The sequence below is a fragment of the Ceratocystis lukuohia genome (assembly GCF_044167205.1).
Source record: "Ceratocystis lukuohia strain C4212 chromosome Unknown Supercontig7_pilon, whole genome shotgun sequence".
Lineage (NCBI taxonomy): Eukaryota > Fungi > Ascomycota > Sordariomycetes > Microascales > Ceratocystidaceae > Ceratocystis > Ceratocystis lukuohia.
Genome location: NW_027263526.1, coordinates 1,461,076 through 1,732,098, shown reverse-complemented (window position 1 = coordinate 1,732,098; position 271,023 = coordinate 1,461,076). Strand labels below are relative to the sequence as shown.

Sequence of the window (271,023 nt, the reverse complement as noted above, 5' to 3'; positions counted from 1 at the left end):
GCACACACACACACACACACACACACACACACACACACACACACACGCTCTCTCTCTTTCCCTCCCTCCCTCTCAAGCACAACTCACACACGCACTCTCTCCCTTACCCAAACTTGTCTGGTATGACCCGACCAGACTGAATCTGCTTCTTATATTGCACATGCTACCATGAGATACATGGACGCAAAGTACTATTATGGGTTGCGTGGATATGGGTAAGTGCGTGAGAGAATGAATACGTGCATGAATATATACATGCTTGCGTACGTACATATATGACTGCAGCAGGTGTTGTGTGCATGCGTGTTGTGTGCATATTGTGCTGTTACATGCGTGCTTGTGCTGTGCTTGTTGCTCATTTCTGCATTAGTGTGAAGCCAGCCAGCAATAGAGACCAGAAGCCACGGGGCGAAACAAAGAAAAACGAAAAAGATTTTCTCTGCTCATTTTCTCTTTCGTTCCCTCCCTTTTCTCGGTTCCCAATAATCGACTCCTATTAACGAAGGAAGAACGGAGGCTGGATATCGATCATGACACAGTCCAAGACAACGACAATGACCCAGCAGCCACAGGGCCAAGGACGACAAGGACCACAAGACCCAAGTCGGCAACAAAAGAGGGGAGGTCAAGATGAGGCGAGGAAAAGGGAGTTTGGATTGCCATGAGATACGACGAACGGTTTCGACAGACAAGAGACAGGCAGCGTCCTCCTCCCCTAAAATAAAAATAGGGAAGCGAGATAATAGACGCCAGAAAAATAACAAAGCTACGAAGGCCAGATAGATGGCCATCACGACGACTGAACTATCGGAGCTTCGTGCAAACTTTCTTCTGTTCTAACGCTACTAGGTACCAACTCCTGGAGCCCGAAATTTTAATGCAACTCCAAGCCCCCTTCAGTTAGACAAGGCTTTTTGAGGAATAGAAAAAGCAAACAACCTTCTCGCCTTTCACCTAACGCCCGAAACTAAACAAAATCCCATGACGCACGACGACGAGACGAGACGAGACGAGAGAAAGGAAGCAATGCAGGATGAGGAATTAACAAGACGAACACAGACCCCAGCCCCAGAAGCGCAGCGCAACGCAATGCGAGACAGAGGGTCATAATCTATAGCTAAAAGTTAGAGGACAAGCATTATGCCGGCTGGAGGAAGGGGAGCTGTTATGCCTGGGCAAGCCAAAAACAGACTATCTCTCCTCTCTACTCTCCTTCTCACTCGTTTGTTCTAATATCCGGTCTGTGCTTGTTCTTCGTTCTTCTTTCTTGTCTCCGCTTTTCCTTGTCTTGTGTTGTCTCCCCTCTCCATTTGCTATGTCGCCTCTTGTTGTCTCTGTCTCTTAGTTGATAGTTTGACTCGTCGTTAGCTGATTCCGGCTGCCGTTGAAGTTTGGCATGGCATGGCATGGGAGGGGCCTAGATTCTGAGGGGGTCTAGCCCAGGCTATTCCTTTTTTTTTCTCTTTTTCTTTTTTCTATTTCTTTTCCTCAATTTGCTTCGCCATGTATAGAAGCACGCCCCCTATTCTCTGTTGCTCAAGCCTGGGTCTGTTCCCGAATTTCCCTTCCTCGTTGACGCCACAGTCTAAATGGCCAACCAACGACCAGGTAGTGCATGCTTCTGGCCCTCCTCCCTCTCCCCCTTCTCCCATAGAATGCGATGCAATGCTACAGCATACCGCAAGTTGGCTACTATCACTGCCACCTAACACGCAAAAAGGAAAAAAGAAAACAAGGACCTCCACACACAACGGCGTCATAACGTCGGCTCCCCCTCTTTTTTTGTCTTGATTTTGTGTTCCTTGGTCTTAATGCATTGGCAACTTTTGCACAGGGGCGGGAGCAAGGCCAGGGAAAGCAAAAGACTCATATTTCACATTTGGATGTCTCATGTCGTCAAGTATCCCTCCGCAGCTAGCTACCTGTGCTGGTGCTACGCTAATATTGGGATACATGGGACAGGACAGATGTGTAAGAGAGCGAGTGTTATGGACAAGGTAGAAATGTATGTGTGCGTGTGTGTATGATTATGATTGTGCTATGCCAACTATGACCTGACATACGATCTCCTGTCTTGTTGAATGACCAGAGCCATAGCAAGCGAGGCTAATCAAACAGGATAAATGGTGTGAGAGGAGATGTCTGTCTCGTCTCCCCATGAAATCCAAATCACCAAGAGGTGCTTCATTTATCATCTCTTCCTCTAGAGGTCTTGGCCCTCCTCCCCTTCTTTCTCCTCCCCTTCAACCCCTACACATCGTCAAACGAGATGGATGCCCTACTTTTTTATATTTTTTTTTCCTTACCGCTGGTTTCTATTGTCCGGCCAAGGTCAGGCCAGCCAGAGAGCAAGAGATATTATTAGCGTCTCACCGACCAAAGCGCTGGGAGGTGCAGTAGTCCAAGTGTAAGTGTAGGAAGGGAGAAGGAGAAGCCGGGTGGGAAAGGGAAAATAGAAGAAGGGGAGTGAGAAGAGAGGAGACAAGAGAGAAGACGCCTGGGGAACAGGGGGTGTGAGAAGGAGAAGAGTCAGAGGGTGTGGTCAAGGGTTGAAGGGCATGGGGAGAGCGGAGAGGAGGGAGGGAAGGGAGAAGGGATAGAGGGGCCCATGAATGATGCTGGTGCTGAGGAGAAGAAGGGCATGATGCAACCTTTCATTTAGTGAATGCAACACTGACAAAAGTTTTTCTTTTTTTTTCTTTTTCTTTTATGCGAAATCACCATCTTCAAAGGGCTCTCTGCTAAGTCTGTCCCCCCCTCTTTCTCCTCTTTCTTTTGCCTCCCCCTCTCTTTTGTCCAACTTGCTTGCTGTCGGAGGCCTTGTTCGAGATGAAGTCGCATCCGGACAAGGGCAACGCAGACGAAAGCAAAGAAGAGTAATGTGAAATGCGAGTGCAGACGCGGACGCAAGGCGCAGGTTTAAGTCGGTGTGCAAGGGGATGAAAAGAAGGGGAGGAGGGTGGGGAGAGGAAGATCGGGAGAGGAACAGAGGAAGAGGCAGAGGAGAAAGAAGAGGAGAGAAACGCAGTGCGGGCTATGGGCTACAGAGAGGGAGGGAGAAGGAGAGAAAAAGAGAAAAAGAGAAAAAGAGAAAAAGAGAAAAAGAGAAAAACGCATTCGCCTGGCCAACCTGTTTTGCTAGACGTGAGGTGAGGGAAAAGTCTCAGGCGGTTGTAGACAGCCAAGTCTTGCACAAGAAAGGAAAGACAGAAGAGCAACTTTGCATGTGGCATGTATCGTGAACAAAGCATGCGCAGGCTGCCCGGTTGTAACCCTATGAACAACCCTTATTCGATTTCTTTCCCTTGGCTTTCACCGTTTTGCTCACCGCCTATTTATCCAACCATAACCATGGTCTCTGCTAGTGCTAGCAGGATGGGATGGGATAAGCTAGCCAAGCTTGCTCTTTGACTCTTTGTCTGGAGGGAAAGGAAGAGACAGCAGGGACAGGATGGGACAGGATGGCACAGAATAGGCCTAAGAGAGACAGGCAGAGCAAGAGAAGGGAGGGGCAGAGACACGAGACATTTCAGGCAAAAGACAAGACAGAAAGACCAGGACTGCGACTAGGATCGGGGACTAGGACAAGGAACAAAAAGCCAAGATGGATGATTTGATCTTATGATGACATGGCCAGCCGGCCGTGAGGTGGGCTGGACTATTAGTTTGATTTGCAGTTTTGGCCACGGGCGTCTCCTCTAGTCTCCTTTCCTTTACTTTAGCCTGGCTGATATCAGCGTGCGTTGCGTCCTTGTGCCCCTGTGTCGTTGTGTAATTCTGTGGCATTCTGGTCTTTCTTGTCTTCGTCTTGGTTCTTTGTGCTTCCACTTGCGGCTTACTCATGTGTGTAGGTATGCATGTATGTGCACATGCACGTACACTTAGCTGCTTTTCTCTGCTCTTCTGTCTTGCTCTGTTACGCGCTCTCGACATGTGACGCCGCGCTGCAGTATTGTACTTTTGCCTTTGCTTTTTTTTCTTTTTCTTTTTTTTTCCCTGTTTTTAAGTTCTTCCTTTTCGCCTCTTCTCTCCTAGGAGAGTTGTTGAGAGAGCTTTTCGCTCCTATTATGCCAGACCAGGCCTAAGAAAGGTTACCTTCATGTGCAGCTTATGTAGTATCACCACCAGCAATCAGCGGCACCACCACCACCACCACCAAAAATAGAAGACGTGGTCCCCGCCCTGCGACCAGCAACAGGCACCAAGACGCTCTTCTTTTACTTTTTTGTTCGTCTTGCTGGACCAGCCGCCGCCGCCACCACCACCACCACCACCACCAACACCACTTACGACGACTCGCCACAGAAGGGCCGGTGTTCCTCTGACAGTGGGGTGGAGAGAAGTATTATGTACTTTGATGGACACAGACATCTATATGGCACCTGGATGTCACCACAACTTATGGTAAGAGAGAGAACAAGAAGAACAGGAGCTGATTCGTGGTGTCCACAAGTACGCAAGTGAAATAGAAAAAGGAAGAGAGTCAAAGAACGAGTCGCAAGACGTCCGCTCGGCTTTGGGCTTTGGGACCTTAAACAGACAAAGGAGCCTAGGCAGGAGGGAGTGCACTACAGGCTGAGAGGAGGGGGGGGTACGACCTTGGAATACAGAAGGGTGTGGTTCCCCAAAACAATAGTCGGGGCGTGCAATAGGGCCTACTAAAACAAGCTTGTTCCTTTGCTTCAGTGTAGAATGCACCAACTAGAGAGGCGCGAGGGGGTGTGAGACGTTGCTGCTAGGGCAGCTAGCCAAGCGACAAAGCCAACAACGCCCGATTCTCTGCTAGTCTTGCCCTTCGCGTGGGATAAAGGAACGGAAACCTTGGGGGAGGGGAGTGTCTGACCGAATAAAAGGCGAGATAAAACATTCAATAAAAGCGAGAGGAAGAGGAGACATCCGAGGCTGGAAAAGAAACAAAGCGGGAAGAAGGATGGACGAACAGGATTGTCAAACAATCTAGAGAATGATAAACAGGTCCTTAGCTACTGGATGGCGCTGGAGGCGCGCTATAGGCCTCTTGCCTGCAGCACTGCTGCAGAGCGCTATAGACGACTGGCTGCCGACCCCTGCCCCCCCCCCCCCCCACACACTCTCTCTTCTCTTACAGAGCCCTGTCGCTCTATATTCAGCGCCTGGCTATACGGACCGAAGGCCTCTGTAGCGGCCAGTAGCGCCCCTGTACATTTTTATCTCCATTCGTCGATAGTATGTATCGTATAGTATGGTACGGCATGGTACAGCATGGGTATAGCACGGTATCGTATAGCATTAGGGCCCGTCCATCTTAAATAAACCTCGCCCGTACCATGCTTGCAAGCCTGCTTCAGAGGCCTAAAAACAACAAGCAGTGCTAGCCGAAGCCTGCTTTTTCGTCTCCCACACCACCTGGCCGAGACTTTTCTAGGTCTAAGCTTCAGTGCGAGCGAGCCTTGGCCCAGGCAAACCATAGCTAAAAAAGCAAGGGACAGGGCCCCTATAGCAATGCACTATAACTAGCCGCAAAGTATATGCAAACCTCCATTCTATAGGCAAATTTGCTGCTGCTTGGCTACCTGTAAGCCCAGTGCTTTTTTTTTTTCTTTATTTTCTCTCCCTTTTCTTGTCTCCTCTTTCGTCTTCCCCTCTTGTTGCTTCTTTATTTCTCGAACATCCCACTGATTTCCACCATTTGCATTGTGACATCTGCCCCAAGCCCAGGTCCAAGCCCAGCCCAGCCCAGCCCAGCCAAGCCTGGCACTGGCACAACCACTCGTTATACACTACGCTGAGCTGCTGCAGAACTTGTGCTCGCCTATATAACCATTCTTATCATCCTATTAGCCTCTGCCCTGCTTGCTGCCCCTACCTCGCTCGCTTCTGCCCTGCTTGCTCTGGCCCTCTGGCCAACTCGCCCTGCAGAGGCGCAGCTCGTGTTGTTGCATCATATCATGGCTTTCCTCCTCAAGTCGGTCTTTTGTGCGTGCATAATAGCATAACCTATCAATAACATATTATCGTGCCGCATGCACAAATAAACACTGTATCCATACCGCCATGAAACGTAGATACACCGTGTCAGACGCACAGTACAAGCCAACGTCACTTTGTGCTTCCCCATTCCCACCCATTCCCATTCCATTCCCCATTCTCATCCTTTCCTTCACCCTCGTTCTCGTTCTCGCTCCTCTCCCCCCTGCGCTTGGTAGAATAGAATAGGAGCAGCCCTTGTAGTGGCCCCATTCTCTTCCTCATGATGATGCTTGCCCCAATCTGTCCAACAGCATCTGCACCAACCCGTGTGCCTCTGAATCCATAGGCCCTGTAAAGCCCTCGCGCTGTACCTTTTGTGTAGCCAGGACTACGGCGAAGTCCAGACCTGCCGGTAACCCTGTGCTGGAATAGGCGGGCTGGTTGGTGCCAGTGGTAGAGTCAGAGGAACTAGCAAGATGTCTGGAAATATTCTCCTCGCCGTGGCCGTTTGGGCTGCTAATGACTTCCACATTATCCAGGCTTGCCTGGCGTTGCGTCTCATCTTGGTGTTCAATCTGGGTCTGGGCCTGGGCCTGGGCCTGGGCTTGCATGCACATGCTGAGCCCAAACAGGGCGGCTGCAGTAAATGTATCCCCGGCGCCTAGGGTTCTGTACATCCCAGTAGGAACGGAAGGCAAGTTAAGTCAGCTTCAGCTCTGCAATGTTCTGCAAAAGTGCAAAGGAAAGAATAAGACAAGACAAATGCGAGACGATTCGGGATCGGGAGGAGGCATCAAAGGCGAATAAGAAGGAGAGGGACACAGAAGCGCAGTAGAGTCAGACTCTCCTCGCCCCTCACCTTATCTCTTCTCGCCTTGTTCAGCTCCTTCTTTCTCCCCATCCCTTTCTTCCGCCTTTCCAAGCCTCACCCCAACGCCTTCGCCTAATATGGGCCCACAACAACTTATCCTACCACCGGGCTTTGCGCCGGGTGGTGCTTGGTGAGAATCTGGAAGTCGTCCGTGTCCGATTCCTTCAGGGGACATGAGTACACATCTGCGCCTTGTGCACCCCACCCCACGTACAAAAGCCCAGCTGTCTGTTGACCTGTTAGCAAGCGTAGCCATTGCAAGACGCTTACTCTTACAGAGTAGACAAGCCCGTTCTCAAGCCCGATGATAGCCGTATCCAGCCACAATACCAGGCTCATAGTCTGGTGGAAATGGGGGAAAAAAAACTCACACAGGCCCTCGTGAGATAAAGAGAACGTCGGCCAGATTTGCAGCTTCCTTGAGATCTGCTTGCCTAGGCTTATTTAGGCTGATTCTGATAGTTGGGATCAGCCGTGTTAGATGGCCTGTTGCGAAGAAACTCGAGAAAACCGTGCAAAGTCTCCAGAAGACAGGCCTAATAGCTAGTGGGATAGACAAGCAATTCAGGCCAATTGCTGCCTACACTCATACTTCTGTGACTTATCATGCGACACGCTTCAAAATGCCGCCACTGCGGTTCCTGATCGCCTACCCCATTGGCCGAGCTCATGAGACCATCCAAAGTGAATTCATCCAGATCGCTGTAGTCGATGCTTGTCTAGCTTGCGTTTGCTCCTATGCCACTGCGCTGTCTGGCTCCGACTTTGGAACACACATGTACTCAAATCTAAGAGCATGCGAGGGGGCGGGCCTGGCTGAGAGAGGCTTTAGAGTATGGGCTCCCAATGATTGTCGTTGTCCCGCCTCTGCTTGCCTTTCTTGCATCATTCTGGTCTATTGCGTTTGCCTTCCTGCTGTCCACGTTTCGCTCCTCGTGTTGAATGTGCTGCCCCTCTAGCCAAGAAGCCGGCCGAAGATGGGGTTTCCTAGGGCTGCCTAGAAAGCCGTCCCGATTGAAGCTTGATCATGGCAGTCGTCGTAGTAGTCTATGCACATCCCAAGGTTTCTGGCGAGCTCTATCCTAGGCTTGACGTCGAAAGACGCTGGGATGGCCTTCACAAGCAGCACTGGAGGTGTTTGATAGCGCTGCAACAAGATGCAATCTCGGCTGACACAAGTGCATGTCTAGGAGTATGAGCTGCTGAAGCAGTTCGAATGAATTCCCACAGTTCCTTCCCCGCCGTGTTATCGGCTTCGTTGCGCGCAAGCTTCTAGTCTTCGACTGGACAGTAAGGCACGCTGTGTTAGGATAGGGATAGTTGAATTGCTAGTAGGGCTTTGTAGAGCCGTAGTGGGAGGAATGATCAACTTACTCGAGGATGATCCACATAGGAGGCGTCTGCTGGCCAGGCGCCTTGGTATGTCGATCGGCTTTGATGGCTCTTAAACCGGCATGAACAGACTAGACCAAGAATGTAAAGAGGAGGTGAATGGATAGCCGTGGCTTGGGATACGTTTCTAGGGTATAAACGGTATGATCTAGGGTTAAAAGTGGAGACCCACAGCTGAGCCCGCGGACTCGACGGCGATGGGTTTGAGTAAACACGGCACCCAAAAGTTCGCACTATGGATTGGAATCTTATTGCCGTTGAGCTCTACGTTAATGCTGTAGACAAGTTTGATTTCGTCAACTCCACTCTCGCCATTTTCCAAACCTAATCAATGCACTTTCTGGTTGAGCTGTGATGACGTCACTGGTATCAGCAGAACAAAAGACACCAACCAGCACTTAGCTCCATCTCTGCGTCTCTGGATGTAACCAAACACGAATCAAACTTGGATTCATCATCTTTTCTTTTCCCTTCTTTGTTCGTCGTGACCCTTTTGCTTGCGGGCCACTTTCCTAAGATAAGCAGTAAAAGCAGCATCCCTCTCTTCTCCTTTGCTTGTTTGTTTCCTTTGACACCTAACATACGTCGTAAACAATCGGTCATTTCCTGTACGGTGGTTCCTGGCGTGCATAGTCACCAAGATTGCCGCTACAATTGCTGGCTCATAGGGTAGCTAAAGCTAGCCTGATATTACCGTATCTTACTGCATTGATATACCTGCAACAAGCTCTCGTTATGAGCCATACGCCCACTGAGAATGGCCAACGAAGTGATGGCGACGACCTGGTTGAGGTATGCATCCTCACCGGTTCCTCCTGCTTTTGGCTGACTTTGTATCAAGACTAACGCCTAGCGAAGGTCCAATTCAATCCTACTGGCATTCATCGCCGTAAAAGTTCGCTTGTAAACATGGAGAACCCGCGCCCGCTCACACCTGATAAGCACTCCGCACGGCAACATCACCGGTCCACTACTGGTCCGAGACTAACACGCCCGCGTATAAACCGCGCCCCCACAGAGTGCATAGTGCACCAATTCCTGGAGTCGCAGCGACGTGCGCGTGATGCCGAGGCACACAGGGAAGAAGTTTCGCGGGATGCTGATATCGAAGACTCTGTAACAGACGGAGAGGCTACCGCATCTGAGACTGATGGCGGGTTGGGGGAGCATGAGGATAGCAACCAACTGTGCAGCGATAGTCTTGGAAGCGAGGATGATGATCCATATACTTCACACCGTCCACTCCCACACCGTCTCCACACAAAGAAACATACTACGGCGAGCTCCACTAATACACCGGACGACACTACATGCTACTCTCCACCCCAGGAAACAAACTGCTTGGGTAGTTATTGCGGCCAACCCGATGAGCAGGCGTGGGTCGGGGCTATGAGCAAACCGCGTGTTGTGACGCCTGGCCAGTCACGACGTAGCTCGCCACCCGAGATAAACCCGACGCCCAGTACGCCAGCACCACAAGAGCCAATAGATCGACGGACACGTAAGAAAACAGCAGTTAATAAGTTTGGCGGCCATGGAATGGTTTCTGGTATCGACGATGATAGCGCCAGTACCAGTGCCAATGCTAAACCTATGCTGAAATTCAGACCCAAATCTAGAACCAAAGCCAAATCCAATGCCGATATCGACGCAGCTGTAGCTGCAGCTGACCCCGCATCACTACACAGCCGTCATCTGACAAAAAACCAACTCACTGACATGGTCTGGGGCGTGCGCGAGCTTTCGCGACGTCTTGGGAGTGTTCGCATCAAGGCACGGGTGCGGTCTATTTTTGTGCTGACCAAGATCCACGATGCCGCATTGCTAGTGCAGACACGGAATCTTGTGCACTGGTTATTGCACCCGGCTCGTGGCGCGCGTTACGTTGTCTATGTTGAAGAGAAACTTGCTGCCCACCGCCGTTTCGATGCTGTAGGTCTGCGTGCTGAACTCGTTGCGCTACATGAAGAAGCTGGCGACCAGGAAGCAGCAGTAGAGGTAGGGCAGGCAACGCACGGGCGGCTACGGCTGTGGACGGCAAGCATGTGCCGTGATAAGCCAGAGAACTTTGATTTCTGCATCACATTGGGCGGTGACGGCACAGTGCTATATGCTGGCTGGCTCTTCCAGCGCGTGGTGCCTCCGGTGCTAACTTTCTCGCTAGGAAGCCTAGGCTTCCTAACCAAGTTCGACTTTGCTAAGTTTGAAGACACGTTGACACATGCCTTTACAAATGGCGTTGTGGTCAGCCTAAGATTGCGTTTTGAGTGCACGGTGATGCGTACACGTGCACGTCATCCGCTGCCGGCTGACGCATCGCCGGGATTGTATGAGGAGGAGCTGGAGAGGTTGCAGATGCGCGATTTGGTTGAGGAACTGGTTGGTGAGGAGAGAGATGACCAACACACGCATCGACCTGACGGTACGTTTGAGATTCTCAACGAAGTGGTGGTCGACCGTGGGCCAAACCCAACCATGTCGTACATCGAGATCTTTGGCGACAACGAGCACTTCACATCGGTGTTGGCCGACGGCGTGTGCGTGTCAACGCCAACAGGCAGTACAGCGTATAATCTTGCGGCAGGCGGGTCGTTGTGTCATCCGGACAATCCTGTCATGCTGGTCACATCCATCTGCGCACATGCACTATCCTTTCGCCCGATAATCTTACCAGACACGATTGTCTTGCGGATTGGCGTGCCGTATGATGCGCGCACAAACTCGTGGGTTTCGTTTGATGGCCGTGAGCGCGTTGAGTTACAGACTGGCGATTATGTCACCATCAGCGCTAGCCGCTATCCGTTCGCTTCAGTGCTGGCTGATGGCGGTGGCCGAAGCGAGGACTGGGTCAATAGCATCCGAGGCAAGCTGGGATGGAACACTCGACAGAAACAAAAGGCTCTTGACCAGAGCTGGGAGAAAGACTAAGTATGATGCACGGCAAAGTGACTGAGGCCGACCAACTGATCACCTTGCATATTGATGCTTTGGATAAATGGCAAATATAGTAATATAGACAAAACCTCTCTGTGTAGAGGCTGTGCGCGCGACAAGCCCCTCTAATCGCAACAGAGAGCAAAGATTAACGCCGATCCTGTATGCCTTCCCCTTCCTAAGATGACTAAAAGCATAATTCTACAAACTCCCCTAGGGTATTTGATGACATTAAGAAACCAGGAAAAACAAAGGTCAAAATGTAAGAAAAAACAAACATAAAAGGAACAAAGGGCAAGTAAATGGCACATGTATATCTAACCTCCCCACTCCCCCCATACCATTGCACTCACCATGATATTTCCCAGTATCGCGACTTCGTATCTACTGATCCCGGAATCAAACCTCGTGTGCCTAGATGCAACGTGGCAAAGCGTGCACGCAAGTCGAATTCCACCGCTTGCACCATCAACCGCTTGCTCTCGGGAATGGGCTTGAGCATTGGCACTGCCGGCGGTAGCACATGGGGGAGCAAAGGGGGTACTGTGCCGCCTGGAACAGATTCAGGGCCGTACAGCGGCATCCCAAACTTGGCTGGAAACGTTGGAGTCGACGCCGTCTGTGTATAGCGTGCCCCTGGGCTTGTGGAGTACATGCGTGGCGAGCCGTCATCACCAGGGCTGGAAACTGAGCTCATGCTAGGTGAGGGGGAGCCCATAGACGATGGTGACTTAATCAGGGGCGTTGATGGCGTGATGTTAGGCGGGGGGACAATGGGCATGGTGACGGTTGGCACTGGAGAGGGCGATGGTGGTACGGGGATAACTGGCGGTGCTTCCTCAAGGTCCCAAACACGTGGACCGAGACCGTCGCCCTCCTCTAACATGGCGATATACTCGCCGATGCGTGCAGATAGTTGGCTATCCCACATACCCTCTCGTCGTGAGCTGCTCTGCAGCAGACGAATAGCCCGCCGGCGGATCACAGGGTTGCGGCACTTGGTAGCCACCACATAAAGCGGAGGGACGATGCCAAGATCAGCGCTGAAGCTAGGCTTGATATGGTAAGCCGTGTAAGAGTCGTTGATGCCCGGTCGTCGGTGTGGGCAGGTGTTCAGATTGCTACAGCGTTGCGTGGTAGCCCGGCGCTCCTCGTCCCCAACAACTTCAGCTGCAAGGTTGACGATGGCATCAAAATAGTTTTCAAACTGGTCAAAGGCAATTTCTTCTTTGTTGAAGGTCATGAGGAACAAGACAGTCGTCATCAAATGGGTCATCTTGAGCACGGAAATGCCCGCTTTTTCTTGGTATGAAATGCCTAGCGCAAAACGGCTCATTAGAATATGTTGATAGGCAATGCCCCAGGACTCGAGCTGGTCCTTGAAGCCCATTCCATATTGTAACATGCGGGCTGGAAGGAGTCCCATGGGCGCGCTGTTATTGGTACGTTGTAGTGTGAAGAAGGTCTCAGTGAATCTGAAGATAGTCTCAAGCATCTTGTCCCAAACGATGCGCGCTTCGATGAGGCATGTGAAGCGCTGTGGTAGATTTATATGGCGGAAGGAGTTGAAGTTACTGGCAGTCTCGCTATCCAACTGAGGCGACCCGATATCATCAAGGGGTTTCTGGTTGAGGCGGACTACATAGGGATCTGGGAAATGGAATGCCATATCGTAAGACTTGGCCTGAATAGCGAGGCGAGTGAACATTTGCAAGAGCTCTTCCTCCACCGGCTCGCTTTCATCCTGAGAGATGAAAGCCCTGCGCTGCTCCTTGCGGAGCTTGTCCAACAAGCCTAAGCCAGTTTGGATTTGTATGATAGCCTGGCGGTGGTCACCGATAAAAGAGTCGAAACAGGCTAGTAGCACAATGGTCATGAGCTGTAGCCGTTTGGTTGCCTGAGTGTCGACCATTTCGTGAACTATGGCGCCAAGAGCCTTAGCATAGTGGTTGACAGCCACTGTCCAGTGCTGTTTGAGGTCCGGGTGCGGTTCAGCAGATGGTGAACCAATAGGGGAGCTTGGGGGAGACTCTGAAGACTGCTCTAGAGTTTTGTAAAGGGCACCGAGAGCGATGACCGAGTACTTGACTGCGTTGGAAGTATGGCATTCACGTAGAACAGTTTGGGTCCAAAAGACACAATCAAAGTAGCCAGAGAGCTCGGCGGCGGTTTTAGAGCGGAATAGCTGGTAATAAGGCACTTCTTCATCAAGAAGCTGAAGGGGTTGTGGTACGGGGTAGTAAAGTGGTGTGAATATAGTTGGAGAAGGCATACCACTGCCAGGACTGCCAGGACTGACAGGGGAGAAGCGCCATTGGAGTTTATAGGAGTGACGGTTAGGGCTTGGGCTGAGACTAGGGCTAGGAATTTTGAAATAACTCCTAGAAACCCTGCCAGGGAATGGAAAGGCCCGGCTTGTTGTAGCCATCGGCGTTATAGGGGCTGAGGCAATTAGCCGGGGCTTTGGTGCAATAGAAACAATTTCGTGTCCACGTGCACTCCGACTAGGTGCTGGATAGCCAGCACATTGCCGCCGCGACTTCTCGCAGTTGAAACAGGAGGGCCGTCTCTCATCACACTTGATCCTACGCTGTCTATAAGGGAAGAGGGCAATATTGTTAGTGACGGAGGGACCGTGTATGTGTGCGTACAGCTGGTATGTGATAATGGCGTGTGTTGGGTAAAAAGAGACAGAAAACAGCAAGGGGAATGATATGATGACCTACTTGCAGTTGCTGCAGCCAGTCTTGACTTTGGGCTTGCTGGTACGCATGCGTTTTGGCTTTACTGGAGTGGGAGTTGTGCTAGGGCCTGGGCTTGGGCTAGTGACCTCAGACTTGATGCATCTTGGACTTAGAGCTGCTAGACTTGGGGCTGGTGATGGTGTTAAGACTGGCCCTTCTTGTTGAAAACTACTTCCTTTAGTTGAAGCTAAGCTGGAAGCAAGGCTGGGAGCAGGCAGGTTAAGCCCAAGCCCAACTCCTCCAGACATCATGCTAGAGGATGATGGTGAAGCATTTGCCGAAGCGGAGTACGGGTGAGTTGGTGGAGAATCTGGCGAGCTTTTTAGATCCTGAGTTTGAGTTTCTGGAGTTCGCCCAGAAAAAGGACTGAGTTGAGGTGAGGTTTTCATTATGAGGCTAGTGAGCCCCCCTCATTTAGGGCGAAGGCCTTGAAGCAGGAAGGCAAGCAAAGTCGAGCAGATAGTCGGGGGGTGGACACAAGGCCCAGTTGCTTGAGGCTTGAGCTAAGAATGAATAGAGTAAATAGGGATTGAGGTTAAATTGAGATCAAGATCAGATATTAGGCCGACAAGGATGGCTAAATGGTGTCTGCCTGAGCGGAAAGGGAAGTGATAGATCTGATGTGTCTGTTCCGTCGGCAGTTCTTAGAAAGACGGATGCACACGATGGGCTGGGGGGCGAAAAGGACAGTATTTCAGAGATGGAACTGCAAGCTTGTGTTAGAATAGCGGAAGAAAAAAAACAGAATAAATAAATAGTATAAATAAACAGTGTATAAAAAAGAGAAGTGGATGTCTTCGGTAGAGGACGCGAAATGCATCGTATTTGAATCAATCGGAAATTGAGACCCCAAAAACGGTAGGAAACAAGAACAATGGGGAATTTGTGACTCTCGGGAAAGAGAAGAGAAAGCGAAGGGGAAGGGATTGTGTCAAGGCTTCCGTTCCCCGTCACATTTGTGTACAATAAATGTGCTGTGCTGTGTTGTGCTGTTTAATAATGTTGTGTACGGCGGGTGCATATGCTATAGGCTTGTTGTTTTGAGAGCGGGGAGGCTGTGTGTATGTCTCGCTTGTCTTCTCTTTTTTTGTTTTACTGCTCCGAAGCTCAGGATTTCCATCTTGAAGAAGCACGGAGAAACCAACCCGAGCTCTCTTATATGGAAAGCAGCGAGTGTAAGTGAAGAGCAAGAAGAGAGAGTGCAACAGCTCAAAGAGGAAAAGAGCATTGATCAGCGAATCGTTCAACAAAATTAAGCCGGTCGCTGGTCAGCCCAAAACGGAACCCACGCACTGCGTGTCTCCTAGTCAAGATGGGAAGAAATAGAGAAAAGGAGGCAACAAGACTAGATAGGATGTGATGAAACAATGTGCTTGGGGATTGGTGGCTTGAAGTCGTGGAAGTTGGACTGTTGGCTGTGCTAGTTAAAGAGGCTAAGCCTATTTAGAGCACTAGCTGGCTAATGTCGATGTGGTACATACGTACATATATATAGTAGGCGATCCTTCTAATCGCCTACCATGCAAGTCCGAAAGGATAGCAAAAGAAAACAAACCAGGCGGTGGCTAGTTGTCAGCGCGAAAAGGCCCAAGGTGGCTCGCTTGTATGTGAGGTCTTGTGGTATTGTCTTCTTAAAGTAGATAGACACAATGATAGGCGAAGCTCAATACATGTAACAAAGGAAGAGAGATATATGAACGAATAGAAGATAAGAGAGTAGAAGTAAGACAAGGGATGAAAATGATAAAGGGTTGAGAAGATACTTAAAACAGGCAGTCCGGAGTGGCTTTAGGCCTGAATTTGAGCTTGAGCGAGAAGAAGCAGAGCATGAACGGCAAGTTCTTGAGCGGAGGAAAAGGAAAAACGATGTGAAGATGTCAGGATCAGAAAGCGTGCATGGTACAGGGGCCTATAAGCATGAGGAAGAAGTGGCTTAACAGAGAAAACAACATGGGCAGACGAGGAAAAGGAAGGGGCCAGGTGAGAAAAGAAGGCCAAGATAGAAAGAGTTCCTCCTTCAACCAAGACACAACTTGACGTAAAGTAGGGGAGGAGCTTTCTTTGCCTTGATGGCGCGCACAGATACTGTTGGGCCAAGACGAACAACTAAATGCACACAGTTCGCCTCAAGAAGAAGGGCGACAGAGATATTCGAGACTCGACTTCAACTCTGAGACTTGAATCGTAGATCAGCAAAGCCGAGAAAAGCGCACTGCAACGGTGCAATACGGGATGGAAGGGGGGAGGAGAGAAAGTTTGTGATTAAATGTGACTGGTTAGAAGAGGGAAGAGAGCGCAGACAAACTCGCAATTTTTGAGCAAAGAAAGGGAGGATAACAACGGGAAACAAGAGATATAAGAGCAAAGAAAGGGAACAAAGAAGAACAAAAGAAAATAAAAAGGTGTTTGTGACTGGTCAACACTTGGTACCAGAACAAAAAAGGAAGCACAAGATATATAATTACAGGCTCCTCCCTGCATATGTCAAGTCAGTCATTGTATTAGACTCATCATTTTTTTTCCCTCTCCTTCTTTTGCGGCTTGATGGGGGACTGCTGCGTACGGTGCGCAGAATAGAGATTTGCATCTGAAGCTGAAGGAGAGGGAGGGCAAAGCGTGCAGTGCAGACTACAGTGTGTTGTGTGTACATAGTACATGGTGTTGGAGTATGAGAGAAGGGACAAAAAGAGAAAAACAGCTTGGCTAATCTTCTCTCAGTTAGAGAAAAGACTGAGCAAGGAGAAAAGGGAAAAAAAAAAAGACCCCGCCACATCTTCATCAGTAGCATCACCACGGCTGCCATTCTATCAGCCAATCAACCAACCAGCCATTAGTTCAGCGCCCGTGCAGTAGCAGTGCAGAAAAATACTGCAACTCTGTAGGTGCAATGCATATTGTCCTGCAACAGTGGATGCTGCTACTTGCTGCAGGTCTAGGCCAGAAAGACATAGTACGAGTCAAATTCAATCGCAGCTTGCATTGACTTGACTTGTTGTGGGCAGCAGAGCAGTCCCTTGCCAAAATCTCTCATTAACAACTCCAATTCTCACGGCCGAGAAGGGGCTAGACAGACCTTGACGGAGGGGTGGCCAGTTTTAAAGCGAAGTCAAGCGGGCAGCAACAGCGGCAAGAAACCGGAAGAGCTACTGAGAAAGTATTCTGGATGCACGGGTTTTTTTTCTTTTCCCTTTCTCTCCTTCCAGAACAGAAGCCAGAAGCAAGGAATAGCATTAGTAGAGCGAGCTGTCTTACCTTAAGAACAAAGGCTTTTTTGGTCTTCCGTTCCGTGGCGCGGTTCTAAGGTTGCTTTTATCCGGTGAGCTTAGGGAACCATAGGAACGACTAGAAACGGAGAAAGAAGTTTTGTGAATATCTGATGAACAGTGAAGAAAAGAGGTGGGAGGGGCATGCCCCTTTGAAAAACTGTAGGGTGAAGAATATTGTCAATAATAGATGGTAGGATACTGTGCACAAAAAGCTTTTGCCAAGCAAGGTATTCAACGATAAACAAAATATGACAGCTAGGAGCAGGCTAGGATCTAGGAGCTAGGACCTAAAGCTAAGGGAAGCCATCCCGTCTGTCCGCAGGATATTTGCGATCTATGATAACCCCAGACTAGAAAACTAGTTCAGTAGTTGTTCTAGCGCAAAAAACGCCGGAAGCGAAATCAACTGTTTAACGAAACTGCCTCGAATGAACCTTGTCCATAACGAAGCATTCGTTGAAGCAAAAGGCCAGGTCTAAGTAAAAAACCAAAGCCAAGTCGCCCTTGCTAGCTGACTAAAGACACAATTGGGTGGGTGGTCGTCTGAAACAGGCCTCGGCCCCCCACCGTCTGACCAGCAGGCAAAATTGAACCCTGGTTTTAGTGCCATCGCTGCCTGCCTAAGCTTTCAAAACTCAGCTCAAGATCAGACCAGACTAGCAGCCCGGCTTATTTCAGCTGAGGGCTTGGAGTTAGGAGTCGAGTGAGTGTAAGAGAGCTATGTTGTATGGAAAACAGGTTGAAGAAACCCAGAAAAATGTGGGGTTTCTGCCAACTTCAACAAGCAAAGAACTGGCAGCTTTCGTGCGAAGTTAACTTACTTGTGATTGACTTGACGACGAGTTTCACAAGACTGAACCCGGGGGATGTTTGAATCAAAAGAAGGCAGGACAAGCTAGCAATAAGGCTGGTTGTATGGAGCTAGCAAAAGAATGCAAGGCAAAGGATCAGGGCAGGAAAAAGCCCACCGCAAATCTGTTGCAGGGGTGACTCCTTAAATCTTGGTGGGGGTTTTCTCCGGTTTGATAAGTTTGCTTTTCTAATCTTCGTGATTGCAACGTACAGTAGTATATGGCAGCGCGTTGGGCGATAGGAGTACTTTCTCTTTTTCCTCTTTTCTTTTTTTTTTTTTTCGGTAGCGAGCTTGGAGACAAGGCGATTCGAAAATTCCAGGCAAACACACCTGCAGCTGCACTTGTTGCACTTCACACCAGCGGCTCGTTAGAAATGAAATGGAATGTTTTCGGGGTGTCGTGCGTATGTGTGTGACTCTGTCCAGGCATGGAGATAACGTCGGGTGATACAGGGAGAGGGAGGCACCGCCACGTCGAAATGTCATGGGAAGAGAAAATGAGGTGGACTGATGTGATGAGTACGGCTTCCAAAGACGGCAGAGAAAAGTAGTGGAAAAGGTCGATGGTATGGCTGGTTTCTCGAGATGAGAAATACACATGTGTAGTCCTCCTGACAGGTGGCAGTTGCCGTACCCGCTAGGGTCAAGTCACACACATATCAATTTCAGCGTTAGTGCCAATGCTAGTAGCAGTGCGAGATATCGGCTCAGATACGACGATGTAGGCATCCCCCTCTCAAGTTATAGTCGGAGAACATATCTCTTCTAGTTAGAGGAGATAAAAGGCGTTGGCTTGTCTACTCGCAGTAAGCCAGGGAGGCTGAGAAGTAGGAAGGAAGGCGATGAAGGATGCCAAGCCTGGGCCATTGAGCACGGGCTAAAGGGCTGAAGGTCTGAAGACCGGCAGACCTAGAGAGTCTGGTAGATAAAGAGCCCCCTACCAGGAGGAAACGGGATAGACAATTGTCAACGGCAGTCCACATGCAAGCATTTAGTGCCACTGCATATGCTTCCAACACAAGGCTGTACCTCAAAGCCATTACACTGCTTTACTTTCCCTTTGAAGGCTCGTACAGGAGAGGGTAATAGAGGGGAACCAGGCGGAGTAATGCTAAGCGATGGCTAGGCTAGGTTAGATTGAATCTCCTCAATAATAAGCAAAAAATAAAAGAATGGGTGTGATCAAGACTGTGCTTTCTTTGGGGAGGAAGCCTTAGGAATTACAAATTTTTGGGGTCCTGGGAGGCAAAGAGGGGTAAATTCCCATCAAGAGAAAATAAAATTTTACTTGCCCTAAACTTCGCACCTTCCCTCTTGGTCATGATGAATAGCTTCTTTCTACTGTTAGTTGGCTACAAAAAATAGCCAATCTTGAGAATAGTAAGAAAAGAGAAAGAGCAAGCCCACCTTACTCATCAAATTCTTCACAGCGATTTCTATTGCCACGCGGCGGTTTGTTCCGTCTGGTTCTGTGCATTTCTCTCTTATTTTCTCCTAGCAATTACTTGCATAACAAAAGACAAATACTGCGCACTGTTTCAGCGTGCTGTCCAGCTTCCGCTTGTCTTGTTTCAAGAGATTTCCTCTTCTATTGTTCCCACCTCGCCTCACTCATATAACACATATTAGATAGATGTACGTCGGGTTTCTCTCTGCGTCTGACTGCCCCTCCTCTTGCCTCTCGCTGCCCAAGCAATGGTTTCACATGCTTGCCTGATGCTGTGCACTGTGTGACTGCGAGGAAAGGGGCAAGAGACACTTGGTACTGGCCGAGAACTGGCCATCAGGCGACTTCATCTGAGCGCCCCTCTTTGCATGGCACTTTGCCCTTGTCTGTCTCTTTTTGCCTCATTATCCCCTTGTTATACCTGCGAATTTTCGATACCACTTCTCGTGTCCGCCGTTTTCCACTGCATCCTTTGGAATCAAGTATCCTAAGTCCCCCTCAGTCTGGAGGAGTCTAGCTTCTCTGAATCCTCGCTTCCTCCATGCTTACACCAAAGTCAACCAGAACTAGGCTAAATCCCGCCGTCCGCTCGGCAAAACGTAGGGACCGAAGCGGAGTCCTCAGTTTGCAATGCGGGCTTCCTTTTCTATTTGCTGTTTCTTTGAATCATCTCATATCTCTCTAACACGCCTAGCTTTTAGAGAGTATAGCGAAAGGGCAATCTAAAAGAGCCTGTTCTATGATCATGTTATGGCCAAGCCAACCAACTGCTTCGAGTCAAAGACTTGCTACTCTGCTGAGGCTCTTACAAAAACATAGGGCATGCTAGAGCTTTAAGCCCCAAAGTCTTACGGCTTTCTAATAAGCTATCCATATCTATGGGATACCTTGTACTTAAATCTTGGCCCAATGGAGCACTATTTCCCGAGATTCCGAAAGCAATCAATAAGTGCTCTGTTTTTGTTGCTTTCCATCTCACATGTTAAGTGAATATGTCTGACATGCGTACAACTCCCCACATAAATACCTTTTTCGTTTCAAGGGCACTATACCCCCACCAAGCAAAGATGGCCTGGTCTGTCCTCTCCTCTCTAAATCTGCCATTTGGCGTCCGTCTCGTTCTTTAGCTATGTCTTGTTTTCTGCCTAGGTTCCTGTGTAGACCTCTTGCTTGTGTCGCGCCAATGCAGGCATCCTCCCGACACATACCAGCAATCTGAGGCGAGCCAGTCCTGTTGTCACCCGTCAACAACAAGCCACATTAACCAAGCACCATAGATGCATGCCCAATCTCATTGCTGCAATGCCATCGACTCGGAGACATACATCCAGACATGCCCATATGTTGTGGTAATGACACTTGACAACAACGAACTGTGCAAGGTTACGGCGGCTCGTGCGTCTGGCCAGTTATAGGTAGGGTTGCATCAGGGTTGCATCAGGGTTACCATTAAATACAAGGGTTATGTTAAGTCCTTGAGTGTGGAAAATCCTCTGTGCAACCAGGCCACAAAAGTTCATCCGAGATCACGGCCACAGCCAGCCCTCGTCGCAACCACCTTCTCGACGTCTAATGCTCCGAGATTAACACACCAATAACCCTTGCATTGGTCTCGCAAACCCTTCCTTAGGACTTCGCAATCCGCGACCCGCAGAATAGGTCTCGACTGCACCGATACGTCCCACAATACTGTTGCAGCCAACTCTAACGATGGCTAATCCTAACCCCACCACGAACAAGACCATCTTTGGCGAAATCCAAACCGATACGCCTGCATGGCTGCATACCTCTGCGATTGTGCTAGCTGCTGCCTCCGGACTGGCTATCCTTTTGCCACCACGGCGCTTTGACTTGCGGCTCCTCGTACTCAGCTCGACCTTCTCACTGTCGACGAGCCAACTGGCCTATGACTACACTGGGAAGTCTATCATGGAGCGGTTTGGTAGCCGGATGGAGGCAATGGGCGCGTTAGGCACACCAGAGTTGAGCGACCGTTCCAAAGAGGTCAAGCGATTGCTACGCGAGGAGAAGATGCGGAATATGACGGATGCGCAACGCGCAGAGGAGGCGCGCAAGCAGCGCGAGAAGGACCGCAGCATTCTCCAGAAGCTGTGGCTTGGAGACGAGGGTGAGGACTGGAAGGAAAAGCGGATGGTGGAGGACCGCAAGGCACTGGAGGAGGGAAAGGGGATCTCGGGAATTATCATGGACCAGATATCGGACGTGTTTCACGGCAACGATTCTAAAGATAAGAGCGAGAAGGATGGGGGGATAAAAGCGACTAGGCTTCAAAATGATGCAGGAGGAGGGCGGAGAAAGACGCCAAAGAGGGATTCCATTGCTCGCTCTTTTTGGCGCTTCTAGACCGAGCCAACACGATTTATTTTGCAGTATAGGGGACCACTTCAATGCTGCCCAATAAGCCAAAACAGTCCGACCCGGCTAATAACTCATGTACATTAACCTACCCATCCCGACGCCCGCAAAGGGATGCTAAAATAGAGAGACTTGACCCCCGTGCCTACAAGGCTTCTACTGGCCTGTTTTGTTTTTCTGCTCTTTCTTTGCCTTGCCCTCAGCCTTTTTCTTCTTTATGGCTTTTATCTTCGATTTTGGTTTGGGCTTGGGCTTAGGCTTGGGATTAGGCTTAGGGCTGGCCTTTGATTTGGGACTCGGGCCGGCGCCTAAACCTTTCTTTCCCATTCGCCGGCCCTCCTTGCTACTACTAGCCATCTTTCTGTCATATGCTAGAACCCAGGCCTCGAGGTCTTGTTTCATGCCCTCAGGTTCGGGCTGGCTAGGGCTTATCCCACGCAAACGGCGCAGTGTGTTTCGTTGCTTTTCTATGGCAACCATGCGGCGTCGAGCCTGACGGGGCATGTTATCGAACGGATGAGGTTGAGTTCCAGACACTTCAGAGCTTGGATGGGGGATAGCTTGGGATTCCATGATAATATGAGAGTTACCTGTAACAGCTGCTGTATCAATATCAAACTCGGGCGACGACTTGAGCGGCAGCATATTACTGCTAAGCCCTTCATCGGATGTATCCCCCAATGGTATGCTAATGAGGACATCTGATGTCTGCTTGGGTCCTTGGGACGCAACTGCACTGCGGTGGATAGCTTTGCGGTGTGAAGTCGTCTAGACAAGCGTTAGCGTTGTTTGTGTTTTCTAAATGGGCACTGAGTTTGCGTACCGATATTTTCACATCAGCCACCTTGTCGTGGGCAAGAGACCCTCTAGTGGCGTTTCCCCCTACCTCCGCATAGATATCACCATCAGATCCAAACTTAGGTAGGCCTAAATACTCGGCCTGGGCCTCGACTGCATTCCATAGAGCATCCGTGATGTGTCTCGATAGAGAACCAGGCAGTCTCGACTTCGGTTGCTTGGCTGTTCGCGTGACCCCCGCTGTCTGAGAGCCCAAACCTCTGGTGGTTGCAGCGAGCTTTTTCCGTTGTCTCTTTGAAAGTTTAGTGCTGCCCGTCGACATGGAAGACATTGGAGCCTCTATTGTAGCTATGTTAGGCAGCTATACTAGGTACAGAAGAGACGAGGGGAGGGATAAGTCGTTGAGTTGTCGGTTTTTGCGATAGACGGCGTTCGTGATTCTTTTTTTACTGGCCAAGGGCACTTTCCTGAAATTTTAGAAGATTAGCTTTAGTATTGTTTGTCTCGTCCTCTGCAGTTCTTGTCTGCGCCGACTTGGAAGCTTGCGTTGGGCCATGACGTACCTTGTCAAGCCGGGCCTTCTACGTGCATGAGATCATTGATCTAGCCTAAGAACGCGTGTATAGATGTTTTTTTGTGTTTCGCTTAATGTTCAAGAAACTGAGCAAATAGTTCTGCAAACTCTAGGCTATGTACGAGAAAAATAAAACTAAAAGAGCTAAAGACGACTCGTTGTAACAAATTAGGTGACAACATGCATAACGTTTGAAGCTTTCTTTCAGCAATGAGAAATGAGGTAAGTTGTTATCGATAAAAAGATTAAGCAGAGACTTATCTCTAGGGTTATGTGCTTTTTAAGCCGCCCGGCCTAAGTCCTTTTAACCCGCTTCTCAGGGTTCTTTTCTTGGCTCGTGACTCAACCATAGTTGCTGCCAGCCAAATCGTCCATGAAGCCTATCCGTAAAAATCCATTTGCGACCCAAGCTAGTGTCTGTCAAGCAACGGGGCGACATGGCGTCAGAGCGCTGTGACCCAATAGAAGCCATCATCTTTATCTAGACCACCAGCCAACGCCGAAGAGCGGGCGCCCTTTACTCATGTCATTAAACTTGTCACTTTCGGCCCAAAAGTCCTAGCTTGGTCTGGTCTGGAGGGAGGCCATTGATTGGGCTAGGGCTCCGCATAACGGATTTGGAGAGGTGCGGGGCCTGCGGACTTCTGGGCCGAGACTATATTCTAGCGTTAACAATAAACATGATACCGAGCTTTTAAACTGGTCCAAGCTATATCTTGAGCAGAGATGCGCAGGCGACCAAAGAAATAGCCAAAGTTGGAGACCAACACAGCACTCCTGAAAGAGCACAGCAATATCGCTTTATGTCTAATATCCTCCCTTATCTACATAAATATACACACTGCTTAGTCCTACCAAACGCCCCGAAAACTTCCAACTACAACGCAACCCCTTCCTTACTCTGACTATATTCTTTGACCACTTCCATAGCCATGGCAACAGAATCCAAGACCCAAGAGCCTATTGCCACTTTTGGTAAAAGCTTGCTGGCTGAATTTCCCCAGGACAGCTCGTACCGGAACCTGAATCACGGTGAGTTTGCCAACTCCCCGCATCTTCCGATAGCGGAGCCCACCTCCAAACCCCGCCCGCTAATATTTACAGTCAGGCTCCTTTGGAACCTTCCCGCTCGTCATCCGGGACAAGCTGCGTGAGTTCCAGGATATGGCGGAGGCGCGGCCCGACCCCTTTATCCGCTATGATATCAAGAATCATCTCACGGCATCCCGGGAGGCTGTGGCTAAACTACTAAACGCGCCGTTGGACACGGTTGTCTTTTGCAGCAATGCCACGACGGCAATCAACATTGTGTTGCGTAACCTTGAGTGGGACAGTGATTGCAAAGACGAAATACTCTATTTCGAAACTATATATGGCGCTTGTGGCAAGACCATTGACTTTGTCGTTGACTTTAGCTATGGCCGGGCGTCATCCCGTGGCATCCCTATCCGCTACCCCTGTGAGACCGAGGAAATTGTTGCCTGTTTTCACGAGGCTGTCAAAGCATCTCGCGCCGCCGGCAAGCGCCCCAAGATGTGTGTGTTTGACGTGGTCACATCGCTGCCAGGCGTGCGTTTCCCATTTGAGGCGCTGGCCGCCGCGTGCAAGGAGACGGGGCTGATGTCACTTGTCGACGGCGCCCAGGGCATCGGCATGGTGGACATTGATCTGGGCGCACTGGATGCCGACTTTTTCCTCAGCAACTGCCACAAGTGGCTGCATGTGCCGCGGGGCTGCTGTGTACTGCAGGTGGCATTCCGAAACCAGCACCTGATGCGTTCAACGGTTCCAACATCGCACGGGTATGAGTCCCGCACCGGCGCACGCTACAACCCGCTGCCCACCAGTGAGCAGTCGCCGTTTATCACAAATTTCTCGTATGTCGGCACCATCGACACATCGCCATTCCTATGCGTCAAGCATAGTATCGAGTGGCGGCAGCAAGTGCTCGGTGGTGAGGAGCGCATTCGCACATACCAGCGCTCGCTAGCTGAGAACGGCGGTCAACGGGTCGCCGATATTCTCGGCACAGAGATACTGCAGAACAAGGCCGGCTCGTTAACAGACTGCGCCATGATCAATGTAGCCCTACCGTTGTGGGTGGGTAAGGCTGAGGATGCGCCAGCGGGTGCAGCTGTACTAACGGCCCAGGAAGCTACAGTAGCTATTACGTGGATGACAAATAAGATAATGAGCGACTACAAGACTTGGCTTCCCTTGTATATGCACGCGGACCGTGTCTGGGTTCGGATCAGTGCCCAAGTATATTTGGACATGGAGGACTTTGAGTTCGCAGGCACGGCGCTCAAGGAGCTGTGCGAGCAGGTAGCGAAAGGCGGGCACAAGGCAGAGACGTGAAAAGAGGCACACGCTTCATTTGGACGTTGAGTATTTGGAATGCAGATCTTGGACAAACAATGTGCATATTTCAGCTACATGTGATAGTATAGATAGAGCACCAATCTACAACCCCGTTCGATATTTGATTGTCTTGGTGAAACACTAACTGGAGTAAGGCCCAAAAGGAAGGCTCAAGTTGGTTGCCTACAGAGGGGTTAAGGGTAAGAGCGCGAAAGCTGATTGATTGTTGACAATCAAACACATCCATAGCTAAAACACAAGAGACAAAGGAGCAGAAAGGCGCCCACAAGCCTGTGGAGATCTTACAATGAAAAGGGTAGGATATATGTTAGGGTTAATAGAAGGCGGCATCCGTGGGGGCGAAACGAAATGATTTAAGGCTTTACAAGATCCGCACTAAAGCAAAACAGAGGGTGGCAAGGAAACATGGGTTGAAATAAAAACAGTAACAGAGAAAGAGGAAATGAAATAGCTTCGAGAAAAGTTGTGAGCTGCAAGCCGCAAGCTGACGAACGAGGGGAGGGGCTTCCAAACGAACAAACACGAATGGCGGTGTTACAAGCTAAACCCAAGATTCATGCCAAGCATCGATGATGTTTTTTTAAGCGAGGGAGGAAGCATAAGCCACATTGTGTACACAAGTACATATGTGAGTACCAGTATTAGTAATGTACATAGCATGCATAACTACAGGGAAGAGCTACTTTGTAGTGTTGGACTGTGTGCTGTGTTTGTGTATACGTAAGGTGTAGTCATATCTGTGAGCCCATGGTGGCCTGTGTTATTGCTCTATATTTTCTTCGACACGGCTGAGATTGGTGTGTAACTTACATAGCATTAAGCATGTTAGCATTAATTTGCACATGGTGAGCACATGTGATAGTTGTTGATGCTGGGGACTCGCTGAGATGAAGGTGCTCTTCATAAGGTGTTTCTAATATTAGCATAAAGGAGAAGGGGGAGTCCTCTATTTCCCCCCCTGTCCTAGCCTGGTTTAGTTTGGCCTGCCATGAGATAGGATGGGATGAGAAATTTACGTTGACATTGAAGACACAGAAAGTTTCTCAAACCCTCAGACCCTCATTTTTTTCTAGTCCCCAGTTTCTTTGCAGCTGTCAACACGAGTCTTGTGAGAGTGAAGAGGGTAAAATCTCCTGGCGAACGAAGAAGAGAGAAGATTGTTTGTGCATGTGCGTGCACCTTTGTTCCTATGTGTGTGTGTGTGCCTATGCTTGTGCGCCAGTCTTGGAACATTCTTTTGCCTCTGAAGTTTGTGACTTTGTCTCTAGCAGCGATCAGCGACTCTGCAAACATGAAGCAGGCATGGCTGAGAAGGGAAAAGAGCCACAGAAGGAAGGCAAGGAAGAAAGAAGAAGAGGAAGTGGGTCGGCGAGGCCTGGGGCTTCAGGACTCTAGCACCCTGATTGTGTTTTGTTGGCTACTGGCTTGCTCTCGGCTTGGCCCTGGCCTTTCCCGCTGAGTGGTGGATGTTGGCTGGCCTAAGCTTCATTTGTGCCAAGTATTACTGTATTTCTGAAGCATGGAGGTCGCTTGATTGGTTGGGTTAGTATCGAATGAGAGAAGAGGAGAGGACAGGAGGGACCACCCGGGTTTGTGCTTGTTTGTGTTTGTGCTTGTTGCTACTTGTTTTGGCCACGCATTTCGAGAGTTCGTGATTATCGAGAGATAATTTAAAAAGGGGTTCTAAGCTAGTGAGTGAGCTAGTAGTAGCCCTAAGCCGGCTTGCTTCAGTAATGTGGCGTCAATAGGGAAAGAAATGGAGAGATACAGAAGAGTATGCACCATATAGTGCGTGTGTGGCGCGGGGCGCCACACCTATCTGGAAACAGAAACAAGTTAGTGGCTGAAAGTTTGGGGGCTAGAAAAAATGCTAGCGCAAGCTTCAGGGGCTCTTCAAGTCGCTGCTGAAGGCGCTGCTAAAGCTAAACGACACAATCAAAAATATGCCTTGCATTACATATATAACAGGGGCTTTTTGAGAGACTTGACTTGTGTAATGAAGTTAAGGCTGTGCCTCAGCCAAGATGTCGATCCCTGCCTCAACGGGCGTTTTGGGGACCGAGGGAAGAGGGGGAAGAGGGGATTCATAGCCGCATAGTGAGAGATGAGAGAGCTTGTTCCGTTCCGTCAGCGCTTCTCGGATGATTGACATGTTCTGGTCTTGGGTTGGGCTTCGAGGTAGAAATGGTGACAAGATGATGGCGGGGCTGTATGTGAGATGCGGAGAAAGCTATCGTTTCTATTTGGTTCACAACCTCTTGATGCAGAATTGTTTGTCTCGTTTTGCTGGGCTGCCTTTTACGCTGGTTGATCTACTGTTTGATGACTGATGAGCTACAAATACAGTGGTTCTTGGCCGGTACCCTTGCTGTTTGACCCCAGTCCCCTGGCTGCCTGTATTGCTATCTACTGAGCATCTGCTATAGCGGCGTTTTTCAGGGCCTGGGTGGTCGGCTGGCGTAGTGTAGAGCTATTTTGTGCTCTGTTGGGCTGTGACATTCTATTATTGAAACGGTTAATTCTATTGACAAAAGGTTCCTCCAGCCTTTTTTTATCCAAATGCTTTTTTCTTTGTTATTTTTCTTAATATTTTTCTTTATTTTATTTTTCCCTCTTTTATTTTTCGCACCCTTTCCATTCTCTGGTTTATGTTCTTTATTTTCTTCCTCTGTTGTGTGCTCTTTTGCTTCTTCCTCCCTTTGCCCAGACTAGAAATCCACGGTCAATCAGAACTTCAGCCACGCCTGCTGATGACGACGATTTGACGTCTACTTATTCTTACTGGGTCAAAAGAAGAATCCACCCATAAAGAAGCACCGCCCGACACAAGGACATCAAGTAAACGTCACAACTTTTACCTCGTTTTTATTCCTTTTTTTATCCTCTTTTCGCTGCTTAACGGATCAATCAACCCACCTGATTAATGCCCAAAGTCCAGTCCGAGCATTGGTCTATTATACATAGCATACAGTCTTCTTTTGCTCGCGCAGTCAATTTTTGTCTCGTTTAGTGCTTTTTTTTTATTTTTATTTCCTATCCGGCTCATCTTGTCAATCTATCCATCAACCTTGATCTTTTTCGAGGCCCCATCTACCGTTCGCCCTATACGATCCCGCCGCGCTTTCCCACCTACACCCGGGCCACCTCTAAATCCATTAATCATCACGCAATAACGCCCTTTCTGTTCTCCTTCACCTATCCACCTGCATTTGGCCTCTTTGAACGTCTGTTTCTGCTATTTGATCGACTACTGTGATCGACCACTGTCCGCCACCTGCCATGGCGTCCAACGACTACTACTACGGCTCCAACGCCGGCTATCACGATACCAACCAGCAATCCCAGCAGTCCTACCCACAACCATACGTTACTGCCTCTAAACCGGCGCCCCCCTACTATGCTCAAGGGCAGGGCACACCTCCAGTACAACCTCCCTCTGTTTCCAACACACCCGCCCCGCCAGCGTACCCCCCATCTTCAGCCTCGCGCTCCAACACTGGTACACCTCGCCCAGGCCAGCCTCCCCATGGCCAAAGTCCGTTTGAGACCGTCTTTGACGACCATGTTTACCCTGACCCAGATTCTACGCCCGCTGTCCACCACGCAGCTGCTTCCCACAACCCAAATCCGAACGTCGCCGCTAACACTAGCTACTACAACCAAGACACCGCCTACCATGGCGGCACCCAGCCGTACAATCAGAGCAGCAGCTCCCCCTCTAACGACATCCCTCTGGAGAACCGCAATCATAGCCAAAACAAAGTTCATGATCCGGAAGACTTCCAAGACCACGTCTACGATGCCCCTAAAAAGAAGCGGTCCCGCAAAAAGGGCAAGGTCAGCTTTGGCCAGCTGGGAATGATGGGCGCCAACACCAACCGATTTCCTTTTCTCGTATACACCTTTTCTATTATCCAAATAGGCGTCTTTATCGGCGAGCTGATCAGAAACGGTGAGACCAAGTCATCTTTTCCCCTGCCTTCCACCTCTCCTCGCGCCCCTCTCTCGGTTCGTTCTTGCTACTAACTTTTAACCCAGGCGTGCTCACCGGCTCTCCGATTATGACCAAACCCTCCTTCAATCCCATGATCGGCCCCTCTACCTGGGTTCTCATTAATATGGGTGGCCGCTACACGCCTTGCATGCACAATATTCCGAAGATCCAGGGCCACGAGGGCTCCATCTCATGGCCCTGTCCCAACACTACTACCACTACCGGCTACTGTAGTTTGAGCCAACTCTGCGGCATGGGCGGCGTCCCTGAGCCTTTGTATGATGGAAACCAGAATCAGAGTCCCGAACCAAACCAGTGGTGGCGCTTCATAACTCCTGTTTTTATGCACGCCGGCATTATACATATTGGCTTTAACCTTATGATGCAGCTAACTATTGGCAAGGAAATGGAGTGCGCTATTGGCTCGTTCCGCTTCTTCATTGTATATATGAGTGGTGGTATATTCGGGAATGTCCTCGGTGCGAATTATGCTGGTGACGGTCTGCTATCTACGGGCGCATCAGGTGCGCTGTTCAGCTGCATTGCCCTAGTTTTGCTTGATCTGCTTTATTCGTGGGGTGATCGGCGGAATCCCGTCAAGGATCTAGCCTTTATCATGCTTGACATAGGCGTGTCTTTTGTTCTCGGCCTGCTGCCTGGTCTTGACAACTTTGCTCATATCGGCGGGTTTCTCATGGGTCTGGGTCTGGGAATCGCCCTACTACATTCGCCAAATGCTCTAAGACGTCGTTTGGGCCTTGAAACGCCCTATACTGCCGTATCGTCAGGAGTGAATGACAAGCAACCCTCATTCTTATCAAATCCAACAGGCTTCTTCAAGGGCCGCCGCCCACTGTGGTGGGGTTGGTGGCTACTTCGCGCTGGCTCACTGATAGCCATGATTGTCGCGTTTGTGGTCTTGTTAAACAACTTTTACAAGTACCACAATGAGTGCTCATGGTGTAAATATATGAGTTGTCTAGTAAGTTTTTTTACTTTCGTCCGGAATTCTACCTTCCCTGTCAACATCCGGTTTAATACTAACTCTTCTGATTACACAGCCTGTGAGAGACTGGTGTCAAACTGGTGATCTTGATATCACTGACACCTAGACTTTTTTTTCCTGGTCACATCCATGGAGTGCATGATCTTTCATAACTCTTGTTCACATGTCGTTTTGCCATCATTTCTCCATAAATACATTGACTGTCTAGTTTAAAAAACGGGCGCATTGAGGCAATGCTAGTTTCGATTGTACTTTTTTTTTCGTTTTTGTACTTGTCCTTTTTCATCTCCTTTACATAGATTTCTGCTAGTCTGATATACCATTGTTAGTCAGATGTAAGAACATTGTTTCCTTTTTTCTATTCTGTAAGAAGTTCTTGTCGCTTGGCTAAATGGGTGGTCTGCAGTCAAAACTAACATTGCCTAGGGTTAGCGTTGTATTCAGCATTAGGGTAAAAGGTGTGGGACGTGTAAAGTGGTGGGGAACCCGCGCTAACGCGTGTGCGTATGCGTGTTTCTGATTGCAAATGACAGGCCACAAAAAAAGTGCAAGGACAATAAACAAAACAACCAGAACTTGGCAATTACCTGGAGGCATTGACTGTCGTCTAGGACAAGAGGGATATCAAGAACAACGACACCTACTTGCTGTGATTTATTGCATCGTGAAACAGCATAACTTCATAAGTTCTGCCTTGAAATACAGGATTTAATTATTTCTTTGTAATAGAAACAGGCCTCCTCAACCTTCTCACTTTCTTCGGCTTGCTGCTTATGCAATCTGTCTTACGCCATCACACCTCCCGACATTTGAAATCCACCCATTGGTACAGTTTGCAACAGCTGCTCACAAAATCCAATATAACCCGGCCCGATTCCTTTCCATCGCGACTTTTATACTCGTTGCCCGCAATGCTCTCCGCCAATGCTCACAAACGAGGCCTTAGCCAGGAGTCTAAAGACTCAATAATGGGGCCGCCTAGCAAACGGCCTGCTCCCATAGCTGCATCTAGTAAGGGCGAGCCTCCGTTGAAGAAGGGCGATCATCATGCTAGACCCCCGCCATCATCCCAGGCAGACCCGCGATTCCGTGTGTTGTCCTCACAGCCCAAGAGCGAGTGGGAAAGTGATCTGGAGAAGCTAAGCCAGGATATATCAGAGCTTAAGCAGAACAGTGCCGAGAAGGATCAAGCATGGGATCGCGCTCCGGTACCTGATTTTGATGTTAAGACAGATAGCCTGTGCTTCCAGTCCATTGAGGCCGAGGAGGGGATTCTTTTACAGGGCGAAGAGGGTAGCGAGTCTATGCATGCTACAGTCAAGCTGTTTGGTGTTACGGAAAACGGAAACTCGGCGCTCCTACATATCACGGGCTTCAAGCACTATCTCTACGTGGCTGCTCCAGTCTCGTTTCAGCCTAAAGATTGCCTGCCCTTCAAGACTCATCTGGAGGCAAGCTTAAACAACTATCAGCCCGTCATTCACAGTATATCGCTTCACATGAAACAGAGCATTTACGGCTTCCAGGGCAAAGATCATTCACCATACATCAAAATCACTGTAACTGATCCCAAATGGGCACCTAAAGTCCGTTCCGCGCTTGAGGGCGGCAAGGTTAGCCCCAATGCTGTTTGGCAGGTCCCAGAGGGGCCCATTCGCACGTTTGATAACCTTCAATACATGCTTCGGTTAATGGTCGATTGCAAGGTACGATATCCTCTCTAATGTCTGTTTCTTGGCTCAATATACTGATAGAAAATGTAGATCCAAGGCATGTGCTGGGTAGAAGCGCCGGCTAATGCGTACAAACTTGTCCCCAAAAATCAGCGCCAGTCTAACTGTCAGATTGAAGTGCAAATGGACTACCGCAAACTCATTTCTCACAAGGCCGAAGGCGAGTGGTCTAAAATGGCGCCGCTGCGTATTCTTTCATTCGATATCGAGTGCGCGGGCAGAAAAGGCATCTTCCCCGAAGCAAATATGGATCCTGTTATCCAGATCGCTTGTGTTGTGACTCGTTATGGTGATAAAAAGCCATTTGTACGTAACGTCTTCTGTCTTAATGAGACTAGTGGCATTACAGCAACACAGATTCTTGAGTTTGACAAGGAAGATGTCATGCTGCGTGAATGGAGAAATTTCCTCATCCGTGTCGATCCCGACGTCATCACTGGCTACAATATTGCCAACTTTGATATCCCTTATTTGCTCGACCGTGGAAGACATCTCAAGGTGTCTGGCTTTGACCACTGGACTCGTCTTCCCGCCGTTCAGTCCAAGACCAAGGATACCAATCTCTCCAGCAAGCAAATGGGCAACCGAGAAACCAAAGCTACCAATACTAATGGTCGGCTGCAGCTTGATCTGTTTCAGTTGATCCAGCGCGACCACCACCTCAGAAGCTACAGTCTCAATTCAGTGTGTGCCCATTTTTTGGGCGAGCAAAAGGAAGATGTGCACCACTCTATGATCACCGAGCTGTTCAACACATCGCCTGAATCTCGGCGGCGTCTTGCCCTGTACTGCTTGAAGGATGCTTATCTGCCACAGAGATTGCTGGAAAAGCTCTCGTGTATCGAAAACTACACGGAAATGGCCAGAGTCACGGGTGTGCCATTCAACTTTTTGCTGTCACGCGGTCAACAGGTCAAGTTTGTCAGCCAACTTTTCCGTAAAGCTCTCGAGCAACATCTTGTCATTCCTAATCTAAGCTCGCAAGTATCTGATGAACAATACGAGGGTGCCACGGTCATTGAGCCCACCCGCGGCTATTATGATGTGCCTATTGCCACCCTTGATTTCGCCTCTCTGTACCCCAGTATCATCATGGCGCACAATCTCTGCTACACCACACTTCTCAACCGGGCTGCTATTGACAAATTTCAACTGGTCAAGGACCGGGACTATATCATCACGCCTAATGGTGATAGCTTTGTGACGATAGGGCAACGCAAGGGCCTTTTGGCACAGATTCTAGAGGAGCTGTTGTCGGCCAGAAAACAAGCCAAGCGGGAGCTTGCTATAGAAACGGACCCATTCAAGAAGGCCGTGCTTAACGGCCGCCAGCTGGCCCTGAAGATTAGTGCTAACTCTGTGTACGGTCTCACAGGCGCCACGACAGGGAAATTGCCCTGTTTAGAGATTGCGCGAAGTACAACTAGTTTTGGCCGTCAGATGATTGAACGCACCAAGAACGAGGTCGAGACTCACTATACGATTGCAAATGGTTACTCGCATGATGCACAGGTCATTTATGGTGATACTGATTCCGTTATGGTCAAGTTTGGCACAAAGGAACTAGCTGAGGCCATGAAACTGGGCGAGGAAGCAGCTAATCTCGTGTCTTCCAAGTTCACCAAACCAATCAAGCTTGAGTTCGAAAAGGTGTATTTCCCATATCTGCTGATCAACAAAAAGCGATACGCCGGCTTGTACTGGACACAAACGGAAAAGTATGACAAGATGGATACCAAGGGTATTGAGACAGTACGTCGAGACAATTGCACATTGGTCCAGACGGTTATTGAAAAGGTGCTACGCATGATTTTGATTGATCGCGACGTTGACGGCGCACAGGAATACGTCAAAGACACAATTTCTGAGCTGCTGCAGAACAAAGTCGACATGTCTAAATTGGTCATCACCAAAGCTCTAGCTAAAGAAGACTACAGCGCAAAACAAGCTCACGTTGAACTTGCCAAGCGGATGAAGAAGCGTGATCCTGGTTCGGCACCTGGCCTCGGTGATCGCGTAGCCTACGTCATGGTGAGAGGCGCAACGGGGGCCAAGAACTTTGAGAAATCGGAAGATCCTATCTATGTTCTTGAGAACAACGTGCCTATTGACACCAAGTACTATCTGGACAATCAGTTGTCTAAGCCCTTGGGGCGTATTTTTGAGCCCATTCTAGGCGAGACTAAAGCAAGATCGCTCCTGAACGGCGACCACACTCGAGCAGTTTCCGTGGCAGCACCAACCGTTGGTGGGTTGATGAAATTTGCTAAGAAGACTCAGACGTGCATGGGCTGCAAGAAGCCGCTAGTCGGTAAGGAGGAGAGCGGCGGCGCAGTATGTAAGGACTGCGTGCCGCGTGTCGGCGAGCTCTATCGCAAGACATTAGACCACATGTCGGATCTTGAGGTGAAATTCGGCCGGCTGTGGACACAGTGCCAGCGTTGCCAGGGAAGCATGCACTGCGAGGTGATTTGCAGCTCGAAGGACTGTCCAATCTTTTACATGCGCATGAAGGCAAAGAAGGATCTGGATGATGCGGGTAAAGAGCTGTCACGGTTTGACTTGGACCAGGCGGCGATTTGGTAAGAGACTCTAGGGGATTGTAAGACTTAGAAGAGGGTGCTATGGATATTTAACATTTGGGAATTCCCTTGAATTTATTGCAGTTGTATGAAGAAATGAGTAAGTGAAATCGTTCATGTGTTGTCTAGTTGAGGCGGGCAGGCGGGAGGGGCTTTGCAAGTAGCGGGGCATTCAGGCTCAGCGCCACATTTAGTCACGCCACGTTTATATGCGCCACTATAGCTCACAGTAACCAATCACTAGCTTGGCATTGCCGGCTAGGAAAAATTTCAATTGAGCAGCCAAAGCAAGAACGCTGGAAAAAAAAACTCCACCAAAATATCCCGACGGGTTGTCTTTTAGCGGGCTTTCTTTTTTTTTTTTTATATATTCTTTTATTTTATTTGCAGTTCTTGTTGCTATTTTGCTGTTGTCCTTCTTTTTTCCCTCTCTAAGACTCCCTTCTATTAATCACCCCATCTTCACACATCATCTAACAATGGCTTCCGCTTTGAGATCCATTGCCGCCTGCGCACGCTTTGGTGTGCAGCGCAGTGCTGCTGTGAACCCCGTCCAGTTCGCCATGAAGAAGCAGACGGCCGCTCTGAACCTGTACCGCTCATATGCCGTGTATGAGCGGACGAAGCCCCATGTCAACATTGGTACGTAGGAATTGCGGTAGGAGAAAGAAAGGGAAGCAGGGAGAGGGAGCTCAACGAAGCGTGGGATAGAGACGACAGACCATTAACTAGTGATGCGGGCGACAGGAAAAAGACACAAGACTGACATATTTTCATTATAGGTACCATTGGCCACGTCGATCACGGAAAGGTAAACCTCAACTCTAGGAAAATGCAGCAGCGGAGAGGTACACGGAGACAGTCAGCAGCCAAACTTAACTGGTTGACTAGCTAGCTGTTTGCTAGACCTGGCTGCCTGATAGTCCTCTCAAGGCCCCCTCCTCTCAATCAACATCTTACTAACTGTCCCCATTCTTGCAGACTACCCTCTCCGCCGCTATCACCAAGCGCCAGGCTGAGAAGGGCCTCGCTAGCTTCCTTGACTACGGCTCTATTGATAAGGCCCCCGAGGAGCGCAAGCGTGGTATCACTATCTCTACTGCCCACATTGAGTACTCAACCGACAACCGCCACTACTCGCACGTCGACTGCCCTGGCCACGCTGATTACATCAAGAACATGATTACTGGTGCTGCCAACATGGATGGTGCCGTCATTGTTGTCGCTGCCTCGGACGGCCAGATGCCCCAGACCCGTGAGCATCTGCTGCTGGCGCGCCAGGTCGGTGTGCAGCGCATTGTCGTCTTCGTCAACAAGGTTGACATGCTCGACGACCCGGAGATGTTGGAGCTTGTCGAAATGGAGATGCGCGAGCTGCTCTCTACCTACGGCTTTGACGGTGACAACACCCCCGTCGTCATGGGCTCAGCCCTGTGTGCCCTCGAGAACAAGCGCCCCGAGATTGGTGCCGACAAGATCGACGAGCTGATGAAGGCGGTTGACGAGTGGATTCCCACCCCTGAGCGTGACATGGACAAGCCCTTCCTGATGTCTGTTGAGGAGGTTTTCTCCATCTCGGGCCGTGGTACCGTTGTCTCGGGCCGTGTTGAGCGTGGTGTGCTCAAGCGTGAGCAGGAAGTTGAGCTGGTTGGTAAGGGTACTGAGGTCATCAAGACCAAGGTCACTGACATTGAGACTTTCAAGAAGTCGTGCGATGAGTCGCGTGCCGGTGATAACTCGGGTCTGCTTCTGCGTGGTGTCAAGCGCGAGGATGTCCGCCGTGGCATGGTCGTTGCTGCCCCAGCCTCCATGAAGGCTCACCCCAAGTTCATGGCCTCGCTCTACGTCCTGACCAAGGAGGAGGGTGGCCGCCACACCGGTTTCGGCTCCAACTACAAGCCCCAGATCTACCTGCGCACCTCTGATGAGTCGTGCACCCTGACCTTCCCCGAGGGAACTGAAGACGGCAAGATGGTCATGCCTGGTGACAACGTTGAGATGGTTGCCGAGCTGCACCAGCCCAATGCCATTGAAGCTGGTCAGCGCTTCAACGTCCGTGAGGGCGGCAAGACTGTAGCTACTGGTCTGATCACCCGCATCCTGTAAGCGTGCGATTGTGACTCTTCATTCAACTATCTGGCCTTACTCTACTCTGTCCCCTTGTGTATTATTTCCCCTCTTCACCACTTTGTCTTTTTTTTTTTTCATTTTCCTGTATGTTTGATGTTTCTTTTTTCCCCCTCCCCAGTGTACCAAAATCCCCCCCATCCTCATGTCTTAAGGGAAGCTTGAGAGAGTTTTGGTCAGATTAAATAAATGCCTGTCAACTAGATTTTGTCCTGGAGTGTGTGATGTTCAGTGCATATATTTAGCCTGTGATGTTTATTGGCTCTAAAGTAAAAGGAGAAGAGGGATGGGTGTAGATAGACTCGTATCGCATGATCATGCAGCTAGCTAGAAAAAAATAGCAGGGTTTGCTGTAGCAAATCTATAGCTTCCTTCCTCCTTTACAGGGCTTCAATCTCACGCTACGTTGTACATGCACATGCCTCGCACGGAAGCATTCACTATCTCTCCCGGAGTTTTAAAAACAGTTTCTTTCTATTTTTTCGATTCTCTCAACTCTCGCTGGACTTTGCATTAAGTGAGGGTCGTCGTTTTCCGGGTTGAAAGCCCACAAGAAGCGGGCTTACGGGTTGGTCATGGCAGGCATTTGTCTTTAGAAAAGTCGGGAGAAGATGAATTTAACGGAACTACGGGGTTCATGTTGCGTTAGTCGCTATGTATCGAATGATTATGCATGGTAAAGGGCGAGATCAAGATATGAAGCCCCCCCTTCCCATCGCGTGCGTGTAATCCTGCTTGTGGTAGGAATAATGGGGGAAACTAACCTTGTTGAAGCCAATGTCCTTGGCCTTCTCGCGGAAGCACTGACGGCACAGGTCAAGGCCGTACTTGCGGATGAGACCGGCACGGTGCTTGCAGACACGGCTGTACGAGAAATGCTTAGTTAGCTCAATGTTCGGTATAATACAATATGACGGTTCAGCATATTGCCCATTTAACAAGACAGGGACAAGAAGAAGGAGTTTCGGATGTTTCGTATCAACAGGCAGGCTTATTTGGCGGTTTTGGTTCATGTAAAAGGCGTAGTTCTATCGTAGGGAGTGATCTTTGAGTCGCTCTCAATTTTGTTGGCGCGATATGGAGTTGGTGATGCTACAAGTGCCGGCATTTCATAGCACCACTAAAACTACTGGAGTCTTGACAGCTCATGCTGCAATGCTCTCATTGCTATCGCTTGTATCGTTTATAGGACCTGTCAAGTTTCGATATGTCGTCCCAATGCAATCCATAAAAGAGTCCTTCCATCAGCTTCGTCAAGGGTATCTGGTTGAATCGCTGTTCCGTTGATATCGAGGTCGAAAATCCGAAATCCTGTCTTGTTCGTCTTTTATAGGGGCAATTTTGAATACAGAAAATAGGGTCTGATTGAGCCTGCTGTAATAGCACTGCTCTCTCCGGGGCTGAAGAAAAACATGAAATTAATCAGAAGAAAAACCGTACCAGCTGCGCGAGCCCTTGCCGTACGTGCGGGGGCGGGAGTTCCAGACGCTCTCGTGAGACATGATGTGCTGTTATGAATCGGCGGGATTCTTGGTATGTGCAAAGGGGCGGAAAACAGAAGCGAAAGAGAGAGAAAGGAAAGGAAGAGGGAAGGTTTGTCAGGGTGACGATGATTCTTGCCTGGATGGGTGGTTCCAAGGTTGCGGAGTGTGGTGTGACTGGCCTAATCGGGATATAAAAGTGGACCAAGCCCTGACCAGGGTAGGCATCGTGGTTGTGGATAGCCACCAATATTTTTTTTTGCCATTTTTGTGCGTGTTCTTATCAGATTAGTCCCCGTTATTCATCTCTTATCCTGAAAATATTATTGGTCACCAGATTGACAGACTCATTAAGTGTGGCAGCAAAAAAATCAGCATCACGTGTTTTAGACTCTTGTGGTGTTTGTACTACCGACGTCAACATTCATGTACAACCTCATGACAGCTCAGTCACAATGTGATTCTACTGATCTCGACTTTTTTCATTGTAAAAAAGAAATTCGTTTTTATCATGATTAATCAACACCATGGCGAATTTTTCAGGCATACCTCACTCTCAGCTTGGTCGATGTTTGGCGAGTTACGCAACTAGTGATCGCCTGGTAAATAAATAATATGTTAGTCAACCATGAATATACATCAACGAATACAATGTCCTTCCTCGCTCCCGCTTTCACTTACCATTAGAGCCACCCTGGCTATCTTCCAAACTCCCTGAAAGATCAATAGCCCCAAGTTTCTCTACCTCACGAGCAAAAAAGTCTCTTTCTGCCTTCAGTGCCGTTCTGACACCGTTCGCCGCAGCCACCTTCTCGGGGTATCGTCTGACATTAGACCAATGAGTCAAGCTACGTAATGCCTGCTCTAAAGGCAAAGCCGACTCTATATCACCGTCTACATCGCTTCCAGAAAGCCACTCATCTCTAAACTCTGGGCGGCAATGAAGGTAGATGGCTGTGATGACACGCATATGACTCTGGCGCCACTTGCGGCCACAGAACGAGACCTGTGACTTGATAAGCTTGAGTGTGTACAGCCGTAGATCATCCTGTGGCACTCGCAATGATTTTCGTAGAATGGTTGACGATTTGTAAGTAACCATTAATAGATTGCGATGGGCTTTGCCCTTGCATATCTTCTGTAAGACACGGAGATAGTTAATAAGCGAGAAGAAGTTGCGTCGCGAGAAGTCCGTCACAGGTGCTAGAGGAACCTCGGCATTGACTGGAAACCCGAGCTCGTCAACTTCCGGGCGAGGATTGTTGGAATTTAGGGGCGCAGATGTGTTGAGAGGCGCGAGTGGAGGCGATCTCCTGCGCTTAATAGGTGGTGGAATCGCGTCATCCTCACTGGACCCGGCCTCGGCTTCATTTTCTGGTTTCCGACTAGAATCTTCGAGGCTGTTTTCAGGTTTGTCCCGGGCCTCGCTATCCGATTCCGAGTCTGACTCGGATTCTGATGCGCCTGCTTTAGCTTGAACATTGCACATGTGAAAGAAACTACCCAAAATTAGAAAATATCCATGGAGGTAAAGGGGAAAAGCAATAAGCCAAGACTTACGAATTCTCGGGACGATCCGTTTTAGACTCAACAACATTAGCAATCTCCTGGTGGATGAAGAACTTGAGAACCAAAGGCAGATAGTTGGAGTCGAGTAGCAGTTGGGTTAAGTATTCGAATTTAAGCACATCTAGCAAAAGTTAGTATCATCATACGTAAACAAAACGCCAAGTTAGCCATCAAGGAACTCACGCGACACCTTGAACCACTTCAAAAGCAGAATAAGAATACCAGTCACAGCCTTTGCAGTGACCTCGTGTCCCTTTGCACGATCCATCTCCTCTGGCGTCCGATGTGTTTCTTGGACCGAGTTAGCCATTTTAAGCCCAACGGGATGGGCACTCTGGGGAACTGGAACCGGAAGAGAGGAGACATTCGCCATGATAGTCTTAAGAAGAACGATCACAAGCGATTGGAAATACGGAAGCCCTTGACGGTAGAAGCTATCAACGGCTAGAAGTCGTCGCTTGGTCTCAGACATCATCATCTCTGGGTTCGGGCCCAGGTCAATGGGTACTTCTGGCAACCCAAGCTCATCTCTTGTCACGCACTCTCCGTCTTCTTCTTCGCGCATGAGCTTGCGCACGCGGGCAAGCTCTTGCTTCTCTTCTAGTGTCAGCTCGCTAAGGTCCAACGACTCAATGTCGTCATTGTCATCAGCATTATCTGTGGCGTCAGGCTCCAAACTCGGTTTCAAAACAGGATCCCAGCCTTTATCTTCTTTGAGGAATGCCTCGCGCTCCTCCCACATCTGCCGCATGGCACGCGACATGCGCACTCTGTCAGAGAAGAGATTGCCTGCCTCAATAATCGATGTCGGTAGCTCGCTTCCCTCCCACCGCCGCCCTACAGACTCCCACTGCTCACCCGCAAAGCCTTTTCCGCCTGCACTGTTGCTTGTTGCGTCTAGGGGGGGGTAGAGGAAGGGGAAGTCCTGGTTTGTTTGGTAGTTTTGCTTCTTAATGGCCTTTCCGCCAGCTGCGGGGGATGGAGGGGGGGATGGGGCCGGTGTGGCTATGTGGACAGGTTGGTTGAGAATAGACGTGCTACCCTCGATCTGAGTACCAGGAGCTGGCGGGATAATGCCCCCATTCATTGCATTTCTCTGGGGTTGGTTGGAAAGCGCCGATAAGAGTGACTTGCCGATGTTATCATAGGGTAGATTTGAGTGTGGGGGGATGTAGGCTGGATATTTAGACGCTATTTCATCGCGGAATACATGGTAATCGAGAGGAGAAGCAAGGATGAGATTTTGTGCTTTGTCTTCCAATGAAGACTCGCTAGCTGCCTTTTTTGTTTCCAGAAGCTCCTTTGACCCTCCAAAGACAACGAGGATAGACTTCCATAACAACAAAAGCATTTGTGTCTGGGGCAGAAGATCGCCATCGTCAAAACGGCGCTTTGTAGTTTCAATGAGTAGGGTTTCGACGATAGGAGGCTTGACCTCAACTAAAGATCTACTTGTTAGTATAGACACACATGGGTCAAGAATATAATACAAGAATACTATGGCAGCAACAACTCACTGATTTGCGTCGCAATAGGAGCTGCAACATCCGCAGGGTAGCTGAGGGAGACTTGCATGGCCACGTACAGAATTGTCATGAGATGCATCATATCTGAACTCAGGTCTGACAATTCTCCCTCTGACATTGTTGCCACGTTGTTGGCGACATCCCACACAGAATGCAGCATCTTTAGGAGTGTGTCCCAGATAATGGGCAGGCCACCCAACTTGGTCATGATAGAGATACCCGCAACCATTTCTTCAAGTTGCATTTCCGTAGCGGGCGTGATACTCCCAGACTTGGCCGGCTTGTGGGCAGTGTCTTCCCAGCGCCCCAGAGCAATGTAAGTCAATGACCCAATAGCTGGCGACCGCTGCGAAATATCGCCATCTTTAATAACATCTAGCGCACCTCTCACAACGCCATCTTTGAGACGGGTTGTTGCATCTTCCCACGTGGCCAGATGTGCGATGTCAATATCATGTACAGCTGGGTCATTTTCGGCGATCAGACTACTAATATATTGGGTCGCGTCCTCCCATTGCCAATAATATGACCTGCGTGCATTGTCTAAAGAGTTCCAAGACCACGCACCATCGACAAACCACTCGCTAATCTCTTCAGCAAACGACCCGAAGTCATTGTACGTATAGTCATAGCACGACATTTTCTCTGGGCGCTGAAAACCAGCGACAATGCGCTTCAGCTGACCGAGTGAGAGCGAGTCTTGTGGGCCTTCAGTCGGGATGGGGCCCATGCGGCCGTCAATGGAGCTCTTGCGACCCGGGGTGGGGGCAGGTGGCCATGGCGACACCGTAGTGTTTGGCGGTGGGTTGGGGGGTCTTTGGCCCTGAGGTCGGTTTCTTGACATGCGAGTTTGGAAGTCGGGCCGTTGTTGTTGCTGTGAGTTGGGAGGGGGAGGGGGGGGGCCGGCAATCATCTCGGGAGCGACACCGGTGACATCATCGGAGGACCGTTCGTTATTCTGGCCAGACGAATACTGCCAAATAGCTGACATTGTTCTATCAATATTATCGCTGGGCCGACCGATAATGGCAAGTCATTGAATTCTTTGCAGCTACGTATTGCTATGAGGTCAAGTGCCAAAAGCTTGTCGTGAGTTCGTAGGCTAGGGAGCTGCAAAGTAAGCCTGGGATAACCGATGATCCGCAAGTTTTGAAGGGGAGTTGTTAATGTGACATTCTAGAAACAAAAAATACAGGTTTTCAGCTATGAAGCGCGGATTTGAGTCAGCATAGCAAGCAGCACAAACGTTATACCTTGAAGTCTGGCTTCTACCATGAGGGGCAGTTACATGACAGCCTGGTCACGGTTCCTAGTTTGATTGGTTGGCGGTCTAGCTCTATAAACCCTAACCCTCCAGCCTTACAACGAGTATCGCGAAAAGATTTAGCCATGGTGTCGTTTGAAGAGCCAGGTGTAGCTGATGGATAAATATATTAATTGGTATGTTATTTGGCTTTTATAGTCATAGAGAAGCAGCGACTTTCAACTACCGGCAGATTTATTTATTGTCCCCAAAGTCTCCAGAGCCAGAACTAACTTCTGCTGCCGTTGCCGCTGCCGCTGCCACAACTTCAGCATCAGTCTCTGTCCGTGAATTCACCTTGCTTTCTTTTGCTTTGGCCTTACGACGCTGCTTCTTTGCCAGGTTTGCTCTCTTTTTCTTGTCTCTGAGCAACTCTTCCTTGGACATGTTCCTGCGCTCTTCCTCCTCCCTTTTTGCTCTCTCTGAACGTTCCTTGATATGTTTTTTAATGCGCATCTTCTTACATGGCCTGGTCCGCCGCCTCATTGCATCGCCCTTGCTGCCAGCTAGGGAGCTTGTAGCGATTGTTGTTCGAGTTAATGTCAAGCCGCACTTTGCTGGTATCCCCGCAACGACCTTCCACGGCATTTCGCATCCCCACCAGCGCTGCTGAGCATAAGCCATAACCTCGTCGCCGCTGACAGCCGCAAAATCGAATTGGTCACGTAGCTTTCCAGTGGCGCGTGGGGCTAGGTAATATGTAAGGGGCCGGGAAGGCATTAGCACAGCTCCCTCCCCCAGTTTGACAGGTGTGTCGGACTCAAGGATGACTTTGGTCGCCTGTGCTGCATCTGAGGCAAAAAGACGGAACTCGAACTCTTCAGGCTCATCCGTATCGCCTTCATCCCCTAGAGCATCTGTCATGTTGATGTCTATACTAGACGACGCATCTTTAGAGGCTTTCTCTGCGGGAACAAAGTCGAAGCTGAACTCTAAAGCACTTGAAAGCTTAGTGCGCAGCTTTTCGCGCACGATAGAGTCAATTTCTTCATCACTGCTGTGATGAGACTCTGAGTCTGAGCCATTGAGCTCATGGCGCCGTACACTATGATAGGATGCATTAGCGAGGGGAGCTCTAGCGTGAGAAGGGGAAAGAGAAGAAAGCGAGTCAAGGTTGTATTTACCGTTTAGCATCTGGCAGTTCAAACATGGCGGTATGAGAGCGATAAATATATGTGTATATATATCTGAGATAGAAAAATAACGAGATTCCAAAGATCCATAAAATAGTCGATTTCAAGACTTTGTCATTTGATTCTCAAACTTTCACTGACAAGTTTTGCAATAAAAAAAAGACATGGTTCAAGGCACATCGGCTAAACATCGGTTGTGCTGCTAGTGCGCTGCTGTCTTGCTCCATTTTCAACCTCATATCAACTAATTAACTAGTAACTACTGCTTTCACCAAAGGATCACTTTAAAGGCAAAGACGCTCGGGTCGGTAATATATATGTTTATTGTTGAATGGTAATATTAGACACTAATTAGCTACTTGAGTTGTACTAGAAATAAGTCTAAAAAATCTACACATATATGTAATATAGTAGCTTTTCCTATGCTTGAGAAATTGAGGTAGTGAGACTCCCCTCAGAGGCAAGTGTCCTAAGTTCGCACACCAAATACACTATGAGGGCTCCGTAGCATAGAAGTTCTACATAGGCCGTTAGGTTGCAGGCAATTATCCGCATTCATTAATAGCGTAAAGAACCTGAAATACATCAGTTTTTGATATTAAAGTCGCAGCAGAGAATATAGATGGGTAGAAAGCGATCCTTAGATGGTCGCGATAGTGCGAAGAGGCAGAACCGGGCTTGGAGGGTCTCTAGTGAGCCTTCCCAGAAGCGCGGCATGATCCAGCATCCACTCGCATCCATACCACCCTAAACAAGTATCTCGCGTTGATGGCGCTGTCGACAGCCACGATACACCATCCCTATAATGTACCAAGCAAGCGAGTCAGTGTTGTATCAATCAAGCTTGACAATAGCATATCCATCAAAAACCCCCAGCCCACTATGCAACGAGTTGGCAGCAATCACTACACTAGTAGTGTCAAAGCTTTTAAATTATATGCCATCGCCAATCTACAGTCCGATCCCAAGAGGAAAAGCAGAAGAAAATTGGGGTGGGCTCATGGGCATGAAAGCTAGCTGTCAGCCAAAGCCATACCAAGTGTGTTGAGGCTGCCTATCGGACTCTTGTGGGGGAATCTCCCTCATTGGTCAAGCAGGCATTCCTATAGCAACCATCCGTACCATGGGACTTGGTCCAAAAGCCAGAGGAAATGTCGTTCATATTCAAGCAGTAAATATAATTGGAGCTTGTTACGTCATGGTATAAGTACTTGACGACAGGGGGAACCTAGCTTGGCTGTGTATTCATGTGGTGTCTGCGTCGTTTCATGCTCGTTACTGCCCAACCAACACCCCCTCAAAATGACATGACATATTGCTAGTAAAATGAACGCTGATTGGAGTTCTACCCTATGCGAGATTTATCACATATGAATACTATCATGCATAGATACGATGTCATCACTGGTCACCTAAGTAAGCGTCATATGTCAACTCAGTCACAAAAACATCAAACTCTGTTACCTTCTCTCTCCCTCCCCTCCAAAAAAAAAAGTAAAACAAGGAAGAAGAGACGAAGAAAAGAATAAAAAAAAAGACTAAAACAAAACATCAAAGAAAAAAAAAAGATTTCTCCTAAGAAAAAGATTTCATCCAACCTTTTTTCTTTCAAAAAAAAGAAAAAGGTACCCATAAAATAAACCCATATATCCTGTGGCAAGAAAACCAAAAGAATCACAACATTGAGCAAAAGCCCAAGCCCTTGTTGTATCCCATCCCAAAATCCACCACGAGAAGAAAAGAAACCCAAAGAAAAAAGAAGTAAAACAGGGAGAAAATAATAGCCCAGGTGCTGATATATCATCAAGTAGTAAAGAATAAAAATAAGCGGGGGACATAGTGGTCGTTATAAGAAAAAAAAAAAGAGTAAAAAAAAAGAAAGGGTCAATAGAAGAAAGAAATCCAGGACTTATGTGACGGGTAAAAAGATGGGGAAAAAAAGAAAAAAAAAAAGGAAAAGTAGAAGAGAAGAAGTCCAAGCCCCAGTTTGGATGGTATATTTCTCCGTACGCCAGCCAGCCTTCAGGTATAAAACATGTCAGGGAATAAAAGACTTGTCCCCTTTTTTTGGTGTGCAGATGATTCGGTTTTGCAGAAAGATAAAGAGAAAATAAAGACAAGAGAAAGGAAAGCCAGCAAAATCAGGAACTCGCTCAAAAATTACGAGTTCCATGAATAGTTGCTGGAGGAGTACAGCGGAGCTGCTGTTGAAGATGGGACAGGGCCCTTGGCTGGGGGTGGGGGCGGCACCGTGGCCGAGCCAGTCTTGTATGCATCGAATGAGTATGAGCGACCATCAGAGGCGTAGGCACTACTCGGTGCAGAAGACTCGCTGGATGAAGTCCATGTGCTAGCTGGGGGGTAGTAGTCACGAGATGGTGCTGAGTTGGGAGTCGACGAATCTCCAGAGTTGAAGTCGCCGGTGTTAGTGTTGAGAGTTATGTCGTGGTACGATGAGCCGTAGCGGTACTCAGACGCATGCTCACTAGGCGTAGTGATTGATCCAGAAGGGTAGCTGTTGCGAGGACTCTTGGATGGCCGGGGATTGCCATCAACATAGCGAGGTACGCTCAATGAGCTATCGGCAACTGCTGCCGCAGATAGCTGAGAAGTTCCAGTTGTCGAAGGCGCGTACGCGTATTGGGTGCGGATGGGAGCTCCTTGCTCCTGTGACGCAAGAGACAGCTGCACTGGAGGAATAGAAGAGACCGAGGAAACGGGAGTTTGGAGAGCAATATCCTGGCTGTCTGAATGGAAGCCAGAAGTGCCAGGAAGCGTCACTTTAGGGTATGAGTCTCCAGACACAGTCGTAGGAGGATAGGTCGTAGGAGTCGGGGGCATGTGTGACATGCTATTAGCAGTCCAAGGGGACGAGTACGAGCTGCTTGCCATGTTAGTACAGTTGTCTCAGTGTTTAGGTGAGGGAGAGTTCGAGTGGTAGGTACGCACTTGGAACGCATTGTCACAGGTGCGCTGGGGAGCTTAGGAGCACTGAAAGTAAAGTTCGAGCGAGGAGGCTTGATATCCAGGCCACGCTTGGTGTCAGGCTTCATGGTGAGGGGCCCGGCAACGATGCCAATGCCATTCTCAACCAGAGCCTGTCCGCGCGAGCCAGCGCTAGATCCCAGCAAGGGTATCTCCTTGCGAGCCTGGAAGTTGCGAGGACTACGGCCACGAACTACAATAGGCGAAGTGACAGATTCGGCGACAGGAGTCTTGCTGCCATTAGCAAGAGTAGCAATGACCTTCAAGTGCAGAACAAAGTGCTGCTGGAGCTCTTTTCTACGGCCATTGTTGGCGGTGGCACTATGGGTGTAAAAGTATTAGCAGTTTGGTCACGGTAGACAAGCGCGGAACAAAAAGACTTACATTCTGAATTGTAAGCGACGCCATCCGATAGGGTAGACGGCATACTCGCCGTCGGCCTCGCTGCCCTCATCTTGGAAGGGAATCAGGGGCAGAGTCGGCGGCTCCTGGTCAGATGTCTGGGCAACATCGGGGGCATTGGGAGGAGGGGTCTTCCAAGGAATGACGATCAATCTAACGAAATTTCCATCGACTGACTCAATGGCACTAATAGTGACTTCCATACTGCTGATGGGGACAGTCTCGCCAGACTCAGTTACGACATTGAGCTGGCCTCGGGGGCAGATGAGGGAGCCGCTGATCTGGAAAAGGTTGCGGCGGTAGCAAGTGAGCTCAGCCTGAAGAGCAGTACCGTCGCTAGCAGTAGCCGGCATTTCAGAGAGGAAGAACATGCCATGGAGTTGAGCATTCATCTCAAGCTGCTGCATACGGCCATGCTGGTCAACGATAGTATGCTTGTCATGGCTGCGCTTGAACGACAGGAGCTTCTGGTCGTGGCCAACATTGAGCTTGGTGTCTTCCCGGAGATCTTGGATGATCTCTTGGTAAGGCGCCGGTTCGGTAGCGGCATACGGGCGCTTTAGGTTGGGGTATGTTTGCTGGGGGACTGGAGGCCGGTCATAGTCTTCCTCATGGTAGGGCCGGGGAGGTCCAGAGCTAGTGCTTGAAGTTCCTGGGCCTGCGCTAGCAGACGACGACTGTTGAGAGTGGAAGGCGGGGTACGGAGGAGGCAAGTCAACGCTGTGGCGCGGTCTAGAGAGTGCTTGGTCTATGGTGGTAGCGTATCTGCTGGTCATGTGCATGGGCTGCGAAAAGCTGGGCCACATGGTGGAATGGGAAGGTTCTGATTTCAAGTCGGCCATGGAGGCTTGGTATGAAGCAGTAGCTGCAGTCATTGGTAGTGGCGTAAGGACGCGCTGTGGACTTTCCTTGTTGGTTTTTGTGCTTGAACGCCTTGTAAATGAGACACAAAAGAGGCTAAGCTAAGGTGGGTGAAAAGCCAGTGCTTTTTGATCGTGACCGGGTTCACGAGGGAAAGAAAAAAGCAAGTCACCAAGACAGGACGACGGCAACTTCTAGTTGACGGGGGGAGGAGCAAGAATAGGAATCGACGAGTGATTGAGGTTTAGGAAAGAGCGAAAAAGTTTTTCTGGCTATTCAGGTGCTTTCCTTGAATGCTATTTTACTGGTGTGAAAGTATGCTGCCGTGCATGCACATGTATTTGTGTTATGATGGCGGACGTTGAACGCAATCCTTCTCAAGCTGAGCTTCGTTTGTGAAGGACGATTTTTTTTGGAAAGGACCGTAACAGTAAAATGAGGACAAAAAGGTGGATGGGAGAAGTAAAGTGAATAGGGCAAGAAGCCAAATAGGTAACAAGTTGAAATAGACTAGAAGTGAAAGGCAATTGCCGAAAGGAAAGAAGAGGGACAAAAAGGATAAAGAGATGAGAGGAGATTGGAAGGCGGGGTGGGAGATGGGTTGATTTATGATATGTACAAACTGGAGAAAAGCCCAGAGCTAAGTATCGAGGTAGCAAAGTATAGTATATGTATGCGAGATGGCAGAGAGAGAGAGAGAGAGAGAGAGGCTCAGATAGAGTTGGTGGTCTTCCAATCAATGATTGAAGATGACCGCGACGAGGAGGATGGATGGGATGGATGTATATATGATTTCGTCTCGGAGGAATAGCCCGCAGTATACTACGAAATCCACGCAGAAGTAGCCCGCCCGTCTTTCTTTCTCTCTCTCTCCCCCCCCCCCCCCTCCCAGTGTCAAGAAAGAGGTCGAGTTTAATCTTTGGGCGTAGTTCTGTACTCTCTGAGTACTCTCTGAACTTTGTTGCTGGTTCTTCGTATATACATAAACAGGGGAGGGGCAAGAAAAGAGACAAGAGGAGCGGGGAGGGGTGTACAAAGCAATGATATCAATAGATAGGTAAATTCGAGGATAAATTGCTGCAGGAAGGAGTGCGCAAACAAACCTGCGTCCCACAAAGGCAGTCGTCTCCGACTTGGATGATTATAGCGGATACAAGAAGGACAAAAAAGAGATTTGAAGATTTTATGGAGTTAAAAGATGGGTAGCCTCCACTCGGTCCCCTTCTGTCCCGCCCCAAGTCTCTGCCTCAGTTTTGGCTCTATTAAGCGGACAGGGTCCCAGGGTGTAGAAACTAATATGCTTCAAAATGCATTTAATTGTTTATTTTTCTTGTCTCCCCTCAACATGGAGTTGATATCCTCTTTTTGTCCGACGAAACGAGACGAAAAGAAAGAGCTAGAGATCAAATGCAATAAAATAGAGCAGAACTGAATGGGATAAAATACGGCCGAATAAAATGAGATAAAATTGCATTTCTTTTTTTTTTTTTTCTCTTGCTGTCGCAATTACTTCTTCTTGCTCGTTTATCACAGCAGCCTTGTCTGAGATTTTTTTTTCACTTTCGTCTGACTCCTTCCCTCTTTTATTTTCTCTCAGAGATTGTCGGTGGCTTCGGCTCGCTTGACCTACTGAGCAAACGAAGAGAAAATAGTGATGGCCTCTTACGTGCGTATGACAAGGAGTTAGAGTGGACGAGTGGGGTGGGTACTTGCTGGGTGCTGATTGATTGCTATGTACTACATGTACCATGGCTATCTGTCTGCCTTTGTTCTAGTCCTAGCTGAAGCTACAGTGCAGGCGAGAAATTTACGTGTAAATTACAAGAGAAAGGACAAAAAGAAAAGAAAAGGACAAAAAAAAAAAAGACAATATATTGCCTAGCAATATCCGGGCAACAAAATACAGGCAGTCGCAAGGCAATGCAATAGAGTGTGCATTACATTGCAATAATTGCAATAACAATGCCTGGTGATTTGATCTGCTCTGCAGATGGCAAGCAAGGACAAGACAGTAATTATCACAAGCTTCCTCAAACAGCTCCACACCTCCATCATGGACACGATGTATATGTGAAGCTAGCGGCAGGACAACCCAACAAAACCCAGCAGCAGAGCAGAACTGCCCCCAAGGCCCCATCATGAGGCTGGACTAGGCTGGACTAGGCTGGACTGGGTGCTGCTAGCCGACTTATGCTGAGCACAGCTCCATCCAGAGCAAAGCAAAGCAAAGCCAGCGAACGGCGTATGAGCCTTGAGCGGATGGGCTCAGGAAAGAACATTGAAGAAAAAGAGGAAAAGGGAGAGCGACAGCGGGAAAGCGCCGTAGGAAGGAAAGGATGAAAGGAAAGGCAAATGCACAGGCCAAGGGGAAAGGGGGGGGGGACCAGGACACTCGCCCTAAGATAACCTGCTTGCCCTGGGGCTTGATCTTGTGTTTACAGGCCCAGTGGCACTAATTAGAAAGGCCCTTAATGGTTGCCATATGCACTTATACAGATACAGATGCACGCTACCACATTACACATGCTACTCATCCTAGCCCTTGTCAATGCTACCCTTGTTTGAGAAGTTAAAATGTAGCGACAATGTCGATAATATCAGCAAGTACCACGGACTGACAAGGAGGATAAACACTCCGATTACAACAGTGGTTCTTTTCTTTTGGGCTTTACTTGGCCTTTCATACAAGCAGAAACGCTACACTAGCACGAGGCGAGGGAGGACAAGGACAGGCTCGAGTACAAAGAAGGGGAAGAAGGAGAGGGAGAAGGAGAGGGGGAGAGAGAATAAGCGATGATAAATAATAACTAGAATTATGGGGATAATCAAAGACAAGAAAGCTTCTCTTTCTATTCTCGCTCCCTTCATTCCGTGTTTCAACCCGAGGCTGTTTGTTCCCTTCCAGTGTGTCGTGCAAATCTTTTTCTAGTCTAGGGCAGAGACAAGCACACGATTACTTATTTAGCGTTTCTGTCAGGGAAAGCTCAGCCAGTGTCTAGCGTCTTCTTGCCTGCTCGTTTACTCACCCTGCTAGTCTGACTTGGCTGCCAGTGAATAACATTACAGTATAGTTCTGTGTTGAGTAGCATGTGTGTATGAACGTACGCATGTGCTTGCGGCAGAAGTCATAGCACAGGACTTTTAGCTGTTTTCTTGTTTTTATCTTGTCTCGAAGATGATAGAAAGCCCCTCATATGGCGGCCTGCTATAGGGGGTGATATGAGCTACAACAGGCTAAAGCAAATCAATGCAATGCAGAGCTCCAGCAACTTGTTGGCTGGTGACTGACTGACTGGCAGACAAAGAAGGATAGTCCAGCCAGAACACGATCAGCGACCCTGACCCAACAGGCCAGCCTCCCAGAAAGCGATAGACAGGGTGGCGCGATAAGAGCTGCTGAGGAGCAGCTATTGTGTATATTCCTATGTAGCTACGGGCTTTCGTATTAACCAAGCTAGAGGGTATATGATGGGATTTGAAGAGGATTGGTGGGATGGGATGGAATGGAATGGAATGGGATGGAGGATGGGTGGTCGACGTTTGCTCAACTCCAACGAGGGAAAGGAGGAAAAAGAGAAAAAAAAAAAAGAAGAGAAGACACCACCAACAGGCTCTAGAAGCCGCCCGCTGGGCTACAGCGGCTTGTAGCGCCTCTCCAGGGGGGAAGGGGGTGCTAAAGGGAAGGCTTCTAGCCAATGCCTTTCTAGGGGCAGCGCAGGCTAGACAGGAAGAAGAATAACGTTTCCGCCTCGCTCCAAACCTCGTCTTTGCAGGCCTAAGCAAGCAATCCATTCGCCGTTCGTCTTTGCGCTGACACTCCGATTAATGATGCTTTTGTAAATGATCGTCAAGCCAGCGCAGCGCTAATGGCGGCGAGCGAGGGAAAGAAGAGGTTGTTCGGTGCTATTTTGCTGGATGCTGTCATCTTATGGCTTACTAAGCAATACTGCATACAACATACGTAATGAATAGTCCTGGGAGTCGGCCTTGGGGGACACAAGATTAGGAGGGACCTTTGGGCGGCTTCTTTTTCTTTATCCTGCCCTTTTGACGGCTGCTTTTTTTTTCTCCATTTGTTCGGGGTGAGATCGGCCGACTTGCAAACACGCGCGCATGCTAGGAAATAAGGGAAAAAAGATAGTGATGCCAAGAACCGGTGCCTACAAAATAACGACACAACGAGGGGCCGGAGGTCGGCATGACGACAGCAGGCAAGCGCCCGCCGCCCGTCAACTTGCCACGCTGTGTTGATCGAGCAATAGAGAAAAAGAAAAGCCAGGGCCAAAAGCTTTGCCTGTAGCTCCTAGTGCGTTGGGCAGTCTTTTTTGCCTTGGCTGCTCCTCCCTCCATGCGCAGTCTTGAAGAAAACCCGCGCCTTCAAAGTTTTAGACACCGCACGAAAGAAGCTGTGGAGTATTGGGCCAGTGGCGGCTAAATTGGGCGGTCACTGGACCAAGTCAAGACACAGTCTCTTCACACATCATCAGCACATATGGGGTAACTTGCACATAAACGCCCTCCTTGTGGCATTGTAGCTTCGTGACATGAAGAGTCCGTCCTTCCTATGTGCATCAAAACATCGCCCATGCAGCGTGCAGTGTGGATTTCTATTGTGTTACCAGTCCGTCATCTAGAAGCCACATCCGCTTTTTTTTTCTCTCTACTTGACAAGCTCTTCGACGAAAGGGAATGGAAGTCTAGCCTGGAATGCAAAGCATTGACGTAGAGCAGCCTGAAGACGTGCGATGTGCTTAGCTTGGCTTAATTTTTTCCCTTTTTCCCTTTTTTTTTCTTTTTTCTTTTTTCTTTTTTGTTTCCTTTCATTCCTCTCTTCCTCTTCTCCTCTCCTCTCCTTCCTCCTCCTGCTCCTTCCGACTTTTTTGTTTCTCACATGCTAAAATGTTTTCCTCCCTCCTCTCCATCCAAGCTCCAAGCTAATTGCAGGTTGAGTCCTACTAGTTATATGTCAAAGTGAGATTCTTAATCCTCTGGGGACAGGCTAAGGCTAAAGCGAGGTCCTCTCTCGCCTGAGGGTCTGGACCCGACGTTGAAGTGCCACGTCTTTTGAGCATGTATACTGGTGCCTTTTCACACTGCGTTTGCCAGACACAGACTGGCTGGCTGAGAAAATAAAATTAGCTTTTGGAGGAGCAGCGGACAAGGATGTGATGTGATGTATACTGTGTTTTAGTTTCCGGTTATATCGTTCGTTAGGGATACAGGCCCATTATTTAGGGTTGCCTTGGGGGTTTTTTACTTCATTTTATTTTTTCATTTTTTTTTCCGCGCCTTGATCAGCATCATTTTTCTCTCATTAACATACAAGCAAGCGACTTTCTTTTTCCACTCTTCTTTACTCGAAGTGGCAAATGGAACCTGCCGTTGGGCTCGTGAACAGACAGTGATGGCTAGAAAGAACGCGTCATCAGCAGTCCTGTTTAATCGAGCGTATAGCAGACGCAGTAGAAGGCTTTGCATCTTGCGTATTTGTGGCTAGCAAACAAGAGAGAGAGAAGCCTTCACAAGAAGGGGAGCTGCCCAAAAACTTGACTCGTCACGGTTGGACGTGCTTTTGATACATGTTTGAATTAATTTGGTGCTCTCTGAATTTGCCCCAGATTGGACGCAGACGCATATACATGCAATGCAGATTCAAAGCACATGCACATGTACATGTACATGCACATGCACACGGAAAACAAGCAAGCAATCTAGCAAGCAATCAAGCAATCAAGCCATCAAGCCATCAAGGAATGCGCTTTGCAATTCAACTACATACAGCTTTGCACGCCTCGATCGCTAAACCGGCCTCCAATAAAGCCGCTAGTCCCCCGCCCGTATTGGGCGTAATACAGGAAAAAGCAAAGCCCTGCCAATAATGACAACATGGCCTGTGAACTCAGGGCTCAGCAAGGCAGAGAGAGGAAAGGGAGACATGCATATAGATTGCATTACATGATAATGCAGGCGAAAGAGGGGACAAGCACAAGGGCGGCAGGACAAATAACACGGAGGAAAAGGGATAAGAGAAGGCTGTCAAGTTGAAGTGAGGTGAGGTGAGGTGAGGTTCAAAATTTCCTTTGCACTGCGGCGGGCCATCAAACACGAACATACTGATGACAGACGATAACAAACACTCGACTCATTCTAATGGACGTCTGACAACGATATAGCCACTCCCCTTTGGGAAAAGTAGAAACCGCTGTTGTCTCATACACACTCTCTGTGTCTTACTTGTTCCGCTGCTGAAATATCGATGGGGGTAGTCGTTCGGAACTCGGCCTTCCTAGAGAGCAGCAGTAGCCACAGACAACAAAAGCACGGCAACGGCAACACGGTACACACACACGCACACACACACACACGACTCGCAGTCCCGTCCCGTCCGCATTACAGCCACACCCAGTATAGATTACACCGATGCAGTCCACCATCCTCCCGTGGCTATTGGCATCATCGTGCACTCAACATGAGCTTATCTGCCATCATGAGTTCAAAAGTGGCAGGACGGCAAGCCTCGACGTATCTTGATTCTCGATTCTTGATGTCCCGATAACATCAGGTTCTTGCTACCCTTTACAGTCTGCCATGCCATGCCACGCCAGGCCCGTCAAAAGTCTGCACACATGCAGACGAGGGACGTTTGTGGTGCATCTTGTTTTTGGGTTTCTCTCTCACGCCCCTCCCTCGGTCCAGTATCTAGTGGTCTTTTGTAGAGCGACGAGCATTCAGTCGTTTATTTTGCTGTGTGCTTATTTTCTCCTTCATTATCTTTTTTTTTTTTTTAATTTTTTTCATTTCTTTTATTTTTTTTTTAAAATTTTAATTTTTACATACATACATCTTCTTAAAATCATTCCTATTCTATTTATTCATTATTTTATTGGTGCTGTTTCTTATGCTCAGACTGGCTGTATTAATACTTTGTGCCCTGGCCTACTTTGGCAAAAAGAAGAGAAAACGTGAGCCAGCAGCAGACAAGAAAGCACACTTTGTCAAATTTGAAGGCAAGCCTCGAAACAAATCCAAGACTTTTTTTTTCTTTTTTTTTCTTTTTTTTTCTTTTTTTTTTTTTTCTCATCTTTCTTTTCCGCAGCAATGTCATTTGCAACGGCCTGGCCAGGATGCAAATCGCTGTGCCTTTTCCTTATCTAAAATTTGACAACGGGCTTGGGTAATTTCCACGAGTGGTTCGTACTGCGAAGAGCCAAGCCAAGAAAGCCGCTCGTCGCTCGTCGCTCGTCGCTCGTCGACTTGGCTGCTTCTGCTTGCCTATCTTTCCTTTGCTGACTGCCTGCTACGTACATACATGCACTTTATCTCCTGGTGGCCTCTTGTCCAAGACCACCCCATCCCTCCGCGGCGAGAGACAACACGCTGCCCACCTGCACATCTGTGACTGCAAATGAGTCCTTCTCCTGCTTCATTGCCACCTGGAGTAATAGCCGCCTTATGTTTACCCATAACGGGAAATGTTTTCACATAGGAAGAGGGGAAGCCAAGTAGCATATGTGTGTGCCATCTTGATATGTCCATACATACATGACAGCTGTGTTTTGCTCATTCATGTTCCACTAGCAGACAAAAGAACCACGAAACTAGCTGCTCAGTCTGGCCCGTCTCGGCTAGAGAGAAGCTGCCAGCATATGGACAGCAGGAAATGTGATGTAATGTCATGGATGTACACGCAACGGTGATTGGGAAAATACTAGGCGATGATGTGATGAGGCCATGTAATGTGGTTTAGGATGTGATATGATATCCTGATGTGTGATGCAATGTGATGCTCCAATGCAATGGACCGGTAAGGCACCAAGACAAGACTTATTCATTGCTTTCGAATACCGTCATCGCTACCTATCGCTCCCACCCTACTGCTGCCCGCCACCATCCATCCGGTGGCCAAGAATTAAGGAGGTCGAAGTGGCTGCAAGAAAAGACAACGGGTACTCCCTGCTCATGGACACCTCACTCCTTGATTTGGATGTGTTTCTCAAGTGTATTGGATTACTTTTGCCCTTTGTAGACAGCCTTTGAGGCCGTATGATGGAGGGCTAAGGCTGATGGTGTTAGAATAGGCGATTGTGGGAATGGATTTGATTGGAACTTTCTAAATGCAAATGTGATGTGATTGTCATGGCGATAATCTGTCAACATCGCAACAGCGCAAAAAGATAGAGACGAGGTGCGCAAGTCTTTGGTTTTGGCTCTTGCTCCAGCTCTGACGGGCGGCTTGATACTCAGCACACGCCTGGTGATAACGGCTTGTTCCATGTTGGACAAGGGAAAATGGACGAGAGGTCTAGGCCGGCCTGTCTGAATCTTTTACTTTTTATCCCCGCCCTTCTTTTATCTTTTCTTTCTTTTCTCTTTCTCTGCTTCTCCCCCCTCTCTCCCGCGCATGCTCGCCCTCTACTCTGAGGCCTTATGGCTCTGCAGGCTTTTGAGCCCGCCATTCTTCAACGCGCCCAAGAGCAGCCGGCCGGCAAGGGCCAAGCGCGGGACGTAGTCTTGGACGATCTGGAGCATGGTGAGCACAAGCAGCAGATATGACAGTGGAATGGAAGTAAAAGAGAAGAAAAAGAAAAAGAAAAAAAAGACAAGAAAGGCGAACAAAGGAGCACAGGGAGTCTGTGCTTTGAGAAGACAGCCAGTCAACTAACTATCCAGTCAGGCAATGAGATTTTGTCTAGCCGAACTCAAAGTCTTCTCATATAAAAACCCTTTCAGGCTTTCCCACCTCCCCCCCCTCCCCAAATCGCAACAACAACAACAGCGCGCAATTGATTAGCCTGACCCCTGCCAATGTCGACCAACCCTGTTGCGCTACTTAAGCACGCACACGAGCGGGGGTTATATCGACCGTTCCCTGTCATAGACCGTGATGCTAAGCCCCACCTCGTCAAGCATTCGAAACGACCAGGGGAAAGGACGGAATACAAATCAAAAGCAAAGAAAGCAGCCAAGCCAAGACAAGCCAGACTGGTAGTTTTCTCCTAGAGCACGCCTTTTGCTGGACAATGAAAACAAGGGAGAGGGGGAGCGTGTCTTCTGTTTGGCCTGGGGCCGAAGCAAAGGTGGAGGTCTAATATGGGGGGGGGGGGGGGGGGCTCTGTGTTCACGTTGTTATCTTTCTCAGGAGACCCCCCTCCATCAAGATCCCACCCATGAATAAGCTCAGCCCGCCGAAGCATCAAGCATGCACGCACTGCATAATGCAGGCAATGTAATTATCCTGAGCGAGAGGGCGCTAAGCGGGGGGGACAACACAACACTCATCAATGCGCGCATAACGGGCAAAGGGCAAGCCGTTCGTCTCTGTCTGCTCCCTCCTTTCTGCTTTCTGCTTCTCTTTCCACATCTTTCCACCTCCTACCAAGCTGCAAAACAGAGCCCGCTGGCCTTGACAGCAGCAGCCAGAGGAGGCACATACGATCAAGAAACCCGAGGTCTAAACTAAGGCCGATCACTACCAAGAGGAAGAACAAGGTCTTGGTCAAGGCGTTATTTCGGGATTTGGGAGGGGAAGCGGAAGAAAAGAAAGCAGGTTACGAACTGCAGTACGAGTTGCCAAGCAGCCAAGCAGAGATCAAAGGGCAGGAGTCGATATAGAAGAGCAAGAAGGAAACGCCCCCCCCCCCCCCCCGTTTATTATCGCTATTATTATTATTGTTATTTTTCTCTCAAGGATGAAAGGGCCTTGGTACTTTAGATTTCATTTTTATTCTCAGAGGAAACATCAAAACATCAAACAACAAGTGAGGGGGAAAAAGGGAGTAAAGAGAAGGGGAGGGGAGAAGGGAGGCCGAGGAGACAAGTGTCAAGCTGGGGGAAGGGGTTTGCTGTATAGTATAGCAGTGTTCATCAGGGTCTTTCCTGGCCAGCTCACGTTTCAGAAGCCCTTTCCCCCGTCCCTTTCTATTCTTTCTTTTCCTGTTTTCTTGCAGTGTCAAGCGTAGCCGACTTGGCTATTCTTGGGCAAAGAAGGAGAGCGCAAAAGGGATTGCCATTTTGAGTTGTGATCTGTCTGTTGGTGGGAGAAAGGAGATTTGGCCACGACGACAATGTCAACGCCAACGCCAACGCCGATGCCAACAACAGCAGACAGATTGACAAGTTGACATCAAACCAGACGGGCTGTGGTTTGTCTCAAGCCGCAAATCTCACAAGGCCAGGCCCTACGTGAGATCCACTGTTCTTGCAATGTAGCACGATATACCGACCGTCCGCTGCGGCTACGCTACCTACAGAATCACAGATTGCAGACGCTACAGTAGCACTAGCCACTAGAAAGGCCACTAAGACAAAGCGTGCCGGGCTGTAGCACAAGTGGCAGTGTAGCTGGAGGCTAGTAGCAGTAGTAGCAGTAGGAGTAGTAGTAGCACAGGGCAAGCAGAGCAAGTTTTCGATGTATTCATTGCACAGCAACTTGGGCTCTCAAAGGGAACACAAGGGTCTTGAAGCCCTACATCGATTGTTACTCTATTTTGAAGGAGAGGCTAATGCGAACCTCCCTCCCAGCACCCCATCTCGCTCTGGCAGGTTCTATCTTGGAACTGATATAATTGCACCTGACTAATCCCTCCATGGTCCGTCGTGTGTCTGGTTCTGTCTTGTTGTTCTCTCCTCCTTCCTTCTTTTCCCTGAGCAGTCTCCTCTTTGCCCCCTTTTCTTGCATCTTGCATCCTCCTCTTTTCTTTTTTTTCTTTTTTCCTTTTTTCTGTTTATTTTTCCTCTTTTCGTTGTTTCCCCCTCATCTCTTGTCTCGCGATTTGCGCTCGGCCAGACATGTAAATAAATGAATGTGTGATGCTTTTTGGCTCCACAGCCTGCACAATCATGTCATGCGCGCGTACCCTTTGCATTTGCAGGTCTTTCGGACAATGCAGGTTCTGTGACCGGCCGATGGCTGTCTTACAGGCTGGGAAAAGCCCTGCTTATGCGTTGTTGGCTCTCTCTCGCCTCGCTCATTCATGTGCTCCTCCTCTTGCTCGGAGCCGGGCCTAGCTCAACAGCATCTGCTGTGTCCTTGCTACTCCGCCATTTAAATGTGCTACAGCCTCGTCCCTACCGCTGTACAGCGTGCTCTCTTCTCGCCACACCTCATACTGGCCCTTCATTTTAAGCTCGCTGGACCTCCGTATTAGACAATTAAAATGACAAAATTCTCCATCCAGCCTTGTGTATCGGCCACTTACTCTTTTAATTGTCCGCGGTGGTAGATATAGTGGCAGCAGAGAGCTCATAATGTCAAGCCGCTAATCTGGACGGCGCTGGCTGGGCTGGCACTAGCTATGCATGTGTAGCAGTGTACGTACATCCATATCCATGTACATGTACCTGTAGTTCTCATCATGCACTGCACGCTCCTCTGTGAGCATCCTCTATGAGCAGTATAAGTGCTCCTTCATGTTCGCCCAGGTCCTGTCCCTCTTCATCTTCTTGTCTTCTCTCACCTCATGATCCAGGCCGCACATACAGACAGCCCTGTTTTTCTCGTCTTTTCGTCTCCTTCCCTCTGCATTGAGGGAATATTACTTCTTTGAGAGAAGAATATAAAAGAAAAAGAAGAAAAGCGAGGAGCCGTTCTGACATCTCAACTGCTACATCCGCGCTCACTTATTAGCCAAGCTTCTTTTTTTTTTCGAGTAATTTTGCGCATTGTTGCACGTCTGGCGTAGCCACTCCACACACACTCCCGTCCAATATGAACCACTCAGAAGGCAAGATGCTACACACCAAGATGTGGATGGCAAAGGCATCAAGTGGCTGTGCTTTTGCGTTTATCAGATGATTGGAGATGGCAGCAGCGTACGCGTGTGCGCAGATACGTGAAGGGCGGAGTGTATTTGTAGCGGGTGTTGGTTGCGTTGCTTGGCCTGTGTGCTCGCGTAAATCTGAATATAAGTGTAAAGGTAATCAATCATGCAAGGTGCCTGGGGTTGTTTTCTGCAAGAGGCGGATTTGTTGGCTAGCGGGCAGTTCATTCTGGGCATGGCTATCAAAGCGCAGAGTTTTTTCTTTCGTTTCTTTTCTGTTCTTTCGTTCTGAGGTTGCTTTTCTTCGCTCTCTGTATCATAGCGGGCAATTCGGCCAGTCAGCCAGTCAGTCAGCCAGCCAGCCAGCCAGCCAGCCAACCAGCTGCTCAGTCAGTTTGTCGTTCCGTCAGTAATCAGCTAGGTAAGAGAGTATGGACAAAATTAACAAAGTGCAAATCTAGGTTACATATTGTTGCGACTGTAACCTGTAACTGTAACCGAGCATAGGCAACTGGGGCTGCAGCAACGATAAAATCTGGCCAATTTTTTCAGCAAGGTTGCTGTTCGTTTCCACCAGTAAAATCATCCATGGAAAATAGCAACATATAGGTGGTCGGCTATAGGTGATGGAAAAGAGAATTTTGTGAAAAAAAAAAGAAAAAAAAACCCTCATAGAAACGTCCATGCGCCGCATCTTCGGCCTTCGTCTTCTTTTCTCGCCGAAACGCTGAATTTTAGTACGAGTAACTTCCTTGTGTCCGTCGGCTGTAGATGGGGATGGGGAAGGTGGCCAAGAGAGGCAAGACAGGCTGTCGTGCCTGCCAGATGAGTGCCTCATTATCGGCAAAACTACAGGCTATGTATGGCAGGAATCGGCAAAACCCCTCCCACAAAAAAAATTTTGACTCCAGCTTTTTGCCGCGAAAGAATATCGCAAGATAACATGATGGCGCCTATCTATCCCCCCCCCCCTCGACTAAACACATTATTTCCCCGGCTTCCCTTCTGCTCACGAGACTTTCCTCGTCTTAATTCCTTCACTACCACTACGATTTGCGACATAATGTAAACATCAACTTACAAGCACCAGCTCCTGGCCTTCCCACGGCTTCTCTTTACATGGGGATCCCTATTCCCACAAGGGATCGGCAATTCAAAATGAATGGCCCGAGTTGGTGCGTGCTACGATACTACAACTCTAGCTGTGCTCATTCAGGGGACTTGATTTTCCCTGGCTTCTTCTGATCCGGCTGCCATTTTTTCCTATTCGGCTTCCCTCCGTTGCTTTCGCGAATGGTGAGAGTAAATCTTGGCCAAGTCGAGAAAAAAAAAGAAGCTGCTGTTGTTTTGTCACTAATCCTAACCGGAAACCTTGCCATGATGATACACACTTTGGTTGAGAATAAGGAGGCCAGAGATGTGCGGAACCCCCCGGGCTGGGTGGTTTAGAGCTAGCCAATCCAGAGCGAACAAAAAAGCCCTCTTTGACTTGAATGGTGCTCGCCCACGAGCCCTGCTCCTCGTCGTCTAGCTCGGAAAGCTACAGGCCAAGTTCCTGAACTAAGCCAGCTTTGTCCGGCTCTTATGATGCTACTCTTTAGCTCGTGGGTTTCTGCTGCTACTGTTACTTTTATGCTTTTTTTCTGCTAGCAGCTAGCTGTTAGGGATTGCCTATAGCGTCCAAAAGGCTGATGCTACTCACTATTAAACCTACGCTGGTAGCCAGCACTGGTACTGGTGGTTATTCTGGCGTTGGTGCGGTGCTACCACTGTCACTCACTACCCCTAGCGTCAAGCATCAACCAACCCAAGTTTGTTAATATAAAACAAACATCGGAATATTTTGTCAAGGCGGCAAAGGAATAGGGACGCAATACTACATGGCCAACCCACGCAAGCCACCCTGTTGCCGCCCGCAAATTTGTCAAGCTTGAACCCCCAAGCCCTTCTTCCCTTCCATATTCTAATCGCATCGACCAAAAACCCCCAGCCATTCCATTTCAGGGGACAGAATTTTGGATAGAAGAGAGGGAGAGGGAAGAGAGGGCAAGACAGGACAGGACAGAGCGACTGTGGTTTGGGGGAAAAATAAAGTGCGTGCGTGCGTGTGTGGCAAGGACGGGTAAAGTGAGCCCTGTAAAAAAAAACACTGGAGGTAAGTCTTGCGCTCCGCTTGCTTTCTGGCAAAAGAAAGGTAGCATGCAAACAAGGGAAGGAAGGAAGGCCGATGGGAAGCACAAGGACAGGACTGGTCAAGACTGAGCCGGCCAAGCCAGGATAGGACAGAACAGGTTTCGCTCAAACTCGAACAAAGCTCTGGTGTCACTATAGGCTAGTGTTCTGATAGTGAAGCCGGGTGCTCAGTGCCAACCCCGACAAAATTCACCTAGTGGCTACGAGTATAGCAACTAGGTTGAGCATTGAGAGAGAGGAAAGAGACGAAAGGAAAAGATATTATGGGTGAGGAAGAGAGGAGAGAGGGGAAAAAAAAAGACAATGGGGGTGAGCGTGAGAACAGAAGGCTGCACAGTGGAGGACGCCTTGCCCCCCCCCCCCTTTTCACCTTCACCTCTTATGTCCTTGATCTCGATATCTCGCTCTTTCGGCTTTGACATCCAGGCAAAAAGCCAATGTTTAAGCTTGGGTGTACGAAAATGAAGGTTGCGTGACCCATGTTGTAAGGCGGGCTATACCTACCCTGGCTGGCTAGACTAGCCTTGCTAGCTTGAATGGAGGGGCTTGATTCTGCTTGCTGATAGCTTCTCCTCTTTATCGTGCGCTTCGAGCCACCCCCCCCCCCCTTGTTCAGTCGGCATCTCGTGGTGAGTGATTTGTGTGGACTTGGATTTTGGCCTGGGTTGCCAATCTATTTTCCGATTGGCGTCCGTGGCCCGTGTTGGTCTGTGTGTGGGCTGCTTTGGTCTTGTGTCTGTGTGGTCGGGTCTTGCACTTGGTTGTTGCTTACTGCTTATTATTGATTGTCGTTGTTTTATATCCGCAATGGGCCAGAGAGGACGGGCGATAGTGGAGAAGCCAACAAGGAGGGGAGATGGAGGACGAAGGGTGATGCAGAGGACGGCGAATGCAAGAAAAAAGGACATGAGGATTGGAAGCATCAGCTGGACCATACTCGGGCTTGGTCGTGGTCATGGACCTGACCTTTGAGCTGGACTTTGACTTTGACTCGGACTCGGACTGTAGGTTTTGTCGTTGTGGACTGGGCTTTTTGTGATCTGCAATTTTGCGAGGAGCGGGAAGGGTAGAGGTAGGAAGCGGGTACGTATTGTTTCAGAGAATGGGGAGAAGAGAGGAGAGGAAAGAGGGGAGGATATGATGATGAGTTAGTAAAAGAAGGGAGGAGATTGTTGAATGGATCAGCTGGGGGGGGGGGGGGGGCGTTCTCTGTTGCATAGCCTTTTTCCATTATGGCTTTTTGCCTCTTTTGAGAGCCGGAAAAAAAGAAATAATTATTGCAGGCATTGGTTGAAATGGGGTGATTGAAATCTATTTTAATATTGACTTGGCTGCTGTTTCGCGTGTTCATAAAAGAAAAGGCTGTAGTTGACTGGTGACAATGATTGAAATGAGGACACCAACAGCTGTCGCTTACTGTTTCTCCCGCTACCGTGCCAGAGAAGAAGCAATAAGAAAACCGGAAAAGAAAAAAGAAATAGAAGAGAAAAATAGGCGAAAATAAATGAAAAAATAAAAAATAAAAAAAGAGGAAGAGAAAATAAAAAAAAACTATTAACCCAAGCACGTGCTCAGCGCTGGTAGGTGCCCTGGCGGGCCAAGTAGGCCTCTAGGGCCATAGCTTTCCCGTCTATTTACAGAGGCCTACAGGCCCGTCATAGTGTGCTGAGGTCTAGGTACAGGGCTACCGGTGCATTTTGGAGTCGGGGTTGGGGTTCAGTTAGGCGTAGAAGACACAAGTCAAAGACCAGACGACACGACACCACAACACAAGACAATGCCAGTGACAATGACAATGACAATGACAATGGACAGACGGCAGCCAGCAACCTCAAATTGCCAACTCCGCTGGCTGGCGGAAAACCTCCCAGAACCCAGGCCTAGGCCAGGCCCTAGGACACATCCAGACATGGCCATTGACGGAGCGGAGCGTCTCCATCATAGGAGCTCTTCTGCCTCCGTCTATGTCTATTGTCGTTACACCGCAAGAAGACAAACAGCACTAGCCATGCATCTAGTGTGCTTCTAGACGGCGTGGCTGTTGCCTGTTGCCTGTTGCCTGTTGCCTGTTGCCTGTCGAGTCCAGTCTAGAAAGCCAGGCGGAGCAGGAAGCAAAAAAAGGGAAGCGAAACAGAGACAAGAAACCGGTGCCACGCACCCAGCAAACGAGACGAACTCTGTTGCTCGGAATTAAGGGAGGCCCCAGTTCTTGACGAAGTTCTTGTTTTCTGTGCCTGCGTCTTGCAGCGCAGCTCTTATCCTTGGCTGCGATCCAATCTCGGCGGTACTTGTTCGCAATCTGCTACACAGAATTCTCTGTTTACGTATTTCTACGCTTAGTTGCAAGCCTAAGTTTTGCGTTTGGGTCTTGCGTGTTGGATCTATGTCTGTGTCTGTCTGTGTCTGTCTGTGTGGTTGCTTGCAAAGCCTTGAGTCAGCGGCATCATACAAGACCAACTAAGGGCACAGCCAGCCAAAGACAGCCCGCAAACCAAAAGTTTCCGTCTCTTTCGTTTGCTATACTTTTTATTTTTCTGCTCTCGTCTCTTTTCCCTCTCTCGTCTCTTGTCCTCAAACAAGACAAAACCCGGCTTATCGCCAGGCGCAAAGGAACTACTTCCCTGCTGATATATGGGCTAGTTGGCCCTTCTCCCCCTTCTAGCCCTTCCTAGATACTGAATAGAAGAGACTTTTGCTCTAAATGAAACCCAGCTACAAGTTTTCCTCCCCTTCTCCCTCGTGCTCACCTCTTCCTTTTCTTTCGTTCGTTTCCTTTTCCCTGCTCCGACGGGAGGCACTCGAGACGACGGGGGGAATGGAATACTACCACAGTCAGGAAGAGAAATATGAGAGAGAGAGAGAGGGGGGGGCGTTGTTTTCTTTTTCCAATTTTGCTCTTCTCTCTAGTCTGCCTCTAAGAATGAGAGGATCACAAAGGAAACCTGCCTTGTTTGGCTCGCATCAAGCATAATAACAACAGGCAGGGAACAGGCCCCCTCGGGTTTGCATGTTGAGAGGCAAGTTGACGTGGCTTCGCGTTGAAATCCCAACTCCTTCCTCTCCTCTTCGCTTCCCCTCTTCTCTCAAATGACCTCCAAGCCCTCGCTCCTCCCTTCCCTGTCTGTCTAGCGAATTTCGGCTCGATCAAGCCCTGGAGCAGGAAAGAAAAAAAAAAAAGCCTCCAACACTCAGAACTACGGTCGCACGTACGTACCCCATCCCCTAACGTAACTGCAAGTCTACATTAACATGGATCGAAATTGCCGCTTGCTTTGATTAGCCACCTTTCCTGCTGTTCGTTTGTTTCGGAAGCCCTACTTTGTGCTAGTGGCTTGCTTGTTTCCTGGAAGGCCTAGCATCCGTCTCTTTCTTTAACGTTGTACCTTTCTGATTGTCCTTTAGACTTGCCCTATGGGATGAAGTTCGAGCATGATTTGCGTATAGAACAGAGTCTAGACTATCTGCTGCGCAGGGCCCTGCTAGACAGTCTGCGTTTACAAAGTCCCTGGAATCTTATGCTTCTTTTGCTGCTATCCTCGTGCTTGAAGCTACTGACCGAGTGTGAGAAAACTCCTGTGCTGTTCCCACACTTCTTACACAAAGACCAAGACCAACACGACACAAAACAGTCAGAAGAAGTTCACATGGTGTCTTCTCCTACGCCCTCTTACACGGACATTAAGCACCTGACAAAACTTGGCAGACTAAGTGTTAGCACTGACACATTTTTTTTTAGCTTTGACATAAAGCAAAACAAGGCAAGACTGGCTAGATAGGCCCAAGAAAAGAAGTGACACAACAAAATGGTTACTCCTCCTGCCTCCTCTTTTTCCCCCTCCTCGTGCGTGCTAGATTGTGCGGCAGAGAAAAAGAAACCTCCGCAAGAGATATAGCATAGCTTCCGTATATTATATTTTACTCCGAGTGCCTACCCTAATATATTATTGGCGGGGGGGGGGGGGGGAGAGAAGCTCGAAACGCGGAAAACAAGAGAAATTTTGTTTGCTGTAGTACCAGACTGTGTAACCAGACGATGTCGTACAAGAACTGGAGTCGGAACTCGGAATTCGAGGCTCTAGATGTTGGACAAGATCTTGTGCTATAGTTCCACTCGATGTATGGCATTTGCATCAGTGTGATGTATCTGAAATCTGAAAGATTGGATAGACAGTAGTGCGTGCCGAAAGTTTCATTTTCCCCTCCAGGAGGCGCCTTGGAAAGTCCGTCACCCAGCCAAGGCCTCCTATCTTTTTCATCTACAAAAACTGGTACTATCATAAATCCATCCTTGGTTTGCTTGGGCATAGGTCTATAGCGTACATGTAACATATATAGATATATCTGTTAAGAGCTTACACCACACCCATAGCTTAATCTCCATTCCCCTCATGCCCTTTTTTAAATCAGCCTCTTTGACATCAGAATACGACGAGTTATAGCTATAGGGGCTAAAACTTATAATAGGGTGCAAACAGATAATGCCACGTAATTGTCGTTCTCCATCCAGGCTACACTCGTTATCACCTAGTTGCTACGAAATATCTGCATGGCCCGTACTGTAGGACGAACAATTATATTAACCCTAATCCGCAACATAACCCTATCTGCAAATCATGAAATTTCATGATCATGGCTATCAATTCACTCATTCTGCACCATACTCCAACGGCTCATGCCAGAGTCTCTGATCTCTATAAGTTGCAATGTGCATCCAACGACTCGCGCTTCGGCGCTGTCTTGCACGCTATCCACACGGCACTCTGTGCTCCAATCCTGCGCGGCGCCAAGCCTTTTCGTCTTCCTTTTCGCCGGCATCCCGGCCTCGGCCTTGCTTTCCCATGACCTCTTGCTGCCCCGCTTCCCCAGCTCCATGTCCAACCGCTGCCCCAGACCTGCCGGATAGCCACCCGCTGACTAGCGAAGGCCTGCACGGTGCTATGGCGGCGTATCTTGAGCATGTGGTCGTGTGTACGGGGACGAACGATTGGCCGTCGCGCATTGAAGATGGTGTGATGGATGGAAGTGGAACGGAAATTGGCGGAGATGGCGGAAAGACTGCTATTCAGGGCGGACGTAATATTGCCGCTGAATTCAAGACTCTGCTTGGGCGCAACGGCACCTTCCAAAATGTATGTATATTGCGGCGTTCCTTTTCTTTATATTGCCCGTGTCTACCCACAGTAACTAACCCCAATGAAGTCTAACTTCTCCGTCATAGCTTCCTCTCTGACCGGGACCAACTCCGGGTCAGTCTATCTTCTCCCCTCATTTAAATATATACCTGAGCTTCCCGACACCACCTCGATGGGGCGTTTGATTACAGATCACCTGCTTCCTCTTGATGCAAGTCAGGACTTGGGAGGGCTACCGCCAAAGCCTGCTCCCTGTGCACCTCCGCCTTCAGCAAACACCCCTGTGTTTGCGCCTACAACAGAGCTAGAGACAAATACTCTGCCCTTTATCCCCATCTCTTCGGTCATGGTATTCATTTGCGGCCACAAAAACAGAGATCTCCGCTGTGGCCTGTACGGCCCTGCCTTGCAAGATGCTTTCACTCACGAGCTTGGCGTCAAAGGCATACAAGTATTACACAATCCACCTTCTACCGCGGAGTCTATCTCTGTCTCTGCTGATGCACCGGGGCCCTCCTCAACAACCGCTCGCGTGGCTATGATCTCTCACATTGGTGGTCATAAATATGTTGGCAATGTCATTATCTACATCCCCCCTGAAATGCGCGGTCCTGATGGGAAGAAGCACAGCCTTGCGGGTTGTGGAATCTGGTACGGGCGTGTTGACCCTGAACACGTCAATGGAATTGTCCATGAGACTATCATTAATGGAAGAGTAATCGAGCAATTTTTCCGCGGAGGACTTGACGCGTGTAGAAAGATTGTGAGACTGTAAAAATAGGGGATAACTCAAATGTACTGAATATATATATATATACAAGCATAAACCAATATAGATATGCCACTAAACAAAAGGAAACCAGGTAAAACTGCCAGAAATAACATAGGAAACAAGAAAGAAAAGAACCATTGGGGGGGATATCAAATAAAGAGTAAGAAAAGAGGAAGCAATCGCCAACAAAACGACTCAAAAAAAACTGCCTTCTCAATAGAGAACAGAGACTAGCCATTAAGGTGAGGGTGCCTAGTCCATCAAAACTCCGTTGGCTGTCATAGTGGCAAAGCGGTCAGCCGGCTCAACAAAAGTGTAGGCCGGACCTCGGGTCACACGGTCCATTTCGGCCCTGACATGGGGGTACACATCTCTCCAAGAGTTGCGTCCCATCCACGAGTCCAAATGGCCATAACCAGGAATCTCCAGCCTGCGGTACTGCACTTGGCCATCTTCACTAGCGAGACCAAAGCGCTTGACCAGGATATCGTAGGACCGCTGGGTGGCAGCTGGCGACAAAACTGCGTTGTCAGCACCGACGAACTGCAGGATAGGAAGACCTCGTAGTCTTTCTACGTTCTCATCCGTTACAAGCGGCGTGTAATCAGGGCCGTTAGTCGTTACGGACCCAATAGATCCTTGACGCATCAAAACATCCATCAATGTCATATTGACACCATTGAAGAATCGGTCCATCTGCCGGTGGGTAGCTTCGTTGAGATTGCGGTGATTCCAACATCTTCCGAATGCTAGCGAAGTTCTATGACAAGCCGCATTATTGCAGAACTCCTGGCGGGGTTGCGGATACAGCCGAAGTAGCTGAGTCAGTGCTCTCTGGATGAATCTATCACCCGTGCTTGGTTGACATGACATCCAACTTCCAGCTAGCTTTTTGTACAAACTATCCAAAGGAATCGGGCCCTTCATGGCCTTAATCATGTTGGGTGGACTCCAAATGGGTGTCATGAACGTCTGGCTGCAGGAAATGCCCCAAATCCAGTCGCTAGGGATATCGCCTGTCAACAGTCCGATCGACAAAGAAACGCTTCCCATACAGTGCGCTACAGTGTAGACCTTGTTGTCAGGCGAGTTGTGCTCAGGGTAGTTTTCGCGAACGAATTGGATCACACCTCGGATGTCCTCACGTGCGTCAAATACCGTCCAGTCGTCTCTTGCTATGTTGACAAGACCGAAACGGTGCACGCCAGCAAAAACACGGTACCCGGCACGAGTCATGTAATTGACAGTGTTGTAAGGGATCGTAGGCAAGGCAAAGACTTGGTGATCCACTGCGGCTCCTGCAATCATAACGACATTTCTGGTTTCAATACTGGGGTTGGTGGGCTCAAAAACGTAAAGAGGTGTTTGAACACCGTCTCGAGCCGTAATAGTGTAGGTTGCTTGTGGATGAGTACGGTTAACATAACCAATGTAGTTGGGTGTAGGATACTGTAGACGTCCGAAACGACCAAGGAACAAAGGGAACGCATGACTAGTCATGAATTTGAAATATGACACGCTGCTCGATAGCTTTCTAAGCAAATTAGAGCCTGTGGGAGTTAAGGACAAGACTTCGCTGACAAAGTCGCCGAGTTTGATATTAAGAATACCTTTGGCGATAACCTGGTCATGCCGCCAGTCATTAGGATCGTCTTTATTGCGGATGCGACCGGGGGTAGGGCGGGTAATTGTGACGTAAAGAGTGCTGGAGGCTTTCCAAAATCTTGAAGGGGATAGTTCCACGGATGAATCAAGAATCTTGTAGCCGTGGAAATGCAGCATCTGGCGATCAGTACCCCACATGTCAAAGTCGTAAACTAAATTCAGAGTGTTGGGTCTCTTGGGATCAACTGAAAGCAGTTGGAAGTCGCCCCTTTGAACCATGAAGGGAGAGCCAGGGAGAGTAGGACAAGCCACAGTACCTGTCATGATAGCAGGGTGATCAATGTTGCCAACATATGACCGGATGTCAAATGTCTGAATGGTAAGGAAGAAGCGAGCAGCCTCAAGACGGCCTCTGGCAACGCGTTGGGCCAAGCGGTATGTATCTAGATCATCCTCTACTAATTTTGTGTTGTTGAGGCGATGGATGTAACCACTCATAATTTCCGTGAAAGCATAGCCGTCTGCCTTGTCTTCGTCAAAACTGCGCATAGCATTTTGAGTGCGGGCAACTTCCTTGTGCTCCATAATGGCAGTTTGCATCTGACCAACCTTGCCCATGAACGGATGGCGAGGCTCGCCAAACAGGTCCAAAGAGCCATTCTTTTCTTCAGAAATTGTAAGGTTGTACCTTTTTGCAAAGATGGCAATGCTTCTCTCAGCGAGAGCCGAGATAGTTGCCAAGGGATTAACACCCAAGGACGTAGGGACGGCAGCGGCATCAACCACAATGAGGCCAGGGTGAACCTCGGAGCCTTGGCCAGTAAAAAGCTCACCAGCGTGGTTACAGCCACCGGTTTTACCTGTGCCGTCGTACGCCATTCTTGCGCCTCTAGAAAGGGGTTAATAGGGGAATAAAGTAATTGCACGTAATAGAGCGAAAAGACTTACCCAAGCGGATGGACTGTCACTTGCTGCTTGCCTAAAAGTGAATAGAAGGGGTGGCTCATAACCGAGCCTCCGACAAGACTTGTAGCCTGAGCTAGTATATCATGGATGCGGGTGACATGACCGCTTCTGCTAAGACCGGGAAATTCGAGAGAAAGCTTGTCATCTTCTAGGGTCATTCGAGCTTGGGCACCTGAAGGAGAGTTAGTAGATTACTCAGAAAGGAAAGCAGTAAAGAGAGGCTTACCGTCGTGTGTCATGACTAGGTAAATCTGTGTCCTGTTCATGGCTCCTCGCTTGGAATAGGGACCTAGCATCCAGCTGCCTAAGCTTGCTAGTCCGGTGCGTAGCTTGCTTGTCATGGAACGTTTAGTTTGAGGTTGAACGCTGTTTGGGACAAGCTCAAGCATGGCCTGTAGAAAAGGGACCATGGGACTGGACACAGCGCCATCTTCCAAAATCCAGCCATCTAGGGGGCTATCATGGCCCTCGCGGTTGTCAATGGCGGCATTGATCGTGGGGCCAGTGGGATTTTCGGGATTGGGGTGGGCCTGCCCAAGCGAGTTGGACTCAAAGTCAGTATTGTAGCCAAAGGCGAGCATGTCGCCATTGCCACTGACCTCCTGGCCAATGTGATCGCTTAGAGGCAGACCCATTTCTTTGCTCCGAAGCAAAATCTCCGTGGTTCCAATGGCGCCAGCACCAAAGAACACACCCTTTTTAGCGTGCACCCACATTAAGTCACCCTTAAAGACATCATGGAAATGGGTGCGGCCAAGGTCACCCCAGGAATAATAGACTATGTAGCCACCTTCAGGGCCAGTGCACTCGAGGACATAACGAACTTCACATTCGCAGAAGATTTCTGCTCCCCAGTTCCATGCATCGGCAACATAGGTAACAAGAGTGGTGTTTTTGGAACCATCATTGATACCCGTGATATCCTCGCCAGACAGGGTGGAAGAGCGCATCTCGACTCCACAAGAATTAGGACCGTTGTTGAAGCGTGTGGTTTGGGGAATCTTTCGGAATTTGTCTCTCATGCCCATGAGACGGGCCTGGCGTTTGAGCAACTCAACTTTGTGTAACTTGGGCCAACTATCCGGATATGTTTCGGGCTCAAGTACAGCCGCAACCTTGTCGTAGTCTATAAGTTTGGGTTTCTTGTTAGTATATCTTGAAGACTAAAGCTTGGGAAATTTGGGATTAAGGTCACTACCTACACTGATCTAAAGATTCGGGATCTTCACGGATCTCCTGAGGCCAGGTGGGTAGTCCTAGGACGCCCTTGTCGGCAGGGAGAAAAATGTTGGCGTTGATAAGACTCGTGCCGCCGAGACCTGTATGCAGCGGATTAGTCGGCCATCATGTTTCCAGTAAAAGATAGTAGAAGAGGGGTGACTTTGGCTTACCATTGCCCATGAAGCAGCTGAGGCCTTTTCCCATGTGAATATGGTACATGCCTTTAGAATTTCCACCCTTGATTGGAATCTTGAAACGACGGGCATTACCCGGATCCAAAACTCCAGAGCAACGGACTTGGCTTAGACTTGATGTGGGACTTGAAGGGTACTCTCCAGGCCATTTCTCACAGCCACGTTCGAGAATGCACACAGAATTACGGCCATCGGGTCCCTGAGAGCGGGCTAGGCGCGAGGCCGCAATGCCACCTCCATATCCAGAGCCAATTACAATAAAGTCATAGCTGTTGCGCATCAAGGGTACAGCACGGGATAGACGGGGGAAACCGTTGGACCCGGTGGAGTTATTGGCAAAGGATTGCACTGAAGCCTCAGCACGAGATTGTGAGCAAGAGTAGGACTTTTTTGCAGTGCTAAAAAACGAGGGAGGGGGCTTTTTGTCATTAAGGAAAAAGTATTCGTCAGGGACCTCTTCGACACTTGGGGGGCTAGGAGGAAAGGCTCCATGCTCAAGTTTTGATGCAGAGACCCACCGGGAATCCTTCTTGAAGTTGTTTTGAGGTGAAGAGCAGGATGCAGGAGATGGAGGAAGTTCGCAGGGGAAGGCATCTTCACTTAAAAGAGGCACACTACTGCTATCCAGGCCATCCTCAGCTGTCAAAGTAGCGGGGCCATTGGAGACCTTCCGGCCCTTCTTAAAGGGAGCGGTGAAAGCCTTCATGGAGGGCTATCTTGCTGAATGTAAAGACAAGGGAAAATGCAATAGTGGCTAGAGGATTCAACCAAGAGCTGTACTTGAAACTTGTAATAGACTTTTATGGCAGAAGTGAAAGCAGAAGGACAGAACAAAGATATTATAAGGGCACTCTGTAGCTCCCTATCCAAGAGCAATATCAAGCTGATGGGAAGAGCTCCTTGGAAACAGAAGACGCAGCGGCATCAACATGTAAATGCCGAGGCAGAGATAGAAAAGAGGGAAGTGAGGAGAAAGAAAAAGAGAGAAAGGAATGAAGAGGAAGAACGAGAACGACAGAAAAAGGGCGGGGAGGGCGAAAAGGTAGAGGGGCTGGACGACGATGACTGAGGAACAGGAAAGACCAAACGAAGGATAGACGCAAAAGGTAGGAGCGGGGTGGGGATCATAAGTTGGGAAAGAACAACAGTCCGAATGGGAAGGCAGAGATCTAAATATCTTCCTTCTTGCTTGACAGTCCGCCAGACTTGCGAAGGGGTAGACCAGGCCAGACCAGGCTAGGTCCAGATCCAGCACTGGCCTCTGGGGCCCATCTCACATGGAACTTCGTACATACGTACATGAAGATACACTGATAGACAGGATAGGAAGATACAGGGTAAGGGAAGAACAGGTCAAGACGAGAACCCGACAATAGCAAAGCAGGGTGAGACATGAAGCGGGAAGAGAGAGAGGTGGGGGGGGGGGGGGGTGTGTGTTTTTTAGAAAGAAGTCACTAATGACTGGTATCAGAGAGGGAGGGGGCGTAGTTTAGTGATAGATACGATGAGGGAAGAGGGAAGAGGGAAGAGCTAGGTGGGTTGGGTTGTGAGTAATGTGGAATGTGGTGGATGGCAGAATTGACAGCCCAAGTAACTTGGAATTGTTTGTGGCACAGTTAAAGAGAGAGTCAAAATGGGCAACGCCATGGCTAGGGATGGATATGTGATAGCCCGGCTTGAGGGTAATTGGCAGAGTATTGTAAACGCTAGCCATGCAGCTTGTCTAGCGTATAAGAAGCGAAAAGAGAAAGAGTCTAGGCAAGGCAGCACGCAGCCCGAGAGGTAAAGCAAGCAAAGAAAGGAACATGCTTTGAAGCGGGAAGTTGGGCTAGGGGGGGGGGGTCTTGAACTTGGTGCGCATACAGAATCAAAAGATGAAAGGGCGAAAGAAGAAGGAGGGAGGGAAAGTACAAGGAAAGAGCATGGGCCGGATGCTGGTTGGAAGGTAGGTCATGGCTTTTTCTGGTGCAGCAAACGAACGAAACTAGGCGTTTGGCGAGACAGGCACACGCATACATGCACACCACAAGAGCGCATAGAATGGCCCAAACTAGAAAGAAGGGAAAAAAAGAAGGAACAAACGAACAACCGAACAAGGAAACAAGGAAATTTCTGCAAGCCCGACAGCGCGGGATAGCGTGGCATGAAGACTTTTTCCCCCTAGAGAATAGCAATTCGGCAGTTAGAAGAGGCGTTTACATGAGAAAGAAAAAAAGAACAATAAGGCCAACTGACTAAACAGGAAATAAGAAGGGAATTATCAAGAAGGGAGAGGGGCCGCAACAAGGAAAGAGAGAATAGAAGATGGAAAGAACCAACGTACAAGCCTGCCAAAACAAGTAGGAAAAAAACAAGGAAAAGAAAGCAAAACAGATAAAATAAAATAACATTAATCAGCCAACTCAAGACACTCTGTATTCCCCACTGGGCGGAAAGTTACAAAGAATAGAAGGTCCTCAAAATAAAACGACGCCTCAATATAACAGCCCGTAAATAACAAGCCTGAAGTCTGTGGACACTGAAGCTGCAAAAAATATGACAAGTCATAGTGACAACAGCGCGAAGGAAATAAAGGCGAAAGGGCGTCGGGACTGATTAAGAAAACAAAATGAAATAAGAGTCGGGGAAAAATAGTTGTCATAAAGGCGCTGGCTAATACCGCGAGGGGTTACTACTATGAACTGTGCATTCATAGAGACAATGGGACGGACAATGCAGCCTGGCTCTCATCAAGCCGCTTCTCTACGTTCAATGATCAGGCCTCCCTTTTCCCGCTCGTCATATGCTTCTGCACATCCTCTCTCCATCTTTCTCCCTCTCTCTGACAACCAGTCTGCACTCTGGTTCTCTCCCCCCTCGCTAACTGGCACGCCTCATGTTGTTGGTTACGAGCAACATTGGCAGCCAGAGAGACATGGCAGCCAGCTGCCAGCCAGAGCAGAGTCGAGAGAAAAGAGCCTATAGGCCCACAGCTAGCGCCATGCCCCGGGCTTGCCTGCGCTGCACCAGCAAGACCGTTGGCGATAATTGGCTAGTTGGGTGTACAGGGCCAGCTACAGTTGAGCTTCGTTTGTCTCGAAACTGCATGCTGCTCCTGCTGCACTGCGCAATACTATAGCAGCTATCACTAATCAGACGAGATCTACTGATTCGCAGCGTACAATACGTACGCGCATGCACACATATATTTACGGATATAAGTAATATTGAGCGATATGTGTTGTTACCGTCGTTGCTGTTGGTACTATAATTGCTGTGTGATACTCGGCTGAGCTGTGCTGCGTATGCCGTTTTTAGCAACTAGGCTTGCAGAGCTGCAATCATTCACCCAAACATTGTAGCTGTTTCTGTAGTTCTCTCCCTATCCGTTCCTCGGTATACACGGCAGCGGTATGCTACAGCACAAGATTTGTTCCCAACAACTGGGACGCATGTGCTCATTCAAGTCGCCTCACATGGTCTGTGGGTAGTTTTGCGGAGGCCGAGGGCAGCAAAGTAACAAGCAATACTGGCGCCTTCAGACTATATGAAAATCATGGATAAGCGAACAGTACTGGAAGGAGAAAAAGGCCCGATGACCCCGATAGCCGCGAGACTCCAACTCTCTAGAGAAGAGAGGGGGGGGGGAGAGAGACTTTGGAACGAGCCTCAGTCTGGCCTTGGGGCGTTGTAAGTCAGGACCCAAGGAGGAACCACGTATTATACATGCGAAACGAGGGACTGGAGAGAGAGACCCTCTAGGATAGGAGTGAAACGTGGGGATATGAAGAGGAGGTACATCAGCGGATGATTGCTGGCTTACATGCGTTCTATTTAGTTTAAACCTAGAGATGGGGGACAATAAGATTGTATTTTTTGGTGCTGAGCGCTAAAATAAACGCTAAAATACAGAACCCTCCGGAATAATACAGTGTCATCATGTACCTGGGCTACTATAGTTTGAGCCTTATAGCTTAGCTCTGCACCCTGTTAAGTTTCCGTACATGTAAGTGCAGGCAGGCCTCCCGTCGGCTTACAAAAACCCTCTATTATTACAAATAAAACCCATCCTTTTGCCAGACATGAGATTTTCTTAAAATAGCCTAATAGCCCGTCTGATGATAGAAGATACTACTGGCATCGCATTGGGTATTTCGGAGTGTCTTTTTACATCAAGGTGGGCCTTTTTTTTTTCTTTATTTTGGGGCCTATGGTATGGTGTAGATGTTCTGATCAATAGCAAGCATGTGCGTATATGCATCTTCGCGTATAATATGCATGCCCTGCCTGAAAAATAACTGACAACATCAACTAACTTACCACCACAGCGGCATTGTCCCTAGATCGTACTTCGGATATGACGAGAACTGCCTACGTAGTAAGCTTTCTACGGGCCCTTGCAACTAGAGCCAAACCGATCTCGAAAATCCACGACCTGACAACTGCTTTTGCACAGCCTCTCTATACCCCTTGCAGGCATGCATCTTAGGTCGTACATGATGTATAAATGCTACGTATCACGCTATAGAGCTCCAAGAGCACGTAGCAAACACGCAGACTTTGCGGATTCTACTGCCAACTTTGCAACAGTTCTTAGCCCGTCTAAACCAGAAATATAAACGCGAAATGAAGCATTACGTGGTCCCCACATCGGACCAAGGTCTCGATCTTGGAGGTAGAACAGGAAAATCGGAGCATGGAAAATCGAGGCAAATGCCTACAGTAAAGCCGTGCGTAAGGAACTTGGGTGTTGGTTTGTCGTGAGCGTTTTTGGCTCTCGTCTCACTTGCTTGCTGCAACATCCTAGCAGAAAGGGAAAAATAAGACCTAGTACGGGAAAAAGAAAGAGACATCAATTAAATAAATAAAATAGGGAGAAAAAAAACGCGTACTTGGGACTTAATTCTTGGAATACTCAGCTGAGCATGTGTCGAGAGCAAGTCGTTCCATGAAGCTATTGGTTCTTGAAGTCAGGCCTTTGCCCTTAATAAATTAAACGGGACAATAGAGCTAACCCTAGCGTATAATAAGAGCTCACGGGCCAACAGCCAATAAACAGCGCAAATATGACTTCCATTGACGTCAAGTAAGGCGAAAAAAAGAAGTCCCAATAGAAGCAGAAAAGAAAAGAGAACAATGATAGAAATAACTCAATATTGAACACGGAGGGTGTTAGGGTTTGCAAGAATTAGGGTTGTAACTGTTACACGGCTTGTTCGTTTAGGGCCTTGTGGTCGTACAGACTAATAGTAGGGTTAACGTCTCCCCCCACTCTCACCCATGACGTCTTGAGATGTGCCTTGGATTAATCTGCGCGGAAACATGCAACACGAAGAGACAAACTGTTTTTTAACTTTATACTAAAAGGGCTCCCCTGCACAGCACCGCTCGGGATGAGTCTCAAACTTTCCGACGTGAGACAAGAATATACTTTGAGCCCAAAAAGCGCACGGCTATATGGGAACAGCAAAAGGCTGTACCAATATCGATTAGATGGCGGAAGAAAAGATTACGGGAATTGAACGCAGCGGATAAGTAGCGGCTGGATATCCCTGGCTCCCTCTGCTCCACGAACCGGCGGAGAACCACTACCAGATATGTTGCCGAGCGAGGGGCTGAGGCCTGCGGCTGACAATGAGGCTTGGTAGCGGGAGGTGAGGCTAGAGGAGGCTGTCGGACAGCGAGAGCAAGGACGAGGGTCCGCCTGCTGAAAAGAAGCGAAAAGTGACATTTAGATGGTTGACGGATGCTAACAAAACGGGCTGAAGCGAGCTGTCACAAAAAGGTATGCTTGGTGTCATTTAGCGTTCCTGGGTATTTTATGTGTTGAGTGATTCGTGGATGCTAGTTTTTAGTCAAACTTCACTCTCTTCCGTAGAACCCTTTCCTTTCCACTCCTGTTTTGTGTGAGATGCATCATCAGACGCTGCCCTGCTCTGTGTTACTGCCTTGTAGTGCTGCCTCTTCATGTCCCCCTTTTTACTTTTGCTACGAAGAATTTATGTAGGCCATATGCGTATTAAAGTGGCTCAGTGTTAGTTGCATATGCATCCTGCACTCTGCAGAGTAAAGCAGATGGGCGACGGACGATAGTAGATGCTGCCATCTGCCTCCTTCATGTCAGCTAGCCAAATTGCGGGTTCCTTTTGATCTCCTTTTTTTTTCTTTTTCTTTCCGGTAGCTCCATAAACTGAAGGGCTCAGGTTATGGCTGGCTACAAATCGTTTGTTGCCCTGCCACAAATATCTTGCCTTGCATGTGGAGGTTTTGGGAAAAAAAAAGATCCTCCCCGTCACTTATCAAACACGAGCTGACTGGCGGCTTACAGACGCCCTGTTTTGAAAAAGGGGAGATCTTGATTTGCGGTTGTTTTTTTGTCCTTTCTTTTCTATTCTTACATGGCCTTCTTTTCCTCAAGGGGAGTTTCCCCCTGAGTCACTTGCCGTGACGTGTCAGAGTAGGCATATATGCTTCGGGAATAAAAGACAGAGGCGGAGGGATGACAAGGAGGAATGGATGACATATCATATCAAGGAAGAGCTATAGGCTGACGACGCTAATGAAAAGACTGGACGTTATAGTGGTAGAGAAACGGCGATCTTGCAAAGGCAGGTCGCCGAGCTCTCTTGCATCGCCCGTTTACAATACTGCTGCAAACCTCAGGCCTGGTTGCATATTTTGAGCGTATGAAGTCATCCCTTTTCTGTATGATCCGAGATTTCAATACGGATTCTAGCTTTCTGGCCCAAGACATCACATATCGGGACCTTTCAGCTGAAAATGAGGTATTTTATGATCACAGCAGCTAGAAAATGCCTGGCTCATGCAGCTGGACAAAAAGGAGAGACGAAAGAGTAAAGAAGAAAAGGGGAGAGGAAACGGATGCCTGTGATGGCGGCGTGTGTACATGCTATAGCACCAGTGTGGCCGAGATTCTATCTTGAAAGAGCCACTAGTCAGTCGAGGACGTCTACATCTGTCTTTCCCATGTATGCAACCATTGTAACTGTCTTTTCTTTTGCACATCTCATGAGCATATCTGCTATGCCGAGCATGAGAAGTAAGACATGTCCAAACAGGAGCGGATTCCGTGCTCTGGGCAGAGCCTGATCATCCGGCTAGATTCTATGATTAGGCTGGGCATCGATGCAGTTGTTGGCTTTAAGTGGCTTGACATGAATCATATACCATGGGGCTGCACATGTTGCAGGCTGGACTTGCTGGGTTACACCCTCGTCGGGGGTTTTTCCTCTTCTGAAAGCCTAGGGCCGACCCAAGACTCTTTACTTTACTAACACCGCTAAGTGAATGAGCTATTTAGACCGCTACGGCGCTCTGTAGCCCATGGCAGCGTATTGAAAATTGGAAGCAAAGTTGCACGGCATAAAGCTTTCAGAGAGAAAGGGAGAGAGAATAGGCAGGCCATGCTGATGCTAGATAGAAATCCTCGCAGTGGCTTTCGAGCGAAAGTACACGGTAGGTACCCTACTAATAGTGCATGTGATTGGTGCCTGCCTGAATTCTATGTTTCCACATTCTATGCGCGTGCTGGGCTGGAAAAAGACGATGTACGACATCGCCAACACGATACGAAGCGAAGGAGGGGGGGTCTGGGTGCTGGGATGTTGGAATTTTTGGATGTAAGCCAACACCAAAGTCTCGTTTTGCCTTCTGCTGGTTCTGTGTTTCTTCTTCTCATTCTTCTTTATGGAGGGCCACCCTTCGGCTCACCAGACACTGGGTTCAGAGTCAGATCTGGGTGGTCGAGAGGCTTTGGGCTTGAAGAACTGAATACGACGTGCCTATTGAAGCCACCGATAGGGAACGGTGGACGGGAGTAAGATGCCTTGTGAGTGCAAGATATTGAGCAGTGGCATAAACTTGGAATGGGATAGGTTGAAGAGAGGTAAGAGTGGTAAAATGGCGAATGGCATGAACGGACCTGATGGTATATGATTTCCACAGTGGACGATGACTTCTTCCCCTCTGTATATCTGAGACAGAAGTAGATGAAGAGAAATGGCTGTTACCATTCTTGTTTTAATAAGGAAAAAAAGAACCCCGGACTTGCATTTGAATGCATCTAACAAACAGATTGTGTTCTTTACGGGTTGTCTACTGCTATGTGATGGAAATAAAACTGATGTTGTATTATTTTACGTTCATGGGAAAAAAAGGCCTCGAATTTGAATAGCTATGGGAAAAAAAAAAAAGAAAAAAAAAGGAACAACCCCCCCCTTATAATTCAAAATAAGCGCGATTTTTCCCGTCAAGCCATGCGCAGTGGTTAACCACTGTCGAAACTCACCATGGTGTAGCTGGTTATCACGTTCGACTGTAACTTGAAAGATTTGCCATCGAAAGGTCACCGATTCGACTTCGGTTGGTGAGAACTACTTTTTGCCTCTTTTTCGTGCAGCCCTAAAAGCCGAGCATAGAGGGCCCCTTCCAATTCTGGCCTTGCTGTTATTCAAGTGACCTGTGCCACAAGCAACTTGCCCTTTTCTCTCAAAAAAAACTTCCCTCCTACAACTCCAGGAAAAGGAGGTAACCCTAGGCAACCCTTATTTTTACACTCTACAACGAAGGAACCAACGAAGAAGACAGACAGCGAAGCCATGGAGTGCGAGGGTGCACCGGATGTCGCCGCCACGGCGCAATCCGCTGAGTACCAGACAGAAAAGGAGATCATAGATCTGGTAATGACGAACGTGATAGACCTCGCTGAAGGTGAAATTGAAGAACAAGCGAGGGAAACACGAGCGGCCAACCCCATTGAACTACCAGAGAAAAGGACCATCGAGCAACAAGAAAACAAAATAGAAAAGGAAAGAAAGCATGGAGGAAAACTGACCGAACGGGAACGTAACCTCGCCATCGCTCACAAGTTCATTGCCGCCGAAAAGAAGCAGGTGGAAACCAGGGGCAACGCGCTCATTTGGCTGGCCGAGAAGCTCCCTGAAATATGCAACCAAGCCATCTCCATGGCCAAAGGGGATGCAGAAGTGAAAAAGCTGACTAGCCATGTGTCAGCTGAATTCAGAGCGATGTTCGCAAAGATACAGCATGGAAACCCCACCACAGGTGGTGAAAAGAACAAGCCGACTGACGAGACACCGAAAAAACAAAACAAGCCGAATGGCAAGCAAACATATGCGTCAGTAGCCAAGCAGGTGTCTGAGACACAAAAACAACCAGCGCCCCCGAGAGAGAAAACGGGACCGAAACCTCCGGCCAGGGAAGCAGAGAAAAAGGTCCGGGTCTTCATCCGAGGACCAGCGTCAAACAAGGAGGAAACCGTGAGCGCCGAGCTAGCGAAGATTTTCAAGGGTACGCCCAAAGAGTTCGAAACGAAGAAGGTAAACTCAGGCTGGGCATTCTACATTGAGAAGAGCAAGGCAACCACAACAAACCTAGAAAGGGCAAAGACAGCATGTGGCGCAAGAGCGTGTGAGTTGGACAGCAAGTGGACACACGCACGAATCACTGGCCTGTCGGATTTCTATGTCCTCAACGAGGGGGCCCCGTGCCCACAAAGAATGAGGAATGGTTCACCGGACAAATTGCACGGCAAACCGGGGGACAAGTCAAGGCCATCAAGTGGCAGATTGAGGCGGAGAAGTACAAGGACGCCACCCTCCGCGTCGCCATCGACCTGCCGGAAGGCAAAACACTCCCCTCGGCCATGAAATTCGAGGGAAGCAACAATGCGGCACAAGTCAAAAGGTGCAGGACCCCGTCCCTACCTTTATGCCGCACCTGCTGGGAAGCGCATCCCACCACAGGCTGCAAAGCACCCCCGAGGTGCAGGCTCTGCGGGAGCCGCAACCATCAGGAGAAGGAGCACTCTGGCCCACCCACAGCCTGCATTGTGTGCAACACTGCGGGACACGCAGCAGGAGAGGCATCCTGCAAAAGGGACGCCCGGGGGAGGAAGTCCGCGACAGGACCAGAGACCCAGGTGCAGGGGAAGAGAAAGGACGACGGCCAAGGCTACAAGAAAAGAAAAAGAACAGCCACAGCGGAATCCGAGTCCGAGCCTGAAACCGAAAGCGAACCAGCCCAACCCTGCCAAGACGCATGTTAGGAGACCTAACGATCTGGAGCGTCAATGCTGGAAAAGGGGAACCGAACCACGTGAATGCACTACGACAGGCGGTCGAGCAGAGAGTAGACATTCTCCTGATACAGGAACCCTGGATAGGTCAGCATAAGGACAGAACAAAGGACCACCCGGAATTCACTCGGCATAGCCCGAGAGATGGATGGGAGGACCGCCCCAGAAGCATAGCCTACGTACGAAAAGACATAAAAACAACGGAGACGCACCAGGACCATCCGGACCTATGCCCGATCCGTATAAAAACAACGCAGGGGACGCTTCAACTGATAGGGGCATACAACGCTCCAGAAAGCCGCAACTGCATAAGGCCGGGCGAAGGCCTGCAGGAGCTCATGCGCTCAGAAAAAGAGAGCGCATGGATAGCGATAGGGGACCTCAACGCACATCACGGAACATGGGACGCTAATCCCAGGGAAAATGAAGCGGGGAGGACCCTGGAAAGCTGGATGAGAGACAATGACCTTACCGTGCTCAACGACAAAGACGAACACACACACAGCGCCGGCAGGGTCATAGACCTCGTCATCACACCTCAAACAACAGTGGGCAAATGGACAACCTGCATGAAGCTGATACCAGGAAGCACTAGCGACCACGAGATTATTGAGGTGAAAGTAAGGACAAGGACAACACGGAAAAGACCCGAAGCAAAGTGGAGGCTAAAGAAAATGAACGTCGACAAGTTCGTCGCAACATGCAATCAAGAAGCTGACCAGCTGGAAAAGCTTTTAGAGGGCAGTGGCGACGCACTAGACACAGCTGAGCTCCTTGCCAAGGGTCTGATAGCAACTGTAGAGAGGGCACTTGAGGCTTCAACACCAAAAACGCCCCCCAACATTGTTCTCAAACCGTGGTGGAACGAAGGGTGCAAGGAGCAGAACGCGCGGATGAGGAGAGCCCGAATAGACCACCGCAACCAACCCACAGACAGCCAGAAGAGGGACGAATATGCGAAGCAACGAAAAGCAATGAGGAAAGAAATCACCAAGGCAAAGAGAGCCCTCATGAGCAAGATCATAGCCGGACTGAAGGAACCGAAGGACGTCTTCCGCGCTGTCAAATGGGCCAACGACAAGGTAGACAGACGCATCCCCCTGCTGCAGAGACCCGACAAGACGAAAACCACCTGCACAGCCGAGTCAGTAGCGTTGCTCCTGGAGACACACACAAAGGAACACACAGAAAATGAGTGGTGTTTTCACGAACCTAACCCAGAGGCAAGTGAATGGCCATCCCTCACCCGAGAGGAAGTGAGAGATTCTCTGTGGAAACCTGCGAACACGGCCCCAGGAGCAGACCGCATCACAAACGAGGTTTGGAAAAGGGCATGGGAACCGCTAGGCAACATGATAACGAAGCTGTACAACCTCTGCTTGGAGAACGGAAACCACCCAAGCATCTTCAAAGAGGCAGACCTAGTAGCGATCCCGAAACCTGGACGACCACGCGACGAGCCCAGATCGTACCGACTCATATCACTCCTACCCACCCTGGGAAAAGGCATGGAGAGAGCCGTGGCGAGAAGGCTAGCAGAAGAGGCGGTCCAAAAAAGGATCATCCCAAGGAACTACATCTGCGCAGTACCGAAGAGGGCGGTCACGGACCTCCTCATCGAACTGCGCGGAAGGATAGAAGACGCACAGCTCTGGAAAAAAGTCACTTCGATCCTGACCTTCGACATCAAGGGCGCTTTCGACGCGGTTGAACCAGCGAGAATGGAACGACAGCTGTCGGAGAGCCGATGGCCGACCAAACTGTGTCGCTGGGTCAGAAGTTTCATGGAGGGAAGGACAGCACGCATGAGAACGGAAGAAGGCTGGACGACGAAGCGAGTAGGAGGCTCCCTCCCACAAGGCTCTCCAGTCTCGCCCATCCTATACATGCTCTTCATGGCTCCCATCTACAGGAGGATACCAAACCTCCTAGGATACGCAGACGATGGAGCACTGGTAGTTAGAGGCCAATCTTTCGAAGACAACTGCCAAAAAATCAAATCACTGATGGAAACAGTGATAGAATGGACGGCACAGAACGGGCTAGACCTTGACCCAGGAAAGTCGACACTCCTGCACATTAAAGGCAGGAGGAGGATCACTGAGAACCCATCTGTCACAATCGAAGGAATGGGAGAGGTGAAACCCACACCAGCAAAGGAACCAATGAGATGGTTGGGGCTTCACATCGACTCTAGCCTACTCTTCAAGGGCCACGTAGAGAGAACGGCAGCAAGCATCAACCGAGTAGCCAACGGCCTGAGATACCTGGCCGGATGCTACAAGGGAGCAGACACAACATGCATGCTGAACGCAGCCCGAGCGTGTGCGCTGAGCAAAGCCCTATTTGCATCGAGTACATGGATGGGAACTGAGACGACAAAAACAGCAACGGAAAAAGTTAACGTCGCAATCAGAAACTGCCTGAGGGCAGCACTGCCCATGTACTGCACGACACCAAAAGAGTGCCTGCACCACGCAGCAGGCCTCCCGCCGATCGAACTCCTGTGGGAGGACGAAAGGAGAAGGGAAGCCATACGCTGGCACACACTGGACATAGATCATACTCTGCGAGGAGGAGCACATAATCCAGTCGTGATGAGGCTACGAAGACTGCTTCCGGCGAGAATGGAAACACACATGACACTGAAACCGACAGTCGCAGGACCAAGCATGCCCCCTCGAAAGTGGCTCAGCAAAGAGAAAGAGGCTGAGAAACACAGAGAGGAGGTGGACATGGCCACTGTAGGAACACTCATAGCATACTCTGATGGCTCGAAAGACGCAAAGGGAAACACAGGAGCAGGTTGGGTCACCACCATGGACGGAACCACCCTGGAAACAGGACATAGTGCTCTGGGCAAATGGGTGGAGGTTGCAGACGCAGAAGCGTACGGGGCATGCGAAGCAGCCAAGCGGGCCGTGATGCACACAGACGCCGAGGAAATCTGGATATGTCTGGACAACCAAGGAGTAGTCGACCGACTGCGCAACCCGCAAAAGCGAAACAGTACCTCCCAGGACATCATCGACAGAACGAAACGGATCCTAAACACGTGGAAGAACAGAAAGGACAGGAGACGCGTCCAAGTGCTTTGGGTCCCAGGACATGTAGGCCTGGAGGGAAACGAACAAGCCGACGCTCAAGCCAAGCTCGGATGCCTCGGACACGTCCGCGAACCCCGCGTCAGTCTCGCAGGGGCAAAGAGGTGGAGGCGAAACCAACTGCGTGAGGAGTACGAGAAATGGTGGAAAGGGCAAAAAGGATATCGCCCATTACAGGACATCCCATGCAGCCCCCCGTTTCGAACGCCGGGCTACAAAGGAGTGGACAGAACGGAACTGGGGCACATCCTGGCAGCCAGGACGGGGCACGGAGACTTTGACCAGTACCATGACCGTTTCAATCACCAATGCCCACGCAAATGCATCCACTGCAAGCAGCCGAAAGAACGAGGACACATGTGGACGTGCAAGACTTTACCAAGGCCGTGGGGCCAGAGGTTCACGGACAAGCTACTGAAAAACACAAAGGCAACAAAGTACGTTGCTAGCGTGCTACACCGGAACCTAAAGCACCTACAGCATAGGTGAGGAAGGCAGTCCTCATGGATGCACACGGCGCGGATGCAATAGCCAAAAAAAAAAAAAAAAAAGAAGGAGGAGGATGAACAAGGGGACGAGGGGGACGAGGGGGACGAGGGGGACGAGGGGACGAGGGGACGAGGGGGACGAGGGGACGAGGGGACGAGGGGACGAGGAGGCCGGGGACGAACGGAGGGGAGAGGGGAAGAGAGATGAGAGAGGGAGTGCTTTTTAAAAAAAAAAAAAAAAAAAGAAGGAAAATAGAAGACAAGATCGGACGGAGATGTCGAAGGGACGCGGAAGAGAATTCGGAAGGTCCTTTCTCCCGACGCCCAGGGTCTACTAAAAATGCGGCAACCACCTCGCTGAACAGAGGACAAAACCGACGTACTCCGCCAGGGCCGATACCCAGGGCCGACAGCCGTTGGCCTCTTAGACTAGATCACTATATAGGTAGGGCGCCAAAAGCCAAAAAGAACCAGGTAACCAATCCTGGAAACACAACCACCCAACCAGCGGGGAAGCCCTTGGGGCAACGTCTTCCGGAGAAATCTCCTGGCCACAAGGCTGGACCCTCAAAAGTCATAGGAGTATTTCGAAGAGGACGAGTACCTGCAACTGCTGACTGCCCGGAGGAGGGGTCGGAAGACGACATCTTCCAACTCCCCTTCCGTCCAGAACATGCCGTCGTATTACCGGGAAAACTGGTAGGTAGACGCTAAATAGTACATACATACATACATTGCCCTTTTCTCTCTTTTTTTTTTGGCAGTAGAAGCGAGAGTTGGGCTAGTAAAATATGGCAAAGCTGCCCCAGAGATACCTAATTCTTTTGCTCCTTGATTGATACTGGCCGCCGAGGGTCTTCTTTAGCTTGCTAGTATCTTTGATCGTATAATCTAACCGCTGATGAACATACACGGAGATGTTCTGGATGTTGTAAAGCGATGGTTTGAGTCGAGATCCGGGTTTACTGGGCACTCTCTTTACTACCAAAGGCGGTGGACTAAGATTCGAGTGCAAGTAGCATCAACTACATGTGCTCAAACATCATGCTCGAAATGGCGACATTTTTCGAAGAACTTAGTTGGGTCAGATTCAGTCCTTAAAATGTTGAGCAAGTAGTCATAGCAAGGGTCATGGCGGACAGTATCGATGCTTTTTGCCTAACCCTAACACAACATCGCTCCAAAAGTGATACTAACGCGAATATACACCGTGACGAGAGATTGTACTACTATTTATCACAATACAAGATGCTATTGCTAGACAGGCTGGCTTTGCCGAGAAACTTTTTAATCAAAGTCTTTGACTTGTTTCGTGACGACTATTCAAGACTGGCGAGAGCCTTCTCCACCTCGCCAGTACCTCTCTTATCTCGCGAGATTTAGCTGAAATTTTACTGCCAAAGGCGGTGGAGATGAAATTCTCAATCACATCCCTTCTCCAAATACCGCTTCCTTTTGCACACTAATGCTGCCGTTTTGAGGGCTGTATCCACTCATTTGCAGGCTGAAGGTCACGTGGTGGGCTGACAAACTAGCCCCATGTCGAGTTTCCCTACGCTAAAATTGTCCAAGCTTTCTTGGCAAACGATTGCACATACAAGCCGGGCGTCGTACAGGCTGAATTGACATGGTAAGTTATCTGCCTCGCCAGTCAGGTCATCATGTCTTTTCGTCTGAGAACAAGACACCCCTGCATTCAAGAGCAGTTAGGATCTCTCAAGCCTAATTGCCTTGTTAGAGCCTAGTATCTCTGAGCCGCGACACCCGGGTTAGTTGAGCCTTCTTGTGCCTAGGGAGCCTGGGGGAATATGGAAGCTACTAGGATGGATAGAGAGAATTGAGAAGAGTATGTGATGATTGCTTGAAGGACTTGGGGAGTTAAAAGATCGTCTGGGGCTCTCTCCATCTTGTCTGTTTGTTACTTTGTTTAAGCAGTACAAACCAAGCAACACAAGCCATGCCTGATATTCAAGGAAAATTATGCCAGAGCCTGTTTAATATAGGCCTAGCAATGATTTGCATCATATGCTACGCCCTCCTCCTTATTATATTTTTCTCCCCAAAGAGCTTCCATATCGACTCTCTCACTAACCCCGACAAGACATCCATTAAGCCAACAGTAGCGGTATCCCTTATTTCTGTTGTTCTCAAAGCCGCAACTGCTGCTCTCATCACCCGCTGCGTCGAGCACTCGCTTTGGATTAGACTCAGCAAAGACCCAAACAGGGAAGGGCTGGATGCTGCTCTTACAGTTGGAGAGATGAGGCGACTGGCCCAATGGGCTGTATCGCCACTGGAGCAGTTTCTGTATGTCATAGGCGGCTTTCAGGGTCCTGACAAGCGCTCGTTGCTGCTCCGCATTGCCGGGCCACTCTTGCTGGCCACTGCAGTTGTCGGCCCAGTTCTCATTAGTGGAATTTCAGAGAGCATGGACCTGTCTGTCACGATGGAGTCTGTAGCACGTACAGCTGACCCGTGGCTCGCGCGCATGGACTCTGGTAACCGGCGCTCTCGTGGAGGAAACTCATTTGACAACCCAACTGAATCAGCTGCTAGAAATGCCATGATGGACCTTAATGCTATCCCCGCCCCTGTCTGTGAGGGCCTCGACGACCGGTCGACATGCTCTGTAACAGCTCGTGTTGTTGCCATCCAGGCTGTTTGTACTAGCGAAACACAGTCAAACCCTGGAAATGTCGGTACTATTAGCATGAGCGGCAACGACACTACAAGATTCTGCACAGGAGAGAATGCTGGCCAGATTTGTGTTGAGTTAGTCTCTGCGTCTCCAGCTACTTACGCCCAGTTTATAAGCGGCATTCCGGCGTGCTCGAACACTGATGTTAGCGACTGCTCGGCCGGAGGCATAGGAGGTCAGTGGGCAAGAATATACGGCGTCTGGGTCAATGGGGTGGATATCACGGCCGACTCGGAGCACCGGATCAACACCGTAACCTGCGACCTGACCTATGGCAATATTACTGTGAGCCAGAACGCCACATCGTCGCCAAGCCTGGACCGTTCATCATTCACACAGGCCTCTTCGACAGAGCTCTACCAGTATGGCTACACAAATGAGTCCGTGTTCCAGCTGAATCGCATCTACACCGAGTTCGGAAATTCTCCATATGATTGGACACTGGCAGCCGTAGGTACCGGGTCAAATACTATTTACTCCACGCCTATGGCCTACAATCTCCTCGGCGAGGATGCTAACAATGATGCGGAGACCGTTGCACGCCAGATCGAAAAGAACTTTGATATGGCCACGCTACAGGCCTTTGCACGCAGTCCAAGCTCGTCAGATCTCCTATTCACGCGTTCCCACAAATCGCCTGAGTATAAGTACGACAAGGTTGTGCTCTTAATCCTTGTTGTGCCATTTATTGCTACTATCCTAGGCACTTGGAACCGCTGGCGTGTAGAAAGTAATGTGATTACGATTGGCTATGATCCTCTCGGTATTGCTCGCATTGGACCTGTGGAAGGCCTGGCTCATGGTTCTATCATCACGGGAGAGCAGAGGGAGATGGAAGATAAACTCAAGGTCTGGCGATGGACAAGACAGGAGATGAATGAAGACAATACTGTGAGCACACGCACTGGAATCCAGGTTGGTAGTGCTTCCGAAAAGTGAGTCATGGGATGTAGCCAAGGGCTGGTCCAGGGTGGCTGCCGGTCTTGAGACTTTTCTTTTGGATACTAGGAAGCTAATACCACTTATTTCTTTTACATAATTTCGAAAACTACTCAGGGGTCTCTCTCTTGCGTAGCACATGATCTTGAGTATGTATACTTATAAGCCTTTCACAAGCCGAGAGATTGTAGGTACTGGTCTTCCTAGGTCAAATCCCATAAACTTTTCCTAACTAAGTACCCTCAAAAGTCTGCCACATCTTCGAGAACAAGATTTAGTGCTACCTAATCTCGTAGATATGTGCGCCGTTTCAACTACCACACTTTGCTCTCAAATTCAAACTGCCACCTCCGCCACCCCGCCATTTAGACACCATCAACGCCCCCGGTGACATTTTGAAAAGAATTTTGGTCGCCGAGTTGTCTAGGCACACACAACCTTTGCGTCATTAAATACAGGTGCAGTCTGGTTCTCGAACAAGGGTCAAATGAGATTTTCACTTGGGAAAGATACTCTACAGTGATACCACGAGTGCCTTTTACTAATAGCGGATTCAAAAACCCAAGTATTTCGCACATCGCCGGGCAAAGCTATTGTGGGCGACAGACTTGATCACATCCATTAAAAATTAAGCCCGCTAAAGAACGGAGTATTGGATAGAATAGGGGAATTCTGCGACTCCTTGTAGCAGCTTTTTCCAGATATCTTGGATACTTCGGGAAGAAGCCATTTGAAGAGTCTTTGTTCGGAACTTCATCGAAGGATGGAGTTGAGAGTGAGCACAATGGTGGGCTATTGCATTCATATTCTCCTAGTGGCTCTATAGGGCTAGAGGCTGGTATTTCCCTATGGGGCTTTGCGAAAAGATCATCATCATGTGGTGGTTATATTCTGTGCCATATGGAGTTATCGTGGCCCTGTGCTCGTATGTCTCTATCATGCGTTGATGTGTAGTCATGTTTGGAGATGTTCCATCTAGAACCTAGCAGGAAAAGAACTAAACGACTCGACGCCAAGAGATATCTTGGCAGGGCATTAATGTCTTGTTATACTGCTTTCCGGCTATGAAATCGAAATCTCTAACCGAAGGGTCTCCTAGCCTTATGGTGACATCATGAGATCCTTGCGTGAGAAACCGAATGAGTGATGTTAACACAACTTTCGTTATTGAGATCCCTACAAATGAGCCAAATGAGATACTAACCTTAGACACTGTTCTAGTTTTTGTGCCGGCGGAAGACTGGTGAATGAGTTATGATGGGGTTTTAGGTCTGTTAGAGCACCTATGATGATGTGGTAGATGGACCTGTAATGGACTATGGACTGTAGTTCTATTTAAGAATAGCTACGGCAAGTAGATAAGTGCAAAAAGGTCAAGGTATGTATGTTGTACCGAAACGGCGAAATTAAATTCATGGAAACGATTGAATGCAAGCCTCGGAAAGCAGAATATATTGGAGTATGAAAATGATCGCTAATCTAGCAGGAAATATGTCGACATGTATAAGAGCCTATTAACTTTCACCGAGGTAAGGTGTCACCCTTTTCACGCCAGCCGGTGGAGTGAAACCGCAAGAAGGAGATGCGGTAGGAGAGTGAACAGAACGCAAAATTCGCTCCAGATACTACTACATCTTTTGATTCATTTGTGCTGTTGGGACGATAGTCTGGAGGCAACCAAAGTACCCTTTCTTGGCCTTCCAAAATCCACGAACGGTCGTCGCTAAGGCCATATTTGGGAAGATTAGAACTAAGGAGGGAGGTTTGAGTAGTTGGCGGAATTGTGGGCTCGATGAGAGTGTTCGGGTTTGAGGGCGTGAAAGCTGGAGGGTACAGGCGAGAATTGATTGGGCCAGGTAAAATTCGTTCCTGTAAAAGAGTATGCAGAAAATTACTAGAAGTGGCATCCGAAATCTTGACTGTCATGTCCCGAGACCCTGATGCCAATCGCTGACCATCGTTCGAGAATACTACCGATATCACCCAGTCATTATGGCCCTCAAGAGTGTGTAGACAACTGCCAGAAGTGGCATCCCAGATCTTGACTGTCATGTCCCCAGACCCTGATGCCAATCGCTGACCATCGTTCGAGAATACTACCGATGTCACCCAGTCATTATGGCCCTCAAGAGTGTGTAGACAACTGCCAGAAGTGGTATCCCAGATCTTGACTGTCTTGTCAGATGACGCTGATGCTAGCTGCTGTCCATCGTTTGAGTATATCACAGATGTCACCCAACCGCTATGGCCCTTGAGAGTGTGCAGACAACTGCCAGAAGTGACATCCCAGATTTTGACTGTCTTGTCGCCTGATGCTGATGCCAGATGCTCTCCATTATTTGAGAAGACGATAGATACTACCTCGCGATTATGACCCTCAAGAGTGTGTAGACAAGTGCCAAATGTGACATCCCAGATCTTGACTGTCTTGTCATGCGACCCTGATGCCAGCCACTTCCCATTATGCGAGAACACTACTGATGCCACCCAATCATCATGGCCCTCAAGAGTGTGCAGAAAACTACCAGAAGTGACATCCCAGATCCTGGCTGTCTTACCCGAAGACCCCGATGCTAGTCGCTGACCATCATTCGAGAACACTACCGATGTCACCTCGCAATTGTGACCCTCGAGAGTGTATAGACACGTGCCTGAAACAGCATCCCAGATCTTGACTGTGTGGTCTTCTGATCCCGATGCTAGTCGCTGTCCGTCATTCGACAACATTACTGATGTTACGGGATCGTTATGGCCGTCGAGAGTCTGTACACAAGCGTTCCAATTTGCTTCAACCCTCGGCTTTACCTCAATCCAGCTAGGCTCTTCCTGGCTAAATATCCGTCTGATCAAGCTGTCGGTAGGGCTAAATATGAGAGCCGAAACGTAAGTCTGAAGAGGTGCCGTTTCAATTACTCCCACATGGAACAGGAGAAACCGGTGAGCGTCTTTAACGATGTCTTGAAGCTCTTGTGTTCCCTTCTCCGACTACAAAGTGTTAGATTCTTGTTTTCCCGAATTCATTGTTCTCGTATGAGGCTACTTACTAGATCAATCTCTAGGTTCCGTAATGCTTTCACTCCAGCAGAAATGCTGTGTAAAAGACTGAGAGCCTCCAGCCACTGAAGGTATTTTTCTTTGAAGAACTCCAGGAGCTTATCATTCCCACTGAACAATGCCAATGATTCGTGAAGATGGTCCACCCAGAAGATGCAGGAATATCGAATTGGAGCCAATGGGTCTGGATTAGGAGTAGTAGTAACTTCGCTGATGAGACTCCCGGATGCGAGTAGACCGTAAATGTCACGGCTTAGTGTAGTATAGAGAACATCTAATGATCGCATAAATATGATGTGGTGCTGGTGCGGCATGCTGAAACTTGGTATCTTGCTTGAGCGTTCTTTTAGCAAGTAGTCCTTTGCTGACTGGTGCACGAAAGAAACAACATTTCCATGAATAGCCAAGAAAGAGCCGCATAGGCTGATGGCGTCTTCTACCTCCTGTCTCTCGAATTTCTCGAGTACCTCAACAAGAGCATGTAGCTCTTCTAAGGTTACAGATTGGTATACGACTAAGGCCGTTGCAAGGATCTGTTCGCAAAGTTCTGCATCCTCTGACTCATCAATCTGCTTCAGCATCCGTCCATAGAGAGCATCAAGTCCAGGAGGGAATGACTCCAACTTCGTTATCGTGTTCCATTTTCGGGTCTTTGGATCGGAAAGCTCTTGACAAACTAGAGCTACTCAGAGGAAAGTGCTGTTGGCGTTTGAATGTAGATATTTCAAAACGGTGGCTTTAATGTTCTCATCGTATCTCTTTCTCTCCGCAAGCCCGTCGACTTTCAATTTGATATAAGATTCGACTGCTGCGGAAACGGAACTTTGGTTTATCTCAAGATGTATCTTGACCTTTTGCTTGGCGTCATTGAGGACTTCTTCGATATCTGGCCAATTGCGGCTGGCGATGGACAAGACAGGAAATTCATTAATACAATACTGTGAGCATACACACTGGAACCCAGATTGGCAGTACTTCCGAAAAGCGAGCCACGAGATGTAGCCAAGGGCTGGTCTAGGGTGGCTGCCGGTCTTGCGATTTTATTTGGATACTAGGAGGCTAATGCTACATATTGTTTTTAAATGATCTCGAAAGCTACTTGAGGGATGCCCTCTTGCGTAGCACACGACCTTGAGTATGTATGTCAGCTTTTAAGCCTTTCACAAGCCGAGAGATTGTAGGTGTTGGTCTTCCTAGGTCAAGTCCCAAAAATGTCTAACTAAGCACTCTCAAAGTCTCTCATATTTTCAAGATTTGGTGCTACCTAATATAGTAGACATGTGCCATTTCAACTATCTGTTGTGTGGCGCATTAACCAGGTTAAGTGGCGTCGCATACATGCCCCACTTATTCATAACTCTTGTGGCTGAAGATCCATGATAGAGTTGACAACCCTATCATGAATCCTCATGAGCATTATAAAAGGGGTGAAGTCCAAGAACGTAGTGTAGGATTTATCCCTTTAATGAATCAACTGATTCAACATTTAAGATCTATTTTACACTTGGGCCTTGGAAGAAGACCCTTGATGTCTGATACTAACCCTAACGGTTGGGCGAACTGGATCAGGGTCATGGTCGCTCACATTTTCCAAGATAGCGCATGGGAGTGGACATGAGCTGATGCGTTTATCGGGGGAAATATAGAGAGTTACATATGGATAGGGATAGTAAATTGTCTAGACTGTTGTTCACTCTATCTAGAAGCCCTACAAGTCTTGAACTTTCTTATAGCTTGCTGATACTATTGTCCAGTGTAAAAAGGCGGAGTGACAGAATGTTCCAGCGGCTTTAAGATCTCTTTTCATAGCTTGTAGCTGGAGTATAGCAAGAAGTATTACCTACCAGAGTATATCGTGTCTTCGGAAACATTGTAGGAGACAAATGGCGCTTGTGAACTAGTTATTTGCATGTACTAGCTAGATCAGATTCTAGTAGGCGATGATATATGCTGTATTTGGAAGCTATCTTTTCTTAATTCCTTGTACTGAAGTTCCTTGCCAAGGACTTCAAATGAGGGGGTTTTATATCCCGTGCCATATCGAGTTATTATTACCCTGTGATCACATGTCCCTATCATGCGTTAGTATAGTCATGTTTGGATATGTTCCATCCGCGACCTTGGAAAAAAGAACTATACATACAATTTGATGCTAGGAAATGTCCTGTTAGGCCTTTGTTGTCTCATCATGGAGTTGTCCGACTATGAAATCGAAACTTTTAACCGAGGGGACTCCTAGCCTTATGGCAACATCATGAGGTGCTTGTGTGAGGAACCGAATTAGTCATGTTGATACAAGTTTCGTTGTTGAGATCCCTACAAATGACCCAAATAAGATACTGAACTTAGGCAGTATTAACATTAGATATTAGGAGGACGTACTGAATGTCCTGTGAAGAAGAGAAAGAAGGAGAATGAGTGATTATTCATGTTATGCTAAGTCTATCTAAGTCTAGTCCGAGGGGCGGATCTCGGCCGGTTTATATATCTATTACTACCATGTTCTGCCTTGGATGAATACCCTTAATGTCTAAAGCTAGCCCTAACGTAAGGGCGAACTGGATCAGGGTCAGCAATCTTGGTAACCGTGACTTAGGTTACTGACAAGTATTCTAGTTTTTATGCCAGCGAAAGATTGGTAAATGGGTTACCATAGGTTTTTAGGCCTTTTATGGCACTCATGATGTGATAGATGGACTTGTAATGAACTCTGGATTCTAGTTCTATTCAAGGATAGCTATGACAAGTAGATAGGTACAAAGGAGTAAATGTTTGTAAGTATGCTATAGCTAAACGGTGAAATTGAATTCATGGAAACGATACAAAGCAAAGGTCCAAAAGCGGAATATATTGGAGTAGGAAAATGAAATCTAACCTAGAAGGAAATATGTGGACATGTACAAAGGCATATCAAGTATCACTGAGGTAAGGCGATGTCTCCCTTTCCACGCCAGCCGGTGGACTGAAACAGCAAGAAGAAGATGTGGTCAGAGAGTGAACAGAGAGCAACCCTCGCTCCACATACTGCCACATCTTTTAATTTCTTTGTGCTGTAGGGGCAATAGTCCAGACGCAGCCAAAGTACCCTTTCTTGGCATTTGAACATCCATAAACGGCCGTCGCTATAGCCAAAGCCAGGGAGGAGGAGGTTGGATTATTTGGCGTAATTGTGAGAATATCCAGGCTTGGAGTCACGAAATCTAAAGAGTACAAGAGAGAATTGCTTTGGTCGGGTGAAATTCGGCCCTGCGAGAAAGTGTGCAGACTTGTGCTCAAAGTGGCATCCTAGATCTTGGGTGTCGTGTCATGCGACCCTGATGCCAGCCACTGTCTATCATGTGAGAACACTACTGATGTCACCTAATCATTATGGCCCCTAAGAGTGTGCAGACATGCGCCAGAAGTGGCATCCTAGATCTTGACTGTCTTGTCTAAAGATCCTGATGCCATTTGCTTCCTATCATTAGAGAAAGCTGTCAATATCACTCTGTCAATATAGCTGTCAATTTTGTGCGGGCGTATGAAGACAGTTACAGTTGTTGTGCTGAGCCTTATAGCTAGAGTAGTAATTGAAGTCAGATTAAGCCTAGGCAATAGTGGCAAGCTGAAAAAGCATAATTGTGTATTTTTATCACGAAGGCGTAGAATTCTAAGAATTAATGTCATTACTTGAGCATTATTTGACGAGATAGTCTTGTTGAGGAGATCCGATAGACCCTTTTGTGGCCTTTACTTGATCTGAAGATGATGATAAAGGCTAGTACTCTCATAAAAGTACTTCTGTGTTATAGATCTCTGAACAATGTATGACAGAGATCGACTTGATGTATTAAAACATGAATAAACTGAGATGTGACCGCATGACTACAAGTTAACACAATGTCAGATAGGCAATCGCATGAGTCGAGGTCCTAATGGCAAAAGGAAATATGAGAAGGTGAAGACAGGGGATTCGAAACGCTCGGAACAGAACCGGGATCTGTCTTGTTGTATAGCTTCAGTTGGTGGTGTGTTGTTGTAGAATTGCTTGTATTGATTCCTCACTCTCTCCATCGTCCACCCCTGAGTACTTCGACTATGAGATATTTATACTTGGGTTTATGGTTACGTGTCCTTTCCTCCATGTCTGCTTAGTCATGTTCTGACATGTGCTGTGTGTCACGGACAGGCAGGAAAGCTCTATGAGACTGCTGGAACAGTTCAACAGACAGGACAGGCAGGACAGATAGACAAGGACGAGGACAGGAAGAACAGTATATTCAAAGCGGTAACTGATACCAGAGGACAGAAGACGAGGACGTTGCTTAGGGAGCAACGTTCGGTTAACAGAGAGAGAGATTCTAGCTAGTTTATATCTACAAGAGTTATAGCGAACAGAAGTTACAGAGAGGAGTGAGGCTGATAGCGGTGAGCAGGACAGCGGTGAGCATGGTCACACAAGGCCATAGCAATGGACAAGGTAACACAAGACTACAGTAGTAGACACAGTAGCACAGGGCCATCAGCAGTGTAGCACAAGGCTATGGCAGCAGTCAGGGCAGAAGGCACTGGCGTACCGTGACGTTGTGTAACAAAAGAAACATACCGCTTTTCCTGTAGTCGTGTTCTTCAGGGAAGATGTGATGATGAGCTTTGAATCCACGTTGGTTTTCGCAATGGGCTTGATTATACATATACATTGCAACTGAAGAGCGGTTATTATAGTATCAGAAGAGGAACTACGGTTGAGTAGTTGGATGTAGTATAGTATATTTGAGGTCCCGAGATTAGGTACTATATTGCTAACAGTGCACTCAAATCTAGCCTTTCCCACACTAACCAATGGATCTGAATCCTAGGAAGAAGATACGGCGAGAGGACGAGCATATGGCGACCCTATTTCTATGTACTACTATATCTTCATCTACCTCAAAGACGGAGGGACGATAGCTTGGCGGCAACCAAAGCATCCTTTTTCCATCCTTCATGATCCAGGGACTGTCGACAATGAAGCCGTGGTTGGCGAGATTTGGATCGAGAGAGAAAGCTTGATTGGTTGGTGGAATGTGGGATGCGGTGAACAGATCTAAGTCCAATAGTCCAACATCCAAAGAGTAGTCGAAATGGCCGAATGGATTGAGTGAAAATGTAATATTTTGTCCTAGGGAATGAGTATTTTGGCATAGGCCGGAAGTGGCATCCCAGATCTTGACTGTCATGTCACCTGACCCTGATGCCAGTCGCTGGCCATCATTCGAGAACACTACGGATGTCACCCAACTGGTATGGCCCTCAAGATTGTGCAGGCATGTACCAGAAGTGGCATCCCAAATCTTGACTGTCTTGTCATCTGACCCTGATGCCAGTCGCTGGCCATCATTCGAGAACACTACGGATGTCACCCAGCTGGTATGGCCCTCAAGAGTGTGCAGGCATGTACCAGAAGTGGCATCCCAAATCTTGACTGTCTTGTCATCTGGCCGTGATGCCAGTCGCTGGCCATCACTCGAAAGCACTACTGATGTCACCATATCACCGTGGCCCTCAAGATTGTGCAGGCATGTACCAGAAGTGGCATCCCAAATCTTGACTGTCTCGCCATCTGACCTTGATGCTAGTCGCTGGTCATCATCCGAGAACACCACCGATACCACTGCATCATCGTGTCCATCAAGAGTGTGCAGGCATGTACCAGAAGTGGCATCCCAGATCTTGACTGTCATGTCACCTGACCCTGATGCCAGTCGCTGGCCATCATTCGAGAACACTACGGATGTCACCCAACTGGTATGGCCTTCAAGAGTGTGCAGGCATGTACCAGAAGTGGCATCCCAGATCTTGACTGTCATGTCACCTGACCCTGATGCCAGTCGCTGCCCGTCATTCGAGAACACTACGGATGTCACCCAACTGGTATGGCCCTCAAGAGTGTGCAGGCATGTACCAGAAGTGACATCCCAAATCTTGACTGTCTTGTGATCTGACCCTGATGCTAGTCGCTGGCCATCATTCGAGAACATTACTGATGTCATCCGATAATATTGGTCCTCAAGAGTGTGCAGGCAAGTGCCAGAAGTGGCATCCCAGATCTCGACTATCCCGTCCCAAGTCTCTAATGCCAGTCGCTGGCCATCATTTGAGAATATCGCCGGTTCTACCTGGTCCTTGTGTCTCCCAAGAGTGTGCAGACATGTGCCAGAAGTGACATCCCAGATCTTGACTGTCTTGTCCCAAGAACCTGATGCCAGTCGCTGTCCATCACTCGAGAACACCATCCAGTTCACAACACCATCATGGCCCCCAAAGGTGTTCGGACCTGTGCCACAAGTGGCATCCCAGATCTTGACTGTCATGTCATCTGACCCTGATGCCAGTCGCTGCCCGTTATTTGAGAACACTGCCGATCTCACCTTTTCATCGTGACCCTCAAGGGTGTGCAGATATGTACCAGAAGTGACATCCCAGATCTTGACTGTATTGTCATTTGACCCTGATGCCAGTCGTTGGCCATCATTTGAGAACATCACCGACGTGACATCAAGGTTATGGCCTTCAAGAGTGTGCAGACATGTGCCAGAAGTAACATCCCAGATCCTGACTGTCTTGTCCCAAGACCATGATGCCAGTCGCTGCCCGTCATTTGAGAACGCTATCGATTTGTCCTTGCCATTAGGGCCCTCAAGGGTGTACATATATGTGCCAGAAATGTCATCCCAAATCTTGACTGTCATGTCATCTAACACTAATGCTAGTTGTTGGCCATTATTCGAGAACACCACCGATGTCACCCGATGGTCACAGCCCTCAAGAGTGTGTAAGCATGTGCCAGAAATGGCATCCCAGATCTTGACTGTCTTGTCATCTGACCCTGATGCCAGTCGCTGGCCATCGTTCGAGAACACTAGCGATGTCACCCGACCGCTATGGCCGATAAGAGTGTGCAGACAACTGCCAGAAGTGACATCCCAGATCTTGACTGTCTTGTCATTCGACCCTGATGCCAATCGCTGACTATCATTAGAGAACACTACGGATGTCACCCAACTGGTATGGCCCTCAAGAGTGTGCAGGCATGTACCAGAAGTGGTATCCCAAATCTTGACTGTATTGTCCCAAGAACCTGATGCCAGTCGCTGGCCATCATTCGAGAACACTACTGGTGTCACCAGACCATCATGGTTCTCAAGGGTGTGCAGGCATGTACCAGAAGTGGCATCCCAAATCTTAACTGTCTCGCCATCTGACCTTGATGCTAGTCGCTGGTCATCATCCGAGAACACCACCGATACCACTGCATCATCGTGTCCATCAAGAGTCTGCACACAGACATTCCAATCTGTTTCAACCTTTGGCTTCACCTCAATCCAGTTCGGCTCTTCATGCCTAAATTGCTGTCTTATCAGACTGTTAGTAGGGCTGAATATTAGAGCCGAGGCATAAACCTGAAGGGGTGCCATTTCAATGATTCCCACGGAGAAGAGGAGGAACCGGTGGGCGTCTTTGACAATGTCCTGAAGACGTTTTGTTCCTTTACCCTTCTACAAATTGTTAGATTCTCCTTCCCACGTCCATTGCTTTGTTATGAAGTTACTTACAAGGTCGACTTCTAGTGTCCGTAATGCTTTCGCTCCAGCAGAAATGTTGCGTAAAAGACTGAGAGCCTCCAGCCACTGAAGATATCTTTCTGTGAAGAACTCTAGAAGCTTATCGTTTCCACTGAACACTGCCAATGATTCGTGAAGATGGTCCACCCAGAAGATACAGGAATATCGAATTGGAGCCAATGGGTCTGGATTAGGAGTAGTAGTAACTTCGCTGATGAGACTCCCGGGTGCGAGTAGACCGTAAATGTCACGGCTTAGTGTAGTATAGAGAACATCTAATGATCGCATAAATATGATGTGGTGCCGGTGCGGCATGCTGAAACTTAGTATCTTGCTTGAGCGTTCAGTTAGCAAGTAGTCCTTCGCTGACTGGTGCACGAAGGAAACAATGTTTCCATGAATAGCCAGGAAAGAGCCACACAGACTGACAACCTCTTCCACATCCGCCTGCTCGACTTCCATCAGGTCTTCAACCAGAGCACGTAGCTCTTCTAATGTTACAGGTCGGTATACAGACAAGACCGTGGCAAGGATAGCTTTGAAGAGATCTGCATTGTCTGACCCATCAATCTGCTCTAACATTCGTCCATAGAGCGAATCCAGTCCAGGTGGAAATGACTTCAACTTTTTAATCGTCTCCCATTTTCGGGTGGTTGGATTAGAGAGCTCTTTGCAAACTAGAGCAACCCAGAGAAAGGTACCATCGGCATTTGACCGCAAATGTTCTAAAACAGTGGCTTTCATCTGGTCATTGTATTTCTTTTTCTGCACAAGCTGATCTGCTTTGAACTTGATGTAAGATTCCACTGCTGTGGAAATGGAACTTTGGTTTATCTCAAGGTGTATGTTGACCTTTTGCTCGGCATCATTCAGGACTTCTTCGATATCTAGCCAATTGCGGCTTGACACAATCCACTTCGCAGGTAAAGTTGTGGAAATGAACTTGAGTAGGCGATCTCGTTCCACGCTACACTCATCCAAGGCATCAACGATCAGGATGGCGTTTTTCACAGTTGAATCATTCAACATAGAAGTCATGACATCACAAAGTGCCTTCCAAGTGTTGTGATTGTCGAAGATTTCTTTCCCTTTACTATCGTACTCTGCTCGCAGATACTTCATGAGCTGTGGATTATGGGATGCAAGATGATGTATTAACCCTCGTAGCACGGAAGTGGCGGTGTTGAGTTGATAACGACCTGCAGCCTGGCAAAAGAAGTAGGACAGCGACAGCGATAGGTCTGACTGCAGCTCGTCGATGATACCGCAAAGAAGCATTGTCTTGCCTTTTCCAGGGTCTTCCTTAATCCAGAGAACGCGAGATTCGCTATCTGTTTTGAAGCGCTTAAAGTTCGGATGTTCGAGGATCCATTCATAGCAGTCTTTCAGCAGCCCGCCTTTTTTCTCTTCGATATCCCTCTTGTCTATGCTGGGGTCGGTCACGAAAAGGTCCGAAAGACATTTCTTGTCATCGTCGTCAAGGTAGACTATAGACAGATATTCTGTTAGCTATCATCTCAATAAGTACACTACTAGTTTCGCCTGCATTACATACCTTTTTGACTAGATTGGAGAGTGCCACTGACAAAAGCTCTAGCAAAGTCTGCAACAAGATTCTTGTTTTCGCCGAGATAGTTTCTTGTATGTCCTGCAATGTTACTTGGATCCTGGCTGTCTGGAGGTGCAACGTCTTCGAGTCCATTCTCCACGTTCAGTCTGTAATAGCCTCCAGTGCTGCTGTGCTTCTCCCTCAGTCGCAAGTCAACCTGCTTAGATGTAGTCGCAACTTTGGAGTATGCTCTGAAAACAGAGTCTTTCGAGTCGCTAATCTCCACAACATCGCCAAGGCCTGTGCCAATGCTCAGAATCATCATCTTCCTGCCTGGAAACGCTTTCTCGGCCTCTCCGATAAGGACCTCGCATGGATTATTGTATCCATATTTGGCATCGATGAACTGTTCTTTGTCTCGACCGATCCTGATTGAAATGAAGTTATTGCGTGCAGATATGGCCATGGCTATCTCCCAAATCTTGCACTCAGCAAAACTTGTAGATGTATCATACGTTGAGATGACAGTAGGCGATGTTTCAACATTAACTTTGGTCATGGCTAATACAGCGCTAAATAGTAGAAAGAATGTTAGATCAGCTAGGTGTAGGGTCTCTGTCTAAAACCTACGTTTTCGTGGAATGTTTGTCTCGGAACAATGTATCCTCATGTGGACAACTATCAGCTGTAGGGCTGCCTCGCAATCGCTGCTCTACGCATTGCGTTTCGCTGCAGTTCTCGCGAATCATACGTTTAATTGCGGTTTCTACCTGTGCCAAACGAGCTCCTGGCGAAGTCGTGAAGAGTTTTGTTCGTTCCGGACGTAATACTGTCTCGGCAAGGCTTTTATACGCTTGAATAGACTGATGGAGAGTCATTTTTAGCCGGCCAAGCATGATGGCAATGATTCTGTTACAAAACCGTCAGCAAGCCTTCCAGAATATAGTTATAACTACTGAAAGCCATACCCGCCTGTGCCCGTACCGCCGATAAGATCAAACATCTCGCAAGGCTTTTGTATTTCGGTATAACCCTCAGTATCCCGGATATGTTCGGCGATTTTCTCGAGAATCAAAAGGCTAGATAGTCCACGGACTCCACCGCCATCTGCAATAGTTAGATATACAACAAGGTATATGATGGTGGGCTGGCACTACAGAGACATACCGAGAGAAAGGACCTTCAAAGGCTGAGAGGTTACTGGTACACTATGCGAGCTCATCTTGGTTTATCTTCGGAGATCAAACTAGAAAAAAGAGGCTATTCAAAAATAGGGAGTGAGAATCATGGGCGAAGCAAAGAAAAGGACAAGAAAATGAGCAAACAGGTCTAACTAGTGCTGGCTGGTGACGCTATTCACTTCGTTGGAAATATCTAGGCTAGTAGAATAAACGGCAGCCAGCAGAGAAAAAGGACAAGTATGAAAGGAGAAGGAGAAATACCATAGACGAACCCAAAAAGACGCAGCCTTTGCCCAACTTGTTGGATAGTTGAGGGCTATGCAGAGCGTCACAAGTATGGATGATTGGATTCGTTGGCTAGACGCCCAGAATTGATGCCCAGCTAGTAGGTAGGGTTGTATTTTGTATAAAATTCGAGGTAAGCGACGAAGTACTACCCCGCGCCCATTGCTACGATGTATCGCCTGTGATTATTAAATCGGCCATCTTTTTAACCGCGACCAAGTTTAGCCCTTGAAGTACTTTGGGGTCGGGGAGGGGTAAATCCGTCCGTAGTTTCTAGAACCTTTAATAGTTCATTTGAACTTCCGAGAACAATATCTTGTATCTAGGAGTCATCATTCATTATAGTACTACGAAATCTGTTATTCTGACTCGATATTTCAGTATTCCCAAGAAGAAAACATGCGGAAAGCTGTTCATCTTACAGGAGGTGTGGCAGGGCTGCTTCGGGTGACATACTTAATCCACATCGACATACATTAGATAAAGTGAAGCGATTATTGGTGGTCCCTTGGTTAAATATGAACCTCTATGAGATACTGGCAAAGCTAAATGTCGTGTAGTTTACTTCGTAACCTAGGTTTCATTCCAATAATTCTTGCCCTGGCCCTCTCTACACAATTGCGACGCTACTTTAACTAGCGAATAGTGACAGGAGATATTAGGAGGACGTACAGAATGTCCTTCAAAGAGGAGAAGAACGAATAGGTCATTCTTGAAGTTGATTCTATGTCTATCTATGTTTTGCCTGAAGAGCGGATCTCATGCCCAGGATCCAAGGTGAAGCTATAAGGCTTTTCAAAAACAATGCACTGCAAACGTTTGTCTCTAGCCTGGCGAAGTATATGTACAAAAAAAGGTAGCTATAGCTAACCTACTATACCACCATGTCCATGCACGATGACGAAGATGACATGGTATATCAAAAGTCCAGTATATGAATTTATTACCACGGGTAGCCTACTATCAAAATGGGGAAATCCGAAGACAAGATCCCATAGGTACATCACTCGGGAGAGCCCAATAGTAAGAAATCTCAAGTATATCCAAAGCCCAAGAAAACACCGCCAAACATCAATCCTCAGCTCTAGCTCTTGCTTCATTTCCACTTTTTCCCTTTGATGACACGGCACATGTGCTCGTACGCCGCGCGTCAGTTATAATGACACCAATACTGTAACCCCCACGCAGCTCAGTACGCCTAACTGTGGCATAGCTAGAAGGGAGACGTTGGTTGCTAGTTTGTTCGAAAAAATAGCACAACAGAATAGAAGAGTCTGAGATGCATATAATGTAACTCTACATGCAGTATTCTAGATGCTAGGCCTATGCGGTGGCGATATGTTCGTGTGGAGCTTGAGAAGATGATTAGCATGAATAGGTTGCAGAGGTACTTGGGAAGCACCTCAAAGGGTCTATCTAGCTTGACATGCTTTAGAGAGAACCGCGGCCTCAAAAAGCAGATATCGAAGATTCTGTGGTTGTTGTACGATAAAGAGACCTTGGGAGTAGAGCAATTGCGGCTAAAAAAGCTAGCACTCGTGAGATATCGGGGCGTTCAAACCAAAAAGTCGCAGTCCTGGAGAGTTGAAGCACGTGAGGCTACCTACTATTTTGCATTGATGGGATTTGAGGTTATAATCTGTATCTGGGGTTTAGTGCTTTGGTATTATCATGTAGAAATAAGTTCAACTCCCCTTGTAGGCAAACGGCAAACCTTGCAGTGTCATAGGCTGCTACTACAGTATGTCCTTATGCTGGGCGAGTATATTGTGAGACTTGAAGTGTAAGCTCGTATTCCTGATACGCACATATGATTTTGTAAATGGCACAATGAGTTTACATGCGATCCCGTCTCATGCAAGGCGGACCAATGATTCAACTAGTGAGAAAGTTCCGCATTGGAACAGGACGCGATTCATACGCTGCCTCTTTCTTGTATTTAATCATTCGTCACTGTATACGGCATTCGTAAATTTGTCACCCTCCAGACAAGCTGTCAGTCACGATTAGCCAAGTCTGCTAAATGGCGCCAGATCTAGACTTGGACTTGTTACACATTAATATGCCAAGTTAAGAGTAGTGTTGTAGAATTCTGTATTGATTCTTTTGCTGAAAGGTTAGGGGTGTATTCCTGCTGGCTGTGCTAGGAGTTGTTATACTATCTGGGTGCTGAGTGATTTTGAAATGGAATATCGTCGTAGAAATAAAAAAGGGTCATAAAAAGGGTATCATGGTGTGCGTAGCAAAGAGGCATGCACAGCCAGAATTCAGAAACCGAGCAAAGGCAAAAGAGAAAAAGGGCTATTTGCTTAGTTCCACCAGTCGCCCTGGTCTTTCATCGCACGCGCAACCTTGACAAAGCCAGCGATATTAGAGCCAGCCACCAGAGAGGGTAGCTCGCCGTCCTTGGACACCACATACTCCTTAGCCGTGACCAGCGCGTTGTCGAAGGCATCCTTCATGATCTTCTTGAGTTTCTCGTCGACCTCCTCCGACGTCCACGCCAGTCGCTGCGAGTTCTGGGCCATTTCCAGCCCAGAAACGGCCACACCACCACAGTTGGCCGCCTTTCCAGGTGCGTACCAGATAGCGGCACCACCCTTGGTCGCACGTTCCGCCTCGAACACTTCGATGGCCTCCTGTGTGCAGCCCATGTTAGAGCCCTCAGCAATGGCGAGGCAGCCGTTGGCCACCAGCGTCTGAGCCTCCTCCTTAGATACCTCGTTCTGTGTAGCCGACGGCAGCGCAATATCAACCTTGCCGACATGCACCCACGGCCGTGCGCCATCGACATACTTGAATTTGGAGCCGGCTTCAAAGGCAGTCAAAGCGCCACGGGCCACCTTGAGTTCGGCAATCTTGCCAATCTCTTCAGCCGTAAAGCCTTGGCCGTCGTTGGCAATTAGCGAGCCCTTGGAATCTGACAGCGACACCACTGTTGCGCCTAGCTCGAGGCACTTGAGGGCCGCGTATTGCGCCACATTTCCTGAGCCTGAAATAGCCACGCGCTTGCCGCTGAACGATCCGCGGCCAGCTTCCTTCAGCATATACTCAACGTAGTACACCAAACCGTAGCCGGTGGCCTCGGGGCGAATAAGGGAGCCTCCCCACGACAGACCCTTGCCTGTCAAAACACCCTCCCAGCGGTTGCGGTACTTGCGGTAGGCACCGAACAGCCAGCCAATTTCGCGGCCAGACACACCAATGTCTCCAGCGGGCACATCGGTGTCGGCGCCAATGTGTTTGCTCAGCTCACGCATGAAAGAGTCGCAGAAACGGCGGATCTCGTTGTCAGACTTGCCCTTAGGGTCAAAGTCAGCGCCACCCTTGCCGCCACCCATGGACAGTCCAGTTAAGGCATTCTTGAAAATCTGCTCGAAGCCCAGAAACTTGAGGATTGACAGATTCACGGAAGGATGGAAACGGAGGCCACCCTTGTACGGGCCCAGAGCGGAGTTGAACTGCACACGGAAGCCGCGGTTGACCTGCAATTGGCCTTTGTCGTCTTCCCAGACAACACGGAACTGGATGACGCGTTCGGGGATAGACACAACCTTAAGAGCGGTGCGGTACTCGGGGTTCTTTTCAAACAGGGTTGAGTTCTCAAGGGAACTAACAAGCTCTGCAAGTGAGGTGTTAGTAGGGATGACAAGAGAGAAGAAACACCGGTATGAAGGCGGGATTGGACAGCTTACCTTTGTAAGCCTGCTCGAATTCGGGCTCAGGGACAATGTTAGACATGATGGCTGTAGGAAATACGAGAAAACAAATAATATGTGTGTGAAGAAGAAAAAAAGAGGTTTGCTAAGATGGGCTATAGTTTTTAAAAGATGTAGAAGAATAGACAGTGGGCAGAGAATTGAGAGAGCAGACTAGGAGGAGAGCTCCAAGACTTTATATCAGGAGCCAGGCCGCGTCTCAATGTAATTCTTTGCTCTTCTTCTATGCCTTACCCTGAACCGCCCGAGAATAACATTGACTACTCTGGCTCTTCTCTAGATAGAAGCATTATAAGGATAGAGCGAGGCCGGAGTCTTCGCCTTAGTGCGTATTTCCCATTTCTTTTGCTTCAGCCACGCCCTCTTTAGTACTACAGTTCCGGGAAGCTTAACTAACACAAGCTTTAACCCGCTTAGGATTAGTTCTCATGTCTGACAAAGTGACGCAGGAAGGGAGATTGCAGTGGGATATACTAGCAGCAGTTCTGAGAGGTAAAAGTATGAGGGGAGAAAACAACAATGCCCCATTAGGCAAGGGAAGTAAGGGAAGCGGAGTACGGCGAGACGGGGTTCGGAACGTTGTATGTCATGACAGCTTCTCCTCTTTGACCTCACCCCCACGCTTCCCCTCGCCAACTAGATGCAACCAACAGCAGCGCCAAAAGCGAGATAAAACAGCAAAACAAAAAGGGTGGCGATTCCGGAGGAGGGCCAGCGAGCAGGCTGCGGCTTATTTCCCAGCTCCAGGGTAGCAAGAGGAAGAAAAGAAGAATATTGTCTAGTCTTCCTTGCTTTCCTTGAGACTATGACATCCATAGAGGAAAAGGATCACCATCCTAACAAGCTTCGGTCCAGCGCCGGAGCGGAGAAGAGATGCCAAGCGCCTGGTAGAAACACGGCGGTGTGTCTATAGTAAAGACGGCCTGTTTATCTGCTTGACTTAGCTCATTGGCTCACTGCGGCGCCGTCCGCCCTTGGACTAATACCCGCTATCTTGGATCTTCGAAACATAAAAGAATCGAGTTATGAAAAATCAAGTCGCCCCTTTCGGTGGAGCAATGGCTCCTTGGATTTTGTCTAACTCGGGGCTCGGCTCGGAGCGAATGAAATTGAGACTGATGTTGCGTGGCTTGAGGAAGCGACCTCTTTGTCTCTCAGTTATTTTCATATTGTTCGTGCCCATTTCCTTTCGGCGATTGTTCTTGACGTTCAAAACGCTCCGAAATCGGCTTTTCTTCTCAGTTTACGCAATGACGTCTTCTTCGAGATTGAATGCGTATTACATACATTATGAACCCGTTAGAAGTCCACCATAATTCCGAGCAGCTAGACTCCTTATTAGAAACTTCGCGCTATAAGGAAAAACCAGCTCTTGCATGCGACGATCGCTCCAGGAAAAGTAAATAGTTACACCCATTAGGAAAGCGACAGAGACACCATTTCGTTGGTACCATTGTGGATTCGATAAAAAAAAGAGCCGCGAGGCTCTGCAGTTTTGATGCATTCGGCCCAATGTTTGCCATAGCCTCGGGAGGCATTATCAAATCAACTTGAACGGAGTTTGTTTGATTGAAAGGCCTGAATCACTGGAAGAGCAACGCCTCTAAATTTAGCGAAGGAGTCCCTAGTTTTTTAGACAACACTTACATATTGAACATCTTGTCGTTGCGATGGAGTTTCTGAAGACTTGCAACAGGACACTGCTTCCTCTAGCTGTAGCCGAGAATAAGCTGCTTGATCCGAAGAATAGCCAATCCTCATATATCCACAGAAGGCCGAATGCATGCCATCAACGACGCCCTGAGCAGATCTAGACTTGGACCCTTCGAGGAGACATCGCCCGTATAAATATGTTATCCCGCCTGCTTAAAACTAAGCCAGGAGAGCTTCCGTAGTGTCTGATTTTGCTCGGCTGGTCATTCCCAATAGATAAAGTCGTCGTGTCGATGTTTGGGATTGCCGCTCTGATTGAAAATTGAGGTGACAATCGAGGTGGTGGGTCTACGTGAAGGCATGGTCAAGAAGCATCACATATGTCAGAGTTTTCATTCTACAAATGGCAGCTGCTTCTTCAACTTATTACCCACTATTTTTATTGAATTTTGCGCATTTGCTCAACCGTCTTTAAGCCGCTTTGTCCCCTGTAGTATGTGACGAATGAGGCGACCAGCAACTTTGTCATAGTTAACCAAAGAGCTATGGATATTGGGGGTTCCATCGTCGTAACGACACATCTAGCATTGCATTAGCCCTTCAGGGGGTAGGGGGTAGATAGCCTTGACATAGAGAGGCATGTGGGAATAAGTAAAAAAAGAGAATAGGAGGGAAAGAAGCAGAATCTTTGACGCCGTACGCTTCTTTCCCCTAGTTTCTATACAGCCTCTTCACAAGACAGCCAATCTCCACAGCAATCATTCAAATTTCGAGGTGCACGATAATGAAATAAATATTTTCAGTTAGTCCCGATGGCTTTGCTCCAAGGGCTCGGTTCCATCACCCTGGAATCCCATGCCAGTCAAAAGGAACCACATCGTAACTGATTGATAACAAGCATTGGTAATATTAGTGACAACAGCCCCCTTTTTACCCTGACAGGTCAATGCTCGACAAGGGGTTGTCCGGAGTATTGACACATAGCACAAGCGGCATTACATAGTAGTAGTAGTAGTAGTAATAGTTCTTGGTAGTGCTGCAGTACTAGTCATAACCGCTCTATTATGCAGGTAGTAGTAGTCTACTCCTACTTGTGTACTGTGTACACCCATTTCGTAACGAGGCCACATAGCTTTCATTATGATTCCCTAGGCCAGGATGAGAAGCTCGAAGCTTTTCCTCTATGTTGCGTCATCACTCCCCTCTGATAGGATAGTATCTTCATGGCGAATCAGATATAAGGCGCGCACAGTCCCAAGATCTAGCCTCAGTCCACTACACGCTCTCTCATTATGTGAGAGCAATCTTTCGGGCTAAAGAGGTAGCCCTCATACATTTTTATTAGCTGCTTAGAAAGCTAGCCAAATGAGCGAATGCTTATAAATATAACTCATGACCTATCGACATGATTCTCCACATACCTACGATTCTTCGAGATCCCCCGGCGCTATATCAGGTTGCCAGTTCTCCAAGACCTAGTCTCAATTACTAACCATATTGGTTATTCCTATATTCAACTAGAGTCTATCCCTCCTCCTGGCCCTCTTCCCATCTTACACAAAAGACGGCACGCATACAACACATGTCCCAAGCTCCCTTTTACTCACCGTCATAGCTCTGCAAACATCAAGATTCTAGCAGCACATCAACAGAGCTAAGAAGATGGGTCACAGGCCCCCAAACATTATCAGCGTCAGCACCATCATCATCATCATCATCACCAACGGATGAGACAACATGATCGGCGGCTGTCCTCTTTGGAGAAATTCCAGCGCCACATTATGGCGGGGCGCCTGTGGCGTCTCAACTACGTAATCGTGGCGCTAGCTGTACATTTACAGAACGTGAAGAGGCCAGCTCGTTCCTTCGCCATGGCTTGGAGAGCAAGCAAACAGCAAGCTTGCACTCAGACATCTCCCCATTTCCGATCCCTTTTTATTCTTTTCTACTTCTTTAGAAAGCTTCAGTTCTATCAACAAAGAAGCCACAATCTAAGACCCCGAACTTACCTGGAAGTTTGTTCACCTTATCCGCTGGTCGTTTTCAACTTCGTCGTGCCCGTTTCTTTTTTTTCTTTTTTTATCTATAACCCCCTTCTCGACTCCAATCTTGCGTCTCACCACTACGATCGATTCGAAAACCTCTCTTATAAATACTCTTTTATCTCTCTGTCACAATGGTCAGCCTCAGGACCTTTGTGGTAACGGCTCTCGTGGCCGTGGCTTCCGCCAAATCCGCTGTCATTGATCTGGTCCCCTCCAACTTTGACGATGTTGTTCTGAAGAGTGGCAAGCCCACTCTAGTCAAGTTCTTCGCCCCGTGGTGTGGCCACTGTAAGAACCTGGCCCCAGTCTACGAGGAACTTGCTACCGGCTACGAGCACGCCAATGACAAGGTGCAGATCGCCAAGGTCGATGCCGATGCTGAACGCTCACTCGGCAAGCGCTTCGGAATCCAGGGCTTTCCCACCCTGAAGTGGTTCGATGGTGTCAGTGACACTCCCCATGAATACTCAGGCGCCCGTTCCCTAGACGACCTGGCCAGTTTCGTCGAACAAAAGTCTATGGTCAAGATCCGCAAAAAGTGGTCTGCTCCCAGCGCCGTCCAGATGCTCAACGATGTTTCCTTTGTCGAACAGGTTGGTGGTGAACAAGGCGTTCTTGTGGCCTTTACTGCTCCCTGGTGCACTCGTAAGTTGTCCCCTTTTTTTTTTCCTCCTTCCCCCCCTTTCACGTCTAACCCAATTTCCGCGCCATCCGTAGCTAACCAGCCTATGATTTAAAAGACTGCAAGTCTCTAGCACCTGAGTGGGAGAAAGCCGCCGATGACTACAAGCATGACAAGTCCGTTCTCATTGCCAAAGTCGACTGTGAAGCGCCCAACAGCAAGGTTCTTGCCAAGAAACAGGGCATCAACTCTTACCCCACCATCAAGTGGTTCCCTGCTGGCAGCACTGTCGGTGAGCCCTACGAAGGACCCCGTACCGAGACAGGTATTCTTGCCTTTGTCAATGAAAAGGCTGGTCTTCATCGTACCGTTGGCGGCGGCCTGGACCATGTTGCGGGCACTCTGGCCTCTCTGGACTCTCTGGTTGTCAAGCTGACCGGCGGTTCTACCTTCTCCGATGTCCTTGCCCAAGCCAAGGCCGAGTCCTCCAAGCTCAGCGCTGATGTCCAGAAGAAATCGGCCGAATACTACGTCCGTGTCCTCACCAAACTAGGCGAGAACCACGAGTACGCCAAGAAGGAGCTAGCCAGACTCCAGGGCATGCTTGCCAAGGGCGAACTTGCTTCGGAGAAGCGCGATGAGCTCACTATCAAGGCCAACATTCTCAAGAAGTTTGAGGAAGTCAAGATTGCTGCTGGCGAGACTGTTAAGAACATCATCGACAAGGCGACCGAGGCCAAGGATGCCACCGCCGAGAAGGCCCAGGCTGCCAAGGAGGCTGCCGAAAAGAAGGCCGCAGAGATCAAGGAAGAACTGTAAAAGGGTTTGTCCGGACGACCCGAGACTCCGCCTTTGCTGCCTTTTTCCCGTTCGTCTCCACCTTTTGATAGTTGGCGGTATGTCATGCGTCAGGAAAAAGCAGATGTAGTCATGGTAGATAATGACAATTTCAGTGTATATCAAGCCAAGAATAAATTAATACCAATTACAAAATGATGAAAAGCAAAGTAGAAGATTTGCCTAATAGAAGGCATGTGCACACTACAGGGCATCTGGACATAGCTAATATACGGCAACGGCAGCCAATCTACGAGGATTTGTTCTCATTTCCAGTCTTTTCCTTGGCTGCTAAAGCAGTCTCGAGGCTGTCCAGCCGACGGGACATCTCATCCACTAAACAAAACAAAGCGTCAGCAACCTCACTCACCCACTCACATAGGTCCTCTCTCTTTCTCCTTCTTGGAGTACAATGCCAGAGCAAATTTCACACTTCACAATTCACACTTACTCTTGGCAAAAATTTCGCTCGAGACGCCAGCAAATTTGTTGCTCAATGAATTCAGAAGCTCTTCGACGGCAGCGTTAAGGTCGGCGTGAGGATCATCGGGAGGAGCCTTTTTTATTCACACGCAATTTTTTTGTTGCATGACGCAGTTAGCCAACGCACTTAGTCGAAGGTAGCGAGCAAAACATGAAGACATACATCGCCTCGACTAGCTGAGGGCTTCGAGGTTGGGCTTCCGCCTGAGTCCATCTTGTGTGGGTATGTGGTGTGTGCTATGAGGAAAACAAAAGCCAGAGAGGGGTGAGCGCTAGGGCGTGGTCAGGCCAGGTGTTCAAATTGTAAGCTTATAATGCTATATTGTCGGAGATGGAGCGAATCTAGGTTTCTTGTATGGACTCGCCTGTGCAATAACAAGGAGACAGGGTGTAGGATCGTATGACGTGAGGCACACTCGCTTGAGATTCTTGATGTCCATCTAGTAGTTGGCTCGGTGAACGGTCAAGAAGATATGGGCCCTTTCTCGGTGAGCATACCCTCGGTGAAAGACAAGAGCACAGCGTCATATTCCCCAGAGCTACAGAGGGAGGACAGAGGGGGGCAGCCCTGTATTTTAGGCGCGCCAATGCGACTACTCGCAGCAAAAGTAGCACAGCCTCGAGGCCAGGCCCTAAGCAAGACCCTAAAAAGGCCCCAAACAAAACCTAAGCAAAGCCTTGACAAAGCGGTAACTTCGGCATTAAAGCCCTGGCTTGCTGCTCCTCCTTCATGGTTCTTCTCATCGAATCATGGGAAGTTTCGCTTCCCATAAGCTTGCCATGAATAGAGAAATATCGCCAGCTGCACATTTGCAGAGCCTTTATTCGCTCCCTATTTTACCGTACGTGGCACTTCCTTGAAGCCTTTTTTCCAACCTGGTTAACTGGCCTCTCTAGCCGCTTTTCATCTCCTAACACCCATACTATCGCTATCACCACTTAACCCTTGACCTTGCATCATCATCTCGACGACCGGAAAATATCCCTCCCATACGAAACCATCAATAGACCCAAAACCAGGCAATATATAACCTGCGCCCAGACATCCATAGACACAGGCTCGTGGCCTTGCTGGCGCGGCTTGGTGCCGCTGTCCATCCACCTTTACAATGCCAGACCAGCCATCGCCAGAGACCCCGACGTCGCCCGTGGTCGAGCGACGAGGTAACGAGTCGTTTCCCGCATATGTTCTACTCGCTGTGTTGATATGGCTTATTATGAGCCCAGACAGCGATTCAGGCATGCTCCCGCTAGGCGACGTGGGATCTCAGCGCCTGGAACATGAAAAGTATGCCCTACAGGTGTTGCAAAATGCGACATGGGAATCTTTTTCACCCAAAGCAAACTCCAGCGATGTTCCTCATGTCGCTTCTGAAGCCGATTCTCCTCTTCTTTTCCTTCGAGACGACGGTAGCAACACGCAAGACCCTCCAGAAAACTCGACCCTAACCCAGGAGGACGAGTACATTGGGGTAGGCAACGGCTTCTTAAACCTCACCGGGTTCCGTCGTGGCGATAACTACTCGTGGCAGGGCCTCGACGATTTCCGCTCCAGATGTGATCATCGCCATCGTGATGCCTCGCTACATATCGATAGTCTTGACAAAACTTGGGACCCGCGTGACGTCCCCGTGTGGCATAACATGTCAGGTGTAGTCACCGGCAGGTGGACCCAGTCGCTTGTTGCAGGTACAATCCAAACTGCCCAGGACTTTAATTTAACCAAGCTGTCGCCCTTTGTCGACTGGCTCAAAATCGACGAAGACTGGGGCTGGAATATGAGTCAGTCCACTCATGGAGCTATGAAGCTTACCTTCCATGACCTGCCCTCTGAGGCCAAAGGTTATTTACCACCGTCAGAGGACGACAAGGACCCAGACCCTAAGATGACAGCCCAGTACCGCGCACAACCTCTTTCGGCTTCCATCTCTATGGAGGATGAGAGCGGGAACTACGAGATGTGGGACATGTCCCTATATGGACTACATTGGCCTGTGGCTGGTGCTGCATTGCTAACTACCACAAGCGACAAATTTGATGGCATTTTCGGGCTTCCTCTGCTCGCGCCGTCTAGGGAAATGTTTCTCTCGGGGCGCCATGCCCTAAATGCCTCACTGACACATCGCCTAGCCGTAAAGGAGAACGAGCTCTTTTCTGACCCACGCATCTCGTGGGGTGCAGACGACTACGGAAATGCGTTTTCTCCGATGCCGCAGTGCGAGTATCTTGTCTTCCTGCAACTACTGCCCCCAGACAAGAACGAGCTACTGCGTGGCCACCCACAAAAAACGGTCCGTGATGTCTTTGATGATATGGAGCGCGAGCTGCGTTTTCCCCAGGGAGCACCTATGCCGCATGTCCCCCCACTGCAAATGTCGGCTGTTGTTTACTCGCCAGACTGCGGGTTCTACCTTGAAAGCGTTGGCCCACCGGCTGTCCCGCTGTCAGAAGCTCGCCATTTGACGGGTGTCAGAGCTCCTGTTTCCCGGAGCCAGCTGAACAACGTCCTGATCGGCTTACTAAGTGTCCTTACAGTGCAGCTATGTCTAATCAAGCGGCAGATGCGAGAGTCCTCGACGCCCTCAACACTAGGCCGTGTGAGCTTTGTGACGATTTCAATGATGAGCATTGCCGATGGTCTGCTTATGATGTTTATCATGGTGTTTCTGCTTACTTCCCACTCGTCCATGACTGTTGTTGCCTTAGTTTTTGTTTCACTGATGACAACTGTCATGGGCATTGTCTTCATGTATAAAATCTTCCACACTCAGCTTCCTGACAGACTAAGAGAACGCGAACGTGCCCGCTCTGCTGCCCTGGCAGCTCAATCTGCCGCTCCAACAGTACCAGTGGCTACTGCGGAATCTGCCTCCGCTATCCCCGATACACCTGCCGCAGCGACAACCGCTACAGCAGTGGATAACGATAGTATTAGCACTAGTAACGTATCTTCACGGGCACCTAGCCCCTCAAATGAGCAAGGTGGCGAGACTGAGACAGATACCCTATTGCCTACAACCCACCGGACTCCGTCTCCACCAGTTATTGTCCCATCAGACCAGGATATTGATGCGGAGATTGGGGAGCAAACAATCACCAATGCTTCTCGCCCTACCATCCCCACCAACACTGTGACGACACCCATCTCTACCACTGGGTTCAACACACTAAATTTTACCCATGTTACACGCTGCATCATCCTCTTTGCCGTTTGTCTTATCATCCTTTTGCTATCAACCTTTGCCCAGCGCCGGTCCATCCGCGCTCTCATTTTCAATAGCCTTTCCATGCTCTACCTCTCTCTCTGGTTTCCGCAGATCTACCGTAACATCAGTCGCAACTCCCGTCGTGCTCTCAGCTGGGAGTTTATGATTGGCCAAAGCGTCGCCCGCCTCACGCCACTTGCCTACCTCTACGCCGTCGATGACAATGCCCTACTACTCCCAACCGACCGCCGTGCTTTTGCCATGTTTGCCGGCTGGCTCTGGCTGCAGCTCTGGCTACTTGCAGCACAGGACTTCCTGGGCGCGCGCATCGGTGTGCCTAAATCCTGGTTCCCAGACGGTTGGGACTATCACCCTATTTTACGCGAGGATGGTCTTGAAAGCGGCCCGCTGCCTATTGGTATTGCAGAGGCACCACGTAAGCTAGCTGACTCATCGTCATCATCGGTCACATCGCTCAACTCGTCGTCGCCGCTAATGCCAGGCCCGTCGTCCAGAGGCGCTGGCTTAGATGAGTCAGGAGCTGGAGGCAGCAGTGGGGGGCCTTCTATCCGCATCATGGACTGTGCCATCTGCCGGGAGGACCTAGAGGTACCAGTGCTCTCTGCGGGAGAAAAGGACGCGGCGGGTGTGGTGGGCGTGTTTGCACGCAGAGCTTACATGGTTACACCGTGTGGTCATGTGTTCCACACACCGTGTTTAGAGGGCTGGATGCGGTTCCGGTTACAGTGCCCAAATTGTCGAGAGGATCTGCCGCCGCTGTGATGCGGGTGGTATATTTGATTTGAGTAGCAGTGTTTGAATGTGATACCTTTGAGATTTAGCCTATATGAGAAGTCCTCGTAATCTAGCCAATCTAACGCTTGGTTCGTTGCCCAGTTCCCCATTTTTCGTATGACAATGTTAGGGTTTAGATACTGGGGTTAGACACAGCTTACTTGCCGCATTAAATTGGGCCCCACGGACTTATTTGCGCATGAAAGCTGGGCTGGATTTAGCAAGCTATTAGCCAAGCTTACTTGGGGGGAGAAATAGTGCAAATAGCTATACGGATCGGCGTTTTATGAGATCAGGCAAACTTCCCTTTCCCCCCCCTTAGCCAGGCTGAACAGCTAGAGATTGAAGATTCTAATCGAGATGCAAAGGTACTAGGATACAAGAGCACAAAGCACACAGGCTTTTTAGGCTTTGGGCTTTGGGCTTTAGGCTTTGGGCTTTGGGCTTTGGGCTTTGGGCTTTGGGCTTTGGGCTTTAGATCTTCGTTATCAGTCTTTAGCTCTCAGTTCTCGTTCTTAGCTGCTGGTATTTTCACTGAAGCTTTGTTCAAAGGCGGTAGCAATTTTAACTTGAATTCTTGGCTGTCCGTTCGAGAGCGGCTTCTGATTGGCTGGCTTGCTCTAGGTTCTCGCTTGGTCTTGGAGCAACAAAAGGCTCTTGGTGAGAAGTACCCTGAAAGTACCTCGTGAGCCGCTGAAAAGAAGCTTGTTAGGCATGTTGGCGTGCTGTTGCAAGGTGCTTTGCCGCATGCAAGGTACCTTGATGGTACATGATCAAGTACATCTTGCAGCATGTGCTTCCTTGTCTGTACCTGTTCCTCCTGCAAGCGACTCCCTTTCCTTTCCTTTGCCTTTGCCTTTGCCTTTCCCTTTGTCCTTAGTGGCCCTCTTTTCTCTTCTTATGGGCCTGCTTCTCCGCCTTGGGAATGTCTTCAAATGTTGGACATGCAATTCTGCCGTCTTTATTTTCTTCTCCATTAACATCAGGAGCAAAGTCTCTCCAGGTTTAATCATAATTTTTTTTCCAAATCTTTCTTTTGTCCTCCCCTCGCCATCGTCCTCTTGTCCTGTCCTCTTAGATTTGCTTCTATCTTTGTTGCTACCCGCCGCTTGACAAATCAGCTCAACCCTTATTTATTCAACCCTCCTCCCTCCCTTCCCGCCAAGAAGAGAAGAGAAAAGGTCCTGGCCCTGGGCCTGGTTTCAGCTGTTTAACCTGCACTCTCTCCCAGCAACAAAGCAACGCATCGTCTTTCGGTTCTTTCGTTTCGCTTGGTCCGATTCGATTCAGCATCAACACGAAATTAACATTGTCTATTAATCTTTAGTTGGGTTGCACTGCCTTGTACCCGAATCTCTGCCACACGAACCAAGTTTCTCTCCTATTGAACAAAGATCTCTTTCTCTTCTTGTCTTGCTTGAGGCCCATCTCAACTTGCTGATACGATAATCTCACGACAGCCAGCCTAAAACTACTGCGTTTTTCTTGCTTCTCGGGCTCTACTGCACGCGCACGCCTTTCCTTTTCTTTGCCTTACTCACTACTATCATCACCACCCCTCGCACAAAGTGAGGCCTTGCCCCCGGCAGGGCTTTACACTCGCAACTACCTACTAGGAACCAAAAATACTTATCAAAGTAATTCCTCCACAATGAAGAGCACACCTCTCATCATTAATTGGCATGACCAAAATGCGCCAGTCTACTCCGCCCACTTTGAACAGGGTGGCAAAGGAAGACTGGCCACGGCCGGCGGTGACAACAATGTTCGGGTAGGTCTATATACATCCTAGACAAAGACATGTGCCTGAAATATTTGCTAACAATTGGGCTTATGCTCACTAATAGCTATGGAAGGTCGAACGTAACGGCGAGGAGCGCAAGGTCGAGTATCTCTCAACACTAGTCAAGCACACGCAGGCTGTCAACGTCGTGCGATGGGCTCCCAAAGGAGAGGTACTGGCTTCGGCTGGTGACGACGGAAACGTTATTGTCTGGGTGCCCTCAGAAACACACCAAACTGCCTTTGGCTCCGAGGGCCTCGAAGACAAAGAAACATGGCGCGCTCGCCACATGTGTCGATCGAGCGGTGCCGAGATTTACGATTTGGCTTGGTCCCCTGACGGGAACTACTTTATAATTGGCAGCATGGATAACATTGCTCGAATTTACAACAGTCAGACGGGGTATCTTGTCCGCCAAATTGCTGAGCATAGCCATTACGTACAGGGTGTGGCTTGGGATCCACTCAACGAGTATATTGCCACCCAATCGTCGGATCGGTCGGTGCATATCTACTCGCTTAAAAATAAGGACGGCCAGTACACACTGAATTCCCACGACGATGGGAAGACCGCCAAGATAGTTGGTCACATGAAGTGCGATATGCCCCCACGGCGTATTGTAGTTGGAAGCCCGGCTTTGTCTGATGCCGCAACTGCCCGCGGCACGGCTCTAGCTTCTGTTGAATGTCCGATCACTGCAAGCTCACCTGCCCCCTCGGCACCTGGAACTCCCATGTCAATGGCATTGCCCATGAACCCACCAAGTGGCATCAACCACTCTAGAAGGTCATCTTTTTCCTCGCGAAGGTCTATGTCTCCGGCTCCCTCAATGCCTCTTCCGGCCGTCATGCCCATGACTGTCGAGGCGTCACCTAAGCCGCTTTCGTTTACTTCTAGTGGTTCCGGTGTCAAAAACGCCATGCTCTACGCTAACGAAACCCTGACATCCTTCTTTCGCCGGTTGACTTTTACGCCAGATGGTAGTCTGTTGCTGACCCCTTCGGGGCAGTATCAAACACAGCACCAGCCGCTCAAAGACATGAAACCTAGCTATGAGATCGTTAATACGGTGTACATATACAGCCGTGGCGGCATTAACAAGCCGCCTGTTGCTCATTTGCCTGGCCATAAAAAGCCTTCGGTTGCAGTGCGATGCTCTCCCATCATATACACTCTACGGAACTCTCCACAGCCAACCAAGAATATCACAATTGATACCTCGTCAAGTGAGGAGGCAATACCCCCACTGCCTGAGTCGGTGGCCTCTACTGAGTCAACTAATATGGAGCCGCCAGCAAAGCCGACTGCCGCAGCTGCAGCGACCACTGTAGCTTCCAGTTTAAACGGCCCACCGCCGGCCTTCATACTGCCCTATCGCATGGTATATGCAGTGGCTACCCAGGACAGCGTTTTGATTTACGACACCCAGCAGATGACGCCAATATGCGTTGTTAGCAACCTTCACTGCGCCACGTTTACTGATCTTGCATGGTATGCTGACTTGTGATTTTTTACATTTGAGATTATGCCGTCCTACGCTTGCTTGCACATGATTGACTAACATGGTTATTTTTTCATAGGTCTGTTGATGGCTCTACACTCTTGATTACGTCCTCTGATGGCTTCTGCTCCACCTTGTCCTTTGCACCTGGCGAATTGGGCACTATCTACACTGGTGAAATTGGCAAGGTTGCCACAGTCACTTCGGCGCCAGCTCCGCCCTCACCCTTCCACGGACCACGACCTGCTACACAAACACCGTCAATCGCACCTTTATCCCCAAATGCACTGTCGTTTAATCTACGTGGAGCCTCACCTGCACATTCCGTGGCGAGCACCGCTAGCTCGGTTGCGGCGTCGACCGGAAAGCCACTTATTGCAGGGGCTGTGCCTAGTCTGACGGCGTCAAGTACTAGCAAGGGAGCAACTGGTGTGATTACGACGCCACCAGAAACGCCACACACAACTTCTTCATCAGCAGCGACCTCAAGTAATTCCACTACAGCTACTGCAGCGGCCGGGTCTTCCACTGGTGTTAAGCGTGAGGCGGGTGCAGAAGAGGGAGCAGGTACTGGGAAGCCTAAAAAGCGTCGGATTGCGCCAACATTGGTGCAAGAGTTTGGGAAGCCTGACATGAAAACAACGTAAAGGGAATTTCCGTGTTTACTATGAGGAGAGAGGGGTGCGCTATAATTGCATATTTTATCTTTAGGCGTTTTGTTCCTCTTGCATTTTTGTGGGAGCTTTTTCACATCTCTGCTTGTTTGTTTGTTTGATTTATTCTAGACTAATTTTTGGAGGTATAGCATTTTTATTGCATCGTTTCATTTGAAGATCAATCGTAACGCATTGTTGTGAGAAGGATATGCATTTCATGAAGCATTTATCTTGTGCTCCGTTGCTGGAAATATGCTTCATCTATTCACTGTGCTTACGCCGGCACCTTTCGACAGCTGTAGGCAAGTGTCAGAGCGGCTAACCAGGGGTCTTGCTTTCTGGAACTTGGGAAAGAAAAAAAGAGGGGTTGACCCGCTGCTTGTTGCTGTCGTTACGGTGGCAAGCAAGACGGCTAGGCGAGGGACTAAAGTAAACAAAGGCCAGCATTCATATGCATAGGACAAGCAGCAAGAAAGCAGCAACAAGCATGCATGCAGTATAAAGCTTTGATTTTTTTTCTTGTCAAGTTGCATTAAAGAGGGAGAAATCCAAGTTGGAGCTGCTGACTGTCTAATCATCACATAATATGGGCAGGAACTGCTCTTCCTTTCTTCCGTTTTTTGCACTGTTGAGGGGAATAAAACAGTAACTGCAGTTTTCTTGGGAGAACTCTGGATGTGATACGAGACCGCAAAAATTAAAAATAAAAAAAACGGCGATCTTTTTTTCCTCCCATTTTTTTCTTCCTGCTCCAATATTTAGTCTTCGTATTTGCAAGACGTGAGGTCCTTTCTCACATTCTTTTATCCTAATCATTTCTTCCTTGTTGCGTCTAGGTCCATTCCACAGCAACCTCACGTCACGATTTTTCTGGTTTATTGTTGCCTTTTTTAGCGCCTTTATTTTTTTTTCTTTTCCTCATCTTCTGTACGACTTGCTCTTCCCTTGTTACGCTCTCCGTCTGTTGTGCTGTGGCTCTCCTTGTTGTGGCTTGAAAATTCACCTGGTAAAGCTGCCCATTGTCGCTTTTTGGGGGGGAAGCCGTTGATCCTTCTTTTTTCTTTTTTCCTCTGATGCTTTGCTTCCCTTTGGGCTTTTGCTTCTCCCTCTAACCATCATCTTCGTTGCTTAGCCCTTCCTCTATCTTCTCCCTCTTTGCCAAAGTGGTCAAGTCCGCCAAATACACCTCTTCCCAACAGTAGCAGTATTCATACAAGAGATAATATGCTCACCGGCAGGCTTTCCTTGTCTCGCCCCCATTTGCTGTCCCTTCTCCTAGCCATACCTCACTTGCTCTGACCACTTTTTCGTCTCCCTCTTGATCCAACATGTCAACTTTCCGACCACCGCCGTCTATGCGCCAGTCCCAGAATCTGGACTTTGTCTCTCCCAACAGCCCTTTGGCTGCTTCAGCAAGCTCCACCACCACGTCTGGTGTTCCAGCCGCTGCTGCCGTTGGTCCTCCCTCTCGCTCCAGCACGAACAGCTCACACATTTCTCAAATTTCTCGCAATCTCTCTACCGCCTCGACCGCCACATCCTCCGCCTATTCGTCCATTTCAGAAAGGAGCCAGACCAGCACTTTGATGTCATCGGCGTTTTCTTCGTCGGGCTTGGGCTCTTACGGCTCTGGCCCGAGATCAGGCTCCGTTTCTGGCCCCTCTAGCTCTCGTTCCGGCTTGGGCATGGGCTCAACATCGGCCTCAAACCCAGCCTACAACAGCCATAGACGAGGCTTTAGCGAATTCACAGACTCGCTATCTAGGCAATATCCTGGTGGTGTTTCCGATAGGTCCAAGAATAACAAGTCCGACCAAAACACCAATCTCTACCTAAATGCCCGCCAGTCTTTACGTCCGCTTCCACCCGCACCACAACTCCAGCCTATCACCAATTCATCCTATTCTCCTACCACATCGCCTACGCGCTCGTCTTCTCGGACATCACCTACCCGTTCCGCCTATGTCACATCATCGCGTCATAATAGCTTGCGTGAGCGTTCGCCATCCCTAGTTAATTCTCCACCCCCACCTGTGACGCCACCGCGACAGACAGTACACCGCCAAAGTCATGACCGTGGAATGAGCTCTGATATGGCCAAGCTGACGCTTGGGTCAAGGACAGAATTATCGCCAACATTAAGCCCGCGCTCCTCCATATTACGACCTGGTGCTCTCACTCTCGTTAGAAACGATATTCCTGGTACCAGTGCCTCCAATTCTGCCTCAGGCGCCATGAGTAACAGCCCAGGGGCTGTTTCCCCTAGCTACAATTCCTCGCATCAGGTGCACCACAGTGGTGTTGTAGAAACTGACTTGACTCTTCTTGGTCGCTCAACCACGGGCCACCTACGCACGCTCTCAAAACTAGCTACGGCAGAATCAGCGGCCGAGCTCGACTTTGTGCCCCCTACACAGGAAGTGACTGGTCTCAAGGGTCGTCGTAGACTAGCAAGGGCGGATAGTCCGAAGAAGCAAACTCGAAACTATGGCTTTGGAGACCGCAATTGGATGGACAAGCAACGTCAGTTCTTGCAAGCCTACGAGTACCTGTGCCACATTGGTGAGGCCAAGGAGTGGATTGAAGACATTATCCACAAACCCATCCCTGCTATTGTTGAACTCGAGGAAAAGCTACGCAATGGTGTAACGCTAGCTGAGATTGTCATCTCATTAAACCCTGACCGTCACTATAAGATATTCGAAAACCCACGTTTGCAGTATCGCCACTCCGACAACATTGCCATTTTCTTTCGGTATCTCGATGAAGTTGAACTTCCTGATTTGTTCCGCTTCGAGCTTGTTGATCTCTACGAAAAAAAGAACATTCCCAAAGTCATTTACTGTATTCACGCACTCAGTTGGTTGCTCTACCGCAAAGGCATTGTAGACTTTCGCATTGGAAATCTTGTTGGTCAGCTTGAGTTTGAGCACCATGAGTTGGAAGCCATGCAAAAGGGCCTGGACAAGCTGGGCGCGAATATGCCGGCCTTTGGTAACATGGGTGCTGACTTTGGCGTGGAAGAGGAACCAGAACCCGAAGAGACCGAAGAGGAGCGTATTGAGCGAGAGCTTCGAGAGCATGAAGCCACAATTGTTGATTTCCAAAGCCAAGTACGTGGTGCTCTGCATCGCATGAAGCTTGGTGCTCTCATGAATACTCTTTGGGATCGCGAAGACTGGATCATTGATCTACAGGCCCGTATTCGTGGTGACTTTTCTCGTCAGATTGTCTCGTACAAAATGGATATGGCCCGTTTTGCTAGCAATCTTCAAAGTCTCGCTCGCGGGTTTCTCGTGCGTCGTCGCATCAACCGCAGAAATCAGATTTTCCAGGTCCTTGAGCCAGATATCTTGGAGCTGCAGAGCATTGCACGTGCCAACAAAGCTCGCAGGGAGTTCAATAAACTCAAAGCACAGGTCTCTAGAGGCATGGGTCCTGCTGTCGTGAATCTTCAGAGCATGATCCGTGCTCAAAAGGTCCGCCGCGATATTGAGCATCTTAAGTCTCAGCTTGTACCGTTCCAAGGCCCAGTTCGCAATATACAAGCTATTGCCCGTGGCTTCCTGCAGCGCAAGAAGCACACTGCCACCAAAGAGGAGACCGCACAAATGTCCTCCGGTGCAGTCGAACAGCTCCAGTCTGCGATCCGTGGTCTACAAGTCCGTGTCCAGATCGCTAATGACAAGCACGATCTGGAGCAACAGGGTGCTATGATTATTGATTTGCAGGCAGCAACTCGGGCTATGATTGAACGTGGCAAGGTTAAGAAGCAGCTTGCTCACCTAGACCGATTTGTGCCCGCCTTCACGACGCTTCAGGCCAAGATTCGTGGTAAAATTGCCCGTGAGTCAGTTATGTCGATCAAGGCAGACCTCAAGACTCATGTTGATGAGATACGCCAGCTGCAGTCTATGATACGTGCTGGTGCTCTTAGACAAATTGTGGCCTCTCAGATAAGCGCACTTGAGCAGAATGCTGAGTCTATTACGCTTCTGCAAGGCCTGATCCGGGGTAAGCTTGCGCGTGATTCGATAATAGCCACTAAGGGAGAACTGGCTTCTTACGCCGAGGACATCTGCCAACTGCAGTCGATGGCTCGCGCTGGTGCCCTCCGCCAAATAATCGCCGATCAAAAAGCTGCCTTGGCTGAGAATGTCGAGGCTATTACTCTTCTACAAAGTCTTGGGCGTGGCATGATTGTTCGCCGCGACATTGCTCTAGATCTCGATTCGCTAGATCGCCACACATTCATCACTACCAAGCTTCAAGGTTTTATGCGTGGCTTTATCTACCGCCGCCAGCAGCGTGAGTTCTTGGACGATCTCAAGTCCCACACAGGACAAGTTACTATCCTCCAAGCTCATTCCCGCGGTGCCCTTTTAAGAGGTGAAATTGCTGACATTATTGGGCAACTCGAGGATGAGGAGGAGATCTTGGTTGACTTCCAGGCACGCGCACGGGCATTTATCGTACGCGCGAGATTCTTGGAGAAGCAGCGCTTCTTCAAGGCCAACATGGAAAAGGTCATCAAGATCCAGAGTTTTGTTCGTGGCAAGATTCAGGGTGAGGCGTACAAAAGTCTCACGCACGGCAAGAACCCGCCAGTCAATGCCGTCAAGAACTTTGTGCACCTGCTTAACGATAGCGATTTTGATTTCAACGAAGAAGTCGAGTTTGAGCGCATGCGCAAAACAGTGGTGCAAAAGGTTCGCCAAAACGAGTCGCTGCAGCAGTATATTGATCAGCTAGACATCAAGATTGCACTGCTCGTCAAGAACAAGATCACTCTAGATGAGGTCATCCGTCACCAGAGCAACTATGGTGGCCATGCCATGGGTATGATTGCCAACTCTACCATGGCCTCTGCCAACCAATTTGACCTCAAGGCTCTCAACAAGAACTCGCGCAAGAAGCTAGAATTGTATCAACAGTTGTTCTTTAACCTTCAGACTCAACCTCAATATCTGGCCCGCCTCTTTAGACGCCTCCGCGAGACCGGCACGGCAGAAAAGGACAGTAAGCGCATCGAGCACCTGATGATGGGGTTATTTGGCTATGCACAGAAGCGACGCGAGGAATACTACCTGCTCAAGGCAGTATCGCGTTCTATGCAAGAGGAAGTGGATGCTTGCATTGGGCTGCCGGATTTCCTACGCGGCAACTTCTTCTGGACGAAGCTCCTCGGCAACTACACGCGGTCTCCCCGCGATCGCAAGTATTTACGTGATCTTCTTGGTCCTCTGATCCGTGAGAATATTATCGATGATCCGGGCTTGGACCTTGAGAGTGACCCGCTGCAAATATACCGCTCAGCCATTGCCAACGAAGAGCTGCGCACCGGCCAACCTAGCTTCCGTCATCCTGATGTTCCGCGTGATGTAGCTATCAAAGACCCCGAGACCCGCGATCTTTTCATTGACCATATGCGTGATTTGCGTGAGATCTGTGACCAATATCTTGTGGCCCTTGAGGAACAACTACAACGTATGCCGTATGGCTTACGGTACATGTGCCGCCAATCCTACCAAACTCTCTGCGGACGCTTCCCCCGCGAGCCTCAGCACATTGTTCTCGGTGCAGTGGCAAACTGGCTGTGGAAATTCTATCTTCAGCCTGCTGTCATTAGTCCTGAGACATTTGGCGTTATTGAGCGCACTTTAGGCCCTCTACAAAAGCGCAACTTATCGGAGGTAGCGAAAGTACTAAGTCAGATTGCCGCCGGCCGGCTTTTCGGTGGCGAAAACATCTACTTGCAGCCACTAAACGAATTTATTGAAGACGCCATCAATCGCTTGTTGGCCATTACGGACCAGCTAATGGCAGTGCCTGACGCTGAAAGCACGTTTGACATTGATGAGTTCAACGATCTCTATGCTAAGGCCAAGCCGACTCTGTACATCAAAATGGCTGATATATTTGCCATTCATGGGCTCGTTGCTTCGGAATTGGCGGCTATGTGCCCCAACCGGGACGATGTCCTCCGTGAGATAATGCAAGAGCTAGGAAGCGCCAAAACCAATGAGAACGAAATGACAGCTACTGGTTCATCAGATATTCAAATGTTCCTAACACCTAAGCTACACAACGTTGATGATCCCGAAGCTCAAGTCAAGACGCTGTTCATGGAGACCAAGCGCTGTGTGCTGTATATCATACGCGTGCAGCAAGGTGCCAACCTCATGGACATCCTAGTCAAGCCCATTACCCCTGAGGACGAGCACAAGTGGTGCATGTTGCTTGAAGAGGACTTTTCCGATGCATCCAACACTCGCGGCGCCTATTCAGATGCTAATATGATGGACGTGACACGCATGACATACTATGACCTAAAGCGTACAGCGCTAGAGAATGTGGTGCGGTTGGAGCAGATGGGCCGCATTTCCAAGCACAACCACTACCAGGATATTCTTAACGCGATTGCCCTGGATATTCGCACCAAGAGTCGGCGTCGTGTCCAGCGACAACGCGAGTTGGAGGGAGTACGCATGACCCTAGCGAACTTGCAGCAAAAGGCCAAGTACCTTGAACAGCAGCGCAAGAGTTATGACGACTACATTGAGCAGGCGATGAAGACGCTTCAGAACAAGAAAGGGTACGTACCACAAGCGAATAGGCAGCACATTATGTCTCGTGTCATGCCGATTAAAACTACTTTACTAACTCTCTCCGCAGCAAAAAACGCTTCCTGTTGCCCTTTACCAAACAGTACAACCACCAACGCGAGCTTGAGCGCAGCGGGCGTGTGCCCAAATTTGGCTCATATAAGTACAGTGTGCGGCAGCTCAATGACAAGGGCGTGGTCGTGGGCTGGAACGGTATCAGTGACCGCGACTGGGACCGCATCAACCTAACGATATCATGTGATGAGGTCGGCGTATTTTCGTTTGAGGGTTCGCGCGGTCATGTGCAGATGCCTGGTGCATCGGCATTGGTCCATATCGAAGACCTGCTCCAGGCGCAGTTCGAGTCGCACCAGTTTATGAACCTGTTTGAAGGCAGCTTGAAGCTGAACGTCAATCTACTGCTGCATCTACTGTACAAGAAGTTCTACCGCACGCAGTGAGCAAGAGGGAAGTGGGTGGTGTTGGATGGTTGTGGGATAAAACGGCGTTCTGGCAGATTGCCTTGGCTTGGCTTGGTTTGAGCTGGGCCTTGGCGGGATGGAATTGGTATGGCTTTCGGTGGGATGGTATGGGATTGGATGGGCAGGGCTTTGGGAGTGTTTCTTATCCGCTTTGTTTTCAGTTTTCATTTGTTGTCCAGCTATATCTCCATGTGGCTGGACACCGCGAAGCCTCTTTTTTTCTTTTCTTTTCGTTTCTTCTCTTTTTTCCAGGCTAGGCCTGCTTGATCTCTGACGTCACTCTCCAGCCTTTTGCCTCTTATTCTTGGTTTTGTTACTGTCTTGGTTTCTTCTTGTTTGGATTCAGCGCCTTCACCATCTGATTTCTGACACATTCTAGCCTCGATCTACCCTGTTCTTCTATCTCTTCAACATTATGTACAACTTTTTTTGGCAATATTATCTAGATCACAACAGCCTGCTCTTACGTCACTGTCTCGATTAATCAGCAACTCTCTCCGATTGCAAGCAGCTCCGGATTTCGACGTCCCTGCTTTGTAGCTAAGAAACGCAATCACGCAATCACCCCGTAGGAACTTTTGGGCTTTAACCCTGTAGTAACCCTAATTATTCGCTCAAGAGTGCCGCTGGTCACGAACTGCGGGCACCAATTTTCGGAGTTCAAAGGAAGATCTGGGGTCAGCTGAGGGGGCTGTTCGCTGGCCAGAGCAAACTGCTGAGCTGTTTGTTCCCTTCCCTCTTTTGAATCCCGGCCTGTGGTCTTCTGATCCATGTGCATTTGATACGTAAATTAGTGATAACGCGCGTTGTCTATAGTTGTTGCATTACAATACATTGGATCTCAATTACAAGTAACAGAGTCTGCTTTTGTTGTGGTCTGTGCGACAGAATCTGAGAGAAGCTTGCAGCTCTTGCTATGATATATTGACGAAAAAATAAAACAAAGGAAAAAAAAACAAGCTTGGTTCTTGTGTTTCGTCTCACCGCTTGTAGCTTGGACGTTCGGTGGGGCTCTATTGCAACCTTCAACAATCAAGATTTCTTCCAAGTTCTACGACATTTATTTCTGCTTTCCTGACATGTGATTCTTTTCTCCATTTCAGTTGCTGCAAGCTATTTGTAGCGACATGGCGGAAGCCTACATTTGCTGTTTTTCTGCTATCCATGCTTTTCCCAACAAAACCTGTTGACGATCCCCCAGCAGATTTTCAGCAGGTTTCCTTTTTGACATGTGAAAGCGCTTAGAATCAAGGCCCGTTGAAACGGACTGAACAACCAACATGCCAGCGCAGTTCCGTTGTTTTCCACCTTCCTTGTCTTCTTGCCCCCCCTCCCCCAAAAAAAAATTAAAAGAAAGTAGTGGTCGGTAGGTACACAAGACACACACAACCCTACGGGCATAGCGCTGAACGAGAGGCTGGCCTGCTTGTAAGTGGCTCTAAAGGGAACTTGCAAGGGAGAAAAACAAGATGTTTGTCAGAAGCTTTCAACTGACTGACTCGTTTGGGGTCAAGAAGCACAAGATGAATAATAGAATAATCCAGGAATTTAGTAATCTTGGAAATTCCGACCATCCTGTTTTTGTTCATTTGGCCAACTTTCATTGTGCTGTGTCTTTTCCCGTCTCCCATTCTCTATTCGAAGCATTTTTCGTCATCTTTGCCGCTCCCCCTCGATGTCAGTGAAATCGTCGATGGAGTCCGGAAAGAAGGATTTAGAAGTCTAGAGGGAAAGTGCGAGGGAAAAAAGAGACAAAAAAAGAATTCTAGACTCGAGCTAATTGGGATGTCGAGTCCTCGAGTCCTCGAGTCCCGTTGCCACTAGTGATTCAATTTGAGGCAGAGTAGTTGCTTCCTGTGAAGGCGTGCTTTCCGTAGTGGCTTGCGTTAGTTAGCTTGTGTCATTTTGGGTGTAAATGGCTTAAGAATATAATCTTTCCCCTTTTTTAGTAGTGAAATAAAAGGTCTAGATAAGGCCTCTCGATACGCTCTTTGCTAATCTGTCTTCATTCTCGCTTGTTTGATTCTTCTTTCAGAACTATTTCAAATTCACCTACGCATATCCGTCAATTTTCTTCCCTTGGTCTAACTTGGGGCTTTTCTCTTCTCATTTTGGTGTCACAACAGCTTCGATATATCATCCCGGTCTAACGTTGCATCCTCTTTTCTACTTTACTGGGACTATCGGATCTTGGTTCCGTGGCCTTAGACAACAAAATACGCCCACACACAACACACGCCTCTCACAACAGGTACACGCAGGCACACACACACACACACACATCTTTCTTGTTGTTATCTTCTCTCTTTTCTTGGCCCTCGTGTTCCCGACCGCTCCATCCTCCTCGTCTTTGTTTCCCAACCAGAGAACCCTTTTTGTCCCTTTCTTACTCTATCCTTTCCTCTTATCTTCTGTCTTTCCTTCCATAGCTGCAATCCCTCTCAACCAACACCAGCGCATCGCCCGGAATCCTTCTCTATCTAAGCTCTGGCCTTGGTCTTGCTTGTATTATCCCCCTTTTCCCTGTTATCAACAAGCTAATACCAAAGAGTCTGACTCGACTGTTTTGACTATAAGAGGCTTTGATTCGCCCAGCTACAATCCGCCCTCTTTCTTGTCTTGCATCTTATATCTCTTTCAGCTGGTGTCTCTTCTCCTTTCGTTCAAATAATTTGGTCTTACAGTCTCTTGTCTTTTTTTTTTCCCGCTTTCTGACCTTTTGCTTTGGTCTTACCAAAGTCTCACCTATACGGACGCCCAGCATAGCCTAATCCAGCCCTTTATTTGTTAGCTGAGCATTTCTCGCAAACAACCCTTTTTTCTACCGAGCTGCTTTAGTCTTGATTGCGAGACCTTGGAGATTTTCCGTATCCGAGACTTGGCCATACTGCCTTTTTCCGTGTCAAAAGGACCGCACATAGATTTCTGTAGACTACAAAAGCAGCAGAGAGTCCCTCTTTTATTCTCATCTACCAGCCCTGTCTCTCAAGTCTTTCCACATCTCTCCACTGCCTCCCCTCTTTTCTTTTTCACATCTAATTCGCCACCAACTCACATCACTGAATCATGGCGCCTGATTTGAACTCGATGCCTGCATCGCCACTCCTCCGTACCAATGGTAATGTCGGCGGCAGTGGCAATGACAGTGGCTTTATTGCCGAGTACCCTAACAGCGCCAGCAGTGCCCCTTCAGAGTCTGGGTCGGGCCTTACTTCAGGTCCTGGCAGCGAAAAACCATACAATATACTGTATATCATGGCCGACCAACTCTCCGCCCCGTTTCTCAAAATGTACAATCCAGATTCGCAAATCAAGACTCCCAACCTAGATGCACTGGCTGCTAAGGCCGTGCAGTTTGATTCTGCGTACTGCCCATCACCGCTGTGTGCGCCCTCGCGTATGAGCATGATCACGGGCTTGTTGCCCATGAAGATTGGAGCCTACGACAATGCCACCCAGATCAGCAGTGACGTGCCTACCTACGCCCACTATTTGCGTATGCAGGGCTACCACACCGCTCTAGCAGGCAAAATGCACTTTGTCGGTGACCAACTTCACGGCTACGAGGACCGTCTGACTAGCGACATCTACCCGGGCGACTTTGGCTGGGTAGTGAACTGGGACAAGCCAGACACCCGCCTGGAATGGTATCACAATGCTTCTTCAATTCTTCAGGCTGGAACATGCGTGCGGAGCAATCAGTTGGACTATGATGAGGAGGTTATGTACAAGTCGACTCAGTACTTGTATGACCACGTTCGTCAGGGCGAAAATGCCCGGCCGTTTTGTCTGACTGTGTCTCTGACACACCCGCACGATCCATACACCATCGAAGAGAAATACTGGGACATGTATGAGGGCGTTGATATTGACTTGCCCAAGGTCCGCATTCCCCGTGACGAGCAGGACGCTCACAGCCAGCGCCTACTCAAGGTGTGTGATCTATGGGATGAGAACTTCACTGACGAGCAAATCAAGCGAGCCCGCCGTGCGTACTACGGCGCTGTCAGCTACGTCGATGATTGCATCGGCAAATTGCTCGACACGCTGAAGAAGTGCAAGCTTGATGAAAATACTATAGTGGTCTTCAGTGGCGACCACGGCGATATGCTAGGCGAGCGTGATCTATGGTATAAGATGAACTATTTTGAGCCGTCGGTCCGCGTGCCATTGCTGGTCTACCACCCGCACAAGTACACGCCGCACCGTGTGACTAGTAACGTGTCGACCATGGATATTTTACCCACCATGTGCGACCTAGCTGGCACTAAGCCCATGGCCGAACTGCCACTCGATGGCCGCTCGCTGATACCGCACTGCGAGGGCCGCGGCGCTGATGCAAAGGTCTATGCTGAGTATACTGGCGAGGGCACCATCCAGCCCCTGATGATGATCAAGGATAACAACTGGAAGTTCGTCTACTGCCCTGCTGATGAGACACAGCTGTACAATCTTGCGGACGACCCACTTGAGAGGACGAATCTTGTACATCGCCTCAAGAAAACAGGCCCGGTAACGCCCGCATTGCAAGCTGCTGAGGCTAAGCTGCGAGAGCTTGAGGCAGAGACTGCGACCAAGTGGGACTTTGAAAACATCACCAAGCAGGTCCTGCTATCGCAGCGCAAACGTCGTCTGGTTTGGTCAGCACTGACACGCGGCCGCTTCACGAGCTGGGACCATAACCCTGAAGATGACGGCCGCGCTAAATACATCCGTTCACAGACTGATCTTGATGACCTCGAGCGTTATGCGCGGTTTCCAGCCGTCGATAAGCATGGCCGTGAACTAGACCGTTACTATGCTCGGTCGTAGGTGCTAGAAGAAAGCTCTAGCCCTATTCATACCTGGCTAGAAAAGTATTAGCTTTTCATCTCTTTCTTGATTTTTGTTGGTAACCCGTTGTATTTTTGATGTTCGACTGTTTTAGTTTAGCATGAGTTAGGTCACAAAGCGAGCGAGTTTCTTGTTTTCCTAGTTTAGTTTTTTTTTCTTATGAAATGATGTTTTTGAACACTATCACGAAAGATGAATTGCGATAACGATAAAAATTGAACCTTCACACAAGTGATTGATATTTAAAAAATAGAATCTCCTTAGCAACCCTCCTATGATGTTTGAATATCGCCAAGCCTAGTACGACTCGAGCCTGTCACGTGATGGCGCGTCAAATATAGTTATGTAGCTCTACGCGTAGTCACGTGTGTGCGTGAACTATGGGTGGGTGCAGGCAATCACGCCAAGACAAATTTCTTCCATCCTTCTTTCTTCCACCAACTTGTAGCCTTGCGTCACTGGTCCCACAAAAACCCTCTTGAGCCTTCAGCATAAGACATCGCATTGCAATCAAAATTTCCCAGCCTTGCGTAAATAACATTACCCTATTTTCTTGTCATCTTCAATTCTGCTCCTTGGCTTATGGGCAACTGTCATGGCTTCATTAAAGGTCTCTCCTGATGAGCTTCGTGCTCTCGACCAGGCTCGCCAGCGCTTTATGCAGCTGTCTAACAGTATTGGCAGCCTCAAAATGGATGTTCACAACGCAAACCCGCTTCCAAGCTTGTACGTCATACGTCCATAAGCTATGTGCCTTCTTATACTCTTTGCGGTGAAAACTCATGCCACTTCATTCCTTGGGAGAATGTGCGTCCAAAGCCTGAAACCCTTTATGCTGACTCGAACTCCGCAGAGCATCGCTGCATGCAACCGAAGACATTATTTTCAAAGACCTCACGTCTCTGCATGACCTCATCGATCAGAATAGCGATCTGTTCCAGCGTCTCTCAGTCCATCCCAGCACCAATTTCCCCGGCCGTACACACGAGAATGTGCTAATGCAATTGATACGTAAAAAGCTTGAGCCTGATGTCGAGGAGCTCGTTGAGCAAGGCCGTGTACGTGGTGCAACAGTCTCGGCCGGCCCCGACGGTGAAAACCCCAACGGTGCCTCCAGCAACGGCGCTACGAATAATACCGGCGGCTCTGCTCCACCATTCAACCCCAGCAACAACATGATCGCTGCTGCTCGCACCGAGTCCATCAATGCTGAGCAGCTTTCCGAGCTGCTCAACATGTGGTCGGAGATACGCAGCTGGCTCACCAAGCGAGTCGTCATGTATGCTACTCAGGAGGCGCAAGAGCTCTTTACAGCGGCTGAGAAGGAAGCTGGAGAAGAGTCGGCACGCACTGGACTCCAGCATAGCTTAGACTGGGACAGCGAGGATGAAGATGCAGACGAAGAGACCGACCAAAGTGCCAAGCGCCACAAGCCCGAGGTGTTTGTTGACCCTGAGCGAGTGCTAAGCTTTTGCTTCAAACTTGATCCGGAAATGCCCGCCAATTTTGACTTCGAGTCACGGCGACCAAAGACGAAGACGAACGCTTTGCCGAGACGCTGAATTAAACATTGGCTAGTGGCTTGGGCCTTCTAGTAAAGTTTTGAATATAGGATAGCATGGCGTTATTTGGGTTTACAATATAGGTTTCTTCATTTTTCAGTTGTTTTCTCTTATTGCTAGATCTTGTTTTGCCTCATAACAAGGGGAGGGGCGATCGGATGTAGGTAATGATGAAATCTCTATAAACGTAAAGGCCACGAGACAAGTGCAAGCCATAGGCTGCTATGTTATCCCCACTCGATAAATCTTCATTACAACACCACTATTAGCATTGTTAATGCTAACTAGAGTCAAATTCCGGCTTATAACCCGAGATCTTCTCTCCCCCTTGTTTTCTTGGCTACTCCGCGGACCCCTTCCCAGTTTCCACAATAAGTTTCACAGTGGCAATCGCCTCGCTTTATCGATGTATGTACAAGAAGTATCTATACACATATAAAACAGATGTCGATGACAATGAGTAATACAATCACTGAATCAAAGGCTACCAGGGTAGGAAAACAGCAATCTTTCCAAATGCTCTGATCACCGAAACACCGGGGGAACCTCAATGCGTCCTCGAAATCAGCAAGAACCAAAACAAAATGGCATGACGGCGACTTGGTGTTTGCTCCTGTCCTCTGGTATCGGAAATGAAACTGGTCTCATATCCAAGGGAGAAGAAAGAACGCCCATCTGCTCACATCATCTAGACATGCAAAGTACACATAAGACAAGAAAAGACAGGAAATACATAAAGGATACGCGAGACAGAACAAGCCGCAAAAGCACAGTAGATACAAAGTACATGGACGGACTACTGGTAGCAAATTCAGTACACAAGTGCAGCAGGAAGTTCAGGAAATAAGGACTTGGTACCCGGTGGTACTTCGCGATATGCAAACAATCAGGATAGCGACCAACTGCTGCTTACAGTATGCGGGATGTGGGCAGACATGTCGGCGACCAGATAGCCAGCCAAGCAACCTCAATTTTCGCATGCAGAATAATATCCATGCTATGAACTCTATACTCGTTAGAGGAGCGGATATAACAAACTAAATCTGATATCGCTGTGCGCATTTCTTTCCTCTGTTCTTTCCTCTGTTCTTTCCTCTGTTCTTTCCCCCCCCCTCCTCATCTTCGCTCACCGACCTAGTAACCCTGCAATGTTGCAGTTACATCTCTAGAAATAGAGAGAGAAATCGATGCTGGAATGCTGGAAGAAGGGGCGGGTGGCGAAGAAATGCTTGTTGATCAAAGAAGGAAGGAGGGGGGACAAGCGAGCTCCGGCGTTAGCGCACTAAGGTAGTAACAAACAAGTTGCAGGTAGTTGCAGGTACAATATTTGTGGAGTCCCGTGCTTGCCTTGCCTCTCACTTGCACACCACCGTTGTTGCACTGTTCGTTTGCACACTTCGGCACAGTTTTCGTTTTCGGCTCTTGCAACATGCGCGGGAATTAGATCTGACTGCCCAACTGGTTGCGATAAGAAAGTAATGCGCGAAAGCAAGCGGAATCAGCAGGCGATTTTCGGATTTATCCTTATGTTGGGGAATCAGCTTTTGTTCTTTCCGTTTTGGTGTCGGATAAGAAAATGGTTTCCAGTTCTTTCCTGTGCATGAGACAAAAAGAAGAGGCAACTGCAAGATGATATGTATGCACAGAAAACACAAGTAAAAACAAGGCAGGGCGGAAAGGCAAATCCCGACGGCCAAGCCAGCAGCCAAGTTGCAACTTTGAACTCTCTGTCTTCATCCCAAGTTCGCCTTCAACATGTTTTGTGCTGATTTAAGCTAGGCTCTGCGAACGCTGTTTAGTGAGCAAGCCCGCCTTTGCAGGAAGATTTACATTGTAGTCAAAACGTTCTTCCTTATTTTGCTAAAATGAGCCTTAACATAGTATCATTTCAAGACACTGCTGAAACGGGGTCATTTCCCGCCATTCGATGTATAACACAAGTAATTACAGGGGGAGTGGGGGGCATAGATGGAAAGCGTGCGAGGCAAGAGATAGGATAACGGAGACTCACTTCCCTATTTGTAGAAACTGCCAGAGAAGGTTGTCCCTTCCTTCCCCTATTTAAGGCCTATTGGGACCTAGTAGGACCTAAAAGAGCAGATACTAATAGTGGCTAAACAGGCCTACAACCGCCTGCACACATCTTCCCCACTAACTTTCCATGCACTATTTCCCCTCTTCTCTCTTTTATTCTACTCTCCATCCTACTTATTCTAATCTTCTTGTCTCTATTCATCCCTGTCCCCCCCCCCCCCCCATCGTCTTTAAAACGCGATCCTTATTTGTTTAATCAGGTCATATAAAATCCGGTTAGCAAATCGGCCACCATTTTAAAGGTGCTCCAAGAACCACTGAGAATTCGATTTCTAACTTCTTTTCTTTTGTTTCTATCAAAAAGACCCAGAGTGGACATCACTCGAGATACAGACGCTGCCCTTTTTTCTATTGTATGTTGCTCTGGCTAGTAACTTAATTGTCCCCCATCATCTTATTCTGGCAGACGCTTTGTTCCTCCTCTGTCCTGTTTCTACAGCTGAGCTTCTCTCTCGCTCATTCAATCAACCTTTCCTTTGTCCGTCCTTGTCTCAACCAACCTCTGTACTGATCCATACAGGGACGCAGAGCAAGAAACGAAAATAAAAGATCCAAAACCTGTCGAGCTAATATCCATTCTCGCCAACGATTATCACGACCACGACCACACATACACACATTACACTCTTCACATCATGGGACTCCGCCTCGGCAGGCTCTCAACAGCCCTATTACCCAGCTTCATCAGTGATCGCTGGGATCCATTAGGCCCCAAGAAATACAAGATGCATCCCACTTCGTACCTTGACGGCCTTCGAGGGATTGCCTGCTTAATTGTGTATTTCTGCCACTATACCGAAGAGAACCATTACCATTTGTCACGATACTACTGGAGTGAAAACTCAGTCGGTGCCTTCATTCAGCTTCCCTACTTCCGTCTCATCTTCTCTGGTCGTCCTATGGTGCATATCTTCTTCATCATGTCTGGTTTTGCTCTGTCTCTCAGGCCCCTCCGCCACATCCATGAGGGTGACAACGACAAGGCCTATTCTGCAGTAGCTTCATCCATTATCCGTCGCCCTGTCCGTCTTTTTGGGCCCTGCGTAGTATCGACTTTCTGTGTTGTCGTCTTGCTGCAAATGGGCCTACTATGGCAGCCTATGGCCACTGTGAGCCAGCAGGTCTACAGTTGGCTCTGGGTGCTGGGCAACCAGATTTGCTGGCCTTGGGAGTGGGAACATGACATGATGCCTGGATATGATATTCACCTATGGACCATTCCGATCGAGTTTTGCCATTCCATGCTAGTTTTTCTAGTCCTGATCCCAATGGTAGTCGTCAAGCCCTTGGTCCGACTAATTGGTATTCCATGCATCGCTATTTATTGCCAATGGAGCGGCAACTGGGCCGGCTTCGAATTCATTGCTGGAATGTTCCTAGCTGAGATTTACCTGCGCAAAAATCTGCCACAAACAGGAATGCTCGGCCTCCAATCTGTCTCGGAAAAGGGGGGTAAGCGAGTCGCCTCAGGTCACCCGCAAAGTACTCCGCACAACCTTTTTGACCATCGGCCTTCTAGTCTGCTTCTATGTGGATGGCTGGCCAAACCTGGACCGCGACATGACACCATTCTTCAAATCGCTGCACGACATGACCCCAAGCAAGTCGACAGTCGAGGGCTACCAGGCAATTGAAAAGTTCTGGTTTAGCCTTAGCGGCTTGTTTGTTGTTTGGGCGTGCGGCGAAATCGAGTGGATTAAGTCGATACTAGAGCACAGCATCTCCCAATACATGGGCCGGGTCAGCTTTTCTGTCTACATTGTGCACGGCCCAGTTATGAACGTGATTCAACGACGGGTTCTCGGCCGATTAGGGGAGGGCCCTGTCGGCGAGCCGGGCGAGGAGGGCTATTCTCCAGGCGTGGAGCCGTCAGGAATCAACGGGTTCTTCGGACTGTACACGCCGACACAAATGATGATGTCGTGGCTGGCAGGCCTTATCGTCATGGGCCCTGTAGTCTTTGCAGTGGCAGATCTGTTTTGGCGCTACGTGGATATCCCGATGATTAACCTGGCCAGACGTGTAGAGAAGGCATGCATACGGTAAGAGACACGGAGTCGGGCGAAAAAGAGAAGGCTTGTTTACGCTTCCGCCCCTCCGTCGTCCCATTTCATGATGAACAAATAAAGGGGGGATGCGTGTAAGTCTGAGGATAAGTGGGGCGGAACAGACCACAACACATACATTGCATAAGCACTGGCACTAAACGCCAGGCGTGAGAGAAGGGAAGGGGTGGGTTACATTCTAATATCATGTGCATTTCTTTTGTTTTCTACAGCTATTTTCTTCAATACCATACACATCTCTTTTCTTTCTCCTTAGCAATATCATTTCCGAAGTGAAGCAAGCTGGCCGCCTATCAAACGTGTATGACTGTTGTTTTAGAGGGAGAGACGTCAAAACAAAGAAGTCTTCGCTTCGATTTAGAAGGGGAAAGCTTCTGACATTAGACTGGACTTGGGCTGGACTTGGCTCTTTTTTAGCGCCCCCCAAGCCTGCAAGGAACAGGGTCTCAACCCCGCTAAATACCCCTAAAAGGATAATGACAGGGATTTGCCTTCTGTACCCCCGAAGAAAAAGGCCTTCTAATGTTTCAGTGGCTGAAAAGGCCTGTTGAAATAGAGACCAGATAGGTGAAGATAAGGACGCCCTAGGAAAATAATTAATTAGAGTAATTTATTGCTTAGGCGAAGGTGTAGGGGGTGCTTTGAGCTTCTTTTTTCTCCTTTTTATATTTCTAGCTGTTTTTTTTTTTTTTCTTTTTCTTTTTTCCCTTTTTTTTTGACAGCGGCCGAAAGTTTTATAGTTCCATCGATAAATTGGGCGGTTAAATGGCTCCAGCCCCGAGATAAGACGGCGAAAACAAAACAGCAAAATTCGGAAACAAAGCGAAGGAAAAGAAACCTTTTTTTCATGAGCAACTGGTGATGTTTGGGCCGCGACTGGCTACGGGTTGCAGACTTGGCTTCAATAGCTCTCTTAGTACATAATACTGAGACTTACTGGTGGACTGGTCACCTGACTGTCTAACTAACTAGACCAGCCATCAAGCGTGTCTCACTGTCGAATTGACCCACTAGCCATCTGATTGGCTGTCCGCCTCCCATGATCACCATCAAAGTGTGTTAAACGTGTATGAAGATGGCGATGATGATGAGCAGTCGCCAAACGCACGCATCAAGCAACACTAAGCGGACGGAGCTACATGACGACTCCTCGGGCTTTGTATAAGCGCTCTTAGCTTTCCCTTTCGCCCTTTTGTCTAGACCGTCTCCCTCCTCTTCTTTTTTTGCTTGCTTTCTTTTCCCTTTCTCTTTTCTTTTCCTTCTCTTCTCACATATCCGCCTCCAGAGGTTCATCTCCTTGCGCTTTGCGTCCCTCCTTTTTGTCATTTTGTTTATACTTTTGCTGCTCTTCTTCCCTTGTCCTTCTTACCCGCTCTTTATGCTACATACGAAGCTTACAGGCTGGCCTGGCTTATAACCACTCGCTTTCACAATCTCCTCAATCATTTCCTTCTGTCTTTGCATATCTCTGGCTTGACGTCAGTTTCGTGACACCCTCTAATACACAAGCATGAAAGCTTCCATCATCCTCCTAGCAGCTAGTGCCGCTCTTACTCAAGTAAGTCCACAAACCAAAGCGTCCATAAACCCTAACCCAACCCTTATCCTGCGATATAAGTACAAAGTAGTCAGTGTGCTGACTTAGCAAACAACAGGCTGCGGCCATAACTCGCGACTCTCTTCCCGTCGTAGAAAGGGCATTCCAAGTGACTGCAAGGACTGCAGAAGATAAGCACAACCCAATCATAGGCGACTCGACGCCGGTTCATATCCGCCAGAACAAAGACAACGGAGACAGCTCACTATCACAAGTACTGTCAAACTTTTTAGGGGCGGACCAGGCAGCTCCGGTATTAGAATTTTTAGGGCAGCTAAATGGCAATGCGAACCCAGGTGGAAACACAGGTGGAAACACAGATGGAAACACAGGCGGAAACCGGGGCGGAAACACGGGTGGGAATACAGGAAATAGAGGCGGTACCCGTGGCGGGAACCGGGGCGGGACACCTGCTAACGGCGGGACACCTGCTAATGGTGGCACACCCGGTGGGGCTGGGCGCGGGCGCGGACGAAACAGGCGTCCAGTCCGCACGACCGCACCTCCCGCAGGTGGCGGAGCGCCCGAACCCTCATTCCCTCTTGTCTTTGGCACTAGCCAAGCAACACCCAGTCCCATCTTCCTCACGTTAACGGGCACAGCTGCCGATGCGGCGGCGCCGACGGGAGCGAATAATACAGTAGCACGCGGAAATCTGCGGGCCCCTGCAGAGGCTACGCCTACGCCTACACCTACTCCCACGCCTGTGCCGGTATCCACCAAGACCAAGACGCCCGAAAAGACACCGAATCCTACACCAGCTCCTGACGCGGCCGAGGCTGCAGCGTCAGGACCCGGCCTGATCGTGTTCTCACTCCCACCCACAGTACGGACAACGATTCTCCCTCCACCCCCGGTAGAAGCACCCGCTGTTACTCCGCCTTCTTCTTCTTCTTCTTCATCCGCGTTGCCCTCATCCCCGCCTTCTTCACCGGCCCCACCAGCTCCACCAGCTCCACCAGCTCTACCTGCTGTACAAGCTCCTCCCGCACAACAAACCCCCTCTACACCAAGTCAACAGCCAACACAAGCGCCTGAAGCTACACCGGCCGCGACACCCCCGGCTGTGTTGCCGAGTAAAAGCAACATAGAGGCAGAAGTGGGTGGAGTCCCACCAGATTTGAACGGCGTAGCGCTGTCGAGTGCGTTAAATCTAGGAGCATTAGGCAGTGGACTGTGAGAAAAAGAATGTGCAAGACGAGGGCACCGGCAGTTTCTGGTAGTCGTAAATAGTATAGCCCCATGATTGCGTGGGCACTGGTTGCTACACGTGATCAGGTTTTGTATATAATATATAGCATCGCGTCGCCCGGGTTTAGAGTCGTCTGAAGATAGTTGTGGGTGCACAAAATGATTGGGGCGAGGAGCGTATAGCTAGCGTTTTGCGCGAGCGTTAATGTATAGTTGGTTTTATATCTCGTTAGCTTGCGCAGCTACGTGCACAATTCTTCTCCTTTCTCTTCTTTCTATAGGCTCTTCTTTCCTCTATTTTAAGTTCTATTGCTTCTAGGATGTCAAGCTTTCTTCTTAGCAGCAGGATTGGCTACTGCTGCGGCGGCGGCGGCGGCTTTTGCCTTTCTCATCTGCCTCTTGCTCATCTGTGGTTCTGCGGCACCGCCACTGCTGTCAGCAGCATCAATCTTTCTTTTCTTATCGTAAGCATCAACCCCAGCACCAGCCATATTGACAACATTCACCACGCCTCTAAACCCCGTACGCTTGATACCCTCGTTGACGACTAGACCACGCGGAACCTCGCGAACAGCCTCGCTGCCACGCTCGCGCTGGAGGCCAAATACCTCGAGAAGGTTCACTAGATCCACAGGAGCGCGTAGATCCAAAGCACGACCTCCTTCTCGTGCACCGCTGCTGATGACAATGCCGCGGCCACGAGTGGCGCGCACAAGTGACACAAAGTTGGCGACCCAGGTGGCTTTGAGGGCAGGGTCTGCGCCACGCACCATCTCGGCATAACACACCTCGAAGCGCAACCCACGGCTAATAGCCGTCATGCATGGCTTAGGGCGGAAGGGGTAGGGGTGGCGTTGCGTCAGGTCTAGGGATATGAGCGGGAAATCCTGGATGTTAAGACAAGCGGATAGAAAGGCCTTTTCGGAGGTAGGCCGCACAGCAAGGATATCGTAAAGCGGCACGAGAGTCTGTAGACGGTGGTTCTGAGCAGGGTCGTCGAGGATGACGGTAGCACGACGCAGGATTGTGGGATGACGTGGGGGCTGTGACGGTTGGGGTGGCGGCAATGCAGCGGCAGAAGCGGGGTGTGATGATGGTGACGGGGACAAGGACTGTAACTGCGATTGGATAGCGGCAACGGAGGCCGGTAGTGCGCATGGAGGCGGAGGCTTGACAGGCACAGGAGCCTGGATATTTGTATTAAGGGCCACAGTCTTATATCCCAAAGTAGAGGCATAGGCTAGTAGGGCATCAAGCTCAGCCCCGGCGTCAGAGTCGGAGGTGGTTTTGGGTGGCCAGCCGATGTTGAGGTCGAACATGTTCGGCAAAAAAAAAACAAATGTGTGGATTTAAGCTTAAAGGAGGATCGTGTTGGAGCTTGTAGAAGAAGGCTGACGACTTGATCTTGAAGTATAGGGCTCAAGGGGGCTGAGAAGGCTGAAGGGCTAAAGCTTGACAGCTAAAGTATCGGGACAAGACAAACGCAGGGACGGCAGAAAAAAAAAGAGCCGAAAATATGTGGGGCCGTTGTTAAAGGCGGTGAGCATCGTAATTGAACGTAAAACAAGTGAACCGAGCAGTTATCCAACAAGGTTCGTGGAGCATGCATTGTCCACTGGTAAAATTCGAGGTAGTAACTTGTCTTGTTTATGTCTTATTGTTTCTTGGCAACAGCGAGAAGGAGAAAAATTGCCTTGGCTTAGCTCAGCCTCTTTTTGCTTTTTCTCATGGGTTGCGTTGCGCGTTACGTTTTCCTGGAGTTCCGTGAGACGGGTGGTAGAAAAGAGGAATCAAAAGGCTTGGCGATAAAATCAGCCTATTAAAGCGAGTAAACGAGTGGCCAAGGAAAGAGCCAAGTCGCCATGATTAGGCAGGCCTCTTTGTTATGTTCCCTGCTTGGTTGCGTCTGGCTGCCTCTTTCCTTCAAAGTTAGGTCTTTCCTTCTTGTCGATCTTCCTTCTCTGTTTGATCTTTAATTTTTTTTTTTAATTTTCTTTTTCCTTATTTTCTTTCTCCCCACATTTACACCAAAGTTTGGAACCTGGACATATACATATACAAAAAGAGGAACGCCTTAGAACTAAAGCTCAAAGCTACTCTTCCCTGCTGTTAATCGTGAAAACGGCCGTCGCGAATTTCAGGATTTATATTTCTTTTTATATTATCGTTGACTCCGGGCAGCTTTTTTTTCTTCTTTCTGTTTCGACTTTTCGATTTTTCTCATCTTCCTTCCTTCTTTATTATTCTTTCCATCCCCCCCAAAACCGACATTATCTTCGCGTTACTGTTTCTTTCGATTACTATTGGTGTTTCTAGTTCAAAGTACTCAGTCGCTTCGTCCCCTCCCTCGCTATGTTCTTCTTCTTCACATTTGGCGAACATACTTTTCGCAAAGATGTCTCGGACTACCGGGGGATCGTGTGTCAGTGTCATAACTGCGGAAACATGAGCGGGCGTGTGGTCAAGTCCAATCCGTGGTTTACTTTCTGCTTCCTAGTAAGTCAACCCTTCATCGTCTGTCGTCTCGTGAGAGGCGCTTCCTAAGCTTCTGCTGAGCTCCAGCTTCAACTTGCGCCCTCGGCCCAGCACCAGGCCTTCCCGGCCCTTTGCCTGCGCACACACGCACACACACCTGCTAACCTAATCTTTCCATATCTCTAGCCCGTTGTCCCTCTCTCTATCAAAGGATATACCGATATCTCGTGCCACATTTGCAACTTTGCCCAGCCGCTCACCAACCGCCCCGACGTACAAGCCATGGGCAGTGGCAGCTCTCCGGCCGTACCGATGCAGCCTCATCAAGGCAATCCTACATGGCAGAATTCGAGTCAGCCGCCACCGCAGGCCTATGGCGCGAATTACGATGCGCATAGTCCGAACAAGCCGCCGGGCCAGTATCAGTGAAGCAATGGGAGTCTCGGGTCTGGGAAGCATATCTAGGGGATGGGTTGGCTCTGCTGGCCCGTCGGACAGGCCTGGCGCTCTCTCCTACCTTTTTTTCGTTTCGCCAACTGCTTTGCTGATTTCTGCTTCTCTCGCTGCCTTGTTGCCACAGCCTGTCGTGTTTTGCTGTCTTCGTCACCCTGGCTATCGCCATGGTCCACACCATTTCTTCCTCTCTTCTCTCTGAATTCCCGTCCTCTTCTTGACTTGTCTCTTTCTGCCACGCAACTTTGGCCACTTTTTTCTTCTACCTTTTATTCCCCATTTTCCTTTTCCATCTACGGCGTTCGTTGGCAGCGTCAGTTTTGGTTTTTTTTCCTTTTTTTTCCTTTTTTTCTTATCTCGGTGTTTCAAAGATTCCATGAATTATTCGGGTTACTATACGACGCTTTTCTTTCTCTTTTTCGCCATGTAACTTATTTCTCAACCATCTTTTTTGTCTCTTTGTTGTCTCTACGGCTGTTTTTTCGGACGAGTTTTCATATCCCTCCTATTATTTCCTTTGTCTTTCTTTATCATTATATATCCACCTTTTTTTTTCTCTCAATCCTTGCTTGCATTATTGTGATCTCGTTTGTCGGTGTTTTTAGCTGTCCATGTCTGAATGCGTCACTTGACTTTTTTTTTTCCTTCCCTTGCTTATGCTGGACGCGTTCAATGACGTCTTTGCGGCATTCATGCGGTTAATTTGTAGCGGGTACGCCACTGTAATTGGTTCATAATAGGTCTGTTTGGGGGCATTTTACTTTCTTGGGGGCGCTAAAAACAATAAGCTTGCATCTAGTGGCCTAGTGCTCCGACCCCGCCGGAATAGCACAGGCTAAATACAACATGAGGGCGTTCATTCTTGCGCTGTGGGTGCTGGCGCTACTTCTTCTCACTGTAATACGGCATGTGCACGCTAAAGTACAGCGCCTACTCCCTGTATTACAGTGGACTGCCTGTACAGCCTCCTCCTCCTGCCCATCTACTCCTTGGTTGCCGTCAATACTTCTGCCTCTCTTTTCTCCCTTTCCTTTTCACATCCAGACCGAAATCATGGCGAGTTATCGAGTTCTCAAGTCTGGATCTCCTAGTATTGGTTATCGCCTCGCTTAATTCGCCCCCATACGATATTTATTTTTCCACTTCTCTTCTACGCCAACTGTATTATTGTTTGCTTGCTCTCTGCCATAATAGAATTGTTATTACAAAAACTCCCGCATCATCACGTCTATCAATCACATCGCCCGCTCGTGCTTGCCCTTGTCCTACTCCCAGCTTCCAGCTTTCTCCCCTCCCACAATGCCACATCGACCGGGAGCTTCCGTAGGTTACACATCTCAGCCACCGTCTGCCAAGAAATCGCCACTCGTTCTTGTTGTATTGAGTCCTCCGCCGGCTAACCCTATCTACCTTGGTTGCATCTCTTCTAGGACGGCCGTCGCGACCCGCGAAACCACCGCAAATCTGCCTCTACGAATAGCCAGACCCAGAGCATTTCCGTTGATAGTGTTCTTGGATTTACGTCGCGGATCCCCTCTGGCCAGCCGCGCGGCCCACCGAATCCCTTGCCGTCAACTCCTTCGAACCATTCTGCCATTGCTTCTAGTGCCTCGTCCAACTCTGCTATCTCCTCTAGCGTTCCACCCACGTCCAATGCCCCGGCAGCTGACTTACGAGCCAAGCGCATCAAGCCGCCGCCAACCGCCAAACTGCCTGTCTTGCAGGCCCGACTAAACCAACGTGTTCCGCAGCGCTCAACCAAAACAACAGAAAAGCTCGTCCTCCTCCCAGATGGGGCCGATTCACCGCTGGCCACCGTCTCACCCGACGACGTGCTTGCTGATCCCGTTCTGACCAGCCATCGGCCGCTGCGTGATGACGAGCTTGACGAGCTTAAAAAGGGTGGCGCTATATATGGTCGTAGTTATGCAGAGTGGTTGCCCAAAAAAGACCGCAGTGACGGCAACGTAGCCCGCTTGACGGCCTACTGCGGCGCCCACGGCTACAATGTCAATGCTGCAGCCAAGTTTGTTCGCGAGACTCACGGAGCTAAAGCGAAGCTATACGACGATTGCCTATACGTCATCTACGCACTACCGCTGCTTCCTGGCAGTGACGGCTACCGCGTACGCAGCCGCCCCATTCTCAAGACTCCCGGCTCGTCACGTACTGTAATTGACGAAGAGATTGAACGCGGAGAGCAACGTGTTGACCACTCGGCCTTTCTTGGATTCCAGGGTGATGGTGGACCGGCTGATGCTATTTTGCCTCACACTGCCTCGCATGACGTTGATCACAATGCACCCCCGCTGCCGCCCCGCCCTGAAAGGCTATATACCACTGACGATAATGAGGACGAGCCGAACATTAGTACTTTAAGCAGGCTGCCGCCTAGCACGAACCTGTTTGCCGAGATGTTCATCTTTTCCTACGGTGTGGTTGTGTTCTGGAACTTTAGCGAGCAACAGGAGCGTCTGATCCTGGCTGACCTTGAGCTTGCCGATCACGATGATGTCATGAGCGAAACTTCAGGGAGCTCTGGCTCTGGTTCTGGCTCCGTCCCAGGCCCCGTATCTACCTCTGCTTCAGCCTACGGCTACGGTTCAACAATGCCTTCTGCTGCAGCTCAAGCTGCTGCAGCCCCTGCAGGCGATGCCGAGTTTGACGAGGATGCTCTCGTCCAGCAACCACTAGACCAAGACGAGTTTGAGACAGAGGAGTTCCACTTTGCCTATAGTGCCGATGTATCGCGGCCGCGTATCTTTAATGATATGATTACGCTGCTGCCTGGATCGGACCACATGATCAAGCTAACCATTAGCCACGCAATCGCCCAGAGCACCAAGCTATGTTATTTTGAAGAGCGCATGACACAGACACTTAGCGCGGCGCAGAACATTCCAAAGCAGTTAGCCAAGACGGGTCAATTGATCATGAAGCGCGAGCAAATTATGAGTATCATGGGTCAGTTGTTCAAAAGCCGTGTAGAGCTGAATTTGTGTAAGTCTACCCTTGTATGATGAAGACCATGAATATTCCCCATAGAGTCTAACAAGCCATTTGCAGCTTCCAACATCCTTGATACGCCAAAGTTCTTTTGGGACTATGAGCCAACGTTGCATCCTCTATACTCTGCAATTCGCGAATATCTCGAGCTTGAAAACCGGATCAAAGTTCTCAACGAACGATGCCAGGTGTTCCTTGACCTGACCGAGATACTTTCCGACAGCATCGCAGATAGCAACATGAGCACTATCACGTGGATCATCATCGTACTCATCATTGTCTCCATCCTTGTTACCGTTACCGAGGTGCTAATTCGCGTCAGTATTCTGCGGAAGAATCAGGATAGTTCTATCCCTGCTTTAGATGTGGCTTTAAGACTAGGTGGTCATATAGGCACCGCAGGCCTAGGTCTCGGATTCGCCGCCGCCAGTAGCCACGGATCGAGCACCAGTAACGATAACACCAACACGAGTCAGACCCAGACTACTCTCTCCTCCCCCTCCCCTACCGACGGCTTGGCCACTTTGCTTGCGCTAGACTTGGCACGTCTCAATGTCAGCGTCGAAGATCTGCGTCGGTGGAGTCAAATGTGGACGCCAGACCAGCGAGGGGCAGTTTGCGGCAGCGGCGTTGTGGGGACTACATGGACCGAGCTGTAGAGTCCCAGGTTTGCTCAGGCGTTTTCTTTTTGATTCTCTTTTCATTTCGTTAATCTGATTGCAAAAAGGACATTGGCAATGAAGGGGAAAGGAGCACAAGGCTTGGCATTTTTTTTCTTTTTTTTTTTCATCATCTATTGTTTACTTTGTTTCTTTAAAATCACAGCGTCGGAGTTAAACGGCATCACCATTTGGAATCGTCACCAACCCTTGTTCTAACCCTCGCCCTCATCTTTGCGCACATGCACAGAAATGTTCTACGTAGTTTTTGTTTCTTATTTCTTCTCCTTTTTCTTTATTGTCGTGTTCTTTTGTAAAGTAGCGTAAAAATAAAAACAACAGAAAGAAGTTTATTCCACGAGTTATAAGAAAGCAACACAAAATACATACACATAAAAAATACCTCGAGCCCACGGAAACAAACAAAACGACAGGTATATGCACAAATCAAATCTAGCCAGAAGAACAGACAAAAGAAACCACACTTCTTCTCAACCTCTCGTTGCCCTTCTCTTCTCTTCCACTATCTCCACACTTCCGCCCTTAATCTCGTTCCATGTTGCTTAGCGCCATGTAGTCCCGCTCACGTCGGCTGCGGTACATATCAAACAAGCCTGCCACCCAGGCAACTGGGTTAAGGTTCAGGTTCAATCCGCGGCCTGGGAAGTTAACAGGCTTCCCGGGCTTGACAGTACGTGCGTCTTCCATGTATTGTGGCCGCTTCCAGAACTTGAGCAACAAGCTACTGACAACCACGCTAACCGACGAGCAGGCCATGGCCGCACCAGCTGCCATTGGGTGCAGATGTAGGCCAAATGGCAGGAATATCCCCATGGCAAAAGGTAATCCAACAATGTTGTACATGCATGCCCAGGTGAGGTTCAGCTTAATACGGTTGAATATAGTGCGCGAGAGGTGGAGTGCCGCTGGGATTGACATCAAGTCATTAGGTCGCATGAGCACAATATCCGCTGTTTCCATTGCGACATCAGTCCCGCTTGCCATGGCAATGCCAATGTTAGCTGTTGCTAAAGCCGGCGAGTCGTTGATTCCGTCACCGACCATGGCAACACGCTCGCCGCGTTCTTGCATACCACGGATAATCTCCTGTTTCTGGTCGGGAGTCACACCGGCGTATACGTCCTCGGTTGAGATGCCAACAGCCCGTGCTACTGCCAATGCCGCAGGAAGCTGGTCGCCAGTCACCATTGCTGTTTGAATGCCCAAATAATGCAAGACAGCCACGCTAGCGTATGCGTCCTCCTTGATAGTATCGGCAAGAGAGAGAAAGCCAGCGTATTGTCCATCAATAGCAACAAACACCCTAGTGTTCCCGGCGGAAGCGCTCTTGGCTTTGGTTTCTGCGACCAGCTCGTTGTCATTCGCTACATCTTCGGGAACATCAACCTCGTTCATCTTCAGGTACTTGGCCGATCCAATCAGCGCTCTGTAGCGCTGCCGTCCAGCAAAAGCAGCAGGCTCAACCGTGGCTGATATTCCTTTACCAACAATCGTCTTAAACTCGCCAATATTTCCATCGATGCATGATTCAGAATCAATGTTGAGCTTATCACGGGCAGCGTTAAGAATGGCCTTGCCAACAGGATGTTCGCTGCCCATCTCGGCAAGTCCCACAACCATCCACCATGTCCTGGCCTTGATACCGTTGTCATTCCAATTACTTGTCATTCCCATGCTTTCGACTGTCATTTTTCCCATTGTCAACGTACCAGTCTTGTCTAGGACTACCCGCGTAATACGAGTAGCTGTCTCTAAAGCTGCACCACCCTTCACGAGGATGCCATTAGCAGCGCCAACTCCCGTGCCAACCATGACAGCAGTGGGAGTGGCCAGTCCAAGAGCACAGGGGCAGGCAAAGACAATGACGGAAATGCACAGCTTCAAGCAGACCAACGTGCGTCCACCATTTTCCTTGTCCATAAAGATATGCGGAGGCGTTCTCAACACGTGGCTCAGTATCATCCACCCGAAAAAGGTAATGAGACCCAAAGCCAGAATCACGGGCACAAAATATCCCGCGATAAAGTCAGCTAGGCGTTGAATAGGGGCACGAGCTGTCTGCGCATCTTGCACAAGCTTGACAATTTGACTCAGCTGTGTGTCGCGACCGGCCCGAGTAACGCGGAAATCGACACGGCTATGGCCATTGACAGTGCCACCGATAAGCTGACTGCCCTTCTTCTTCTGCACAGGCATAGATTCACCAGTGACCATGCTCTCGTCAACGTATGTCTCACCGCGGACCAGAATACCGTCAGCAGGAATTTTGTCACCTGGGTGCAAAATCACAACATCGCCAACCTCGACAAGTTCAGTGGGAATGTGGCGCTCATCAGCAGCACCAGCAGTGCTTTGGTTACCATCCGAGACGCTAGTCTCTTTATCCCAGGCCTCGGCAGCTTTCTCGGCAGCAATGGGGTCTACGTAAATCGTAGCCATAGTAGGAGTCAGAGACATGAGCTGTGAAAGCGCCTGTGAGGTCTGGCCCTTGGCACGGTTTTCCAAGAAACGCCCCAGAGTAATGAACGTGATAAGCATAGTGCTAGTGTCGAAAATTGTTTTAGGGCGGTTATGTGGGCTACAAAAGATAGCGACAAGCATAAGAAAGAGACTGAAAAAGAAAGCGCATGAGGTGCCAATGACAACCAGGACATCCATGGTCGGTGACTTGTGCTTGATGCCCTTGTATGCAGAAACGTAGAAGCGCTTCCCAATGCCGAATTGGATTGGGATTGTGAGGGACAAGCAGATGACATCCCCCAGGAAAAGACCAGGGATCAACTCAAACTTGCCAAAGTCAAGTGCGGGCATCATTGGAAGCACCATATTGAGGAAAAATACCGGAACAGCGCATGAAAGAGATATTTTAAAGGCACGCTGCCATTCATTAATTTCGCGCGTCTTTGCCAAAGACTCGAGTTGCGAGTTGTTGTCATCGCTGTCAGACACCAACGCATTAAAGCCCTGTTTCTCAGCCATATCAACCAAGGCTCGCATGCCAGTAACAAGTGGGTTATGGACAACGGTAATTTTCGAAGTTGAAATGTTAACTGTGGCACTGGTTACTCCCTTAAGAGTGCGGATATTGTCTTCGAGAAGTGTTGCTGACGACGCAGACAAGTCTCCATATAGCTTGAATTGCGACGAGGTTATTAATGACGAGGCTGTCGACTCTTGTTCCGATGATATGATGGTAGCGCCAAAGCCACGGTCCTCGATGGCCTCCGTGATAGCCTCGGCAGTAAGCTTAGTAGCATCGTGGGTAATGACTGCGCGTTCAGCGAGTAAACTGATGTTGAATCGGATAACACCATCAACACTAGAAAAGGCACCCTCAACAGCGGATGTACATGCGCCACATGTCATACCTTCGACTGCTACAGTAGTGGTGGTCATGAGCTTCTCGGCAGAGGCGGAGATTCTATTCCGTGAAAATACTTCAGAGTCTGTGATCTCCGCGCCAAATCCACGGTCTTCAATCATGTCGACAATTTGCTCCTTAGTTAGAATAGCGGTGTCATGGCGAATCAAAGCCTTTTCCAGGCTTAGGGAGATATTGAAATCATGGACGCCGGGAATGTTTTCAAAAGCAGATTCAATCGCAGATGTGCAGGCGCCACATGTCATGCCCTCGATTGCGACAGTAGTGTTTGCGACAGTACCAGACTGTTTCTCATCTGCAAACTTTGCGGATTTTCGTCGTATCCGAGGGGACGGGAGGTCGGTGGAGAGTATTTCAGCATCAAAGCCACGGTCTTCAATTATTTCTCGAATCTTGTCGGTAGATATGGTTTCGGTATCGTGGATTACAACGGCACGTTCCATGACAAGACTAACAGACACACTCTTGACGCCAGCAACGCCGTCAAGTCCGCTTTCAATAGCGGATGTGCATGCGCCACAACTAAGGAGAAGATGTGTTGTTAGCAACGGTAGCATAACCTCGAGCTCAGACCTATCACATGCACTCATATCAGGCCAGATAATGTTGAATCTGGTTTAAAAAAAAACTCACGTCATGCCGCCAATTTTGATAGTGGTAGTAGCCATATCGCTGTTGGTTGGAATCAGAAGCAGCAATATTGACAGAGAAAAGCAAAGAAAAGAGGGTTACGTCTAAGTTTGCATCGAGTCCTTAGACAAGTCGTACTTAATTTTCGCAAATGCGTTCAACGCATAGGGAAATAAAACGCGGAAAAGAAGGGGCAAAGAAGCAAAGGAAAGCCAGTTGATCCCTAGCGGAAGAATAGGTACAGATGTAAAGAGAAAAAAAAATAGAGAAAGCCGTACGACAAATGTAATGTTTGCTTCAAATGCCTGGTCGCTATCCGGCGCTTCCTTTTTTTGGCAGAAGGGAGGTATGGGATTATGTCTGTGGAAAAAAAGGGAGGGGCTCCAAGAATCAGGGCAACAGCTCAGAAGCAAGCCTCAAGCGAATGTCGGCTGGTGGAGATAACAAAAACAGGCTTGTGTCGTATCTTTTTGTCTTGATAGATTATTAGACGGATAGGATGTAACTAGTGCGCAAGTAGGTCAAACAAGGACAATCAATAAGGAAAGGCGCAAGCGGCCCAAGACAAAGACGATAGATTCAGAGGAGGAATGGACAATAAAAGGGAAAGTGAAGCAGAAAAGAGATTGATAAAGATTGACAACCGCACGTAGGCTATATGACGACGGTTATTGAGGTCTTGTCTTCGTGAGTTTGTGTCGAAAAAGAGAAGAGCAAAAGCCAGCCTCTGGGGCGTGTTACGCGGCACCAGGACCTTCTCGGGCTTCTGGGACTTTAGGGGGCTTTGGGGCAGCGAAATTGTTTTCCCTGCAAGAGTTTTGAGGAAAATAATGTGTTTGCGTTACTGTTTGCTTTGGGGCTTTGAAGAAGCTATTAAAGCAAAGAACAATAAAATAAGATAAAAATTAAGAATAAAAATGCACCGGCCTGCGATGGCAAAAAAAGAGCGAAGAAGAAAATTAGAGGTCAAATCTGAGATTGGGTGCGCAGCACGTTGACAATGAAAATGCAAAATGGTAATAATGGTGATGGTGACGTGGAGATGTTAGAAGAAGAAGAGGGGAAGGAAAAGGAAAAAAAAAAGGAAAGAATTAAATTTTCGGCAATATTTCATCTGAGGAAGGCACGCGTCTCAATTTTCAAACACCATCAAACTTGCTTTGCTCTTTGTTATTTTGTTCTTTCTGTTCTAGTCAAAGCCAAACTAAATAATCTGCTCACCAGCACAAGGCACAGCTTACTTTGATTGATAATATGAGATGATCTGCCCCTTCTTCTCCTTCTCGCTTTATTCTCCACTGCCACTTTTTAGTTGTCTGACCCTTGCAGGCTAGCTTGTTTCATCTTGGGTTGATAGGACAATACGACTTGGGTACTTTGTAGTTGGTGGTTTAATATTATAAATACAACAACAGGCCAAGACTATATCACGTTCTGTTCTTGCCAAACTGTGTTGGAAATCCTCCCGTGCATGAGAGCAGTGTGTACATGATTTGAATAAATACATTGTGTAGCACCTGGGTAAGAAGGCCTGTCCATCAACTTACTGTGACACTAACTTTACATTATTTTCCGTTATTAGACAGCTAAACTGTGGACCTTGCACTTTTTGAAATGTGTAGGGTTAAGGCTAACCCGCACAGATAAGCTGCCTGTGACGTTATCCTTTGGAACCTTCAAAAGCTACAACAAGGAACTTAGCTTGAGCTTTCAAATTTAATCGTCTCTCAGCCTTGCTAGCAACGGGTCAAAATTTCTGGGATACAACCTGCGATCTTATGTGCTGTCCCTGCTGTTTTTAATCAATAGAACAATTGACACAAACCAGTCTTTCACCTTACGACACTACTATTTTCGCCATGTCACAAACACAGGCCTTGATGTCACTTGAGGTAGGTCTTCCCCATCTTTGCTTACCTTCCCAGCTAACATTCTATGGCGATTTCTCTGGCAGCCATATATCACTCTAGCCGAATATGCCAATTCTCCGTCTGCGGCTGTAGGCCTTGTGACCCGGGCAACTTCCGACTCCCATACTTTCGTCTTTGCCGAGCTTCTCCAAACAAACCCCATCAAGAATCTCGCCACTAGTGAGAAGGCTGCATATCACGCTCTCCTGAAAATATTCTCCTACGGTACCTATCAGGATTATTTGGCCGACAGAGCCAACCTACCTGATCTAAACGATGCGCAACGCTTGAAGTTACGTCAGTTATCACTCTTGACCCTAGCTCAGGATCAGAACAATTTGACATATGCCAAATTGATGGCTGCTCTCGAACTTGAAACTACTCTCGACCTTGAATCTATTGTCATTTCTGCAGTGTATGCTGGCCTTTGGGATGCAGTTTTGAATCCTCAACGACAAGTTGTCGAAGTCAACAGTGTCTCTCCACTACGTGATCTAGCCCCCGGAATTATTCCTCCTATTCTTGATGTACTCCAGCAATGGTGCGACCGTTGCGCCACGACGCTGGGAGACATTGATGCCGAAATCGCTGAGATAAATATGATGGCAGCAAAACGCCAGGAGTACGAAGAATACCGGGAAGCTACAAAGGACCATGTGAGAGTCTATACCCAGGCATACGTCCAGGCCCAGACGTCCAAGATGGACCAGGATGAACTTGTCATGGGAAGGGAACTGCCACACCATCTTGGCTCTAGTGCCACGTCAAACATACGTATCCGGCAAGCTAAGAGGGCACAGGCTGCGTCTGATGATATGGACTTGGACACAAACGATGAGGAAGAGCAGAAAAAGCGGACAAGTCGGCGTAAATTGTGAGCGATAGAGACAATGCAAAAACAGGGCAAGAGACTAACAGGCTTAGAATAAAGAAATATTAATTATGAGGCACGATCGAAAATTCAACGAAATAGCGCGAATTAAAACAGGATGGATACTAGATTATTTCTTGTTTCCTGGTTAGCCGCCGCTCAGGCAAGGCTTGGTTGGCAAACAAGCAAACATCTATTAGCACAATCCTTGTTATGAGGCAAACATGCTTTTTCTCTTTTTTTTTTTTTTTTTTTTTTTTTTCGTATGATCAAACATTAGGCCTCTGATTGAGGCAGGACAAGTGTCTATACGTGGCATACACTAAAGCTACCAGGGTCAGTCACTATCACAGGGGATTTTGCTGGGGGTCTGGGCGCACAAGACTGCGAGTAAAAAAGTGACAATACTTGTAATCCTCCTGCCCGCCACGAAACAGTTACGAAGCAAACATGCAGACTGATCATCACTCTCATACCATGGATATTAAGAGCAAGTTCGATATGTTTCAAAGCATATGAAAAAGATAGAGAAGAGGCGCCCTAAAAAGCAAAACAATTGTATGAAACCCATATAGGATAACAGGCAAAAAAAAGTAAAGTCGCTCATGAATATCGAATTCCCAGACGAATTCCTACACGAGTACGCCAATAACCAAAACTAACTGGCCGCTTCATAAAAACCAAGGCAAGAGAGGGAGAATGGGAGAAACCTAGAGATAACGGGCCTACAGGCCAAATTGGACTAGGCCAGAGAGATGCAAGATAAATGCATATCGTGAGACAAGGCTCATGCAAGCGTAGAAATTACTATGTTTCTCATGTTCCTGATTCTGTGCCATAGTTGGACAAACAACGAAGATAAGGGAAAGAAAAAGAGAAGCGGGAAAAATAACCTGTGCAGTAAAAACGCTTCCAAACAGTAAATGTGTAAATTCCGTACGCCGATTTGGTATCCATTAAGAGAAAGAAACGAAACAAAAGAGAACGAAATAAATCCAGATGCGAAAGGAAAGAAGACGCTCAATGAATAAGAAAAAAGGCATGAGCAAAGAAATGTAGAGTATCTGCATGTCGATGTGATTAGCAGCAAAATGTTGCCCCCGTCAATGAGGATAACAAGAAATAGAAACATCTCTTCTGGAAGACTAGAAGAAAAACATGATACCACTAATATAGTTGTCTAGAGGCGTTTTCCTGGTACAAGAATAAACAATACACATAGACCGGCATCAACAAGAAGCGTGATGCCAAGGACTGTGATGGCCCGGCGAGTTAGCATCTTGCGAACGAACGGCTCTCTAATACGCGCAAAGTTGAAAGGTGTATACTCGCTGAAGCCAAAAAGTGCCATGATGGGGTCTAGAGAGTACTGGTAAGATGCTAACAGGTAGACACCAACAGTAAATGGGAAAGTAAGCCAGCATCGTGTCGTCCGAGACTTATCGAGGAAAATAAGCACAAATGCCGCCCAAAACGCGGCAAACATGGCTAGCAGACCGACAATAAGTCGAAGTACGAGTGTTGGTGGGATAAGATTTCCCAGGGCCTTCATGCGAAGGAATCCAGGAAAGGCGTCACGCTCCATGGCTTGAAAGACGTAGTCCTTAGCAACATCAAAAACCTCAGGGTCGTCGCGGCCGTGTTCCTGGATAGCCACAGTGATATCGTGGGTAATAACTCCGGGTAAGATAATCTCACGCTCAGCATTGGGCATTAAGAACGTGTACAAAATTTTTTCAGCAGAAGCACGGATGTCCTGGCGTAGTACCGTATGATCTGGCGAGTTGGAGTCTGTTATGTCCCTTGGTGTTGAGCGCATTGAGTGTTGACTAGGGCCGGGTGAATCAAAGCGCACAGGAGAGTCTATGCGATTGGAAGAAGAAGCGATATTGTGTTCGGAACGCGGCGTGCTGTCGTAGTCTCCGCGCAGGAAGGCGGACATCTTAGCATCCTGATCCCTCTCTTTTTCTGTGCGGGACATTGATGACGATCCAATATCGGGGTTCAAGTCGCCTATACTCTCAAGAACTTGCGACGACCGTTTGGAGGCATTACCAACTTCGGGGGTTGACACAAGCACTGATCGACGAAGTTCGCGGACATAGTGCCGGCAAAGAGACATGTGTTGGGCGACATCGAGCCTTTAAATTAATCGTTAGTTTTTTTTCTGCGTTTTCTAACAGATGTGTATACTAAAGCAGCGAGAGGGATGAACGAACCAAAAATCAAGATAGTCGACAGATCGCTGTTGGTCGCGCATGTATATGTAGAACGAGAACAAGTCCACTGGGGGCAGTGTTCGTCGACTCAACACTTCAAAAAGCGTTGGAAGCCGATTCCGATTCATGTCGGGCGTAGGCGAAGGCGTCGGGCTCGACATTGTGAATTTCTATTCGGAATTCTCTATCACTACTTGTTCTTGTTGTCAATGAACTAATTAGGACAGAGGTCCATGAAGTGAAGCGTGAGGCTAAGTGAGGTGGGACGTGGGCGACAGCACAAAAGAGACGAAGGGAGAAACGTGGTGCTCAATTTAGCATAAAAAAAGAAAGTAGTAGGAGAGCGAGTTTTTTTTTTCCTCCCACTACAGGCAGCGCGGACCCAGCTAAAGGGATGGCCTGTGAGGGTAGTTTATTCGCTGGCGTAGGTCCTATTATTAGGCTTGCTTGATCAATCAAGGAGTTGATGTTTTGATGATCTTTTAGCTGCGCTTAAGGAGCAGGAAAAAGACGAGACAACGTGAAACCCAAACAGCGCATGAAAAACAGTGGGGCTAGGATTTGTACCTTTCATCTGCCAGGGGCTTAGCGCTAATCTAGAAGAGAAGAAAGCAGACCTCAAATTCGCGTCATATACACGTGACAGTAGAATGCGCCACATCCACAGCCACTTGTAGCTTTTGACCCATGTGTGTGGCGTGACTAATCCCCACTTTAAACTTGCGTATTGCTAAAGGTCCACACAAACTTGACTTTTAGAAAGTATGCCCACAAAAAACCCTATGGCCCTCACGTGACATCGATTTTCGGACGCACACTATCGAAGCCGCTTGCTGCGAGATTCTCACCAAGTTCCACTCACTCTAGACGTAGCGAATTCTCAGTTTTGATCTCAACTCCCCAGATCATACCATACCCCTCGTGTAAGCCGAATCGCCCCCTCTTTATCCGTCAATTTCTACAAGTTTTTTTTTCTCTGTCGACTTTGTTATCGCAGAGTTATTTTTGTCTTGTCTGGCTTCCCTTATCTTCCACAAGAAATCTAACGTCAAACTTAACACTAGATACAATGGCTCCCACTCAGAAGAAGGGTCGTTCCGCCATTGCGGACGTCGTCACTCGCGACTACACCATTCACCTGCACAAGAAGGTCCGTTTCCGAAACATACGCCCTAGTATCACGCCCCCGCAACTACCCCGAAACTAAAGAAGGAAAGAGATGGAGAAAACGACACACGAGAGAAAACATTGCCGTCGAAAAATAAAGTGATTGGCAGTTATGCTGACTTGAAATCTCGATGTGCTAAACAGATGCACGGCACCACTTTCCGTAACCGCGCCCCCAAGGCCGTTAAGGAGATCCGGAAGTTTGCCCAGAACGCCATGGTACGTTGAAACCTCATGGACAAAAGCCAGGACTACGATTTTTCGAGCGCGATTCTATGTGCCAACCATGCCAACGATTTAACACATTCATCGATTGCTATGAATACCCAAAACAAATACGACTTGCGACTTTTACAAGAAAGAGTAAATACTGGGTTTTACCACCGACGAAATGACCACATTTTATGAGAATCAACACAAAGATTTTCGATCCTACCCGAAGCAGTTAAGCCTGCCTACACCTCAACTCGGAGCGCTTGGCTTCATTTGATCCGACTCGAATCGCTCGTCTTGTCCTGTGCTTGTCGTTTTATTAGATCTAGAGTCATGTTTGACTAACGTGCTTTTTGTGTAAATAGGGCACTTCTGACGTCCGCCTGGACCCCCAGCTGAACAAGAAGGTGTGGGAGTCTGGTATCAAGGGCATTCCCTTCAGACTGCGTGTCCGCATCTCCAGACGCAGAAACGACGAGGAGAACGCCGCCGAGAAGCTGTACTCTTACGTCCAGGCCGTCAACGTTGAGAAGGTCAAGGGTCTGCAGACCACCGTTGTCGAGGAGTAAACTTGGCTGTTTCTTCTCTTCGATAACAAAAACAAAATTTTTTATGAAATGAAAAAATAAAAAATTAACCTCTCAATCTCTTTTTTTTTACTGTTTCTTTGTTATTCTTTTTGCTGCTTTCGCTCTTATTTTTTTTTCCTTCACGAACACATGATGATCAAACTATAAGAGAAGGGCATAAAATAATCTAGGCGTTTTCCGGGGAAAATGGAGGAGGGGTAGGAACAACAAAGCATGAAAACATACGAATGTTGAGTTCAGATCAGCCTGGGTTCCTTAGCTCTCAGACAGATTTGGCAAAGAAAGAGTTGTGATGTTTTGTTTGAAGAAGCTTTGAGCTTATAGGCATTCGTTCCCCGCCATGCCGTTGGTGTGAAGAGAAACAAGAGACGTAGCTTGTAGATGAGATAGGAAATGATAAAAATAAGGCAAACATAGGGCTTTCTCTCGGGTTCTTTCATGTTGAGAAGCAGATGAAACAAACTTCGGTGCTGTAATAGGAAAGGATTCAATGGCTGCACAATGATGGTTCTGAAGAAATAACCGCTCTGTCACATACCACTAAATTGATTGAGCCACATGTTCTTGAGCATCATTGCTACGAATTACGGCGCTCAATAAATATGTTGTTGGTATCATGTCGCTGAAATCCATATATTGAAACGTATTCCTTTTGAAGGGCAAAAAAAAAAAAGGGAAAAAAGGTTGACACACCATGGATGTCTAGATCGAGGTTTGTCGTTAATGCATGCGAGATTTGTAAGGGTTCATGCTTTGAATAAAAATTGCCTGGGGGTGTTCAAGTTACACGAAGCAAAAACAAAATAGTGGGGTTGAGGAAGGGAAAAAAAAAAGAAAATAGTGGGACTGTCTAGACAATTTTTTGAATGGTAGGTCCTCTCGAAGTTTTGGGCCGCATTTTCAAGGGCCTTGGATTTCAAGTGCTTGGGGTTTAGTTGTATCCACGCCAGAAAAAGGATTGGATGTGAGATTACTGCGAGTGGGACTGAATCTCTTTACTCTTCCTCGATGTCACGGTGGCGGGAGAGCACTTTTCGCTTGAACTCTTCCATGTCCTTGTCCCACAGCTCGGCAGCTTCACCGTTGAGTGGAGAAGCGCTGTAAATGTTGGTTAGCAGGCAGTAAGAGTACATAGGTGGTTGGTTATAAGAAGACGGACTTGTTGGGTTCACCCAAGAGACTTTGCAGACTTAGGAGCACAGTTTGAATGTTGTATGCGGCGGTCCACTTGTCTTTTAGGATATCGAGGCAGATACGGCCTGAGAAGTCGAAATTTGGGTGGTAGATGGGGGTCTTGAAGAGCACGTTAGGCGGCGCGTAGGGATAATTTTGTGGGAAAGTCATGCTGAGACGTAGCACGAGGCCGGCGTAGGGGGTCTCATCAGGGCCTTCAATGGTGGCGTTCCATTGCATGAGGCTGCCCTCGCCAGTGGGAAAGGCTGAGACGCCCGGTGCTGGGGCAGACATCATCTGCATGAGTTCGGTCTGAAGGCTGGCGGCGGGCGGAAGAGTGGTTAGAAAACGGCGTTGAGACTGCGGAGTAGAGGGAGGGGGTCGAGCAATACCGCTTAGTAACGCTGGCATTAGCGGTGGGGGCGGCCATGGTTAGAGATGTGGTGTTGATATATCGAGAACGTGAGCGAGAACGTAGGAGAAAAAGACGTAGAAACTGCCAAGTCTGAAGCTAGTCAGGAAAACGCAACCGGAGGTGTAACGGCGACGGACGGGAGTCAACAGAATCAAAGGAATGTGGCGCCCTGGGCAACAGTGTAGAGGGGTTAGCTTTGTACAGTAGAATTAAGCTCAGAAAAAAGAAAACAGCGGTTAGAAATGAAGAGTGTGAAGAAGAGATGGCAGGGGCACGGATGAAAGTGGGAATAAGAATTTACCTTGATTTATAAGTAACTGTATGGATCTAACTAAGAGATAAAGAAGAAGCTTCAGAAACTGAAGATGGAGGGAGCTTGTAATAGGCGGTGACGATGTTGTTTTGGTTTTATTGGACCACGCTATGGTTTACCATAGCAACGCCCTATTGTCATATAGAACCCTAACCCAGAGACACTTTATCCTATGCTAGGGTTTGATAGTTCCCTTTTAGCGACAAGCATCACCATCGACAGACCTATCAGGGGGCATAGTATACGATTGGAACGTGAAGAGGGAGAGTTAGAAAAGACTCGCTTCGGCGCCAGCACAAGGAAAGCAAGTCAAAGAAGAGCAAATTCCACCTGAGATATCGAAGGCAAGTCAGGGGAGAATTAAAAAGGGGCTATCTAACGCCAGCTAAAGTCTATAGTGAGTGTTGTTTGACTGGGACGTGCGTGGGTCACATTCTTTCTCCTAGTTTTTGTTGCTTTTTAAGCCTTGCACTGACTCTATACTGACTTAGCTTATAATTGTGCACTTTGAACAAGATCAACAAGAAGAAGAAGCACGGCCATCGAACAGTTTACATGTGTCAGGACTGTTTATGAACACGATTATCTTACAAGTCTGAAAAAAAGACACACATCCGCATCGTTGTGTATCCTTCTCGTAGCCCGGCTTGTGTATACTTATTCCTACATTACTTCTACCTTTATCGGCCATGCAGCATAGCCAACTAGCGCCGATGCCGACGGATCTTCCGTTTCGGTTTGTCTCCAAGACCATCGGCCGAGGTGCATATGCATCGTAAGCCTTACCTAGACCCGCTGCCTTTCGAGAGAGATGATCACACACTGACTACGATGCTAGGATCAAAAAGGCTATTCCGTTGGACTCACCAACACCTGTATTTGCCGTCAAAATGATTCACAAAGAGTATGCCCGCAGTCGCGGCCAAATCTCTGACCGCCAGCTGCGTCAGGAGTCTAACCTGCACAACTATATTGGCGCTCACCCCAATGTGATTGAGTGGTTTGCTAGCGGCGACGATGTCACCTGGCGCTGGATAGCTATGGAATTCGCGTCAGGCGGTGACTTGTTCGATAAGATTGAGGCCGATATTGGCGTCAATCCCGACATTGCCCAAATTTACTTCCGAGAGTTAATTGCCGGAGTCAGCTTCATCCACAGTAAGGGAATTGCCCATCGAGACTTGAAGCCTGAGAACATATTGATGAGTGAAGACGGCACTCTTAAAATTGCCGATTTTGGCATGGCTACTATGTATATGTTCGAAAATCAGCGAAAGAAGAGCACCTCTCTGTGTGGTTCACCACCCTATATTGCCCCTGAGATTCTCAAATGCCGACCTTCCTCGCAAGTAATTAACGGGAGGCGCATCCCTGCTGCATCTTACGACCCTGAAGTGGCTGATATTTGGTCATGCGGTGTAATCTTGTTCGTGTTGCTTGTTGGTAACACGCCATGGGACGAGCCAAGCTCCTCTAGTTGGGAGTTCCAGGAGTATAAGAGCAAAGGTGGCCGGAGTACCGATCCACTCTGGGAACGCGTTCCAGCTGATGTTGCATCTTTGCTGCGTGGCATGATCTGTGTTGACCCAAAAGACCGGTTCAACATGAATAAAATCCGCAACCACCCATGGACGACACGTCGAAACCCACTGCTTACGGCCGACGGCACCGTAGCCGACCCATTGCACCTTGCCACTCAGTTACTGGCGAATCTGCGGATCGATTTGTCGCAGCTTCCGCCTGTATCGGCATCACAGGCTGAAGGCATGCGTATCTCGTCTTCGCAACCTACTGATCTCGGCCATGGTGGTGTCGGACTTGATCTGGACTTCGACTGGGAGCGGCCTGTCATACGCTCCATGGGCGGTGGTGCTATTTCTTCAACGCAGCCACTTTCGCGCCATGAGACAAGTGGACGTAGCGGGCTGGGAGGTGCTGGCGGCGCACAATCATTTGGCCGAGCAACTGTCTTCTCACGAACCAGCCTAGCCGATGAGCCCCTGATGAGCCAGTTCTCGCAGCAGACTGAGTTGCCCATTAGTTTGACACAGGCAGCTCGACGTTTTCGGGATATTGTGCCTGCTGAATCACTGGCACGCTTTTTCTCCCACGTACCGCCTGACCATCTGGTAGCCATGCTGACCAGCGCGCTGCACCAGATAAACATCATAGTGCCGCCTGTGCGAGTCAATCCTAATCCAGATGCTGAATGCACAGCTGTCATCAAAGTGCGTACGGTTGATGGGCGTCGTCAGAGTCTTCACGGTCAGATCCAGCTCTCGCGGCTGCAGTATGACAACGGTACTGAGTTGCTGGATGTGAATTTTATCAAGATCAAGGGTGATCCGCTTGAGTGGCGTAGGTTCTTCAAAAAGGTTGCGGTCTTGTGTCGGGATGGCATCTATGTGCCTGAGCAGGAAGAGTAGGGTTTTTATGTTCTAAGTGCAGATGCTAGCATGGAGCTATGATACATAGCAGTGAAGGAAATTGCAGACTGACTGGGAGAATGTGGTTTGAATGCAATGATGGTAAACTTGCGATTGGCGTTGAATCTTCTTGTCTAATTGTCTTGTTTCGACTACGAAGATTACCTAGGGATGCGAGATTTAGGGTTGTCATGGCGATAGCGACGGCGATAAGTCGTTGGGTATAGCTCCAAGTAGAGGAAGAAATGAACATGAGTGAGGGGGGGAGTAAGTCGGAAAAAATCCTTAATGAAAACAGACACATATATGGTGATAACAGCCCATAAAAACAAAGAAAAGACGAAGGAATCCTATCCAATCTCGATATCATGGTAATGATAGTCTATGAATTTGATGTATATACAGGCTATAATTCATTCCGTGATTTCCTACATTGGCTATAAACCTGTGGACGATGTTAAATTCCGAAGCATATTGTCCGTATCGAACACCTCTCTCATGCGTTGTCTATATGCTCGCTCATCGCGCTCCTCTGGTGATACATCTGCCGCTGCCTCAAAGCCTTCTGACCATACTACTGGCTTGCGTGCAAAACGCAGCATGCCGAGTTTATCTCCAGTCCAAAAAACTAGACCATCGTCGCAGGTGTCGATGACATTTTCGGGACGTTCTTCGTTACTATCAATCTGATGCCAGCGAGAAACAGACTGTGTTGATAATATTTTGCGCGCCATCTCGCCGGTGGCTGGCATCCCAGCATACAAAGATCCTGGTGATGTGTCTAGACATTCTGATGGTCCGATGTGATGGCGTCGTACCTCTGTAAATCCATCACGCTCAAGCCAGCGGATAAAACCTGATGCGTCTGAAACTACTATGCGTCCTCCATGTGTAGCGATTGACATAATTTTGGACGGTGCTGAAGTTTGCCGGTTTACGAACGAGTTTTCAGGCGTTGGTCGTGCGCATCGACCAGGATGATCTGGGTTGCGGCTGAGACTGTAAAGCTCGAGAGAGCCTTTGGTGTTGTATTCGCCACCAGCTATCAAGGTGCGGCCATTTGCTGGTAGAGTTTCGGATATAACGTCAATAGGGAGGAGACCCTGGCGCCGGGAGGGGCCGTGATTGGAGGTGCTGAAAACATGCGGGGTCCATGCTAAGCAAGAAAGACTAGCACCAGAATGAATAGAGTCGACAATAGAAGGGAATGTCCGTCGATCGTAGTGCAAGATGCTAGGGAAGCGACCAGCAACGTATATGTCATGAGAAACGGTAGAGTCGTCATAAGTGGGGAGATGAAGGATGCTCAGTGGTGTCGGTTGAGAAAGAGAGGCGTAGGGTGGGAGAGGATTGTGGCTGAAGAGGCCACTAAAGACATTGAAATTATCAACTCGATCGGACACATCAGGGGAAATCAAGTGACGCCTTCGGTTGTCACGGAAGTCGTGGAGGAAGATGCCAAGAGAAGTGCCGACAGTAAGTGGCAAGCCCGGGGAACATTTAGATAGGGTCATGATGGACCATTCGAAGGTTTGGTAGCTGATGGGTTCAAGTCGGGAGAGGTCCACCTCGACCAATCCTGAAGGAAGTAGGCATGATAAGCATGACGAATAAATGAGATATAGAAGAGGGAATGCGAATAGGCCGAGCCTGGAGATAGATACTTACGGCTTTGTACTGCAAAAAAAGCCCGATTTGAAGCGTGGTCAATGGCCACAGATTCAGTGATGGATGAGTCGATCCGTTGTGAGCGACTGGCAAAGTTACCACCAGGGTAGGTATGGAGTACAGGGGTCTTGCTGATGGCCATGATGCTGCCTCGTTTTCTTTGGCCTCTGCCAGCTACATCCCATATGCAAACAGTGCCGTCATCTAGGGGCGATACTGCGAGAAGATCGTCGGAAGGCGAGTCCCGACCAAATTTACCTGGAGTGTATAGCGCAAGACCGCGGCTCTCGATGGTGTCGGAGATTCCCGACTCGCTAATCTGGGGCTGTTGGAACCAGTTTATCTGCACAGGCCCGTAACGCTCGACATATTCGCGATACCAAGACACAGGCTCCTGGGGGTCCGTATAGTCCCAATTGGTTAAGAGCTGGGCGCGGGGCGTGGCATAGGGGGCCACACTAGCTCTGCGGAGTGCATTGGAGAGAAAGCTTGAGTCCTCAAAAGCGCGGAGACGCCAAGTGTTGGTATCAAGACATAATTTGCGGAAGTCCTTATTCACGGCCATTAACTGGGTGATGGTGCGACTATCGAGATCTGAGCAGGTAAGCGTCAGTAGTTGCTTTTAGTTTGAGAAAAGGCGATTGAAGTAGTTGGTAGGATGGCGACGGGCTTACTCACAAGTCAGAACCAATAGCTTAAGCTCACATGGCAGGTCGACAAGACCGAGGGTCATGGCGAGGGCGCGGGACAAGTTGGACGCTTTCGCCACCCACAAAGATTCAGAAGGTGTTCAATATTGATTGGGTAGGAATTCTTATCGGAGAATGAGATGACGGCAGGTGAGGGGTGCAAGATGAAAGCTCAGGTGGAAGCTTCAGCCTTGCAAGCGGAGAAAATAAAGAGATGGGGAAAGGATAGAGAAGAGAAATCGGAGAAGGGAAAAGAGGAAGCTGCCAGCTAAAAACCCTGAAGGAGCAAAGGAAGAAGGAACTGAAGCTACAATGAAGCAACTGATTGTTTGTTTGCCGTATAAGGTGGAGATGATCTAAAATAGCAATGGCAGCTTCCGACGACCTAAGCCTGACCTAATTGGTTAAAAGAAGCTGCCTGCTCCCCTCTCCCCTTGCTCATATTACTTGCCTATGTCCGCCGCCGCCATCAAGCCTCATGAGACTTATGTACATATGTACAACATACATCCAATGCGCAGCTACATGCATGCAGTTGCAGTCAGGTTCTTGTAGTGGTAGTATTGTCAAGCCATTAAGACGCTGATAATGCTGTCTGCAGCATCTGTAGTTAACACGCTTAACAAGCTAGCTAGTTAGTTCCCTTGCAAAATTTTGTAACAGCGATTATGGACAACACAGCAGGTCCCTTTATTTGCCTTTTTTTTTCCGTCCTTTCCCCCTAGATTTTTTGTGTATGTAAGTCTGACTTAAAACAGGAATAAGAGCCTAGAGTGGGCTGGAATGGTCTGGATCTTCTGTTTGTGCCCTGTCTGGGCGTCGATATTCCCCGACCCCTCACTGTGGTCTTGAACTTTTTTTTTTTTGCTTAGAAAAAGCCTGCTGATCATATCTACATGCATGAAAGCATGCACGTTGTGTAAATTGTCCTATCGTCGCTTTTTTTTTTTCCTAGAGGGCTATATACGCCATAGACAGGCTAACGTCGGCTCCGACAATTTAAGGATAAAGGAAGACGGCTGATTTACTTAGAGTAATAGCCTTGAGGAAAGGGAGGAGCAGTTCTTTGTCGTCCGAGTGGGGCCCTGAGGAGAGAACAAAGAGGAAGCTCGAAGACCCACTTGGATTCAACGGTCTAGAACCTGTCTGGGAATATAGGGCAGGTGGGGGAGGGGGCATGTTTTTTCTTCATATTTTCACGGTGTGTGGCGAGGAAAGTAGCACGGTGTACCACCGCAAGAATTGAGCATGTTGGGAAACAAACTCAGTACACCAAGGCAAGCATGTGCAGTGTAACCCGCTTTCCAATAGAAATGATAACGACTAGTGAGCAAGCAGAAAGCTAAGGAATGGTCTGTTTGTATCATGATGTATCTACACATATAATATCTGACGAGAGTGTACATTTGGCATGTACTCTGCATCTAAACCACTACAATTAACCATCTCCACTTCGATATGTAGATAGTTGCATGCAGCCCGGCAACCAGCATAGAGGTCAAGTCGTCGCTAGGACAATGCCAAAAACAATTGTAAACATAAAGATGAACTTCGATGATGTACTCTCGCACATAATCTTTTTCTTTATATTCTGAGCCCGCTACCGTTGACACTTCAATCATGGGCTGGGCAAACACCATCGAGAACCAGGAGTCTCTCGGCCAGCTGATCGACGTTTTGGAGGCAACACGGACGGCCAAGGAATCAAAGATGAGCCAATCGTGGGTTATGATCCACCAGCACCAGGAAACAGTACTAACAACATCCGTTAGGACTCCTCCAGCCTCCGAAGCTGCCCATCCGTCAAGTCCTGTCAACGAGGATAGCCTGCCTGAGCGCCCGAGCGCTCCTATACCACCAGGATCTTCCTCAATATACGGCGTAAGTTGGGTTAAACCAAAGCCCTCTCACTTAGCTATCCGTTTTTAACATGGGTCTAGCAGTCGTCGTCCCCATGCGCGCAGAGAAAACTCCATAACAAGCGAAGTTCTCTCAACTTCGACCCTGCCGAGTTTTCCTTCATGACTGGCGGGACTCGCCTGTCTTATGATGGCGCCGCTACCACCCGCCCGCACACCATTGTCGCGGAGAGCGATTGGATCACAGAGCCTGATTCAGTGCCTGACCCTGCCTTGCGTTCTAGCCAACGCCAAAGCCTGCGGCCCATCTTGCCTGTACGACCCCATTGCCTCGCTCCCAGTAGCACTACTGGAAGCGGCAGCCGCGGTAGCACTTATACCCCTATGACTGGGACAGTGCTAGCTAATAGCTTGAGTGGTGATGCTACAAGTAATCGTAACCTGAATCCCAGCCTGTTGGCTACTGTTGCTACTGGCTCTGTCCCGCCTGTGCCAAAAATCCCCGACGATAGTGAGCTCCGTGCTAGATTAGCTTCAGTTCAGGCTAACCTGCACTTGGTGTCTCCAGGCATGCTGCACAAGCGGCTGTACAACCAACGTGAGCTGACAAGCCCCAATACCCAGAATCATGTGCAATCAAATACTATTCGCATGATTAAGCCTGATATGGGCATTTCATCTAGTCTATATCCTTTTGAGCGCGAGAGGCACAAGCTTACACACCCAAGCCTTGTTCCCGATGATCTATGCATCATCAAAAATGAATACCCCCAGCAAGCCAACACCGAACAACCAGGTTCAAAGTTGCGCCAGCAGCATAACCGCTCATCATCTGCAATTCAATCTTCTCCCTTGCTACCGCCACTCGTGCAGCACCAGCCAGTATCCGTCAATGCTGATGAAAGTCTGACATCTGGAAATGTCAGCTCCGGCACTGTAGTAATACGCGTGCCTATTACAAAGTACGAAGAGAGCAGTTCCGCCATCCTGCCCTCATCACCACCTAGTGCATTCCTAGGCAACAATCTGCATCTGCAGCGCAGTCGCCGCCCAGATCCGATTGATATTCCTGGCACCAACGGGTTTCTTGTACCAGGGATGCAGGCTGGCCGCTCACCCATGATGTCACCGATGGATTATGCATCGGCAAGTCTGGGATTGGAGCCGTTTTCGCCAGTTGATCTAGGAGGAGAGGAGATGGGTGCGCAAGATCGGCTAAAGAGAGTTAGTTCGACAGGACGTAATGCCAGGGTGGTAGATTGGCTATTGAGTGTGCGGGACAAAGCGAGCCGATCACTGATTAATAGGAACAGCATGCATCAGTATCAGCAGCAGCCAAAGCTGGAAGGTGGGTTTGATTCCTTGTTGCGACGCGGTAGAGCCTTCTTTATTAACTATTTAACTGCTTAAGTAGCAGACCAGTTGCCAACTGTCCACATTCCTTTTCAGGGCTCACGCCCACGACGCAACTTCAACTCACAGACTAGCCGCGATCAAGTATTTGGCTCCCAGCCTCTAACCGATGTTGGTCTCAATTCGTCTCCAAGTTATGTACCCGAGAACCCATTCATCTATACCCACGCACGAGCCCGTGTAGCACTTCTGTACCGTGTTATTATGGCTTGTATTTTTCTGCTCCCCGGCCCAGGTTTTATGATGGGTGTGGCTGCAGTCAGGGGCAATTTGGACGGCCTTGTCGGCTAGATGACGACGGGCGAAGTCCAGAGCTTCTCGCTGCGCCAGCGTACAATGCTAGTCCGGGTGATGTGGTGGGTGTTTGTGGCACTGATGGCGGCAGGAGCATTTGGGGTCATGGCAATGTTATATTTAAAGGCACGTACGACAAACCGATAGTGGGCTACTATGAATGTTGAATTCTGACTTATATGTATAATGGCTAGGAGAAATATCAATAGACAGCAACACAGCCAGCAGCTAATAGCGGGGCACACCGGCACCTGCGAATTGTAGCCCGCGATTACGATCTGCCCTTAACACCACATTGTCCTGATATCTACCGAGCATTCTTGTAGGCCTTGGCCAGGCTGTTGGCCTCGGCGTAGCCATCAGCAGTAGGTTTAATGCCGTGTGAAGCCATGAAGTTGTTCATGCCGCCCCAGCCCTCTTTAACCATCGAGTAAGTTGACTGGCTGCTGCTAATTGATGGAATTCTTTTAGTCAAGGGCTTCGAAAAAGCGAGCGAGCGGGTAGGAAATAAAACAGTAGCAGTCGATCACTTACGAGTTATTGCTCTGAGATTGAGATGAGGCAGAGCCAGATCCTGAGCCGGAAGAAGAGGCGGTGTTTTTGTTTTGAGGCATCGTGATTAAATAGGTGTTTGTGGATATTTTGGTCATTTGGTTTATTAGGGGAATTCAACACTATTTATACTCAGTATGAAGTGCGAAATACCCCGCATCTGCTGACGCTCATGCTTAAACCCTGAAACTAAAGGGGTCGAATCCCGCGACCAGACTTATTAAGCACTATAAAATGTCAGCAATTTGATTTGAATATATTTAACGTCTACTGGAATCACTAAGATCAAACGACGCGGTAAAATGTCAGCAAGTAGCGCAATTACTGTTAAAACGAGTTATTACTCGTTTCCAATCTATCATGAGGAAAAGAACCAAAAAACAAGAAATCTCCATATGCTAAGCACAGAGGTGGGGCCAGCCTCCAACTTCCCCGCAAGAATTTTTCCATATCCTCTGAAAACCCTTCAAGGTATCCTAGAGTCATGAATATCACAAAAAAAAGGCTATAGATTCAAGTACAGCCTGAAATAAACCTCTGATGACGAGATAAAATTAGACGATGCGAGAAATCCGAGGACTCACGATCTATTCTTACACCTTTCTAGTGACCTGCCCAAGTCACCAGTCTAGTGATGGACAAAAGAGCACAAGAAAAACAACACAAAGGAAGAAGAGAGCGCACGGACCGGCTCTTGACATGTGATTCTGGGCGTGGGGGTGGTCTCTTTGACTTGAAGTGGTGTTGTTCCAATGAGTTGGCAATCGCGAACGGTGTTGTGAGGAGGGGGCGAATTGACGGTGAGACTGTCTTCCAAGTCGGGATAGAACGGCCTCAACGCTCTATAACTCATCGTCAAAACTCATGACCGAATCAAAGAAAGGGACAAAGATAGAAGCGCCTGACAGTGGCGTAGGCGTCGCCCTTCAAGAAACCCAAAAGAAGAGGGGGGCGCCAGGCCCTAGGGGTATCCTTTAACGTCTGTCTACCTACTGCTATTTTGCAGCAATAAAATGGCATATTCCGAGCGGCTGGATGATGTCATATCTCGGTACGACTCTCGATCAAACAGAAGTTGCAGGTGTGCTTAGACTTCGAGTGTTTCCTGCGACTTTTTGGGTTCAGCACTTGACTTGACTTGATGGATTTAGCCTTTACGAGAATCGCAGAGATCAAAGGACGCCCGACTGCCTACCAGATAGAAATAGCCCTCCGCAAGGTTCACTATAGAGTTTTGACGAGCGGATAGCGATTGCTCTTAAGCTAACTTGTTGTTCGTTTCTGCTCTATCGTGGTTATAGAACAAAAAAGAAACAAACTGTAGCTCGACACTCCCGCTTCTGAGAGAGAACACCCACAACCGTGTCGTCCTGTCAATGCGGATTACCCCCCCATTTAAATCAAGTTTCTCTGGGAGATATCCGAAATTCCTATATCCTACGAAAATCTTCCGTACTTCGGGTCCAGCACGGGGATAGGCCCGGGGATGGTCCCGGAATTTGAACTTGAACTTGAATATATTTAACGTCTACGGGAATCACAGAGATCAAACGACGCCGGACTGGTTACCGGACAGAATTAACCCTCTGCAAGGTTCACTGTAGAGTTTTGCCGAGCGAAGCGCAATTGCTCCCAAGTTGCCTTGTTACTCGTTTCCGCTCTACCGTGGTTGAAGTACAAAAAAAAAAAAAACAAAAAAAAAAAAACAAAAAAAAAGAAAAAGGAAATCCCCAGATATACCCTAAGCCCAGAAGTAGTGGGGCTAACCCCCAACTTCCCCACAAACATTCGTTCCTCTGAAAAACCTGCCACGCTTCCTGAAGTCGTGAAAATCACGAGAGCAAGACGGCAGCGTCCAGTGCAGCCTGGGAAAACCCCCCCAAAGACGAGAAAAAAAAACCAGACTGTGTGAGCATCCGAGGGCTCGTGATATATCCTTCCACTTTTCTGGTGGCCGCTGCCTTGTGCATGTGGATGAGGCGCAAGACAGCCCCCTTTCTAGTGACATGCCACAGTCACCAGTCTATCCGAGGACAGAGGAGCGCAAGAAAGAAAAACAAAACAAAAGAAAAAGGTGCGGACTGTGTGAACTCTCAAAATTCAGTCCTGAGCGTGAAGATGAACTCCTTGAGTTGGAGTGGTGTTGCGGCGATGAGGAGTTGGCGATCGCGAAAGTTGTCGTGAAAAAGGGGGCGATTCGACGACGAGGTTGTCCTCAAAGTTGGGTAGGTGCGGCCTCAAGGCTCCACAGCTCATTGTCAAGATCCATGACAGAGTCAAAGAAGAAGAAAAGAATGAAAGACGCTTATCAGTGTCATAGACGTCGTCCTCCAGCAGCCCGGAAAGAAGGGGAGGCACCAGACCTCAAAGGTACCCCCCCGAGGGTTGTAAGAGGGAGAGTTGGATGGTCCCGGAATCCGGAGCAAGTTCCGAAATAATGCTACCTATCACGGCTCCCTCCAAGAAGAGCATTATCCAACTAGCCAAATAAGTGCATTAAATAATTAATTCATTTGTTTTTTTTTGAGAACCCATCGCAGAATTACCCCCAAAACACGCCCTTCTACCATGGAGGACACCGACATGGTAGATCAGACGCGTCAGCCTTGCAAGGCTGCGTCTCCCCACCCACCCGACCCTCCCTCCCAGATGCCCCCCTTACGCCCCCTAACCGTCACCGCCCCCGACCACCCTCGAGAAGAACCCCCTAACGAGAAGGAAGTCCCCCTCCAGACACCAGGCTCGGTCGCTCAACAACAGAGCCCAGCCGCAACGGATGCCGCCGCAACAACTACTGGAACCACCACCACAGACCCGACCCCCACAGACAATGGGGCAAAAAAACCGAAAGGTAGCTTCAGCAAGCTGCTGGACACCGTATGGAAGGAAGCAAACAAGGAAAGAGAGGCAAAAAAAAGAGGTGCCGCGGCCCTTATGCTGGCTCTGGACAACTTCGAGGTAAACCCGGGCCTAGACAAGAACGACCAAACAGCACGCCTGGAGGTCGACTACCTCCTAAAGGAAGTCAAGGAGTTGGTCGCCAAAAGGCTCCGCCTAAACCTGGCTGGAACGACCCCCAGCCAAGCAAGGACGCAGCCCACCCACAAGGCCAAAAGTCAGCAAACTGACACACAAATGACCTGGGCCCAAAAGGCCGCCTCCGGCAAGGAAACAGCCACACCAGCGATCCCAGCCAAACCCACCGATACAGGAAAACCACAGGCAAAGCCTCTTGACACAAACGTGGGAAACCGCTACTTGGCAACGCTCTACGAGGACTCCAAGTGGAGAAAAGTGAATACCTCAGTCACGAGACAAAGACTGAACCAGGTAATCTTCAAAGGACAAGACAAGGTGGCCAAGGTAACAGAGACCAGAACAGGCCTAGCGATCACCCTGAAAGACGGCACCCTTGACAGAGAAATGAAGGAAAGGATTGGAAATTTCCTCAGCGCGGCCGAATTGGAGATGGAATCTATCTGGGAGAAATTCGTAATCCCCAATATCCCTGCCACTATCAACACAGTGGAAAACAATAAGCTGGTCTCACGTCGTACCTCGCTGGAGGATGTGAGAAAAGAGGTCCAGGAAGCTTTTGGGGGGACGGTCAAAAGTATGGTTTGGAGAGAATACGAGCGGGACCCAACGATGAAAGGCCTCAGAGTGGCAGTACACAAGCCGGAAAAGATCCCCCGCACCATGGAAATCCTAGGTCTGACCCGGGTAGTCCGTAGCTCGCACGGCACACCCCGCCCACCCCCGCAGTGCGACCGCTGTGGCCGCACTCACCAAACCAAAAACTGCAATTATCCACTGAGGTGCAAAACGTGCCGCGGGCCACACCGCTTGAGCGAACACCAAGAAAACAAAGCAACGGAAAGCAACAAGACCTCCAGTGAGCAAGGTACTCCAAGCAGGGCCCAGGCCGGGCAACCCCCCCTTGAATGAGAGGTGAACCCTATGGGCGAATCCACGGCAACGAGAAACAGCTAAAGGTGATCCAAGCAAACGTTCGACGCACGCCCAGTGCACAGAAGAGCATTTTGCAGACAGCTTACTCCAGGGGGCGGACATAGTTCTCATCCAAGAACCACCGTGCAGGTTAGACCGAACATCACTGCACCCCCAGTTCACACTGACGGAACAAGTAACAGAGGGAGAGACAAGGAGACGGGCAATAAGCTTTGTCAGAAAAAACTCAACGTTCAACATCTTCACCTCCGGAAATATACCCACACACCCAGATATCAGCGCAGTCACAGCACAGCGAGGTGACGACGCTTTCTCGGTAATCGGGATATACAACGCCGGGGAAGCAGTGTAAGACCAAACGAAGCTGTGGACATGCTGACAACGATAGGTACTCGGCTAGATAACACTTTAATCATGGGAGACTTCAACCTGCACCACCAGATGTGGGACGACACGATAACCCGGAACAGTTCGAAAGCAGAACAGCTGGTAGAATGGATTGAGAGAAAGAGACTAATCTGCGCTAACGACAATGGCCTCTCCACCCATGACGGAGGAGGGGTCCTAGACTTGACACTGGTCGCAGCCAACATCTGGAACAAGGTGAAGCGATACCAAATGGCAGGCGCTCTGGAGTGCGGAAGCGACCACTCCCCACAGGAGATCTCGATCATCGCATCGCACGCCAGAGGACCAACATACTCCACAAGACGCCTCAAAGACACAGACAAGGAGACATTCATCGAAGCTTGTGGGACAAAGGCAAGAGCGCTGGTAGACACCCTCCCTGAAAACTGGCAAAACCATGACAGATCACTGGAGTCGACGGCAAAGGAGATAACTCGGGTTCTGCAAGACGCCTTCGAGGCCACGACACCCCAGAAGAGAGTCACAGGCTCGGGATACAAATGGTGGAACGAGTCATGCCACGACAAGAAACGTGCCGCAACTGAAACCGGAAGGACACTGAGGTCCCTCCAGTGGATGTTGAAGGCCGGAGCCACGAACCTTGACACGGAACTCGACGTAGCCAGACTCCAGCACGCAGAAGCCAAAAAGGACCTGTCAAGGGCCATCTGGAAAGCCTCCAAGGAGTTCTACCAGAATCTGACAGCAAACATGACCTCCCAGGCCGCAGCCCACAAGGCAGCGAAGTGGCTTTCCCGCCCACAGAAAACCCGGTCCCAGGCAATAATTGTGGATAGTGTAACCCACACAGATCCACAAGACAAGATCCGAACCCTGAGAGAAGCACATCTTACAGGGAGCGGTCTCCCCGATCTCGACCGACCAGAGGTGCAGGGCGACAGGGGGGAAGCGTGGCAACCCCTCTCCAAGGCAGAAGTCGAGAGCGCCATCAGAAAGCCGCTAAACACCGCCCCCGGAAATGACGGCATCCAGAACAAACTCCTGGCGATGAGCTGGCCAGCCCTGGGAAATCTCATAACAGACCTATTCAACGGATGCCTACGTAGGGGCATCCATCCAACATGTTTCAAGGAAGCCAAACTGATCGCACTCCCAAAGCCCGGAAAAAGGGATAGATCTGACCCGAAATCATACCGACTCATCTCTCTGCTTCCGACTCTAGGCAAAGCTCTGGAAAGGGCCATAGCCAAGAGACTGACCCATGAGGCGATGCTGAAAGGACTTTTCTGCGGGAACTACGCATGCGCCCTCCCCAAAAGAGCAGCATCGGATCTAACGCTCGCCTTGGTAAACGAGATCAAGGAAAACATGGAAAGAGGAGAACTAACCTCAATCTTGTCCTTCGACATACGGGGAGCCTTCGACGGCATCCTCCCCAACAGGATGGTCAGGAGACTCCAAGGGCAAGGATGGCCAGGTCACGTTTGCAAATGGGTTCAATCCTTTTTGGAATCGAGGACCTCACAGATAACGCTGGACGACACCACAGAGCCACCAGGAAACACGAGCGGAAGCCTCCCACAAGGGTCGCCAATCTCACCAATCCTGTACATGCTATTCATGGCGCCGTTATACTACAGCTGGAGCAACTACCTGAGAGGATATATGGACGACGGGCTCTGGCTGATAAAAGGCAGAACCTGGGAGAACTGCATCAGGGACCTGAGAGTAGTCATGGAGTACACCATTGGGTGGTGCACAGACAACGGGCTTCAACTGGACCACAAGAAGTCGCAGCTGTTACACATGACAAGGAAACGCACCCAAGACAACCCAGACTTGGAACTGACTGGAGCGCCTGTGATTAAGGCCACCCCTAGAAACGGCTCACTCAAATGGCTGGGAGTCCGCTTCGACAGGAGACTCAAATTCACAGCACACGTGAACGAGATAGCGGGAAGAATGGAAAAGTCAGTAAACAGCCTCTCGATCCTCAGAGGCTGTAGACACGGCGCCCCCGTGAAACAATTAGTCCAGGTAGTCAAATCCGGAATCATGGCGACTATGACATACGCGGCAGCAACTTGGTGGAAACCAGAGCAACGCGGCAACAAAGGCAAATCGAAGAAGCTGGGAAAGCCTCTTAGAAGAGCACTCCTAGTCGCCCTCCCGGCCTACCGCACTACTCCCACGGCCCTTATACACATGGCAGCGAACTGCCCACCAGCAGAAATCACACTGGACGCATCAGTCAAGAGGGAAGCAGTCAGGTGGCACTCACTGGATACAGCACACCCACTGTATGATCTGAAGGACTGCAAACACCAGAAGGAAATACTGAGACTCCTCCCGAAGCCCCTCCCCAGGTATGGCCCACTGTGTGTCAACCCGCCCCCAACATCAGTTCCCCCAGACGGGGCAAAAACAGAAGGGCTCCAGAAGGAAGAAGCGGCAGAGAGCCACCTCGCCTGGAAAGCAAGGTGTCCGCCAACAGACATCTGGCTGTACACGGACGGCTCTAAACTGGAAAACGGCTGGACAGGAGCAGGCTGGTGGGCAGAGAGCGAGGGAAACTGCATCACCGAAGGGGGATGGTCCTGCGGGAGATGGACAGAGGTAGCAGACGCCGAAATCCGAGCGATCAAGCACGGACTAGAGAGTCTGAAACAGTGGCACCTCACGCACAGCAGGACCATCTGGATCTGCACAGACAACCAGGCAGCGACGACGCGAATGAACTCCATGCAGAGGAAAGTGGGAACATCTCAATTCGACGTCGACAGGGCCAGGCAAACAGCACAGAACCTTAGAGCGCAGCACCCCTCACTCGAGGTACACTGCATCTGGGTCCCAGGTCACAGGGGAATTGAAGGCAATGAAAAAGCTGATGCCCTTGCTAAAAGTGCTGCAGTGGAAGTCTTTGAATATACCATGTCGCTAGCGAGAGCTAAGAGATGGCTGAGAGAGGACCTCCACCAAGCACACAAAGCCTGGTTCAAGGATCAGAAAACGGTTGTACACCATGCCACCAGGAAACTCTTGGAATTCCCCCACCCAGACAAGCTGGGCGTTCCAGAAGGCCCCCGCAAGCACCAGGGAAAGATCCTGGCAGCGATATCAGGACACGGTGACTTCGCAGCATACCACCGAAGGATGAATCACCCGGACACTCGCAATCACTGCCACAGATGTGGCAGCGACAAGAAAGAAACCCACGAGTGGACCTGCCGGAAAAACTCAAAACCATGGAGCCATACCTTCGTGCAGAAGTTGCTGCTCTCTTCCAAAGGCAGAACGTCTCTGATCGGCGCGATTGCCAAACGGTCAAGCCCGACATGACAATCCAAGAAAACTAACAGCGGCGTGAACCGCCCCAACTAACTCTAAAGACACCAGGAAAAAAATCCCACTCCCGACAGAAGTCTCCCCAATGAAAAGTGCCGAGTACCTGACGTTCACCCCGGCCCGCCTCCGCTCCCCTCTGCTTCCGCTAGGTGAGATAAAGTCGGATGACGAACCCCCCCCCCTCTCCCCACCTCTGACACAGCCGTTGGTTCTCCCCATAGGGAACCACTCCCCTCGCATTCAACACCCTCTGGAAATCTATTGCTTGCACAAACCTTCACCCAATCTCGCTCTTTGCTGCTTGACTGCTTGAAAATGTGTTTGCCTCAATGCTTTCCATTTCTGCTTTTGTTCCTTTTGCTCTTATCTTTCCTTCCCGCTTTGCTCTTCACCTGTCAGGTAATCGACCCGAACAAAAGATCCCTATGGCACCGCTGGTGACCGGGATTGGAGGACGGATTGATGGCCTACACAGGCCCATATACGGCGACCGAAAAAGCAGTCTTCTTACGGCCGAATCGAGAAGTCTGGACTCGAAAAACCTACATTTTTCTTGATCTGATCCCACGTCATAGAGATCCACGGAGCCACGACGCAGGTCAAGCTTAGATAGTTTTAGGTAGAGAATAAATACAACAACAACAACAACAACAACAACAACAGAAGAGCATTATCTCCGGTCTTGTGGTCTAGTGGTATGATTCTCGCTTAGGGTTAACCCTACAGCATAGGTTGCGAGAGGTCCCGTGTTCGATCCACGGCAAGACCCTTCTTTTGCCGCGTAATATTTATTTTGCTCCTTTTTATATGCTTAGCTGGCTGATTTGCTTCTGCTCATATTTCGTTCTCGGATAAGACATCTCTGTACGACGTTGTGAGCCATGATTCTTTTTGTCGCTAGTTTGAGAGTGGTAAAAAATCAGCTTGCTACGGTGACACAAACCTATGACATTCTTTAGCTTACGTACTATACTCACCGTGTATTACGTAGAATAGATGAATCGTAAGATGTAACTATAGTATGCACCCCCCCCCCCTCATGGTGAGTTTGAATAGTTCTCATAGCCTGTATATAAACTGCTTTCACAGTCCGAGTTATATATCTACCAGAGTACGCCCACAAATAGCCCCACGACGCCATGAAAACACGAGCATAGCTAAAGCTTTACTCCGCTATGAATTATGTCATTAAGTTTGCTTTGCGACACCGCCGTTTCCTGTACATACAAACCATCTCTACTCCAGCTCCGAAAGAAACTTTTCGCAGTCCAGAGCAGCCTGGCAGCCCGAACCAGCGCTGGTGATAGCCTGTCTGTAGCGCTTGTCTTGCACGTCGCCAGCAGCAAACACGCCTTCTACCGAGGTCAAAGGCGTGCCAGGCTGCGTGACAATGTAACCGTCCTCGTCAAGCTTCAGTTGGTCCTTGACTAGAGCTGTGGCGGGGTCGTGCCCAACAGCATAGAACAGGCCATTGGCATCCATGGTATCGGTCTCGCCAGTAGTAGTATTCTTGACGACGAGCTGAGTCATGAGACCATTGGAGCCTAGGATCTTGTCGCCCGCCGCATTGAAACGAACAGTGACCTTTTCATGACTCAAAAGGCGGTTGGCCATTGTCTTACTAGCGCGCAGGTGGTCCTTGCGCACAAGCACAGTGACATGACTACCGTACTTGGTTAGGAAAAGAGCCTCCTCAGCAGCCGAATCGCCACCACCGATAACGACCAGTGGTTTATTGCGGAAAATGGGCACGGCACCGTCACACACAGCGCAGGCTGACACGCCGTTCTGCCAGTATTCCTCCTCACCAGGGAGGTGAAGACGGCGCGCAGAAGCGCCGGTAGCGAGAATAATAGAGTCAGCCGTTGAGGTCTCGGTAGGGTTAAACTCGGTGCTGTATTTGAAGGGCCGCGATGATAGGTCGAGCTTAGTGACAGTGTCGGTGATGATTTCGGTGCCGAACTTTTCGGACTGCTTGCGTAGGTTATCCTACAAAGAGTGGTGTTAGAATAGACACCAGGGCATACCATCCCAAAAGCCCCAAAAAAAACATACCATCAGACTCTGGCCATCGATGCCGTCAGGGAAGCCAGGAAAGTTCTCAACCTCAGTAGTCGTAGTTAGCTGACCACCAGCAGCAATACCGTTAGCCATGAAACCTTCGTATAGGACGGCTGGGCATAGTTAGCACAAAGGGACTCAATACAGATCTAGGAGATGGGTTTAGCTCGGAAGCTCAACTTACGTTTCAGCTCGGCACGGGCCAAGTAGATGGCAGCCGTGTGGGCAGCAGGGCCCGAGCCAATGACTATTAAAAAAGGAAAAAAGGAGCCGGTTAATATGTATAACGAGTAATGCGGCGTGATGCTCGGATCAGGCTTGGTTTAGATAATGGGGTAGCAAAGTATATTTGTGTGAGGCTCTGCGTGATGCAAGACTTACTAACAACCTTGCTGTGCATTCTGTGATGCGCGACCTCGTTTGCTGATGTAAGGGAAGACGAGTAAGAACTAAAAGTGTGTGGCCTTGTTTGAGTCACGGCAGCAGTTGTAGCGGCAATAGAGAAACCAGTCGCTGCGCGAAAGGTCCGACGAAAGGCAGAAGAAAACAGCTTGACTGATTTTAGCAAGAATGAATGAATGAGAAAAAGAGGGTAGGGGGCGGAGACAGAAGTTATAGAATAGTGTGGGCGGGAAACCTGAAGACTGAAGCGAGAAAACAGAAAACAGCAAAGAATCAAGATGGGATCTTTGACAACAGAACTTGACCGATAATTAATCTTAATAATTCTACTTTTTTTTAACGCGGCCTTATTAGAGAGCGATAGCGGGGTTGGTGGGGCAGCCAAGAATAGGGTTTGGGTTTTGAAACAGTAAGCTAAGATAAGACAATTCTCGCTTCTAAAAACAGGGCTTCCGAACTTTTTCATGCGTGGGTAACTACTCGACTTTACCTCGATCCTCGAGGCCAGAAGTCGGCGACGATCTTTATGACAAATAAAATCTTGCTCACCTCCTTCTTGACGCCCCTGTCTTCCCTTCGCTTTTCTCCGAACAATCATCATCATCATCAAAGGGAACAACATGACGCAATCCAACTTCCTACCATTATCCCCAGCCCGCTCCTCGGATACCGGCAACGCTGCAAGGATAATATCCGAGCAACGCATGAACATAAGACAGGGGAAGGGAAAGTTTCAAGAAAAACTCGAGGATCCAACTCCTAATACAGTTACGCTAGCTTGAAAGATCGCTAGACGAAGCTCTCCTCTGCTACCAAAGCTTACTCTTTGCATGGCTTAATCGCGTCTAAGCCCCCCAAGTCAGTCCTTATCAATCTGTAAATGCAAGTTTTGAGGTTGAAGAGCACCTGATTATCGCGTTGCTTTTTGCCCCCCTGTACTTGGCTCTTCATCTCCTACTAGTTCTGCGACGTCCGCAACCCGCCTTCGGCCGTTAACAAGTAAGTTCATATGTAAACATGAGATTATTCCTCCTACCCCCTAAATTCTTTCTGCAAGAAGGTCCTTTGGTACTACATTGGGTCTTTAGCCTTGGGCAGCGTGTGGTCCGTGTATTCATATTGTGTAGTTCTTAACCCATTATACAACATGGTTAATCCATATTAGTTCCAGCCGAGCTGCCCCCCCACCCTTCTTCAATTTTGTATTTGCTCACCGTCTGTCCTCGCCAGGCGGTTGGCTCCCGTCACGCTTTCCAAAGCGAGCCCCTAAAGATCCGATATCGCGCTTGAAGAACATTCCAAAGTTCTTCAAGTTTTCATTAATTGTAGCCTTTTCAAGGCCTGCGCCTGGTTTATCTGCCCCGCTACTGGTTCCTGTGCCCATTTCACGTGCTGCACTAAGAAGCTTTTCGCCTAGTGACTGTGCATCAAACTTTTGCAGCCCACTACCAGTGGCAGCGCCCGATCCGCTTGCTCCCATGAGACCTGATGAAGGTGTTCCTACAGTATTGCCTGCTGATCCAGGAATACCCAGACTGGCGCTGCCAAGGCTGCTACCGTTCATGAGTGGTGTGAGAAGCGGTGAGTTCTGCACAAGCTTGTCACGTGTAGAGGGGCCGTCGCGATGTATGGCATAGAGTTCGAGTAAATGGCCCTGGTCAGATTTTCGGACGCCTTTGAGCTCTAGGATTTTGCGGAAGTTGGTATCTGAACGGTCCGCAATATGAATTAGGTATGCTTGGACTAGTGCTTCAGGTGGTGACGGGCGCACTTGTAGGGTTTTGAGGAGGGGGTCAATCTTGCCCATGGCCTGGGTCACACGCTTGACAAAGCCGGCAGGCGGCACATGGGGCTCATCGGTGGGATTGTGGAAGGCGAGGAGGGATTCAAAGGCCTTGGTAAGTACGTATTTGTCGAGGAGCATCTGTAGGGAAAGGGCTCGTTAGCATTTTTTGCCTTCTTTTCTCCTTTACTTCTCTTCTTCTTTTTCGCTGTGTCCTTACCTGTTCGGCTCCCACTTCTGATACAGGCCGGCACTGTACGACACTCGAAATAAATGAACTGGCCACGTGCTCAATTAGATTATCACAGAATGCCCGCGCATACTGTGTCTTGAACACAACAGCAAGAATCTCCTTGGCTTTGCTGTTGACCTGACGAACCAGCTCCCCAACATATGTGCTTTGATCACCCACACTGTCCATTGTGCTCCAGTTAGTGTTGCGCATCTCGCGCCAAGCAGGTTGGGATTCTGCCTCTACACAGCGTACCAGAGCCAACACCGAAGCACTGGCAACACCAAGGAATGCGTCGGCTTGCGATGAAAGATCAACTTTTTCAGCAAAATCAGCATCGATGCGTTTCCTAATGCTTTCCTCTAGTTGCGTGGCATTGATATTCCAAAAGTCGGCCGTGTTGAGAACCAAGATTATGTCGTGCACCGACGATCCATTAGTCTGTAGTACGTTTAGGAGTACATTTTGCGCGTAATCGTCTAGATACTGTGCAAATATGCGTGACAGCTCTAGTAGACGCTCACTAGTTGAGAGCTTAGCACATTGTGAGAGTGTAAGTTTGTAAAAGTGGAATAGCTCTATGGCTGATTGAACGACGGCTTGTGGAGAGAACTCTTCGTCTGTTTGCAATAGAGGCTGCATGCGGTACTTTGGGACCATTTCAGCCAGTTGTCGATCCTGAGACTCTACCCATAGGCTGAGATATGGCTCAAAAGCGACCGAAATCAATCCGTTGAAGCCGTGCGGCTTGTCTTCTACACTGTTAAGCGTATCAATACTTGCGCGAATATCGCTCGTCCAACGTTGCTCTAGGCCCTGTTCAAAGTCCATTGTTTCTTGGAGACAGCTGAGAAGTAGATTAACATCGAGCTTGCTGCCATCCATGCGTCGCATGCTCTTTTCCAAGATTCCGCGAAAATCATCACGTGTGCCCTCGCAAAACGCTGTTGTTAGAGCCTCGCCAACACGCCAATGAGAAGGAAAGATGCTTGCATGCTCTTCGTGTGTCTTCATCATGCGCTTGAACCACGCGTAACGCCGCCCAATATTGTCTAGGCTGCCGGCTTCATCACTGCCCCTGAATACTTGGCGGTACTCACGCAACTCTGTGTTGATGTACCACGTCATTAGACGCGCACGTGCGGCATCACCTAATGCATCCATGACGAGACACGCCTCAACAAGCATGGCTTTACGCAACGAGATCTCATCCTTGGCAAAAGCGACTTCAAAGTCCTCGCATATTTGCTCAAGCAGCTCGCGCTGAGACTCAGCCACGCCCTTGCTCAGCTTAGCAATTTGGTCAATGCTACGGTAGCTGTTAAAGTGCTTCATCAACTGTACTACAGCTTGTAGCAAGCCAGCGCATTCACGGTACTGGCGAGTACGTGCAAGCCCGCGAAGCTGCTCATATGCTGTAGTTAACATCTGCAAGCGCTTAAGCGCCGTCATGCTGCGTGTCAAATTCTTTTTGGTGCCATCAAGGCGCTTGATATCGGCTGTCATAGATGTGATGTTGTGCTCAGTCTGCACAGCCTGGTTGTGCACAACGTTGATTTTCAGGAAGACAGAGGCGAGTTCGCTTTGGGCATTGCTCATGCGCTCGAGTGTTGAGTTAGTCTCGTAGGCCTGGGCGACTTCGAGAGCCGATATGGATCTATGTAGGCCATTTTTATGTGTGCTGATTGTCTGTGCGACAGAGGATATCGAAGAGAGGGAGTGTGTGCTTGCGAAAAGAAGATTAAGATGATCTATAGGGTCGTAGTTTACTGCGGGGAGTTAGAAGAAAGGAAATAACAAAACGGACGCCAAGTATATGTTGGGCCATCTCGGAGCTCACCTGCATCTAGAGACGAGGGCTTGTTGATCCCATTCATGGCGTCGTTGGTAATGTCTGCCCACAAGATTTTCTGTGGTTCTGTTGTTATAGCTTGAAATTAGAAGGCTGGAAAAGGAAAACAAATTATGAAAGTGGAAAAAAGGCTGCAAGGGAAATAAAGAGCTGCTCGGTTTTAGTTACGCGACTTGGTGTTGGTTAATATTTGTCATGGAAGCTTGTGAAGCTACTTGGTGAGGACAGTAAGTCGTCAAGGCCACATGTTATTGATCACGTGTAGGGGGTTTCTGTTTCAAGGGTTAAAGGGGACCATACCATATAGCACCATTCAGTTATGCATCTTATCGATAAGACTAGGAGCTTCTATTGTCCAAGCCTAGAAACTTGATATTTTAATTCGAACAACTTCAAACAGGCATACGCACATGCACAAACAACACTCAGCAACATCAAACCATACTACCAAAGTCTACATTGACGTGCCATAATCTGTAGTCGACCATAATACACCCTAATCATGGCTATGTCTACTAGCATTTCGCAATTAGCAGCCGACGTGCTAGCTAACAACGCGCCAGCTTACTCATTCAACTTCAGCCCTTTCCTGCGTCTAACACATCATCACGGGCTTCCCGCTGACCGACCGATTTGTAAATCATACGCAGCGGGTACATGTCCAAACGGAACTAAATGCTTGGAGAGGCATGTTTCCGATCCTAATGCACGCACAACCGGACCTACAGGTGGACTCAACTCACTCGTGTGCAAGCATTGGCTACGTGGACTATGCAAGAAGGGTGAGCAGTGCGAGTTTTTACATGAATATAACCTACGCAAGATGCCCGAGTGCAATTTCTTCTCCCGCAATGGGTTTTGCTCCAACGGGGAAGAGTGCCTTTATCTCCATATCGATCCCCAGAAGCGCATGCTGCCCTGCCCACATTACGAACGCGGGTATTGTCCACTGGGGCCTGACTGCTCGAAGCGCCATTTGCGCCGAACCATTTGTCCGTTCTACCTAGCTGGTTTCTGTCCTGAGGGCCGTGAGTGCACTCTTGGTGTCCACCCGAAGTGGAATGTGAATCTTGAGAGACCCACGCGTATGGCCGACAAGTTGCTCATGGACGAGGCCCTCGCGGCCCAACGTCGCGCTGAGATGGAGCGAGAAGAGGCTGAAAAAGCCCGTATGGGCGGCGGTGGATATGATCGGGAGGATACAACAGGTAGAGGTGGATTTAGACATGGAATGAGAGGGAGAGGGAAGTGGCGTGGCCGCGGTGGCGGAACTGGCCATCGTCGGGGACAGTATTAATGGCGAAAGGGGGCTGGTATTGAACGCTAAGATATGTGGCCGGTCTTTTTTAGTTTTTAGGCGTTACCCACTTAGGTGTTTTCCATAGGCATGGTTCTACAAAGCTCGTTAGCTCATAATAAAAGCAACATAGATGATAACGATCATGTATATATTCATTAGTAACATGTTGAACACATGTACTCATATAGGTTAGAAGCATCAAAACGCGGGGAAACAGTACATAAGAATATACAACTATCGCAGTAGATTGAAAAACCAAAAGAACAGGAAACAGGAGATCAAATCGCCAAGGGCAGATTCATCTCGCATCAATGTAGATGTAACATGCAGGAAAGGCAAGTTTTCAGACAACGTGATAATGAGAGTGTTTGGAAATGGTGAGTAGAGTATACGTGCAGTAGAATCATAAAAGCAAAGGAAATCAAGGGCGAGGGAGAGAGGGAGGGAGGGAGGGAGGGTATCGAACAAAAGGGAACGGACGGGAAACGAGGGAAAGGGCGGGATACAATTTAGCAAAGAAGGACAGTAATTGTCTTACTTCCACACGTTGCTAGGCTCATCTGCCTCATGTGATACAGCTATAAAATCTTTCGACTCGGTCATCTCGTCCCCATCCTCGTCGCCCATCATTTCTTCATCGTTCTGATAAGATACTAGCTCATGCGTATTCTGCCAGCTATGCAGCTCATCGACTTTACGCACACCCATCATCCACGTTACTAGGCTGCGTGGCACCCAGCGACCAACAAAGCCGTAGACATTAGCACCGAGACCAATACGCACAACGTCGCTAGTGACTGAGCCGTCAATGACATCAAACACGGCGTTATGCAGATAGCGCAACGAGCTACCACGCAGGCCACGAATGCGGCCCCCACTAATAGCTGAGGCACTACTAGTCACGTAGTTGCGGCCGTAGGCGTGGCGAGCGTTTTCAGGCCAGCTAGTAGCGTCGGCATCAGCGCTGGGCAGGAGTCCCTGTGGATGCTGAGAGCTTCGTGATGGTGAGAAGGAGCTAAAATCAAAGGTTCCGAGCTGAATGTGGGTGACGGGGATAGACAATGGACGCAGCTCAGCTGCAAGCACTTCGGTGAATGCAGAGAGCGCAGAGCAGACAGTGGCTTCGGGCGCATGAAAGGGCGGGTTGATAGAGGATATGATGGATGGCGTGAAGACCATGACCTTGGGTGGAGCCCATTTCTCGCCAGCGGGAGTGAGTCGTGCGGTGAGTAGTGGCAGAAAAGCCTGAATAGTGAGAATTGGGTGTAGCAGATGGGTGTTGAAAAGATCGGCAAAGCTACTAGGCGGTATGGTCGCAATGGGAGAGGTCTGATAGCTAACGGATGGAATCAAAATAACACCCTTGAGGGCGAGATAGTTAGGAGTGACAGTGGGGCCGGGCGAATGCCGGGACTGAAGGTAGTTCGCAAAGCGCTCAATAGCAACACCAGCGCGCGGAGGCTAAAGCAGGCGAAGAGTTAGTAAAGAAGAGTCCTCTAGTCACATGCTAAAGTTTGTGGGGTACACTTACGTCGGTTATGTCTATACCCAGCGGGCGAATATCTGGCCGAGCCATCCGCTGTAGTAGCAACTCATCATCAGGCCCGTTGCACACAACATAGACAATGAAGCCCTTTCGCTCCAAATCCAGCGATAGTGCCCGTGTCAGCGGAAGCGTAGGCGACCCAGCCACAACGACAACCTCGACTCTTCCATTATTCTTTGCACGACGGGCTCTACGGATCTTGCGTGCTGAGGCGGTGCTGCGATACGTCTTGTAGGCTATGGTGCCAGTGAAAATTACAGTAATACCGATCAACACACGGTTACGCACAACCCAGGTCTGCGCACTTTCCAGCATAGACTGCGGGATTACAGGCTCGGGCGGCGGCGTAGGAAGGGCCGGGCGGATGGACGAGGGCAGCCAATCGACGGATGATAGAGAGTTGCGTACGGTGCCGGCAGCGAAGTCAATCTGCTTATCAACAAACTCGGCTACATTATTAGTGTAGTGCTGTAGCTGACCAGGGAGGTTCTGGACCTAGAGGAGAGGAAAGACAGACGGGTTAGCCAGTGGCCAGTGGCTATTGTAGACACCCGGTAAGGCGGATGGCTAACACGGGTAAGTGAGGGGCTTCCAGGCAAGGGTTCATACAATTCCCATGATTGCATCTTCAGTCGACATGGTGCGAGTTGTAATGAATGATACACAGAAGAGCAACAGAAAAATACTTAAACCCCGGTTCTTTCTTCTTTACATTAGCTTGGCGAGAAGAGAAGAGAAAATTGAAGACGGAATAGAGCCTGATATAATGTGGCTGGGCCAGGAGTTGACGATGCAAAAAAAAAGTGGCGTTCCTAGACCTTTCAGCCTCGACAAGTGAAGGATTGGGCTTACTTGCTTCAGTCCTATATTTACAGCAGGTTGTAGCACTACAGCCCTAAATTCAGCAATCTAGATTCTAAGGCATACTAAGCCTTCTCAAATATTTCCATAGCTGCTGACGTGACTGTACATCTGGCTTGTGATATTTAAAAAATTAAAGCACAACTGAACCTAATACTTCGTTCGTTTGCATATTGTTACCCTGAATCAATTTTCAAACAACCCCTTTGTCATGGCATTAATGATCACTAAATCACTAATAGTGTAATAGCACTATGCTTCATGCTAAACAATAGCACTTAGATTATCTGCCGTGGCTCACCGCTTTCTAAAGCTTGTGCGTTGACATTAATGCCCGACCCCACTGAAGACAGACAGGATAACTTACAAAGCAAGCATGGGCCAGTTTTCATGGTGCCGAAGCGTTAAAATTCACTATGTAAGGTTTGCTAGAGAGCTAATGACCTCATTACTCTTGTAAACCCTAATATTCAATAACCCTAATACATTCGCCTCTTGCTTTCGCCACATCACACTCTCCTTGCCCGACATCGCAGACGAACATATGTTATAGTTTCTCCTTCCGCTGTGTTCTTGCACACATGCTGTAGAATCCCAACTGCCTCTGAGATAGCCCCCTCTCTATGTTCTTCTGGAATGGCTTCCCACACCTGTCTTCCCATTAGTCTAACCCACCCATCCACACCCGCTGCATCCGCTGGTGTTGGTCTCCATTCACGCTCAACATCCAGGACTAAGAAGCCCCCAACTTCTGACTGTAACATATGGGTGACATATGCTTCGTCGGGAAAGAACCATGGGTCTATAGAGATGGCAGCCTGCAAACCAATGTGACGAGCAGCAGCCATCAAAATGGCGGTACGCATTTCACTAATGTTACCCAAGCCCCCCATCTCGAAGACAAAAAGTCCACCGGGCGCAGTGGCTTCTCGGACACCACGAAAGAAGGAGGTGCGTGTAGATGTAGACGATAGAATCCAATGCATAGCGGCATTGGAGAAGACTTTGGTAAAGATGCCGGTAGTTATGTGTGAGAGGGCGTCTAGCTTGCTGCAATCGGCAACTACAAAGGGTTCACTGATGTTAGAAAATAAAAGCCAAGGCCCCAAGGTATGAAAGTACACCAAGAGTGCTAGAAACTAGATAGAACAATGAAAACACCGATTTACACGTACCTTCAAAACTTGCATTTTCATCTGGCACCAATTTCCTTGCTGCCTCAATCATAGCAACTGAACTATCTAGTCCAGTGAGGCGTCCTGAGCCCTGCCGCAAGACCCGAATGAACTGTTCATCAAGGATCCCATCTAGAATAGTGTTAGAGTAAGACATTGCCGTCTCATACTGGGCTTTCTCCCTTACCACCACAGCCTAGGTCTAGGACTACATCGTCCTTCTGAACATCGAGCCATTGCACGACTTTGGTAGCCAGCTTGGGCACAAAAGAGGCCGAGGATTGGTATTCCTGACCTTTAGTTAATAAAATATCGGGTGGTATTTGTTGTGATGATTGTCTCATACCTCAGCAGTCCAGATATCTTTCCGGTGTGTCATTGTAGGAATGATCGAGAGATGAAGCTTGAAGCAGAGAAAGACAGAGAATTACGGCTCAGAAGATGCCTGATTTATACCGACACAAAAGCATACAAGCTCTCTATTTATCTTTGGTGACAGCAGGGGTGGATGGCTGCCGCCGACCTCGGACTTCTGTTCCCTTTTGGGCAACTTACACTTCGCTTCAACCTAGAATTTGTCTACGTGTATATCCCTAACGTAGCTGGGCATGAAGTAAGCACAAGTTCCTGCTTAATTCTTGACTGACTAACTATAACCCTTCTCCTTAGAAATGCTCTTGCTTAGTCAACTTCTAGCAGTTGGTACTTGTTGTCTCCTAATGCTTGTTCCACAACCTCCATTGCCGCTAGCACCTTCTCTTCCTCCAAACGCTTGCCTACAATTTGGACACCGACTGGGAGACCGTGCATTGCAGTAGCATTGTACAGTTTGTATGCACCCTGAGCAACACCGTTCAACTTCTGAATATTGAAGTCTTGGGGAAGCTGGTCAAGTGCCTTATCAACATGAGTGACTGGAAGTACGCCAGCGGTGTAATCGAGCTATTGTAGAATAAAACTAGGGTTAGTTACTAAACAATACTGAGAACGTTAGAGAAAACCAAAGTCTAAAACTCACCAGGTTAAATAAGAAAGTATAGCCACAGCTGCTCACTGCGTCCTTCATGCCATCATGGGGGACAGCTGGTGTAGCATTTGGTGGGGTCAATAGGAAATCAACATTGGCGTCCTTCCACCACTCAAACCATTCGGCACGGTATGCCTCTCGTTGAGCAACCAGCTTGAAATTCCCAAAAGCTGTTTTAGGATGCCAATCACGAATCAGAGATGCCCAGACAGCGTCACGGCGCACATATTTGACCCATAAATGATATACAAACTTGAAAATTCGCGGGAGCTTCATCAAGAAGCTCATTTCTGCAGCGCCTGGGTCCTCCCATTCTCCTGTCCGAAAGTACGACCGGTATAAAGCACCGCCGTCGGCTACAAGAAGCTGGGAAGCAATGCGCAAGCCCTCAAGCGGGGATGGTGGGTCAATCTCAATAATCTCATGGCCTTGCTTTTTCAGTGCTTCTTCAACCATGTCCATAGCACGCATACATGCCGGGCTAGGATCGACCACATTGTCAGTGCGCATGATGCCAATTCGGAGCTTCTCTGTAGTCCGAACTTGGTCCATGGCATCTTGTCTCCAAGGAATCGGATGTATCGAATAGTCGTATTTCCACATATCGGTACTAATCAAAGCCTTGGTGAAATATGATAAGTCGTCCATGGTGCGTGTCATTGGACTGTACACAGCCGGAACACCCTCCTGTCCAGCCATGCTGGAGCGGGTGCCGACTTTAGGCCAGCGGCCAGTCGAGCAGCGGAGCGAGTAAATGCCAGAAAAATGAGCCGGTACGCGTACAGATCCAGCTACATCGCTACCGAAGCCAATGCGGCCACCGAGAGCTAATAGTGCGGCTTCCCCACCAGTGGAACCGCCAGGCGAGTATTTGCTATTGTGTGGATTTGTAGTGCGACCCCAGACATCGTTGGTAGATTCGAAACTGAGTAGTGTGATAGGAATGTTAGTTTTGACGTACGGCACAGCGCCGGCCATCTTTAGAATCTTAGTTATAGTGCCATCTTGGGGCACTTTGTTGCCCACGAAGCTACTATAGCCCACTGTTGAATCGTAGCCCTCAACAACGACAGTATCCTTGAGAGAAATAGGTATACCCGCAAGAGGGCCTTTCATATTTATAGACCCATCATTGACCCATTTCTCGGCAGACTTAACCATCACCTCAGTCAAACAGTTCGTCTTCTCATGGGCTTTGACAGCAACCTTGGTGTACGTTCTGAGAATGTCGATTGGCTTTCTAGTACCGCTATGTACTTCGCGAACAAGCTGCTCTATCGGAAGGTTAATTGTCTCTTTGTCTTCAGCAGTGAGTAGATCTGCAGCATGCAAAGCTCCCACCCGTTCCAGGCGTTCGGCCTTCTTGGCGGCACTATTTTGATTAAGGGTTAGAATAGGGTATCGTTATAAAAAAAAGCGGGCCGTTAGTCGTACCAAAGCCTACGATGTTGGAAATAGTCTGATAACATAGTGGGGGAGAAGATAGGAAAACCGGTTGAAAGTAGAATGAGGAAAGAAGAGAGGAGCAATGAAAAAAAAGGAAAAAAAAAGCAGGATGTAACAAGGCAAAAAAGCAAATAAAAAAGGAGAGAAGAAAAGAATAATCAAAGAAGGAGGAAGCAAAAGGGAAAAAGCAAGTATCCAAAGAAAGGGAAAGTTGGACTCTATAAGTAACGTGGGGTATCACCGTATTTCAAAACGATAGGCACGCGTGTCACGGGTTTTGGGGTCAATGGTTCAAAAAGGCAGGAGCGAGAAAATAAAACGCCTCTGCCTAGAGTCCCAGGGCAGCACTGCAGCAAAGCTGCGGCTATTAGAGCGGCTCCTTGACACCCAACCCAGACTTTGTTAAGCCACCACCCGAGATATGTAGATAAGCAATATGTCTGTTTTGATAAACCTGATAACTAGTGGGTTGGCTGGCATACAAATAAATACTGTTGTGTCGGGTAACTGAGATGCTACAATGTATCGTATCCACCTACGTACATCTGTACAATCCTGACCTTAGATAAAGATAAGTGAGGTTGGAATCTCCAATCGGCCTCTTTCGGCTCAAGCTTGCTTGCTTGCTTTGGAGAAACTTGACGGCCGCAGTTTCATAGTGTTAAAATTGGTCCTTAAAGTGTATATATTAAGTTAGGTAAAAAATCGTTTACCCCTCTCTCCATTTATCTTCGTCTCCTTCCCACAGATAAGAACCCAGTCTTATCTTTTTACCCGAACTTTCTCCGGAGCACTCGTGGACGTTTTCTCAACATCCCCCCCACTTTCCCGGAGCTCCGGAGAAGTGGGTACATCTGGCCATTGTACTTGTGGATCTCGTACTCCGATCATCACTCTAAATTCTGGCATTTTCTGAGGACCAAGCGGTTTTGTCAACCCGTCTGCCGCCATTTTCGCTGTTGGAATATATCCGATCTTAATCCGACCTTCCTTAATCCATTGCTTGATGGCATGGTGCTGTATGTCGATGTGCTTAGTTGCCTTCTTCACACCCAGGGATTTTGCAATTTTAATTGCCGCTTGGTTATCTCCTAGAACTAGGGTCTCGTCTTTCAAACACAAAGTCTGACTATTCCTAGTTCCGGTTTCGAAAGTTTCCAGAATCTTATTAAGTATCCGTCGAAGATGGATTCCTTCCTTGGCGCATGGAGTTAGTCCGATATATTCGGCCTCCGTAGTTGATGTTGCGATCGCTGCCTGTTTCTTCGAACTCCAGCTTATCGCTCCCCCGAGCCCAACGAAAATTAATCCGCTGACAGACTTCCGATCATTTGCGTTCGCATAGTCGGCATCGCTGTATCCAACGATATCCATCCCCCCTCGGCGTGCTTCGAAGCAAATAGAGAATTCGGCAGTATCACGCAAATAGCGTAACACCCTCTTTACTCCACCAAGGTGTCTGGGTGTTGGTCTCGCAGATGCCTGTGCCAGGCTTGACACTGCAAATGCTATGTCCGGTCTCGTCATCATGGCTGGGTACATTATCTTTCCCAGGATTGACTGATAACTCTTCGAGTCCAAGATCTTCTCGTCCTCATGTGCTGGCTCAATGTCCCCCCAATCTCCCACTGGCGTACGAATGGGTGACCTCCGGTGTTCATCGAACCTTGCTTCCTCCACCATCCTCCGGATGTATTGCCTCTGATTTATCCAGAGTCTTCTCTGTGGCCTGTCTCGTGATACTTGTATCCCGATGATCTGAGTTGTTTCGCCCAAATCCTTGATGACGAATCTCTTCGAAAATAACTGCTTGAACCATTTTATCGATTTGTCGTCCATCGCTGCTATGGTTATGTCGTCCACATAAAGCAAAACCAGCATTTTTCGTCCTGCATGATACAACAAACACGGCTCTGTGACTATGTTCTCAAATCCCAAAGATTTAAGGTACCCTGTGCAGTCCTCATTCCACTGGTATGCTGCCTGTTTCAACCCATATAGACAGCGATCCAGTTTTGCCACCATTCCATTGGGGCATTCAACATTCGCTGGAAGCTCAATGAAGACTTCCTCTTTTATCTTGGATTGCGCAAACGCATTGCACGCATCCACTTGATGGCATTCCATGTTGTACTGGCATACGGTCGCCAAAAACAATCTCAATGTCGCACTGCTGGGAGTCGGTGCAAAGCTCTCAAAGAAATTCACTCCGTATTCTTGTCGAAAGCCTCTCACCACCAGTCTGGCTTTGTATTTCTCAAGTTTTCCATCGATGTCATACTTCTTTGTAAACACAAATCGCGTATCGATCGGGACACACCCCTCTGGTTTAGGGACGAAATGCCAGGTTCTGAAGTCCATCAGCGCCTTCAACTCCTTCTGGATCGCTCCTTTCCATCCCTCACTCTCAGTTGGATGTCTAATCGCGTCGTCCAGTGTCATGGAAGGCTCAGACAGCGCTATCATGGCCCTCTGTTGCGTTTCATCCTCTTCGTGTATTCTGATCCTCTGCCTTGGCGGTTGATCCTCCTTCACGTCACCATCTCGGCTCAGTCTTCTCTTTGGTGCTTTCAGATTCATTGACTCGATTATGAACTTCAACCTTGCGTTGACCGCGTCAAGTTGTGTTGTGTCCATGCCCGTTATAGCTTTTGTCTCCGAAAATGGTTTTAAGGATTGCTCCTCTCCACCACGGTCCTCGACTTGGCCTTGACACACCTCGGTCTCGTCAGTCATCTGGCCCGTGAGTTCTTCCTCTCGCAAACCTCTTGGATTTGATAATCCAGGTTCTTCGGACATATTGCCACTGTCCTGTCCTCCAAGCTCTTCCTTTTCTTGCTGCTTCTTGGGTCTCATTTTCTCATAAAAATGCACTGATTCGGTGACCCGGACCTTCTCAGCATCAATATCCCACAGAATGTATCGACCGTCGACGTTTTCATCATATCCTAGTAGTAGGGATTCACTCCCCCTAGGACCATGCTTGGTCGTCGCCAAATGCCTAATAACTCGGCATCCCCATCTCCTCATATGGTCGGTTCTAGGCTCAATTCCGAAAAAGAGCGTATATGGGACACCTTGCGTGCTCAATGTCCTGTTTGCAATATACACCGTTGTCATTGCAGCTTCCACCCAGAATCTACTTCCCAAACCTGTTTCCGATAACATCGTCCTGACGCCATCGTTTACCGTCCTAATAGCTCTCTCTGCTATCCCATTCTGGCTTGAAGAATCCGTAAGCGTATAGGTTGGTTCCGTCCCATTAGCCTTTCTCCATTTCTCGAAGATTTGCTTAAGTTCTGGTGCATTATCGCTTCTTGTCCTCTTAATGGTTTTACCCATCTTGAGTTCAATCCCTTTTCGCCACTCGTCCAGAGCTCCTTGAACTTCACTCTTCTTCTTCAACGGCAGTAGCCATTTGAATCTGGAAAAGCTATCAACGACTATCGCGTACCACCGATGACCTCTTCTCCCAGTCTCGTGTGGACCAGACACGTCCACCGATATGCTGTCGAGAGGTTCTTCTGCAGCCATCGACATTGTCGGACTCCCATGACTCCTTGTCATTTTTCCTTTTGAGCAGTCCTCACACGCGAAATCCTCTGGTCTCGGGGGTGTTTTGTCTGGGTTGATCGCCCTCAGCCTCTTGTCACCAACATGACCGAATCTTCGATGCAAATCGTCGTATGCAAGCAAACATGTACTCGTAACTGTGTCTTCCTTTCTCAATGGAATAGTGATTTTTTCTTTCCCATCGTCAATAATAACTTTCATGTCCTTGAACAAGACTGATTTCCCTTCCTTGAGCAGGGCCATTACTGATATCAAATTTTCGGACAATTCTGGCACATATAAGACTTTGGATAAATTGAGCTTCTCCCTCCCAACTCGAATATCTACTGAACCCATCTTGGATGCCCCAATGCAGCTCCCATCCGCCAACTTAACTGTCTCCTGTGTTCCCTTTGCGTTTTTCAACACTGTTAGCTCTTTCGTCATATGACACGAGCACCCGGAATCAATCACCCAGTTATGGCGTTTGGAACACTTACCGCATTGGTTCTCCTTGACAGCCAGCTTCGCTTTTTGTTGAGGGTCGTTTTTCTTCTTGGCCCAACAATCCATTGCCTTGTGTCCTTCCTTGTTGCAGTTAAAACATTTCGGCTTCGACTTCTTGGTCGATTCTTCGCATTTTCTCATGGCCGACTTTTGCTCTAAGCGCTTAACAGCATCCTCTGCTTTTAACTTTTCTCGGTAGCATTCCTTTGCCACCTCTCGGTACTCCTTCGGGAGTCCGATCAAGAACATCTTGAGCACCATCTTTTCGCTCAATTGCTCCTCCGTGTAAAACTCCAAAATTGTCATTTTGTGGTAGTACCAATTCTGGAGCATGTTCATTTCCTTTCGAAGTTGGGTCCGAAATAGCTTCCCCAATCTCTCGAATTCCTGGTCGACGGTATCCGGTTCGCAAACCTTCTTCAGCAACTCATATGCTTCTTTAACCGTACTCTTGCTGACCATCCTGACGAACCCCTCGCCCAATGAAAGTTTTAGCGAACGCATCGCTTGTTCTTCATCAGTCTTTCGCTTTCCTAGGCCTCCTCCATCTCTTTCCACACCCTCCATCGGACTCTCGTCGAGTAGGTAGTACAACCCATCGTTCTTCAACTGGTGTAGGAAATTCATTTCCCACTCCGACCAGTTGTTCGCTTCGAGCTTTTCCGACATGATTAATCGATCGTATGAAGATAAAATGAAAATAGAGGAAAAATTAAAAAGACTTGTTCTTTCAGAACACAATAAGCAACTGTCTATGCTTTCCCAAGAACAAAACTCTGTTCTCCGAAGGTAATTCCATAGAGGCTCATAACCTGTTAAAATTGGTCCTTAAAGTGTATATATTAAGTTAGGTAAAAAATCGTTTACCCCTCTCTCCATTTATCTTCGTCTCCTTCCCACAGATAAGAACCCAGTCTTATCTTTTTACCCGAACTTTCTCCGGAGCACTCGTGGACGTTTTCTCAACACATAGTTATACCAGGTATGTATCCTCATGTGACCTTCGCCGCTTTTATTTCGACTTGGAGATAGGACTGCTGCCCCTTTTCTCTCAGATAAGAACATATTTCAACCGAAATAGAAGCTCTCGATTTTGCTACCCCAAATGGATGTAATTATTCTGCCGCTATTTTTCCGACTAGTACCTGGCACAGCAACCGATACTAATGTTGCGTATAAACATATAAAAGTCTTCACTTGGGTTTCTACACGCCGCAGACTACACCAAAGCAATGCACAGCTATCATAATTTTACATACATTGTTGTGTAACTTTCTTCTTATGTGGCGAGTCAGTCAGCAACTGTTGCCTACCCACGTGATTCAAGATTAACTAATAGGTTCTCTAACTAGATCTCCCCTTTCGATACTACGTAAATCTAAATTGATCGCTAGACTACCTGCGGCACGCATGATTGCGGAAGTCGCCCTGATTGCTTCGATAAAATGCGCTACAGACACACGGGCCTAGGTTCTCAGGAAGAACTGGGAGCTGGAGTCCCCAGCGAAGCTTACAGCCGTCACCGAGGAGAGCCTCCGCAGGCACATTACCCTAGCCCTCGAGATCGTGCACAGTCCCCAACCACAACAAATGGCTTTGTTTGGACGTTAGAATGGGCATGGAATGAAGACCAGAAAGTGCAGGCTGCAGTACAAAATATGGGATATAGAGGGCAGAGTGGCCATGTAGATCCAGAGCCTGTACCAATGTGCGAGAGTGGGTCCAGACTAGCCTCAACTGTAGCTTCAATCCAGGCCCCACCCCAAACTTCAAGGCTGTCCATGGCTACAGGCCGAGAGCAGACCTCGGCTTTGGTATTGACTTCAGATACAGCTCTAGTCCCAACTCAGAGTCTAATTTCACGCTCTAGCTCCTCGGAGTGTGACGAAAATTCTGTGCGTGGACGTAGACGCAGAAGAAGGCCCATGTGTAAACAGCCCCTTAGTAGTGGAAATATTCGCGCCACTCAACCTAGGATTCATCGGCCCACGGAGGATGCTGATGGAAGTGTCAGCGAGACCAGCTCAGTGGATGAACCGATGAAGACAAAGACGGAAGTCAAAGACGAGGATTCTAGGCTTATGCCACCTGTGGCACCCAGCGATGGTAGTAGCATCAAAGAAAGTGCGACGGAGGCCTTAGGAAAACTTTCGATGGGAAACCAGAGTGAACATGATGAAAGCTTGCCTGGCACCCATGAAAGAGGCTGGGTCTGCATGATATGTACGTTGATTAATCTGGAGTCTGCTGTGGAATGCGAAGCATGTGGTGTAGCTCAAGAATAGGGAAGGGAGCATAAAACAGTAGTAAAAATGATTTACTTATGTTAGCACACGAACTGTAGGTGAGAGTGAGACTGGATTGAATCAAAGGGAGACAACAGGATTCATAGGCACGACAACCATTTCCCCTTGCCTGGGAAAAGTCCAGATCGTGGGAAGGCCATTTGGCTGTCGTAAAGTAGGAAAATGGAAAGATGTAATCGTAAGCGTACAGTAGCGTGCACCTATTGGGCCCCATAATTGGGCCCCATAGTTGTAGACTTGCAGACTCAAGCTCTTCTAGATTCAGTTAAGCAGCTGCAATTGCCAAAGAGCTTTTGGCTGACAGCTGGCAGCAAGTGGGATAAATAGTGCTTTACCCTGTTACGCTTATTGAGTGCCTGCAGCCTGTCAGGGCCAACAAAAGGAAAATAAATCCCGTGATCCATCTGTAGGCAAGAAATTAATAGGAAGTAAAGGTAATTTCCCAAAACCTAACTGACTAATTCCAAAAAAAAAGAAAAAAAATTGTAAGAGGGAAAACTTTCCCCTCATCATGCCGCTCTCTTTTCTTTTGATGTAACAAATCAAAAGCATTTATACTGCGCATGGACAGCTTAGTCATGTCGTACCTTTGGATGCCGAATCCGACAAAAACAAGCTAACGGCCTGGTTTGATCTCTTTCATATTCAAGCGGTCGCTTAGATTAGCCCATTACACCGAGTTACAGTGCATCTGATTTCTTACTGACTCTAGCAGGTCACGGGCTTGTTGTTTTCGCTTTATCGAGTATGCTTTTCTCCGTCTTTGCCTCCCGCTCGCTCGCTCCCTCTTTTATCGTCCTCATCCGTCTTCCATAGCCTTCCGTCGCCCCAAGCGTACCCGAAGCTATCCTAAAACTGCTAGAGCTGCACCCAGGCTACCCTTAGCGCTAGGCCCTGCCCGCTCAAAGCTTGCTCCAAATGCGGGCTCGTAATGGACAAGGAGGCTTGTCAAAGCACCAGGGTAGCAAGTTACAAGAGACTAAGATACCAGGAGACTAAGACATTAGGGGCCTAGGGTGCTCTAGTGTAGGCATAAATGCTACAACCCATATGGTTAAACTGGTCTTGTAAGCTTTTGCCGTCTTATCGGAATCAGAGTACACTTACTCTTGCCTCTTCCTTCACTCTGGCTTACTGGTATCTGGCCTTACTTGGGTCTATTGAATGGAAATGAGGATTCAGGAACCTCGAGTACTGTTGGCATGGTGCAGATACACATGCATCTTGTCACCGCTAACAACAAATCAACACCAAGGAAGCCAAGCCCTGAGCCGAGCATTAAGAACAGCGAACTGACACACTGACATTGTACATGGGTCAGACTGATGCTTCAGCCCTCTCCCGCCTTGCATTCACTCGCTTTGCGTTCTCCTGCTTATTGAGAGGGTTTTGTTTTCTCTATTCCAGGTCCTTTCGGATCCTGATCCATACTAGACTCGGAAGTTCGTGGCAAGCTTCACGCCAGGTCTAGCCCTTTCCTCACTCCAACCTTGTCGATCTGTTTCTTGGAGGGAGCTTCCCTGTTCTGACTTTACCTGCTTTGTCGATAGTACAACGGTCGCCTTTTTGTGGTTGTTTCTCTGTCTTATAAGCTCTTGATAAAGCTTCACTTTCTGACATGTCGTTTGCTATTGCGCTTTTACTCCTTTGATACTTTGCTCTTTAGTCCTGGTGTGTCTCCTTTTTTTTTTTTTTTTTCCCTCTTTCTCACTCTTCTTTTTTAGCACTCGATCACCATCATATCCAAGCTTTATCCCGAATTTGGTTTTGTTGATTATCAAGTTCTAACAAGACCTTAGCCTGTCTCGACAACCCATCGGCCACAACTTTACTTCGTTTCCTTTTCCCACCCTCTTCATCTCAGCTCATCTCACATTCACTTGGAAATATATGCCGCAATCCTGATCATAACTGTATAGGCAGGTAGACTGACAGGCGAACATCATATTGCACATCATCTTCCTAAACGGCCTTGCATATCGCATTTTGGTTTCTAAACTTTGATCTCTTTATTACTACTTGCTGTATTCTCAGAGATAATCACACCTTGATTGGGAGCCCTGAATTTCCTCTTTGTGCCGGTTCTAGGCTTCGTGCTTTTTCTCAACAAATCGCGGCTGGCCCTGTGGCCTCCGTTGACTTTGAATCGAGAAATATCTTTCTCGCTTCTTTTTCTATCTTCTTTCCCCTCCATTTTTCGCATTCCACCAGTCAAGCTCAGATATGCTGTCTCCCAATACGTCGCCTCCTGAGACTGTGAAATCATCTGCTTCATCGCCTTTCTTACAAAATGGGCCAGCCGCAACGATCGGCTCCAAATCTAATACACCGAGACTTTCGTCTTTCCAAATACCCTCAACTTCGTCTGACGTGTCTCCCATATCCTCAGACTCTCCAACTACTCTTGAGCCTTCTCGACACGTCTCACTACGCGATTCATCTTTTACTTTGAAGTCTAGTGCCGTGTTTAGTCAATCTGCAAGTAGCGACGACCAGGCCTGTAGTTATTCATGTAGGCCCCCGGACGAGTACACAAACGAGTTAACCTTAGACGACACTTGTGCATCTTCAACACAGCCTGTAAATGAAGAAAACTTTAACCCTTCTCAAACCACTACTTCAAAGTATCTATTTCTAGGCACACCCGACAAAGATACTCATTCGCTTCCAGAAACGCCACATGAGATTTCTTCAAAGCCTACTCGCTCAATACAACCAGCCCTCGACTCGGTTTTACAGCCAAGTTCCCGCTATTCTGCGTCTGCAGCATCCGCAGTCATGACCCCATCCCTAGATCAAATGATGTTTTCCGCCTTCCATAGCCTCCCTGTCTCAGTAATGGTTTTAAATGATGGAAGGTCGGTTGCATTCACAAATAATGCTATGAACGATCTCCTTTCCTCAGTCTTGACGACAGGGAATACCCAAAGTGAAAACCCAAACCAAAACCCATATTGCGGTCTTTTGCTCTCCCAAATTGGTATTTTTGGCGATGATAGTGGCCATCCCAGAGAACTATCGTGGGAGGCTATTTTGGACCATGTTGCTACAAAACATCAACTGCCTACTACTAGCTCTGGTGATCAACTTATTTCTGACTTTACAACACAAGTCATACGGAACAATCAACTACCCGATTTCACCACTGACGTCATATTTACCAAGCTAGCTGGTAGTCCAAATTCCAGCATAACGTCTGATATGAGCAGTTCTAGCTCTGCCTCAACATCCAGGATGTTCATTTCAAGTCCACTACAACAAATACACGCCAAAGTGATCGTCACCACGTGGCTTGGAATCAATAGCCAACGATTTTTCACATTGACTTTTCCCGAGGTCAAATTTATCCCTCGAAGAGATCCCCAGTATAATACCTCTTCAAGCCAACACTCTCTTGATAACGAACCGTCTGCCAACCAGAGCTTTGCTGACTTCCCCTTCCTGAAAGAGCCTTCTAGAGAAAAGGCTCCTATTTCTGAAAGGGTGTCCAAACTCAAGGATGCGATAATTGACAATACAAACATGCCGATTGTTGGTATCTGGAAAGATGGGTCTGTTGCTTACCCAAACAAAGCGGCTCGGTCTATGTTTGGCAAGCACATTACGGACAACCGAGCCTACTACGTCACGGATCTGATGGGAGATTGGGTTCTCTGGAATGGAGATTTCACCGAGCAATTGCCTCTAAGCGAGTATCCTATGAAGTTCTTTGCGAATACTTTGAAGCCATTTGAAGGTAAACGCATTGGGTTGATCAGGGATAGTGGGCAACGTGTTGTCTATGATGTTGTCGGAGAAGTAATTCACGACATAGTTACCGGAGAGTTTCTTGGTGGTGTTGTTAGCTACCGGGACGTGACTCGAATGGCAGAAGACATCACACGCTTCCAAAAATCTGGCGACGAACGATTCCGAACTATCTGTGATTCTATGCCCCAACTTGTATGGGCGGTACAGCCTGATGGTTTCCCATACTTTTTCAATCGGCAATGGTACGAGTACACTGGCCTTACTCCTGAAGAATGCCTGCACTACCGGATACAAGATGTAATTCACCCAGAAGATGAACCCGAAGCATTGGGTACATGGGCACAATGTTTAGAGACTGGCGAGCCCTTCCAGGCCGAGTACCGGTTTCGCAGCCGCGATGGATCTTTCCGTTGGTTCCTGTCTCGTGCACTACCACTTCGCTCATTTTCAGACGGTCCCATCACGGGCTGGTTCGGCACTAGCACTGATGTGCATGACGCAGTGATTACCAAGCGTATTACTGAGTGTACCAAAGAACAGCTTAAGAGCGTTATGGCACACGCCAAAGTAACTCTCTTTACGGTTGACAGAGAGCTCAAAATAACCTTGCTTGAAGGTGGACTGGTTGGCAATGGCATTCCGGAAGATACTGATGCTAATGGCCGAGGCTGGTTCATCGGCCATGACGTATACGAGGTTTTTGATGGATTAGTCAAGCTTAAACCCGACGAAGGAAATCTTGCTTTTCTCCGGCCGATAGAGAGTGTCTTGATGGGAAACGATCCCGAGCATGTTATGGAGCATAAAATCAGTGAGTTTCCTGGGAATAAATGCTATTTTATCCCGAATTTGTGCTAACATCCTTCACCCCTCCTCTTTCACAGATTGTCGCTGGTATCGTACGCGTTTTGTTCCCATGTACTCTTCGGACACACCTAGTGGCTCGCTTCAAGAAGACAAAAAGAACGATGTGATTGACGGCGTTATTGGTGTTATTATGGACATCACAGAACATCATGCAGCGATTGAAGAGGAAACAAAACGGATGCAGCAGGCGGTAGCTAATGAACAAGCTGCTAAGGAGGCGACACGACTGAAAAGCCAGTTCTTAGCAAATGTAAGTTATGGGATGATTCTAGTTTCTCTTGTATGCTTGCCTGCTTACTGATACTAACGTTTTAGATGTCTCATGAGTTCCGCACTCCCATCCAATGGGTTCTTGGCTATACCGATATCCTTGACTCAACGCCAATGAACAAAGAACAAGAACAACTCGTGGCAACAATCCGCGACTCTGCTACGATCTTGTTGACACTTATTAATGATATCCTCGATTTTTCCAAAATTGAATCGGGAAAGATGGCATTAGATGAGGTTGACTTCGATTTGTGCTCGGTTCTTCGTGAAACAACTGAAATGCGGCGGTTTGAAGCCAAGAACAAGCAAATCGATTTTATCCAAGTCTGCGCCCCCGGTGTCAGCGGCCTCAAGCTTGTCGGTGATCCCAATCGGTTGCGGCAGATTTTAAACAATGTTCTCGATAACAGCGTCAAGTTTACGAGGGAAGGTTTTGTTCTCCTACGCGTTGAAATTGAGTCAGAGATGACCGAAATTATCAACCTCAGATTCACCATTCAAGACTCGGGTGTTGGAATTGAATCAGGCAAGCAGGATCATATATTCGAGGCGTTTCACCAAGCCGATGCGTCTACTGCCCGTGAATTTGGTGGTACTGGGCTGGGTTTAAGCATCTGCAAGAGCTTCTTGGACTTGATGCATGGCTATATCAATCTTACATCCAAGCATGGCCGTGGAACCACAGCTATAATCGACATTCCATTTCGCAAGCGCCTTAAGCCCTGCGATGATGAAGCCTGTCATGTCCCCCATTCTGCGCGGAACAATCGCTTCGCAATTGGAAGTCACCGGATTGAAGTGACTAGCAGTAGGCTGGCTAGACAAGGTGGGAATGCTGAGGCTAAGCCTTTGCGACCCTCCGGTTTAATATTATCGCAGTCTGAGTCTCTTGCTGTGCGGCCCAAACAGGGCATGACCCAACTTGCGCGACGGCGATCGGTGGCTACGACCCATAAGATCCCAATGCCGCGCGAACATATCAATATCCTCCTTGTGGAAGACAAGTAAGTGTGGATACTGAGAGCTCTAATCCTACAGTGTTAATAATGTGCAGACGATCAGTGGTTGCTAACGTGTATGATTTAGCCCGTTAAATGCTAAGCTAATGCTAAAGCTTCTGGGTCAAATAAATTTCAAGTCCTGTTCACACATGGTCAACGGCAAGGAGGCACTTGACTTTATCGATAGGGCACAGCGAGGTGTCGAACGCAAGCCCGATCTAATCCTCATGGACTGTCAGATGCCGATTTTGGACGGATACCAGTGTGCCGAGGCGTAAGTTTTGTTCCCTAATGAAATGACGCAGATCCCAAGAAAACGATTCATTTATACTCTTATTAACAATGGCGGGTTTCTTTCTTATGGCAGGCTAAGAAATGACGAGAAATACTGTGCGTATATTCGCGATGTCCCTATTATTGCAGTTACGGCGTCAGCTATTGTTGGTGACCGCGAAAAGTGCCTCCAATCAGGCATGAATGGCTATCTATTAAAGCCAGTTACACAGAGTATGTTAGAGCGATCGATCATAGAGTGGCTCATGGCATGGAAATCATTTGATGATGGCAAGCCGGGGGAGGAGAAAGACCAGAGGGCAAAGGGAGAGCATCAGCCGATTGTTGATGGGGCGAAGGAAGCAAAGAGCGATAAGGGAAAGAGGCCAGAACTGCTTCCGAGCAGGAGCCAAAGCAGCAGCAGTGAGACAGCGTTTTCGGAACAGATGACTCTAAGCTCTAGTGATGCTACGACGGAAGAAAGTACGGTCTCGCCGCCGCCTTGAGGGCTACATTAGCAATGCGGGAAAGGGAATTCCAGAAAGCGCTTTGCAGCCGTGGCCAATTTTTCATTTTCTAGGTTGCTTTACGTCATGATCTTGGGCTTGGAGTTTTGCTTGGGTTTTCATTTTAAGGCTATTTATTTGTTTCTTTCATTGGTTTGTCGCATACGTATATATCAGCGAACTCATATACTACATTCTACAACACGCATATGGGATAGAGCAGAATTTTTTCCCACCCAAAGAAGCATAAATAGTACAGTTGGCTTAAAGCAAGAGAGGCAAAGTTAAGGAGGTAAAGTGACGATGAGCAAGCTTCGTCGCCTGGTGACGACACGTTGGATTGCTGCGCCATCATTCCAACCAAGGGAAAAGGTCTAGCTTAAACGACAGCCTATGGCAGGTGGCGAAAGCTGGGCCTAGGAGACAATGCAGCTAGCGACTCTGGAGCTGCCAGCTGGCATGAAAAGGTGTTTAATGCCTACATATAGTAGCACCTGAGAAATAGGCTACAGAATAAAGCTGAGAAGCCGACAGCCACAGGCCCAGCTCTAGGGCAAGGGGGCCTACGGGGTTAGAGAGTCAGGCACAAGGGCTACAGGCGTACAGGCTGCTTCTGTGCTGTGTAATGCTCTGTTCCTTGCCAATGCTGGCCCAGGCTTCTTTCTCCTCCTTTAATTGCTTGTCTTGTATGCTTGCTGCTCTTGGCTGGCGCTCTCTAGTGGCTGTGAAACTAAAGGCCTCTGTCCCCCGGTTTTCCCAAGCCTCCGGAATCTTGTCGTTTATTGTATTGTTTCCATTAAATCCATCGTTGACGTCTTGCCCCCTCTCTTTAGCTCTCTGCATCGCCTACTCTTCTCCTTGCTTTCTCCATCTTTCGCACTTCCTTGACCTTCGACCTGCTGGTTTATAGAGATCACCAATTGACAGCCTCTCCAAAGCTAGGGGCTACTATCAGCAAGAAAAAGCTCTATCAGCTTACATTTCTTTTCTTTATTTTACGAACTTTTGCCTAGACTTTTCTATTTGTTCGTTCTTAGATTCATCGCTCGCTGAAAAAAAACAAGCAGTTTAAGCCCTGGCGTTGCTACACGATTCTTTTCGTTTGTCTACATCCTCGTCCCTATCACTCTCTGTAAATATTCCGTCAACAGCCGCTCGATAACAAGAACTGATAACCCGAGTTTGACTGCGAAAGAACACTCGACGCTGTCCACACTTCCCGCCTAACACGACTTCCCACCTTCTTTCTCTTTCCACTCGTTTCTTCCTCCCCTCTCGTCCTGCTGCATTGGTGCATATCCATTGATTGCATCACAGCCCGACAACACACACATATAGATCGTCATGGTGAGTTGGCCCCTTCTTTACCTCCACGCCGGCGCAATGCCTTTCCCCTCCATTCACCAATCTACCCCCCACAACCACCAGCTATTGCTATCATTGCTGTCTAGATGCTAACTGTCTTGTCTTCTTCTCTTTCCCAGGCTATCTCAAAACGCCCTAAGGATAAGGCTGCGCGTAGCGGCGGCCGTGGTGGTGCCGGCGCAGACAAATCATCGCGGCCCAAAAAGGCCACGTTCGAGGCTACTAAGAAAAAAGAAATCGGTGTCACCGACCTCACTCTCCTCAGCAAAGTCAGCAACGAAGCCATCAACGAAAACCTCAAGAAACGTTTCGAGGGTCACGAAATTTACACATACATTGGCCATGTGCTCGTCTCTGTCAATCCATTCAAGGATCTTGGCATCTACACCGATGCCGTGCTCGAAAGCTACAAGGGCAAGAATCGTCTTGAGATGCCACCACACGTCTTTGCTATTGCCGAGTCAGCCTACTATAATATGAAAGCCTACAAGGACAACCAATGTGTCATCATCTCCGGCGAGTCTGGAGCTGGAAAGACCGAGGCTGCCAAGCGCATCATGCAGTACATTGCCAGTGTATCTGGCGGCTCTGGCGGCGATATCCAAAAGATCAAGGACATGGTGTTAGCAACAAACCCCCTACTAGAGTCCTTTGGCAATGCCAAGACCCTACGTAACAACAACTCATCACGCTTCGGCAAGTATTTGCAGATTCACTTCAACCCCCAAGGCGAGCCCATTGGTGCCGACATCACCAATTATCTGCTTGAAAAGTCGCGCGTAGTGAGCCAAATCAGCAATGAACGTAATTTTCACATCTTCTACCAGTTCACCAAGGGTGCCTCTGAGACATATCGCTCGACCTTCGGCATTCAAAAGCCGGAAACTTACGTCTATACTAGCCAGTCTAGATGCTACGATGTTGACGGAATCGATGATTTAGCCGAATACCAAGACACACTCAATGCCATGAAGATCATCGGCCTGAGCCAACCCGAGCAAGACCAAATCTTCCGCATGCTGTCTGCTATTTTGTGGATCGGCAACATCCAATTCCGCGAAGATCCAGGCGGCTGGGCCGAAGTTGTCGACCAATCCGTCGTTGACTTTGTCGCGTATCTTCTCGAGTGCTCCGCCCAGCAAGTCATCAGTGCCATTACCATCCGCATTCTAACCCCGCGCAATGGTGAAGTCATCGAGTCACCTGCTAATCCCACCCAAGCTACGTCTACACGCGATGCCCTGGCCATGGCTATCTACAACAGTCTGTTCGATTGGATTGTCGAGCGCGTCAACCGCTCGCTTAAGGCCCACCAGGAAACCACCAACAGCATCGGTATCCTAGATATCTACGGCTTTGAAATTTTCGAAAAGAATAGCTTTGAGCAATTATGCATCAACTACGTCAATGAGAAACTGCAGCAAATCTTCATTCAGTTGACGCTCAAGGCTGAACAGGAAGAATATGCCCGTGAGCAGATCCAGTGGACCCCCATCAAATACTTCGACAACAAGATTGTATGTGATCTCATTGAGCAGGTACGCCCACCTGGTATCTTTTCAGCCATGAAGGATGCAACCAAAACCGCCCATGCCGATTCTGCCGCCTGCGATCGTACATTTATGCAAGGCATCAACGGCATGTCTAACGCGCATTTGACCCCTCGCCAAGGCAACTTCATCATCAAGCACTATGCTGGCGACGTGAGTTACAGCGTCGATGGTATTACCGACAAGAACAAGGACCAGTTGCTCAAGGGTCTCTTGAACCTACTTCAGGCCAGTGGCAACCAGTTTGTCCACACGTTATTCCCTAACCAGGTTGACCAGGACAATCGCCGCCAGCCACCGTCAGCCGGAGACCGCATCAAGGCGAGTGCTAATGCCCTGGTCGATACACTCATGAAATGCCAACCATCATACATCCGAACTATCAAGCCCAACGAAAATAAGTCGCCCTCAGAGTATAACCAAGCAAACGTGCTACATCAAATCAAATATCTTGGCTTACAAGAAAACGTGCGTATCCGTCGAGCCGGTTTCGCCTACCGTCAAACTTTTGAGAAATTTGTAGAACGCTTTTTCCTGCTATCGCCTGCAACATCGTACGCTGGTGAATACACGTGGACCGGGTCGTATGAGGCTGCCACCAAGGAAATCCTCAAGGACACTAGCATTCCTAAGGAAGAGTGGCAGCTAGGCACGACCAAGGCCTTTGTCAAGTCGCCTGAGACTCTTTTCGCTCTAGAGACCATGCGTGACCGCTACTGGCACAACATGGCTACACGTATTCAGCGTATGTGGCGTGGATATCTGGCATACAGAGCAGAGGCTGCTACGCGAATTCAGCGTGTGTGGCGCAAGAAGCGCACTGGTGCCGAGTTCCTGCAGCTTCGTGATCAGGGACACAAGCTCTTGGGCGGCCGCAAGGAGCGCCGCCGCATGAGTATCTTAGGATCACGTCGTTTCCTAGGTGACTATCTAGGCTTCAATAGCTCATCAGGTCCAGGTGCTCATATGCGCAAGACTGCAGGTATCTCGTCTAGTGAAAAGGTGTATTTCTCATGCCGTGGAGAACTTTTAGAACATAAATTTGGCCGTTCTAGCAAGCCGAGCCCACGCACTATTGTTGTGACTAACAACAAGTTCTACATAATTGCGCAGCTTCTGGTCAATGGCCAGCCTCAGATCGTGATTGAGCGGCAAATACCGCTTGTTGGAATCAAGTTTGTTGGTCTGTCGACATCACGCGATGATTGGTTCTCTCTGGGGGTTGGGTCTCAACAAGAAGCAGACCCATTGCTAAACTGCTTACTCAAAACTGAGATGCTGACGCAGATGCACCGTGCCATGTCTGGGGGCCTTAACCTTAAGATTCTCGATAGTATTGAGTATGCTAAGAAGCCCGGCAAGATTCAGGCCGTCAAAGTGCTCAAAGATTCGCAGACTGCCGTCGATTTCTACAAGAGTGGTGCCATTCACACTCAACCGGGCGAGTCGCCCAATTCCGTCTCGTGGCCCACACCTAAGAGCAAGCCGGTCCCCCCACGACCCATTACCCGTGGCAAATTAATTCGCCCTGGTGGCCCAGGTGGCCGACCTTCACGACTTACTGGGAATCGCAATACGACCCCGCGCGCTGGCGGCTTCCCCAGTGCGCAAAAGCCTGCTTCTACAATTCCTAACGCATCGGCTGCTGTTCCAACGTCTCATGCCACGCCCGCTGCGGCGAATCCCGTAGCCTCAATGATCTCAGGTGCGCTGCCAATCCAGCAGAAACGACCAGTATCTGTGGTCGGTGCTTCTCAAGGCTCGGCTGGTGGACGACAGCCACCGCCGCCTCCACCCGCACCAACCGCAAAGCCTAAGATAATGGCCAAGGTGTTGTATGACTTCAGCAGTGAAAAGGAGAACGAACTAACAGTGCGGGCGGGTGACATGATTGAAATTGTGCAGAAGGAGAACAATGGTGAGTCTTTGCATCTTCCCTCACTCCCATTGACAATAAGGCTAGTGCTTGAAATAGTCCGGCTAACCTTTACTAATCAGGCTGGTGGCTTGGCAAAAACGCTACCGCTCAAGCGTGGGTTCCTTCTGCCTATGTCGAGGAAGTTGCGGCTCCTCCACCGAAGCCCAACGGTCGCAAGCCGCCACCGGCGCCACCCGCAAAGAGGCCTGTTGCAGCAGGGCGCAACGGCTCTGCAGTAGGTGGTAGCGCAGCAGCAGGTGGTGCGGCTAATATCGGAGGCCTAGCTGATGCCCTACGTGCACGCAAGCAGGCAATGCAGAATAAACGTGATAACGAGGATGAGGACTGGTAGTTTTCCAGCAAGTTGGCGATCTGAGGTTCTTGGCAAGGGTTTTTGGTTCCTTCGTCCTTTGAGCTTCTTGTTCGCCTTTTACGTGTCTTCTACGTGTGCATGTGTTTGTTCTTTTGGTTCGCTTTTCTTTGACGTACCTGTGCGTCCTTGTTTTTCTTTCTTCTGCGTATATCATTTATTCCAATTGCAAATTTCCAATTCCATAACCACTATTATGTAGCAAACATGCAAACAAGCAGCCGTCTCGCTCCTCAGTCTATATATCTTTCTTACTCGCTCTCTATATTATTTGCTCTCGCCTTGCGTCGTCGAATTAACTCGCCTAGTGGCACATCATCATCACTATTTTCTTCCACTCCAAAATCATCCAGTGTCTCGCCATCATTGTTACGCCAACTAGGTGGTGGCCCGTCGAATAACTCGTAGTCGGAGTCCTCATCTGAGCCAAGTGCAGCGCGTACAGCAGTCTCCCGTTCATCGGGTGAATCGTACTGTGCAAGAAGATCCGTGTCGGAATCAACTTCACCTAGCACGTGGCCACTTTCAGGCCCTGCAGGCATCGCCCAACGTCGCCGGTCAGCCAGCTGACGTTTTTGGAAAGCAGCTTTTTGCTCTTCGACAGAGCTCCAACGTAATATGGCCACGTCATCGTCAGCGCCGTTCGAACTCAGTGGGAGCTTGCTAGCAGGCCAAGTGCCATTGTGCGTATTCCGTGAAGGGTCCGGCGGTGGCCACATACCAAAGCGCTGGTTGAAGCCATTCTCAGGATACTCCCAGCCCAATCCGCAGCCTCGATAGCCGAGCTTTGGGGTTGGCGTGAAGGGGAATAGCCATAAAAGTGGATTATAGGTGCTCATACCCTCGGCAAGGTTTGTGAAGAAGTCGATATCATAGGGAAACTCGACATGTTGCACACGCACCTTGTCGCCATCGTCTGTCGGCCACCAGCCTGGGCCTTTAGACAGTACCGCCGTGTGGCGATCGCGTTGCCAGCCTTCGATAGTCGTCTCATTTAGCAGCCAAGCCCGCAATGTGGTGAAAAGTATTATAGCGAGAGCCAGCAAGGTGAATGCCGTGACAATTGATACAACCGCTAGGCCCACTAGTATCGGGACTGATGGACCAAGATACGCTGGTTCGTGTCGCATAGCCCATACGCCAGCAGCGCGCTGATAAACTAGGCGCATTAGGGCGGCTAGACCGAGGTTGGCGGAAATAAGGAAGCGCACAAAGTGGGGGAAGGTCCGCAATGATACACAATTGCTAGTCCACGGGCAGTGGTGATCCATTCGCGGGATACAACGGCCACATAGCTTGCAGTGGTGAGCTCGGGGAGGTTTCGGCCGGTCACATTTGTGGCACCAGCGTGTGCCAGGTGGGCGTGGGAAAGAGGACCAATCGGGATCAGACTCTCCAGAAAGCTCAGAGGGAGATATACCATAGTCTAGGTGACCTGGGTCGGTGAAACAGGTGCGGTAATAGGTGTAGAAGATCAGTGCGGCGAGACCGTTGATATACTGTGTCTGAAATCGAGAAAGCGGTCCTGGTGCTAGATAATCGGAAGAGTCGGGATCGGATGACCATGCAAAGAGGAACTGAGGAACAAAAGTAAGGAAGAGAATAAGTAGACATACAAAGGGCACGATGAGCCGTTGGATGCCGGGGACGGCGAGGAGGCCAGCCATTGCGATCGAGAAGGGATAGTCGGAAGAGCAATAACTATTCGATATATAAGCAGAACAAAAGACGCTATATAGCAGATAACCGCTGTAGATATAACAGCGTTTACCAGGCGTGCATCATGATCCTAAGCTAGCGTTGCAGCTTGTTAACAAAAAGCAGGAGTTGAAAGGAGTTCGGCACACAGTACCTAGAAGCTTGGACACCTATTAGCTATGAGAAGCTCTTTTAGTTAGCGTGTAGCCATAAATATGGGCCAGGTAGTTTGTCATCATGACTGGGGTTTAAGACTTGCCGATACTACGCCACTTCTTCGCTGGTGGGGCGCCACACATATTTCCAGGGGCTAATCTTGCAATATACAGCAGCACGCCTTGGTTTTATAACTTGCTTGGGGGTATTGCATGAGAACTTGACGAGTGTTTGACTATATTTGTTTCTCATTCTACTTGTATTCTCTTTAGCCTGTCCTTTTCCTACCCCTACCAGATTAGTTTCTGGCCCTGCTTATCTTTCTCCTGGGCTCTTTTTAAGCCTTTATAGAGACCAACCAGCAAGTTGCGTACCTAGGAGAGACGGATGTGAACTGCAACTACCTCGTAGAGCAAGCCCGTGCCTACCTCTTTTATGCAGCAGATTTTTCGCCTCGTTTGACGTTTGCTGTCTTTCTTTCATATCCTTCATGTTTTCCCACCGCCAAGTCCCTCGATATCACCAGCCTCACTTTCTTGTTCGCGTAGCAATCTAACCTGCTTCTCGTGTAAAGCGTGCTCGACGCCCCCTAGAGTCGTTATCCTCGGAATTTTATCTCCTTTTTGTTTCTTGTTGGAATCCTCATGCGCCTATTAATCTAGCCTTCGTCATCCTGTATTTCTATCGCATATCCGGCCATGTCGGCCTTACATACTCGTTTGGCCTTTGTGTCGCTGTGGTAAGCCTTCTTGTCATACCCATTCTTTGTGACTGGGCTCCTAACTGACCCGCTTCTAGTGCCTTGACGTCTTATATATGGTCATCTAATGTCATAACTAAATACGCAGTCTTGGGTAAGTACACCGCTTCTAATGCCGCGCAGCTTACTAATTTCTAATTCTAGATGATCCTCAGACTACTTTACTACTCGCTCTTTTATTGGCCTCTGGTATTCTTCGTTTTGCAAGTTTCTATGTTGGAAGAGTCCCTGGGGCCGGAGCACCAGCATGTAAGCCGGCTACTTGAATGTCAACGTGTAGCTGTTCTCATACTAAAACATATCCAGACGACCCCATTTCCACCAGGAAAGCGAAGGCAAAGTCAGGCCAACCGGGATCTCTGCTACCCTCAGGTGTGCCAGAAAAACCATCGCCGTACCTTCAACATGTGCTTATATTCTGCCTAATTCTCAGAGTATCTGCTTTTCACTCTGTTAACAGTCAACAACAATGCTCATCCTCAGGGCTAGAACCACTCTTTGGTCTTCTTGTTTTTATCTATGATTTTGCCTATAATCCCGCGGATTCGCCTCCAGAGCCCGATGGACCGGAAGACATGTGGGCCTCAGTATGGGATGATTTCGTCGAGTATCTCAAAACCACGCCTTTAGCAGGTCTTTCGGTCATGGCGCTAATTAGCCTCTGCACCTACATCACTACAACCCAAACTATTTCCTCGACCTATTTCTGCTCCTCTATTGTCAACAATGCCTCCTATACTGTCTTCTTACAGCTTGTAGGCCTTATCCTTGATACCGTGTGTACGGTGCTGTTGTGGAGAATTCTCTGGTGGGCTAAAACCGCAAAGGTTCGCCTTCGGATTCTATCACATACGCTCTTCATCACCGTTTTGGGATGTGGTCTTATGGTGATTCATTCCAAGTACTCTACAGATCCTTCTCCGTTCATTGTTACACCTGGAGTCGTCATCCACGATGGCTTGGCTCTAGCAATCTGGTTGGTATCCTTTTGCCAAATTTTGTGTGAGACCTCCTTGGTCGGAGCCCCGACACTTGTCGTAGCCGCGGTAGGGGTATCTGCCGGCATTGTTAATATGCTAAAGCTAGGCTCATGGTTACAGATATCACGCTTTGTTAGCATCTGTCCTCTGTTGTTCATTCTTGTGGCACTTATTTTTCAAACAGTTTCTCTAGACTACAGTGTCATGTCTTTCGGCAGTCGTTTCACTATCTACTCTTTCCTCTTGACATCTATTTTTATATGCCTGATCATGTCTCTCTTCAGCACCGATCCCTTCCACAATCATCCACTAAAGAGAATGATTTACGAGCGTCGTGTTGAGAATCAGCGCTGGTTAATACATGCAGGTACTAGCAAGTTCTTACCTGTTGCAGTTTCGGAGTACAAGCTCCGGTATCACCGCGACCCACCTCACGGCTTCTCTCAATGGTTCAGATGGGCTATGGACCACAACGCTATTGTGATTGACAATTTTGACCAAATCTCCTCAGATCTTGCGCCATTCTGGCACATCCCTCCCGCCGAGCTTCGAGCCCGGACTAAGGAACTGGGCAAAGATCCTGATGTTGCGCTTATAAGCGTCAGGGACTCAAATGTGAGCTCAAACCTGCCAAAAGATTTACGGATCCCTGAGCTGGACACATTGCTTTCGATCGTATCCGAGTTCGCTGAGCATTTACCCGACCTTGAATTTGCCGTCAATTTAGCTGGCCATCCCCGTGTTCTTCCAGTAGGCGCCGAGAGAATATATCCCTTTTCATTATCCTCTACCACCTCCAAGCGGTCCAGGGTCCAGCCCAACCCGGACGGCACACATATTGCTGAGTCTAGTCCCAGTTCCTATCTCCTCGACAAATGGAAGCAGACTGAAGCGTCCTATTTTCGTCGCATGTATGTTGACGCATGTCCTAAAGACTCGCCAGTGTACAGGGGCCAAAGCTACATGCTTTCTGACCACTGCACAGCCTGTGAAAGTGCACACGGCACCGACTGGAGCCAATTCCCTGATGAATGGGATAAGGCGCTAGACACTTGCCTACAACCTGATTTGATGCATCTCCACTCTTTCTTCTCATACTCACCTGCATCACATCGCGTGTACTCAAAGCTTATGCCATTGTTTGGCAAAACCAAAGTTGGTCCCTTTGGTGACATCATAATTCCCTTCGACGAGCAACTCCCCGCCAACTTTGACTCAAACCTCGACTTCGAGGATCGCCAGTCACAGCTTTTCTGGCGTGGAAATTTCACTGAAGTTGTCGCACCGCAAACTCATGATCTCTCTCCCCTTGGCAGCGAGGCCTTTGTGCGTGACCAGGCTTTCCATGCGGATCTTCAACACCGTGCAGTCCACTTGGTTAACAACGCATCCGCATCTCAGTTGTCAACTATGGTTATTTCTAGAAAAGTGAAGAAGTTGAAGAAGTCAAAAAAGGGTAAGAAGAAAGCAAAGTCAACGTGGGAGTTTGAATACATATACTCTCACATGCGCACTAGCCAACTCAACAGCCTCCTCCCCTTTAACATGGCTTTTGATGCTTCATCGCACATCTGCAGCCAGTCCAAGACACGAGACCTCGACAACTGTATTCGTGCCAAATCCGAGTTTAACTCTCAACCTAGAGCCATTGCACTAGAGAACAGATTCGTGTTCCTTCCAGATAGCCCCCTCAAACCAGCACCGGAAACACTACAGACGCTACACTCAGCCAGTGTCCCGTTTGTCAGTACTATCTTTCGCCAGTGGTGGACAGAGCGGGTACATCCGTGGGTGCACTTTGTGCCCATTGATCCACGCCTGCAGGCATTACATAGCACGCTGGCTTATTTTACGGGGTTGACTATCCCGGAGCCGGGGCATGAGCATGATTATGAAAATGGGAATGCAAAGACCAATGAAGAAAGCAAGCAAGGCGATGAAGAAGATGCCAAAGAAGCCGAGGGAGAGATCAAAGAAGTGGACGAGGTAGAGGCTAAGGAAGGGGCTGGATCAGGAGCATTCAGTCAAAAGGACCAACATGAGCGGGATGAACCTGGCAAGGACAGAGCCGCTATACAGGGAGCAAATGGTCAAATTATGGGCTATCCAGGTGTAGGAATAACAGACGCAGAACCTACCGATTCTGAAGAAGATTCCGAGGCAGATGCAGAATCAGACACCAGGCCTGAGATGAACCACGTCGAGATGAAGGCTGCTGAGTCAGATGCCAGATGGATTGCGCTCGAGGGCCGCAGTTGGGCACGCAAGGTACTTCGTAGGGAAGATGCTGGTGTGTATTTGTACCGGTTGCTATTAGAGTGGGGGCGGTTAGTGAGCGATGATCGGGACAGTGCATGGGAAATAACAGAAAGTATATAGGAGATTTGTTTGATATTAGGAGAATTTCTACTCGTGCTGATTTCCGAAATGTCTAGTTTGAGTCATTCAGCCCAAAGCAAAGATATTAAAAAAGTAGCTCATCAAATGATTACATTTAGGGTTTGTATTTAATTTAGGTTTATATCATGTCACGGTGCTAGAAACAAAGAAGCGAGGGTTCGTTGTCGGAGCCTGACCCAAAGAATGAAATGACAAGGGACTTGGGCTCGATAGATAAACTAATCCTAGAGTCTTGAGGCAAACAAAATAGAAGACAATAAAGAAAGACGACGACAAGCGAATGGGGATGGGAACATGCAGAAGCAAAGCAAAGCAAAGGTATTTGAAGGCAAGGTTAAGGAAGCATCTCCCAGGGAAAAATCACGAAGCGCTACTAGACAGCTCTATTTCTTCTACGTTACAACCCTTAGGCGCTTGCTTGCGGGTCCGGGGAATCGAGACCGCTCTACCCAGTCTAGCCTCGGGGTTCCCCTCTCTTGTGCAGAGAAGCTGCGTAAAGCTGTAGAAAGCTGCAGAGAGGCGCAGGAAAAGGCGGATGCTGCAAAGCAACTCTATATGCAGCTTGTATGCAGCAAGCGCCGCGGAAGCTTCCACCATGCTGAGCCGAGCTTTGGACTAAAATTACGGCTTGATCGGGCTTGGCTCTGGTTCGAGTCTTGAGTTGTGTGCAAAGTGGGGGTGGAGCAGGGGTGTGAGGGAGGGGGGAGGAAATGGAGTTTCAAGAGGGGTTGATGGGTGGGTGGTGGGTGATGGGGGTGAAGTGGGCCAATAGAAGAGTCTAGTCCTGGTCTTTGATCGATGGGGTCCCTTTTTTTACAGCCAGTCGTTTAACCGTTTAACCCTAACTACCTGCATTTAGTTCATGAATTGCTGTCCTTCTTTTGATCCCTCTTCCTCTAGTCCTTCCTTTGGTGTGGCCCATTGTCATGATTTCCTTCAGGAAGCTGCCAGGCAGTTCCACCCAAGGTTCGTCTTTTTTCTTGTGTCCTTTTCGCCTCGTGCTCATGTCTGTAATGAATGTGGGGTCTTGCCATTTTGAGCTTGTTCTTTCCTTGCTTCTTTCTTGAAATCTTGCATAACGACCCCACACAACAATTTTTTTTCACTCCCTTCCCAACTCTGTACTGCTTTCATTTTTTCGTACTTTTTTAATGTATTTGGATATTTGGCTGTTGTGCGCTTTCCCCCTCTATTTTACTTTATTAACCTCTACTATTTGATTCTGTTCTTCAATCCATCCCCCCTCCCATTTTCTTCTCAATTCACTTCTTTCTTTCTTTTCATTTTGGGGCGTTTTTTTCATGATTTTTCGGAGGGCAAAAAGTCTATGAATCCTTGAATCCCAAAAAAAGCTCAAGCTTCCATCTAAATTTCATCGATCACGAAAAACCAGGCTTCGATCTTTTTTAAGCTTCAATTGCTTTCCATCCTTTTCAGCCTCGATTTTCTAGGGGTAGTTTTCGGGCTCCCTTATTTAGCTTCGGAGATATTCAGTTGCGGCTAAGCTTTTACTACAAGTAGCCGAGATCAGAACAAACGCCCGGAGGGCGATAATAGAACAAGACATTGACCGTATTGTGCCGAAATCAATTTTGACGAGGTATAGCCGCCTCTATCGGCTTCACTAGACACCAATTACCCCCGATTTAGCCCCCAAAAGCCCATCCAAACAGCTCCGAGCACTCGATTCGACGCCGGCCGTCGCCAAACATGCACCCCGCTCCTAGTCTATTAGAGGCACCACCCAAGCACGATGAACGTTCATCTTCATCGACCAATTCACAGACTCCTTCTCCGCCTTCCGGGGGGCCACCGTCACAAACCCCACAACTTCATGTAGCTGATACTCCACCTGTAAAACAGTCACATTCTCGACCAGGCTCCCCGTCAGTATCTACTAAAGACTCTGTTGCAGCAGCTGCCGCGGCCGCTGTTGCAGCGGCTGCAGCAGCCTCCGCATTGCCTTCGGCTTCGAATGCGGCAGCAGGCACAGGGGGCGGAGTAGGACCTAGTATAGGGCTTGGTTTGAACTTGGGAACAACTCCAGTGCAAATATCGGTGCAGCCAGTACAGCAGCAACAGCAACAGGACCAACAGCTTCATCTCCAACAACAACTTCAGCAGCAACAGCTCCAGCAACCACAAGTCACATCTCAGGCGCCACAACAGCAACAGCAACAACAACAGATACCAACACACCCGCATTCTCACCAAAACTCGCAACTCCAGGCCCAGGCCCAGGCCCAGGCTCAGGCACAGTCTCATTTGACACCAGTGCCCATGACCGTTGAGTCCACTACTTCATCGTACAACTCACCTTTGTCCTCTGCCCCAGTACCAGCACTTACTTCAGCTTCCCTCCCCCCGTCCCCACTACCTTCTTCGCTATCTCCTTTATCACCGAATGGCTCTCCAGCACCCACATCCTTGGTGATTTCCGTCACTGCTTCTTCCACAGATACTATAGCCTCTGTGGTTGACGATGCCTCTGTAACCTTAGCTCACCCCATCTCCATATCCATTCCTACGCCCACGCCCACACCCACACCCGCGCCCATATCTATGCCCGTTCCAATCTCCCTCCCCGTTTCTGCCCCTGTCTTGCACCATGGATTGGCCACTCCCATCAATGATGCAATCGACGTGTCTAACAGCCGGCGTCCAAGTAGGAGGCGAACAGGCCCCCTCTCACAGCAACAGAGAGAAAAGGCCGCTCTGATACGGAAACTCGGGGCCTGCATGGATTGCCGGCGCCGTCGCGTAGCCGTAAGTCTTTATTGAAGAAGCTTTAGGTCATATGGGTAGACAGTCTTAAATTTACCTGATAGCCCTTTTTAGGCCTGGCTTGCATCTCAAACCATGCCCCAAAACTAACTTCCTTTCCGACCGCAGTGCAACCCTAGCCACCACAACATGACTTGGGAGGATGCCATCCGCAAATACCACCGATCTCATAGCCCCGCCATACAAGATATATCGATTTTAGCTGCAAGCCGGGCTCTTAGTCCTGCGCCAAACTCTAACTCCAATTCCAATTCCAACGCCAACGCGCATTTTATGAACCACATGACGCATGTATCTCACATGAACGTCAACCACCACCATTTGGTATCCTCTCCTAATCAATCCTCGCCAGCTTTGAACGCAAATGAAAATCACTCTATTTCTCCAAATGTGGCTTCGAAACCCCTAACATACACTCATGATGTATCTCCTTCGCAACAGTCTCCGCTGCCTCAGGATATGGATCTTGACCCCTCCCCACTTCAACAGGCTCTTCGGACACCCCTTGGGGCTGACTCAAGAATTCGCACTCCACTGCCAACGGGACCCCGGCTTGAAAAGACTCCCACGCCCTTGCCTGGGTTTGAGGTTATCAAGAGCGAGTTGCAGAATAATGTAGCTAAGATGTTTGCCTCGCCTAACCGAACGCGTTACACGGCCGTCCATGCCCTACTTTTATACTGGCAGGACGACGATGATTACCACGTGCAGAACTCTGTGCGGGAACTAGCTGATGTGCTCGAAAAGCACTATAGGTACTCGCTCGAGATCCAAGCTATTCCATCTCCATCTGAGGAATGTTCCAGCTCATGGCGCTGGCTCTCGCGCAAGATCAATGATTTTGCCGAGGAAAAGGATACTCGCGATGTACTCAAGCTGGTGTATTACAATGGCCACACTTACTTGGATGGGAACCGGGAAATGGTTCTCGCAAGGTAAGCCTAAGCCTATCAACAAGCATTGTCTGATTTCTCAAATTACTAATTTTGTCCCCTTTTCGCCCTCCCACAGCTCAAATGATCGAGATAAAGGATACTCTATTCGGTGGAGCGGCATCCAGCAGATTTTAGAAGAGGCAGCCTCTGATACACTCATCATTATGGACGCCGCCTACTTTGCCTCATCGAACATGGTACGGCAAAAGGGTGTTTTAGAGCTCATTGCCGCAGCCATTACCGAAGATCACATCCAGGCGCAAACCCGATGCACCTTTACACAGGCAATCACCGAGCAACTTCGGACCCAGGCCTCGAGGGGGTTTTCTAGTTTTTTATCAGTAGCCGAACTTCATGCGCGCATTCTATCCAATTATCCGAAGTTGATAGAGGACCGAAATCCAGAGCAGGAAACCATCACTAGCTTTCCGTCGCCGCTGCATTTGCAAACATCAGGTAGTTGCCTGCTTCCGTCCATATTGTTGGCACCGCTACAGCGAAATTCCCCAGCTTGTATACCCGAACCCAGCGCTAGTGCGCCTCAAGTCATGTTAAATTTGCGGCTTGCTGAGGGAGACGTGGATGAGGAAGCCCTGATGGAGTGGATGCGGCTAATACCAGAAAGCGTTAAGGATGTCAAAGTTGAGGGACCGTTTCGACCTCAGTGGCGGTGATTTGAAAAGAATTTAGAGAGAGGTGTAATGGTGCCGGAATAAGCGAACGAGAAAGGATGCCAGTATCTATTGACTGGCACAAATGAACTTGATGGCCATTAACGAAGACATCGACAACTACAGATAAGTAGCAAGTGAGGGCTTGGCCTGGAATGCCGTGCTTGATTGGATAGGGATAACGTGAGGATGAAGAAGTCTGCATATGAACCAGCTGACGACATACTATACATATACAGCGAAACATCTACGAGTAGACGATCTACATGCACATTCACAACCACTCAAACAAGAAATTGAGAAAAAAAGGTGTATTGATTTTATTACGTCAAGTCCAGCCAACCATTAACCACCAAATCGCAAAAGACCCGAATCAACTCCATCCAATCTCCAACCTCGGGCGTAAATGTCATATGGAAGGAATATACATAAGGACAGGGGGACAAATGTACAGCAAAAGAAAACAGCTAAAATAATAGACAGACGAAAGAGAAGTAGGAAAAGAAAAAAGGGAGAAAGTCACATACTATGTGATGAAGCCAAGAATGCAACGAGGGGGACGTTAAGGTTGTTTGAGGCGAGTATGTGCTATAACAACCTTCGGTACCCACTAAGGCTCTCCTCCTACCAAATCCCGCTGCGCATTGTTGCAGGGAACTAGTCTAGAACATGTTGAGTAAAGTGGCCATACCCACGGAACCAACTAGTATCAGACCGTTCATGGCAGCACTGACTGAAGTAGCACTGCCTGAGCTGCTGCTACTGCTCGAGCTGGAAGAAGCGCTACTTTCGGTGAGGAGGATTGAAGGCGTGTAGTTGGCCGGCGTGGTGTCAACAGAGCCATCCCAGCAGTGTTTCTCGAAGCAGTTCTGGCAGTCCTGTGGCACAGAAGTTCCAGTACGGGTGAATGAGCGCGACAATGCAGCACATGCAAGGCATGTGCCCCACGATGTCTGGTTGAGCGAGGACGAGAAGTTGCCCTGCGTACCGACATTGTAGGCGTTGAGGATAATGTCGTCACGCAGCTGTAGCTCATATGATGTGGTAAAGGTGCTGACGTTGGAGAAATGCGTCAACGGAGCATTGGGAATGTACACTACCAAGGGGGGCACGGCGTCTGAAGAAAAGTTGCTAGCATCACAGCCAAAGAACGTTGGCTGCTGATTGAGCTTCTTGTTGACAAAGGTGTTGTCGTCGGGAATACTGGGGAACGGAATCTTAGCACCGACTCCATCTGTGCACCTTTTATAAGTAGCACGCAGTGCCGTGCCATTTGGCCAGTTGTATTGGGTGTCAGCCGAAGCATCTAGGGCATAGATGACGTCGACGGCACGTGACGACTGTAGCAAAGGCCAGAGCGGCAGGTTCTGGCCGTCCATTCCACCGTCGACGAGAGCCAATTCCGTTGTGTTAGACAGCTTGTTGGTGGACTCCTGGAAATTGAAGAACGGGTTGGGCTTGTAGGGGGCAATGTCATCCTGGTCGGTATCCAGTTCGCCAAGCACTTTGTCCAAAAGATCTTGCTCGACTGAAGATAGGCCGAGTGATGACGTCATGTTTTGTCCAAGTACTGCATTAAAAAGCGACGAAGATGTACCCATGACAAACGACGCGGAATCAAAGCCACGAATGCATGACTCACTATCCGGTATGCTGCCATTGGTAAAGTTCGTGCCTAGGTAGCGTATGGGTGCAAAGGCCGACGGCGACTCGTCCCACGAACCGAACTCGAGCGGACTAAACTCAAACACGGTCGAATTGAGCGATATCACGACCGTGCCTTGTTCGCGGCCTACTGATACAATGATTGGCATGGGGACGTCAGCCTGCGTAAATTCAGTCGAGTTGGCAATTGACGAGAAGGTGTAAGCCGCGCCACCATTAGGTGCCGCTATCAGCTGGTAGGCTAGTGCACGGCCCCAGTAATCTGTCAGAGACACTTCGAAGTCGGCGTCACGCTTATCATCGACCTGACTCTCCAGCTGTGAGAAGTAACCCAGATGCGAGGATCCCAGGATCTCCTTGTCGTTGTTGGGCGGGCCCTTGAAGATGCTGTTCTGGAATTGCCACACATTTTCGTTATTCTGCATATCACTAACGGCTGTGAAGTTGTTCATGTACAGTGAGCCCACGAGCCAAGAACCACCCGAAAGGCCGGTCAAGTATGTTGTAGACTGCAGAAGGCCGCCAATGCCGCCATTGTCTAGCGTGCCAGCTGTGCGGTTGTCAGCAGCTTTAAGCACACCAGCGCCGTACATCAAAGCACGATAGCCACCGCCAGACACGGCAGTAGCAATACGAGGCTGCGCATTGTCCTGTGCTAGATAGCTAGCAGCATCGAAGCCGCTGATATTTGCACGCTGGACAAATTCGATAAAGGCGGCCTCGGTCTTGGGCTTTCGCAGCTTGAGCCAATCAGACTCTTCACTGGAGAGGCCACTAGATGCAGCGCGAATCGTGGGTCTATCGGAGGGGCAATCAACGGTGGCAGGGGCGTAACCGCCAGATGGAGAATCAGGGAAAGCACGGGCGGCAATTTTCAAGGCCGTCTCAGGAATCGCGGAGGCAGCTACTGTGCTAGCACAGAGCAGTGTGAAAGAGACCTTCATCGTAGGAGAGGCAGTGAAGAAAGGTATGACAAAGAAGAAGAAAAGGGGCAGTTGCTGTGTGTAAAGTCCAAGTTTTTTTTGAACTCAACACCAGAACAAGCAACTGTAGTAGACGGGAAACCCGAGTCTTTGTACTACTTTAGATTCTAGACTGTAGTAACAGAAGAGCCTGCCAGGAAGAAAGGAAAAAAAAAGAGGAACAGACAAAGAAATAACACAACGATGGGGGGAGAGGAGGATTAATAACAATGATAGACCCAGTCTGAAAGATGAAGATGAAAAAGAAAAGCCAAGGCAAGAACAAGAGACGAAGGAGTAAATAAGAGAGGGAGGGCCTGGCTGAAACTGACGGGAACGGATTGTTGGATAGAGTCCTGGAGGGGGTTATATTCATTTGGTATTTCTGAGGCATGTACAGACTTTGTCTGCCTGAAATAGGGCTCTAAGTCGCAACAAGGATAAGGGCTGTAAAAAGAGACGAGGCGAAGCTTCAATAGGAAGGCGTGGAGTGCAGACATTGAACTAGCAGCCCACCATTACCAGGCTTCCACATTCGAAGTACGAGTGGTGAGCCTGAGAGAGGTACATAGAGATGAAGATACATGATTGGATTTCCTGATGCATATGCACCAAGACTATAGTGCCCCACGAAAGGCAGGTGTCCACGGAACCCGAGGAAGTAACCTAAAGAAGTCTTAGCTACATAATGTGAAAGGCAAAGTTAAACGAGGAGCCCTAAAATACTTTTTTTTTTTTTTTTTTAATTTTCCTACCCTGTCCCATGTTTTAGACATGGGAGGTTTGGAGTTCTGTCTTTGTGTTGTCCAAGTTTTAACCTGCCTGAGCAGCACAGACCACCTGCAGATCAGGTGTCGAAAGGGTTGAAAGATTAAGATGTTGGTGAAGGACGCTTGGGCATACAGCTTATCCATCAGCAATAAAAGCTAGCCCCAAGGTTCGCCGGAAGCTTGCTCACCCTAGAAGGCACATATGGTTGGGTATTCGGAGAGTTGGTTGTCTCCGCGGCAGGCTCGGATGCATAATGATCAACGTGATGTGGGGAATGAAGGGCATTGATGAGCTGCATGCAGCGAGACTATTGGAGCAAAAGCCAGCCACAAGATTTACCTGGACGTCCACTTTACATCACAGCTTTACTGTTGCAAAAAATGCCTATGAACAAGCATGATGACATATTCATACTTGACCCCAGCAAAGAGCAAAGGTAAGAAAATAGAGTTTTTTTTTATTAAGGAAGATAAAAGAACAGGCGGAGAGGCCTTAAACCACCGGGTGCCGACTACGCTATGAACTTGAGTAGTGAATAAGTGGGCGAGATAGTTTCAGTTGGTGGACGTTGCTAAAAAAGGCATATTCATATTTCTAAGACTTCCGAGAGCCCAAAACAAGGGCTGTGCTAAAAGCGGGATACAAAATAAGAAAATAAGCAACTTTGATGTATGACAAGTTATCAATCGGATCGGGGTGACATTGCCGTCAGCAGAATCTCGAAGACCAAGTTTGTGATCCTCTAAGAATCGGGAGACGGAGAAAATGGCATGATGGCGGAAATTGAGATGGAGAAAAGAAGAGAAGCGATGTGAAAATAGCGAGGCACAGTTCCCGCTACATTCTTGAACTCGGGCTTTCTTTGCTGGGCTATAGTGTTGTGTGCGATGATGCTGTGCTATCCTTATTCCGGCAGCGCTTACCCTCTTCCTCTCCCTCCTGCAAGGCTAAGAGCCATCCTTGAACACGTGCTTAGTCATTGATTAGTCATAACGACCTGTTTCCTGGCCAACAGGGCCTGCATCATTCGCCAATAAACGCGTCCAAAATTATGCAAAGCGGGGCTATAGTAAGCAAGAAAGTTGTGCATACTTTCCATTGACACCCTGCTTTGTGCATCTCAAGCTTTGACTCCCTCTTTGTTTGTCGCTAGACTTTTTGTGGAGAAAGTAAACACCACAACACCTGGGATTCACGCATTTTTCGTGCTTCCGATCTCTTGGATACAAGGCCAAGCAGAAGCGTCAAGCAAGGCCACATTGAAGCAACTAGATTTGGTTTTTTCATCTCTCGTCTCTGCGAGGCTCTTGTTTGCCACAGTTTGCTTGCGTCTAGGTGCTTATTTCTGTTTCCTGATTGCCAATACACTTGACCGCAAGCATCACATACACGCTTTGCCTCTTTGCCTGTTCACTTGGCACCCCCCCCCCCCCCACGAAACTACACTAGACACATCAAAAACGACTCGACGATGCCTCCTTCTCGAATAACTCGCGCCACAGCCGCCTCCAGCGCAAAATCCGGTACCGCAGCCTCCCGAGCTCGTGTTTCAGCAGCCTCAGCCTCGGCCTCAGGCTCTAGTGCCACAACTGTCCCCAAACCGCCCTTGCTGTCGACCGCCACTAAGCGCAAAACTAGGACTTATGAAGCCGAAGGTGACGACGATGGTAGCAGCAACGTAAATGGCCAGGGCACTCTTGCAGCCGGCCCCTCCCGCCCACCACGCAATCCTGTTGCTCGTCCAACTACAAGAGCCCGCAGCACAATGAAGAAGCCGGCTGATGAGCCACCCTCCCGGGCAGCGCCCACAAGAACCGCTCCGGCTTCTCGAGCTACCCGTACAACTGCTGCTAGTGCGGCCCGTGCTACGCGTACCACGGCCGCAGCAGCCGCACGAGCAGCTCCCAAAGCTTCAGTCAGGGAAACTTTAGCCCAGACTCGTAGTCGAGTGGGATCTACAGTGACAGCCACTGCTTCTGATTCTTCCTCGATGGTTGGTGGTCCAACAAAGAAACCTCGTATTTCAGCGCCAACTGGTACTAGAATGGCTGCCGCAGCGGCGGCTGCAAAGAAAACTGTCTCATTTGCAGCTGGTGCAAAACCTGAAAAGGAGAACATTGCTCCAACATCAAATACTGGTGCCAAGCCTGGGGGAATTAGAGGTCGTCCCATGCGAAAAGCTGCTGGCGGGCTTGCGTCGGCATCCTCAACAATGGCTACGCGCAGCCGCAAGACAGGAGCTCTGGAGTCAACTGCTGATAAGCCCCCTTTAGGGCCAGTTAGTATGCCCACACCCACCAATGCTAGTATCGGCGATGCTGCAGATGAAGACGAGCTTACAGCAGAGCCCCTTGCGCCATTGAGACAGAGTCCCAAGAAGAAAGGCCGGACAGGCGTGCTAGAATCTACAACTTTGCTCGATTCGGATACAACTGCTAGTCATGGATTTAACAATGCCGCGTCTGCAGATTTCAATGCCACAGAGACTGGTCAGATGATGCTGACCTCACCAGCTAAGCGGATTCCTCAACCACCTGTATCACCACAGGAGACAATGCGGTCACCCGCTAAGCGTGGTCCTGCTGAAAACATGTTCATCGGCGGAGTGATGCCAAAGCCGGGACAAACAGCATCTTCAGATCTAGCTGCAGAAAAGTCAACACTGCTAGCATCACCAGCCAAACGTCCCCAGTCTCCCATCAAGGGTTTCGGTGCCGGTCTATCTTCACATGTCGAGTCTCAGAAACAGGGTCAAAAGGCCCCCCTTCTTATGTCTCCAGCAAAAAGACCCGGCTCTGCATTCAAGCTACCCACTAGATCCTTTGACCTCTCGCAGGCCGTGCCCTCCCTACCCACTATGCCCGGCAGCCCTAATACAGCCGGTGCTACCACAGAAGACGCTGAGGACAAAGGACCGGCCATGAAACCGTCCCAGCTCCTAATGGCCGGAGAAGAAACGACATCTGATCCTTTTCACAGTCGAGGCCTGCTTTTTAAACAGGCTCCGCCTAGCTTGAAACTTCCATCTAGAAAGCCAAGTCCCTCGGCCTCCAAAGAAGATTTAACTGGTGATATGTTTGCCCCTGTCCGCCGAAGTCTTTCTAAAGGCAATCAAACACAACCAGACACTGAAGTCGACCCTGAGAACAGCGCTGATCTAGATGAGGAGCTGGACTATAATCACCAGGAGAATTGCCTTGAGGCCGACGATGAAGACAGTATAGCCTTGTTTGACGATGAGGCTACAGGTACTTTGACATTGACAGATGCTCAGGTGCAAATTAGAGAAGATGTTGAAATGATGTCCCCTCGTAGGTCATGGCCTGCTACTTTCAAGATGCAGGCTGAGTCAGGCAACGAAAACTCGGAGGGCGATTTGGCCGATAATTCTAATCATTCTGGAGATGGTGCTCCTTTGAATGGCTTTCAAATGGAGGAAGGTCCAGAGAAGCATCATGAGGAAGAGGAGACAATCCAATTGGAACATGTCTCTACCGCCGAAGTCAAAAAAGCATCCACTCCCAAAGCTACTCCCAAAACTACCGCTAAGGCTACTCCTAGGCCTACTCGTCAGCGAACCTCTAGAGCCACCCCTAAGGCTACCCCCAAGTCTACTTCTCCTGTCAAAACTTCGGCCGCTTTTGGCCTACGCTCTCAGGACGTAGACCCTTATGCTACCGTGGATAATGACTCTGACGACGACGATATCAGCAGACTACCTCATCCTTACAACAATGCCCCTGAAACCCCCGAAATTTCCCACCAGGCTAAACCTAGCCGGACCCCGGGAACTGTCAAGGGTTGCATTTCAAATACCTCAGATGGCTTCACCCCTCTTGTGAACCGCCTTGATGCCTGGGCTCCAGCTGCTCCCATAGTTCACTCGTCAGATGCATCCGAGGATGAGGCGCATGGTGAGCATGATGAGAATATTGAATACGAGGAGAGTGGGGAGCATGAGGTCAAGACTCCTTATGATCATGATCACGATGAGTTTGACGATGATGATATGGAAATGGAAGACGACAATGTGCCAGGCACGCCTCGTTCCACACACTCAGCCAACGATGTTAGCCACGCCCATATGACACCATCGTTTACCGAGAGACAACATGAGGACGATGCCGATATTGACGCCCAATTTGATACTACTAGTGAGAATGAGCCTGAGCGCGATGGTAGCGAGGATGAAAGGGATGATGACGTCTCAATGCTAGATGAAGAAGGCTTCGATGATGTTGACATCACTGAGGAAGACATTGCTCTAGCTATTGAGGCCCAGGAAATGTCACTCCTTGGGCCCGAAGATATTGAAGAGCTCAACCGCTCGTATGAAGAGCTCGAGGAGGAGGCTGCGAGATATCATTTGCAATATGAGGGAGCCGCCCAAGAGTATGAAGAGGAAGCAGATAACGTCGATGAGAATATGGAAGAGGGTGTAGAAGATGATATTGATCATACCGAGCACAGTGGTCCCCTCACCGAGGGCAACGTCTGCGACGACACCAATGATCATCACGAAGAAGCCACTCCAATCCCTCCCGTCACTCCAGCCCGTTACATTACGAAAGAGTTCCATACTGTATCTAAAGTACCACTCAAAGACGCCGACGAGCCCTCTCCTTCGCCCTCAGACCGCCGAACACGGTTGAGGGCATCTCGCCCCTCTATTCAACGCCACTCTATTGGCCATGCACCGGAATCCCCTGCCCGCAATACTGATACTATTGAGCCACCCCCTATAACCCCAGCCCGCCCTCAAAGCTCGTGGTCCAACGCAGCCACACCAATTCAAACTCCTGGTAACCGGCTCAATGATAATGCTCTCCGTGGAGCCACCATTTTTGTTGACGTGTTTACAGCCGATGGAGCAGATGCTAGTGCCATCTTCGTTGAGCTGTTGACACAAATGGGTGCCAAGTGCGTATCCGAGTGGGCCTGGGATCCGCAAAACCCAAGCCAGATGGGCAAGATTGGCATTACACATGTGGTTTTCAAAGACGGCAGCCAAAGTACCCTAGACAAAGTTCAGGAAGCACAAGGACTAGTACATTGTGTTGGTGTTAGCTGGGTTCTTGAGTAAGTCTTGCCCGAATCTTACAATTTACTCCCCTTTCTATTGCTAACCATCATGTATAGCTGCGAACGTGACAACACTTGGGTAGAGGAACCTCCCTATTACATCTACTCAGGCTCTACCCCACGCAGTGCCCGTCGTAAGACCACCGGCATGCTCGGCTCTCCTACTACCCCAATTCGTACCGGCACAAGGCGTCGTAGCAGTCGTCGCCAAAGCACTGTCTGGGAGCGGACACCAACTGATAGCGACAAGGGCGTCCGTGATGATACAGATGGCTCTACCTGGCAGCTTTCACCTGTTCCTGTTACGCCCGCTCCTGAAGCTATTTCACGCTACGTTGCTACGCTAGCACCCGAGACCCCATCCCCTAATGACCGCAACGAGAACTACGGCATGTACGGGGTAGAAAGCACAACGCCCACAGACCCTATTAATGAGGATGGCAATACCCCTCTGGATGAAGACCGCATGGCAATGCTGCAACGGACATGCCCACCGCCCAAGAGACGTGCAGTCTCTGGAAAAGCTGGAAGTAGCAAGAAACAAGCTGTCTCATGGGTGGTGACTCCAGAAAAGGAGGAGCCGAAGAACGTCATGATGAGGCTGCTAGCAGCGCGCAGAAAGAGCCTACAGTTTGCCCCCAAGGTGAGCAGTCCGCTATCAAAGCAATGGAAGCAGCGGGAGAACTAGGATTTCTATACGACTTAGAACTAGTAGTCAACTTTGGGTGTGGCTCAGGGTACGGTATGGTACTGGGGTACGGTATGGTACGGCATTACATGGCATGGTATGGTATGGCAGGCCATAGGTGGCATCGCTTTAGGGACATTCCCATGAAAGAAGGTATGAAATCACGCATTGTTTATATCCTATCAAGTGCATTAAGAAAGGCGTTAGTCGAGCTGCTTTCTTTATGTTATCCTTTTGGTTGTTTCTATTTCTTTTGTAACTGTTTCCCTTTTTAAAAAAAACAAAGGCTTGCCTATCTACTTGATGGTCACATTTGTAAATCCCACAGCTCATTGTTTACATAATAAAACAAGTTTACTTGGGTTACACAAGGGTCCATTGTAGTGGCTTTTCTAACCCTAAGATAATAACGCGCGTTCTAAGCTGGATGTTCATGCCTGCAGTTGTTTTTCTTTTTCTCTTCTCTAGCTCTAGTCATTTGTTTTCTTCCTGACCTCTTTGTTTGTTGTTTACATTCCCTGTAATATTCGCAGAAATGAAGCTCCGACCTATTTTGCTAGCGGCAGTGGTAGCATCATCTGCTTCATGTCTCAATGATAAGACAGAGCAGAAACCGCTTGCTGGCAGTACTGCCAGTGATCAAAGCGCTCATGTGCTAGCACCGCTTAACCTGCAGATTCCCAGGCTTGATTCCGCAAAGTCTCTAAACTTCTCATCTTCGGCCCCACACTTGTTCGCATCGGCTGCTAATCTGTTGCAGCAGTGGAGCAATACGATTTTCCCTAATGGGCAGACCTTAGCGGTTGTCGAAGTCCCGCCGTATGTGATGATGTATCACGGGCGTCTGGATGCTGAGACACCGCAGAGTCCGGAATGGCTTGCCTTTGATGTCGAAATGGCTTACGGTATTATGGGTTCCACACGCAGCTCATACCTCCTCACTTTCCAAACTACCCGTCGCATTAAATGTCTTTATTTTGACGGCGAGTCGGCTACGCTCATGGGTCAGGGCCAGCTAGACACCCAGATGCTGCACATTTACGGCAATACAAGCGGACCTGCGCCCATACCCGGGTCTGGTGACGACGGGAGAAAAGGGCGCCACCCTGGATCTGGCCTCCTAGATGCAGAATACGCGCGGGCTACAGGCTTGTGTAATTGGATCGAACGTGAGAAACTGGGCGGGCGTGGTTGGGGAGTTGAGGGTGTGGTTCGTATGAATGCGGGCTTTGAGTTGATCTGGTGCGACTTTATGAGTACGTCGCTTGAGCTTATGAGTCGCTTGAATGTCTCAGCACCCTTAATGGAGGAGGTAGGTGATGAGGCGAAACAAAGCTCACTAATGGAAGATGCAACAGACGTGAAGTCTGGGCCTGTCTCTAGCATTCCCATGGCCAGGGAAAGTCCTGCACCTTCTCCGACATCTGAAGAAGAGCCTGGCGATGTGGAAAAATACTATCCAATTCCCGCACAGCCTACAAGAACCGACCGCTCGGCAGAGCCGACTGGAAATATGCCGCCGCCCCACTGGCGCCAAGCACAAGGCGAGCCGTTTTTGGATGCACAAGCTTGGGGATGGTTCCTCAGTGCCACATATCACTATGGCTCAACACGCCATGGGCTTGGACGAGGCGAGGAACGCTTGTCGGTTGTTGGCTGTGGGGTGGCCAGCTACTATTCCCCAATTCTAGGCAATTCGAAAGTGCAGTTGAGAGTAGATGAAAAGTCAAAATTGAACTTGACGCACGAAGGCCGTTGGACGGGCGAACATTTGTCGTTAACGGGGCAAGAGGAAGGGCTACTACAATTAGGCCGGAGACGCAGGCGCCATAACCTTGGCAATGCGACAGCCTCGGACGCTGAAGCTATACGCCATCTCGCGGCTGATATGATCCGACGGGCTTTAGAAAGTGATCGCGCGTGCTCTGGAGTAGACTGGATTGGTATCACGCACGAAGTTGTACAGCGCACAGCAGCACATTTAAAGGCTTTTGAGGCAGTGGCTCTTGGGTTTCCAGCCGTCATTGAGAACGCAACGGCTGTAGCGCAATGGATGCATGACCTGCGTGGACTCAGCCATATGTACATGGTGCCGTTTATGGAATATCCCAGTATGACTTCTTCACCAGAGGCCTTGGATCATGTGTGGAGTATGGCCTCCGAAACGTTCAAGGCCGCGTTCACCCGGTGCAAGCTCCACTACACACGGCGATTAGTAGGCCGGCGTCTAGTGGCAGAGGAAGAACATATGCGTTGGGCGGTCGAGGAGACAACAGGGGCTATTTGTAGCGTCCTCTTAGAAGTGGGTTTCGAAGTGGAAAAAACTGCTTTAGATGGCCGCGTATCTAAAATAGCGGAAGTACTTAGACAAAGAGGACTACGCTGGCAAAGGGCTGTGGCGGAATTACGGGCATGGTTAGGATGGGAGGGTGAGTATCTAGCATGTGAGCAGGCATGTGCGTGGGATGAGCGGTGCTATATCCCCATGTGGCCGATGATTCCGATAAAATGGGGAGATCACAGACCAGGAGGCCCAGGCGGCCCGAAGGGTCCAGAGAGGAGGCCGCAGGATGGCCACGGAGGTCTAGATGGCGGCTCAGACAATGCGCTAGGACAAAGTCCCCCAACAGGCCCGCCGTCATTCATGGCTAGCGATGAAACTGATCTGTGGCAACCGAAATGCATCAAATCCAGTTTTTTCAAAAGCAGGTAAACAGAGAGGGAGGGTACTTCATAGACCAGAATGCATCTTGGATCAGCCGTCCGTTTTTTTATTCAACTCTTTATTCCTTGTAACTATCTCTAGTGTCCCTCATGGGTGGTTGTTTGAGAAACGAAGAAAACGGTCGAGTGTCTTTCTTTCTATGCGCCGATAAAGGCAACCATAGCCTTGACAGCATTGCCGTCATGTTGCTTCAGAAGTTCGGTAGCCTTGAGCTTATTCAGCTCCAGCTGCTCAGTCTAGACATCATGAGTTAGATACAATGTTCCAGAGTCTAAGTTAACGCATGCATCTGAGACTCACTAGCAGCAACACATCCGCCTGGTCGACCTTGACAGCCTTGGCCGCCGTTTTGGCCGCTCCGCTTTTGGACAGGCCCTTGATTGCCTTGTTCATGGCGTCCTGGTCCACGGCATTGGCACCGTTACTGTCATCAGTCCCATTAATGTCTAGGGCTGCCATGGCCGATGCCGCCTTGCGATCCTCGGCGGACTTGGCCGCAGAATTCTGGGACTCTTCGTCGGCATCCACGGTGTTGATAGGCTTTTCACTCATTTTGCTAGAGTAGAGAAGGAGAGTGGTAGTTGTGAGAAGTGCAATAGGCAAAGTTTGAGCGGTCCTAGGACAAGGCTGACATCAAAAGGCTGAGAAATGGAGCTTACGAAAGATAAGCCCTTGATATCGCGGGGTCTAGGGTTAGTATTGTCCAAGGGTTTGGACCTGAGGGTCCGTCCCGTGTTGTGCTGCTGCGGGTCCCAACTTACACCATTCCAAGCCGCGCGCTTGACTAATGACTCGATGATACGAACGCCTAAGCCTAAAACGCTCATAGAAGAGTCACACATAGATTGTGATTCACATATGCATGCATACATACATGCGTCTATGGGAATCTAAATAAGGCCAACACGCAAGCTACACCGCAGGTCTTAGTCAAAGCAGCAGCCGTGACTCCAAGTCTGACAAAGTAGCATACAGGGTCTCAATCCTTCCAACTTACACAATCAGTAGGGTGTTTGCCAATACCAAGACACCTGAGGCGTTATTATATTGCGCACCCCCCCCCCCTAGGCAGAAAGTAAGTTTATCTGTCGCTTTCCTCTCAACAAGTCGCTCTCCCTCCCTTCCCCCCGCCTTTTCTTCCTTAATTCATCGCCTCTTGCCCGTCTTGTCTGCAATGCCTGAGCACATCAATGTCAATACCTGTCCCCGAGACTGGTCGCCTGCTTCGTGGCGCACAAAGCCGATCAAGCAGGCCCCACCCTACCCCGATATCACTGCCGTTTCCAAGGCTACTACGCAGCTCAAGCGTCTGCCACCTATCGTGCATCCCCACGAAATCGCCCACCTCAAGAGCCTGCTGAAAGATGTCGCCCAGGGAAAGGCGTTCCTGCTGCAGGGTGGCGACTGCGCCGAGTTGTTCGACTACTGTGAGCCCACTGCTATCGAAAGCAAGATCAAACTATTGCTGCAGATGAGTCTGGTGCTAATCTGGGGAACCGACAAACCCGTGGTGCGCATTGGACGTATGGCCGGACAGTATGCAAAGCCTAGAAGCAGTCCTACCGAAGTGGTGGACGGCGTGGAAATGCCCTCGTTCCGGGGTGACATCCTGAATGGATATGCAGTTGACGAGCGAGATATTGATCCCGCTCGTCTAGTGAGGTAAGGAGAAGCAAGACCTTTCCCCCGCTCTTCACACTAGCCACCTCTCTATACGTGCTAACATAAAGCTTTGCAGCGCCTACAACCACTCTGCAGCCACTTTGAACTACGTACGCGCTTCCCTAGCTTCAGGTATTGCTGATCTCCACCGGCCCCTTGACTGGGACTTGGGCCATGTGAAAGATGCAGGGCTTCGTGCGCGCTACACTGAAGCAGCCAACTCCATCACCGACATGCTTAGTTTCCTACACACTATTGGCGCAGATCGCCTGGACAAGCTAGACACTGTGGACCTGTTCACCAGCCACGAGGGTCTCCTTCTCGAGTATGAAGAGCCTCTGACCCGTCTTGCAGAGACTCCAACTTCGTCCTCTGACAAGCAGACCTTATACTACGATACTTCGGCGCATTTCCTGTGGATTGGCGACCGCACACGGCAGGTCGACCATGCTCATGTTGAGTTCTTCCGTGGAATTGCAAACCCTATTGGTGTCAAGGTTGGTCCAACCACGCCACCAGACGACATCATTACTCTCTTGCGCATTCTCAACCCTGCGCGTGAGCCTGGAAAAGTCACGCTAATCACGCGCTACGGCGCCACCAAAGTGCGCGAACTTCTCCCGGCTCACATTCGCGCTGTCGCGAATTCTGAATACGCGGACAACGTGGTTATTTGGCAGTGCGACCCGATGCATGGCAACACGCTTAGCACTGGTGCTGGCGTCAAAACCCGCCGCTTCTCGGACATTTTCTCCGAACTGCGCGAGACACTAGCCGTGCACCAAGAAATGGGCAGTTATCTCGGCGGTATGCATCTGGAACTCACAGGCGATGCAGTCACCGAGTGCTTGGGTGGCGGTGCTGGTTTGGACGAGGACGATTTGTCAACGAATTACACGAGCTTTTGTGATCCGCGGTTGAATGAAAGACAGGCACTAGAGTTGGCATTCTTGGTAGCCGAGCATTACCGCAAGTCGCGGAAGCCTGTTGCCGCAGGGAAGAATTGACGCAAACCTAGCTATAGGAAGCTTGGGAGTTGTATAATCAATGAATTGAAAAAATTATGTTATACTTGCATGCACGTACATCGCCTTAGAAACAATGCTCATGGCGGCCTTTTCTTATGCTACATGTACAGGACATAGTTGTGTTATATCGATTTATTCACATTGTATACTTGTTACAACCGGCTCCTAGCCTCATCGGCGCCCAGTCAACCAATAATGATAGTCTGAGAGCCCTCGAACACATCGCCGGCCTCGAGGCGCGTCCACTCGCGCACTGAGCCAGCCTCAACGCAAAGCATGCTGCGGAAGCCCGTCTTGGGCTCAAAGTCAGCCATGCCAGCGGCCTTATCAGTCCAGGGGTTCCAGACAACGACATCGGGCAGCTTGTCGCGCACAATGCGGAAGGACTCCTCACCCGCCTCGTTGACGATAATGGGAGTTGAAGGGCCGCCAACTGGCGTGTATACACGGTCAACTTCCTTGGCAATGGTGACGGCACCAGCCTGCGTCTGGGTTGGTGGCGGGTCGATCTTGTCGATGAATTCGGCCCCTTCAAGACCAGTGATGTCAGTCTTGTCGATGTCCTAGAGGGGGGAGGGAGCAAAGATTACGAGTTAGCGCGTGCAACGAAAATAGGGTCGTCAGATCATCAGGCCATTGTGGCGTGGGTCTTCTTTCTCCTTCTTTTTTCTTTCCAAATATGCATAGAAAAACGTACATCAACGCGCAGATACGTGTGCAACAGCATCTGGCAGTCAAAGGCCTCACCGCCCTCATTAGTAATGACCAACGAGGTGGTGAGACTCTCCCGGTTTAGAGTTACGCTGTAGATCAGACCGAATGTGTACGGCCAAAGTGCCTTGCTAGCGGCAGGGATAGATTCGGAGGAAAGTCCAAAGTCGAGCTTGACAGAGGAGCCCTCGGTCTCGCTGGTAGATTTGCCTAGATAATCCCAGGCCGACGTGCGGGCAAAGCCATGCTGGGGAAGCTTTGAGGTTTCTTTGTGGTCGGGGCGGGTGCCAAAGACCTAAAAGCAAAGAGACAGGTTAGCGAGTAGAAAGATAAAAATGTATATTGGCGGAAGCAGCATTGAGACGGGAAGGCTGCAGACATGAAATTAGTCGACGTACCGGGAACACCAGTGGAATACCGCCACGCACGGCCTTGCTTCCGTCGAGCTTAGCTCCCTCGCTGAGCCATAGCTTCTCCTTGTGCGTAGCGTCTTTCCAGCTAATCACAGTCGCACCATGCAGCAGGACCTCGACGCTCTCGCCAGTCGGAAGGACAGCCGATACGCGCGTGTTGTCGTGGGTGATGTTGACCACAGGCTGCGGGGGCAGGCCGGGAGTGCGGGCTAGGGCTACAGGCTTGCGGGAACGCTCCATTTCGGGCAGAGCAAATTGGATAGTTCGGCGTGGGAGGGAAATATGTTTTCTGGGCGGAGAAGAGGAAGAAGAAACAGGGGAGAGAGAAGAAGATGCAGAAGGAAACGATGCGGAAGAAGAGGATGCAGAAGAGGAGGGTGCAGACGTAGAAGTAGAAGAAGAGGAAGGTGGAGCTGGAGGGGTGAGGTAGGAGCTTGGATGTACTACCTGCAAAAGCCTGGACGACATAGATGGGCTTGTAAGAGGGGACAAATGGGGGGCAAATCAGACGTGAGGCAGTAGCAGAAAAAGGCGGAGAATCGCTTGGAAACGCAGGGGTTGTCAGAGCCAGCAGCACAACAAGGTAAGGACAACAAGCAATGAAGGAAACAGACAGGGCAAGAATGGGAGAAGAAAGCAACGATGATGTAATGAAAATGAGAAATTTTATATACAAAAGAAGAAGGAAAGAACGCAGAAAAAAAAAAGAGAGGCAGTTGCTTGGTTTGCAGATAAAGACTGAAAGAAGATGAAAGGAAATAACCGAATAGCTAAGCAAGGAAATTACGAGGCTTATTATTTATTGCGAAATAGGAAGAGAGTATATGGGACTCGACTTCTTTAGTCTTCCAAAGCCAAACTTGGAAACTACTTGACTAGGACTCTTGAATCTGTTTCAGACGTCAAATGGGGAGGGAGAGGGGGTCTATCTTTATTCTCCCTTAGACTGCACTACATACATCCATCTTCCTTGCCGCAAGACGCTAAATAATACATACATACATGCTTCCTTGCCGCAGCAAAGAAGCGAGGGAGGCAAGCTTCAAGGAAGCCAAGTCGATGTTAGTTGTCGAGCGAGCACCAACAAAGCAGCTAGCAAGCAAGTTCTAGGCAGCCAGCAAGAAGCAGATTACTCTCTACAGCAAAGATAGGGGAAGAACAATGACTAGAGTTAGGAGTTTTCCTTGTGCTGATGATGCTAGAGCCACTACACTACACTGATAGATGTCCCTATCTGGTACTGGTGCTTTTCGGCCGGCATCTAGGCCTGTTTCAGAGCCCCTGATTCGCGCAACTTCCTTCGCTTCGGCTTTTCCTGCATGCCCACGCAAAAAGAGCGACAAAAAGTAAATCGAAACCCTAGCGGCTTCATTGTCCTTTTCTTGTCCCATGGCCTTTTTTGTCCTTCGTTGAAGCCCGCCGTTGCTGGCTCCTTGCCGCCCGCGCCGCCCTGCTCCCACGGCATGCTGAAACAGCAGCAACAAGCCAACTAGTTGCTTACGAGGTCACTTATAGATCGAACAAACTGAGGAGTAGAAGCCCGATTAGGCTAACAAAAAGCAACTTGGTATTGTCCGTATATATTGCTGTGCATGCATGAAAAAGCTAACCACAAAACACTCACTTGCATCGTTTCCCCATCTTATTACAGTGTGCAGAAGAAGGAAAGACAAAAACAATGCAAAACCAACAGCTGCCCGCCCAAAGAACTCCGGACTAAAACTCCCCCACCAAAATAGACGCCAGATAAGGACGACGCTGCCCAAAAAAACAAACAATATGCAAAAAGGCTCAAGAACACGACAGAAAACAGAGCTACAAGCGATAGCAATGATGTTCAGGTCTAGTGCCCACAAGATGAAAAGACAAAGCAAAAAAGATCAGACTTGATGTGACGTAAAAATTACCAACCTTGCTGCCATTTCCCTACCCTCTTTCCTCCTCCAGCTTCACCCCCTCACTTTACTCCCGCCCCCGCCTTTCTGCATCGTAAAGCTCGCGCTTGAAGTCGACAAACAAGTCTTCAATTTGATACATGTCTTGACGCGAGAGACGCATTTGCCGTAGACTTTGCAGCCCGTTGCGGAGAAGGCCCATGATGGATCCCGGGGTTGACGATGCAGAATTTCCTGCTTGCGCCTGCTCCGCAATCTCCGTTGCGCTATTGGCAGCAATAGGCTGCGAGACTTCATGCAGCCCGCCCGGGGTTCCAGGGTGGGGCATCAAAGGGCCAAGATTTCCGATTTCCTCTTCCGCTTTGAGTGCAGCGGCAGCCACGGCCTCAGTCGAAGTGGGTGCTTGGAAAGCAGCATCCAATTCCTCGTTGCTATCCACGTCCATTTCATCGTTGGTAGTAGCATTGTTCTTCTCGGAAACAGGATCCACCCGACCATGGTCCAGTCTATTTAACCCTCCCCGCGATGCGGCAAGCTCTGAAAGAACCTGGGACTCAGCCTCTTCATCGCTAACAGTCGTAGCTGCAGAATGTACTATCTCAGGCTTCTTGCGCGTTACGGGTGTCGGCGTCATAGACATTGGCAGGATAGAGCTACCTAGAACGGGGGTCGAATCACTGTCAGGCAAATCACTAAGAGGACTTGACAGTTCTCTAGACTCTTGTTGTTCGGTATCCGGCTTCGGCGTAGCCAAGGTTTCCACCTCGGGAGTCGATTTCAGGTCAATGTTATCAAGAGAAACCTGGGTTTCAGGGTCAAGCTCCTGTGAAGACTCAGACTCTTGACAAGCCTCCTGCGCGAATGACTGAGGCTTATCACAAGAGACATCACCCGAGCCTTCTTCGCTGGCGAGTCTCTTGCGTTTGCGGCTCGAGCGGTTCGCTCCGCGCTTGCGCTTTCTTTTCCTATTGCTACGAGTCAAGGGCGTAACATTGTCATTGTCATCATCATCTGCACCAAAATTTGAGCTACGTGGTCCCGGTGTAGACCCAGCGCAGCTAGTCCGAGTAGCACTGGCGGGTGTAGCAGGAATAGATACATCGTCGGCAGGGTCGCTATCATCTCCATGTGTAGGAGTCGCCTCAGTCCGGGACCCTTGTTGCCCGGAAGCGTCAGGTTCTTGGGGGGATTGCTCAGAGACAGCGGTTCCTTGGCGTCGTTTATGTTTACGGGCAGGAGTCGGGGTAGCTTCAAGTAGAATTGAGCGATGGCGGAGAGTCTTCTCGCTAGTCCCAGATATTTGTGATGGCGTCTCTGGAATCGATGAGCGTCTTCTACGCTTACGGCTGCGTGTTGCACTCTCTGGTTCTACAGACTCCAGTTGGGATTCCATCATAGCCTCCGTCTTCTTTGATTTTTCATTTACTCGGTGGCTGATGCGCTTCAGCGGAGAGCTTGCCGGGGACGACATGTCACTAAGACTAGGCATCGGCTGAGATCTAGAAGCAGAGCGGGTAGTCATTGTAAGAGGGGGCAGCTGTGAGATCGACTTGCGAGCTGACGAATAATTATTGCGCTGGGGCTGGTTGAAAGCCTTAGGTGTCAAGTCGTCTTCATCTTCATTGGCAGCTTCAGCCTTAATATTAGCCATTTCAAAGAGAGATGATGGGATACTTGACGATAAAAGACCATGGACAGGCAGAGAGTCAGCATCCGTTATTTCTTGGTCCTGGCTTGCCGAGTTTTGGCTTTCGGCAGCGCGCTTCTGAGAGCGTGTTAAACGCTGGGGTTGAATAGGTGAGCTATTGACAGGAGATGAGAACTCAGGCCAATCCTCCTTCAAGTGCGCGTCAGGTCGGTTATGCATATCGGGGATTAGAGGATATCGACGAACGGAAGACTCTTCAAGTGGTGAAGATGGGACATCCGACATGTCTTGATCTATCAAGTTTGCTTTCGAAGTTCGAACGGGGGTAGGAGTGGACGAGAGGTAGTCCTCATAAGAGCGGCTGGTTTTGGGTGTAGACACAGGGTCAACATCGGAACGGACAGGAGTACCAGGAACAGATCCATCGCCGTCAATGGCAGACCTGTTTGCAGCCAGCTGGCTTGCATCAGAGGTGGCAATGCGCAGGGTAGATGGGACGAAATGGGCATTTTCACGTTGGCGATCACGAACTTCACGCTGTCTGTCAGTCAAGACCTGAGAAGCATTTTCATCATAACCATGTCCATTATCCGTTGCCTGAATCGACACAAAGTCAATCTGGGAATTGTCATGACGAGCACGAGCTGGAGAATCGCTCTTATCCAGCGTCTTGTTAGTGAGCGACCCCGCAGCTACAGTGGTAGCAGATGCTACGACAGAGGCGGCAGTATTAAGGGATCCAGTCGTCCCAGTTGAAGGCCAAACACCCCCATTAGAGGGCATAACGGGTGAGACGGCCGATATACCCACGCCATTAACAAACGACTGCGTGTGGCGGAAGCTGACAAGGCTGGCATCGCCAGAGTTTTCAAGTCCGGGAAGAACAATGCTGACATTAGTCCTTAAGTTAACCAAAATATCTTTTAGATTCTGGGGATATTCCAAGTCGTCGACGTTTTCGTAGAGACGGTTCCACATTGAGACAAACGAGTTTACGGTATCAGCATGGCTACTCTGGAAGCCTGCACATAAAAGGGGCTCGAAAGTTGCCAGGGGGAACTGCGCTGCACCATTTCGAGAGATAATAGTGCAGATATGCGTTACTAATGACTTTGCCTATATTCATATTAGCATATTGAAAGTACGTCCGTAATATTGGAATATTTGATGTTGGTAACTTACGATGATGTGAAGCGGCCCATCCAGCTGTTTCTTCTCATCTCTAACCCAATGAACAAGACCAGGTTGGAGGGTGTTGGCGGTCTGGACCACCAAAGACGGCAAGCACCGCTCAAGGAACGCATCCAAGTCACGAAACAGAGAATCAACAAACTGCTCTTGATTGTAGTCAGGGTATTGTGTGTATGACTTCCTAAGCAGAGCATTCAGCATCGCATATAAGTTGCTAAACAGTTCTAGGGTGGACGCTTTCGTTGCAGGAACGCCCCAAAGCCGCCGGTGGGCACTCTCGACCGCCTGCCTATCCGAAGGTTGGCATGCATTTCTGACTACCACAATCGCAGCCATGAGAGAGTTGAGGGGCGGCGCATCTTTCGTGTCCTCCAAATGACCAAGAAGAAATTTTGACAAAGGCTCCAAGAGCGCAAGTGCCATGCCAGTTGATCCGACAAACTCGAATATATGCTGGGCCAAAAGCTTAAAGTACCTCTCCCAGTCGTGCCAGGCTAATTCAGGACAGCTTTTAAGGCCCAGCTCCAGCGCCTTGGTCATGTTTTTGTACTCACGACCTAGGGGTACATCACTACTCGACTGGTCCGTGCCGGCTTGTGCCGGCCTTTTGGAGAGCAGTGTCAGAACAAAAGTGCGAACAGCAAGAAGCCATTCATCCGGAAGCATCGGACCACTCTTGGTAGTCAGCTTAGACTGCATTAATGAAAGTACAGCTAGGGCTTCTTTGTCGCCTAGGAAAGGCTTGAACACCGCTTCCAGGAACTCTGCGTATTCAGTGCCATCCTCAATGCCGGGGGGAGTCACGCATAAAGTAGAAAGAAGGAGCTCAAGGCGGTTGCTCCAAGGCTTTTGAGGAGTGCAAAGTGAAAAGGCGTCTCTAAAGCCACTCAGAGTGGTTTGCCCTTCAGCTGTAATGGGCTCCATGAATGGGAGCAGGCCGAGTCCGTCGATGGCCAGCATAATGTAGAACTTCATTCCACAAAGAAAAGCCGATGACCGGTTATCTCCCTGGACAGTCGCTTCAGGGACGCCCTTCTGCCACAAGTGACCGATCGTTGCCAGAACAAACGATAGATAGTCCAAGGTTTCGCTCGAGACTTTGATCTCCTTGGCTGCTAATCCACAGACGGTTGCAGATAATACACAACAGAGCTTGTTTGAAGAAGAACTGAAGTCGGAAAGTTGGAGGATCTCTCCCTCTATTATAGGTATCAAAACCTTGCCAACTTTCATGAGGTTTCGTCTAATCCAGCGAAGATCCAAGCATGGAATCATGTCAGGATCGGGATACGCAGCGACACCCAAGACTAGCTTTTCATCCCATAATCGAGTAGAAGAAGTGTCTAGTAAGCTGCACATGATGGAAACGGCACATTCCCGTGATTCGGGATGGGCCTCCGTAGAAGTCATGGTATTGAAAAGAGGGAGGGTGAAGTCCCAGTACTTGTCAAGCAACTTTGTGGGTGTATTAGCACCAAAGGCGTAATAATACACACTACACACTCCACCGAGCACAGCCTTGCGGAAATCGGCTTCGCTTTTACGGCCAAACTGACGGCGCGACAGCTGGCTTATGTAAGCCCGGACAATCGCTTGTGACAGCATTCGCCCAAAGTAGGCTTCCTGTAAATGGGCTACGTAGATAAACCGGCTCCAAGCAATGTTTGCTTCTAAGCGGCAAGCCAAATCTGATGAGTTAAAGCATGGGGGGATCAAGTTCAGCCATTTCGGCAGTGCTTCCCACCGATCCAACGGTCTACTTCTTACTAGAAGCATGACAATAGTCCAGATCTTGGACACCATGCACATGTCCTTAAGTTTAGTGTCTTCCCCTGTGCCGCCATCAGCATCCTCAGCCGCAACGGGCTTCTTGGAGAATTGAGCTGAGAGCTTCTCAACATAAAAATCGAGGTATGTTCTGGAGCGCTCAGTTTCTTGGCTAGAAAGTAACTGTAGCACCCGTACCGTAATTTCCTTTTCCATTCCAAGACTCAGGGCTGCTTCATAGCCAAAATCCATGGCTGCATAGCGTACCTCCTTGACAGAGCTCAGCATGTCCGTGAACAAATCCGGCATCCAGTCGGGATGGGCTATCATGTGTGACCGGCATTGCTTGATTAATCGCTTATAGATACGCGCTCTGAAAATGAGGATCTTGCTGCTCCCCATGTGCTGATCAAGATTATGCAAGGCTATTATCAACCTCCGTAGCCGCTCAGATGACATGACTCTGGCGGGGAAATTTTGGCTAAAAACGACCTGCATAAGGTTACGAATGACTTCTTTCCCAAGGCGGCGATCTTCAAAGGACTTGATGCAATGCTCAATAATAAAGATGCCGAAATCTGCGGGGATTGTTGCTGATATGCTGGGAAAGTAAAGGAACGTCAAGAACATGAGTAGGGCATTGATCACAAGGGAATGATCCGTCGGGTCGCGTGACGGTGGCGTCTTAATATCTCGTTGCAGGAACTTGAGAATAATTCCCATCTTTTCGTTGAGGGCCATGCGGTCCGGCAGGTTATTTGAGGCCTTGAGCGCCCGGTATAGCGTAGAGTAAGCTTCAATGCGAGATGTTTTGTCGGTCCCATTGAGTTGTTTAATGGCTGAGTCCAACATGACTGCTAGGCTCACCTTGCTGGAATTTAGGTGTTCGATGTGTACGGGGAGAGGAGATGCCTTAAGAATGCCTCTAAGTGGCTTCAAGGTTCGTGACGGAAGAAGAGAGGGCGACGGTCTAAATTCGTCGGTATCGTAAATAGGCGCGTCCTGATATTGCGCCTTGCCTGAAAACACCACACTTTTCGGTATCCGGCGCGTAGACTGGTCGCCACCAGGAGTATGTGGTGATCCGATTTTGGGTGGAGAGAAATTACGTGGTGCGCCGTTACCGTTATCAGCTGATGTGACGTGAAGCGTGGCTGGAGGCACAGAGGTAGAAGATAGTGGCAATGTGGGTGATGAGACAGGTATATCGGCCATTGAAGGCACTGGTTTTTTTGCACTGTTCCTAGTAGTACTTCTGTCGATGGCAACGGTAGAGTTGATGGTATCTTCCGATTCCTTGGTCTCAAGAGGAGGGGTTGGTGACCGGGCTAACGATGATCTTATGGCGCCAGGAGACGAGGGCTCTAAGGAAACTGCTGCCATTCTGGTAAGAGGCAAGGCACTGGCACTGAGAGAGTAAGGGGCGTGTCGAAGAAAGAAGTGGTCGGTACAACGAAAAGTCCAGGAACGGAATCCAACCGGCTCTCCGGATGAAGAAAAGAAGGAATGAATCACAAAGACGACGGCATGTATTGTTTTTGCGCCAGAGACTTATGAGGAGGACTCGGTGGTTATTTAAAGCATAGGAGCTAGCAGCTAGCAGCTGGTTGTTGTTGTTTCTGTTGTTGTTTTTGAGGGTATCAAGGTATCAAGCAATCTGGCGTTGGGATATTCAGGGAGCGGCAAGATGGCAGTCTAATATAAGGAGACAAAAGAAGATGAATAGAGGAAGAATAATATACAAGAGTTGCGAAGGCCGGCCGGAATATGAAGGGCAAACCTCGCTATAAAACACGGATATGAAGCAACTAGAAGAAGACAAACTCGCCCACGAAGAAAGAATAGGAAGATAACGACGAAGAAGCCGCAAGGCTGCGAGGTTAATGTCAAGTTGCCCTTGTCATTTGTCAATTACCCATATAGTATTTATTGATGCCACTTTTTGCCAGGCCAACCAGTAGAGTCTGTGAACCATCCGAGCTTGTCCCAATCCAGAAAACAACAAAACAAGGGCAAGCAAACAATAGTCTCTCTGCGTTGCTGTTGAGGCTAGGGCAGGGCAACGAAGAAAGAAAAAAAAATAAAAAATAAAGTAATGCTTATTAAATGTTGCATGAACTACAACGCGTCGCGTGGCTGCATAGGTCGCGTCTATGAAGCGTTTTTGTAAAGCGTGGCGCTCAGCTGTGGAGCTCAGATGTGGCGTCTTTTCTGGCTCCTGCTCTGAAGCCCCCCTTGTTAGACCAAAACAGGCCCTTGCTGCTATTGCACTCAGCTTTATGTTACTTTTATGCCTTTTAGCCCGTCAACCTGTCACCATGCAAAGCCATTCCTTTTCGCCCCAAGCCTTCCATTCCTCATTCTTCTCTTTGTTCTCTCCCGTTATTCTGGGCCCAATGAGGGCAGCAGCAGCAGTCTGTCAATGCAAGAACTCCTGCCAATGTACACTAGCCCTGCCCGCTATAAGTTGCAGTAGATTACAAGCCATTCTAGCCTAGATAACCCCAGTCTATGTTTTTCTTAGTGAACCCATTAGCCCTATACCACCTACAATCCCTACCAGTGCGCAAAGAAGTGCTAAACTAAGCACGCTACCCAAGACGCCTTGCTGGCCTTTTCCTGTGCTATTTTTACCTTTTTTTGTCCAAGTCTTTTTTACTTTGTTTTTTTCTTCCCTCTTCAGCTGGAAACTTTTTGTCTTCACACGTCGTTCTAGCTCGTCTGTCACCTCCCCGTCTCGCCCACAATGGAAGCCCTCACTCCTCTCGTTGACTCGATCCGTCCTATTCTGCAACCCATCACGCAGAACTTGCCTGAGCCCATACGCGACTTTGGAATCTCTCTGATTGGTGATAAGTGCTACACGTCACTTCTGCTTGACATCGACCATACTGATGAGGCTTGCGTCAAGCTGGGCGTCTCCAAAGCCCTAGGAATCGCCATCGTAGCTGCTTCGTCTATTGTCAAAGTGCCTCAGATTATCAAGTTGATGAGCTCAAAATCGGCCGAAGGCGTGTCTATTGTTGCCTACAGTCTTGAGACACTGTCGTATATGATCTCCTTGGCCTATAGCAATCGAAATGGCTTCCCATTCAGTACCTATGGCGAAACCCTCATGATTTTGGTGCAGAATGTTATCATCAGCATTCTCCTACTCTGGTACAGCGGTCGGCCTGGAATGGCTGGCCAGTTCTTGAGCATGACTGGCATTATCATGAGCTGCCTCTGGAGCCCGCCTGTGGTTCCCATGGAAAAGTTGGTGTATCTCCAGGCTGGCGCTGGTGTCTTGAGTGTGGCCAGCAAGCTGCCTCAGATTGCCGCAATTTTCACATCTGGGACCACCGGTCAGCTCAGCGCCTTTACCGTAAGTTTACCATATAGCAAGCTACCTATTTCTATCAATCGCTAACATAAAGATTGCCTCTCCAGGTTTTTAACTACCTCATCGGCTCGCTTACCCGCATCTTCACCACTCTACAGGAGGTTAACGACAAAACCATCCTGTACAGCTTCATTGCCGGCTTTTTCCTCAACGTCATTCTGACTCTCCAGATGATCATTTACTGGCGCGCTACACCTGCGTCCAAGAAGGGAAAGAAGGCCAAGGCTACTGCTACTACCAAAGAGCCTGTTGCCGTTCAAGCTTCAGCCTCTGGCGCCTCGATTACGCCCAAGAAGAGTGGCCCAACCACTCGTCGCAGAGGCTAAATACCGATGTAGAATACAGTTTGTATGGTGGGGAGTTTTTTCTTAAAATACACAAATCCTTGTGCATACCAAGTTTTTTGCAGAGCTGCCTATCCTCGTGCTTCCAATGTATTTTAACAATGGCATTTAGTCTTCAAGCCATGACAAGTTCGTAACATCTTCACATGTCATCTAGCAACCTTGAATCATATAGTGCAAACTTCATATTTCGCACAGTCCAGATATTTAAACCCTTAATAATATGACCCTACTAGGGTAATCCCACGATTCTACATCAAAGCCTTGCGCCATCATCGTGTTGACATGATGAACATTTGCTAACGTTAAAGTCAATTTGTTCCCCCAACCCGACCCTTTGCACAATCTCCATCAATCTAAATTTAACAGTAACTACGCAGCCGATTTTATTTTTCCTTCATTTTTCTTTGACTGTCGATTTTGGAAGCAACGCCACACATCGGGCTTCCGCTGGCTGCTGCTGGTCACCATACTGACTGTATCCGCTTCATGCTCAATCGAATTCTTGGTAATCGGGCTACTCGACTCGCCCTGAGAAGCGCTGCCCGCCAACATGTTCCTCCCCAGACTGCTATTCGCGTACAAAGGGTAGCCTTCCGCTCCCCGTATCGTCCACTGTAAGCTTTATCTTCATCCTTAACTGTCTCTATCTTGATATTTGCAGCTAGTTGACGCTTAGCACAATAGGCGCTCTTTCTTTTTTTGGACCGCAACATGTACTGTTGCGACATTTCTCTGGACGGATTTGCTAGACCCGTACGTGTTTGGTGATGAAGAAGAAGACGACGATTCGCGGCAACATGACCACGGCCATAACCGAAACCAGGCCCCGGAGCAAATTGGAGAATCGAAGGGCCAGCACGGGGGACAGGACCATGAAGATGACGAAAGAGAACATGAAGTCGAGGGGTTCTTTGTGGCGTTCCCATTCACTACGCAAGTCTACCAGCCTGAGCCTTATCGCGGGTCTGATCCAGAATGGCAAGAATATATCAAGTTCAGTAAAGACAAAGAGCTTCAAAAGGAGCTTCGGGGTGAGATATTGTGATTCTGCAGTTTTATGTGTCAATTTACGCCGTGCTGACATGTGTCTCAGACAACCTTCTCAAAATTGTCATCAAGAAACTTGGGGCCGATGACAAGCGATCAAAGCTATACATGAAGTCTCCGCGGCGGTCGCGCATGTGGCTAGATTACCAATATCCGTCGGCTCCAGCTCCAGAATACTGGCACTCCGGGTATGTTGAAACAAGAACTAGCACCCGATCAACATGTCATGGGCATCGCCAAGTTAACATTTTATTACGCGTAGCATCCTTTACGCCAATGATGGCATTTACTGGACTAATGCAAAGGCGGATTCCAAGCTCTCCATAGATCTGGATCGCATTATGTACCCACAACTTGTTGCAAGCTTCATTTACCAATTTGCCTCACAGAGCGTCGTTCGGTACTACGATAAAGTCCGCGCAATTTGGTATCCAGATACCCCACGACCCCAAAGGCCCGTAATCCAAATGAACCCCGTGCACCAAGTACAGCCGAGTCAAGACAAAGGCTTCAAACTAGTGTTGGAGGAAGAAGATCCGAGCAATTCGACTATTGTGGAAAAGATCACACGCCTAGCTCTTGGCCACGCTATCGCCGTTACGGAGCCAATGAAGTCAACCTGGAAACAGTTTGGCCTAGCACTGCAGCGTAAGTGGAGCGGGTACAAGTACCCACCACCCCGTGGCTCAATTATGCTTACGGGAATGTTGGAGGTTGAGACCCCCAAGGTTTGGGTATTGGTGGATGTAACGGCATTTTGGGAGCCGAAGGAAAAAGAATTCCATGGGCCATCGATGATGGTGTCAGTTAGAGGGACTTTACCCAAGGTACAGACACCATTAAGGTAACGCGCGGGGGGGGGAAGGGTTTAAGTGTACTTTTAAACTATGATGTGCTTGTCTACGTTGATACGTTAGAGCGCTCCGATATTGGCATTAGCACTTTGATGAAGCCTAACAAAAGGGTGTAAAGAGTGTCTAGCATTAGAATTTGAAGTCAATTTACTAGTTTGTTGCGGCAGCCCGTACAACCTATCCATTTATTTGCTTACATAACCTAGAATGAATTTCGGCTGGTGGCAGCTGGCAAAAACCATTCGCAAGGCTGACGCTCAAATTATTGAGCCAAATCCTACGTATGCAAAGCCTCGTCAAATGCGACCGCGCAACTATCTTGTTCTCATCATTTCAAACCCGCTGCAAAATCGACCAATAACTGCCGCCGACAAGAAATAACGCGCATTGCGTATCTAAAGGACAATTGGCTGGCTGCTTCCAAAACAGGGCACCTTTTCCCTTCACATACCTACACACGACCGACAGCCATGGGTAAAAAGAAGCGCAGTTTCCCCGATGTCGAGGAAATACTTGCGCGCCCGTGGTGCTACTACTGTAAGCTGTCTCCAGATATCTACCGGGACTAGAATTTCAATACTAACCCTGATGCAGGCGAGCGTGACTTTGAAGATCTGAAACTTCTGATTTCGCATCAAAAGGCAAAGCATTTCAAGTGCGAGCGATGTGGTCGTCGTTTGAACACGGCCGGTGGTATGTTTCCCTCCATGGATTCCCCTAGAGAGGCCCAGTTTGTCATTACTAACTATGCATGCTGTTTTTCCTATACAGGTCTCGCCGTGCATCTGAGCCAGGTGCATAAAGAAACGTTGACTGAGGTCGACCACGCGCTGCCCAACAGACAAGGCTTGGAAGTTGAGATTTTTGGCATGGAGGGTATTCCGCAGGATATCCTGGAGCAGCACAAGACGCGGATCGTTCAGAACTTCTATCAGGCACAAGAGGACCGACGCATTGCGACAGGCAACCCGCTACCTGGCGACGGCAAACACCCGCCTCGTAAGAAGATCAAGATGGAGACTCCCGAGGAGCTTAAGGCTAGATTACACCAGTACGTCGCCCAGCGTAAAGCTGACAAAGCCGCTGGCATTACGCATACGGACCAGCCAAAGCAGCTGCCACAGGCACTTCTGCCTCAGAGCGTTCCCGGCCAATACGTAAGTGTGGTTCTAATTTCCTACTAGCCATAAAGACCGTGGTGTCAGAATACTAACACGGTGAATAGCCCATGCAATATCCCCCGCCAATCCCCGGCCAAGCGCCCGGATTCTCTGGCTATGGTGGTGTCGCAACTGGCTTGCCTACGCGGCCGTCTCAGCCCAACTTCTGGCCGCCGCCGCCTGGCGCGGTTGGATATCCCGTTGCACCGCACGCAAATGACGACATAGATGACCTGATTCGCTCAGCAGAAACCAATGCCCAGTCTGTGCAAGCAGCGACGGCAGCAACACCAGCGGAGCCGGCTGCTGTGGAGAAGAAGAAGAAGGACAAGGGTGTGCGTATGATTTACTCGGATACAGAGGTCAGTCCGGAGGAGAAGATGGCGTTACTCCAGCGGTACGCGTTTGTGTCGGCCGAGGCGTAAGATGGTGAGTAGTGGGGAAGCGGGAGTTGGTGGGAGATAGCAGCTTAGCTTGCTGAAAAGGGCAAGTATGATTTGACTTTGAGCTTCTTTGCATTTTAGTTTGTCATGTTCTTACAACAAATCTGACTCTATGGTTTCTTATCATGGCTGCGTGCTTATCTGTTTGTTCTCGACGCTGTCCCAAGTTGACAAAAAATGAAGGGAGTCAGTCAGTCAGTCAGTTGATCGAGTCAAGTCATTCACAACAAAGAGAAGGTGGGATGGTGCCAGCAAAAAGCAAAGGACCAATCTCCCCAACTGGGAATCGAACCCAGGTCACCTGCGTGACAAGCAGGTATGATCACCACTACACTATTGAGGATTGGAATTCTGGTTCACGATAATTCCGCATCTAGACAGGCTGAAAAAAGAAAAAAAGACCCCGGGTTTTTTTCCGCTGTACTCCGCCGGGCTTTCTGTTGAAGCCCGACAGCCTATTATTAGACAGCCCTCTTTTCACGACGCCCGGTTTCCACGGCCCCCAAATTACCATCACCATAGCACCACTGTAGCCCAATGGGATTGTCTTTGCGCCCGGCACTGTATTTTTGGGGGCTACACAGTCCGCGCCCTTCTGTCTGCTGGGAGAGCCGCGGCTTCGCGCCTCATCTATCGTCTCGCAAGGTAGCAGCGACTAGAGAAGTGACAAGTGGCGAGACTCAGATGTCTGTATAGTCTGACTCTATTCCCCCTCGTCGTTAGATGGGGCTCCCTAGACTACACTGGAAGCGGCTGACTTGTTCTCGTGAGCTTCATTTCATGATTTCAGGGCGAGTCCCCCCACACTACTTCTGAATTGAGGGTATGTGTGGATTTTTCATTTCTTCTTTCATTTTCCTTATTCCTTTTTTTGCTTCTGTTCTGCTCTTGCTTAGAGCATTCGTGCTCACCTCGCCTCGGTTCTGCGGTCAGTGCCTCGTGGAGGGTTGGTTCTGTTCGTTAGCTAGTTCGGCGTTGTTTGATATCTGCCATTCCCGTAGATGTTAAATATATTCAAATTCTCGGATTTTCCGTATAATCGGGTAGGATATAGTCCGAAGTTACATCAGAGAACAGTTGCTCGTGTCATGGCAGCTTAATTGGGACAATACCATGTGTGTTTTGAGCACAATCACTCCCGTGTGTCGCCGTTTGCTCAAGTAAGCCAAGGTGGCAGCAGTAAGCGCATTTTGGAAGCGAGTCTTGAAAATCCACCGCGGTTAATATGACTCTTAGGTAGGGAGGGCACTTTTGAACCCGAATATGAAAAAAAGTAATAAATAATAAAAGCTCAGCAAACCATGCGAGGCTTAACTGTCCTTCTCTTTTTGTTCTTCGATGGCTCAACGGAAATGTGCGTGCTTGTGCTTCTTGCAAACTCCCTGCACTGCTGACCTCCTAGAGGTAATCCTGCCCAATGCCCTCAACACTAGAATTCTAATCGATTTCGAAGGTATATATGCTAAGCTTTCTTATGTCCATATGACCAATGCGTTATTTGATCACACATGATCCCGGCATCATACATGGGAAGCTTATCCTCAACTCAGCTTGGATGCTCAGAAAAAAGATGAGAAAAAATACCCAAAAATAGGTTCAATAGCCAATCTTTCGGGTGGTGATTTGAGTGAAGGCCGGAGAAGCAAGCCAATTGATCGGATAGCTTTAGTCGAAAGCAATAATACACAATATTGATTCTTGTTGGCTGCTAATGGTTCTGCTCTCACAGACCATACCGCCGCTCACACAGGCGGCCAGCCCGATATAATGAGTACCCGGAGTAGTTGGTAAAGCTGTGGGTCTTCTTTATTTATTAGTCATCATGTCATGGCATGGTCGGCGAACCGAGTGACTGGTTAAGTGCTACGTTAATCACAAAAACCCCTCGGCTCTACGTTCCTATTTTCTCATTCTTTTCTCTTTTATTCCATGAATTTTTTCCTCTTTTCCCCTTGAACATGCGCTGCTTACCCCCTGCTTCTTTTACTTCATTTGGCATGCTCTTTTGCCTGAAGCTTGGCATCGACTTTATGCGTAGGTCGTAGCAGAAAGAGCGTAAAAATGGAGGGTGGACAAACACGCTAGACACTAAAGACTATGGTATGGCCCTCTTAGCCTTTGCTCTCTTGTCAATATAGACTTGTGGCATTGGCTCCTAGGTTTGCTGGTATTCCGAGGCTTGACGCAAGCTAACGCGCGCTGTAGTTCGACTCATCACATTCTCTTGTTGTTTTCCGCCCGGAAACGAGACGAGGTGACACGCTTTGTCTGTTACCCTTACCTAGACACGATCCTTTTCCCGGCAGTTGGTAGCGATCATGCTTTATTTCCCTGGCTGTCTCTGGCTGTGATTGTATGCACGGCATAGCCGCATACGTGCAATGACCATCAGTTGGCGGATCACACGAGGTAGTGCTGTATTTTGTTCAAAATAGGCAGTGTGCTCTACTTGGTGGGTTAGCATTCGTTGGTCTTCTTTGCTTTTGGTAAAGATGCCTGTTCAATACTTATTTGAAGCCGCATTGAGCAAACATCAAAGCAGTGTATGTTGGGTGCGGAGTACGGCATCTTGATGCACCGTGAAAAGCGATAAATAGCCTCTTGGGACCCGACCTTTTTGGGTTAATCAAACTTTCGTCAGACTCTCATTTCAGTCCTCCTCGACTCTCGCTCACTCTTCTTTATTTGCGCTCTGGCTCTCTTACTGCGATCGCTCCTACTACCATCAGCCCAGCTACTGACACTCTCAGCAATCATCGTTATCATTCCCGCTTGTATTGCTATTTACCCTCAATCTAACCATGTTGCTATCTACTTTCTACCTATATGCCATCTCTTCGTCTCTCGTGGGCCTGCCCTCAGCTAGGTTGCCGAAAGAACAAAGTTACGCCGTCGAGCAATATGAAAATAGTCTCTACTTCGTCTACAGCCCTATCATGAAGGAAGAAAAGAAAGAACCCATTGACATCATTTCTTTCGGCGCTGATGAAGATAGCGTAACCATCTTTTTCGCTGGCGAAGAGCCCGAACACCGAAACAAGCTATCTCTACCAGAAATCTTCAGAGGTCTCTGCCGAGAAGAGGATCTCGACTCGTATAGCATGGACTGGCTGATCTTCGACGGCCTTGACGTGCTTGCAATAGATGCCATCAAATCGTACCGGGAATCGCACAAAATCGGACAAACAGACGAGATAGATGCTACTCCAGGTAGCGATGCCTGGAAGGTCCTTTCTGAGCTTCGCTACTACACAAGTGCGACCAACATGTTGCCAGAAAGAATCTTGGACAGGATCATTGTCAGAAGCCAGCAATGGGTTGAGGAGGATAAGGACGGCAACGAAAAGGTGAAAATTTCTGACCGGATACATTTCTCCTTTGAGCCAGTCTCGGATGAGGATGAGGAATAAAGGGTGGCCGCCAGTGGTGAAAGAAACCAAAAAAAGCATTTGTAACGGGACATAAACAGTACGAGCAACATCACGAGCACTAGACATATTAATACTATTATTTTTCTGCCATCTTGACTGGACCTGGCACGTGAGTAGAGCGGAAGATTTTAAGGTTACTTGAATGATGTGTGTTACCTATCACAGCTGCACTTATATCAAAGTATTACGATTTTTTGTATCACTAAACACTAGTGTAATAAGCTTATACATACGCTTGCCAGCTTTCAATATTCTAATGTCCACCGCATGGGATCTCCTGACCCTTCTAGGCTGATGGGATTGGTCCTTTCGCATGATGCTTTATCATCATCAGTCGTCTAACTAGAACACAGTCCATTGTACTGCATTCTACTTCTGACATCTACTGACTGTTATTTCGCAACCATACGATAGTGTATTAGGTGGACAGCTGTGTTCCTATATTTCATGATACTTATCAAAGTCTTTGTCATCAGTCCTAGCCGTAATAATGCGGCCAAGCTCTGTTTCGGCGAGGCCCTTCTATCAGGAAACACAAAAGGGAAGTTCGGTGGAAAGTATCCTTTTTGCTCTTGGCATCATTTCTCAGAGTCGCAATGTAATGTCTCTACCCCACCTCCGTGCTCATGTGAGGCTAGTGTGGTGTTCTTTTGTGGTCCCTGACACTCCCCCAGCTTTGCTTGGGCGTTTGATAGCTCGTTGCCTTCTATGTCTATATGCCCTAGAACCCACAGCGCTCAGAGACACCTTCCAAGTGTCCTATCTGCCTGGGCTCTTAGAATCCGATTTGCCTCGTCTACTGTTTCTAGCCGGTGGGTTACGGAGCCGGTCCTCTAATCCTCTGTTGTCTAGACGTGGCCAAATAGTGTACTTTTTGTCACACATGTTCTATGAGCGACTCAGCTATAAAACTTGCGCGGTAGCTAGACTCAAGCATATATTTCTATTTCTCGCTCCAAGCATTGTTTTTCTCTATAGATTTGCGAAGAATATCCAGTGCCAGAAGGAAGGTTGTCTGTAGCAGCCTATATCACATTTTAGCAACTGCAAGTAACACTAACACTTCGCTGTTCCGGCCTCATGATAGTTGTGGGCTATCTGTAGTAGCGCCCCTGCTTTAATATCACAGCTCGATAACGCTTTACTTAAAGGCCGCCCATCTCTTGCCAGCCAGTCGATATGAGCCCTATGAATGTGCCGTAGGAATTAGAGAAAAATAGAGAAGCTTGATCAGTAGTTGACGCAGACTCAAGTCTAAGACTCTTACATGCACGGAAAGGCGGTAGTCACCAGATAGATCAACCGAACAGCAATGTAAAGTGCAGCCAAATAAGAGGGTTTGAAGGGATAAGCCACAAGCTAGATCCTAGATCTTGATTGTCTTGTCGCGAGGCCCTGATGCTAGCTAACATCTACCATCCGGAAAGACTGCTAATGTCACCAAAAGCCTGCCCTTTAAGGTCTGATCTCGGGTCTTGGCCGTCTCGCCACAAAGTTCCGGTGTCAGTTGATGTACGGAACTTGAGAACGCTGTGGGAGTCGCATGGTTATTGTAGTCTCCAAAAGTCTGGACGCATGCACCAGAGGTGGCATTCTAGATCTCGACTAAGCTGCCGTCTTATGAAGCTTGTGGGAGGATTGAATAAATATAAACACTGATTTGTAAACATACAGGGTCAATTTTAATAATCTCTGCGTGAGAGAGGAATCATCTAGTGAGTGTCCTCGACAATATCTCGAACTCTCAGAGGTCCTGTAGCATTTAGCTTTGCTGAAAATTGTTAGATATCGTTTTGCTCAGGCACCCCCCACCACAGAACCACTCGCCAAATACAACTTCAGTTTTCTATCACCTTTGCTCTAGCGGTAATGCTGCGAGGGCTAAGCGCCTCCAGCTATTGGAGATATCTATCTCTAAAGAAGGATAGGATTCTGGCTATCATGCGTACTGCTGAGCTTCGAAGAACAACTTGGGGAAATGCGGGATAGTTGCTAGCGAATCGAAGTTCTGGGCTGAGACTCGATCGATGAGATGCCATGGCCCTTACAGGCAGTAAAAGCTATCCTAGCTTTCTGCAAAAACAAGGCATGTGATGGCACAAAGACCACTTGGCGTTGAACAATCTCAGAACACAGTACCTCGACTAGAGCTTTACTGACCAAATAGCCCTTCGTGCTAGCCTATAAAGTAAAGGAGCACAGTTGCTACCAAGAGTCAAGAATGAGACTCGTAAGCCAGTTTCACCTTTCATCCCGTTGCTTTCCAGGCCCCCAAATGCCTCGATAAGGAGATGTGCCCCTTCCAAAGCAACCACTTCTCCTGTGTCAGTCGATCCGCCATACATATACGGCTTGGCTGCCATCACTACCAAATCCTGATCCAGCTCGAAACTTAACCGAACCTTTCCCTCGGCATGGTTTAGACTTCCCTCCATGTCTACTCGATTGCAGCTAGGCAACCCCGATTTAGCAGACGAGGGCTCAGTTGCGAATCCAAGTAGATGTCACTAACCCACAACACAGCCATCTGACGAATCTAAGATCAAGATCACATTTCCTAGGCTCACATCATCTAGAACGACAGTCACTATCTTGTAGGGTCCGCGCTAGTTATCCTTACTTCTAAGTGGCTCTTTTCCTACTTCATCACACTTTCTCCGCCAGTACTTGATGAGCAATAGATCACATCACTTACTGCTTGTAAGTGGGTGGTGGCCTGGTTACCTTGAGTGTAGGTAAGGGGTCTAGACAGATGTAGCCGGGCTTGAGCCCTGGGCAATAGCTTTAAAATTTCAAAGTCTAGTGCCCATTTCTTTGCTTAGTAGAGCCTAGAAGTATACGTTACGATAGTAGACACTTGCTGACCCGAGTAATGAGCTAGTCGGGATAGTTGTTAGTAACCTAAGTTAGGGTTACTAGGATTGCTGACCCTGATCCAGTTCGCCCAAACGTTAGGGTTAGTACCAGACATCAAGGGTCTTCTTCCACGGCCCATGTGCTTGATCTTTGATCTAGAACATGGGAGTGATGGATATATAAACCGGCTGAGATCCGCTCCTTGGACTAGACTTGGATAGATACAGAACAACTTCACTAAGCACTTATTCCTTCTTCCTTTCCTTCATAGGACATTCAGTACGTCCTCCTAACATCTACTGTTAATAGTTGTTTGATACATCCTAGAGGATAATTTCATCGATGCTAGATGCAGAGGAAACCGGCGCTGCCTCACACTAAACTCGCATTATACTAGCAGCACCGTGTTGCTGTCGCTGTGACTTCGAGTACATGAAGCATGCTTGATGGGCACGCGATGCATCCAAGCACGCGACGCACTTTTCCCACCTCCACCCTTCATTAACTATATCTTTCGCCCTAAAACGGTGGAACCTAATACTAGAGCAAAAGCTCTTCTTGCACATTAAGCCCTTTTCTATAACCCAATACCAGGCGTCCGGAGCCCCGCTGACATCTGCCAAGTCACTAAGCCGAAGCTACATGGTCGGATGAATGGCATTCAAGGTTGGTGGAACTGGACCCCAACATCACTATCTAGCTGATCTGGAAGGAAAGAATTATTGCTCAGTTTATCTATGGCCTGGGCTTGCGGAGGCTTCCGCCGCAACTATGTAGTGTTGGGGAAATGTCCAACGGACTGCTCTCCAAATGCGACCCATTCATTACCTGCCGGCAAGTGCCGGGCCTCCAGCTTCGTCAGGTGATATCCGGAGCCCAAAATGTGTCTTCTTTCAGAAGTATGACCACCAGAAGACTGAATGTGAGTAGGTGACCATTGTTTGCGATTAGTTCAGACTTGTTCAGAACAAAATCGGGAAGTATGGCATCAACCTAGCCGATATCTACGGCTTTGGCGAGAACAGCTCTATGATGGGTGTCATGGCAAATGAAATGGTCATCACAGGCTTAGAGAGGATCAGAAAGATGAAGCTAGTGCAGCCTGAAAACCGGGGATGGGTTGCAATCATATTGCAGAGGCTCACAATAGCTGGACAGACTATAACATAGGCCTTGGGTAGGTCAAGCACTTTTATATTATTACGCAAAACCCAGTCAACTAGACACCAACTTCTAATTCTTGATGATCATGAAAGCCATCACCGCTCTGTTGACTGAAAGAAATGTCATGAAAGGATCTCATTGTTACTCTTCGTATGCCGCCTCATTCGTCTCTCTTAATGTCGGGTGTTTTGGGCCGCTCAAAACAGCCTATAATAAAGGAATCGAATTGTTCCCGGGAAGCGTCGCATTGAAGCTCAGTGTGTGGCTACGGGCTCCAACATCGGCCAAGCAGAAAACTAGTCTCCCCGATCCCTATGTCTCAAAGGCATCAAAGACAGTGCTTGAGACCTGAACACGTCGAAAGACAAGTGAGGGGGCGTTGGAACAGCTCCCCAGCATCAGCCATTGAGACGATCAAGTCACGTTCAAGGAGAGCGAGGGCAATAATGCATCAGAGTGCCTTGTTGAAAACCGAGGGGCATAGGTGGTGGCCGAATTGTCGAAGAGTAGCGGTTGAGGAAGGTCAGCGTCGACGAGAGAAATACGACGTAGAACATGGGGCAAGGCAGGCAGGCCGTATGTAACTCGGAAACGTATCAGTTTGTTGTTGGAATGTCTGGAGAAAACAGTACTGGTTAGTTTTGATACATTGAATGCCCCATTATCTCTTGAATTGAGTTTACATGACGACCGCCAGGAAAAGCGCGTTGTGTGTAGCACGCTTGCTAGGGCCTTCTTTGCATTATCTATCCTGCCTAGTCAATCCAAGGCAAGCACAAGATGCCGACATCGAGAGGGAAAGGCAGAAATTGAGAGTGCTCGCCTTGGAATAGGAGCTAGGCAACTCAAGGGCTGTGTCCCTCCTGGTAGTAGAGAGGCACAAGGCCAAGTGCATACCAAGCAACCTTTGCTTGATTTGACTTTGTGAAAATAAACGCCTTCTCACTTACTCGCGCTTGATATTAATTCGGATTAGGCCAGCCGGACCATATACAGCCTCAATGCACGGGGCCTTGCTCCTTAGTCCCTTTTCCCAACTGCGCTGAATGCTGCGCAAGCCCCCTCCGGTGTCCTCGTTAGCTTTACCCAGGCCATCCTCATTAGCTTTTCTGCAAACCATGGTCAGTAAGTAGTCCTAATAATAGCTGCACTAGATCACAGTTTCGCTCATGGCAACGCTGTTAGAGACCGACCCTCCACCGCACCGCGGATGCCAACGAGAATAGAAGGCTTAGTGCACTTGCAGCCCAGCTGAACGGCTAGAAGCAATGTTATATTTTCTAATCCGCCTTGGTTACAAGATCTCAAGAAGAGACAGTCCGGTGATAAGAAGCCGCAGGATTTTCAGCGCAGGACTATTACAAGTAGAGATATATAATACAGGTCCAACCGTTTACTGCGCTGAGGAGCTGGAAGCCTCATCCTAGCCCAAGAATTTCCTTGCTCAGGCCACCCAGAAACCTAGCTCAAGCCATGCCTCGTTCACACAGAGCTCGCTTAATTAGCCATATCTCGTTTTCGGTGTGTTGTTAGTCCGTCGTAGGTTGGTCTAGTCTTGACGAAACCTTAACACATGAACTTTTGGTGTAAGAGTGCCTTGGCCAGGAACCAGCGTCTAGAGCCATTGAAATTTCCCCATCAGTAAGTAGCATTGCCCATGCTTCATTTGCATTTAGTCAGGGACAGAATGTCATTTTTGGGATAGCCAAGGTTTTTTAGTGCAGAGACACAAAACCAAGGCGTCTCTCTACCTTGGATGATGCTGCTGCTAGTCATCAGGCGCTAGCTTTAACGCCGACACGAAGATACAGCTGTAACTCCGAAGCGCGAAAGGGCAGACGGCGGTCATTGTAGCATAAGGGAGAGTGAGAGTGAGAGTTTGCATGGAAATTGAAAAGTAATTAGGGAAATAAAAAAGGGAAAATAATATTCTTCTTATTTACAGGAGCCAAAGAGAAGGAAAAAGAACAGAGTTGTCGAATGCTGAATTAGGCAGCAGCTACATGAAGGTGAGAAACCACACATGGGAAGCAAGGGTAAAAAATACAAAAAAATAAAAATAAATTAAAAATTAAAAAAAAAAAGGGCTTCGATTCTAGCAAAACTTTGTAGTGGAAAGCCAGCCTTGATCTGGTTATCCGCGGCCAAGTCTGGCTGTAATTTGAGTCACGATAAAACGCAACAAACCCGACCCCGTGCTCCACATAAACTAGTTGACCAGAAATAATGAGCTAATATATAGAACAAAGAAGTGGTGCTACTAATAGGGTTAGTGGAATGGAGCCGTAGGAGGAAGTGGAGACCCGGTTTTTGAGTGTCATTTAAAGATCTATTCAAATCGTGTGGTGTGGGGTTTTCTTTGGCCTAACTAGGCAGCTGTCTAATCTGAGATACGATACACCACAACCCTAAATTAATCGAGAAAAACTGAACACGGAGACATGAATATCGCCAACGGAGTATCGGAGTAAGGTTCCCTTATGCTATGTGGTGGCAGGAAGTGGCCAATGCGTCCACTGGTATCAAAGCTGCTGTGCAGTCTTGGACCTACTGCTAGATATGTTGCCGAGGAAAATTCGGCTGGCACCACAGAGCCCCTTTATCAAAAGGCTCAACGCGACGAACGGGCTCCAGGACGTGGATTCCTGCGAGGGGGTGAAGGCAAGTTTAGCGCATGGGGCATTTGCCTCGGAACAGGGATAGCTAAGACGGATTTCTTTATGTGGAAGAAATAGACCCTACCCCAAGCGCCCGCAGAACTTGACTGGAACGGAGAGCTCAATGTGCTATCATAGGGTGGGCCTAGCAACATGATGTCCTTCTTAGACAAAATGCCGCTGTTCATTTGGCTTGGCCCTTATGCGTAGCGAAGATTAGAGACTCATTTCATGGCTCTATGCAGAATACAAACAGCCCATTAGCAAGCTTCAGCTTGTCGGATGGGGCCTGGACCCCAGGCGTCGGCGATGGTTTCTACCGACCTATCATACCATTGACTTTCAGTGGCAGTGCTGACTTTCAGCGATGAGAACTGCCAATTATGACTGTAATTCAAGATGGGCCAATGCGTTCTCTGGATGGTAGGCCCAAAGAGGGCTTATTGTACAATCACCACCTTGGATGCCGTGCCCTAGCGCAGAGTAAGCAGAACAAACTTTATCTCTCATTCTACATAACACCCAATCTTTTGCTCTCCGGCGTGACTGGATGGCGGAATAGGCCTTCAGGGATCAAAGTAACAGTGGTAAAACGATCCCTTTAGCTAGTAATACGACGACGCATTAATGATGTTGGATTTTACTTATAAGTCCCACTTTTTCTATGAGTGCTGGAGATAGCAAGGGCTGACATGTATAGATGGGACTGGTAGATAGGATCTCAGGATGTTGTCCGGCGGTCTGTACAGGGGCGAGAGCATCTAGAAGATGATGTATGAGACTAGGCGATGGATGGCTGAAGGGGACGGGATAACGTCCTGTGATGCTACACGATGCTTGTGTCAGGGTTGTGCGACGCTGATCACTGAGTAGAGATCTATCTAGGCACTCTGACAAGACTACTTCAAGCCGTAGAGCCCTGCTTTTTCTTGAAACAAACGCTCAAGGCCTGAGTGAGATGAGTGAGTGTGTGCTATACATGTGGATACTATCTAGGCTAATCGCATTTAGAGAAAGAAGGAATAGACTGCATGAACCAACTTGATCATAAGTACCAATAAGACCAAAACTAACACGATTTTTGCCGCTGCAGCGGTATTGTGCTATTACCCATTGGATCTGGGCAGCTCTCTGGCCCACGCTGTGGCTGTACTTCGTGGAGGCTTGCGCTAGACCTGAGCTTGGCCTATATATTTGACTAAAGTATGTATTCATTCATAGAGTTCTGCGCTTATTCGGACTGAAATGGATTAAGTCAACCCTGTACGCAAGTAGTAATAAATGTGCCAAGTATTGTCACAAACCCAGCAACCTACCGCCAATCATTCGGCAAAGCATGCTGCCAAATATGTGTATCTGGTTCTCTGAATAGACATGTGTAGACGTATCGTCTGGTCGACGTAGTGGCCAGGCCATACATGCCTGCTCTGGCAACTAGTTTGATTCACATCCGTTGTCATTTTTCACTAGTTGGCCGCCACGTCCTTCCAGAAGAGTCCATCTTCAACTGCGCTGCTTACAGCCGGTCGAGAATTCCCCGCTAACTATGGCATAGCCTCCAAATCCAGCAGAGTTGGACGAGTCTTGCTGACTCCGATGCATGCACGGAACCCCACGAAGTCATGTTGCCAGTGCATAGATCACGGTTGGCTGATGGCTTGGTGGGCTTGCATAGTAAGGGAGTAACAAACTAGTTCAAAGCCCCCATTGAGTCTTGGGCAGACGGGGGAAGAGGCCGACCGGCGTCCGCGAGGCATTGTGAGAGATGGTTAAATATCCAGCCTATGCCGACTACCATAGGGAGGTTATGAAGGCTTGAACACTCACCTCATCATACCCTCACACCTCTTCTCCGTTCTTACACATCTTTTTTCCTAACTGCCACTATGAAATTCTCCTTCTCTTTGTCTTTGGCCCTGTCGCTTTGCAGCGTTGCTCAGGCTGGCGAGCTCACCGAGGCTGGCGATCTTGTTCAGGCTGAGAACTCTGCCCAGGCTAGCGGCTTTGCCCAACCTGATGGCCCTACTCCCGCTGGCGACCTGACTGAGGCTGATGGCCTTGTTCAAAGCGACACCCCCGCTCCGACTGACAGCCTATTTCAAACTGACAGCCCCGTCCAGGATAGCAAGCCTGCTGAAGCCGCCCCCCCTGTTCCGATTACGGACGTCCTGGATGACAAAAATTACGAAGTCAAAACTTGGGGAAATAATTTCTTGGTTTTCTCACCGGAATATGGGGAGGGTTGCGAGTTTGTGGATGTGATGGGTTTCTACCCCAAGTGGAAGGTTGCCGACATTGAGACTTCCAAGAATGACGAAGAGCCTGAGCATGAGAATAAGCTGAGCCTGACAGAGGTCTACAACGCTCTCGCAAAGAGAAGAGGCGTGGAGCCTGGCGAGATCAGATTGGTGGCTTTTAGTGTCGAAAAAGAAGACGATAAAACCGACGAGCTCATTGCTGGAATACGCGAGAGCCGCAACATTGACCTCTGGGGGGAGGTTAGACTATTCCCTAACGACGAAGAGTGGAATATGATTCTTGCCACTGAGTACTACGTGAAGCTGCTACAGGTCGCCAACAGGCCGGTCCAGAGGATAATCATCAGAACCAGGGACCATGTTGACTGGTGGAGCAGAGTCGTCCATACCAACCGTATTTTCTTTTCTTTTGGGCCGTTGGAAAGGAAGACTCCTGTCCCTGGAACTACCACTGAAGTTTCGGCCACTGAAGACGACCCGGAAATTAGGGACAAGAAGCAAGAGGCTGAATTCATAGCTTTGCTTGCTGAGGAGGACATGAACGAGGATGCGCGCCAAGCTGAGATGGCTCGCGAGCTTGCTGACCGGGCTCTTGAGGCTGAGGAGAGAGTCTAATCTACAGCTTCTTGGCAAAAAGCGGCAGGGGAGGGGAGCCATCTAACGAATTGGAATGAAGGGGGGATTTTGTACTATTAGGTCATCACTGTGATCACTGCGGGCCCCAATAGGCGCACACGGCTGGGGCCCGGTAGGCACACGGGTCCCTGTGGCTTGAAAAATCACACGGGTACCCGTGGCGATTACGTGAGCTTTTCTCTTTTGGCATCTCTAATATGTGAGAACTTGACTTCCATCACCAGTACTCCTTCGGCTCCATTGTAAGTATTTGGACCACAGGGACAGCACTAACTAGAAACCACCAGCGCTTCATCTTTCTCCTGTGTTTGTGTTTGATTTTCATCTATTTCAATCTCACTCTCTGACAACTTCCATCTGAACATTATCTACCTGTTTGATCCCATCACAGCAAACATACAGTATGGAGAAGGCTGGAGCATTTCCATTCACACTGGCGTTTGAAACGAGATGACACACCCCAATTACTACTGGAGCCTCGTCAACGTTTTGAGCCACTTACTGCCAGATCAACCATACCACAATCTAGCACGAGATGAGAGCCTAGTGGATTCGAGGCAGTGGAGGCAATGGCACGGCAGAAAGCACCACTGAAGTGTAGTAGATGCCACGCCCTTGGTCATATTATGACTTCGAAAGCATGTCCTCAGAGATTTCAGGAGCTTATAGCGTCAGTCACAGCTACTGAACAATCCCAAGCCCCCTTGAATCACAGGTAGTAGAACTGGTTTCGCAGACAATGGCGGCTACACCAGAGCAGCTTACCATTGGACAGGTTAGAGGAAGCACATATCAAGGCTCAAGCAGCACAGGAGATGGAGGGTAACCCTTTACAGGTGATAAAAGAGGTGTTGGTGAATTATGGGAGAAAATGGAGAAGGATATCGAATAATAGTATCAGATACAGTCCTGTATCGTAGTCAACTTGCAATAGAATTCATCACTATTTAATGATGGAGCTGTTTTTGTAACTTAAGGCGTCCAATTGATCACAGTACTGTACTTCATTATTATGATGTGTGAGCTATGCCAAAAGAGAAAAGCTTACGTAATCGCCACGGGTACCCGTGTGATTTTTCAAGCCACAGGGACCCGTGTGCCTACCAGGCCCCCACACGGCTGTGCGGCTTACGTAAACCTTAAATACTTACATAATCTCCAAAAAATGCATCTACATAGTGTATATGGATTTAATGGTGCGTTATCACACACCACCAACTTGGTTTGAGTGTGTTGAAGAGAATTCCTATTTGCACTTAAAGCTTCAATGCACCACACACCAAGTAATTAAATGAACAACATAGCTAATCTGACCACAATCTAGTTAATCAAATAGTTTTATATCTTTATAAAATGTGAATATTGGCCAGCACATCAAGAGTGGACAGGTTGTTTTGTCAAGAATATCAGAAACTACAGCCAATGAAGTATCTCTCCAACAGAGTCAGCACATCATGAGCTAAAAAGCTACTTGATCAGAGGTACTGGCGACTTTAAGGGGGTTTTGATATTATTCAAGAGCTTTTACAAAATAAGAAAAAAGCTTTTGATGCAGAAGTTGCTAAGCAAAAGAAGTGCATTGCATGAAGTCATACAGCAAAGAAGCCATTGCAAAGGTCAAAGTCGATTTGTATTAGTGGCTGCATGATTAAATCACTGAGGATGATGATATATTCTTAATTCAGCAGCCAGAAGCTACTCAATGTGAGCGTGGGTGCCCTTGAAAGACTGCAACCTTCAGTGAAGGTGAAATAACTTGTCTTTCCATTGTCCCAATCCATCTATAAACGCCAGACAATCATCCCATAACCATTCCCTATTATACAGCTGATTCCAGACCAAGGCTCCGGCCATACAACTGCCTCAGTACAGCATCAACTTAGTCAATGAGAGTATAGAAATAGCCTTGTGGTGATGGATCAGCAGGATATAGAGACAATTAAAGCCAAAGGAAAGAGGGAAACATGGCAAATAAAACTGGCCATATCACCAAAGGAGGCACCACAGGAGGTAGAGGAAGGGAAGAAGGCTATATACAACACTCAGTACAAGAGGCCCAGATTTGACTTTCTTGAATTCAGGATAAAAGAGAGCTTGTAAAGTATGGCTATATTTGATTGGCTAGATTGTTCTTAAATTTGCCATGTGATTGATTCAATTACTTGGTGTATAGGGCATTGAAGTTTTCGGTGCAAATAGGAATTCTCTTGAATATATTCAAATCAAGTTGGTGGTGTGTGATAGCGCACCGTTAAATCCATATACACTATGTAGATGCATTTTTTGGAGATTATGTAAGTATTTAAGGTTTACGTAAGCCGCACAGCCGTGTGCGCCTATTGGGGCCCGATCACTGCCCTAGTTGGTTAGATTTTGGGGTTGCGAGACTCAATGAAGCATTGAAATTAAACTTGTACTAGAAAACGCCTGTGTGTATGGGGGGGGGGGGGGGGGGGGGGCTATGATCCTTGGTCGAAGAGAGCTGTCTTGATGGCAAACTAGTCATCTTGATTTGTTTTTGGCTTTGTGTAGGGCAGTGTGCCGGCCTTGAAGACTGAGTAATACGGTAGACGGGCTATAGCTAACTTTCCTGCCCGAGTTGTATTCCTTGGGCTCGCCTCTTATGCTCTTTATTTGTATATTTTCATTTTCTCAATGTCCTTCATGACAACTACACTTTTGTAGGGGCAATAGAGGAAGGAGACCACACCACTGACACCAAGGTCGATCGATGTATGTACCTCATCAGCAATGCGGGGCGTTCAGGTTTGTTTGATGTTTACGTGGGGGTTACTTTCACGGTCTTTTGCTTTCTTCTTGCTTGCTGTGTTTTGTTTTCTTTTCTAGTTCTCAAATCAAACCAAGATAAAACGAAGTCTTCATGGTTGCAAAGCTAGCCTTGTCATAGCTGCAGGCAGGAAATTCCTCTTGGCTAGGGAGCAGGGTATGCTTGCTATTTAGGACAGGCTGTCTCTGTCTATTCCAACCGCCAGACCTTCCATGTGCATGCATCTTATATCCGGGCTGACTCCCTATTCTCATGGATTTTGGGAGAGGAGGGAATGCGGATGGATGCTGAGGAGTTTCCGAGTTGGCAATATGGGAAACCAGGCGTTCAGATAGTCAGTCTGTTAAGCACCATTAATGAGCCAAGTGATGGGCTAATATGGTGTTAATAATAGCCTGGCTGGTAGAATAGAGGCTAAGTGTGGCAAGGGGCTTCACACTTAGCCTCCTATCCTGTGTGTAGTCTCAATAGCCAAGGGCTGATTGAAGATAGATCATTCCACTCAGATAGTAGAGCTTCTCTTTGACTTAGTATGGTGGCAGGGATGGGACAGCTCCTAAGGGGGATCGTCTAGACTAAGGCATAGGCATAGTATAGTACAATAACACACTAGCCTCCCTTGGCTGATGTACTGGGAAAGTTGAGCCATGAAAGACATGAATGCAGAAGATATGCGTGGGTGGGAGAGGGGCAGGAGGAAACGACCAACACTGATTGCGGAGGGTTTGTGCAGTACTGTGCCGTGGCAAAGAATCCCGATACGCTGATTAGGCCAGAAACACAATGTTAATGCCAACATGGGCTATTTCTTCGCCGACGGAGGCTTTCACCTACTGCTAGATTGATTGCCAGAGAAATGGTGGTCAGTGCTACAGAGCCCTTACGCAGGAAGACTTGCAACTAAGGCACGGATTTCACGCCGTTCATTTTCCCGAGACCTTCCTTCAGTCGTTTCATGCGGAAGATAAATTACGAAATAAGGCAAGTTTGGCGCACCACGCACTGGCTTCTCGATGGGAATCGCAATGGTTAAGCCGCTTGTACTGGACAAGAAGAATTCTGATAAACATGGGCTGAGTACGTGCAGTGCATGTCAACACATGCGAATAGGTGGTGCCATTGCCTGTCGCTTTCGACTTAAGTGATAAGTACTATTAATTTTCGAGAAATTAGTGTTATGTCGGAGGCATGTCGTATTATATGGTAAATTGACAGATAAATCCATCAAGGGTGGTGTTCAACAGCGCTGCAGGGAGAAAGGCAGCATGATACTTGTGCGTTCGCAGAGCTAACGTGTGTGGTAAGACCACCTCGTGTATAATAACAGTCGCTGCCTTCTCAAAATGCTTCACTTCATGGATTCCATTATTGACTCCAGAGAGCTGCTCTTATGATTTCTAATCCTTCCTTGCAGATAATTAGCATGCGATTGGGTCTCTAGCACTGTCTTTGGGGGTCCGTAGCTGCACATCAAGCTTCGAGATGACAGAAGGATTAGAAATCATGAGAGCAGCTCCCGGGAGTCAATAAGTAGAAAGAAGGGCCTTGGACTATAGGGGAAGCATCACAATCGATTGGTCAGATAGATCTTGATAGATTATGGTGTTTCTATTGCGAGTTTAATTCGGAGGCTTGATAAAAGTGCGTCGCTCGCTTATCACACACGTCAGTCACCTTGGACATGATAACGTTGATCATTTGGCTTGGACCTTTGACTACCAGAGGCGGAGAAGATCAGGGCTCAGCCGAGCCTTATCCAAAGCAAGGGAAAGCGTCTGTTCTGCTGATTTTATGCTAGGCGCTGGGTATGGCATACGCCGTGGTCGTGGTGATGGCGCATCAAGCTCTGGACAGCTCGCCGATACGGTAGCCGCCATGGCCTATCCTGTGTAATAGCTGCAGCTGGAAGTTTTCACCCCTGTAGGTTGGCACGGACAGCAAAAGTCTATTCAACTAGTACAAGCCATCGCCGAGGCCTGGAGCTTTGACATCGCCGCTGCCAGACTCCATTCAAAGTCTGGAGCGGAATGTCGAAATGTGCACAAACCCCGCTGACGGACTACTCGTATTCTACGTACAGCTATGGGCCGGGGCGCGGTTGAATAGGGAGTCAAGGTAGCCGGACAAAGACTTGCAGAATATTCATCCGCCGGTCCGTTTGGTCGGGAGCTCGGCATATCAAGAAAGTAGTAGCGACACTGCAGAACTTGCAAATGCTCACTTTTTATGATCTTGGGAACGACCAGAGCTGACACTAGATGACAGAATGTTATGGAGCGGTGTATGAAGGGGACAGAAGTGTGCGAAGTGGCAGTAGATAACGTGTGGTGGTAGTGCTACAAGCCATAGGCTGTGTGGCGCTTGTGTGATGCGTGTATAGCAGGGATGATTGCACCGAGATGCAGGAAGGGCTACAGTCAAACGAACGCACGGGCAGGACCGCGCTTAAATTATAGAGCCTCCTTCTTTGAAAGGAGCGCGATGGGCGAATAGCCTAGGCGCTTGGGACAGACTATGTAAGGTCTCGGCTTGTTCGTGGGTAAAAGCCTTGGTTGACTAAGAGTGGTTGTCACTCCTTTATGAACTTCAGCCCTATACAGGATAAGCACCGGGGAGAACTAGAGCCCCTAGTTTCCCGAGCTGTCTTGACTTTCGATTAACGGGCTTCAAGCGGGGGCTCCAACAGAAGAGGGCAGGGTGGTGAGGGGAGAAACTTGTGCTGTTTAGCTATCACTTTCATTACTATCGCCGGAGTTTTAGATTGTGAGATAGGATATGACATGAACCAGATCTTTTGCAAAGTAATCTCTATGAAGGTTGTGATCGTGGACTAAAGGGATGCCTCTATGGCGGTGTAATTCACCAAAGGCTGTCGCCATCACTACTTATGAGCCTCAAATATAATGGCACAAGGAACAGCCGCTTAGTTGGCTACATCGAATCTCTAGAAGCTGGCCTATCTTCGTAACTGCTTGTTTACATCTCTAAACAGAGTCTTCATTATTCCTGGCATAAGGAGCTTGGAAAGTGTTGTGGTGATTTTGCATAGAAAATATATTCAAGACATCTGGGGTTTCTTGTAGATATGCTATGGAATGAGGGCTTGTATGCTGCTCTGCCCTTGGTGTGAACCTCGCCTCACAGTTGTAATTTGGTTTCGAATGTCTTGTGCTGTTGCAAGCGTATCTGACGTATTATAGATATATGTCCTGATGTTTCGAGGGGAAACTCCAGCTGCTACCAAGTCCGAAATCATAGATATATCCTGTAAGGCTTCACGAGATACAAGAAGATTCGATTGTATAACAGCTCTGTAATAAAGAAGAACTCGATAAGTTCTAAAAGAAACTAAAGTGAGCTATGCTGACGATGGTGGTTGAGTGGTTTATATGTACATTGGGAAATATGCACTTTGGTAGAGGGACTAGAGGAAGACACTAGGAAGATGCTAGGAGGAGGCACTAGGAGAAAGGGCTAGGGAGAAAAGGGGCTTTTGGCGCATCGTATGGTTTCCTGGGTGAGGGCAGGGCCTGAACCATACATGATCTATAGATCATTACATATCCTTCTTTCAGAGTGCCTTTGTCAGCCCGTCCGCAATCATTTGATCAGTGGGAGTATACGTGACTTTGATTACACCTGCTTGTATCGCCTCTCTCAGAGATGTCTGCTTGATGAGGAAGTGCCTGTTACGAGTGGATACTTTTGAGCCATTGGCAACCGCCAAGGCACTTTGGTTGTCCATCTGCGTGTCAATCGGCGCCTCCTTCTCAATTTGAAATATCTCTTCAAATAGCGGTTTTAGCCATGTAGCCGTAGCTGCCAGTCCTGCTGCAGCGACATACTCAGCTTCGCAGGTACTCTGCGCTGTGAGGGTCTGCTTGCGTGCCCTCCACATTATCGCTGACCCGTTTATCATGAATACATTGCCTGAAATAGCGTGTGGGGAGACATTGTTGCCCCAGCTGCTGTCCGTGGACGCCTGAATATCGTGGACGGGATTCTTGCGGAACATAAGTGAATAATCCTTCGACCTGTGTAGGTATCTCAAGCAGTGTTTAAGTGCCCGAAGACACGAGATCGTGGGATTGTGTGTTCTTGATGCAAGCCGCATCACCGAGTATGATATGTCCGGACGCGAAAAAAGTGAAATATGTAGCAGGGACCCAACAATACTTCGGTACCGTTCGTGTTCGCTTTCCGACAGTGGCTCAGATTCCTGATCGATGAGATTGTCGTCGCTGATCGGTAACGATGCTCCTCTACACTGAGACAGATTCATCTTCTCAATCAACTTCTCGATCTTTGGCTTCTGGCTAATGCCTAAGGCTGTAGGCAAATGTTCCACCTTAATCCCGAGAAAGGAGGGCACTGGACCGAGATCACGTAGTTGAAGGGTGTACGACAAGCTGGAGATTGCGTCAAGTGTATCACTGACTTCTTTGGACATAAGAAGCATGTCGTCGACATATACCGCTTTCTTCAGCTTGAGTACGTGGTCCTTAAGAAAGCCCATGTGCGCATGTGGTTTTATGAACTCAGGGCTGTCCAGGTCTGCGTTGAGGAATGCTGACTTAACGTCTATGTGATGACACACCAGATCACGTGAGGCCACGAGGGCTAACATCATCCTGAGCGATACGCCATTCAGGACTTCAGCGCTTATGTCTGCATGTATCTCTTCATCGTAGCCGCAGGCACACCATCTAGCTTTGAATGTCCCATCTTCTTTCTTTTGGAGAACCCATTTGCTGTTCATCGGCCGACGTGGAGCTGAGTGTGCTGGAACCGTTTCCCATGAGCCAAACGACTCAAGAGTCTGTACTTCCTTATGCATAGCTTCCAGCCACTCATCCTTCTCAGGACCGGAGAGCGCCTGGGAGACGGGAAATTCCACCCGACCTTTCAGAGCCATAATTTGCGACTTTAGCGGAAACTCACTATCTATAAACGTCACGTCACGTCGTGAGATGACACGTTTGTTAGGTCCACCGTCCGGGACGTAGTAGGAGTTTGAGGAGTGGAAACCGACTAGTATGCCTGATGTGGCTTTTGGTTCGATCTTGTTCCTCTTTTTCACCTGTACTGGCCAAAATGCACGGCAACCGATAGGATGAAGATGACTGATATCCGGTAGTTTGCCGTAAAGTACCTGATATGGCGATGTCTGGGCCACTGAGTTGGCTGTCCTGTTCAAGATGTGTAGGATGCCTTGTGGTGTCTCTGGCCAGAGCTTACTCGGAATGTTTGCGCTTTCATGAGTCGCGCAGAGTGACTCACAGACAGTACGTACGCTTCTTTCAACGATACCGTTTTGTTCATGGGCATACCCTGCACTTCGACTCCAAATAATGCCGCGACGTTCTGCTAGTAAAAGAGATTGGTTGCTCTTAAACTCAGAAGCCTCGTCTGAGTGTAAGGTTTTTGGATACCGACCCAGCTGATTCTTGAGTTGTTCCAGCAGTGTCTCTATCAAGGTTGGTACATCCTTCTTGCTGTGAACAGGAAACGCCCACCTGTACAAGGAGTGTTCATCGACTACCAGCAAAAACTGATTGGCAAGTGGAAAGTCAGTCGAGGATGTTGCGGGTGGCAGCGAATTCTGACCTCCAACCAGATCTAGATGTAAATACTCAAGGGCTTGATTCGATCGATCGACGTCGAGGACGTTGGGTTGTGTGTGATCTTTGCTTTGATGCAAGATTGACATTTCTCGCTATCTAGTACCGTTTTCAATCCGTGCTGTGCGAGGGTACGTTGAACGTAGTGGTTGTTAATGTGTGCGAACACGTGATGCCAGTCTGTCGTGGCCTTCAAGGTTGAAACCTTGGCAAGCACATCATACCATATCCTGCGACTCGGCCCAAACATTTCAAGCTTATGCCAGACAGCGCCTCTGCGAAGGAGGTTGAAGGAAAGTAGGTGGAAAATTGTTCTTTGTTTGGTAGGACTGACGTATCTGCACCGGGGTCTATATAAGAATCTCCCCAGTGTATCGAACCGTGTTAACCTTCGGAGTTGACTTGTCATTCCCTTTCGTTTTCTCAGAGTCCTTCTTCCCATCCCGTTTCTTCTGCCTGCACACTTTCTCCACGTGGCCATTTTTGCCACAGTAGCCGCACTTTTGCTTTGACTCTGACGGCAAGAGCTTGGATTCCAGTTCAGTCAGCTTTGCAAAAATTTCATTCGACGTACTACACTCAAGCACGTTATCTGCCTGGGAGTATGCAAATATGGCCAAGGAAACAGAGAAATTCGGTATCTTTATTTCGCATAGAGGTACGCGAGGCCGAAGATAGGTGATGAATTTCCCTAAGTCGCTGAGACTGGTCAACCTCCGAGACGTCACTTCCAGGAAGGCAGCAGCAGTGGTAGCGACTTCAGAATCCTTGCATCTCTTGTGTATCGAGCGCAGGATCTCGGGGAATGTATGTCTTCTGTGGACGACCGCAATGGCGCGCATCGGCTCAGCTCTTTACGCCAGGTGTTCCGAGATACAATGAGCTGAGCTGTCTGGTTTTCTATCTTGGCTTCATCAAACAAGGCCGACGTCTTCGTGAGAATGAT

The 271,023-nt window shown here is 48.8% G+C and overlaps 63 protein-coding genes across 63 annotated transcripts; 36 read left to right on the top strand and 27 right to left on the bottom strand.

Moving 5' to 3' along the window:
* Positions 1–6,078: 6,078 nt before the first annotated feature.
* HOO65_070358 (uncharacterized protein) lies at positions 6,079–6,566 on the bottom strand (the record flags this gene model as incomplete). The annotated part of the gene is made up of 2 exons (XM_071005194.1): positions 6,079–6,172; positions 6,274–6,566. The coding sequence occupies 2 exons, from the start codon at positions 6,564–6,566 to the stop codon at positions 6,079–6,081; spliced, it is 387 nt and encodes a 128-aa protein (XP_070857076.1).
* A 2,555-nt stretch (positions 6,567–9,121) lies between these two features.
* On the top strand, positions 9,122–11,140 carry HOO65_070357 (putative kinase C1B1.02c; the record flags this gene model as incomplete). Its single annotated transcript, XM_071001313.1, has 1 exon — positions 9,122–11,140. One exon carries the CDS (start codon positions 9,122–9,124, stop codon positions 11,138–11,140), a length of 2,019 nt encoding a protein of 672 aa, XP_070857075.1.
* A 355-nt stretch (positions 11,141–11,495) lies between these two features.
* Positions 11,496–13,574, bottom strand: HOO65_070356 (putative transcriptional regulatory protein C15D4.02; the record flags this gene model as incomplete). The annotated part of the gene is made up of 1 exon (XM_071001312.1): positions 11,496–13,574. The coding sequence occupies one exon, from the start codon at positions 13,572–13,574 to the stop codon at positions 11,496–11,498; it is 2,079 nt and encodes a 692-aa protein (XP_070857074.1).
* A 7,592-nt stretch (positions 13,575–21,166) lies between these two features.
* On the top strand, positions 21,167–21,820 carry HOO65_070355 (rhomboid family membrane protein; the record flags this gene model as incomplete). The annotated part of the gene is made up of 1 exon (XM_071001311.1): positions 21,167–21,820. One exon carries the CDS (start codon positions 21,167–21,169, stop codon positions 21,818–21,820), a length of 654 nt encoding a protein of 217 aa, XP_070857073.1.
* A 168-nt stretch (positions 21,821–21,988) lies between these two features.
* HOO65_070354 (uncharacterized protein) lies at positions 21,989–22,961 on the bottom strand (the record flags this gene model as incomplete). Its single annotated transcript, XM_071005120.1, has 2 exons — positions 21,989–22,600; positions 22,656–22,961. The coding sequence occupies 2 exons, from the start codon at positions 22,959–22,961 to the stop codon at positions 21,989–21,991; spliced, it is 918 nt and encodes a 305-aa protein (XP_070857072.1).
* A 1,175-nt stretch (positions 22,962–24,136) lies between these two features.
* On the top strand, positions 24,137–25,562 carry HOO65_070353 (Hercynylcysteine sulfoxide lyase; the record flags this gene model as incomplete). The annotated part of the gene is made up of 2 exons (XM_071005034.1): positions 24,137–24,236; positions 24,313–25,562. The coding sequence occupies 2 exons, from the start codon at positions 24,137–24,139 to the stop codon at positions 25,560–25,562; spliced, it is 1,350 nt and encodes a 449-aa protein (XP_070857071.1).
* A 3,303-nt stretch (positions 25,563–28,865) lies between these two features.
* Positions 28,866–30,692, top strand: HOO65_070352 (putative rhomboid family membrane protein; the record flags this gene model as incomplete). The annotated part of the gene is made up of 3 exons (XM_071004979.1): positions 28,866–29,538; positions 29,625–30,562; positions 30,642–30,692. 3 exons carry the CDS (start codon positions 28,866–28,868, stop codon positions 30,690–30,692), a joined length of 1,662 nt encoding a protein of 553 aa, XP_070857070.1.
* Positions 30,693–31,497: 805 nt separating this feature from the next.
* On the top strand, positions 31,498–34,905 carry HOO65_070351 (DNA polymerase delta catalytic subunit; the record flags this gene model as incomplete). The annotated part of the gene is made up of 2 exons (XM_071004850.1): positions 31,498–32,292; positions 32,350–34,905. The coding sequence occupies 2 exons, from the start codon at positions 31,498–31,500 to the stop codon at positions 34,903–34,905; spliced, it is 3,351 nt and encodes a 1,116-aa protein (XP_070857069.1).
* Positions 34,906–35,380: 475 nt separating this feature from the next.
* HOO65_070350 (Elongation factor Tu, mitochondrial) lies at positions 35,381–37,007 on the top strand (the record flags this gene model as incomplete). Its single annotated transcript, XM_071005005.1, has 3 exons — positions 35,381–35,543; positions 35,684–35,712; positions 35,883–37,007. The coding sequence occupies 3 exons, from the start codon at positions 35,381–35,383 to the stop codon at positions 37,005–37,007; spliced, it is 1,317 nt and encodes a 438-aa protein (XP_070857068.1).
* A 2,175-nt stretch (positions 37,008–39,182) lies between these two features.
* HOO65_070349 (Factor arrest protein 11) lies at positions 39,183–42,595 on the bottom strand (the record flags this gene model as incomplete). The annotated part of the gene is made up of 4 exons (XM_071004849.1): positions 39,183–40,008; positions 40,070–40,199; positions 40,262–41,518; positions 41,596–42,595. 4 exons carry the CDS (start codon positions 42,593–42,595, stop codon positions 39,183–39,185), a joined length of 3,213 nt encoding a protein of 1,070 aa, XP_070857067.1.
* A 507-nt stretch (positions 42,596–43,102) lies between these two features.
* On the bottom strand, positions 43,103–44,057 carry HOO65_070348 (40S ribosomal protein S29; the record flags this gene model as incomplete). Its single annotated transcript, XM_071005127.1, has 2 exons — positions 43,103–43,952; positions 44,032–44,057. The coding sequence occupies 2 exons, from the start codon at positions 44,055–44,057 to the stop codon at positions 43,103–43,105; spliced, it is 876 nt and encodes a 291-aa protein (XP_070857066.1).
* A 2,143-nt stretch (positions 44,058–46,200) lies between these two features.
* HOO65_070347 (Transcription factor vib-1) lies at positions 46,201–48,233 on the bottom strand (the record flags this gene model as incomplete). The annotated part of the gene is made up of 3 exons (XM_071004944.1): positions 46,201–46,921; positions 46,990–47,346; positions 47,410–48,233. 3 exons carry the CDS (start codon positions 48,231–48,233, stop codon positions 46,201–46,203), a joined length of 1,902 nt encoding a protein of 633 aa, XP_070857065.1.
* An 18,845-nt stretch (positions 48,234–67,078) lies between these two features.
* Positions 67,079–68,147, top strand: HOO65_070346 (Sucraseferredoxin-like protein; the record flags this gene model as incomplete). Its single annotated transcript, XM_071005101.1, has 2 exons — positions 67,079–67,369; positions 67,440–68,147. 2 exons carry the CDS (start codon positions 67,079–67,081, stop codon positions 68,145–68,147), a joined length of 999 nt encoding a protein of 332 aa, XP_070857064.1.
* Positions 68,148–68,396: 249 nt separating this feature from the next.
* HOO65_070345 (Glucose-methanol-choline oxidoreductase) lies at positions 68,397–72,836 on the bottom strand (the record flags this gene model as incomplete). The annotated part of the gene is made up of 5 exons (XM_071004795.1): positions 68,397–70,638; positions 70,698–70,887; positions 70,942–71,841; positions 71,918–72,034; positions 72,107–72,836. 5 exons carry the CDS (start codon positions 72,834–72,836, stop codon positions 68,397–68,399), a joined length of 4,179 nt encoding a protein of 1,392 aa, XP_070857063.1.
* A 7,891-nt stretch (positions 72,837–80,727) lies between these two features.
* HOO65_070344 (putative 115 kDa protein in type-1 retrotransposable element R1DM) lies at positions 80,728–85,748 on the top strand (the record flags this gene model as incomplete). Its single annotated transcript, XM_071004786.1, has 4 exons — positions 80,728–81,559; positions 81,628–82,191; positions 82,503–85,461; positions 85,508–85,748. The coding sequence occupies 4 exons, from the start codon at positions 80,728–80,730 to the stop codon at positions 85,746–85,748; spliced, it is 4,596 nt and encodes a 1,531-aa protein (XP_070857062.1).
* Positions 85,749–87,829: 2,081 nt separating this feature from the next.
* Positions 87,830–89,455, top strand: HOO65_070343 (uncharacterized protein; the record flags this gene model as incomplete). Its single annotated transcript, XM_071001310.1, has 1 exon — positions 87,830–89,455. The coding sequence occupies one exon, from the start codon at positions 87,830–87,832 to the stop codon at positions 89,453–89,455; it is 1,626 nt and encodes a 541-aa protein (XP_070857061.1).
* Positions 89,456–90,976: 1,521 nt separating this feature from the next.
* HOO65_070342 (Vegetative incompatibility protein HET-E-1) lies at positions 90,977–92,823 on the bottom strand (the record flags this gene model as incomplete). Its single annotated transcript, XM_071004976.1, has 2 exons — positions 90,977–92,440; positions 92,500–92,823. The coding sequence occupies 2 exons, from the start codon at positions 92,821–92,823 to the stop codon at positions 90,977–90,979; spliced, it is 1,788 nt and encodes a 595-aa protein (XP_070857060.1).
* A 4,500-nt stretch (positions 92,824–97,323) lies between these two features.
* On the bottom strand, positions 97,324–102,863 carry HOO65_070341 (Vegetative incompatibility protein HET-E-1; the record flags this gene model as incomplete). Its single annotated transcript, XM_071004773.1, has 6 exons — positions 97,324–100,026; positions 100,084–101,594; positions 101,648–102,069; positions 102,272–102,550; positions 102,610–102,748; positions 102,809–102,863. 6 exons carry the CDS (start codon positions 102,861–102,863, stop codon positions 97,324–97,326), a joined length of 5,109 nt encoding a protein of 1,702 aa, XP_070857059.1.
* A 2,553-nt stretch (positions 102,864–105,416) lies between these two features.
* Positions 105,417–106,848, bottom strand: HOO65_070340 (NADP-specific glutamate dehydrogenase; the record flags this gene model as incomplete). The annotated part of the gene is made up of 2 exons (XM_071005031.1): positions 105,417–106,729; positions 106,803–106,848. 2 exons carry the CDS (start codon positions 106,846–106,848, stop codon positions 105,417–105,419), a joined length of 1,359 nt encoding a protein of 452 aa, XP_070857058.1.
* Positions 106,849–110,655: 3,807 nt separating this feature from the next.
* Positions 110,656–111,965, top strand: HOO65_070339 (Protein disulfide-isomerase erp38; the record flags this gene model as incomplete). Its single annotated transcript, XM_071005054.1, has 2 exons — positions 110,656–111,169; positions 111,265–111,965. 2 exons carry the CDS (start codon positions 110,656–110,658, stop codon positions 111,963–111,965), a joined length of 1,215 nt encoding a protein of 404 aa, XP_070857057.1.
* Positions 111,966–112,233: 268 nt separating this feature from the next.
* HOO65_070338 (uncharacterized protein) lies at positions 112,234–112,680 on the bottom strand (the record flags this gene model as incomplete). Its single annotated transcript, XM_071005199.1, has 3 exons — positions 112,234–112,319; positions 112,435–112,540; positions 112,630–112,680. The coding sequence occupies 3 exons, from the start codon at positions 112,678–112,680 to the stop codon at positions 112,234–112,236; spliced, it is 243 nt and encodes an 80-aa protein (XP_070857056.1).
* An 895-nt stretch (positions 112,681–113,575) lies between these two features.
* HOO65_070337 (Transmembrane E3 ubiquitin-protein ligase 1) lies at positions 113,576–116,455 on the top strand (the record flags this gene model as incomplete). The annotated part of the gene is made up of 1 exon (XM_071001309.1): positions 113,576–116,455. One exon carries the CDS (start codon positions 113,576–113,578, stop codon positions 116,453–116,455), a length of 2,880 nt encoding a protein of 959 aa, XP_070857055.1.
* A 1,663-nt stretch (positions 116,456–118,118) lies between these two features.
* On the top strand, positions 118,119–120,398 carry HOO65_070336 (chromatin assembly factor 1 subunit b; the record flags this gene model as incomplete). Its single annotated transcript, XM_071004918.1, has 3 exons — positions 118,119–118,238; positions 118,315–119,741; positions 119,831–120,398. The coding sequence occupies 3 exons, from the start codon at positions 118,119–118,121 to the stop codon at positions 120,396–120,398; spliced, it is 2,115 nt and encodes a 704-aa protein (XP_070857054.1).
* A 1,337-nt stretch (positions 120,399–121,735) lies between these two features.
* On the top strand, positions 121,736–127,473 carry HOO65_070335 (Ras GTPase-activating-like protein rng2; the record flags this gene model as incomplete). The annotated part of the gene is made up of 2 exons (XM_071004771.1): positions 121,736–127,002; positions 127,083–127,473. The coding sequence occupies 2 exons, from the start codon at positions 121,736–121,738 to the stop codon at positions 127,471–127,473; spliced, it is 5,658 nt and encodes a 1,885-aa protein (XP_070857053.1).
* A 3,108-nt stretch (positions 127,474–130,581) lies between these two features.
* Positions 130,582–132,306, top strand: HOO65_070334 (Choline-sulfatase; the record flags this gene model as incomplete). The annotated part of the gene is made up of 1 exon (XM_071001308.1): positions 130,582–132,306. The coding sequence occupies one exon, from the start codon at positions 130,582–130,584 to the stop codon at positions 132,304–132,306; it is 1,725 nt and encodes a 574-aa protein (XP_070857052.1).
* Positions 132,307–132,922: 616 nt separating this feature from the next.
* Positions 132,923–133,889, top strand: HOO65_070333 (Mediator of RNA polymerase II transcription subunit 8; the record flags this gene model as incomplete). The annotated part of the gene is made up of 2 exons (XM_071005122.1): positions 132,923–133,053; positions 133,181–133,889. The coding sequence occupies 2 exons, from the start codon at positions 132,923–132,925 to the stop codon at positions 133,887–133,889; spliced, it is 840 nt and encodes a 279-aa protein (XP_070857051.1).
* Positions 133,890–136,618: 2,729 nt separating this feature from the next.
* Positions 136,619–138,029, top strand: HOO65_070332 (uncharacterized protein; the record flags this gene model as incomplete). Its single annotated transcript, XM_071005037.1, has 2 exons — positions 136,619–137,435; positions 137,503–138,029. 2 exons carry the CDS (start codon positions 136,619–136,621, stop codon positions 138,027–138,029), a joined length of 1,344 nt encoding a protein of 447 aa, XP_070857050.1.
* Positions 138,030–139,559: 1,530 nt separating this feature from the next.
* On the top strand, positions 139,560–140,826 carry HOO65_070331 (uncharacterized protein; the record flags this gene model as incomplete). Its single annotated transcript, XM_071005060.1, has 2 exons — positions 139,560–139,607; positions 139,705–140,826. The coding sequence occupies 2 exons, from the start codon at positions 139,560–139,562 to the stop codon at positions 140,824–140,826; spliced, it is 1,170 nt and encodes a 389-aa protein (XP_070857049.1).
* A 334-nt stretch (positions 140,827–141,160) lies between these two features.
* HOO65_070330 (RNAse P subunit P30) lies at positions 141,161–142,156 on the bottom strand (the record flags this gene model as incomplete). Its single annotated transcript, XM_071001307.1, has 1 exon — positions 141,161–142,156. The coding sequence occupies one exon, from the start codon at positions 142,154–142,156 to the stop codon at positions 141,161–141,163; it is 996 nt and encodes a 331-aa protein (XP_070857048.1).
* A 2,908-nt stretch (positions 142,157–145,064) lies between these two features.
* On the top strand, positions 145,065–147,430 carry HOO65_070329 (Sporulation protein RMD8; the record flags this gene model as incomplete). The annotated part of the gene is made up of 3 exons (XM_071004907.1): positions 145,065–145,142; positions 145,196–146,765; positions 146,832–147,430. The coding sequence occupies 3 exons, from the start codon at positions 145,065–145,067 to the stop codon at positions 147,428–147,430; spliced, it is 2,247 nt and encodes a 748-aa protein (XP_070857047.1).
* Positions 147,431–147,973: 543 nt separating this feature from the next.
* Positions 147,974–151,501, bottom strand: HOO65_070328 (heavy metal translocating P-type ATPase; the record flags this gene model as incomplete). The annotated part of the gene is made up of 2 exons (XM_071004836.1): positions 147,974–151,406; positions 151,467–151,501. The coding sequence occupies 2 exons, from the start codon at positions 151,499–151,501 to the stop codon at positions 147,974–147,976; spliced, it is 3,468 nt and encodes a 1,155-aa protein (XP_070857046.1).
* Positions 151,502–153,322: 1,821 nt separating this feature from the next.
* HOO65_070327 (COP9 signalosome subunit 7 (CsnG)) lies at positions 153,323–154,251 on the top strand (the record flags this gene model as incomplete). Its single annotated transcript, XM_071005134.1, has 2 exons — positions 153,323–153,355; positions 153,418–154,251. 2 exons carry the CDS (start codon positions 153,323–153,325, stop codon positions 154,249–154,251), a joined length of 867 nt encoding a protein of 288 aa, XP_070857045.1.
* A 1,173-nt stretch (positions 154,252–155,424) lies between these two features.
* Positions 155,425–156,624, bottom strand: HOO65_070326 (regulator of G-protein signaling domain-containing protein; the record flags this gene model as incomplete). The annotated part of the gene is made up of 2 exons (XM_071005068.1): positions 155,425–156,385; positions 156,464–156,624. The coding sequence occupies 2 exons, from the start codon at positions 156,622–156,624 to the stop codon at positions 155,425–155,427; spliced, it is 1,122 nt and encodes a 373-aa protein (XP_070857044.1).
* A 908-nt stretch (positions 156,625–157,532) lies between these two features.
* On the top strand, positions 157,533–158,412 carry HOO65_070325 (60S ribosomal protein eL31; the record flags this gene model as incomplete). The annotated part of the gene is made up of 3 exons (XM_071005144.1): positions 157,533–157,613; positions 157,775–157,849; positions 158,209–158,412. The coding sequence occupies 3 exons, from the start codon at positions 157,533–157,535 to the stop codon at positions 158,410–158,412; spliced, it is 360 nt and encodes a 119-aa protein (XP_070857043.1).
* A 1,016-nt stretch (positions 158,413–159,428) lies between these two features.
* Positions 159,429–160,017, bottom strand: HOO65_070324 (ubiquitin-conjugating enzyme; the record flags this gene model as incomplete). Its single annotated transcript, XM_071005181.1, has 2 exons — positions 159,429–159,531; positions 159,593–160,017. The coding sequence occupies 2 exons, from the start codon at positions 160,015–160,017 to the stop codon at positions 159,429–159,431; spliced, it is 528 nt and encodes a 175-aa protein (XP_070857042.1).
* A 1,006-nt stretch (positions 160,018–161,023) lies between these two features.
* HOO65_070323 (Serine/threonine-protein kinase chk1) lies at positions 161,024–162,760 on the top strand (the record flags this gene model as incomplete). Its single annotated transcript, XM_071004990.1, has 2 exons — positions 161,024–161,109; positions 161,173–162,760. The coding sequence occupies 2 exons, from the start codon at positions 161,024–161,026 to the stop codon at positions 162,758–162,760; spliced, it is 1,674 nt and encodes a 557-aa protein (XP_070857041.1).
* A 437-nt stretch (positions 162,761–163,197) lies between these two features.
* On the bottom strand, positions 163,198–165,161 carry HOO65_070322 (F-box domain-containing protein; the record flags this gene model as incomplete). Its single annotated transcript, XM_071004955.1, has 3 exons — positions 163,198–164,339; positions 164,429–165,022; positions 165,107–165,161. 3 exons carry the CDS (start codon positions 165,159–165,161, stop codon positions 163,198–163,200), a joined length of 1,791 nt encoding a protein of 596 aa, XP_070857040.1.
* A 1,576-nt stretch (positions 165,162–166,737) lies between these two features.
* Positions 166,738–168,680, top strand: HOO65_070321 (uncharacterized protein; the record flags this gene model as incomplete). The annotated part of the gene is made up of 4 exons (XM_071004961.1): positions 166,738–166,838; positions 166,890–166,998; positions 167,058–168,200; positions 168,459–168,680. 4 exons carry the CDS (start codon positions 166,738–166,740, stop codon positions 168,678–168,680), a joined length of 1,575 nt encoding a protein of 524 aa, XP_070857039.1.
* Positions 168,681–168,990: 310 nt separating this feature from the next.
* On the bottom strand, positions 168,991–169,297 carry HOO65_070320 (uncharacterized protein; the record flags this gene model as incomplete). Its single annotated transcript, XM_071005209.1, has 2 exons — positions 168,991–169,132; positions 169,218–169,297. 2 exons carry the CDS (start codon positions 169,295–169,297, stop codon positions 168,991–168,993), a joined length of 222 nt encoding a protein of 73 aa, XP_070857038.1.
* A 2,506-nt stretch (positions 169,298–171,803) lies between these two features.
* On the top strand, positions 171,804–173,183 carry HOO65_070319 (putative 115 kDa protein in type-1 retrotransposable element R1DM; the record flags this gene model as incomplete). Its single annotated transcript, XM_071001306.1, has 1 exon — positions 171,804–173,183. The coding sequence occupies one exon, from the start codon at positions 171,804–171,806 to the stop codon at positions 173,181–173,183; it is 1,380 nt and encodes a 459-aa protein (XP_070857037.1).
* Positions 173,184–173,621: 438 nt separating this feature from the next.
* Positions 173,622–176,915, top strand: HOO65_070318 (RNA-directed DNA polymerase from mobile element jockey; the record flags this gene model as incomplete). The annotated part of the gene is made up of 1 exon (XM_071001305.1): positions 173,622–176,915. One exon carries the CDS (start codon positions 173,622–173,624, stop codon positions 176,913–176,915), a length of 3,294 nt encoding a protein of 1,097 aa, XP_070857036.1.
* A 1,242-nt stretch (positions 176,916–178,157) lies between these two features.
* Positions 178,158–179,382, bottom strand: HOO65_070317 (Thioredoxin reductase; the record flags this gene model as incomplete). Its single annotated transcript, XM_071005065.1, has 4 exons — positions 178,158–178,910; positions 178,977–179,095; positions 179,167–179,229; positions 179,364–179,382. The coding sequence occupies 4 exons, from the start codon at positions 179,380–179,382 to the stop codon at positions 178,158–178,160; spliced, it is 954 nt and encodes a 317-aa protein (XP_070857035.1).
* A 1,212-nt stretch (positions 179,383–180,594) lies between these two features.
* Positions 180,595–183,276, bottom strand: HOO65_070316 (subunit of vp52-54 complex; the record flags this gene model as incomplete). The annotated part of the gene is made up of 3 exons (XM_071004890.1): positions 180,595–181,308; positions 181,388–183,150; positions 183,240–183,276. 3 exons carry the CDS (start codon positions 183,274–183,276, stop codon positions 180,595–180,597), a joined length of 2,514 nt encoding a protein of 837 aa, XP_070857034.1.
* Positions 183,277–184,074: 798 nt separating this feature from the next.
* HOO65_070315 (mRNA 3'-end-processing protein YTH1) lies at positions 184,075–184,548 on the top strand (the record flags this gene model as incomplete). Its single annotated transcript, XM_071001304.1, has 1 exon — positions 184,075–184,548. The coding sequence occupies one exon, from the start codon at positions 184,075–184,077 to the stop codon at positions 184,546–184,548; it is 474 nt and encodes a 157-aa protein (XP_070857033.1).
* Positions 184,549–185,085: 537 nt separating this feature from the next.
* On the bottom strand, positions 185,086–188,512 carry HOO65_070314 (DUF1776-domain-containing protein; the record flags this gene model as incomplete). The annotated part of the gene is made up of 7 exons (XM_071004845.1): positions 185,086–186,012; positions 186,083–186,546; positions 186,950–186,960; positions 187,634–188,021; positions 188,134–188,265; positions 188,321–188,423; positions 188,480–188,512. The coding sequence occupies 7 exons, from the start codon at positions 188,510–188,512 to the stop codon at positions 185,086–185,088; spliced, it is 2,058 nt and encodes a 685-aa protein (XP_070857032.1).
* A 302-nt stretch (positions 188,513–188,814) lies between these two features.
* On the bottom strand, positions 188,815–195,334 carry HOO65_070313 (Fatty-acid amide hydrolase 1; the record flags this gene model as incomplete). Its single annotated transcript, XM_071004766.1, has 5 exons — positions 188,815–189,075; positions 189,152–190,532; positions 191,167–191,243; positions 191,489–194,586; positions 194,659–195,334. The coding sequence occupies 5 exons, from the start codon at positions 195,332–195,334 to the stop codon at positions 188,815–188,817; spliced, it is 5,493 nt and encodes a 1,830-aa protein (XP_070857031.1).
* Positions 195,335–199,854: 4,520 nt separating this feature from the next.
* On the top strand, positions 199,855–203,638 carry HOO65_070312 (Sensor protein GacS; the record flags this gene model as incomplete). Its single annotated transcript, XM_071004819.1, has 5 exons — positions 199,855–201,532; positions 201,606–201,838; positions 201,904–202,862; positions 202,945–203,133; positions 203,227–203,638. 5 exons carry the CDS (start codon positions 199,855–199,857, stop codon positions 203,636–203,638), a joined length of 3,471 nt encoding a protein of 1,156 aa, XP_070857030.1.
* A 1,451-nt stretch (positions 203,639–205,089) lies between these two features.
* On the top strand, positions 205,090–208,823 carry HOO65_070311 (myosin i myo5; the record flags this gene model as incomplete). Its single annotated transcript, XM_071004821.1, has 2 exons — positions 205,090–208,471; positions 208,552–208,823. 2 exons carry the CDS (start codon positions 205,090–205,092, stop codon positions 208,821–208,823), a joined length of 3,654 nt encoding a protein of 1,217 aa, XP_070857029.1.
* A 269-nt stretch (positions 208,824–209,092) lies between these two features.
* On the bottom strand, positions 209,093–210,508 carry HOO65_070310 (Palmitoyltransferase pfa4; the record flags this gene model as incomplete). Its single annotated transcript, XM_071001303.1, has 1 exon — positions 209,093–210,508. The coding sequence occupies one exon, from the start codon at positions 210,506–210,508 to the stop codon at positions 209,093–209,095; it is 1,416 nt and encodes a 471-aa protein (XP_070857028.1).
* Positions 210,509–211,393: 885 nt separating this feature from the next.
* On the top strand, positions 211,394–214,814 carry HOO65_070309 (glycosyltransferase family 90 protein; the record flags this gene model as incomplete). Its single annotated transcript, XM_071004847.1, has 4 exons — positions 211,394–211,434; positions 211,494–211,549; positions 211,600–211,704; positions 211,762–214,814. The coding sequence occupies 4 exons, from the start codon at positions 211,394–211,396 to the stop codon at positions 214,812–214,814; spliced, it is 3,255 nt and encodes a 1,084-aa protein (XP_070857027.1).
* A 1,731-nt stretch (positions 214,815–216,545) lies between these two features.
* HOO65_070308 (uncharacterized protein) lies at positions 216,546–219,228 on the top strand (the record flags this gene model as incomplete). The annotated part of the gene is made up of 4 exons (XM_071004889.1): positions 216,546–217,601; positions 217,728–218,554; positions 218,670–219,010; positions 219,065–219,228. 4 exons carry the CDS (start codon positions 216,546–216,548, stop codon positions 219,226–219,228), a joined length of 2,388 nt encoding a protein of 795 aa, XP_070857026.1.
* Positions 219,229–219,887: 659 nt separating this feature from the next.
* HOO65_070307 (lysophospholipase catalytic domain-containing protein) lies at positions 219,888–221,834 on the bottom strand (the record flags this gene model as incomplete). Its single annotated transcript, XM_071001302.1, has 1 exon — positions 219,888–221,834. One exon carries the CDS (start codon positions 221,832–221,834, stop codon positions 219,888–219,890), a length of 1,947 nt encoding a protein of 648 aa, XP_070857025.1.
* A 2,260-nt stretch (positions 221,835–224,094) lies between these two features.
* Positions 224,095–228,393, top strand: HOO65_070306 (signal transducer protein; the record flags this gene model as incomplete). Its single annotated transcript, XM_071004802.1, has 2 exons — positions 224,095–227,702; positions 227,763–228,393. The coding sequence occupies 2 exons, from the start codon at positions 224,095–224,097 to the stop codon at positions 228,391–228,393; spliced, it is 4,239 nt and encodes a 1,412-aa protein (XP_070857024.1).
* Positions 228,394–228,928: 535 nt separating this feature from the next.
* On the top strand, positions 228,929–231,106 carry HOO65_070305 (putative serine protein; the record flags this gene model as incomplete). Its single annotated transcript, XM_071001301.1, has 1 exon — positions 228,929–231,106. The coding sequence occupies one exon, from the start codon at positions 228,929–228,931 to the stop codon at positions 231,104–231,106; it is 2,178 nt and encodes a 725-aa protein (XP_070857023.1).
* Positions 231,107–231,255: 149 nt separating this feature from the next.
* Positions 231,256–231,670, bottom strand: HOO65_070304 (uncharacterized protein; the record flags this gene model as incomplete). Its single annotated transcript, XM_071005203.1, has 2 exons — positions 231,256–231,354; positions 231,419–231,670. The coding sequence occupies 2 exons, from the start codon at positions 231,668–231,670 to the stop codon at positions 231,256–231,258; spliced, it is 351 nt and encodes a 116-aa protein (XP_070857022.1).
* Positions 231,671–232,292: 622 nt separating this feature from the next.
* On the top strand, positions 232,293–233,787 carry HOO65_070303 (Phospho-2-dehydro-3-deoxyheptonate aldolase; the record flags this gene model as incomplete). Its single annotated transcript, XM_071005022.1, has 2 exons — positions 232,293–232,780; positions 232,857–233,787. 2 exons carry the CDS (start codon positions 232,293–232,295, stop codon positions 233,785–233,787), a joined length of 1,419 nt encoding a protein of 472 aa, XP_070857021.1.
* Positions 233,788–233,993: 206 nt separating this feature from the next.
* HOO65_070302 (Glucose-6-phosphate 1-epimerase) lies at positions 233,994–235,172 on the bottom strand (the record flags this gene model as incomplete). Its single annotated transcript, XM_071005073.1, has 3 exons — positions 233,994–234,371; positions 234,506–234,814; positions 234,918–235,172. 3 exons carry the CDS (start codon positions 235,170–235,172, stop codon positions 233,994–233,996), a joined length of 942 nt encoding a protein of 313 aa, XP_070857020.1.
* Positions 235,173–236,894: 1,722 nt separating this feature from the next.
* On the bottom strand, positions 236,895–242,816 carry HOO65_070301 (uncharacterized protein; the record flags this gene model as incomplete). The annotated part of the gene is made up of 2 exons (XM_071004770.1): positions 236,895–239,591; positions 239,658–242,816. 2 exons carry the CDS (start codon positions 242,814–242,816, stop codon positions 236,895–236,897), a joined length of 5,856 nt encoding a protein of 1,951 aa, XP_070857019.1.
* A 1,363-nt stretch (positions 242,817–244,179) lies between these two features.
* HOO65_070300 (Mannose-P-dolichol utilization defect 1 protein -like protein) lies at positions 244,180–245,141 on the top strand (the record flags this gene model as incomplete). The annotated part of the gene is made up of 2 exons (XM_071005124.1): positions 244,180–244,797; positions 244,863–245,141. The coding sequence occupies 2 exons, from the start codon at positions 244,180–244,182 to the stop codon at positions 245,139–245,141; spliced, it is 897 nt and encodes a 298-aa protein (XP_070857018.1).
* Positions 245,142–245,648: 507 nt separating this feature from the next.
* Positions 245,649–248,648, top strand: HOO65_070299 (BUB3-interacting and GLEBS motif-containing protein ZNF207; the record flags this gene model as incomplete). Its single annotated transcript, XM_071004873.1, has 8 exons — positions 245,649–245,776; positions 245,847–246,193; positions 246,256–246,397; positions 246,472–246,857; positions 247,493–247,600; positions 247,658–247,756; positions 247,835–248,220; positions 248,289–248,648. 8 exons carry the CDS (start codon positions 245,649–245,651, stop codon positions 248,646–248,648), a joined length of 1,956 nt encoding a protein of 651 aa, XP_070857017.1.
* A 2,819-nt stretch (positions 248,649–251,467) lies between these two features.
* HOO65_070298 (uncharacterized protein) lies at positions 251,468–252,076 on the top strand (the record flags this gene model as incomplete). The annotated part of the gene is made up of 1 exon (XM_071001300.1): positions 251,468–252,076. The coding sequence occupies one exon, from the start codon at positions 251,468–251,470 to the stop codon at positions 252,074–252,076; it is 609 nt and encodes a 202-aa protein (XP_070857016.1).
* Positions 252,077–260,660: 8,584 nt separating this feature from the next.
* Positions 260,661–261,647, top strand: HOO65_070297 (uncharacterized protein; the record flags this gene model as incomplete). Its single annotated transcript, XM_071001299.1, has 1 exon — positions 260,661–261,647. The coding sequence occupies one exon, from the start codon at positions 260,661–260,663 to the stop codon at positions 261,645–261,647; it is 987 nt and encodes a 328-aa protein (XP_070857015.1).
* Positions 261,648–268,027: 6,380 nt separating this feature from the next.
* Positions 268,028–270,166, bottom strand: HOO65_070296 (putative serine threonine protein kinase domain protein; the record flags this gene model as incomplete). The annotated part of the gene is made up of 1 exon (XM_071001298.1): positions 268,028–270,166. The coding sequence occupies one exon, from the start codon at positions 270,164–270,166 to the stop codon at positions 268,028–268,030; it is 2,139 nt and encodes a 712-aa protein (XP_070857014.1).
* Between the last annotated feature and the right edge of the window lie 857 nt (positions 270,167–271,023).